We start from the raw sequence: 229,396 nt of genomic DNA, 5'->3' as shown, positions 1-229,396 counted from the left end.
TGATATTGAATTAGTCGGTTTTTCCAGTTAATCAATCCAAATTTTTTGAGTTGAGTTTAGTGTTTATACAGTAATATATTTAAAAACTAAATATATTTTAAATATCGAACGACAAACCAATTAAATCGAGATTGAAACCAATCAACCCGCTCCACCCCACTAAATTGAAACCGAAATAATCGATTAATTTTTTTTATTAAGCCAACTTAACCCGTCATAATATACAAATTTCGACTCAACTGAATTAGAGTTAAAGAATCGATATAACCGAATCAAATTTAAATTGATCAGTTCAGTCGGTTAATCAACTTAACTTACCATAATATAAATATATTAAAAATACATCGTGAATGTGAAAATGTATTTAGTTTTTCAGTGCTTAAATAAAATTTTAAAATTTTTTTAGATTTTTTTCTAACATAAATGTTTTTATCAAAATTGGTTTTAATTTTTAAATTTGGAAGTTTAATCAATTTTTTAAATGGTTAACATTTTTAAAATCAAAGCTATGTTAGATTTGAACTAAACATTCTTATTTTTATTCGAGAAATTATTTTATGAACTTTTTCATCACATCATTCATGGTTCCATTCAATTAAAAGAGGACACATCATTCTTTTTCCATATCATATGTACATTTGGACTAAACTAGTAGTTATCCAACTATAACTTTGTAAAATTTATGTTATTAGTCCTTGTACTTTGTAAAATTATGACTTTAGTCTCTATGCTTTAATTTCATCAATTTTAATTCTTGATTTTTCAAATGGGTTAGCCCGTGCTTTTTGAATTTTGAAATTAAGTAAACTACACTAATAGTTATCCAACTATTAGTGGTTTTTTTTTGTCGACAACTATAAAAAGTTACAATATTGTTATCGACTATTAGTAAGTTTCTTTTTATCACATAATTATAAAAATTTACAAAATGGTCATTCACCTATTCAATTTTATCTTTTTGGTGATAATGTTTAAAATTGACATAATAGCAATTTTAACTCTCAAGATTTATACATTGTGTCAATTTAGTCTTGATTTTGAAAATCTCACATTCAACATTTACTCATTGTGTAATTTAGTTATTTTATTTTATTTTATTTTATGTAGTTTTGTTGTTCTTTGTAACCCTTTCACCTAAAAGTTAAAAAACAAATTTATTAACTAAATATGTTTGAAAATATACAAAATAGAAACACCCAAAAGTCTAAGACAATAATTTTCATCTTTTCTCGTACTTTTAAAATTAATCTTCAATATCACAAAAAAATAACTATTATAAAAGGATAAAATTGCACAATGAGTAAACGTTGAGCGTTAAAATTTTTAAAAGCAAGACTAAATTGACTTAATTTATAAATGTTAAGAGCTAAAATTGTCATGTCAATTTTAAAAGATGTCACTGTTAGCTCGCTAGTGATTAAAAAAGAAATTTACTAATAGTTGGGTAATCATTATGCAACTTTTCATAATTGAGTGACTAAAAAGAAATTTAGTAATAATTGGATAACTATGAGTGTAATTTACTCTACTTTAATTTGATCAGGTTAGTCCCTAAAATTTTCAATTGATCAATTTTAATCTCGGTACTTTTTGAAATTTGAAATTTGGGTAAACTACTTTAGTAATCACCCAACTATGGTTTTTCTTTTCCCTTTTTTGTCACTCAACTATGAAAAGTTACAAAATGATTACTCAATTATTAAATTTTATCTTTTTTGTCACCCAGACATATTGTATTTTTGGGTGTTTCTATTTTTACGTTAGCTAACTGGTAATGATGTAATTGAGCTGAGTCCAAATACTGTCAAGCTCAACTTGAAATTCGGAGCTCGATACACGGCTCAAGCTTGATTGAACATCTATTTTTAAGCTTAAGCTCCGCTTAAGATATAATCGAGCTTCTTGAGCTCGAGCTTGATTACCAGTTTTCGTACTCATGCTTGAGCTCGAACTTGAGATCTGTTCAATAATTAAGCTTAAGGTTAATAATATATATTAAGGGAAATAATATATACATAATTTAATAATATAAAAAAATAAAAAGTTCAATAAGGCTCACGAGTCATTTGAGTAAAGTATTATTAAGCTGAAATTCTGTTTGATCAATAGCTTGAGCTGTTCGAAAATTACCAAATCGAGTTTGAATTTTTTTTGAGTCGAACTCAAGTAGCTTGCTAATACCAGTTTCTCGTTTACACCCCTACTAACTAGTGACCAAAAAGATAAAATTTAATTGTTGAACGATTATTTTGTAACTTTTTATAGTTGAGCGACCAAAAATAAATTACTAATAGTTAGTTGACAATTTTATAATTTTTCATAGTTGAGGTAACTAAAAAAGAAAAAAACCAAAATTGGGTCAACTCTACGTAGTTTATCCTTAAAATTTTAATACCACCAAACAGTAGCTTAATTGCTTAAATCGTCTGGTTAAATTTATTTCAGTTATTTAAACTGGTTAAGCCACACTCATTCTCACTCTAGCAAGCTTGAGTATTTGTCGATGAAAACCAGCTAGAGTTTTTTTTTTCTTTCTCTTTATAATGAACTCACACCACAAATGATGCCTTCATTTCTTCCGGTTTAACGCTTCGATACAGGCCGCGCTTCTCTTCTGTTCTCTTCTTGTGAGTTCATGATCATATCTTACTTTGATTTTGCATATATATATATATATATATATACAGGTTTCCTTTAATAACGCTGGTTTCTTTTTCTTTAGTTACACGAGGAAATTTTCGTTTTCATCTAGTTTTGTAAGTTCCATATACGCGTTGACTTTCTCGGTTTTTTACTATTTTTGTTCTGAGTTCGGAAAACTCTTCAGTGTTTTCTTGATAGGTTTCAGCTCAATAATTTCTTTTGATCTGAGTTTGATCTGAGTTCTGTGATAGTGAGTGCTACTGCATTACTAGTTCATGATTTTACCTTAATTCTGGTTTCTTTTAAATTACTTGAGCAAATTTTCATTTCATTTTTTTTTGTCAGTTTTAAATCTGTTGTTTGAATATTTCAAATATTTTTTTAGATTTCTTTTTCAGCATAAATGTTTTTATCTATTATTTTTAAAATTGGTTTTAATTTTTAAATTTGGGAGTTTAATCGATTTTTTAAAATGGTTAACATTTGTCAAAATCAAAGCTATATTAAATTTGAACTAAACATTATTTTTATCTATATTACCTATCTAAAACTTAAAACAAATGAGGCCATTCTTTTCTTCGAGATATTATTTTACAAACATTTTTAACCAAATCATTTATGGTCCCGTCCAATTAAAAAAGGACATATCATTTTCTTTTCCACATCATTTGTACATCTGGACTAACTAGTAGTTATCCAATTATGACTTTGTAAAAGCTCTGTTATTAGTCCTTGTACTTTGTAAACATTATGATTTAGTTTCTATGCTTTAATTTCATCAATTTTAGTTCTCGACTTTTCAAATGGGTTAGTCCTGTGTTTTTTGAATTTTGAAATTAGGTAAACTACACTAGTAGTTATCCAACTATTAGTAGTTCTTTTTTGTAGGACAACTATAAAAACTTACAACATTGTCACCCGACTATTAGTAAATTTCGTTTTTTGATCACCTAATTATGAAAATTTACAAAATGGTCATTCACCTATTCAATTTTATCTTTTTGGTTACAACGTTTAAAATTGACATAATAGCAATTTTAACTCTCAATATTTATACATCGTGTCAATTTAGTCTTGGTTTTGAAAAATCTCACATTCAACGTTTATTCATTGTGTAATTTAGTTTTTTTATGTAATTTTGTTGTTCTTTATAAACCTTTCACCTAAATTTTTTAAAAAATTTATCAACTAAATATGTTTGAAAATATACAAAATAAAACACCCAAAATTTAAAAATAATAATTTTTACCTTTTCTCGTACTTCTAAAATTAACTATAAATCGTACTCTACATATTATGTAATGCAAATACCATGAATTGCATTATGAATAATGAAATTCTAGAAATCGCACTCTCTATACCTAAAATTTTTTCATTTTGTTGAACAATTCACCTACACTATAAATTCTATGACAAAATATTGACCCATTGTGCAGGAAAGCAAATGTTACAATCCAAGATCAAACATGCTATCCATGCCCAATGGAAATGAAAAATTTTATAACCAACCATTCAAATTTTCTAACCTAAACCAGATAAAAGAAATAACACAAACATAAAACATATCAATTCATTAAAATTCATATAAAAGACCAAATACTAAAATATAACCATAAAAACCCCAAGTTCTTTAACTGATTTCAAAATACCAAATATCAACACATATGAGTTCAAATACCAAATACTAAAACGATTTACTGAGTTCAAAGGCTAAAGCTAAATATAGAAAAATAATTATACAAATTCACCGAGTTGAAATATCCAAACCATTCACTGAGTTTAAATACCAAATACCATATGAGCATCACACCCTTCCACTCGCAACCTTATGAACTCAACCATCCTCTCCATAAATCATTGAGTAAGCAAAACAGGCAAGACAAATATTATTCAACATGTCATCAGCAAATTTCACTTCAAAATCCTGTTCCTTACCCATATTGAGCGTCGCGGCCCACTTTTTCAACTGGTTACAGCCGGAATCCTTAGGTGTACGCCAGTCTTCCATCTCTTTGATTGCGGCACAAACCAGAACTTCAATATTTTTATGGCCAAACTTAGTAGCTTTTCCACGATCCAATTCGATTAGGGTCGCGATACGTTTGAGGTAGTCTGGTTTTTCCCCATAGCGAGTTTCGTCCAATGCTTCTTGTAAGCCATGGAAGTGTGCAACTTCCACACTGTTGTTGTCTTTGTTAAAAAGTCCGGATTGCCAGGAACTATAATAACACAACATCTCCCTAGCCAGAAAACTTCCGCGGTCTTGACCAACAGGAATAGTAACATCATTCATTTCAGTACATTGTCCTCCGACTTCATGATCATTAGTTGCAGCAATTTCTTTCATACATGGCACCGCATAATAAAGCTAAAACAACAAACATGAAAGACAAGTCAATTTTGAGAAATACAATAATATTAGTGCTATCTTTTCACTATTTTTGAAATTTAAGTTTTCAAATGCTATTTGGATGAATTGTTACTGTTCACTACCTATCATATATACACATATACCATATCTTGTTTTTTAGAGTTCATGAAAAAAAAAAACCGAGATATACAAATATAGAACAAATTAATCAAGAAAGATATGAAAATTTTTTTCTTTCTAAGTATATACCAAGTGTATAGCTTCAACCATATATAGTATCTTCAAAGCTTAGAAAATAACACTGTACATGTCGTTTTTAATGCAAATGACCATGGGAGAGAATACAAAACATTATTTTTTTTTTGGTCCGATCATATTGAAATTTATGTTATTCAAACTCTTCATTTTGCTTGAAAGATTAGTGTTCGATACATGTTTGAACATTGGTTCGAATAAGACTTTTGAGATTTCTTGTAATATATGAAAATTTTAGAAAAATAATTAAACAAATCAAAGTTAGATGTGATCCCAAATGCAACACTCGAACCTAAATAATGACTTTTATTAGGTCTACAAAAGAAATGTAATGTATGAGGAAAGACATTATATTGTGATGAGATTTATAAATGAGTAATGTATCGGCACAATTTTGAATATAATTACATGAGAAAAATTAAAAAAATTAACATACCTATATTGAACTGAGGAAATTGAACAATATTTGGAGAAATAAAACAAAGAAAATGATAAAGAATATAATAAAAGAGAAATAATTTTGTATATGGAAGAAATAAAATTCCTTCTAATAAACTTTTATTTCAATCACTCTACAAAATTCTTCATCACATACAACTCTTTATATAGGAGTTGTAAGTGACTATTCATCTATATCACTAAATGCTAGGAGTTGTGACTATTCATTTACATAACTTAAATACTATAAGAGTTATGACTATCCATGCATGTGTGTAACTTTTCATATTCAAGTCTCTTCACTTTTCATAATGTGTGTAACTTTTCATCTTCAAGTCTCTTCACTCTTCATATTCAAGTCTCTTCACTCTTCTAACTTTTCATAATTTATTTGTACAAGATTAATTTAATTATGTGCCAACAATGCCTCCCTTAAATTAAACTTGCTTCGAACTCCCAACCTTTCAACATTTTTCTTGAAGACTTGTCCACTAAGCGGCTTTGTGAAGATATCAACCATCGATCTTCTCCTTGCAATATTCAACTTGAATATCACCATTATTCACTAGTTCCTCAAGAAGTGATACCGAATGCGAATGTGTTTTGTCCTTCTATGAAGAATCGGATCTTTTGTGACCGAAATAGTAGAACTATTGTCACAAAACAAAATCGTTGACTTGCTCTGCTTCTGCTTAAGACTCTCCAAAATTCCACGTAACCAAATCAATTGACATCCTGCATAAGATGCAGCGATATATTCAGCTTCTATAGTCGAAAGTGCCACAACTGATTGTTTCTTTGAACTCCATGAAACTGCACCACTACCAAGGTGAAAAACATAACCAGAAGTGCTTCTGCTATCATTAATGCTTCCTGCTAAATCACTATCCGTATAACCAATGAGATTAACTAATGTATTAGCTTTATAGAAAATTCCATAATCAATGGTTCCCTTCACATATCTCAATATTCTCTTGGCAGCCTCCTAGTGATTGGAGTAAGGTTTCTCCATGAATCTACTCACCAAGCTAACAGCATACACGATGTCAGGCCTTGTCGAAGTCAGATACATCAACTTCCCAACCAAACTTCTGAATATGGTGGAATTGACAAGCTTTCCTTCACCCTCTTTAGATGACTTTAGACCTGTAATGCATGGAGTAGACACTGGATTCGCATTTTCCATCATGAACTTTTTTAGAACTTCTTTTGCGTAGCTCTCTTGTGAAATAAAAATTCATTTCTCGGATTGATGAACTTCAATGCCTAGAAAATGATGAAGTTCTCCCAAATCTGTCATCTTAAATTCTGCCATCATTGAGTGCCGAAATTCTTTCAACATATTCACATCATTTCCTGTGAAAATAAGATCATCAACGTAGAGACTTACAACCATGAATCTTCCTTGAGAATTTCCTTTGATGTAGAGAGTATGCTCATATGCAGATTTCTGGAATCCACACTTTTGAAAATAAGAATCGATGCGGCAGTACCAAGCTCGGGGTGATTGCTTCAACCCGTACAAAGCTTTCTTCAACTTGTAAACTTTTTTTTTCTTCTCCTTTTTTGACAAACCCTGGTGGTTGATCAACATAGACTTCTTCTTTGAGAACACCATTCAAAAACGCAGATTTTACGTCCATTTGGAACATTTTCCAATTGTTTTGGGCAGCAAGAGAAATAAGTAACCGAACTGTCTCAAGTCTTGAAACTGGAGCAAATACCTCTGTAAAATCTTCCCTTTCCTTTTACTTGTATCCTTTTGCAACCAGTCTTGCCTTGTACTTGTTGATAGAGCCATTCAGATTCATCTTTATCTTGTACACCCATTTGACTCCAATTGAATTCTTGTGCGGTGGTAAATCTGTGAGTTCCCATGTATCATTGTTTTCAATTGAGCAAATCTCTTCTTTCATGGCTTTCCTTCATATTTCTTCTTGATATGCACCATCAAAAGAAATTGGATCTTCTCCTGCAAAGAAAGCAAAGAATACAGCATCATTTTGCACAACTTCATCCGTTACATCATATAACTCTTGGATGCTTCTCGTTTTTCGAATCGGGCTGGATGAAGAAGAATTTGATGAAGAACTTGAGGAAGCAGGAGGATTTCCTACTTGAGCATCATCTTCAGCATTCTCAATTACTTCCTCTTCTTCTTCTTCAAGTTTAAAAGGAAAAATTGGCAAATTTTCCTTTTCAACTTCCATATATTCAAACATGGAATTTTCATCAAACTGAACATCTCGGCTTATCACAATCTTCTTTGTCACCGGATTGTACAACTTGTATGCCTTACTTCTTTCACTATAGCCAATGAAAATGCATTTCTCTGACTTGTCATCCAACTTGCTTCTCATTGCATCTGGAATATGAGAGTAAGCAACACTCCCAAATACTCTAAGATGACTAACACTAGGCTTTATACCATACCACGCCTCATGTGGTGTGCAATTCTCAAGCTTCTTGTCGGTGATCTGTTTATAAGATAAACCGCACAGAAACAACTTCACCTAAAATCTTCTTGATAACCTCTTCTTCTTAAGAAGACACCTAGCCATTTCTATAATTGTTCGTTTTGCTTTCACACACACCATTTTTTGAGGTGTGTGGCGATCGTCATTTCATGCCGGATGCCACTATCTCGGCAATATTTCTCAAATTCTTTTGAAAATATTCACCTCCACGATCCGTCCGTAATGTGTTAATTTTCAGCCCAGTAAAGTTCTCCACTTCTGCCTTGAAATCTTTGAATCTCTGAAAAGCCTCTGATTTTTCTTTGACACAATACACCCATAACTTTCTTGAGTAATCATCAATGAAAGAGATAAAGTAACGATTACCTCCCAAAGATGAAACTGTCATTGGACCACAAAGATCCGAGTGAATAAGTTGCAATGGTCTTCTTGCTTTCCACGAGGATTGAGAAGGAAAAGCAATTTTGTGTTGTATTCCAAGTTGACATGCTTCACAAACATTATCAAGCCGATCGATTTTTGGTAAACCTCTGACCATCATCTTCCTTGAAAGCATCTCCAAATTTCCATAGTTCAAATATCCATATCTATCATGCCATAACTTTGAAATTCCTTTATGAGCACCAATAAAGCAAGACATATTCTGATTTTGAAGGGTGAGAGAGAAAAGATTATTTGATGCCACTCCAACTCTAGCAACAACCTGATTTTTCTTTGACAAATAGCAAGCCATGTCACGGAAATGAATATCATACCCCTTCTTCAAGAGATGCCCAACGTTAAGCAGATTATTTTTAAGACCAGGAACAAAATAAACTTCAGACATTTTCTCTACCATTCCTTGCTTTGTTTTGAACTCCAACTCACCAACACCGCTAACTTTGTAAGCTTTGCCATCTCCTACTTTTACTTCTCCACAATCAGATTCAAATAACTTCAAAAATAAATTTTTGTTACCTATCATATGCTTGCTAGCACCACTGTCTTAAAAATAAATAACATCATCAATCTCTCCACCATGAGATACGAGCAACAAAGTTTCTTGCTTTTGCTCTTGATTATTTTGTACTATATTAGCTTCATTTTTTTCTTCTTTCTTGTACTAGCATTCACTTGCCAAATGACAAGGTTTACGACAATGATAACATTCAAAATAGCCACGACCTCTTCCTCTTTGATTTCCACGTCCACGTCCTCTTTGTGATCCTCTAAAATTTTGACTTTGGTTGGCTTCTTTCCATCCATTCTCCGTGCTTGCATCTTCACATCTTTCACGAGCATTTGAGCCTCTTCCTCTAAAATTTCTTCCTCTTCCACGACCACAATCTCTCCCTCTTTGATTTTTAAAATCTCCCTTCTTCTCATTTAGAGACAACTTTGACTGGAGTGCTTGATCTAGATCTACTTCCTTTTTCTTCTTGTTTAATCTTTCTTCATGGGCTTGCAACGAACCTGTGAGTTCATCAATAGTCATGGTACTCAAGTCCTTTGATTCTTCAATGGCTACCACAATGTAGTCAAATCTGGAATCTAAAGAATGAAGGATTTTCTCAACACCACGAATATCATCCATAGTTTCACCATTTCTTTTTAATTGGTTGACTATGGACAAAACCCGTGAAACAATGAATCGAAACCGATTCGACTGCTTTTTGCAATCTTTCAAACTCCCCTCGAAGAGTTTGCAACCGAACTCTTTTCACCTTTCATCTCCTTTGAATGAATTTTGTAAAAATTCCCATGCTTGTTTTGCCGTGGTGGCACAAGCTATTTTTTCCCAAGCCGCCATATGATTGAACTCCTTGATATATCCAAAATAAGGCTTGCTGATTTTTCTTCCTTGATTTTCTTAGACTCTCTTTTTGAACTTGTGTTAATCCTTCCTCCACTTCAGCCTCAACTTCATTATAACATTTTTCAACAATCTCCCAAACTTCTAGAGATCCAAGAAGAGCCTTCATTTGGATACTCCATTTGCCATAATTTTCTTTGGTTAATTGGGGAACGGAAGAAAGAGGAATAGAATTGTTCATTTCGATCGAACAAGGCTCTGATATCAATTTGTAGAAAATTGAACAATATTTGGAGAAATAAAACAAAGAAAATGATAAAGAATATAATGAAAAGAGAAATAATTTTTGTATATGAAGAAATAAAATTCCTTCTAATAAACTTTTTATTTCAATCACTCTACAAAAATTCTTCATCACATACAACTCTTTATATAGGAGTTGTAAGTGACTATTCATCTATATCACTAAATGCTAGGAGTTGTGACTAATCATTTATATATCTTAAATACTATAAGAGTTATGACTATCCATGCATGTGTGTAACTTTTCAAATTCAAGTCTCTTCACTCTTCATAATGTGTATAACTTTTCATCTTAAGTCTCTTCACTCTTCATATTCAAGTCTCTTCACTCTTCTAACTTTTCATAATTTATTTGTACAAGATTAATTTAATTATGTGCCAACATGAACATGAATCCGTATCTAACACTTAAACCCAAATCCAAATGAAATAGTTTATGGCTTTTTTATGTCCAAAAACAACTCTAGTGCACGAGGACGGACATAATAATAATGTGATGATTTGTAAATGGTAAATGTTCCAAGAAATAATGATGCTGTTACTGTACATACTATATTATTAACGAACATCCCATCAGGTTGTTTACTTTGTTCAACTCAAGAAAAACCAAGTTAAATTGGACATTTACTCAGTAATTAGATTTGTAAACATTAGCGCACCTGTAGTTGTTTATCTATATGATTTAGCTCCTTTTTTACTTCGAGCAATTTCTCCTTTGCGTCAACTTCCTTTAAAAGGCCTGCCTTGAACTCGGCCAGTATTTTCTTCATATTCTCCTTTATTTCTTGGAGATAAGGTAGCAGTGGCCATTTCTCTTCGATTTGCCTGACAGTTGCTGAAACTTCTGGATAGTTAGGTAGCTGATCCCAATGTTTTTCCTTCACCTTCATGTCACCAAATAAGTAGTACAAAACAAGTGTGATAAGGAACAGATAGAAAAAATCTTTCTCCTGGTTTTTTGCTCCAGTGAGAATGTAAGATTTATTATCTATATATAATAAAAATAACAAAAATGTAAATTGAATATGAATGGCTAGGTTGAATTAAGAGAATTTACTCTAGTCATCCTTCTATTGATTTGGTCATTTAAGGTTTTCCCACTTTTCTCTACAGATTTCACCATAATAAGCACTTCCAAACTCTCTTCTCCTACATTAGGTGATTCACGGTTTAGCTGGAGCTGGCTCGGTATGCCTTCTCCTATAGCTTCCCGATTTCTTTTCTTTCGTCCAGTCAACATTGATCTTGACGGATTTACCTGATTATTATCTGGTGATGCATTATTTGATGCTCCAGGTGTAGGTGACATAGCGATATTCAGATGCCTGCTGTTCATAATATTTCAACTCATATCAAATTTCTGAATCTAAAACAATCAAAGTTTTTGCTAATTCAGAACAAAAATAGAAACAAGCAAGCAAGTGAATCGAAGTTTTCTTTCAAAGAAAGGAAATGAAAATCATAAACTAACAAAACTTACAATAATAAATATGAAATTATAGGTTCAGCAAAAACCAAAGCAAATAAATGTACGGAAACTGAGGAAAAATGAATGAATTAAATTGGTATAGCAACTTACTGCGCCTTCGATGCTGCTGTGCTCATATGCTGTTGCTTGCTTCTCTTAAGCTCGTTTTTAAGTTTGTCAGTGATGTGATTTTGGCGAGAACGGTGAAGCTAATAAAATTACATTTTTACCCAATAAGTTTGCTTATACGTGAGGGGTTTAAAATTGTATTCTTAAGTTTGAATTCTTAAAAAAAAGATCCGGTTTCCGGTTTAAACCCTAAATTTTTTTTATTACATTAATAACTTTCCTTTGATTCGGGTTTCTTCGTTAGACTTTTGGTTTTGCGGACTTGCTTGTTACTTATATATTTATGAATTTTGCAAAATTAGTTAGCTTTTTATTGTTTTAAATTTACCTGTAGCGCCCAATCTGAGCGACGAAACCAAAAGATAGATATTCATAAATAAATGAACCATGTAAGGGTTGCTAGCTGATCATTAATTAGCAATGAAACATTTCTCATTCTTTGACTTTCCCTATATCTTTGATCATTTGTTTATATTTCTCTTACATTTTAGGGTTTCAATACGGAGACAAAAAAAAGGTACGTATGTGTGTGTGTATATATATATATATATTTAAATATATGAAAATCAGACAAAATTTGAAAATAATAATAACTTATTTGATAAGTAAATTTAAATAATTTAATAGTAAACTATCAAAATAGTTACTTTTATTTTCTCTCAGTTATATTTTAGTCACTTATATTTGAAATATTACATTTTAGTTACTTATGTTATGGTGTTGTAACATTTTAGTCACTGAGTGTTAATTGTAACGTGAGTTGACGTGGCACGTTAAATCATCATTTCAAACGAAAATTTTAGGTTAAATTATACAATTGGTCCTTATACTTTTTTTTTTGTTTTGAGCAATTTTTTACCTTTTATGTTAAAAGAGATTAAGGGAGAAAAATAAAGGGAGAAGCAGAAGAGAATGGAAAATAAATAATAAAAAATTAAAAGAACGTAAAAGAAAAAATAAATTGCTCAAAAAGAAAATTATTTTGATTATTTTGTAATTAGTGTTCAGAGAAAGACCAATTTGCTTACTTTTAAAGTTGTCAGGGACCAAAGGGATTTACACCGATCTATTATTTGAATGATTCGAATTATGAAATTCAACTCAATTCAGACTCGAAACTCAAGTTAGAAAAACATTTTAAAAAATTAAATTGCTCAAAACAAAAAAATATGAGGATCAATTGTATAAATTAATTTAAAATTTTTGTCCAGTCAACATTGGTCTTGACGGATTTACCTGATTATTATCTGGTGATGCATTATTTGATGCTCCAGGTGTAGGTAACATAGCGATATTCAAATATTTCAACTCATATCAAATTTCTGAATCTAAAACAATCAAAGTTTTTTCAAATTCAGAACAAAAATAGAAACAAACAAGCAAGTGAACGGCGACTGAAGTGTTCTTTCAAAGAAAGGAAAATGAAAATCATAAACTAACAAAACTTACAATAATAAATATGAAATTATAAATTCAATAAAAACCAAAGCAAATAAATGTACAGAAACTGAGGGAAAATGAATGAAATAAATTGAGATAGCGACTTTCTGCGCCTTCGACGCTGCTGAGCTCATATGATGTTGATTGTGATCTCTAAGCTTGTTGTTAATTAAGTTTTCAGTGATGTGATTTGGATACTTTTCTATACAAATATGTTTGAAAATATACAAAAATAGAAACACCCAAAAATTTAAAATAATAATTTTTACCTTTTCTCTTACTTTTAAAATTAACTATAAATCGTAATCTACATATTATGTAATGCAAATACCATGAATTGCATTATGAATAATGAAATCCTAGAAATCGCACTCTCTATACCTAAAATTTTGTCATTTTGTTGAACAATTCACCTACACCATAAATTCTATGACAAAATATTGACCCATTGTGCAGGAAAGCAAATGTTACAATCCAAGATCAAACATGCTATCCATGCCCAATGGAAATGAAAAATTTTATAATCAACCATTCAAATTTTCTAACCTAAACCAGATAAAAGAAATAACACAAACATAAAACATATCAATTCATTAAAATTCATATAAAAGACAACATTCCTGACACAATACAAACTCACTGAGTTCTTATAATAAAACCAATTATAAAAATATAACCATAAAAATCCCAAGTTCTTTAACTGAGTTCAAAATACCAAATATCAACACATATGAGTTCAAATACCAAATTCTAAAACGATTTACTGAGTTCAAAGATTACAACCAAATATAGAAAAATAACCATACAAATTCACGAGTTGAAATACCCAATCCATTCACTGAGTTTAAATACCAAATACCATATGAGCATCACACCCTTCCACTCGCAACCTTATGAACTCAACCATCCTCTCCATAAATCATTGAGTAAGCAAAACAGGCAAGACAAATATTATTCAACATGTCATCAAGAAATTTCACTTCAAAATCCTGTTCCTTACCCATATTGAGCGTCATGCCCACTTTTTCAATCGGTTACAAAGGAATCCTTAGGTGTACGCCATCTTCCATCTCTTTGATTGCGCACAAACCGAACTTCAATATTTTTATGGCCAAACTTAGTAGCTTTTCCACGATCCAATTCGATTAGGGTCGCAATACGCTTGAGGTAGTCCGTGTTTCCCATAGCGAGTTTCGTCCAATGCTTCTTGTAAGCCATGGAAGTGTGCAACTTCCACATTGTTGTTGTCTTTGTTAAAAGTCCGGATTGCCGTGAACTATAATAACACAACATCTCCCTAGCCGTAAAACTTCCGTGGTCTTGACCAATGAGAATAGTAACATCATTCATTTCAAGACATTGTCCTCGACTTCATGATCATTAGTTGCGCAATTTCTTTCATACATGGCACCGCATAATAAAGCTAAAACAACAAACATGAAAGACAAGTCAAATTTTGAGAAATACAATAATATTAGTGCTATCTTTTCACTATTTTTGAAATTTAAGTTTTCAAATGCTATTTGGTTGAATTGTTACTGCTCACTACCTATCATATATACACATATACCATATCTTGTTTTTAGAGTTCATGAAAAAAAAACCCGAGATATACAAATATAGAACAAATTAATCAAGAAAGATATGAATTTTTTCTTTCTAAGTATATACCAAGTGTATAGCTTCAACCATATATAGTATCTTCAAAGCTTAGAAAATAACACTGTACATGTCGTTTTTAATGCAAATGACCATGGGAGAGAATACAAAACATTATATTTTCTGGTCCGATCATATTGAAATTTATGTTATTCAAACTCTTCATTTTGCTTGAAAGATTAGTGGTCGATACATGTTTGAACATTGGTTCAGAATAAGACTTTTGAGATTTCTTGTAATATATGAAAATTTTAGAAAAATAATTAAACAAATCAAAGTTAGATGTGATCCCAAATGCAACACTCGAACCTAAATAATGACTTTTTATTAGGTCTACAAAAGAAATGTAATGTATGAGGAAAGACATTATATTGTGATGAGATTTATAAATGAGTAATGTATCGGCACAATTTTGAATATAATTACATGAGAAAAATTAAAAAAAATTAACATACCTATATTGAACTGTAGAAAATTGAACAATATTTGGAGAAATAAAACGAAGAAAATGATAAAGAATATAATGAAAAGAGAAATAATTTTGTATATGGAAGAAATAAAATTCCTTCTAATAAACTTTTTATTTCAATCACTCTACAAAAATTCTTCATCACATACAACTCTTTATATAGGAGTTGTAAGTGACTATTCATCTATATCACTAAATGCTAGGAGTTGTGACTATTCATTTACACAACTTAAATACTATAAGAGTTATGACTATCCATGCATGTGTGTAACTTTTCATATTCAAGTCTCTTCACTCTTCATAATGTGTGTAACTTTTCATCTTCAAGTCTCTTCACTCTTCATATTCAAGTCTCTTCACTCTTCTAACTTTTCATAATTTATTTGTACAAGATTAATTTAATTATGTGCCAACAATGCCTCCCTTAAATTAAACTTGCTTCGAACTCCCAACCTTTCAACATTTTTCTTGAAGACTTGTCCACTAAGCGGCTTTGTGAAGATATCAACCATCTGATCTTCTATCTTGCAATATTCAACTTGAATATCACCATTATTCACTAGTTCCCTCAAGAAGTGATACCGAATGCGAATGTGTTTTGTCCTTCTATGAAGAACTGGATCTTTTGTGACCGAAATAGTAGAACTATTGTCACAAAACAAAATCGTTGACTTGCTCTGCTTCTGCTTAAGACTCTCCAAAATTCCACGTAACCAAATCAATTGACATCCTGCATAAGATGCAGCGATATATTCAGCTTCTATAGTCGAAAGCGCCACAACTGATTGTTTCTTTGAACTCCATGAAACTGCACCACTACCAAGGTGATAAACATAACCAGAAGTGCTTCTTCTATCATCAATGCTTCCTGCTAAATCACTATCCGTATAACCAATGAGATTAACTAATGTATTAGCTTTATAGAAAATTCCATAATCAATGGTTCCCTTCACATATCTCAATATTCTCTTGGCAGCCTCCCAGTGATTGGAGTAAGGTTTCTCTATGAATTTACTCACCAAGCTAACAGCAGACACGATGTCAGGCCTTGTCGAAGTCAGATACATCAACTTCCCAACCAAACTTCTGAATATGGTGGAATTGATAAGCTTTCCTTCACCCTCTTTAGATAACTTCAGACCTATAATGCATGGAGTAGACACTGGATTCGCATTTTCCATCATGAACTTTTTAGAACTTCCTTTGCGTAGCTCTCTTGTGAGATAAAAATTCATTTCTCGGATTGATGAACTTCAATGCCTAGAAAATGATGAAGTTCTCCCAAATCTGTCATCTTAAATTCTGCCATCATTGAGTGTCGAAATTCTTTCAACATCTTCACATGATTTCCTGTGAAAATAAGATCATCAACGTAGAGACTTACAACCATGAATCTTCCTTGAGAATTTCCTTTGATGTAGAGAGTATGCTCATATGCAGATTTCTGGAATCCACACTTTTGAAAATAAGAATCGATGCTTGTTGTACCAAGCTCGGGTGATTGCTTCAACCCGCATAAAGCTTTCTTCAACTTGTAAACTTTTTTTTCTTCTCCTTTTTTGACAAACCCTGGTGGTTGATCAACATAGACTTCTTCTTTGAGAACACCATTCAAAAACGCAGATTTTACGTCCATTTGGAACATTTTCCAATTGTTTTGGGCAGGAAGAGAAATAAGTAACTGAACTGTCTCAAGTCTTGAAACTGGAGCAAATACATCTGTAAAATCTTCCCCTTCCTTTTGCTTGTATCCTTTTGCAACCAGTCTTGCCTTGTACTTGTTGATAGAGCCATTCAGATTCATCTTTGTCTTGTACACCCATTTGACTCAATTGAATTCTTGTCGTGCAGAAATCATGAGTTCCGTGTATCATTGTTTTCAATTGAGCAAATCTCTTCTTTCATGGCTTTCCTTCATATTTCTTCTTGATATGCACCATCAAAAGAAATTGGATCTTCTCTTACAAAGAAAGCAAAGAATACATCATTTTGCACAACTTCATCCGTTACATCATATAACTCTTGGATGAAGAAGAATTTGATGAAGAACTTGAGGAAGCAGGAGGATTTCCTACTTGAGCATCATCTTCAGCATTCTCAATTACTTCCTCTTCTTCTTCTTCAAGTTTAAAAGGAAAAATTGGCAAATTTTCCTTTTCAACTTCCATATCTTCAAACATGGAATTTTCATCAAACTGAACATCTCGGCTTATCACAATCTTCTTTGTCACCGGATTGTACAACTTGTATGCCTTACTTCTTTCACTATAGCCAATGAAAATGCATTTCTCTGACTTGTCATCCAACTTGCTTCTCATTGCATCTGGAATATGAGAGTAAGCAACACTCCCAAATACTCTAAGATGACTAACACTAGGCTTTATACCATACCACGCCTCATGTGGTGTGCAATTCTCCAAGCTTCTTGTCGGTGATCTGTTTATAAGATAAACTGCACAGGAAACAGCTTCAGCCTAAAATCTTCTTGATAACCTCTTCTTCTTAAGAAGACACCTAGCCATTTCTATAATTGTTCTGTTCTTGCTTTCACACACACCATTTTGCTGAGGTGTGTGGCGGACTGTCATTTCATGCCGGATGCCACTATCTCGGCAATATTTCTCAAATTCTTTTGAAAAATATTCACCTCCACGATCTGTCCGTAAGGTGTTAATTTTCAGCCCAGTAAAGTTCTCCACTTCTGCCTTGAAATCTTTGAATCTCTGAAAAGCCTCTGATTTTTCTTTGACACAATACACCCATAACTTTCTTGAGTAATCATCAATGAAAGAGATAAAGTAACGATTACCTCCCAAAGATGAAACTGTCATTGGACCACAAAGATCCGAGTGAATAAGTTGCAATGGTCTTCTTGCTTTCCACGAGGATTGAGAAGGAAAAGCAATTTTGTGTTGCTTTCCAAGTTGACATGCTTCACAAACATTATCAAGCCGATCGATTTTTGGTAAAACTCTGACCATCGTCTTCCTTGAAAGCATCTCCAAATTTCCATAGTTCAAATGTCCATATCTATCATGCCATAACTTTGAAATTCCTTTATGAGCACCAATAAAGCAAGACATATTCTGATTTTGAAGGGTGAGAGAGAAAAGATTATTTGATGCCACTCCAACTCTAGTAACAACCTAATTTTTCTTTGACAAATGGCAAGCCATGTCACGGAAATGAATATCATACCCCTTCTTCAAGAGATACCCAACACTAAGCAGATTATTTTTAAGACCAGGAACAAAATAAACTTCAGACATTTTCTCTACCATTCCTTGCTTTGTTTTGAACTCCAACTCACCAACACCGCTAACTTTGTAAGCTTTGCCATCTCCTACTTTTACTTCTCCACAATCAGATTCAAATAACTTCGAAAATAAATTTTTGTTACCTATCATATGCTTGCTAGCACCACTGTCTATGTACCAGACATCATCAATCTCTCCACCATGAGATACGAGTAGCAAAGTTTCTTGCTTTTGCTCTTGATTATTTTGTACTATATTAGCTTCATTTTTTTCTTCTTTCTTGTACCAGCATTCACTTGTCAAATGACCAGGTTTGCGACAATGATAACATTCAAAATAGCCACGACCTCTTTCTCTTTGATTTCCACGTCCATGTCCTCTTTGTGATCCTCTAACATTTTGACTTTGGTTGGCTTCTTTCCATCCATTTTCCGTGCTTGCATCTTCACCTCTTTCACGAGCATTTGAGCCTCTTCCTCTAAAATTTCTTCCTCTTCCATGACCACGATCTCTCCCTCTTTGATTTTTAAAATCTCCCTTCTTCTCATTTAGAGACAACTTTGACTGGAGTGCTTGATCTAGATCTACTTCCTTTTTCTTCTTGTTTAATCTTTCTTCATGGGCTTGCAACGAACCTGTGAGTTCATCAATAGTCATGGTACTCAAGTCCTTTGATTCTTCAATGGCTACCACAATGTAGTCAAATCTGGAATCTAAAGAACGGAGGATTTTCTCAACACCACGAATATCATCCATAGTTTCACCATTTCTTTTTAATTGGTTGACTATGGACAAAACCCATGAACAGTAATCAGAAACTGATTCTGACTCTGTTTTTTGCAATCTTTCAAACTCCCCTCGAAGAGTTTGCAACCGAACTCTTTTCACCTTTTCATCTCCTTTGAATGAATTTTGTAAAAATTCCCATGCTTGTTTTGCCGTGGTGGCACAAGCTATTTTTTCCCAAGTCGCCATATGATTGAACTCCTTGATATATCCAAAATAAGGCTTGCTGATTTTTCTTCCTTGATTTTCTTAGACTCTCTTTTTGAACTTGTGTTAATCCTTCCTCCACTTCAGCCTCAACTTCATTATAACCTTTTTCAACAATCTCCCAAACTTATAGAGATCCAAGAAGAGCCTTCATTTGGATACTCCATTTGCCATAATTTTCTTTGGTTAATTGGGGAACGGAAGAAAGAGGAATAGAATTATTCATTTCGATTGAACAAGGCTCTGATATCAATTTGTAGAAAATTGAACAATATTTGGAGAAATAAAACAAAGAAAATGATAAAGAATATAATGAAAAGAGAAATAATTTTGTATATGAAGAAATAAAATTCCTTCTAATAAACTTTTATTTCAATCACTCTACAAAATTCTTCATCACATACAACTCTTTATATAGGAGTTGTAAGTGACTATTCATCTATATCAGTAAATGCTAGGAGTTGTGACTAATCATTTATATAACTTAAATACTATAAGAGTTATGACTATCCATGCATGTGTGTAACTTTTCAAATTCAAGTCTCTTCACTCTTCATAATGTGTGTAACTTTTCATCTTCAAGTCTCTTCACTCTTCATATTCAAGTCTCTTTACTCTTCTAACTTTTCATAATTTATTTGTACAAGATTAATTTAATTATGTGCCAACATGAACATGAATCCGTATCTAACACTTAAACCCAAATCCAAATGAAATAGTTTATGGCTTTTTTATGTCCAAAAACAACTCTAGTGCACGAGGACGGACATAATAATAATGTGATGATTTGTAAATGGTAAATGTTTCAAGAAATAATGATGCTGTTACTGTGCATACTATATTATTAACGAACATCCCATCAGGTTGTTTGCTTTGTTCAACTCAAGAAAAACCAAGTTAAATTGGACATTTACTCAGTAATTAGATTTGTAAACATTAGCACACCTGTAGTTGTTTATCTATATGATTTAGCTCCTTTTTTACTTCGAGCAATTTCTCCTTTGCGTCAACTTCCTTTAAACGGCCTGCCTTGAGCTCGGCCAGTATTTTCTTCATATTCTCCTTTATTTCTTGGAGATAAGGTAGCAGTGGCCATTTCTCTTCGATTTGACTGACAGTTGCTGAAACTTCTGGATAGTTACGTAGCTGATCCCAATGTTTTTCCTTCACCTTCATGTCACCAAATACACACAAAACAAGTGTGATAAGGAACAGATAGAAAAAATCTTTCTCAATATGGATTTTGCTCCAGTGAGAATGTAAGATTTATTATCTATATATAATAAATAACAAAAATGTAAATGAATATGAATGGCTAGGTTGAATTAAGAGAATTTACTCTAGCCATCCTTCTATTGATTTGGTCATTTAAGGTTTTCCCACTTTGCTCTACAGATTTCACCATAATAAGCACTTCCAAACTCTCTTCTCCTACATTTGGTGATTCACGGGTTAGCTGGAGCTGGCTCGGTATGCCTTCTCCTATAGCTTCCCGATTTCTTTTCTTTCGTCCAGTCAACATTGATCTTGACGGATTTACCTGATTATTATCTGGTGATGCATTATTTGATGCTCCAGGTGTAGGTAACATAGCGATATTCAGATGCCTGCTGTTCATAATATTTCAACTCATATCAAATTTCTGAATCTAAAACAATCAAAGTTTTTGCTAATTCAGAACAAAAATAGAAACAAGCAAGCAAGTGAACGGCGATCGAAGTGTTCTTTCAAAGAAAGGAAATGAAAATCATAAACTAACAAAACGTACAATAATAAATATGAAATTATAGGTTCAGCAAAAACCAAAGCAAATAAATGTACGGAAACTGAGGAAAAATGAATGAATTAAATTGGTATAGCAACTTACTGCGCCTTCGATGCTGCTGTGCTCATATGCTGTTGTTTTCGGTCTCTAAGCTTGTTGTTAAGTCTTCAGTGATGTAATTTGGATTACTTATCTTCAGTGATGTAATTTGGATTACTTATCTAAATAAAATTACGTTTTTACCCTTACATATAAAAAGAAGTTTCTGTATACATGAAGGGTTTAAAATGTAAGTTTATACCACAAAGAGGAACTTGAGCAGTGAAGCGTAAAGTATTGGAAACATAAAGGTGAAATTACACTTTAATCTCTTTAAAATATACAAATTTAATTTAATTTTAAAAATTATAAATATATAAATTATGATAAAATTGTATTTGTATTATCGTGCAAATTACAATTTAATTTCAATTCTTAAAGGAAATTTTGGTTTCTGGTTTAACCCTAAAGCTTTTTATTACGTATTACGTATTAATAATTTCCCTTCAATGCAGGTTTCTTTAATTACTTGAGCAAAATTTTATTTCTTGTTTGAATTTTGGTGTGGCTGGCTTGCTTGTTAGTTAGTGTTTTTGATTGTTTTACATTTCCCTTTATCCGTTCAAGATGAACTACGTTGACATTCGAAGCAGAGTAGGTGCGAACCAACCGCGGTTGCTAGCTGACGTCATCGAGCTTGATATCTATCACAGGCCCTAATAGAGAGGTTAATATATGGGAGGTGAAAAATGTGAGGCATGGTGTATATCTTGATCATTGATATTAAGCAACAAAACATTTCTCATTCTTAAGCTTTCCCTATATCTTGATCGTTTGTTCATGTTTCTCTTACATTTTAGAAATTCAGTACGGAGACTCTAAAAAAAAGTACATATTTGTGTATATATAAAAATATATGATACTACTTTTCTTATCTTTGTGATGTATAAGCTTAGTGTACAATTTAATTATGATCCTAATAGGTATGAACATCAAACAAAATTTGAATAGAATAATAACTTATTTAATAAGTAATTTAAATAATTTAAGGGTAAACTATCAAAATAGTCACTTATGTTTGAAATGTTACATTTTAGTCACTTGCGTTATGGTGTGGTAACATTTTAGTCACTGAGCGTTAATTGTCGTTAACGGTGTAACGTAAGTTGACTTGGCACGTTAAATCATCATTTCAAACTAAAATTTTAGGTTAAATTATCAATTGGACCTTATACTTTTTTTTGTTTTGAGCAATTTTTTTTTTCTTTTACGTTAAAAGAGATGAAGAAGGGAGGAAAATAAAGGGAGAAGTAGAATAGAATGGAGAATAAATAATAAAAAAAGTTAAAAGAACATAAAAGAAAAAAATAAATTGCTCAAAAAGAAGATTATTTTGATTATTTTGTAATTTGTGTTGAGAGAGGCTAATTTGCTCACTTTCAAAGTTGTCAGGGACCAAAGGGAATTACACCAATCTATTATTTGAATGATTCGAATTATGAAATTCAACTCGACTCAAACTCGAAACTCAAGTTAAAAAACATTTAAAAAAATTAAATTGCTCAAAACTAAAAAATATGGGGATCAATTGTATAATTTAATTTAAAATTTTTGTTTGAACTAACAATTTAATGTGCCACGTCAACTTACCGTTACACCATTAGCGATAATTAATAGCCCAGTAACTAAAATACTACAACGTGATAACGTACAAAAGTGACTATTTTAATAGTTTATTTTTTTTCTTATTAAACATTGAAATATATTTGGGCTAATGTCTTATTATCTAATTAAAACCCAAATATGGCTCAGACCAAAGCACATAAACCGTCAGCCCATACAAGTGTGCCCATAAACCCTAGCTTCTTCCTCTTCTCTTTTCCTCAGCCGCACAGCTTAATTTTTTATTCTTTTCCTGTGCTTTTCTTTTGATCGGCCACCACCACTTCTTCTTCAAAAGCCAATAGCGGTGTCCTTATCGGCATCGTGTCGAAACTGGTGTGGCCGCCGTTCAGGCGAGTACGAGCATCATAGAATTATAGTCGAAGTCAAGGTTAGCAATAATCGTATCATTTTCATGTCTGTCTTTTAGTTTATTATAAACACATATCATGTCGAAAGGAATGAAAATAGTGGTATAAAATTTTGTACAGATAGCTGAAAAGTGAAAAAATGAACAAGAAGGAGATATTAAAGTTGGCCAAGGGATTCAGGGGAAGGGCAAAGAACTGTATACGGATAGCAAGAGAACGGGTTGAGAAGGCCTTGCAGTATTCCTATAGAGATCGCAGAAACAAGAAGCGTGACATGCGTTCTTTATGGATTCAACGCATCAATGCTGGCACTCGTCAACATGGGGTAATCTCTCTTTTCCTCCCCTTGGCCGTTTTGAATCTGAAATTTCTATTTGCTTACCGTATTCCTCCTCTAATTCAAACTTTCTTGATGTTGCTATTCCTTCATTTTTTGAATCATCTTTTGTAATGTCCTTCTGAATCTTGTTATGGTTTTGATTTTATTAGCTTTACTGAAAGATAACTGATATAGGTTGTGACTTGTAGATGCCATTTTTGCACACCAACTAGTTAGTTCTTATCAATGAATTAAAAACCGGATTAGAGTTCAAACAACAAGTTAAACGGGATTATGCAATTAAAATATAAGTTAAATGTTAATAAGAATATGTATTTGGCTTAATGATATGCTTTTTAATATATCATCTTGAGTTTAAAAGTTCAAATCTTGAAAGAGATTGGTTTTTTACCTGTCTTTTCCCGGTTCATTGCTTCCTCAATTCTTGGGGATGTACCAGACCAGACAGGCCACCAGTTCCGGGTTTAATTGATCAGTCTGGTTTTTTCTTCACATGGCATGTGTGATTTTTGCTTTTTCTTATAGATTCTAACATCTTGATCCATTGTTTGAAGTTCACAAAGCTAGGAATGGAATTGAGCATACTATATTGTATTTATATCATGTAACAGAATGCATAAATAAGTGTTTTTTTTTTTCTTTTGGTGCCTATGGTTTGGTGACAATAAAAACACCATGATTAATCATATAGGATCAAAATCTTATATAGTCAGTGTTCAAGTAGTTTACACAAGAAACCTGCATTTGATCGTTAAAGGAATTCTAGTAGGTTGAGTTAATATTTTATGATTGTCAATAAAGATATCTAAGCATTTCATTTAACATAATCTTTTGGAATCTCTATACTACCTTTTGGAGGTCTGTTATATCAAAAGAGGCCAGCAATTGAATTTTATTATTTAACCATTTTTCTTTCCTCTCATTGATCATTATAATATTTGAAAACAAGAAATAAGGTTCCCCTGACCAAGACATAGTAGACCTTTTTGTATATAATACAACTGCGGAAATAAGTTTGTATTGGTGAAATGAATTTGGAAGTAATCGCAACAACTCAGCTTAACTCTAGTTGTTTGGGGGTGTAGGGTTTGCGTAAAGATAATAGATAGATTAATGCTTATTATGATCATAGATTTGGTCTTCTTGTTTTTCTCATGTTTGCCATCTGGAAAAGACTGGAAAAGAAAAAGAGAAATGAGTAAGTAATAATGATTTCATGAATGGTTTTTTAATTATCACATCTCCTTTCACACATGCAAGTTATATTCTCTCCAAAAGTTTCGCTCGCTTAATATCAGCCATAATTACCTTTATTTTTTAATATTCTTCCATGGATGCACTTGCTTCATTTCATCCAATATGCTCTCATGAGATTTCTTGGATTATTAAACTTTTGTTTTCTTGGAGTCTAAATATACCCCTCATAAACTGCGTGTGGAAAGCTAAAACCATTTACCAATACTAGGCCAGCTTTATTGTTGGTTTATTTTCTGATTATCTATTGAATTTGAAGTTCCTTATTTTGCTTGCCTTGCATGAATAGTGTGCTATATTTTGGGGGTATGAGCTTGCTGCTGTAAGCATGATTGTTGGGCACCTTGGCCTGATGTGTCATTCAAATGATGCCTATGCATGTACTGCCTTGGTTGTTGACTATGGACATGTGCTGCTGAGTACAATGCCCTTTTATACCTGTTTCTTTGTTGTCACTCACGCTCAACCGTATATAAGTCAAATTTATAAGCCCATAACTTTATAGTATAGAAAACTTAACCACAAAATGCTACTCCTGCTCTTCACTTTTCCTAAATTACCTTTTTCTGACACGTAGTCAGACATTGTTCTTGGGGTATGATCCTTCAAATGTGGGGAATTTTTTAAAAAGATTGTGCATACCGGTATCGAATACATACTTCTACCTGACCTCGCCTCCAAGCCCAGTAACATAGACCAGAACTTTATTTCTCTATGGTACATAAATCTGTCATTGCTGGAGTGTCAAGTCTTAACATATTATTTGATCTATGAAGTTTTTTTTAATATCAGTATGTAGTTATTTTTTTGGGATACTTTCAACCATAATTATAATTGTATCCAATGTGTTATCTTTCTCTTAACAAATACCAAATTGAGTGCATGAATGCTATACTTTTTTCTCACGTTTTAGTACATGAGTTAGGAATAAACTAATTACAATTGGTAAATTTTAACTGCTCACATGCATTAATGCTTTGGTTTTTTTTTTTTTTGTGATTTGCTTTTGTTTACAGGTAAACTATGGTAACTTCATGCATGGACTGATGAAAGAGAACATACAATTGAACAGGAAAGTACTGTCTGAAATATCTATGCATGAACCATACAGTTTTAAGGCTCTCGTAGACATTTCCCGGAATGCCTTCCCTGGAAATAAAAATGTTGTGCTCCCTACAAGAAAAGCAGATATTTCAATCAATGTATAATTACTTGTGTTTGGTGTCTTTAGTAATGACTCTTTCTTTAACACTTAATGTCAACTGAACATTTTGGGAAATAAGAGAGGATTATTGCTTTTCCTGAGTTGTTTCTTCTGCTTCTCTGTTTTCTTGTTTAATCATTTCGAAACGGGTTTTTCATATATTCAAAGAAGGGTCATGTTTGAATGTGTCGGATACTAATGTTAGACAAAATCGAAGTTTATTGGGAAAATTTTGACAAGAAACCTACTTTTCAGCAGCATGATAAAAAGTATATGAATAAGTGCAGTTGAGGGAGATAAAAAGGACATCTGCATCCTGATTTTTATAGTTTAAATTCTTTGCCTCATTGATATTTTGAGTACACAGATGCCATTTCTTACATCCCTAGACATTGTGGATATGTTACATGATGCTATGCAATCAGACTATTATCTAATCTAACTGATATTTTTTGTGAGTGAGGTCTTCACCTAAACTTCTCTTTTAACCATTGGTGTGGATTCAATTGAGGTTTATGTTTACATATTAAATTATTTGAATTACATTATATAGTTCTAATTAATATTGTCAAAGATCTTTCGTTAAATTAGATGATGTGATTTTTTTTAATCAAAAAAAATTGTTCACGTGATCAATATTATAAGCATGGAAGGTCAAGCAAAAAAAATGTTAAGTTGGTGTCATAAGGTTTTCGACTGAGTGTTGGAAGATTTTTCAGCACTATTACAAAGAAGTGAAGGTAGATACATTATCCTTGCTTACATGGTTTTTACGTAGCTTTAAATTGGCCACATGAACAACTTTTATTTTGAAAACGATATATAATCCAATTTAACATAAGTTTTTTGACAGTTTTTCAGTTGTTAAATAATATATATATATATATATATATAGACTGAAATGAGGAACTCAATTTCAAAAGTCTACTCTCTGTATACGAAATCAAGGATGTATCTAGAGAAAGAAAGCTAACGTTTGCTAGCAAATACTTAAAAAGAACAATGAAAGTTCTTTAGTAAGCTTAAGAAAGGTAAAGATTTTAGCCACACCAATTTGATTTCAATTTTAATAATTCATACAGGTAAACTATATGATAAAGCATCGGATAAATACTTTTATTAGACTTAAAACCAAATGCATAAAGTAAGTAGTTTTCTTCTAATTTAAATTTAAAAAGTAAAAAAATTAACATTGTTGAGTATTTTCTATATGTCCTTCAAATGTGGTCTACCTATTTATACGATAGGATACTGTTCATCGATAGATAGACTCTATGCACGTAAGACATGTTCCCTATTCTAGCCTAAACATGCGTCTTCATGGTTCCGAGCTCATGCAAATGCAGCTTCGCAATATTGAACCTTGTAATTTAGAGACCAAGTCTGATTGGTCAACTTGCGTACTTACCTTGCGAGCTTAGTACTTGGATCAAGCCTACGAACTCATTAGGGTTTGACCCAGGCACAAACTTGAGAAGGGTGTGGGCCAATAATGATAATTATCCTAACAATTCTTAATCTAACAAATAAAGTTTTTGAATGGATGATATACATGAGCTATGATGAACTTCCATGTTGGCTACTATCTATTAGTGGATTTGATTGGGTTTGCTCTACTCATTCCTGATGTGCAAGTTTTGCAGTCTCAATCTCTGAAGTTTGCTACCGTAGATGTTGTGATATTAATTGCCATTTGCCATTCTATTTGGGGGACATCAGCAGTATTAAAGCAAAGAACTGGTTACTGTTAAATTTTCCCTCTAGCCTGCACAAAAGTTGGTTCCAAGTTCTTAGCTCTCTTCCTTTTCAAAAGGAATCATTGAATAATAACTAGACTCTCAGCTGTCTATTGGAAATTGATTAAAAAAAAAATACCAATCTAGTGAAAAATTTGAGACTTCCCATATCTAGTATCAGTGAGAGCAGAATGTATTCAGTATTACAGTGGATAAAGCTACCATAAAGTCAGGTCCCACATCGCACCGGAAAAGCAAGCAGCAGCTTCTCCTCGTATTTATAAAGCAACTTGTAGATTGATTGCATTTCACGGAGCCGTGTGATGAGCACAGAGCGAACTATTCTTTCGCCTTTTACTAAAGAATACCGTGTGCTCGTCACTATAAGCGGCATACGCCAATTTTTGGAAGGGTATTCCTAGTTGAATGCCCCCATTCCAGTACTAGTGCTAAAGGTTTCTTTATTCTAGGAACAAGCTTGTGCCCTTTAGATATGTTTTGGTACTAAATAAAATGTTGAGAAGCTTTTAAGTTAACAAGCGAATATCTGAAGTGTACTTCCCGAAGATGTCTTTTGTCATCTCTCCCTGTCCTCGTCTGTAATTCTTTATATCTACATTGTTAAAGCCAACTCAAGGAACAACCATTTTTTTATAATGCCACTGTCATGTTATTGATTGGGAAAGAAAGGTGTAGGAAGTGTTGGGTGAGTGAATAAACAATGTGCCAAAGTATTAATAAGAAAGGATACGAGATTCCCACTTTGGAGCTTCTCCCTGGATAGGGCGGACTCCCTGCTCTTCGCGCATCAAATTTACTTTTACCAGCAATGAATTCCATCATTCTTCATCATCACTACATCAAAGCAGTAAGTGTTGTTTCAGTTCACTTTCTGTACACTTCTTGCTTTGATTTTTGCTAAATTTAGAATTTCATATCCGTTTTCTTTAATTACTTGAGTTTTGTTAGTTGATAATTTTGTTTGAAAAGAACATTTCAAGAATTAGTAAATGGATCTTCATATATTTGTTTGTGAATTTTGTTAATTGGCTTAATCTTCTTTGTTCATTGTTAAGAACCCCCTCCACGCTTGTTCCTCTGTTTTTGTACGTAATGATGAGTTAATTTCCTTATTTTGTTCTTATACTATTCATAATTTCTCATGTGTTAATAGCATGCTTGGATACCTTCTAATGTTTTGTTATTGGGGCATCCTTAATTGTTGGACTGGTTGCATATTTTTGAAGGTTAGACATAGAGCTGCTAATCTTATACAGCCTCTCACTCATCTCTTTTAAGAAAATCAGTAGTTTGTTTCTCTCCTTATCTCCCTGCTTAGATCACATTTTTCATTGGTTCTCGACTAGCTTTTAAGAAAATCAATATTTTTGATGAGTTATTCATTATCTGTAGGCTAACATAGGATATTCCCTGGGACTACAATAAAATTGCTGATTGTATTGTTAGAATGGCATTTGATACGGAACATAGCTTAAAGGTGTTCACAGAAATTTCAAGAAAGGTGATAGCTATTTCTGTTGTTGTTCAGGGAAGAGATAGTCTTGCTCTTAGCTTATCTGCCAGCTTGTTTTTGCTTTAAAAAAAAAAATAATTGTCGTTCCATAAATAAAATTTTACCTAAAATAACAAAATAACAAAAATTTACCTAAAATAACAAAATAACAAAAATTTACCTAAAATAACAAAATTTTTAACTTAAATAGCATTAATTGTCGTTCCATAAACAAGTTATTACCAATTTTTAACATGTATATTGTATTCAAATATGAAATAATAATAAAATTATGTTCAATATGTGGTAAATAAGGTAATCAAATATGCCTTAATAAGGTAATCAAATATGCCTTCATAAGGTATTGTTATTTTTAATAAAAAATTTATAATTTTATAATGTTTTTATAATGTTTTATAATTTTTAATAATTTAAAATTTTAAAAGTGCTTAATTTTATAATTTTAATTTTGGTAGTAATGCCTTTTTGACTCTTTAGTCTTATTGGTTTAAAAAATTTAATTTACTTCCAAAAAGAGTAGGGGTCAAATTAAATAAATGTGTAAACATTAAGGACTAAATTTATTATTTTATCATATATAAACTTTTAATAAAGAGACTGTTTTGCTCACTCACTCATGTAATATGTAGGGACTAATTTAAGCAAAATCTATCAAATAATACGATTTTTATTACCTTCTTATTTAATTATTATAGTTCCACGTGTCAATAGAATATGTTACTAAATGTCAAATTATTAGAGTGTGAAAATGTTGCTTCTTACCATTTACAAAGAACCTTGTAGATTATATATACATATGATAGGATATCATAGTGGAAAAATGACTTTTTTGCTATGTCCAATAACAACTCTAGTGCAATATGATTTATAAATTAAAAATTATTTTATTTAATAAATAATAATTATATTATGTTAATTAAAACCAACATGCATTTGAACAAAGTTAGAGAGTTAAATTAGAGATTTAAATCATGAAAGTAAACTAAGTAATTAAATTGGTAAAAATATGTCTTTATTTGTGTAATATTGGTACGTACAATACAAGATAAATTAAGAACAATATTTTGCTGTGACATGCTAAAAGGCAATCAATCCAAATTCATTTCACGTAATATTGGTATATACGATACAAAATAAATTTAAAGTAATATTTTTTGAGAGAGAATTTTAAATGAAAAATTCCTTATAACCATTAAAATCATTAGTACACAAATCTTGCACATATCTAAAAATATCTATAAATATATTCAGACAATAATATTATCTTTAAAATCCGAATCTACGTTCCATTCCTTTAAAATGAACCAAATACTTTATTTTTTTTTTCAAAAGCAAACCTTTTTTGACTTCCTAATTCCCAAATAACATGGTCCTACATCAATGCTCCCAAAAAGCCTTTCTAATATATATTCACCAACAAATTTTCTAGTCCCAACTACTTTATAGCCAATGAAGATTGAACCAACCAAAATGATATCATTATGAAAATCATACAAATCATACACAAGAATAACAAAAGAACAGACATTACATAACAAAAAAACATCATAAAATACACAAAAACTGCTATGGGGCATCAATTAACAAAATATTTTATTAAGTTTTTGACATAAGGCTACCAATATTCAAACATTTGTATCTATTAAATCATTTAACACTTATATTACTATAGATTATTATCCGATACATTAATAACGACGGTTTTAATTTCACAAATAGATTTAAAATTTTCATTCATTCATTTAAATTTTAAATATTAATTAATCATATCGACTATTTTATAAAATTAAAAATCTCACCGCCAATGTATCAAACAAAATCTTAGATTCATTGTGGATAACTCTAAACCCTAAAACTATTCAATTAGATTAATATATCTCATAATTGGGATTTTTTTTTTTGGCTGCTTCTTTTTTCTATAAAAAAACAATCAAATATACATCCCTAAAATTCCTTCAATTTTCTAACAGATTAAAAGGTAAGGAAAAAAGAAACAGAAGCCAACCCCATCATCACTCCATGGAAGAAGACGGCTTAGGTGGTAGTGTAGAAGACGATGAATCTTGGTGGGGTGGAAAAATAATCTGAATAATCTCTTTATCTTCCACAATTTTCTTGGATTCATTCACGTCTGTTGAGAAAGAACCTTTACGTTTCTTAGGAGCAGGAGGACAAGACAAGAGTTCAGGGATCCGATGTTCTTCAGAAGTTGGAGTCCGACAAATTTCAGGGTCGAAAAGTGAATCATCAGCTGGTGGTGGTGTCTTTGCTTCGACATTAACAGTTAACTTTGAAAAGTTGTCAACTAGACATTGTTGCATGGCTTCTTATTGGGAATTTTTACACAGAATTGATGAGGGTGGCAATGGTAAAAAGGGTAGGAATTTAAGGAATGGAAATTTTAATTTTAGGGCATGAAAGAATAAATAAGACAAAAAAACCAAAATGGAAACAAGGAATAAGGGATAAAAGTGGGGTCGGGCCATTATTTTTAGAGTTTGACTTTTATTTTTTATTTTTTAAGTTAAAAATATGTTCCTTGTCTTTTCTATTTATTTAATTCATTTATTTTCTCAAATTTGTCACCTCATAATATTAATTTCTTTTATTATATCGTAATTAAGTTTTTTATTTCTAAAATGATTTAATATATAATTGTATTTCGATAATTTCGTCTCATTAAGTCATAAGGTTATATTTTATATTAACAAAGTATTTTTTAATTATTAATTATATAACATTAATAATATAAATCTAATATTAATGTGTGATGGGCCTTAGGAGACTAAACTTAGAGGCCCAATGTGGACTTTAAAGCCAAATTTTAGAATTAATTGATTTGACCCATACCCATATATATTAGATTAGTGACTTTCTTGTATTTTGATTTGTATTTCTGGTAAGGTGCCGACACTGCCAAAAGAAAAAGAAAGGAGTTTGATGTCATAGAGTAAAAAAATAAAAATTATCTTTACTCTCGGCTCCTTGCGTAAAAAATCTCTCGGTAAATATTTTTGCATAAATTATGTTATTTATTTATTTGACTTTTTTTCCTAATATGTTATTGTTTAATATTATTACAACTTTCAAGTTTTTCAATTAAATTATTGTCAACAAATTATTCGTCTTGTGCTAACTATTCCTATGTCTACTACAATAACCAAACAAGCATTTTCAACCATAAAAATTGTGGAGACAAAACTTCACAACAAAATGGAGGATAATTTTCTTTCAACTAACTTGATGGCATACATCGAAAAAGAGATAACTCGAAAATTTTCAACAAATTCTATTATTGATGAGTTCAATCTTATGAAAAAGCGGAGTGTGCAATTTAAGATGCCTAGTACCGAGAAATACGACTAAGGATAAGTTTTTTAATTTAATTTTTGGAATTATAATGATATTTATGAAACTTTTAGTATAATATTAGTTATTATTTTTGCATATCGAAAAGTATTTGAGAAGAATTTTCAATGATTCTATCATTGATGATTTAAATTGATTTATTTGATAAGAGAATAAAAAGTATCCGAGAAGAATTGGTACTTTTTACGAAAAAAATCATTCAAATTTAAAAATTACTCCTCTTTGAAGTAAAATCTTGAATCTGTCCCTACTTGTAAGAGTAAGAAGGGGTTGTAATAATCAGAGCTAGCAACATTCTTAAATCACAAGGCAATAAAATAGATAATCTTACTCAGAGTCTTCTTGTGTAATTAGCTTAGTTGTCAGCTTGTTTTCGCCTTTACAAAAAAAGTATCAAACTTTTACCTAAAATAACAATTTTTTTTAACTTAAATAGCCTTAATTGTCGTTCCATAAATAAGTTATTACCAATTCTTAACATGTATATTGTAGTCAAATATGAATTAATTTTTGGTAATTTTTAACTCTTTTTTATTATCAAAATAATAATAATAATAATAATAATAATATTATTATTATTATTATTATTATTATTATTTTGCGGTAAATAAGGTAATCAAATATGTCTTAATAAGGTATTGTTATTTTTTAATAAAATTTTATAATTTTATAATTTTTTTATAATTTTATTATGAGTTTTATGAGTTTTAATAATTTTAAAATTTTAAAGTACTTAATTTATTTTTAAAATTTAGTGCTTTTGTTGGCTCTTTAGTCTTATTAGTTTCAAAAAATTAATTTACTTCCAATAAAAGAGGAGGGTCAAATTGAATAAATATGTAAACGTTAAAAGACTAAATTTGTTATTATACCATATATAAACACCAAAGCATACATTTAATGGTACAATTTGAACACAGAGACTATTTTACTCACTCATATAACTCGACTCGAAATTTCTTGACTCGGTTCTAAAAAATTCAAATTGAGTTTGATTGTTAAAATAAAATTCGTCAACTCGACTAACTCAATTTTTTTTTACTCGATTCGACTCGATCGAATATTCACCCCTAACTACAAGCGTGGGAAGTTGGCATTTTTCTTAAGATTTAGCTGATAGCGGCTGAAACTTGTGGGTAGTTATGTAGCTAATCTCATTGTTTTTCCTTACACCTTCATGTCGCCAAATACACACACAAAGCAACTGTTAAAGGAACAGACAAAGAGAATCTTTCTCATGATTTTTTTCTGAATGACTAGGTTCAATTAAGATAATTTACTCTAGTCATCATTTTGTTGATTTGGCCAGTTATTTGGTTTAAGTGACGCGTGTGGGATCACCTTTAACCTTGATATGTTTAATTATTTTTCTAAGTTTTTCACATATTTTGAGAAACCTCATAGGTCATCTTCTAAACCAATGTTCGAACATATATCAACTACTAATTCTTCAATCAAAATGAATAGTTCAAGCGACATAGATTTCAGTATGATTAGATCGAAAAACCTAATGCTTTGGTATTCTCTCCCATGGTTGTTTGCATTGAAAACAATATAGTGTTACTTTCTATGCTTTGAAAATACTATGTATGGCTGAAGCTATAAACTTGGAAAGAAAAAAGTGCATATCTTTCCTGATTACTTTGTTCTGTATTTGTATATATATTACATCTTCATCATTTGTTTATGTTTTCCATATTTGTTATTTTAGCTTTATTTTGCAGTGTCATGTATCAAAGAAGTTGCTGCAACTGATGATCATGAATGTTTGGAAAACCAGAACACTATTACTTAGGGAAAGTTTCAACAGTATGGGAGTGAGTCGTTTGAAGCACAATATAGTGCGAACAGACTACCATTTTCGCTCAATGATAACTAGATGAGCTCGTTGAGTGGAAGCAAGAACAGAAATGAGGAATTGGTTATCATCAAATTTTCATAAGCTGGAGGACAAGGTACTGAAATTAATGATGTTGTTATTCCTATTGATCAACACCGTAGAAGTTTGCTTACTCGGGAGAAGTTACAACGTAATTTTAGTTCCTTGAAATCCCAACTTTTTAACAAGAATAACAACAAAGTGGATGTTGCAGATTACCTTGCCTTAAAAATAAGCACCAGAAGAAAATGTTTGTATTCTGGACAACCTCAAACATATAGCTGCACAAATCCAAAATGTTCGTGGAGAAGCTACTGAGTAATTTCCATGAAAATATTCAACTTCTTGTTTGTGCCTCAATCCAAGGGATGGAAGAGGTGACACCTAAGGATTTCGACTGGGGCATGTTGAAAAAAGTGGGCGGCTGATGCTCAACAAGGCTAAGAACATTGCTTTCTAGTGGGATTTGCTAATAATCTATTGTTGGGAACTTGATGAGCCCGACACATCTATTATAGAAGACCTAGGACCTACAAGTAGAGGTGCTCATGGGCCTAATAATCTATTGTTAGGATTTTTTTCCTGGGCCTGGCTAGGACTTAGTCAGAAACTGTTGGAGAGGGTTGACCAAAGAAAAAAAAGTTTGCGAAATCAAGTTATGAGTGGAAGAGTATGTTTTTGTTGCAGTTACCGTCGGAGATGAGCTTCAATTGAGTTGTCGTCCTGTACTTGGGCTTCTAAGGATACTTTTGTTTGAACTCACAATGGTTTGGTACTTGAACTCAGTCAAAGAATTTGGGGTTTCTATAGTTATTTATTTTTAGTTACAAAAGGAAGTTGAACTATAATGTTATCGATAACAATAGACTAGTTACTTAACACTTATTCATTGACATTACATTTTGCACTGCCGAAGGAAGTTGTGAGAAAATAAAAACTCGTTTGGCAACACCTTATCGCCTTGTGTATAGCATCAGCAACCATATTCGTTGTTCGTGGTACATGTTGAATCTTCACTTGCCAATCCCTCGTCATCCAGCTGTGAACCTCCAATGCCAATCTCAACGATCTCATTACTTCGGCTCCAAGTATTAGGTCTACTATTGTTTTACTATCACTCTCAATTAGCAGCCAACGCACCCCCTTCTCCCAAGCCATTTTCAACCCATCAACAATTGCTCGAAGTTCTGCCTATAGTTACTTTTATTTTAACTCGATGTGGTTATGGTATTTTTTCCTCTATATCTCTAAAGCCTACGGTTTTTGTATTTTAAATTCAGTATTTTGTTTGTCTTACCCTTTAGCTATACATTTATCCATCATAAATTATAACTACCATTAAAATTGTAATGAAATTAAACAAAAATATGTGTACCAAATCGATGGAAGAAATTAAATTTTAATTACAAAAGTAAGAAAAATGTTTAGGTACTAATGTGAAAATGGTTAATTCAAAGGCTAAATGGAAAAAATTTAAAATATATTTAGAATGCACAACAGAAATGGCTTTAGGACTGAAAATACATGTTTCGAAAAGTAATGGGACTAGAAATTAATAAATTATATAGAGGATTAAATCCTTAAAAATTCATTTATAATTTATTTACGGAGGAAATAAAATAGTAAAAATTCTGCTGTTAAGTCTCTATACTTTGTGAAAGTTGCTGCTTTAGTTTTTATATTTTAATTTAATTAAATTTAGTCTTTATACTTTTAAAATTAGTTAAATTTAGTCCCTGTACTTTTTAATTTTAAATTTTAGTTTTGAACCAAACAGTAGAAGTTAAATTTGTTTGGTTAAAATCAATTACTAGTCATGTACTACGCGCATAATTGTAGATTTAGTTTATGGTCTTCAATTGGATCATTCTAAGTCTCTATATTTGTTTCCAAATTGAAATTTTAGTTTTGATGTAAATAAGAGTCGTTAATCCATTAACTGGATTTTGACATTACACGTATGATAATATGTTTACCGCATCGAATTTTGGAAGTAATTGAACTCGATGAATTTTACTGTTATCATTTGGTGAGTACTGAAATTTTAAAATTTTAAAAGAATAAGTCATAAAGTAAAGTGACTAATAGCACAGTTGAACCTTGTTATATATAATATATTCATTCTTCAAGGACTTGGCTACAGCACTTGCCTTATTTCCGTTTCTGTATTAGCTCTCCACTAAAGCTTTCGTTCATCTTCCCTGACAGTGAGTATTGCTGAATTACTAATTGATTATGATATCTTAACTTGATTTTGCGGAGTTTTGTTTTTCATTTGGAGAAATCTCTTGCTTTATATCATTTCGTTTTTGTTAGTTTATATCTGTAATGTTTTTACCTGTTTTCAATTTGAATGTCACTAGATCTGTGAAAGATGAGTAGCGATGACAGTTTGGACAAACTTATAAAAGGAACGTTTGTTGATCCCTCGCCGGAAAATAGCCTGGAACTTAGAGAAGACCTTCGACAGCTTGGGATTCCGGCAACTGAAGCGCAAATTGGCGCGAACGTACCGCCGTTGCCGGGCGATGAGAACCAGGTCAACTCGTTGAGCTTGATGTCGAGTAGTAGAATGAAAAGAAACCTGGAATTTGTTTTCGATAATTTCTCGGGAGATAAAGGAGAAGAAAAAGGGCAGCGCCGAGGAGGCTTTTATATCGGTGAATCATCAAATCCGCAGCGACAACGAGGAGCGGGAAGTAAAGAAGAGGATTTATCTGAGCTGGAAATGGCGAAAGCTTTCAAGGATCGTATTAACAGTCAGATAAAGATGGTAATGTTTCTTAATTGAATTTAAAAAATTAGTATTAAATACTCATCACCGTTAGTATATGTTGAAGTTAGATAAATACTGCATCCACCGCCAAGAACCCTGCTTTTAGCCTTCTGTAGATGCCTTTTCTTTTCTATACTAGGAATCTGTTCTTACGATGGGAAACAACAGTTTGGATGAAGAAGAAGTAAAGATAAATTAAAATTTTGTATATTAAATCAAAAGAAAATGGATTTTTTTAAATTAAAAATCTCATTCATTTGTATTATGAAAAATTGGCATAGTTAACATATAAATGACCGATTTTTAATAATAAAAATAAATAATATTTCTAACAAAAGTACTAGTTTGTTCTTTAATCTACTTTAATCTAATATACATAAATTAATTTACTCAATTTTTAGTAAAAGGAATGAAGTGCAATCCAACTTTTAATACAGATAACTTTGTAATACTTTTACCAATATTTTAGAGAGCATCATTGTTAAATAAGTTTAATTTTTACTCCTTTTTTTAATACAAGTGCTTTGCTACCAATTTCTTTATTGAATAAACACTTTTTTTGCTGAAATGCTTTAAGTGATTATAACTTCTATGTAACCACCATTATACTCATTATCTATACAATTTGCTTTCCATTTTCCCATGTTCAAGGAACCCTTTTAATTTCACTACGCTGTTTAGCATGTTCATTCTTACTTTCTCATTTTAAGAGTCCTTTAGTAACTTTTTGCCTAAAGCTTATATGGGTTTGAATGTTTTGTTAGGGAACTTTTGGATCTTGTGGCAAATTTAGAACTCTCATTTTTCTCAGTCCATTACCTCCACCTGTTTTGAGCTTGCCCTAATCTTCCTCTCCACTATTTCTCAAGATACTTCATTTTGTTAGATTGTAACGTTTTCGCACTTTACTAACAAAACCCTTTACACCTTCCTTGAAGTGCCTTTTCTCAACTGACAATATAGCTAAGGACAGTTTCAGAAAAATACTTGCTACGGTCCGAAAACCCTTGCATTAACAATGGTGATAAAATCATGATCAGAATGGTTTTTATCTCCGTAGAAGACACTAACAATACCTAGTAGTCACCCTTTTTTTTTTTCAAAGAAAAAGCTGTAAGAATTGTTTATCTCCAAAAAAAGCAATATCTTGAAATGCGTATTCGTATTACATGATTCTTAATACTTGTTTATATTTGGTGAAATGTAGGACGACATGGCATATATGGAATCTGTGATCTGGATTTTCCATCAGATGATAGAGATGAAAGCCTCTGCTCTCTTGCCAAAAGTTCTCGGCTCCCACAAGCAAATCAAATCGCAATGCCCAGTTCGATCTGATCTTGATGACATTAAGCGAAAGGTCCTTGAAATCGAGCTCGAGTTCAAGGACACTGGTTTGACAGATGAGGCAAAGCGGAGATTGCTCAAATTAGAAGAGGAGTTTAAAAGATTAGATAAAAAATGGATGAAGGTATGGTATTGTTTACAAATTTAATTACCACATTTAGTTTCATGATGTAACATATTATTCTGACTTTTTAACTTGGTTTTTCAGGACTTGACAAAAGCTGGGAACCTTGATGCAATCTTCACTAATAATATGGTATGCACATAAACGTTTCTTATGATTGATATTAACCTAGATTATTATTCTTGAATAAAATGAACATTTCTCATTTATAAATCACATTATAATTATATTTTTCTTTCCTCTTAGACATGTTTTTTAGATAGTAAAAATGGTAAAAATATCATGGAGAGTCTTGTACTAGAAGTCAGATTACTTTTTTGTCCCCACTAAAAAAATAGACAATTAGTCCTTATATTATCAGAGCAAATGGCTCCATCTATTACAAATTTCATTAATTTCTACTGTTCAAATCTAGTCCTTAGACCTTAACATGAGGTATACGTAACACGTCACATGTAACTGTTTTGGTTATTCTGTTATCTACATCAGTTTTTAACTATAAAAATAGACGATAATTTCAACAGAAAAGCTTAGTTTGGTTTTTTTTTTTATTAAATGGGCAAAATACAATTTAATATAATATTTTTACTTAGAAAAAAGTCGTTTTCAACTATTTTTCATGGATTTGAGTGTGACTAGAGAATACTATTGCATGCCCCGCTACATATAATTTTCTTTTTTATGTATTTAGAGGAATCCTTGGTGATCATATGTGATACCTACATTTGAATATGTGTTTCTACATTAATCTTTTTAAAAATCAATTTACAATTGCAATATCTTTCCTCACGCACCCGACCACTTTAAGCTATTTTAGTAAGTTTTTTCTAAATTTTTTTCATGCATTTAGGTGAACCTTGGACGGTCATTCCATGCCCGTATCTGAATATATGTGGAACATGTACATTTCAAGCAAAATGATAATAATACATGTAGTTGAATCTTTCTAAGCGCATATCTTACTTTATTAATTTGTTCAACATCCATTTCTGTGGTATCTCTTGGTTTTTTTTTTTTTGGCAGTATATCCAATTAATTCTTAAATTTGCCCCTGTTTAAATCTCTTTTTGATCATTAAATTATATTTCTTTTAAATTTCAGGATTTCAGCGTGGAGACACTAAGGAAAGAGGTACGGTGTATCTAGGTCTATATATATAAGTTGGATTATCTATCCAAGTCCAAAAACTCATTTCAAAAATGGGAAGATTTGAGCAAAAATATTAGGTCGAAAAATGAGTTTGAGCAAAAAAAAAAAAATTAGGCCCATTTTAAAAATGGGTCGAACTCGGGCTTAAACATTTAAGGCCGAACCTTGTTTTTTAAGTTTGTGATATTTTATATTATATATTATAAAATTTATAATGTAAATATTAAAAAAAAAAGTTAAGGTAACTATTAAAGTGAGCTTGGATTAGCTATTTACAAATATGGACAACGTTACTTAAACTTTTAGGTTCATATTTTGAATTGAACCAGGTTTAAACAAGCATAATGCGTATTAATAACATGTTTAGATTCAATTTAGCCGATAAACCCCTCTATATAAACCTATTTGGAAACTCAATTTTCAAAACATGAATTTTGTTTTGTAAGCTTTACGACATAAATGAAATATTTATGGTTATTTTTCAAATAATAATGAGAACTAATTTATATTTATAGTAAATGAAATACAAATCTAAATCTTTAAAATTCATGCTTCCATAAAGTAACTTTACATTGAAATTTTAATTTATTGTCTATATTTGTTGTTGTTGTAGCTTTTCTCAGCAGGTCCATGGATTGATATGAAGAAATTGCTTTAAATAATGATCTTTATGCTGCTGATTAAGATCATGGAAGTTTGGCAGCTGGTGAAGGATATCACTCATCTTTTGTTATCTTTTAGAACACACTCAACTTTGAAGGATTGTTTGATATATTTTTAATCTTCTCTATGAAACTCTAAGGTTTTAACTTTGTGGAACTAAAATCTAATAAAAAGTGGTACTCCAAAACAAAAACAAAAAAATCTTAAGAATTTATGAGTAAGGGCAGGCATGAAAATTTTCTATTTAGATCTTTTATATAATTTTAAAATTTTAAATTAATAAAAGTAAAATTATTCTTTGTTACCTTTAAAAATGATAAAATTTTAATTTAATCATTTAAAAGTTATACTTTTATTATCGTAAAATTATAATTTAATTTCGACTCTTCCTAAAAAGATTTTCCGACTTCACCTCTTAATAAAAGTGTACAACTGAGCTTAGTTGAGTTACATGAAGTTCGAAATTTAGATTTGAAGTTTAGTTTCGACTTATCTATATTGAGCTGGATTCAAAATTAAAATTATATTATGCCATTCATTATAGTTAAAAAGAATCAAATGTAGACATCATTAAAACCTTCTTTAATTCTTTTACTTCCATTTAAAACATTTTTAAACAAATATTTTTTTTCTTATAGTCAATTTTAATTTAAAATTTATTTTTATGTGGATAATGTCATGCCTTGGACTTAGGTTTGACAGACGTCTCACATGTAAGAATGCTATCCATTCGATTTGCTTTTTATTTTTTATATTAATTTTGAGTTTTGGAATTTTATATACATTTTAACAAAATGAAATTGCTTTTATGATTTTTGAATATTATTTAACAAAATTTTAAAATATTTTCATAAATATTTCTAAAAATAATATTTTTTAAGAAGTATTAGATAATTTTACTATTTTAAATATAAAATATTTTTATATCATAAAAATTAAAATTAATTATTAAATAGAAAAATAAAATTCAGATTGATTTCGTGTAATCGTGTTTTTAAACATACATTATATAAATCACTCAAACACTTTAATTTGAGTTGGTTTTGATTTTGTGAATTTTCTTGCTTAGTCCTATACATATATAAGAAAAGAAAATCTCACAAATATGTAAAAGTACAACCAAGTAACATAAAACGTGATTAATATGTTTTAAAATCGAAAAATTAGACATTCATACCATTAAATTTGTCACGTCTCGAGTCGAGGTATAATAAACGCAAGAGATACGTAAAATAAAAGCTCATGCCTCTAACTTTCATTCATTTTATCATTTTGAATCTTGTTCTTTTTAGGTCATTTTAGCCTTAAGCTTTAAAATTAATTTATTTATTTGCTTTTATTGAAATGTTAAAATTTTAATGGTATGGATATGCTAATTCATGCTGCAGTTTATGTATATTTCACTATTAACATTGATAAAATTTTAAAATTTTTAGCAACTTTTTGAATTATCATAAATTATTAATTTCTAATATCACATATGATTTTATACGTTTAATATTTAATTAATATTTTAAATATAATTTTTTATTACAGTAATTAGTATTAAAATTTATTAATTTACTAATAGAAAATTTAAAGTATTTTTATTGTATTTAAAATTTTAGGGTCTGTTTGATTGACGGAATTGATTTTCCGGAAAATCATTTCCAACTTTTCCAGCGTTTGATTGGCGGAAAATATTTTCCATTTGGAAAATGAACTCTAAAACAAGGGAAAATGGGTTACATTTTAGGGAAAATGTCTTACCCTTTCAATTTCCGTAAAACATTTTCCGTGCTCTCCTCTCTATCGCCTCCTTCATTCCTTCCTTCATTTCCGGTGAAAACCGCTTACATTTATCGATTTTCCAAGAACTTGTTTTTTAATTATTCAATACTTATTTTTTAACACAATTACAAATGATTTATTTGATATTAGTTTTTTCAATTTATAACGATTAATATTGTAGCTTAATAATTGAGTATTATTATAAATAAATCATTGCAATATATGTAAAAATAATTTAAAATATAAAATTTATTAATATATGTAAAACAACTTTTCCGAAAAATATTTTCAAAAAATCATAAGCGTAGAAAAATATTTTACAGATTCAATCAAACACTAGAAAATATTTCCAGTAAATCATTTTACAGAAAAGTAAAACATTTTCCAGAAATCATTTTACGGAAAATATTTTACTGGCAATCAAACAGACCCTTAAAGTAACATTATTCCACACTTAACCGCACTCGTCCGCTCAGCTCACTTTCGCGCGGTCCTAACTAGTCTCCGCACTTTCAAATGTACATACCTTGCAGTTTCAGTCCTCCATAGTCTTTGGTCTATACAATTAAGGCTTTAATTTCAGTTTTATTTATTCAATTTAATTCCTATTATTATTCGTATTATTTATTTTAGTTATTTTTCTTAATTAATTATTTACTGTGATTTGAAAACTTTTATTTGCATTCTTGACATCACAATGTCTGACTGATACCACAATATCTCTATATTATTTTGAACCTTTTTTAATCTTTTAAAGTCCGTTTTAGTCTCGAATGCCTCTGAACATTCAAAAATTAATTTTTTAAATGATTTCAATACGATCTTAAAGTCCTAAAATTGAATCTATCTACTTCCTAAAATTTTATAAAACTTAATCTAATTTCTTACTGAATGGTCCCACATAGTTTTGAGCTTTTTCAAAGTCTCGAGACCTGATACGAGTTATGAACACCTTTAACTCACCTCAAACCATTTTTAAATGATTTAAAATTGTTTATAAAACCATCCAAAAATCCAAACTTGATTTAATGATTTAACAAAAATATTTTTAAATTACAACTCTTCAATGATTTTGAGGATTTTGACTCGTATATGTTCTGGTAGGTATTACATTTTGTGGTATCTCAAAGTTTAAAAATAAAGTAAGGACTAAATTTTAAATTTTAAAAAGTAAAGGGATGTTAATGGTAATTTTATTAACCAAAAGTCAAATGTGACGCTTCCCTGGTTTTCTTTCTCTCGATCCAACTTTTTAATCGCCTTGTGTATAGCATCAGCAACCATATTCGTTGTTTGTGGTACATGTTGAATCTTCACTTGCCAACCCTTCGTCATCCAGCTGTGAACCTCCAATGCCAATCTCAACAATCCCATTGCTTTGGCTCCTAGTGTTAAGTCCACTATTGTTTTACTATCACTCTCAATTAGCAGCCAACGCACCCCCTTCTCCCAAGCCGTTTCCAGCCCATCAACAATTGCTCTAAGTTCTACCTATAGTTACTTTTATTTTAACTCGATATGGTTATGGTATTTTTTCTTCTATATCTCTAAAGCCTACGGTTTTAATATTTTAAATTCAGTATTTTGTTTGTCTTACCCTTTAGCTATACATTTATCCATCATAAGTTATAACTACCATTAAAATTGTAATGAAATTAAACAAAAATATGTGTACCAAATCGATGGAAGAAATTAAATTTTTAAGTACAAAAGTAAGAAAAAATGTTTAGGTACTAATGTGAAAAAATGGTTAATTCAAAGGCTAAATGGTACATTTACGCCTACGAATTCTGGGGTGTAATTTGTAAACCCATGAATAGTTTTAGGGTTTAATTGGAATTGTATTTCCGGCCTTTAAATTCTTAAAGGTATTGTCCTCCCGTTCCTTGAACTAATATTTCCCGTTCCTTTCGGTTCAAGCAATGATCAAAATAGGTCAAATTTCATATTCAGTACCTGCACTATGTTTTTCTTTTTGATTTAGTCTCTCCTCTATAATTTGGTCATTTCCAGCCTTTTTACTTTTTAAAATGTGTAATTTCAATCAATATTGAGATTACTTTTTTTTTTAAAACATATGATGAGATGAGATGAGATGAGATGAGATGAAATGTATAATTTATTATTTTATATATCTAGATAACTTTTTTACATTTAGAAAACAAAAGAAAATTGTATAATATTTATCTAATTATACAAAAAATTTAAAATACATATAGAATGCACAACAGAAATGGCTTTAGGACTGAAAATACATGTTTCGAAAAGTAATGGGACTAGAAATTAATAAATTATATAGAGGATTAAATCCTTAAAAAATCATTAATAATTTATTTATGGAGGAAATAAAATTCATAATTTCACTTAATATAGATTCCAAGTAAAAATTCTGCTGTTTAATTTAGTTTCTATACTTTGTGAAAGTTGCTTCTTTAGTTTCTATATTTAATTTTAATTAAACTTGGTCTCTATACTTTTCAAATTAGTTAATTTTAGTCCCTGTAACTTTTAATTTTAAATTTTTAGTTTTGAACCAAACAGTAGAAGCTAAATTTGTTTGGTTAAAATCAATTACTAGTCATGTACTACGCGCATAATTGTAGATTTAGTTTATGGTCTTCAATTGGATCATTCTAGGTCTTTATATTTGTTTCCAAATTGAAATTCTAGTTTTGATGTAAATAATAGTCGCTAATCCATTAATTGGATTTTGACATTACACGTATGATAATATGTTTATCGCATCGAATTTTGAAAGTAATAGAACTCGATGAATTTTACTGTTATCATTTGGTGAGTATTGAAATTTTAAAATTTGAAAAGAATAAGGACCAAATTCATAACATCCATAAAGTGACTAATAGCACAGTTTAACCTTGTTATATATAATATCTTCATTCTTCAAGGACTTGGCTGCAGCACTTGCCTTATTTCCTTTTCTGTATTAGCTCTCCACTAAAGATTTCGTTCATCTTCCCTGACAGTGAGTATTGCTGAATTACTAATTGATTATGATATCTTAACTTGATTTTGCGGAGTTTTGTTTTTCATTTGGAGAAATCTCTTGCTTTATATCATTTCGTTTTTGTTAGTTTATATCTGTAATGTTTTTACCTGTTTTCAATTTGAATGTCAGTAGATCTGTGAAAGATGAGCAGCGATGACAGTTTGGACAAACTTATAAAAGGAACGTTTGTTGATCCCTCGCCGGAAAATAGCCTGGAACTTAGAGAAGACCTTCGACAGGTTGGGATTCCGGCAACTGAAGCGCAAATTGGCGCGAACGTACCGCCGTTGCCGAGCGATGATAACCAGGTCAACTCTTTGAGCTTGATGTCAAGTAGTAGAATGAAAAGAAACCTGGAATTTGTTTTCGATAATTTCTCGGGAGATAAAGGAGAAGAAAAAAAGCAGCGCCGAGGAGGCTTTTATATCGGTGAATCATCAAATCCGCAGCAACAACGAGGAGCGGGAAGTAAAGAAGAGGATTTATCTGAGCTGGAAATGGCGAAAGCTTTCAAGGATCGTATTAACAGTCAGATAAAGATGGTAATGTTTCTTAATTGAATTTAAAAAATTAGTATTAAATACTCATCACCGTTAGTATATGTTGAAGTTAGATAAATACTGCATCCACTGCCAAGAACCCTGCTTTGAACCCTGCTTTTAGCCTTCTGTAGATGCCTTTTCTTTTTTATACTAGGAATCTGTTCTTACAATGGGAAACAACAGTTTGGATGAAGAAGAATTATCCTTGCTTTTTATTTTATTTACTTAAAAAATTAGATAAATTAAAATTTTGTATATTAAATCAAGAGAAAATCTATTTTTTTGGTTAAAATCTCATTCATTTGTATTATGAAAAATTGGCATAGTTAACATATAAATGACCGATTTTAATAATAAAATAAATAAAATTTCTAACAAAAGTACTAGTTTATTCTTTAATCTACTTTAAACTAAAATACGTAAATTAATTTACTCAATTTTTAGTAAAAGGAATGAAGTGCAATCCAACTTTTAATACAGGTAACTTTGTAATACTTTTACCAATATTTTAGAGAGCATCATTGTTCAATAAGTTTAATTTTTACTTTTTTTTTTAATACAAGTGCTTTGCTACCCATTTCTTTATTGAATAAACACTTTTTTTTGCTGAAATGCTTTAAGTGATTATAACTTTTATGTAGCCACCATTATACTCATTATCTATACAATTATTGCTTTCCATTTTTCCATGTTCAAGCAACCCTTTTAATTTCACTACCCTATTTAGCATGTTCATTCTTACTTTCTCATTTTAATAGTCCTTTAGTAACTTTTTACCTAAAGCTTATAGGGGTTTGAATGTTTTGTTAGGGGACTTTTGGACCTTGTGGCAAATTTAGAACTCTCATTTTTCTCAGTCTATTACCTCCACCAGTTTAGAGCTTGCCCTAATCTTCCTCTCCACTATTTCTAAAGATATTTCATTTTGTTAGATTGTAACGTTTTCTCACTTTACTAACAAAACCCTTTACACCTTCCTTGAAGTGCCTTTTCTCAACTGACAATATAGCTAAGTACATTTTCAGAAAAAATACTGGGTACGGTCCGAAAACCCTTGCATTAACAATGGTGATAAAATCATGAGAATGGTTTTTATCTCCGTAGAAGACACTAACAATACCTAGTAGTCACCCTTTTTTTTTTTCAAAGAAAAAGCTGTAAGAATTGTTTATCTCCATAAAAAGCAATATCTTGAAATGTGTATTCGTATTACATGTTTCTTAATACTTGTTTATATTTGGTGAAATGTAGGACGACATGGCATATATGGAATCTGTGATCTGGATTTTCCATCAGATGATAGAGATGAAAGCCTCTGCTCTCTTGCCAAAAGTTCTCGGCTCCCTCAAGCAAATCAAATCGCAATGCCCAGTTCGATCTGATCTTGATGACATTAAGCGAAAGGTCCTTGAAATCGAGCTCGAGTTCAAGGACACTGGTTTGACAGATGAGGCAAAGTGGAGATTGCTCGAATTAGAAGAGGAGTTTAAGAGATTGGATAAAAAATGGATGAAGGTATGGTATTGTTTACAAATTTAATTACCACATTTAGTTTCATGATGTAACATATTATTCTGACTTTTTAACTTGGTTTTTCAGGACTTGACAAAAGCTGTTAACCTTGATGCAATCTTCACTAATAATATGGTATGCACATAAACGCTTCTTATGATTGATATTAACCTAGATTATTATTCTTGAATAAAATGAACATTTCTCATTTATAAATCACATTATAATTATATTTTTCTTTCCTCATTCATTAGACTTGTTTTTAGATAGTAAAAATGATAAAAATATCATGGAGGGTTTTGTATTAAAAATCAGATTACTTTTTGTCTCCTCTAAAACAAATGGACAGTTAGTCTTTATATGTAATATCGAGCAAATGGCTCCATCTATTACAAATTTTATTAATTTCTACTGTTAAAATCTAGTCATTATACCTTAGCATGAGGTATATGTAACACGTTACATATACATGTTTGGTTATTCTGTTATCCACATCAATTTTTAACTATAGAAATAGACTATAATTTTAATGAAAAAGCTTAGCTTGCTTTTTTTTTTTATTAAATGAGTAAAATATAATCTAACTTATAATACAAAAGTCTCTATAATATTTTTACTTAGAAAAAAGGGTCATTTTCAATTTTTTCTATGCATTTAGAGGAATCCTTGGTGATCATATGTGATACCTACTACATTTGAATATGTGTTTCTACATTAATCTTTTAAAATCAATTTACAATTGCAATATCTTTCCTCACGCACCCGACCACTTTAAGCTATATATTTTAGTAAGAATTTTTAAAATTTTTTTTCATGTATTTAGGTGAACCTTGGACGGTCATATTCCATGCCCATATCTGAATATATGTGTAACATGGACATTTCAAGCAAAATGATAATAATACATGTGGTTGAATCTTTCTAAGCATATGATATATTAGAAGCTATAAACTTGAGAATGAAAAAAAGTGCATATCTTACTTTATTAATTTGTTCACCGTCCATTTCTCTTGTATCTCGTCTTTTTTATTTTTATTTTTGCAGTATATCCAATTAATTCTTAAACTTGCCCCTGTTTGAATCTCTTCTTGATCATTAAGTTTTATTTCTTTTAAATTTCAGTATTTCAGCGTGGAGACACTAAGGAAAGAGGTACGGTGTATCTAGATCTATAAATAAGTTGCATTATCTATCCAAGTCCAAAGACTCATTTCAAAAATGGGAAGGTTTGGACAAAAATATTAGGTCGAAAAATGAGTTTGAGCAAAAAAAATTAGGCTCATTTTAAAAATGGGTCGAGCTCGGGCTTGAACATTTAAGGCCGAAGCTTGTTTTTTAAATTTGTAATATTTTATTATATTATAAAATTTATAATGTAAATATTAAAAAAAATTTAAGATAACTATTAAAATGAGCTTGGATTAGCTGTTTAGAAATAATGACAGCCTCACCTAAATTTTTAGGTTTATATTTCGCATTGGACCAATTTTAAACAAGCATAATACGTATTAATAACATGTTTAAATTCAATTCAGCCCATAAACACTTCTATATATACCTATTCGGAAACTCAATTTTCGAAACATGAATTTTGGTTTGTAACCTTTACTACATAAATGTAATATTTATGATTATTTTAAAAATAATAATGAGAACTAATTTATATTTATAGTAAATGAAATACAAATCTAAATCTTTAAAATTCACGTTTCCATAAAGTAACTTTACATTGAAATTTTAATTTATTGTCTATATTTGTTGTTGTTGTAGCTTCTTTCAGCATGTCCATGGATTGATATGAAGAAGTTACTGTAAATAATGATCTTTATGCTGTTGATTAAGATCATGGAAGTTTGGCAGCTTGTGAAGGATAACTTATCATTATTATCACTCATCTTTTGTTATCTTTTAGAACACAATCAACTTTGAAGGATTGTTTGATATATTTTTAATCTTCTCTATGACACTCTATGGTTTTAACTTTGTGGAATTAAAATCTAATAAAAAATCTGAAGAATTTATGAGTAAGGGCAGCCATGGAAATTTTCTATTTAAATCTTTTATTTACTTTTTAAAATTTTAAATTAAAAAATAAAATTAGACTTTAGTTATCTTTAAAATTAATAAAATTTAATTTAATTTTTAAAATAGTAAAAATTATAATTTAATTTCGACTTTTCCTAAAAAAATTCCTAAGTTAACTGTACAATTGAGCTTAATTGAGTTACATGAAGTTTAGTATCAACTTATCTATATTGAGCTGGATTCAAGATTGAAATTAAATTATGCCCATTCATTATAATTAAAAAGAATCAAATGTAGACATTAAAACCTTTTTAATTCTTTTACTTCTATTTAAAACATTTTTAAACAAATAAATTTTTGTCTTATAGTCAAATTTTAATTTAAAATTTATTTGTATGTGGATAATGTCATGCCTTGGAGTTTGGACTAAGGTTTGACATACGTGTCACATGTAAGAATGCTATCGATTGATTTGGTTTTTCTATTTGTTATATTAATTTTGAGTTTTAGAATTTTAAATCCATTTTAACAAAATGAGTTTTATTTTATAATTTTGAATATTATTTGACAAGTTTTAAAATATTTTATAAATATTTTTAAAAACAAATAACTTTTAAGAAGCATTAGATAATTTTACTATTTTAAATATAAAATATTTTTATATCATAAAATTAAAATTAATTATTAAATAGAAAAATAAAATTCGGATTAATTTCGTGTAATCGTGTTTTCTAAACATACATTATATAAATCGTGTTTTCTAAACATACATTATATAAATCGTGTTTTTATTTTGTGAATTTTCTTGCTTAGTCCTATACATATGTAAGAAAAAATTACAACCAAGCAACATAAAAGCATGATTAATATGTTTTAAAATCGAAAATTAGACTTTAATACCATTAAATTTGTCACGTCTCGAGTCGAGACATAATAAACGCAAGAGATAAATAAAATAAAAGTTCATGCAAAAGTTATCACTTAAATATTACAACAATTACAAATATCCAAAGATGTTGGCCTCTAACTTTTATTCATCTTTTATCATTTTGAATCTTATTCTTTTGAGGTTATTTTAGCCGTAATCTTTAAAATCTAATTAATTTATTTGCTCTTGGATAATAAAAATTAATTGAAATGTTAAAATTTTAATGGTATTGATGTGGTAACTCATGCTGCATTTTACGATATTTCACTATTAACATTGATAAAAATTTTAAAAATTTTATCAACTTTTTGAATTTTCATAAATTAATAATTTCTAATATCACATATGATTTTATACGTTTAATATTTAATTAATATTTTAAATATAATTTTTATTACAATAATTAGTATTAAAATTTATTAATTTACTAATAGAAAATTTAAAGTATTTTTATTGTATTTAAAATTTTAAAGTAACATTATTCCACACTTAACCGCACTCGTCCGCTCGGCTCACTTCCGCGCGGTCCTACCTAGTCTCCGCACTTTCAAATGTACATACCTTGCAGTTTCAGTCCTCCATAGTCTTTGGTCTATACAATTAAGGCTTTAATTTCAGTTTTATTTATTCAATTTAATTCCTAATATTATTATTATTTATTTTAGTTATTTTTCTTAATTAATTATTTACTGTGATTTAAAACTTTTATTTGCATTCTTGACATCACAATGTCTGACCGATACCACAATATCTCTATATTATTTTGAACTTTTTTTAACCTTTCAAAGTCCGTTTTAGTCTCGAATGCCTGAAATTAATTTTTTAAATGATTTCAATACGATATTAAAGTCCTAAAATTGAATCTATCTACTTCCTAAAATTTTATAAAACTTAATCTAATTTCTTACTGAATGGTCCTACACAGTTTTGAGCTTTTTCAAAGTCTCGAGACCCGATACGAGTTATGAACACCTTTAACTCACCTCAAACTGTTTTTAAATGATTTTAAATTATTTATAAAACCATCCAAAAATCCAAACTGGATTTAACGATTTAAGAAAAATATTTTTTAAATTACAACTCCTCAATGATTTTGAGGATTTTGACTCGTATATGTTCTGGTAGGTAGTACATTTTGTAGTATCTCAAAGTTTAAAAATGAAGTATAGACTAAATTTTAAATTTTAAAAAGTAAAGGGATGTTAATGGTAATTTTATTAACCACAAGTCAAATGTGACACTTCACTGGTGTTCTTTCTCTCGATCCAACTTTTTAATCGAGTTGCTTTCGACCTTAAGCCTCTATTTAAATGAGAACTTCCTCTCTAATGGATTTCATCATTTCTTCACCATTAACGCAGCAGCAGCTCCTTCTCTTCTCTTCTCCACACTACATCAAAGCAGTGAGTTGCTATTTCAATTCACTTAACTCATTTCCCCTCACTTTCTGTACATGTATTGCTTTGATTTTTGCTAAATTTATAATTTCATATCCGTTAAGTTTTGTTAGTTTATGATTTTGACTTGCTTGCTTGTTTCTATTTTCGTTCTGAATTAGGAAAATCTTTTGATTGTTTTAGATTCAGAAATTTGATTTGAGTTAAAATTTTCAGATCCGTGTAAGATGACGAATTGGTCTAGTCTCAGTGGCCATAGGGATATCATTATGATACCCACACCTGGAGCGCCAAATGGTGCTGATGGACAACCATCGGCCGATCATTATCAGGTGAATTCCTCGAGCTCGATGTTGACCGGAGGAAAGAAAAGAAAGCAGAAACCTGAAGGAAAAGGTCAAGGCATCAAGAAACAGTGCCTGGCCCGGGTAACCGGTGAAGAAGAGAGTGTGGGAGAGCTTACTGTACAGCATAGTGGGAAAATCTACACTGACCAAATCAACAGAAGGATATGTAAAGTAAATTCTCTTAACTGAACTTAGCCATTCACATCAACTGAAGCAAAAACCATGAGAAAGATTTTCTCTGTCTCTTACTTTGACACTTGCTTTGTGTGTATTTGGTGGCATAAAGGTGAAGGAAAAACTTTTGGATTGGCTAAGGAACTGTCCAGAAGTTATATCCATCATCAATCAAATTGAAGAGAAATGGCCACTGCTATCTGAACTCCAAAAAATTAAGGAGAAAAATAGTGAAATCCAAACCGAGTTCAAGGCAGGCCGTTTAAAAGAGGATGGGGCGATGCAGAAAATGGACGAACTAAAAGAGAGGCTCAATCGTGTAGATGGACAACTACAGGTGTGCTAATGTTTACCAATCGAATTACTGAGTTTGGTTTCATGATCTAATTGTCCAATTTAACTTTGGTTTTTCAGGAGTTCCACAAAGCAAACAACGTTGAGGTAAGCACAGTAACAATATAATTACTAAGTTCGATATCCTCTTGATCTAACGATTTAACTTGGTTTTTCAGGAGTTGAACAAAGTAAAGAAACTTGAGACAATGTTCCTTAAAAATGAGGTAAGCACATTTCTTATCATTGATATTAACTAATATAGTAGGGCATAGTACCAATAAAGTCCCATGTCCTTATCCACTAAACTTGTTTTTAGACATAGCAAAAAGTATTTTTCTTCAGCTATTTGTTTGGATTCGGGTTTATGCATTGGATACATATTTGTGTATTTGAAAATATACCTATATTCAAATATATGTTGGTATGTTCCTCATTTATAAATCCAATTACAATGTAATATGTTTCTTCATCTACTACACTTCATTTCTAAATTTAGTAAAATGTCATTTTCAGTTATATTAATTGGATTCGAGTATGAATATTTTTATATGGATTCACAATTTTATAGGTTCACGTTTAATCTTGACATATTTAAATTTTTTAAATCATATATTTTAGAAAATATCGAACGTTATATTTTAAACTAATATTCATAAATATGCCCTTATTTGCATCATATGTTGAATCATATTTCTTGATGAATTTGTTGTCTACCCATATCTTCCTTTTCAGGTCTCAATATCTAAAGTTATCTTAGACTTGCCCTTATTTGCATCTTTAATAATTTGTTTATATTTCTCCTAAATTTCAGGAATATGACGTGGAAACTCTTGAAAAGAGGTATGGCATATATATATATATATATATATATAAATGAAATTGGTAGGTGATGATCGGTAGATTTGAAAACTTGAATTTCGAAAATAGCATTAGACATAAATATTATTTATCAAATGATTTAATACATAATTTGATATTTAAGTTTAATATTTTTTCTAATATTTATGTGTTAAGTATGGAGTTTGTACACACTAATATAAATTTAATTATTTCTCAAATCCATAATTTGAAATTATCGGATGGTTGTTTAGTAAATAATCTAAAATTCATGTTTTTTTCAAAGTACATAATCCCACATTGAATCTCAGTTGATTTCTATATAATCATATACACAACAATTTCGTGACAATTAATGTAGTAAATGAAATTTGAAATTTTGACTTGTTTTCCATGTTTGTTGTTTTAGTTTTTTTCTGCAGTGCCAAGTACGCAAGGAGTTGCTGCAACTGGTGGTCATGAAAGTTTGTCAACTTTTGGTGGTATGGATATCCCAATTTGTGGCATCGAACAAAAGTCCCCATGGCATACCACTGGGGAACACTATTACCAGGGAATGCTTGAACAGGGTGGGAGTGAGGCGTCTGAAGCACAATACAACACAAACACACCACCATTGTCGCACAGTGATAATCAGATGAACTTAATGCTCAGTGGGAGCAACAAAAGAGATGGGGTTTCAGAAGCTGGAGTACAAGTTACTGAAATGAATGATGTTACTATTCCTGTTGATCAAGACCACGAAAGTTTGCTGGCTAGGGAGATGTTGAAGCGTAATTATAGTTCCTGGCTATCCGGACTTTTTAACAAGGACAACAACAGTGTGGAAGTTGCACACTTCCATGGTTTACAAGAAGCATTGGACGAAACTCGTTATGGGGAAACACCAGACTACCTCAAACGTATCGCAACCCTAATCGAAGTGGATCGTGGAAAAGTTACTAAGTTTGGCCATAAAAATATTGAAGTGCTGGTTTGTGCCGCATTCAAAGAGATGGAAGACTGGCGTACACCTAAGGATTCCGGCTGTAACCAGTTGAAAAAGTGGGCCGCGACGCTCAATATGGGTAAGGAACAAGACTTTGAAGTGAAATTTGCTGATGACACGTTGAATAATATTTGTCTTGCCTGTTATGCTTCCTTAATGATCTATGGAGGGGATGGTTCAATTCAGTTCATACCATTGGGGAACACTATTACTAGTGGAATGCTTCAAAAGGGTGGGCGTGAGGCGTCTGAAGCACAATACAATACAAACACACCACCATTGTCGCACAGTGATAATCAGATGAACTTAATGCTCAGTGGAAGCAACAAAAGAGACGGGGTTTCAGAAGCTGGAGTACAACAAGGTACTGAAATGAATGATGTTACTATTACTGTTGATCAAGACCACGGAAGTTTGCTGGCTAGGGAGATATTGAAGCGTAATTATAGTTCCTGGCTATCCGGCCTTTTTAACAAAGACAACAACAGTGTGGAAGTTGCACACTTCCATGGCTTACAAGAAGCATTGGACAAAACTCGCTATGGGGAAACACCAGACTACCTCAAAGGTATCGCGGCTCTAATCGAAGTGGATCGTGGAAAAGCTACTAAGTTTGGCCATAAAAATATTGAAGTTTTGGTTTGTGCCGCAATCAAAGAGATGGAAGACTGGCGTACACCTAAGGATTCCGGCTATAACCAGTTGAAAAAGTGGGCCGCGACGCTCAATATGGGTAAGGAACAAGATTTTGAAGTGAAACTTGCTGATGACATGTTGAATAATATTTGTCTTGCCTGTTATGCTTACTTAATGATTTATGGAGAGGATGGTTCAGTTCATAAGGTTGCGAGTGGAAGGGTGTGATGCTCATATGTTTTTCTATATTTCTATAATTAGTTTTATTATAAGAACTCAGTGAATGGTTTCGGTATTCGAATTCAGTGAGTTTGTATTGTGTCAGGAATGTTGTCTTTTATATAAATTTTAATGAATTGGTATGTTTTATGTTTGTGTTATTTCCTTTATCTGGTTTAGGCTAGAAAAATTGAATGGTTGATTATAAAATTTATCATTTCCAAGTATTGATAGCATGTTTGATCTTGGATTGTAACATTTGCGTTCTGGCTTTGATGCTCGTCACCCTACAATGGGTTAATATTTTGTCACATAATTTATGGTGCAGGTGAAGTGTTCAACAAAATAACAGAAATTTTAACTATAAAGAGTACGATTTCTAGAATTTCATTCATAATGCAATTCATGGTATTTGCATTACATAATATGGAGAGACATTTGGGGTAATTGATAGCTCTAAAATATAGCTAATTCTCCACATATGCACTAACAATTTCTTTCCTCAGCTAATTAGATTTTTCTGTCATTAACCCCATGGCTCAGTTCCAATTTCTCAGCTAATTTCCATCCTAGTTTCAACCAACTCCTAAACCTCTATTGCTAGGTGGGGTATCGGTGATCTTTACTCGAAAAATGAATACATTAGTCATTTTTATAAAAACAATTATTCATTTCTATTATTAAAAACTAACATAACAAATGGAATAATCATGCAATTACACGTGGCGTGCCAAGTGTACCTCATACTAACGTATAATGACTAATTTTTAACAATAAAAAATGAATGAAATTTTTTAACAGAATGACTAATTTAATCTTTGATTTAACGTATATTGATTAATTTACCCATGAGTAAATCTAACTCCTGGTACAAAGACCTTCGTCACGGGCATAGCCAGAGGGCTGGCAGACTCAGCTTCCCTTAAAATGGAAAATTTTTCATTTATATCCTTTAAATTTTTTAAAATTTTAAATTAGTAAAGATAAAATTTCACTTTAATCCTCTTAAAAATGATAAAAATTTGATAGGCTATTTTCATCATAAATCCATAACAATATCCTTGTCTCCAAATGATTTTTGTCAGTCTGAAAATTGAGATTTTTTATAATATAATCCTCCCAAGTAACATTTTCAGAAAAACTTCTGATTGTTTTAGATTCAGAAATTTGATTTGAGTTAAAATTTTCAGATCCGTGAAAGATGACGAATTGGTCTAGTCTCAGAGGCCATAGGGATATCGTTATGATACCCACACCTGGAGCGCCAAATGGTGCTGATGGACAACCATCGACCGATCATTATCAGGTGAATTCCTCAAGCTCGATGTTGATCGGAGGAAAGAAAAGAAATCAGAAAGCTAAAGGAAATTAAGGCATCAAGAAACAGTGCCTGCCCCTGGTAACCGGTGGAGAAGAGAGTGTGGGAGAACTTACTGTAGAGCATAGTGGGAAAAAGTTAACTGACCAAATCAACAGAAGGAGGATGTGTAACGTAAATTCTCTTAACTGAACTTAGCCATTCACATCAACCGAAGCAAAAACAATGAGAAAGATTTTCTCTGTCTCTTACTTTGACACTTGCTTTGTGTGTATTTGATGACATAAGGGTGAAGGAAAAACACTGGGATCTGCTAAGGAACTGTCCAGAAGTTAAATCCATCATCAATCAAATTGAAGAGAAATGGCCACTGCTATCTGATCTCAAAAAAATTAAGGAGAAAAGGAGTGAAATCCTAACCGAGTTCAAGGCAGGCCGTTTAAAAGAGGATGGGGCGATGCAGGAATTGCTCGAACTAAAGGAGAGGCTCAGTCATGTAGATGGACAACTACAGGTGTGCTAATGTTTACCAATCGAATTTCTGAGTTTGGTTTCATGATCTAATTGTCCAATTTAACTTTGGTTTTTCAGGAGTTGCACAAAGCAAACAACCTTGAGGTAAGCACAGTAACAATATAATTACTAAGTTCGATTTAACTTGGTTTTTCAGGAGTCGAACAAAGTAAAGAAACTTGAGGCAATGTTCCTTAAAAATGAGGTAAGCACATTTCTTATCATTGATATTAACTAATATAGTAGGGCATAGTACCAATAAACTTGTTTTTAGACATAGCAAAAAGTATTTTTCTTCAGCTATTTGTTTGGATTCGGGTTTAGAGTTTATGCATTGGATATGTATTTGTGTATTTGAAAATATACCTATATTCAAATATGTGTTGATACATTCTTCATTTATAAATTCAATCTAAATGTAATATGTTCCTTCATCTATTACATTTCTTTTCTAAATTTAGTAAAATGTCATTTTCAGTTATATTAATTGGATTCGAGTATGAATGTTTTAGATAGATTCACGATTTTATACGGGTTCACGTTTAATCTTGATATATTTAAATTTTTTAAATCATATATTTTAGAAAACCTCGAAAGATATATTTTAAACCAATATTCATAAATATGTGAAACACCAAGTCACATAGCTTGAAAAGACTATATATGTTGAATCATATTTCTTGATGAATTTGTTGTCTACCCTTATCTTCTTTTTTCAGGTCTCAATATCTTAAATTTTAAAAAGTAAAGGGATGTTAATGGTAATTTTATTAACCAAAAGTCAAATGTGACACTTCCCTGGTGTTCTTTCTCTTGATCCCTGGTGTTCTTTCTCTCGATCCCTGGTGTTCTTTCTCTCGATCCAACTTTTTAATCGAGTTGCTTTCGACTTTAAGCCTCTATTTAATTGAGAACTTCTTCTCCAATGGATTTCATCATTTCTTCACCATTAACGCAGCAGCAGCTCCTTCTCTTCTCTTCTCCACACTACATCAAAGCAGTGAGTTGCTATTTCAATTCACTTAACTCATTTCCCCTCACTTTCTGTACATGTATTGCTTTGATTTTTGCTAAATTTATAATTTCATATCCGTTAAGTTTTGTTAGTTTATGATTTTGACTTGCTTGCTTGTTTCTATTTTTGTTCTGAATTAGGAAAATCTTTTGATTGTTTTAGATTCAGAAATTTGATTTGAGTTAAAATTTTCAGATCCGTGTAAGATGACGAATTGGTCTAGTCTCAGTGGCCATAGGGATATCGTTATGATACCCACACCTGGAGCGCCAAATGGTGCTGATGGACAACCATCGGCCGATCATTATCAGGTGAATTCCTCGAGCTCGATGATGACCGGAGGAAAGAAAAGAAATCAGAAAGATAAAGGAAAAGGAAGAGGCATCAAGAAGCAGTGCCTGCCCCGGGTAACCGGTGGAGAAGAGAGTGTGGGAGAGCTTACTGTACAGCATAGTGGGAAAATCTACACTGACCAAATCAACAGAAGAATATGTAAAGTAATTTCTCTTAACTGAACTTACCCATTCACATCAACTGAAGCAAAAACCATGAGAAAGATTTTCTCTTGTCTCTTACTTTGACACTTGCTTTGTGTGTATTTGGTGGCATAAAGGTGAAGGAAAAACTTTTGGATTGGCTAAGGAACTGTCCAGAAGTTATATCCATCATCAATCAAATTGAAGAGAAATGGCCACTGCTATCTGATCTCCAAAAAATTAAGGAGAAAAATAGTGAAATCCAAACCGAGTTCAAGGCAGGCCGTTTAAAAGAGGATGAGGCGATGCAGAAAATGGACGAACTAAAAGAGAGGCTCAATCGTGTAGATGGACAACTACAGGTGTGCTAATGTTTACCAATCGAATTACTGAGTTTGGTTTCCTGATCTAATTGTCCAATTTAACTTTGGTTTTTCAGGAGTTGCACAAAGCAAACAACGTTGAGGTAAGCACAGTAACAATATAATTACTAAGTTCGATATCCTCTTGATCTAACGATTTAACTTGGTTTTTCTGATGTTGAACGAAGTAAAGAAACTTGAGGCAACGTTCCTTAATGAGGTATGCACATTTCTTATCATTGATATTAACTAATATAGTAGGGCATAGTACCAATAAAGTCCCACGTCCTTATCCACTAAACTTGTTTTTAGACATAACAAAAAGTATTTTTCTTCAGCTATTTGTTTGGATTCGGATTTATGCATTAGATACATATTTGTGTATTTGAAAATATACCTATATTCAAATATATGTTGGTACGTTCCTCGTTTATCAACCTAAGCACAATGTAATATGTTTCTTCATCTACTACACTTCTTTTCTAGATTTAGTAAAAGTTATTTTCAATTATATTAATTGGATTCGAGTATGAATGCTTTTATATGGATTCACGTTTAATCTTGATATATTTAAATTTTTCTAAATCATATATTTTAAAAATCTCAAAAGTTATATTTTAAACCAATATTTATAAATGTGTCAAACACCAACATCAAGTCACATAGCTTGAAAAGACTATATATGTTGAATCATATTTTCTTGATCAATTTGTTGTCTACCCATATCTTCCTTTTTAGGTCTCAATATCTAAAGTTATCCTTAGACTTGCCCTTATTTGCATCTTTAATAATTTGTTTATATTTCTCCTAAATTTCAGGAATGTGACTTGGAAACTCTTGAAAAGAGGTATGGCATATATATATATATATGAAATTGGTAGGTGATGATCGGTAGATTTGAAAACTTGAATTTCGAAAATAGCATTAGACATAAATATTATTTATAAGTTTAATATTTTTTAATATAGTACTCGTGTTATTTTTGTGATGCATTTGATATCATATTTGACAAAAAATTATATGTTTAGGTACTAAAGGTAATGTTGTTAAGTTTTTAGTGCTTAATTCGGATTTTAGAGATGATTTGATAAAATTTTATAATTAGCAATTAAATTTCATCAATTGACCATAAAATCCGAATTAAAGATTAAAAAGTTAACATCGTAATTTCAAGTACCAAAATATATAAATTTTGTCAAATACAAGTATCAATTTAGACTAAAAATAACACAAATTCTATATTGAAAAAAGTGTCAAATTCAAGTATCAAATTATGTACCTTTTCAAAATCCGTAATATGGATTGTTTTAAAACTTCATGTTTTATTTTTTTAAGTACAAAATCACACATTGAATCCCGCTTGATTTCTACATAATCATATACACAACGATATTATAAAATTTTATGTAGTAAAAGAAATCCAAACTACAAAATCCATATTCCCAAAAAGGTAACACTAGTATTATCATATTTTTTAAATTATGATAGTAAAAGTGTCATAGAGGTGTGAGTTGGATTACATTTTGCCTCCTTACTCAAAAAATGGGCAAATTAATCCTTATAGTTATATCAAAGAGGAAATTGGCAATTCTATTAAAAATTTTATCAATTTCTATTTTTAAAAACTAGCTTCTATATGCCCATATGAGGTACATGTGGCGCGTCACGTGTCACTGTATGGTTATTTCGTTAGCCATGTCAATTTTTAACAGTACAAATAAATGGAATTTTTAACCGAAATGTCTGGTTTGCTCTTTGATTTAACACATAATGATTAATTTGCTCATTTTTTGAATAGAGAGAGGAAAAATACAATTTCGCTCCTAGTATAGGGCTCTCCACGGTACTTTTACTAAATTATGACATGTTTTTTCGTGTTTCTTATTTCAGTATTATTCTGTATGTCCACATATGAAGGAAGTTGGTGTATCGTCTAAAATTAATGAGTTGAAAAACGAAATTAATACCAATAATGACAACAAAGTGAATGTTCGAGACTCCATTGGCTTACAACAAGCATTGAACAAGAATTTCGACACTGGCAACGACACATGGGTGAAGGCTGTTCAAGTCGAACCCCATGATAATAAAGGTGAAGATGTTGAAGGAGGTGATTCGGTTCCACCTCCCGCTGAAGCTCCACCACAATATCCAATTTTTTCTGCCGGAACTTCAGCTATACTCAACGCACTTGGCTCTTTGAGAGATGATATTAGTGGCATCCGTGATGAAGTTCGAGGCTTAGGTGCTAGGATGTCTGCATTGGAGGAACGTATTGCTCATCTTCCGTTTCAATTCTGTCCACCACAGCCTCCTCAAGATAGCTAGGACTCATTTTGCATTCATGGATTTCCATGTTTTATTTGGATGTTTTATATTGTTTTGCTTACTATTCTGAGATCCTTAAATGTTTATTTTCTTATTTCAAATGTTACTTCATTACTTTTTTGCTTATATTATTGGACTAACCATTTTCCTTCTCTTTAAGCTTTACTTTGATTTGTTTTGATATATCAAAAAGGGAGAAAAAAGTAAATTTGTTGATAATTAATTTCTACAATTTTATGACCAATTTTCAAAAACAAAATCGAGTCTTTAATTGAAATTGATTTTAAAAGGGAATACTTTATTCAAAAAACAAAATTTATCAAAATATTTTGTTATATTAAAAGGGAAGTTGTTAAGTTAAGTTTTAATTTGATAAAGATTTTAATATAACAAATATAATATTTTTGAAATAAAATTGATAAATTTTATTTGTAAATTTTATTTGTAAGAAATAAAATTTTAAATCTAATACTAGTGCTTCGAGTTCCGAGATGTGAGTCGGAAATGCCACTTCACAGCCACATAACTAATTTAAGGAGATGATGGAATAATCGAATTAACTGAAATTAATATATATTTTAATAAAACATGAGCAAGGTTTTTATTAATTCAAAGTAAGAATTTATACAACAAACTAACCAAAAATAACTCAGGCCCAAAGCAAAACAAATCTAACCCAGGCCTAAAATAAAAACCACAAATTAATAAAAGGAAACTAAAAAGAAACAGACTTAATAATAAACAACATTAATCACCAAGTCTAGAGGTGCTCATAGGCTGGGCCGGGCCCAAAAAATTTGGCCCATGTCCCTGGCTCGGCCCGAAATATGGGCCTAAAATTTTATCTAGACCCAGCCCGAGAAAAATTCCTAAATCTGAGTACGGCCCGGCCCATTTTTAATAAACACCAAAAATTTATTTTAAAAATAAAAAATAAAAAAAGTATTTTAAAAATATTTTAAAATTAAAAAAATTAAAAAATATATATTTATTATATTCGGGCCGAGCCGGGCCAAGCCTAGGCTAAAAAAGTTGTGCCTGAGGCCCGGCCCATTTTCTAAACGGGCCTCTTTTTTTTGCCCTAACTCATATTTCGGACTTATATTTTTATCCGAACCCTCTCATATTTCGAGCAAGACGGCCCCATGAGCACCTCTATCGCCCACTCCCTTGAGAATCGGATAGCCCGTAACACCCAACATCTACAACAACTTTTCCTAGACTGTTCCCATTTCCCCTTATCACAAAACTCTTCCTCTACCTTCTTCTTCAGATCTGTTAGATTCACCACGTTTATTTTTAGATTAAAATAAGTATAAAACTTAATAATTTTCAATTTTTCTTAACAGTTCAAAAAACATATTACATATTTTTATTAATATAAAAAATAATAGTTCAAAAAATACTTTGTCAATATAAAAAAAATATTATTTATATATATATTATTTATTTTGATTAATTCGATTAATTACTCGATTTCTAACTGAATTAATCGATAAACAAAATTCCAAAAAATTATTAACCAACCTCTGACCAAATTAAATTTGATCACCGATTGATTAATTTAATTTTAACCAAATTATAAACCCCTAAGAACCAGAGTGGGATCCGAAGATACTGGATCTACCATAATTTTCCAATGCTTTTCCCCCTACAATCTCTTAATCTTCTTACAATATTCACATGTTCGACAACTTTCCTACATCTTCTGTTCTAATTTGTCTTCCCAATTCTCGATTATCATAAATTAAAAAGCTTGTTATCCTCTTATTTTTGCTTCTTTGCATTCTAACGGTCAAGTTCATTTTATGGATGTAAAAATATAAACTATTTAATTAATATAATTCTTTATAATATCGTTTTATGTTTGATAATTATATTGGACTTCAATTAAATCAAAAGTCGAGTTAGATAAAAAAACTAAAAGGCAGAACTTTTTAAAAAAATTTCAATTGGTTCAACGTTATATTTCATCCGTAAATAAGATGATAATTTTTAGAATTATATGACTCAAATCTCGTCATTTGTTAAAAAAATAAAATAGAGAGACAAAATTAAAAATTCTGAGAGGACGAACAGTCGAGGGTTGAATTAGTATAGGACTACTATACTTTTTCTATTAAACATTGATTATAACAGACTTGTTTAACCCTTAAATAGATGTAGTCGAACTCCTCTTGTATTGTGTGTTTTTCAACATAATGAATTTCTCCTCCTTTACCCGTAGTTTTTTCGATAAGTATTTTTCACGTAAAATCTATATTTTCTCATTTTATTTTCTTATTACTTTGCGATCATTTCTACTACTATTGTCGACGTGGATTATAACAAAACTAAAGTAAAGAATTCACATTTCTTTTGTGGGATGTAATTGAAAACAAATAACATATTTTTAAAATTAAAAAGTAAAATAATGGAGTGTGCATAAGCCAAAGAAGATTTTTGTCTCACATCTAATATCCTAATGCTTGATTCTTGCTGACAGTAGACATCGAACTTTGCAAAACATCTGGGGGAGGGGGCGGTAACTCCTCAATCTTCATAAACAATCGAGGCACGTAATTGCATTTTAATAATAATGCTTCGTATCTCAGATTATTTATTATTAACACCTCGTCATTAGTATTAAACTATTATTATTGTTATTGTAGATTGAAATTTAGTTCATTTGGAATGTGAGTTCGAGTATGTTGAAACTATTATTTTTTTATTTGTGGCTCAAAAAAATATTATAAATAATATTAGACATTATATCAAAAAAATAAAAAATTTAATTATTAATTCATTCTTCGTAATAATAGGTAGAAAACACGTGCGGATGCCTTAAAAGGACAAAATAGGATGAGATTAGAGTAATTATATGACATGCAAAATGTGGACATACTTGGGCAATTAATGACATGATTTAAGGGTCACAAGCCCTTATTGCATCCTACTCATTGGTCTTTTCTCATCTCTTTCATCAAAGTAAAATAAATAAAAATAGTAAGAGCAAGAAAGGAATCAACAACAATATCAATGAATTTGTTGATTCATTTTAGGTGTTGTTAATATTTATCGGAAAATTTATAAGTACTTAAGATAATGATAATGAATAGTTGAAGAAGAGTCAAAACAGGCTTGGTATCATGACATGTAGGTACGGATCGTCGGGACAATGTGATGTAAACCCCAGGCAAATGCGGCATTGACATCATGACAAGAAAAGTCGGCACATCAGGATGTGTTCTCCTATTTAATAGTCACGGTTTAAACTTCAATTAGAACTGTTTCTCTCAATTAAACGCTGATTATTACAGGGATATTTTAGTATGATTAAAACTCTAATTTAAACTTATTCAAATGGATCATTGTATCTCTACCTTGACATGCCTATCAACAATGACTTTTCTTTTTAGGAGCGACAAGATATAGTTGCAAACAAGCTTTTTGTAAGAATTTCATGGTAACTAAGGAGATAGTTTTGTTCTTGAGTTAGGACTTTGTTTTATGGGTTTTGAGTTTGTACGTTTAGTATATATATATTTATTTTCTCTATATTGTATTTTTGTTTATTTATTTATTTAGTGAAAAATATATACCTTTTTTACCTGTGATTTTTTCCTCTTTGAGGATTTTTTACGAAAAATATTTGTGTCTATTCCTCTCCATTTTTGCTATCTCTTTGTTTATACAAATCGATTCCCAACCATCCAAGAAAGAAAACGAATCAGTTAAAACAAGAATTGGGACCAAAGTATACCACCAACATTGTCCCTTACTAACACCAAAAGAAAAAAGAAAGCAAGTTATGAAAAATATAATTTTTTTATGTGCATAAATAGACCAAAAAAAATTATCGGTCAAATAAATTAATTTTTAAAAAAAATTTTTTAGAGAATATGAGAAAATTCGTTTCATTGGGTACACTTTCTCTTTGAATCATATTTTCTCTCTAAAAGTGAGCTATTTTCTTAAATTTAAAAAAAAACCACTTTATTTGGCATGTGATCATGTTGGCATCGAAATCTACAGCAGTGAATGCCTGCCCACACCGTAATAAATTCAACCCCCAATTATTATAAAAGAATGCAAACAGCATACTGTCCATTGCTTGCTAATTGTCATCACAAGTCACGTGACCATGCATGACCTTGTTTATTAGGTGGATGATGGTGATGATCACATGCATCATACGATACATACATCTTAAGAACAGTAAAAGAGCAGAAAAACAGGGAGATTTTCCCTAAAGAATTAAAAGTGATAAAAAGGGCATTAAGAAAAGGTAAAGGCGAAGGAATCGTAGACCGTAGAAGAAAGTCAGTGGTTATATCGTAATTTAGTAGAGCCCTAGACCCAAATGTTGAAGGGAATCCTGTTGTAAACGCCAAAAATTGAAGAACCCTTCACTAATACGTTGCCCAATCGCGGCGCTTCGTTCATACCAAAATAGAGAAGCGGACATAAGAAGCTCTATCCCCTCTCTCACTTAAGGCGTGTGTTCAACACGCCATCAACTAGACCAATCCTAAGGCGGCATGCGAGCGTGGATACACAATAGCGAGTGAGAAGTGTTAGTTAAAAAACCCCGTGCAAAAAAAAAAAAAATTAGGGCAGCGAAACATGATCCGCATGAGATGGGAAGATTGGTAGTTGATTTGAGAGAGAAGGTAAACTAATAAATATTAATTTTTTCCTCAATTTTAGGAAAATAGGATAGAATGAGAAAAATCTGATTCGATTTGAAAAATTTGATAAAAATTTAAAATTTTAATTAAATAATTTGAGTTTTTCAAGGTAATTAAATTATTTAGATCAACTCGAATAAAAAATTAACATTTTTTATTTAATTCAAATATAAATTATACAATTTACAATATTCAAAAATTCGAATAAAAAAATAAAATTACGTTATTTTAATAAATATTTTTTTCTAAAGTTAAAATTCAAAACTATTAAATTAAATTTCCCAAAATCACTTCTAAAAAATAATAAAGAACTAGCCCTTAATCTGTTAGTCGGTCTTTTTACACTGTTTTTCACTCTGGTGGTGTGCTCTATATTACTGTTCGAAACAATGCGATAAGAGGCTATTCTTGCTGGTTTTTTCTTAGGGGTTTAGTGTTCGAGAGAGAAAAATCAGAGCCATAGATTTCTAATCCTTTTTTCTTCTTTTTCTTCTGCTAGATCTAGCAGTATCGAATTCGATTTTCTTTTGTTTTCGTTTTGGGTTCTCTTGAGAAGGCAAAACGGTAGAGAGGAGGCTTTGTTGAGCGTGTCTAAGACCACCCTATTCATGCATCAAATGATTGCCACTTACTTCATTCAGTGAGTCCTATATATAGTCCTTTTAACACTCTTTGCTCTCTGCATTGTTTAAGCAATGTTCTCTCCAGCTTCACTACTTTCTTTGAGTTCCCTCTACGTTCTTCTGGTTTTATTATCATGTTTCTTTGGAGGGGTTTCTTCTGTTCCCACTAAGGTTGGAAAAGGGTACCGTTTGATCTCAGCTGAGGAGACCTCTGATGGTGGCTTTTTGGGTCACCTTCAGGTCAAGCAAAAGAACAACATTTATGGTCCTGATATTCCTCTCTTGCAACTTTATGTCAAGTAAGTCATCAGTCTAGTTTTACTCTTAATCTTTGCCACTTTTGCATTTACATTCCTCTTAATCAAAATTTCTTCCTTTTTTTGTTTCTAAAGGCATGATACGGGAGATCGTTTGAGGGTACACATAACAGATGCTGAGAAGCAGAGATGGGAAGTTCCGTATAATCTTTTACCAAGGGAACAACCACCCGCATTGAAGCAAACGATTGGGAGATCAAGAAAGAACCTTTTAACAGTGTCGGAGCTTGCAGGGTCTGAGCTCATATTCAGCTTCACAGCCGACCCTTTTAGCTTTGCGGTGAAAAGGAAATCAAATGGGCAGACCCTTTTCAATTCCAGCTCTGGTGGGTCGGACTCATTCGGAGAAATGGTGTTTAAGGACCAGTACTTGGAGATATCCACACAGTTGCCTAAAGATGCTTCACTGTATGGACTTGGAGAGAACACTCAACCGCATGGCATTAAGCTGTATCCCAATGATCCTTACACGTTATACACAACCGATGTGTCGGCTATTAACCTCAACACTGATTTGTACGGATCCCACCCTGTTTACATGGACTTGAGGAATGTGGGTGGTGAGCCATTTGCACATGCTGTTCTCTTGTTGAACAGCAATGGCATGGATGTGTTTTACAAAGGGAATTCATTGACATATAAGATTATTGGTGGTGTTTTTGACTTTTACTTCTTTTCTGGCCCCACTCCCCTTGACGTTGTTGATCAGTACACCTCTTTTATCGGCAGGCCTGCTCCCATGCCTTATTGGTCTCTAGGTATGCTTTTCATTTTCTCACTTGCATTGCATTAGGTTTAATGTTTTCCTATTTTGTTTCAAGTATTTGTTTATGTTCTTCACTGTGGAAATTGTGCTGGGTTTAATAGAAAAAAAGCCTCAAGCCAAATCTAATGGAATTGACTCAAAAACAATCTTTTATGATACGATTAATATTCCCTTTTTTATACGGAAAAAGGTTAGATTTTGATGATAAATGTTGCATTAAATAAACCATATGCTGCATAATGTTGAATCATTATAGGGCAATATGTCGGTGTAAGACAACACCACAGATTTAAATGTGATGAGGATGGACGATTAGGAGATGTAGGGAAACCTGGGCCACTTGATTTATATCTTGTTGGCCAATGTAGACCCCTGATATGATCCATTAATCAATCAGCTTAAGATGAAGATATTTTGTTCCCATTTTAATATGGTTAGGTGGATTGGTCCCATATCACATTTTACTTTATTTTCTTTGTTTAAAGTCCCCATCAATATGTGTCTAATAATTATGCAGAACCAACTTTCTAGATCTAAGAGATCTTTTTTCTTTAATCAATGATGAAATGACTTTAGGCACTTTAGGTCTTTAATTGTTAGATAAATAATTTAGTAAAAGCCCCCATGAGGCACTGTGTTTTTTCCTCATATTTTACCAGTTTTCTCCTATATATATATATTTCATCTTGACTATGTGAGTTAGATAGAAACCAAATGGGCACTGTGACATCTTATCATAATGCTTTGGGCAATTAATTATTAGGCCCTGATTTGATGCTAACCTTAAGTGCACCCTCAAGTAGTGTGTCTGGTGTCCACACATGGTCAGTTTATGGTCCCTAGCCTATGGGGTATGTAAAGTGAACTTTTGTGTGCTACCTTCATGTTATAGCACCTTTTGTGTCGGTAGATGCATGATCAAAGTTAAAAACTAGTACTTTTCCCTCGACAAAGGTACCTTTTAACGTATAATAAACAGGTACGACTCACTTGTGAGGCTTGTGTTTTTTACAATGCTTGGGCAAACAGAGCATACATGTGATATATTATATATCCCCATGATCTTGACTGACGAGTTTGTATTATGGCAATAGCATGTGGAGTTGTCACTGCTTGTCATGGATTATAGGTAGAATAGTAATATATTTACTTGAGTTATAGAGGAATCCTCGCATTTATGTCTTGTCATTTCGATGCCATCATGAACTTTTGCTGTAGTGTTTCACCCCAATACTTGATATGGTCTTCTTTTCTCAGTCTTGTGAAAATGGAACCAAGTTAAAAGAAGTGAACAACATATATAATATTGGTTATTAGATTTTGTTTTTGTGTAACGTTAAGCTTCCTCTGACTGGTTTAGAGATACTCATAAGAGGAGGATGCTTGAAGATTATCTTAGTATCTTACCATGACGTTGAGATGAATAAAATATAATCATTTTTCTCTTTGTTTCTATAAATTTGATTTACAGGGTTTCACCAATGCCGATGGGGTTACCATAACCTCTCTGTAGTTGAAGATGTAGTTGAGAATTACAGGAAGGCTCAGATCCCACTTGATGTGATCTGGAATGATGATGATCATATGGATGGCCATAAGGACTTCACCCTCAACCCCGTAAACTACCCTCGTTCTAAGCTTCTTGCATTCTTGGACAAAATACATAACAGAGGCATGAAATACATTGTCATTATTGATCCTGGAATTGGTGTTAATTCCAGTTATGGTGTATACCAAAGAGGCATTGCCAATGATGTATTTATCAAGTATGACGGTGAGCCTTACTTGGCCCAAGTGTGGCCCGGGGCTGTTAATTTCCCGGACTTCCTCAACCCTAAAACTGTTGCATGGTGGGGTGATGAAATCAGACGTTTCCATGAACTGGTCCCTGTTGATGGTCTCTGGATCGACATGAATGAAGCTTCGAACTTCTGTTCTGGGAAGTGCACGATACCGAAAGGCAAGCAGTGCCCGAGTGGGACTGGCCCTGGTTGGATTTGTTGCTTGGACTGCAAGAACATAACAAAGACGAGATGGGACGATCCACCATACAAGATCAATGCTTCAGGCTTGCAGGTACCTATTGGGTTCAAAACTATTGCCACTAGTGCAGTTCACTACAACGGTGTTCTAGAGTACGATGCTCACAGTCTTTACGGCTTTTCACAAGCCATAGCAACTCACAAGGCACTCCAAGGGCTTGAGGGAAAACGGCCATTTATATTGTCACGATCTACATATGTTGGTTCGGGAAAATATGCTGCTCATTGGACAGGTGACAATAAGGGCACTTGGGAAGATTTGAAGTATTCTATAACTACAGTGTTGAACTTTGGTATTTTTGGGGTTCCAATGGTTGGTGCAGATATATGTGGGTTCTATCCTGCCCCAACTGAAGAGTTGTGTAACCGTTGGATTGAAGTCGGTGCTTTTTACCCTTTCTCTAGGGATCATGCAAATTACTATTCTCCAAGGCAGGAGCTTTATCAATGGAAGACTGTAACCAAATCTGCTCAAAATGCACTAGGTATGAGGTATAAACTTCTTCCTTACCTCTACACACTCAACTATTTGGCTCATAAAAGCGGAGCACCAATAGCCAGGCCACTTTTCTTCTCATTTCCTGCTTACAAGGAGTGCTATGGGTTGAGCACCCAATTCTTGCTCGGAAGCAGTCTTATGGTGTCTCCAGTGCTTGAGCAGGGGAAAACATCAGTCAAAGCACTCTTCCCACCCGGTTCTTGGTACAATCTCTTTGATATGACACAAACAATAGTGTCAAAGGGACAGTACTTCATGCTCGATGCGCCGTTGCATGTGGTCAATGTACATTTGTATCAAAACACCATACTACCAATGCAGCAAGGAGGAATGATCTCCAAGGAAGCTAGAATGACACCATTTACTCTTATAGTAACCTTCCCTGCCGGGGCTAGCGAAGCACAAGCCAAAGGCAACCTTTATCTCGACGATGATGAGCTTCCAGAAATGAAACTCGGAAACGGGTATTCAACATATGTTGACTTATACGCCACATTGAAGCAGGGATCGGTGAAGATCTGGTCAGAAGTTCAGGAGGGTAAGTTTGCTTTAGACAAAGGTTGGAAAATTGAGAAAATAACAGTGTTGGGATTGAGTGGAAGTGTAGACACGTCTGGACTTGAAATTAATGGAAGTCCAGTAGCCAATGGAGCTTCCAACATAGAATTGAGCTCAATGAAACAGATGCATTTGCAGGATGTTGAAGATGGGGTTGGCAAGAAGAAGTCTTTAATGGTGGAACTTTCAGGCTTGAATTTATATGTTGGAAAGAACTTTGACATGTCCATGAAAATGGGGGTACAAGGTTGATGATTATGGTGTTATGTACTATTTTTTTTTCCATTTTCATTGTTGATGGTTTACTGTTTGTCTTAATTGGGGGGGGGGGTTCGTCATGGTGAAGCGATGAACTTTAACTGCAACAGTCATCCTTCTCCATGCCAAAAGAACGGGGGTTCAAATCTTGATTGGTGCCTTGGTGGCAGTAATGGAAATTTGATGATATAATTTCAGTTGTTTTTTAATTCAGGACAGATCTTGGGTTTGGGCTCAAAGTCTATTGGGCTAAATGATCAATCCGATGAACACAAATAAATCCCGTTATTATGCGTAATGATCCAATATCTGTGAAAAAGTTGCTTGTTTGCTTTGCTGCTCGAATGGACTTTGAAAGGCACCAAAAAAGAAAAAGACATATTTTTCAAAAGCCCAATCAACCGATGAAGATCATCGGTTTTCAAACAGGAGGGTAAATTTGCTTTAGACAAAGGTTGGAAAATTGAGAAAATAACAGTGTTGGGATTGAGACATTGAGTGGAAGTGTAGACACGTCTGGACTTGAAATTAATGGAAGTCCAGTAGCCAATGGTGCTTCCAACATAGAATTGAGCTCAATGGAGCAGATGCATTTGCAGGATGTTGAAGATGGGGTTGACAAGAAGAAATCGTTAATGGTGGAACTTTCAGGCTTATGTTGGAAAGAACTTTGGCATGTCCATGAAAATGGGGGTACAAGGTTGATGATTATGGTGTTATGTACTGTTTTTTATTCCATTTTCATTGTTGAACAGTAACAGTGTTGGCATGTCCATTAATGGTTTTTACAAGCTACGCTACAGGAAAGCTTTGAAATCTATGCCCTTCGAATCACCGAAGACAAAAAAATCTAAAGCTCGTATATTGTACCTACATTTATGGTTGCTGAAAGGGGAATAGATCATTTCTTCATTTTCTTTTAGGTATTTACAGGGGACGCCTTTGTTTTGATAGTGATGATTAGCTTGTGTGATCAGTTAGGTGGTAGAGTGGTTGTTAGGACATTTTCTTTGTTGAGATAGTACGAAGATGGTATATTTTAGTGGTCCTCTCTTGGAGATAAACGCGTTTTTGCTAAAAAGTGGATGATTTGTTAGAAGATAAAGCGTATTAGTCGGATGATGTGAGGCGGAGGGCCATCTATGAATGCCTTTCAAGTAGTTTCACGCCATGTCACGTGTTCAAGCCAAGTAGGGTTATAACAATTATTTATTAAATGTTTATTAAAACTTTAATATATAATTGTATATAATTGTTAAAATAATTATAATTACTTTATTGATTAAATGTTTTTATTAAATCAAACGATAAATGATTGTGTTAAATTATGGTTATGATCTCTCTACTATGTTTAAATATAAGATTCAATATTTATATTTAATTTCACGTAATTTAGTTTTTTTACTTTTATAATCGTATTAAATAGCCCACGGTTTTGATTACTCTTGTTAAAATACTGATGCTAATTTTATTTTTAAAAATACTCATTTGAACTTATTTTTTCGTGTATTAGAAAAGTGTTTTAAGAGTAATTCACATCAATAGTTTAACAAGAATATTAAAGATACTAGTTGGGGTTAACTAATGTCATTGTAAAAATAAAGGGTCATGTTATATCAAATTAAAATATAAGGACTAAATCTCAATTTAACTTAAAATATATGTCACAAATTTTATACAAATTCTTTCATTTTATAAATGATTGATCCAAATTTATTTATCCCTATACATAATTTTTGCTCAAACTCAATAAATTTATACAAAAGGCTTATAAAAATTGGATGAACTGTAAAATTGGAAAAATTTTGGGTACTAAAGTGAACATTGAAGTCAAACTCGGTAAAGAACTGGAAAAAAATAGGGAGGTTAAGTACCAAACTGAATATTTAAATCAAAACATGTACCATATAGTATATTATCCCTTTCTAATTTAACTGGTTTTTACTTAGTTAAATCGCCCTTACTCATTGTAGCTGGTTGTATTTCTTTCTCCGAATCTGATCCAAGCCGATATTTAACCTTTAAGCAGACATCGAGACAAAACATTTTAAAGCTTAGGACTATTTAGAATCTGACTAATAGTTCGGGGACTGATGAAATTAACCATCTTATTAAAACCCTACCTCAATAAATAGCTTCATTTCCTTAGTTTACTCTTTGGCAGCTGCACCTTCTCCCCTCTCCTCTACCTGTGAGTACTACTGAAATTTGCAGAATTTCTTTTAATTGGTTCTATTTCGTAATCATTGAGCTTCCTTAGTTTATAATTTTTTATATCACTTATTTGAAAAAAAAAAAAACATTTCGGTGTTGTTGATTTGCTTGCTCTATGATTTTCATTTGACTATTTTTCCCGATTCATCATCTGATCTGAGTTAAATTTCCCAGATCTGTACAAAATGGTAAACAATGGCAGTTTTTTGAATAACACGGATTGGCCTCTTAGCAACAATTAGGGTTTTGATGTGGGAACTACGATTGGATCTTCAACAGCTTGGGGGCGCATCTGAAGGACAGAATGACGAACGAACTTCCATTGATAACCGATGAACTTAGTGTTGGGAGGAAGCAAGATCGTTTCCTGGTTTCTTTTTCTTTTTGCTTCCGTCGGTGAGATAGTTCGTCTCCTCTGTACTTTAGATGCCTCCTTCATGCTGTTTGTAGGTCTACTGATCTCCAAGAACAAGTTCATTGACTTCATTTTAGCAGAAGCTGAGTCGAAGTGGAGATTGTTTGAAAAGCACTAGAAGTTTAAACAATTTGATCTACAATGATTAGAGGTATTTGATGTTTAAATTTCAAACTTGATTACTTAAGTTTGATTTCTTTATATAAATAATCATTTAACTTTCTAATTGACGTAATTTTTCAGGAGTTGAAAAAAGAAGAAGCTAGAGAGCTATGCAACCTTCAATAATAATATTGTATGCACATTATACTATAAACCCTTCTTATTTATAAATCACACTAGTACTTTGGTTTGGTTGTGGTGAGTTTCGAATAAGGATTGATGCCCAACACATGCATGTTCAACTTTTTTAGTTCTTTTAGTTTTCTTAATGTATTTAGAAGAATCTTTGATGGTCATATTCGATACCCGTATCACAGTATGCGTCAAACAGACACTTTAAGCAAACTGTAGAATCCAAACAACCAAGAAGTTTAATGTCAGACCTAATAACCTAATGTTCAGGACTCTCCCTGCTTCTCCAATTCTGCATGGACTTTTGCATTGAAAACTGTATATATTGTTAGAGTCCTTCTAAGCACTATATATATACAAGCTTTTGCATGTTTATACGTTTGAAGCTACAAACTTGAAAATGCATGTCTTGATCTCTGTTTTTTTGCCGTATATATCCTACATCAATGCCTTGAGTCGTTCTTAGAGCCCTTAAGAAGAGGGGTATGATATACATGAATACAAATTTTTATATTTATGCATTGGAAAATCATGATCAGAGCCAACTTAATGGCAATGACAAAAAAAAGTGATCTGGAAAATCAACCTTGATTAATTTGTGGTGCATCTGTATCTCTGATGCATCTCTGTCTTCTGCACTATCAAGGGTTCTTAATTTCTCAAGTTATCAGTCTGGGGTTGCCTTTCTGCATGGTTCTTCATTTCGATCGTTTATTAATATTCTCGTACATTTCAAGGGTTGGCAACTAGACTCTGAAAAAATGAGGTATCGATGTAATTTCTCTATTACAATATATATATCGCTTCGAACTTACAACACTTGCCTATTTTTTGTTGTTTTAGCTCTCTGCAGCCTTTCCATGGTTTTGTTCAGAAGAATCTGCTACTAATGAGCCTATTACACCTGATCAAGATCAAGGAGATTTGCCCCTAACAATTGAAGAATGAAAATGCTAATTTTGATTATTTGCCCAAACAACTTTGTGGAAGGGACATCGCCAAAGTGGATGTTTCAGATTTCAAAGGCTTTAAATGCGTTGAAAAACACTCAACGGGGGGAATTCAGAATCAGAAAAGGTTGTGGTAAACCTATTGAGGGCAAATTCTTCCTTGCTTTTGAAAAATATCTTTGAAAAGTGTTGTGAAAAATTACTTTTGAAAAGTGTTGTGCAAAATTATTTTTGAGAAGTGTTTTTGAAAAGTTTAGTTTAAAGTTTGAGTGCTTAACATTGCTGTCAAAAAGTATTTTGAGAAATAAAAGTTCATTTTAGACATGTTATTATTAAGTAATAAATATATATTTAAATAATATTTAAATTAGTTAATATTATTATATTTTAGTAAGAATATAAAAATTATTATAACTTCTTGTTAATATTTTAACATATGAAATATTATTTTAATTAATGATTTTAACACATTTGTAATTAAGTATCAAAAAATTTATGTTATTAGAGGGTGAAAAGTAATTAAGCACTAAAAGTATTTTTGGAAGAGGAAAATTTAAAATTTTTAACTTATCTCTCTCAGAAGAATTTTTGAAAAGTATTTTTGAAAAGTTAAAAATTTCAGTTAAAAAGAAAAGTACTTTTGAAGTAAAAAGCTTTTTTTTAAAGCAATGAAGAATTGCCCTAATTTGTCACAAAACAGTATCTATGTTCTGGTCCATCCTAGCGTGCCAATCTGGACTGCATTCGATAGGCGTAAAAAGCTTGGCTTTGAAGTCGAATTGCTGATATTCTTTTAGAGAAAAACTGTTATGCCCTTTTTGCTTTTGCAGATTATATCAAATGAGACCAAGAAAAAAGGGATTCTGAAACCAGGTGTGGCTAAGCTCAAGGTTTTGATCAAAGGTGCAATACGCTTGAGCTTGATTGGCATTTCCCAAAAAAAACGAGCTTGTTTATTAGTAGGGTATAATCTAGGTCGAGTTAAAAGGGGTTAGAAGTTAAAGTTTGAGCTTGATTTAACACCCCCCCCCCTTTGAAACCGTGGTTAAAGCTTCTCCCCTTCCTCAACTTTACTAAAAACTCATACTTTATATAAAATTTAAGCTTCTTTCAACTTTTGTTCTAGAAAATGGACGCTTTGATTTTACGTCCACTCTGCCCTCGAGTTTACTTGCTAGCTAGCTTCAAGTCGTGTATATAAAGGTGAATGTATTTGAGACCTCTCTTTATTATAGGAATTTAATTAAACTAGTCCTTTTATTATTCAATGGTAAATTAGTCCCTTTATTATTCAATGGATCAAGTGGATTAATTTAGTCGGATAATTTAAAAATTAAATAATACCAAATTGAAATAATTTTAATGTAAATTATTTTAAAAAATATCATTTATAGTTTAACAAAGTTAATATTTTTAAAACTTTTGTAGTTTTGTAAATGAATTTTTAGTTGAAATTAAATTTCAATTGAAAAAACAATCAAGATATTTTATATACGTTAAGTCTATTATGATTTTGCATTTATTTGATTTTTTTAGTATAAGGATTAAATTGATTTATTTAATAATAAAATTAATTTAATTTAATCTCTATAATATAGGGATCTTTTATGTACTTTAACTTATATTTATTTGATTCACTCATTTAACAAAAGCTAACCGGAAAGACTAAAATAAAAAGATATTTTATTAAAAGATTGAATGATTAAATTGAAAAAATTAATAATTAAGTGATCAAAATAAAATTAAAAATAGAGATAATTATTTTTATAATTTATCTTAAATTCTTAGAACCTTTCCTGCTCGATAAATAATCTTCGATTTTATCCCGTTCCGAGCAATGATTGAGGTTATGTACAGATTAATCGGGAAAATCCATCAATTTGAGAATGAATAGGCAAAATGCGATAGTGGATTGAAATGAAAAGTGTTATCTCAAATTTGATATTTAGTTTATATATTTTTTAATTTAACATTTATTGAATCTAGTTTTAGTTATATAAGAAACACAAAGTCTACATTAAAAAGTTATACTTTTTTCCTTTAAATAGTTTGTTTCTTATATTTTATTTTATTCAGCGGTGGTGCTTACTTCTAGGCTGATTATCACCTGTCTCTTTCTCATTCCTATCAATCCTTTCTTTTTTTCTTTTTTTCATTCACTCTACATATTTTTTCTCTTTCAGTTTGTAAATCTATTTTATATGTATTTTTATTGTCTTCACAAGTTGTGATGGACAAATGGCGGTGATTGTCGTTCGCTAAAATTTCACCGATCACCAACAATTATTTTTTTATGAAAAGTGGGTGTTTCTTCATCAACTTCTTAATCTGTTTCTGTTTTGAGAGTATTTTAGAACAATAAATGATTTCACAAGTCAATTTGGGACCATGTTATCTTAAGTTTTATATATTTTTTTGTTTTTTTTCATTTATTAATAAGTCTTCAGTTTTAGAAGTTTATATATATTCTTATAGCACGGTTTTTAATATTCTTTATACATGTAATTTTAATTTTACAAATGATTTTAAAATGATTTAAATTAAATTAAATTGAATACTAAAATTTAATTAAAAATCAAACTTTAATTTCATAATTTAATCATACAAAAGTGATAAATTTACATTTAACTTTAATGCAACGACAAGTATCAATAAAACTAAAGTATTATGACAATTTTTAATTTTTATCTAAAGTAGGGAAATTTGTATATTAACCCTATACTTTTAAGATACGGGGGGTATGGTCGATGTTTGGTCCCTAACATCTTGACAGCTGGTTTTTTATTAGGGGTGACAAAAATCTCAAAACACAGATTCTGACTAGAGGTGCTCATGGGCCGGGCGGCCCGGCCCGGCCCGGCCCGACGGCCCCGACCAAAATATGGAAGGGTTTGGATAAAAATATAGGCCCAAAATATGGGCTTGGGCAAAAAACGAGGCCTGATTAAAAACGGACCGGGCCTCGGGCACAACTTTTTTGGCTCGGGCCTGGCCCGGCCCGAATATAATAAATATTTTTATTATTTTTTATTTTTTTAATTTTAAAATACTATTAAAATACTTTTTTAAAATTTTTTAAATTTTAAAATTTTTTTAAAATACTTTTTTAATTTTTTTAATTTTAAAATATTTTTAAAATACTTTTTTTAATTTTTGTTTTAATTTTTAAAATAAATTTTTGGTATTTATTTAAAAAACGGCCCGGGCCGGGCTTGGGTAAAATTCTAGGCCCATATTTTTTCTGGGCCTTGCCCGAACCCGGCCCGGCCCGGCCATGAGCACCTCTAATTCTGACCCTACTCGCTTTGTTAGAGTTGAATTTTTTTTATTGAAATTAGATTTAAGTTGAGTGAAATCTTTTAAAAAATCAGGTCCAAACTAGAATCGAGTTTACGTTAAAGTCTTTTCTATTCCACTAATACATGTTAATTTTTAGCTTTGCTGGGAAAAAAGATTTAACTTTTCAAAAAAAAAAGTTAAATTTTAAGTTTTAGTTTCCACATAATAAAAAATTAATTTTTATATATACAATACAGTAACTAATAGCAAGGTTGGAGGAGGGAAAATTTTATTCGGATCTCTTATTAAGCATAAGTTTAAATGGGCGATGCGTTTTGTGTAAAAATAACGGTGATAATAAAATTAGATACTGTAACTATACTGTAATGTGAAATAAAAAGTAAACTAAACGCACTGTACTGCACTCAATCACCAATCCAAACTCACATTAAATTTTAAAATCGGGGCAAATTTTCACTTTTAAACATCGAATTCAGAGTTGAAGTCGAGGTGGGCAAAAATCTGTTTCTTCCGGATCACGTCATTCCTAACTTTGATGGGTTTGGGGTGGGGTGATTAGAGAAAGAAAGAGAAAAAGGAAAGAAACAGAGAGAAAAATAAAAAGTGGGTTTTTGATTTACATTTTTATATATTAATAATTTAATCTATTTGTTTTTATGATATTCATATTATTTTTATTTCATTTTCACATTGTATCTCAATATATTTATCAAGGTGAAAAATATTTTATTATTTAATTTAATATATTTTGAAACACACAAATTAATTTAGAATTTACACTAGACTAATTATAAAAAGATAAAAAATTGTTTTATTTAAAAGATATGTACTTGATTTACTTGCAATTCTTTTTATCTATTTTCAATTAATATATTTTAAGTTGGTTAATTAAGAATGCTATTTTTAAATAATATATTTAGAATGATTGCTTTAGGTGTTAATTTATCCTTGATTTAAAATTTGTATCCATTTTAAATAAACAATAAAATAAAATTTTATGATTAAAAAATTTAAATAACTATGATTTATTATTATAAATGAATTTATAATCAAATTTGAAAACCCCGCATACTTAGCGGGAACTGGGAGACAATAGTTGTAAAAAAAGTCACGAAGGGCACGTGTCGAAAAAAGGCCTTGGACCTACCATATAGGTATATATAAAATAAACATACTCGGACTCGACTCTCGAGCTACTTCAAATTCCTCGAGTTGTCTTTAATGGCATTTCACATAATTCCTTTTAATTGATTTGGTTTCATTCATTTCTTTGCGCAGCCGGCTTTTTTCTTCTCTACCTGTGAGTAACTACTGAATTACTAACTATTTATGTCTTGCTTTGATTTTGCTGCTGAGTTTCCTTTTAATGGTAGATTTTTAGGAAATCTGGTTTCATATCCTTTGGTTTTGTTACTTTCTATCTCTTTCTTTCTATTTTTGTTCTGAATTCAGCAACATCGTTAGTGTTTTCGGCTCAATGATTTCCGCTGATCTGATTTTAATTTCCCCAGATCTGTGAAAGATGACCGACTATGACAGTTCTTATGACGAAACCTTTGCTGATTATTTCGTGAGCAACACCATCCTGGGACCTATTGTAGAAATTCATACGGAGGCATCTAAAGTACAAACTAACGCGGACGGACTGCTGTTGTCCAGCCTGGAATCTACAAGAAACCTTCGACAGCCTGGGAGGGCGACGCCTGAAGTACAAGGTGGGACGAACGGACTGCCGTTGTCCAGCCTTGATTATACAGGAAACCTTCGACAGCTTGGGAGGGCGACACCTCAAGTAAAAGATGGCGCCAATGGACTGCTGTTTTCGGTCGATGGTAATCAGGCTAACTTGGGCATGAAAAGAGATCTTGAATTAGTCCCCTGTCACTTGTCCGTAGCTGAAGGACGAGTCACAAAGAAGCAGTGCCGGAGAACCTTTTTTATCGATGAATCATCAACTCTCCAACAACCAGAACCGAAAAGGAAAGAGCTTATTTCGGGAAAAACTATCAAGGAAGGTGCGAAAGTTTTAGTGGATCGGATAGACCGAAGATTAAATAGAGTAAGTCTCTTAATTTAACGTAGTATTTCATATTCAATTCAAATTATTGTTGTGCTTTATACATATATGTTGAAGGTAAAAAATCCCACATTCACTGGATTGGACTCTGCTTTGTAAAGTAAGGGTTATTCTTACCCACTGGATACAATTGTGAGAAGGTCCTGAAGGTAACAATACCTTAAATGGTGCTATAAGTGGGAAGGAATCCAATGATCGCCCATCAATCAGTAAATGCTTAGGCTATCCTCTTCTTCTTTATTTTTTTCAAGGAAAAAGAATGTAGGTAGTACCTTGAATCGGGTAGTCCGAAAATACTTGCATTGTCAATGTTTCTAACACTTGTTTTGTGTGTATATTTGGTGACATGAAGACTTATGGGAAGGTATACAAGATGATGGCGATGAAAGCCTCTCAGCTCTGCCCACAAGTTTTCGGGTCCCTTGAGCAAATCGAAACACAATGGCCAGTGCTGTCTGATCTCCAGAAAGTTAAGCAAAATATAAAGGAAATCCTGGAGAATCACAAGGGACGCCTATTATCAGAAGCTGAGGCGAAGCAGAAACTGCTTCACGTAGAAAAGGAGCTCGAACAATTTGATCAACTAGAGGTATGCTAATGTTTACAAATACAATTACTAAGTTCCATTTTATGATCCAAATTTCCTATTTAACTTCGTTTTTCAAGACTTGAACAAAGCAAAGAACCTTGTTGATTGATATTAACTGATATCGTATCATTATTTCTTGCATAAGATGAACATTTCTCATTTTCAAATGACATTATTGTAGTTATAATGTCTGTCCTCTAGACATGGTTTTAGACATAGCAAAAAGCGATGTTCAGGTATTAAGCATATTCATGTCAAACACGGGAATTTTAAACTATTACTTTCAAGTTTTCTCTTATATTTGGATGAAGTTTGGATAGTCATATGCATACCTATGTGTCGGTCGGTGCATTACTCATTTATAAATCACATCACAGTCATTTTCAACTATTTAGTTGGACCCGAGTTTGGGTGTTAAGTGTCGGTTCAAGTCTAGCACATATGTGTTCAATTTTTTTAAAATTCTTCATGTATTTCTGGAAATTTTAGTTTATCATATTTCAAACTGATGTCCAAACATGAATCAAACATGAATGCTTCAAGCAAAATGAAGTGTTCAACTGACATAAATTTTCAGTATGATATTGATAAACCTACAATTTAGGATTCTCTCCCATGGCCATTTGCATTAAAAACAATACATAGTGTTGAAGCTTTCTAAGCTTTGGAAATACTATAAATGGTTGAAGCTATAAACTTGAAAGAAAAAAAATACATATCTTTCCAGACATGTCTCAATGTCTCAAGTCATTAAACTTGCCCTTGATTACATCTTGATCATTTGTTTATTTTTCTCTTAAATTTTAGGAGTTCAACGGGGAGACGATAGAAAAGGTATGTTATATATGCACATAAATATTTGAAAACTTAAATTTGAAATAATGTAACATAACTTAAGGTTGTGATCGAGTTGAGCCGAATTCGAATGTTGTTTAAATTCGATTGAACATTTGTTTTTAAGCTCGAGCTTGATTTGAGATATAATCGAGTTATTTAAGCTCAAGCTTGATTAAGCTCATTTACCGATCTTTGTACTCGAGCTTGAGCTTGGCTTGATAATTAAGCTTAAGATTAATAATATATAAATTAGGGGAAATAATGGAATTTAGAAAAAATATGAAAAACTCGATAAGGCTCACGAGTCGTTCGAGTAAAGTATTATTAAGCTTGAATTCAACTCGATCAATAGCTTGAGCTGCTTGAGCTCAACTTGATAATTATTAAATTGAATTGGAAATTTTTTCGAGTCAACTTGCTAGTATTAATATCTCATTCGCACCCCTATTAACATTACAATAAAATAAATGTAATCATTTCTCAAATCCATAATATAAATTTATGCGAAGCTTTTTAATAATGAATTTAAAATATCTTGTTTTTTTTATATTTATTTTCCAAATGCATAATCACACTTCAATCTCAATTTATTTCTACATAATCATACGCACAACATCACTATTTATAACTTCAAAATCCTTATTTCCAAAAGCTAGCATGGATTGCGTTTTGTTCTCTTTACTAAAAAATAGGTATTTAACCCCTATACATTAAATCAAAGGGTAAATTAATCTTTTTTGTTGAAATTTTTAACAAAATGACGAATTTGCTCTTTGATCTAACTTACATATACTAATTTGCTTCTTTTTTTTTTAATAAAAAAGATAAAAAGCAATCCCACTTTTAATACAAGAGCCTCTGTGATGTTTTTACCTCGTATCACTGAAATTGACTTTGTTTTCCGTGTTTGTTATTTCAGCTTTATTCTGCATGTTCACAGATGAAAGAAGTTGGTGGAAGTTTGCCAACTCGTGAAGAAATTCAATCTAAATTTAGTGAATTGGAAAAGGAAATTTATGCGAAAGACAACAACAAAGTGGATGTTGAAGACTTCCTTGGCTTACAACAAGCATTAGATAACATTACTGGCTGGGGAAGACTTCCAAATTACCTTGAACCTATTGCGATTCGAATCGAAGAAGCTCGTGGAAAAGCCACTGAAATTTCCCAAATCGGTAGTCAACTTCTGGTCTGCGCAGCAATTAAAGAGATGGAAAATTTGCTAGTCAAGGATTTGGACTTGGATAGGTTGAGAAAGTGGGGAGCCACCCTTAATAAGGCCAAAGAACATGGTTTTCAAGTGGGGTTTGCTGATAACCTGTTGGAGTTGAAGTTGCTTGCCTACTTTGCTACTCAATTATTGGGTTCTGGAATCATAATTGGCTGAGCTTTCATGGTTGTGCATCAAAAGGTGTTTTTGCAGTTGCAGCAAAATATTTGGTAAATCAACCTTCCATATAAGCTTCAATTTGGTCTTCATGGACTTTAGTTTCTATATTTACTTCTTCTCTATCTAAAACTTCATGGTTTTCAGTATCTTAACTTGTTTATCTGTATTGCACTCATATATTTTGTTGTGTGTTATGGTTTATCTGAATTGTATTTGTATATTTTGTTGTGTTATAATTGTATTTGAGATGCTTTATATTTATATTTTATGTTTATGGATTTTGAGACATTGATATATTTTATGTTGCTGTTACTTTTCAAGGTAAAACTACCATTGATGTGGAGTCGGATTTATATTTTATTTTTTATTTTAAAATGGATAAATTAATTTTATAAGTTAGATTAAAGATTAAAACTGATCCTTTTTAAAAAATTATTTTCATTTCTACTGTTAAAAAGCGATCACTAGAAATCAATATAAGGTACACATATTATTGTCTCGATTATTCTATCACCTACGTTAGTTTATAACGATACAAATTGATGAATTTTATAATAGAAAGGATTAATTTGTTTTTAATCTAACAAAAAAACTAATTTACTCTTTTTAAAGTAATGAAGATAAAATATTATTTAGCTCCTAATACAAGATCCTCCATAATATTTTATTTTATTTTAATCATGTTTTATTTTGTATCATCGATACCTAATAGTGTTTGGTTTAATTTTTATGGTTTTGATATCTGGAATGTTCTTAAATTAGTATTGTGTTTTGTCTATTTTGTTGAGTTATAATTGTATTTAAGATGTCATATTGATCTATTTCACGTTGATGTGTTGTCTTTACGTTTTCTCATTTGATATTGTATGTATCTAATATTGCTATCTTTTCATATTGAAACCTAAACTTTATACGATCTAACGAAAAATAACACAATTAGATTTCAACACGTGTTGCATATTTTCTATGATAAAATTTTTTTTCTAAAAGAAAATTAAAATAAATTTTATTTATTTATTTATTTTCTTTAATATGTTAAAACCCATTAACCAAGTTCATCTTCCCAAAACTCAATAAAATAATTGGTAAAAGAATCCTTGAAGGCCCTTGTATTAAGAGTTATATTGCATTTTATTTTTATTTTTACCTAAAATTAAGTGAATTAATCATTGTATGTTAGATAAAAAATCGATTTTATATTAAAATTCATTCATTTTATTATTAAAACTAACGAGACCGACAAAATAACTCAATAGTTACACGTCTTGTGTCATGTGTACCTCATTCTAATCCATGGGAATTAGTTTTTAACCGTATAAATAGATAAAATTTTTAACAAAACAATCAATTTATTCTTCAATTTAATATATAGTGACTAATTTACCTTTTTCTGTAAAAGGAAACAAAAATTAATCTTAGTCCTAATATCCTTCATAATACATTTAGAATCTGACTAATAGTTCGGGGACTAACTAATGAAATTAACCATCTTAACCCTAAATCAATAAATTGCTTCATTTCGTTAGCTTTACTCTTTGGCAGCTGCCTCTCCTCTCCTCTCCTCTCCTATACCAGTGAGTACTACTGAAATTTGCAGAATTTCTTTTAATTGGTTCTATTTCGTAATCTTTGAGTTTCCTTAATTTATAATTTTTTATATCACTTGTTTGGAAAAAAAAAAAAAAACATTTCGGTGTTGTTGATTTGCTTGCTCTATGATTTTCATTTGATTTTTTTTCCTGATTCATCATCTGATCTGAGTTAAATTTCCCAGATCTGTACACAATGGTAAACTTCGCAGTTTTTTGAATAACACGGATTGGCCTCTTAGCAACAATTGGGGTTTTGATTTGGGAACTACGATTGGATCTTCAACAGCTTGAGAGGGGCATCTGAAGTACAGAATGACGAACGAACTTCCATTGATACCCGATGAACTTAGTGTTGGAAGGAAGCAAGATCGTTTCCCGGTTTCCTTTTTTGCTTCTGTCGGTCGGATAGTTCGTCTCCTTTGTACTTTAGATGTCTCTTCCATGCTGTTTGAAGTTGTTTGTAGGTCTACTAATCTCCAAGAACAAGTTCAATGACTTCATTTTTTAGCAGAAGCTGAGTCGAAGTGGAGATTGTTCGAAAAGCACTAGAAGTTTGAACAATTTGATCTACCGTGGTCAGAGACAGTCGATGTTTAAATCTAAATCTTAATTACCTAGTTTGATTTCATTATATGTATCTTCATTTGACTTTCTATTTGACTTAAATTTTCAGGAGCTGAAAAAAAAAAAAGCAAGAGAGCTATACCTACCTTCACTAATAATGGGTATGCACATTATACTATAATACTATAAACCCATCTTATTTATAAATCACATTAGTACTTTGATTTGGTCGTCGTGAGTTTCGAAAAAGGATTCATGCCTCATAATGAATCTTTAGTTCAACTTTTTTAGTTCTTTTAGTTTTCTTAATGTATTTAGAAGAATCTTTGATGGTCATATTCGATACCCATATCACAATATGCATCAAACAGACACTTTAAGCAAACTTTGGAAACCGAACAACCTAGAGTTTTGGGACTATTTAGTAGTGCTTTAAAAATTGCACTTCTATCTCCAAAAGTTTTAGCTGAAAAGGAGAAAGTTAAGGAGAAGATAAAACTTTTAGCTTTTTCTCTCCTAAAAAAAATACTTTTGGTGCATAATTATTTTTTCACCCCTTTAATAATATAGTGCTTTTTATTTTCTTAGTGTTTTATTACAAATGTGTTAAAATTATTAATTAAAATATTTGTTTCATATTACATCAACATTTTTTAACATATCTTTTAAAAAAAACATATTTTGGTTTCGACAAAACATTAAAATCATTTTTTTCTTGATTCAAAGCTTTATAAAATAAAAGCGATATTCGAAGTTCGGGATTTTCAAGGAAATTGGGCCCTAACGTATTGGGTTCTGATTTTCTTTGTCAATCTTAAATAACCGAGAATATTTTTTATTCAAAATGCATAAGTATAAAAATCATTTTTGGGAACTTAATTTGTGGTGTCCTAATGTATTGGGTATAATATATTGCTTTTTCGAAATGAAGATTTTCTTTAAAAACTAAAAAGCGATATTCAAAGTTCAGGGATTTTGAGAAATTGTACCCTAACGTATTAGGTTTCGATTTTTTTATCTAGCTTGAACAATTGATTATCCTTTTCAAGTTTCATCATTTGAGTTTTTAAAAAATTCTTTTTAACCCTCGATATTAAGACATTAAATAATCAATTTGGTATCGATTTTTAGGTGTTACGAGGGTGCTAATCCTTCCTCGTGTGTAATTGACTCCCGAACCCGTTTTCTCAAATTTCGTAGACCAAAATAATTTTTAAGGTAAGCCGATTACACCTCAATAAAGAATCGGTGGCAACTCCATTTTTTTGTTTTTAAAGTCGACAACTAAATTTGTGTTTTCAAAAAAATGGTTTCGACACAAATAATATATTTAAAGTTGGTTAATTAAGAATGCTATTTTTAAATAATATATTTAGAATGATTCTTTAGGTGTTAATTTATCCTTAATTTAAAATTTGTATCCATTTTAAATAAATAATAAAATAAAATTTTATGATTAAAAAAAATTAAATAACTATGATTTATTATTATAAATGAATTTATAATAAAATTTGAAAACCCCGCATACTTAGCGGGAACTGGGAGACAATAGTTGTAATGTATAAAAAGTCACGAAGGACACGTGTCGAAAAAAGGCCTTGGACCTACCATATAGGGGTATACAAATAAACATACTCGGTCTCGACTCTCGAGCTACTTCAAATTCCTCGAGTTGTCTTTAATGGCATTTGACGTAGTTCCTTATAATTGATTTGGTTTCATTCATTTCTTTGCGCAGCCGGCTTTTTTCTTCCCTACCTGTGAGTAACTACTGAATTACTAACCATTTATGTCTTGCTTTGATTTTGCTGCTGAGTTTCCTTTTAATGGTAGATTTTTAGGAAATCTGGTTTCATATCCTTTGGTTTTGTTACTTTCTATCTCTTTCTTTCTATTTTTGTTCTGAATTCAGCAACATCGTTAGTGTTTTCGGCTCAATGATTTCCGCTGTTCTGATTTTAATTTCCCCAGATCTGTGAAAGATGACCGACTATGACAGTTCTTATGACGAAATCTTTGCTGATTACCCTCTGAGCAACACCATCCTGGGACCTACCGTAGAAATTCATACGGAGGCATCTAAAGTACAAACTAGCGCGGACGGACTGCTGTTGTCCAGCCTGGAATCTACAAGAAACCTTCGACAGCCTGGGAGGGCGACGCCTGAAGTACAAGGTGGGACGAACGGACTGCCGTTGTCCAGCCTTGAATCTACAGGAAACCTTCTACAGCTTGGGAGGGCGACACCTCAAGTAAAAGATGGCGCCAATGGACTGCTGTTTTCGGTCGATGGTAATCAGGCTAACTTGGGCATGAAAAGAGACCTTGAATTAGTCCCCTGTCGCTTGTCCGTAGCTGAAGGACGAGTCACAAAGAAGCAGTGCCGGAGAACCTTTTTTATCGATGAATCATCAACTCTCCAACAACCAGAACCGAAAAGGAAAGAGCTTATTTCGGGAAAAACTATCAAGGAAGGTGCGAAAGTTTTAGTGGATCGGATAGACCGAAGATTAAATAGAGTAAGTCTCTTAATTTAACGTAGTATTTCATATTCAATTCAAATTATTGTTGTGCTTTATACATATATGTTGAAGGTAAAAAATCCCACATTCACTGGATTGGACTCTGCTTTGTAAAGTAAGGGTTATTCTTACCCACTGGATACAATTGTGAGAAGGTCCTGAAGGTAACGATACCTTAAATGGTGCTATAAGTGGGAAGGAATCCAATGATCGCCCATCAATCAGTAAATGCTTAGGCTATCCTCTTCTTCTTTATTTTTTTCAAGGAAAAAGAATGTAGGTAGTATCTTGAATCGGGTAGTCCGAAAATCCTTGCATTGTCAATGTTTCTAACACTTGTTTTGTGTGTATATTTGGTGACATGAAGACTTATGGGAAGGTATACAAGATGATGGCGATGAAAGCCTCTCAGCTCTGCCCACAAGTTTTCGGGTCCCTTGAGCAAATCGAAACACAATGGCCAGTGCTGTCTGATCTCCAGAAAGTTAAGCAAAATATCAAGGAAATCCTGGAGAATCACAAGGGACGCTTATTATCAGAAGCTGAGGCGAAGCAGAAACTGCTTCAAGTAGAAAAGGAGCTCGAACGATTTGATCAACTAGAGGTATGCTAATGTTTACAAATACAATTACTAAGTTCGATTTTATGATCCAAATTTCCAATTTAACTTGGCTTTTCAAGACTTTAACAAAGCAAAGAACCTTGTTGATTGATATTAACTGATATCGTATCATTATTTCTTGCATAAGACGAACATTTCTCATTTACAAATGACATTATTGTAGTTATAATGTCTGTCCTCTAGAATGTTTTTAGACATAGCAAAAAGCGATGTTCAGCTATTAAGCATATTCATGTCAAACACGGGAATTTTAAACTATTACTTTCAAGTTTTCTCTTATATTTGGATGAAGTTTGGATAGTCATATGCATACCTTACTCATTTATAAATCACATCACAATATAATGTTTTCTACAAGCAGTAAACTTTTTTTTTTAGACCTAGCAAATAGTCATTTTCAACTATTTAGTTGGACCCGAGTTTGTGTGTTAAGTGTCGGTTCAAGTCTAGCACAAATGTGTTTAATTTTTTTAAAATTTTTCATATATTTCGAGAAATTTTAGTTTGTCATATTTTAAACTGATGTCCGAACATGAATCAAACATGAATGCTTCAAGCATAATGAAGAGTTCAAGTGACATAAATTTCCAGTATGATATTGATAAACCTACAATTTAGGATTCTCTCCCATGGCTATTTGCATTGAAAACAATACATAGTGTTGAAGCTTTCTAAGCTTTGAAAATACTATAAATGGTTGAAGCTATAAACTTGAAAGAAAAAAAAATACATATCTTTCCAGACATGTCTCATTGTCTCAAGTCATTAAACTTGCCCTTGATTACATCTTGATCATTTGTTTATTTTTCTCTTAAATTTCAGGAGTTCAACGGGGAGACGGTAGAAAAGGTATGTTATATACGCTCATAAATATTTGAAAACTTAAATTTGAAATAATGTAACATAACTTAGGGTTGTGATCGAGTTGAGCTGAATTCGAATGTTGTTTGAACTCGATTGAACATTTGTTTTTACGTTTAAGCTTGATTTGAGATATAATCGAGTTACTTGACCTCAAGCTTGATTAAGCTCGTTTACTAATCTTTGTACTCGAGCTTGAACTTGGCTCGATAATTAAGCTTAAAATTAATAATATATAAATTAGGAGAAATAATGGAATTTAGAAAAAATATGAAAAACTCGATAAGGCTCACGAGTCGTTCGAGTAAAGTATTATTAAGCTTGAATTCAACTCGATCAATAGCTTGAGCTGCTTGAGCTCAGCTTGATAATTATTAAATTGAATTGGAATTTTTTTCGAGTCAACTTGCTAGCATTAATATCTCATTCGCACCCCTATTAACATTACAATAAAATAAATGTAATCATTTCTCAAATCCATAATATAAATTTATGCGAAGCTTTTTAATAATGAATTTAAAATATCTTGTTTTTTTTTTATATTTATTTTCCAAATGCATAATCACACTTCAATCTCAATTTATTTCTACATAATCATATACACAACATCACTATTTCTAACTTCAAAATCCTTATTTCCAAAAGCTAGCATGGATTGCGTTTTGTTCTCTTTACTAAAAAATAGGTATTTAACCCCTATACATTAAATCAAAGGGTAAATTAATCTTTTTTGTTGAAATTTTTAACAAAATGACGAATTTGCTCTTTGATCTAACTTACATAGACTAATTTGCTTCTTTATTTTTTTAACAAAAAGGATAAAAAGCAATCCCACTTCTAATACAAGAGCCTCCGTGATGTTTTTACCTCGTATCACTGAAATTTACTTTGTTTTTCGTGTTTGTTATTTCAGCTTTATTCTGCATGTTCACAGATGAAAGAAGTTGGTGGAAGTTTGCCAACTCGTGAAGAAATTCAATCTAAATTTAGTGAATTGGAAAAGGAAATTTATGCGAAAGACAACAACAAAGTGGATGTTGAAGACTTCCTTGGCTTACAACAAGCATTAGATAACATTACTGGCTGGGGAAGACTTCCAAATTACCTTGAACCTATTGCGATTCGAATCGAAGAAGCTCGTGGAAAAGCCACTGAAATTTCCCAAATCGGTAGTCAACTTCTGGTCTGCGCAGCAATTAAAGAGATGGAAAATTTGCTAGTCAAGGATTTGGACTTGGATAGGTTGAGAAAGTGGGGAGCCACCCTTAATAAGGCCAAAGAACATGGTTTTCAAGTGGGGTTTGCTGATAACCTGTTGGAGTTGAAGTTGCTTGCCTACTTTGCTACTCAATTATTGGGTTCTGGAATCATAATTGGCTGAGCTTTCATGGTTGTGCATCAAAAGGTGTTTTTGCAGTTGCAGCAAAGTATTTGGTAAATCAACCTTCCATATAAGCTTCAATTTGGTTTTCATGGACTTTAGTTTCTATATTTACTTGTTCTCTATCTAAAACTTTATGGTTTTCGGTATCTTAACTTGTTTATCTGTATTGCATTCATATATTTTGTTGTGTGTTATGGTTTATCTGAATTGTATTCATATATTTTGTTGTGTTATAATTGTATTTGAGATGCTTTATATTTATATTTATATTTTATGTTTATGGATTTTGAGACATTGATATATTTTATGTTGCTCTTATTTTTATTTAAAACTACCATTGATGTGAGTCAGATTTATATTTTATCTTTTTATTTTAAAAATAGATAAATTAATTTTTATAAATTAGATTAAAGATTAAACTGATTTTTTTTTTAAATTTTCATTTCTACTGTTAAAAACTTATCACTAGATGTTAATATAAGGTACACGTGTCATTGTCTGATTATTCTATCATTTCGTTAGTTTATAATGATACAAATTGATGAATTTTATAATAGAAAGGATTAATTTGTTTTTGATCTAACAAAAAAAAAAAAGCGACTAATTTACTCTTTTACTCTTTTTAAAGTAATAACGATAAAATATTATTTGACTCCTAATACAGAGCTTCCGTGATATTTTTATTTTTCGTGTTTCATTTTGTATCATATGATACCTAGTAGTGTTTGGTTTAATTTTATGGTTTTTGATATGTGGAATGTTCTTAAATTTGTATTGTGTTTTGTCTATTTTGTTAAGTTATAATTGTATTTAAGATGTCATATTGATCTATTTCACATTGATGTGTTATCTTTCCGTTATCTCATTTGATATTATATGTATCTAATATTGTTATCTTTCCATATTGAAACCTAAAATTTACCCGATCTAACGAAAAATAACACAATTAGATTTCAACACGTGTTGCATATTTTCTATGATAATTTTTTTCTAAAAGACAATTAAAAATAAAATTGTTTTTATTTATTTATTTTCTTTAATATGTTAAAACCTATTAACCAAGTTCATCTTCCCAAAACCCAATCAAATAATTGGTAAAAGAATCTTGGAGGCCCTTGTATTAAGAGTTATATTGCATATTGTTTTTTACCTAAAATTAAGTAAATTAATCATTGTATGTTAGATAAAAAATCGATTTTTATATTAAAAATCATTCATTTTATTATTAAAACTAACGAGACTGACAAAATAACTCAATAGTTACACGTGGTGTGTCATGTGTATTTCATTCTAATCTATGAGAATTAGTCTTTAACCGTATAAATGGATGCAATTTTAATAAAATAATCAATTTATTCTTTAATTTAATGTATAGTGACTAATTTCCTTTTTCTATAAAAGGAAAGAAAAATTAATCTTACTCCTTGTATCCTTCATAATACATTTACCAAAATAATTAGATTTCACACACAAATTTTTATTTTCCCACCTCCTCCTTTTCTCTCCTTTTAAAACATATAAATTTTTATAATCAATTTTTTAAAAATATTTTATAAACATTTTTTAAAAATATTTTTAAACATTTTTTAAACATATAAACTCTTATAATCATTTTGGATTAAACCACTATTTGTGGTCGTAATTTTTTTGTCCAACTTAAAATTTGAACTTGGTAACTATTTTCACATTTAAATTTAATTTAGACAAAAATTCAAATCCCAAAATAAAAATAATTATCAAATCCCAATACCAAATTGCACATTAACCCTTTAAAAAATAAATATACTTTTTTTTTCATTTCAAGATATAATGGTTAACTAAAGGTATTTATATTTCGAATCTAACTTCATCAGAATAATGTATAAATTATACATAATTGTTCAGATATAAGTCATAATTTATTTTCCAACACTCTTCTTTATTTGTAAATTATTAAATTCATATATATGTATATATTATCATATTCAATATTTTTTTTTTTGTTTAAAACTCATTTTCAAGCTTAATAAATTGGATACACTCTTAAAGACCATTTTACCAATAAAGGCCCATTTTCTACTTTATTTACGGAAATGGGCTATTTTTTATTATTTATCGAATGGATCGGAAATACTAAAACGCGTCCACGTAGAAGCATTTTAAGGGGGAAATTCTAGAAAAACGCGTCCCTGAGGGAGCGTTTTGCCATGTCAGCAAAAACGCTCTTATGTGGACGCGCTTTGCTGACATGTCAAAATACTCCCTCAAGAATGCTTTTTAGCCAGTGTCTTTCTAGGGTTAGGGCTATTTGCATGTTTAGTGCCTAGAATTTATGGGATTAGGGTTTAAAGTTTAAGGTTTGTTCATGTCAGCAAAGTGTATCCACGTCAGCATAAAATGTGATGACATGGCAAACGCTCCCTTAGGGATACGTTTTTCTAGAATTTTCCCTTAAAATGCTCTTACGTGGACGCGTTTTAATATTTTCAGCCCATACCGGTAAATAATGAAAAAATTAGCCCATTTCCGTAAATAAAATAGGAAATGGGCTTTTATTGGTAAAATGGTCACTCTTAAATTTGGACAAATAACTTAACCTTAACTTCAACTATTATTGTAGTGATAAATATCAAAATTATACATAAATTTTTATGTAATGTATAATGTCGTACATGAATTTTGATTTTTTACTATTTAAATATTTTAAAGTTCATTAAATATTTTAAATAATATAAATAACATTTAAAATTTTTAAAATGATTAAAATATTGTGAAAATCATTAATTTTAAAAAAATTGTAAAAATTCTTTAAAACTTGCGAAAACTACAAGATATTTAATTTTTTAAAAATATTATTATAATTTTCTTAAAAATGGAAATTAGAATATGCAAAATAGTAAGAAATTATCAAATTATTATGCCAAGATAACCTATAAAATGAATTATGACATGGGAGATGATTTTCTTTTGAAGGTACCAGAACATTAAAGCAAACCTCATAAATAACCTGATAAATCACAAACTAGAATTATTATTTCTAAAATGACCATTTTATTTTAAGTGATATAACAATGATAGATTGTACTTGTTTACTGAATAAATAATAGATAAATGTTGGCTCAATGCAATCATATTTCGATATTGTATCGGTCTAAAATGATTCTTGAACTATTAATTAAAGAAAAGACAGATAATCACACAATTAATTAATAAAAACAAATTCTTTTATGAAAATATAAATTATTGACTGATTAATAAAAGAATACACTGTAAACTGAGAAGATATTTAGAATTAACAAGCAGAAAGAAAGAAAAAAATTAAATTTTATAATTTTATATTCCTTTCTGAATTTTATATATTTAATTATTTCATATATATATATTAAGAGTTTATATATATTTATAATTTTAATAAATTTTAGATTTAAAATGATATTTTACAAATTTTTATAAGTTTCTTTTACCATTTTATAGTAATATTGTTAATTTCAACTAATTTCTTTTCATTTATCATATATTTTATAGTTTACATGTTCCTTTTCTAGATTTTTATATTTTCTAAAAAAGTTATTTCTATTTTTATATTTTATAATGTTTATACATTTTTTGATAAAAAAATCTATAAGATTGAGCTCCTAAACCCTAAATTTGCTTTGTAACGTCCCTTCACCATCGCCATATCTTTTGGCTTCAAAATATATAGACGAACTAGAAATCTCTCGAGCTTTCTCTTGCCTTACTTCTTCTTAATTAAATCCTTACCAATGAATGGCTTCATTTCTTACGTTTTACTTTTCGGCAGCTGGCACTTCTCTTCTCTACCTGTACTGCGTGTGATTTTTCATTTACTCTGGTAAATTTCGTTTCATAATCGTTTAGAGTTTCGTTAGTTTATAATTTTTTTATATTCATTGTTTGAAATAACGTTTCGGTGTCGTTGATTTACTTGCTCTTTATGTTTTTGATTTGATTATTTTTTAGTCACCATCTGATCTGAGTTAAAATTCCCAGATCTGTACGAGATGTGGTGTCTGATTTACTTGTTCTTTATGTTTTCGATTCGATTGTTTTTTATTCATATCTGATCTAAGTTAAATTTCCCAGATCTGTTCAAGACGTGGTGTCGATGATTTACTTGTTCTTTATGTTTTCGATTCAATTGTTTTTGATTCATCATCTGATCTGAGTTTAATTTCCCAGATCTGTACAGGATGTGGTGTCGTTAATTTACTTGTTCTTTATGTTTTCGATTGGATTGTTTTTGATTCATCATCTGATCTGTGTTAAATTTCCCAGATCTGTACAAGATGATCAACAGAAACAATGGGGATTTTGTTACATATGCTATGATGGACCTCTAACAGCTTGAGAGCGTGACAATTTCACGCGAACGAATTTCTATTTTTACTCGATGATAACTGGGTGAACTCTATGTCGGATAAAGGCAAAATAATGTAACGGTGAAGATGTTTTCGATAAGTTCCTTTGCTTCTTTTCTGGCTTCGGCTAACATAGAGTTCACCTGGCTATCATCGGGTAACAATGGAGGTTGTTTAACTTCTTAAACAGTGGGTCAATTCGTGTGGTTCAAATGTCACTCTCTCATGCTGTTTAAGGTACTTTATAGGTTGATCTAATCTCAAAGACATTGATCAAGAATTTCAAGGGTGAGTTAAAGGACACTTCTTTAGCAGAAGCTGAGACAAAGCAGAGATTGCTCGAAAACACCCGAAGTTCGAACAATTCGATCAATAATAGAAGATAATGTTTACAAATCTAATCAGTGGTAATGATTTGCAAGTGTTTAGTTTATTTTGGCATTTTCTATATCTTTTTGATCATGTTCTTTCTTTCTTTTTTTTAATTGATATTTCTGACAGATATATTTTAGGGTTTTGTTTTGTTTTGTTTGCTTTTTAATGTTAATTAAAAAACCCATCTTCTTCGCAGCTTCCTACTTTCAAAAGTCTGAACCTTTAACCCTAGTTTACTAATGTAAGTTACTTTTTTTAGGAAAAAATAAAGGAGCAAAAAGTTCAACCATTTCTGCTTTGTTTCTCTTAGTTCTTTTCAACCTAGTTTGACTTTATTTTATGGCATTGGCTTCAACTTTTGTCTGCTTCTTTCTTTATTATTATGATTTTTTACATAATTATGTTAGTGTGCAAATCGCTTTCTTTGGGTTGTGATTTTTGAAGTGTGTTAAGGTCTGGGTTTTAGATGTGGAAGATGCTTTGTCTTAAAGGTTGGTGAGTGTGTGGACCTGGTTTTTAGTTTCCCATCTCCTTTACATCTTTAACATGACGCCTTTTTCTTCGTTTCCGTGGTTTGGTAAGCTCTAAAACAGCTTGCATTTTTGTCTCTTTTCCTTTCAACTTCTCACCTCTTCCCAATTTTCCACTCTTAATCTTTGTAATTTCTTCATTGCTTTTTTCGCTACTTACTTTCTCTAACTTTGGCGCTTCATTTTTTTCATGTCTAGATTCAAAGTGCTTTGCTTGTAAACGCTAAATGCATCTCCTTGGTTTGTTTTCTGGCTCAATTCCCTGATCTTTTGCATGCATCTTTGAATTTTAACTTGGAAAACCATCAAATATGTTCTAAGATCTATATGCTTTTCAGCTGGTTTATTTTCACCCAATTTAGAGCTCTTTTTTAGTTAAAATTTTTTGTTTGAAAGTTGATTTTGAAAGCAAAATCTGTATAGATTTCATTTTGGTCATTTGTTTTTCCTTGTTACTATTTATCTCTTTTTTTTTTTTTTCTTAATTATTGTGTGTGCATGTGGCAAGGGCAAGAAATGACAAATAGCACTGTAAGTCATAATCATGCAGCTCCAAAATGGGACCCTTAAAAACCATATGGATATGATGAAGATGAAGGATAGAGAAGCTGTTTGCGAGAAAAAAGCTGATTTAGCGCTTTGTTGATGCCGTGGAGATGAGCACTCAAGACAAAGGGAGAACAACTTTCGGTTAAAATCGAGATAACTATTTAACAGTTTGAACAATTTGTGTGATTTTTTTATTAGTAATTTTTTCAACCATTTTAAAATTATCCTATTGACCCAACCGGAAAAATTGATTTAATTTAAAATATTTTTATTATTTATAATTTTAAAATTCATAAATATATATAAATTATAAAATCTATTTTTTTCTTTCTCCTATTTATTCTAAAATATTTTTATCGCACTGAAATTATCTCATTAATCAGTTAATAATATATTAAAATTTTATTTTCTTAACTAATTGTGTGGTGGTTTAGTAATTAGTTTAGGCAAATACAATATTGAAATATGATTGCTTTGAATTAACGCTTATCTATTATTTATTCGTAAGTAAGTATAATCTATCATTGTTATGTCATTTAAAATGAAATGATCATTTTGGAAGGAAGAATTCAAGTTTGTGGTTGATCAGGTTTTTTAGGGATTTATTTTAATGTTTTTGTTAATCATCTCTCTCCGTCGTGCCTTTAAAAATTTCACCTCTCATGTCATAATCCTTTTTATAGATTATCTTGGCATAATATTTTGCTATTTCTTCCTATTTTGGCATCTTCTAATTTATGTTTTATTAAAATTTTAAAATTATCATAATTTTAAAATTTTCAATATTCTTATAATTTTATAATTTTAATCATTTAAAAATTAATGACGTCATTAAAAATTTACAATTTCAAGTACTGAATAACTTATATATAAATTTACGATTTTAATTACTGAAATTCATAAAATTTAAACCTAACAATGTTAGTCATCACGTGATACAAAATGAAATATATCAAAATAACACCAACATAAAATATATCAATGTCTCAAAATCCATATAATGTTAGATATTAATCTTTCAAAGTCTATATTAGTATAAAGCATCTCAAATATGATTATAACAAAACAAAATATATGAATACGATGCAGATAAACAAGTAAATTTAGAAACAGGTAAATTATAAAAATAATTATTTTTGTATTCAATAACATATATTAATCATTTAAATAATATATTATTAATTTTAAAGTGAGTGCTAATCTAATATTAATCTAACGTTAATCCTTTAATTTATAATTTATTCGTAAATAATGGAAAGTTACATAATTTCTTAAAATATTTTAATAATTAAAGCAAAATAAAAGAGTAGGAATCAAATTGACAAAATTATAAAAATTGAAGGATTAATTGTACTTAATTTTTTTAATAGAGTTAATAGAAATAGTTAATGGAGAAACTGAAAATGAACAAATGAAAAATAAAAAATTAAATTTGAGCAAATGAAAATAGAAAAATCAACTCCTAAGTATGGGAAATTGCATGTCTTTTGAGTCTAAATTTGTTCATTTCATAAACCAATTTTAGGACAACGACATCAATAAAGTGGAGTACAAAGATTTTCAAGGCTTAGAAGATGCATTAGCAAACACTACCTGGGAGGAAGTTCCAGACTACCTCAAACTTATTGGGATCCGAATAGAAGATGCTCATGGTAAAGCTACTGAGTTTTCCCATATTAAAATATAAATTCTGGTCTGCACTGTAATTAAAGGGATGAAAGGTATGTCACTTGAGGATTTGGATTGGGGTACATTGAAAAAGTGGGCAGCTGCGCTGAATTACGCTAATGAACATGGTTTTCAAGTAGGATTTGCTAATAATCTGTTTGAGAGGAATGTGGTTGCCTACTTTCAGAAAAATGAGCTCTATCAGCTTTCATAGTTTATATTTAATCCTCTATCTAACATTCTACTATGTTTTAATGTCTCATATTGCGTCAAGTATGTTTATGGTTTTCAATGTCTAAAATCATGAGTTGTTGTATTGAACATGTTTTTGTAACATCCGCGTTTTAACTTGGGGTTAGGTACAGTAATGGATCGGGTCAAGAATTAGTATAAAATTTTTAAAATATAATAAATAGGAATTTTGAGTATTAAATTAGGAAGTATATAGATTCACTAAGAAATTAGAAAAAAATACTCTTTAGATAGGAAATTTTAAGATAGATACATTAATTTAGTTGAAAGAATAAAGAAATTGTTGTGGCCAAAGTAGGAAAAATATTAAGTTAGGAGATATATAATAGTAGAGGAAAGGAATGAAGGATTAAAAAAAATTAATCAAAGTGATATATGAGTCATATTACGAAATATGAAAGATGAGAAAGGACAAAATGGTAATTAGTCAAGTGGATATTTATTCGATGATGGGTAAAAGTACAAAGATGGATAGCTTAAGGACTTAGTAGCAATTTGACTATTTTAATTAAAAGATGCGATATTTTAGCTGTAGGGATAAATTTTAAAATTATATATAAATTTTAATTTAATGTGTAATTATATATATAAATTTTAATTTAGTATAATTATGTAAGTGAAACTCTAACTGTGGTTCAAATGTATAATTTAAATTTAAATTTAAATTTAATCTTAAATAAATAAATAAATAAATTTATTTAAATAAATAAATAAATATAATTATTTATAAATACAATATATAAATAAATAATTTTTTTATCAATAATTATATTAATAATTTATAAGAATATACTCAAATCAAAATCTCATAAATAAATTTATCAAATTTATCGACAGAGTTTTGAAACTTGTCAAATTATCGACAGAGTTTTATTTTTTATTCTCTTCTTCGTCCTTTAGTGTCTCCCGCCGCTTCCCTTAACCTCTATTTATTCAATCCCCAAATTGAAATTAGGTCACTATTCTCCCCTCTTATCTCCACTGTAGACAAAACAAAGGAGTAGGTACTACTTAATTTACCAGCTAATTTTCGTCGCAGTCCATACATTTCTTGTTTTGATCTTGCAGAATTTCTTCTTTTATTACTTGAGGAAACTTCGTTTCGTAGGGTTTCGTTTTGATAGTTTATATATCCGTGGTTTGATCTTTTTTTGTTCCTCAGGTCTGTGCTAAATGAGTGAAAACCAGGACATCCCTTGCCCGATTGGGGTTGTTTCTGACGCTGAGAGTGATCCACCTGAAAATGAACCTGATGATACCCAGATGCATTTGTCGATGTCGACTGGAAGCAAGAAAAGAAGCCGGGAAATCGATGACTCAGTGGAGGCTAAAGGAAAAGCCCCCAAGAAATGGACATCGGGAAAAGAAGCTTTAAACTCCCTATTTATTCTAAATATTTTTTATCACACTGAAATTATCTCATTAATCAGTTAATAATATATTAAAATTTTATTTTCTTAACAAATTGTGTGGTGGTTTAGTAATTAGTTTATGCAAATACAGTATTGAAATATGAATGCTTTGAATTAACGTTTATCTATTATTTATTCGTAAGTAAGTATAATCTATCATTGTTATGTCATTTAAAATGAAATGATCATTTTGGAAGGAGGAATTCTAGTTTGTGGTTGATCAGGTTATTTAGGGGATTTATTTTAATGTTTTTGTTACTCATCTCTCTCCGCCGTGCCTTTAAAAGATTTCACCTCTCATGTCATAACCCTTTTTATGGATTATCTTGGCATAATATTTTGCAATTTCTTCCTATTTTGGCATCTTCTAATTTATGTTTTATTAAAATTTTAAAATTATCATAATTTTTAAAATTTTCAATATTCCTATAATTTTATAATTTTAATCATTTAAAAAATTAATAATTTTCACAAAATTTTAATAATTTTTACAACTTTTAAATATTATTTATACATGTATAGTTTTTAAGTTTTCTACAAACTTTATATTTTGTACAAGTTTTTTATAATAATATTATTAAATTCAATTAATTTTTAAATGATATTTTTGTTCCCAATAAAAATTAAAACAATTATAAGTTTAGGACCTAAATTGGATCCAAAAATAAGTCAGTCTTCAAAAAGCAGTTTAATTCAAATAATAAATGAAAATAAAATAGGCTTAAATACATATTAGGCACCAAACTTGGCATCTTCTTTTAATTTGATGTTTATGGTTTTTTTCCCAACTTGGTACCCGAACAACTTTTCGATCTATTATTTTAGTGCTTTTTTGCAACTGTTTTCATTTTCAATGACGCGATAATACCATTTTGTGGCACATGAAAAATATTATTTGAAAATTTGAAAACTTCAAATTTCTATAAAAATTCAAATATATAAATTTAACAAATATAATTTTAAAATTTATATAAATTTTAAAAAATCTCAAAATTTAAAATATATGTAAAAACTGAAAAGAAAATTACAAAAATAACATAATTTGAGAGTGTCAAGAGTTTTAAAATTAACGACGTCATTAAAAATTTACAATTTCAAGTACTAAATAACTTATATATAAATTTACGATTTTAATTACTGAAATTCATAAAATTCAAACCTAACAATGTTAGTCATCATGTTATACAAAATGAAACATGTAAAAATAACACCAACATAAAAATATATCAATGTCTCAAAATCCATATAATGTTTCAAAGTCTATATTAGTATAAAGCATCTCAAATATGATTATAACACAACAAAATATATGAATACGATGCGATAAACAAATAAATATAGAAACAGATAAATTATAAAAATAATCATTTTTGTTTTGAATAACATATATTAATCATTTAAATAATATCTTATTAATTTTAAAGTAAGTGCTAATCTAATATTAATCTAACATTAATCTTTAATTTATAATTTATTCGCAAATAATGGAAAGTTACATATTTTTTTAAAATATTTTAATAACTAAAGCAAAATAAAAAGAGTAGGAATTAAATTGACGAAAATTATAAAAATTGAGGGATTAATTGTACCTAATTTTTAACAGAGTTAATAGAAATAGTTAATGGAGAATTTGAAAATGAACAAATGAAAAATAAAATATTAATTTTGAGCAAATAAAAATAGAAAAATTAACTCCTAAGTATAGGAAATTGCATGTCTTTTGAGTCTAAATTTGTTCATTTCATAAACCAATTTTAGGACAACGACATCAACAAAGTGGAGTACAAAGATTTTCAAGGCTTAAAAGATGCATTAGCAAACAGTGTCTGGGAGAAGTTCCAGACTTCCTCAAACCTATTGGGATCCAAGTAGAAGATGCTTGTGAAAAAGCTACTGAGTTTTCTCATACTGGAATACAGATTCTGGTATGCGCTGTAATTAAAGAGATGGAAGATATGTCACTTGAGGATTTGGATTAGGGTACATTGAAAAAGTGAGCAGCTGCGGAGGATTTGCTAATGAACATGGTTTTCAAGTAGCATTTGCTAATAATATGTTGCAGAGGATTTGCGTCAAGTATGTTTATGGTTTTCAATGTCTAAAATCGTGAGTTATTGGATTGAACATGTTTTTGTAACATCTGCGTTTTAACTTGGGTTAGGTACAGTAATAGATCGGGTCAAGAATTAGTATAAAATTTTAAAATATAATAAATAGAAATTTTGAGTCTTAAATTAGGAAGTATATAGATTTAATAAGAAATTAGAAAAAAATACTCTTTAGATAGGAAATTTTAAAATAGATATATTAATTTAGTTGAAAGAATAAAGAAATTGTTGTGGCCAAAGTAGGAAAAATATTAAGTTAGGAGATATATAATAGTAGAGGAAAGGAATGAAGGATTAAAAGAAAATTAACCATTAACCAAAGTGATATATGAGTCATATCACAAAATATGAAAGATGAGGAAGGACAAAATGGTAATCATACAAAATATGAAAGATGAGGAAGGACAAAATGGTAATCATTCAAGTGGATATTTATTAGGTGTAATGATGATGGGTAAAAGTAAAAAGATGGATAGCTTAAGGACTTAGTAGCAATTTGACCATTTTAAGTATAAAAAGTGGAGAAATCAACCGACCAAACCTTTATTCCCTACATGTCTTTCCATCATAGTTTAACAATCGAAGCTTCAAACCTTTATTTATTTTTTTAAAAAAATTTACTTAGTAAAAATTAAAGAGTTAAAGACTCAATCAGCTAATTTCTCAAAATTTTAAACTTTCATTACTTTTTATGAAATAATTTATTTTATTTAACTTTCATAATAACTTTGTGTTAATTCTATATTTTTCGTAAAAACTTCTAAAATTTTATAATGAATATTAAGAATGGATTCAAAGTAACACAATTTTCAAATTTTCATTCATTACTTTTTATTTCTCACTATTATTCTTTTAGTCTCATGTTTTTGCTTTGTTCATTTGTAGTTTTCTACTGTTTTTGAATTCTCAAACTGATCATAATCTTATAATGGCTAAAAAATTAAAGAGATGGAAGATATGTCATTTGAGGATTTGGATTGGGGTACATTGAAAAAGTGGGCAGCAGCGCTGCATTACGCTAATGAACATGGTTTTCAAGTAGGATTTGCTAATAATCAGTTGCAGAGGAATGTGGTTGCCTACTTTCAAAAAAAGGAGCTCTATCAGCTCTCATAGTTTATATTTATTCCTGTATCTAACATTCTGCTATGTTTTAACGTCTCATTTTGCGTCAAGTATATTTATGGTTTTCAATTTCTAAAATCGTGAGTTGGTGTATTGGGTATGTTTTTGTAACATCCGCGCTTTAATTTGGGTTAGGTACAGTAATGGATCGGGTTAAAAATTAGTATAAAATTTTTAAAATATAATAAATAGGAATTTTGAATATTAAATTAGGAAGTATATAGATTCAATAAGAAAATAAGAAAAAAAAAATACTCCTTAGATAGAAAATTTTAAAATAGATACATTAATTTAGTTGAAAGAATAAATAAATTGTTGTAGCCAAAGTAGGAAAAATATTAAGTTGGGAGATATATATAATAGTAGAGGAAAGGAATAAAGGATTAAAAGAAATTTAACCAAAGCGATATATGAGTCATACTAGAAAATATGAAAGATGAGGAAGGACAAAATTTTAATTAGCCAAGTGAATATTTATTCGTTGAACAACGATGGGTAAAAGTACAAAGATGGATAGCTTAAGGACTTAGTGGCAATTTGACCTTTTTAATTAAAAGGTGAAATATTTTAGTGGTAGGAATAAATTTTAAAATTATACATTAATTTTAATTTAATGTATAATTATATATATTAATTTTAATTTGATGTAATTACGTAGTAAAATTTTAATTGTGATTGAAAAGTATAATTCAAACTTTAATTTCAATTTAATTTTAAATAAATAAATATATTAATTTATTTTTATATTAAATAAATATAATTCTTTATATATACAATATATAAATAAATAATTTTAAATAAATAATTATATTAATAATTTAAAAAAATCGAATCAAATTAAATCAAAATCTCATAAATAAAATTATCAAATTTATCAAATTTATCGACAGAGTTTTGAAACTTATCAAATTCATCGACAGAGTTTTTGTTCGTCCTTTAGTGTCTGCCGCCGCTTCCCTTAACTTCTATTTATTCAATCCCCAAATTGAAATTAGGTCATTATTCTCCTCTCTTTCTCTTATCTCCACTGGAGACAAAACCAAGGAGTAGGTACTACTTAATTTACCAGCTAATTTTCATCGCAGTCCATGCATTTCTTGTTTTGATCTTGCAGAATTTCTTCTTTTATTACTTGAGGAAACTTCGTTTAGTAGGGTTTCGTTTTGATAGTTTATATATCCGTGGTTTGATCTTTTTTTGTACCTCAGGTCTGTGCTAAATGAGTGAAAACCAGGACATCCCTTGCCCGATTGGGGTTGTTTCTGACGCTGAGAGTGATCCACCTGAAAATGAACCGGATGATACCCAGATGAATTTGTCGATGTCGACTGGAAGCAAGAAAAGAAGCCGGGAAATCGATGACTCAGTGGAGGCTAAAGGAAAAGCCCCCAAGAAATGGACATCGGGAAAAGAAGCTTCAAACTCCCAGCAACAGCCAAAACCGAAAAGTGAAAAGAACTGTGGGGAAGCCGTGCAAAACAGATTGAAAAATTATTTTGGATTGGATCTGTCTCTGGATTTAGTCATTTTGTGTTCTGGTTGTTTCAAGTTCAGACCGTCTTGAGTTTGAGTTCAAGTCAGTTTGAGTTTGCTTCAATTTGGTTGTCCCAAACGAAGAAACTGTGGTTTTTGTATGAAATTGTGTAGTTTGTTGTGTAATTTGTATCGTGTGCGTGTGTGTATGTTAATGTTATGTACTCGTCTTAATAAGAATTTGAAATATGTAATTGGGTTAGTGTGTTTGTTTTTGTTGGATTTAGAGGTGTTCGTGGTTTGGATTTGAGTTGGGTTTAAGTATAATATCAACATACTTAATTCTTGTTCAAATTCGGCTTGATTTAAAATTTAAGCTTAAAATTTTACTTAAGTCCGTTTATATTTACAACAGATTAATTAAAATTCATTTTAAGGGTGGGTTTGGACGAGCGATTAAGTACAGATGCGTTTAGTTTATTTTTTGTCTCACGCTTTAGTATTACTGCAGTATCTAATTTTGCCGCCACCGTTATTTTTACACTAATTGTAAGTAAACACATCGTTCATCTAAATTCATCTTAAGTCAATTTATATTATTTTAAAAATATTTATATCATATTATTTTATTATTTAATAATTCTATACATTTTTTATTTATTAAATTTTTTAATAGTGATCTTAACATCATTTTAATGTTTATACTAGTGTAATATTATATATTTACTATAGATTTATTTTTTAATATGTTTTAAATTACATAATATATAAAAATAACATAATGTAAAGTATCGTAAACTTAAAATGGGTTGGGTTGGATCAGGTCGGGCATAAAATGTTTAAACTCGAGCTTAACCCGTATTTTAAACGGGTTTAATTTTTTTTGTTCAAGTCCATTTTTCGGATCTATTATTTTTTCCAAACCCTCCCAATTTTCGCACAGGCCTTTGAACCTATACGAGTAACCCAAACCATTAACAAGTCAAATTCCACCTGTGATATATATGTGTTCAAAGGCAAATTTCGTTAGTTTGAATATACAAATTCAATTCATGATTACGATATTATTACTCAATTGGGCTTAAAGTAAGAAGATTAGTTAACACTTTTTTTATGCATGCGCATAAGACTCAATAGAATTAGTATCGCAAGGTCAAAGTCGACGCTAAGTTGAAATTAAACATTTATTTAGGGCTAGTTTAATATTACTTTTCAAAAGTGCTTTTAAAAAATGTCGTGAAAAGTTATTTTTGAAAAGTTTAGTTTAAGATTTAGTGTTTAGTATTATTGTCAAAAATACTTTTAAAAGATAAAATATTCATTTTAAATATGATATTATCAAGTAATAAATATGTGTTTAAATAATGTTCAAATTAGTTAATATTATTATATTTTAGTAAGAACATAAAATAATAATTTCTTATAACCTATTGTTAATATTTTAATATATGAAATATAAATCTTAAATATTTTTAAGCAATAAATATTAATTATTTATAAAATTTAATTAGAATCTATAAATTATATTTTAATAATTAAATATAACCATTAAATATTTGTAATTAGATATTAACACATTTGTAATTAAACAATAAGAACAAAAAAAAAGGGAAAGTATATGTTGTTGGAAGGGTGAAAATTTAATGAAGCATCAAAAGTACTTTTGGTAGGAGAAAAGCTAAAAATTTTTGATAAAAAAAATACTTGTTTAGCACAACCTTTCTTCTAAAAATATGTTTTTTTTACGCAATACTAAACAATGCCATACAAGACTTTGTTTCAAAGAATTTTCAAATAAAAAAACTATTGTGATTGGAGGACCATCACTAGAGGCCTGCCCTAAATATGGGAAGGTTCGGGTAAAAATATATGCTCGAAATATGAGTTTAGGCAAAAAAATGAGGCCCGTTTAGAAAACGGGTCGGGCGTCGGGCACCACTTTTTTGGCCTGGGCCCGGCCTGAATATAATAAATATATATTTTTATTTTTAAAATAATTTTTGGTGTTTATTAAAAAAATGGGCCGGGCCAGGCCGGGCTCGGGCTTAGGATTTTTTCCCAGGCCCAGGCCTAAGAGGCGGGCAAAAATTTTTTTGGGCCCGGCCCGACCCATGGACACCTTTAACCATCACCAAGTAGAGAATGTTGATGCTTTTTAAGTATATGGATTTAATCTAAATTTTTTACATAATGTAGGAGCCAAAATTAAAATTTAACTATTATTTTATAATGTAAAAAAAGTACTCTAAATTTATTTAAACCTATCAAATTGTTTTAAAAAATTATTTTTTGGGGAGTTGGTGGTTTGCGCCGATGCAGGAAGTTGGGCGTGGCAGAACAAAGCCGACGCAAAAGCTTAGGGGTGATTTAATCAAATAGAGTAAAATTTTTTTTTGTTAATAATTTCATGAATCATATTTTATCATATTTTATCAAATTAAGTGAAATAAAATTTAAATTAAGGTGAATTAAGTAAAATTATTTGAATTAAATTAAAAAATTAAACCTATTAAATTAAAATTTTACTATAATATAAAATTAAAACTATATATCTTTGAAATTTTTTTAAAGTAAAGTAAAAATTAACTCTTTGGTAGTTGCCCAGTCCTTTTTTTTTTTTAGTAAAATTCTCACCGACGACTTTCTTGGTTTCATCCGCTTTACTCTTTGGTCGTTGCCCATTCCCCCTTTTTTTTTTTTTTTTTTTAGTTTTGAAACTTATCAAATTTATCAATAGTTTTTATGTTTTTTTTCTTCTTTCGAGAAAATCATGTTCGTCCTTTAGTGTTCGCCCTTTAGTGTCACCCGACTTCTAGTTATTCAATCCCCAAATCGAAAGAAAATCATGTTCGTCCTTTAGTGTCCCCCGACTTCTATTTATTCAGTCCCCAAATTGAAATAAGGTCATTATTCTCCCCTTTTATCTCCACTGTAGACAAGTCCGAGGAGTAGGTACTACTTAATACCAGCTCATTTTCATCGCAGTCCATACGTTTCTTGTTTTGATCTTGCAGAATTTCTTCTTATATTACTTGAGGAAACTTCGTTTCGTAGGGTTTCGTTTTGATAGTTTATATATCCGTGGTTTGATCTTTTTTTGTTCCTTAGGTCTGTGCTAAATGAGTGAAAACCAGGACATCCCTTGCCCGATTGGGGTTGTTTCGGACGCTGAGAGTGATCCACCTGATAATGAACCGGATGATACCCAGATGCATTTGTCGATGTCGACTGGAAGCAAGAAAAGAAGCCGGGAAATCAATGATTCAGTGGAAGCTAAAGGAAAAGCCCCCAAGAAATGGACATCGGGAAAAGAGGCTTCAACCTCCCAGCAACAGCCAAAACCGAAAAGTGAAAAGAACTGTGGGGAAGCTGTGCAAAACAGATTGAAAATTTTCCACCATCAAATTGACAGACGAAGAAAGACGGTAAAGTGTCCTAATTGAACTAAGTATTTCATATTAGATTCACATTAAAAACTAAGAATTTCATATTAGATTCACTTTTTTATTATCTTTTATGCATACATTTTGAACGTAAGAAGATCCCATGTCATCTGGTAAGTATTGGACTATTTTCTAAACAGACAATACACAACAATACATCAGAACTGTACAGTTTGGAAATCCTTGCATCAGCAATATCTTTATATCTTGTTTTTTAACACTTATTTTTGTGTATATATTTGGTGGAATGAAGGACAAAATGAGAGATTTGGAATTTCTGACATGCGTAACACGGAAATCCTTTCCTGTACCACTAAAAATTCCTGCCTCCTTCAAGCAATTCAAAACGCGGTGGCCAATGCGTCCTGATCTCCAAAGCATTCTCCAAAAGATCCAGGACATCAAGGCCAAATTCAAAGATCATCTTTTAACAGAAGATAAGGTGAATGAGGAATTGGATACAGTAAAAGATAAGTTAAATGAATTAGATCAAAAACGACCAGAGGTACACTAATGATTACAAATTTAATTACTAAGTTTGCTTTCATGATCTAAATCTCCAATTTAACTTTCTAAATTGATTTTTCAGGAACAAACAAGGGACCCTGATGCAGTCTTCTTTAACACTAAGGTATGCACATTTCTTATCATTGATATTAACTAGCATAGTGTTATTATTTCTTAAATAAGATAAACTTTTCTCGTTTGTAAATCACTCATGCACAGACCTGTTTTTTCAAAGGTTTTTTAACGTGTTTAGAGGAATCTTGGATGGTTATATTAAATATATGTATCCGAATGTGTCGGTACATGGACACTTCAAGCAAAAATGAAGAGTCTGAACAACCTAGATTTTCAGTATTAGACCACCTAATGTTTAGGACTCTCCCTGCTTCTCGTGTCCTGCATGGACTTTTGCATTGAAAACTATACATATTGTTGAATCTAAGCATTGTATACATACTTTTGCATGTATATATATGTTTGAAGCTACAAACTTGAATATGCATATCTTGATGTCTTTATTTATTTATTTATTTTTTTTTGTAGTATATCATGTCTCGATGTATCAAATTCGTTCTTAGACTTACCCTTGTAAAGTTTTTGTCTCCTTCTCAATCTTTTATTTATATTTCTCTTAAATTTCATCAGGACACCAACATGGGGACTGGGACTCTAACAAAAGAGGTATGATATATGCATACATACATATATTGCATTGGGAATCAGCTGTTTTAAGAAGCATTTGGAAACTTGGATTTCAAAAGTAGTGCAAGTTAAATGATAGAATGTAAATAAAATGTATTGTTTATAGTTATTTCTCAGATACATATATTTATTGAATGGGTGTAAGTAATGAATTTGGAAGTCATGTTTTTTCAATTAAAAAAATTCAAATACATAGTCGCATTAGATCTCAATGTTATGGAAGAAAATGTTGCTGCAAACTCTGATGTTATTCTGTTATTTTCTTATGCCTATTAGCCGTTGTTGATAAGCACCGTTTTGGTTCTATGAACCATTAATGAAACTGAGCGTTTTGCTGAAGCCTTCTCATTAGTGAAACAGTGCGAACTGGAGAGGGATTACAGCTGTCGAGTAACAGCCACAGTAACCACCTCTCCTAACTGTTGCCGAGTTTCCCATTCCGGGAGAATGGCTGGGGAAAAACGGTTATGCAGTTTTTGAATCGAAGAATTCTATTGTTCCCTTCTCTCACTCGATCTTCTTCTTCTTCTTCCCCCCTCTTTCTCCGCTATTCTCTCTGGTTCTTGAGTGCATTCATAACACTCAACTGATTTATATATAATTATATACACATCATTTTCTGTAATTTATAAGACAGATGAAATCAAAATCAAAATTTTGAAACTTCAATATGGCTACTAAAAAATTATGACTTGTATTCTATGTTTGTTGTTTTAGTTTTGTTCAGCATATCCATGGCTTTTTTCTCTTGATCAAAACCCAGATCAAGGTCATGGAAGTTTGTCAACTCTTGAAGGAATACAGTCTCTATTGAAGAGTTTGGAAAACCAACTTTATGACGAAAACAACAATAAAGTGTCTGTCAAAGATTTCGAAGGATTAGAAGAGGCATTGAAGGAAACTAATGCCATGGATCTTCTTCCTGACTACCTCAGACCTATTGCGAACCAAATCGAAGAGGCTCGTGGGAAAGCTACTGGGATTGCCCACGGTTATGTTCAGGTTTTGGTCTGCGCTGCTATCAAGGAGATGCAAGATTTGGCACCCGTGGAGATGGATATGTTGAAAAAATGGGCAGCGGCGCTCAATTATGCTAGGCAACATGGTTTTCAAGTGACATTTGCTGATCATTTACTGAGGAAGAATTTTGATGCCTACATTCATAATAAATTTGGGTTGGGTTGGTTCGGGTTGTAAAATTTTCCAATTATTTTGGATTGGATCTGTCTCTGGATTTAGTCATTTTATGATCTGGTTGTTTCAAGTTTAGATCGTCTTGAGTTTTGAGTTCAGGTCAGTTTGAGTTTGCTTCAATTTGGTTGTCCCAAATGTAGAAACTTTGTGGTTTTTGGTACGAAATTGTGTAGTTTGTTGTGTAATTTGTATTGTGTACGTGTGTGCATGTTGATGTTATGTAATCGTCTTAATAAGACTTATGTTGGTGGTATTTTTCATGTTTCATTTTTGTACCAGTATTTGGAATTTGAATTATGTAATTGGGTTCGTGTTTGGTTCTAGAGGTGTTCATGGGTTTGGATTTGAGTTGATTTATATTTGCAAAAGACCAATTGAAATTCATTCTAAAGGTAGGTTTGGATGAGCGATTTGGTGTGGAGCTTATTTTTTGTCTCATGTTACAGTATTGCTACAATATGTAATCTTATCGCCACCGTTGTTTTTACACTAACCGCAGGTAAACGTACTGCTCATCCAAATCCACCCTAAGTTTGCTTATATTTAAAAAATATATATTTATATCATATTATTTTAATATTTAATAATTCTATATATTTTTATTTATTAATTTTTTTATATAGTGATCTTAACATCATTTTAATGTTTATACTAGTGTAGTATTATATATCTAGTGTAGGTTTGTTTTCTTAATATGTTTTAAATTACATAATATATAAAAATAACATAATATAAAGTATCATAAACTTAAAATGGGTTTGGTTGGGTTGGGTCGGGTCGGACATTTAATGTTCAAACTCGAGCTTAGCTCGTATTTTAAACGGGTTTAATTTTTTTGTTCAAGTCTATTTTTCGGATCTATTATTTTTTTCAAACTCTCTCAATTTTCGGACAGGCCTTCGAACCTATACGAGTAACTCAAACCATTAACAAGTCTATTTGCACTTGTGATGTATATGTGTTCAAAGGCAAATTTTGTTAGTTTGAATATGTAAATTTAATTCATGATTACGATGTTATTACTCAATTGGGCTTAAAGTAAGAGGATTAGTTAGACTTTTTTAATGCATGCGCGATAGACTCAAAAGAATTAGTATCTCAAGGTCAAAGTTGACGCTAAGTTGAAATTAAACATTTATTTAGGGCTAGTTTAATATTACTTTTCAAAAGTACATTTAAAAGTGTAGTGAAAAGTTATTTTGAATAATTTAGTTTAAGATTTAGTGTTTAGTATTATTGTAAAAAATACTTTTAAAAAATAAAATATTAATTTTAGATATGATATTATCAAGTAACAAATATGTGTTTAAATAATGTTCAAATTAGTTAATATTTTTCTCCTATTTATTCTAAATATTTTTATCACACTGAAATTATCTCATTAATCAGTTAAAATATATTAAAATTTTATTTTCATAACTAATTGTGTGGTGGTTTAGTAATTAGTTTAGGCAAATACAGTATTGAAATATGATTGCTTTGAATTAATGTTTATCTATTATTTATTCGTAAGTAAGTATAATCTATCATTGTTATGTCGTTTAAAATGAAATGATCATTATGTAAGGAGGAATTCTAGTTTGTGGTTGATCAGGTTATTTAGGGGATTTACTTTAATGTTTTTGTTACTCATCTCTCTCCGCCGTGCCTTTAAAAAATTTCACCTCTCATGTCATAATCCTTTTTATGGATTATCTTGGCATAATATTTTGCAATTTCTTCCTATTTTGGCATCTTCTAATTTATAATTTTAATCATTTAAAAATTAATGATTTTCACAGAATTTTAATAATTTTACAACTTTTAAATATTATTTATACATGTATAGTTTTAAGTTTTCTTCAAACTTTATATTTTTACAAGTTTTTTAAAATAATATTATTAAATTCAATTAATTTTTAAATAAATTTTATTTTTACAATGATATTTTTGTTCCCAATAAAAAATTAAAACAATTATAAGTTTAGGACTTAAATTGGATCCAAAAAATAAGTCAGTCTTCAAAAAGCAGTTTAATTCAAATAATAAATGAAAATAAAATAGGCTTAAATACATATTAGGCACCAAACTTGGCATCTTCTTTTAATTTGATGGTTATGGTTTTTCGTCCCAACTTGGTACCCGAACAACTTTTCGATCTATTATTTTAGTGCTTCTTTGTAAGTGCTTTCATTTTCAATGACGCGATAATACCATATTGTGGCACATGAAAAATATTATTTGAAAATTTGAAAACTTCAAATTTCTATAAAAATTCAAATATGTAAATTTAAAAATATAATTTTGAAATTTATATAAATTTTAAAAATCTCAAAATTTAAAATATATGTAAAACTGAAAAGAAAATTACAAAAATAACATAATTTGAGAGTGTCAAGAGTTTTAAAATTAATGACGTCATTAAAAATTTACAATTTCAAGTCTTGAATAACTTATTTAAAATTTACATATAAATTTACGATTTCAATACTGAAAATCATAAAATTCAAAGTTAACAATATTACTCATCATGTTATACAAAATGAAACATGTAAAAATAACACCAACATAAAAATATATCAATGTCTCAAAATCCATATAATGTTAAATATTAATTTTTCAAAGTCTATATTAGTATAAAGCATCTCAAATATGATTATAACACAACAAAATATATGAATACGATGCAGATAAACAAGTAAATTTAGAAACAGTAAATTATAAAAATAATTATTTTTGTATTCAATAACATATATTAATCATTTAAATAATATATTATTAATTTTAAAGTAAGTGCTAATCTAATATTAATCTAACATTAATCTTTAATTTATAATTTATTAGCAAATAATGGAAAGTTACATATTTTTTAAAATATTTTAATAACTAAAGTAAAATAAAAAGAGTAGGAATCAAATTGACAAAAATTATAAAAATTGAAGGATTAATTGTACCTAATTTTTAACAGAGTTAATAGAAATAGTTAATGGAGAAACTGAAAATGAACAAATGAAAAATAAAAAATTAATTTTGAGCAAATAAAAATAGAAAAATTAACTCCTAAGTATAGGAAATTGCATGTCTTTTGAGTCTAAATTTGTTCATTTCATAAACCAATTTTAGGACGATAACAACAACAAAGTGGAGTACAATGATTTTCTAGGCTTAGAGGATGCATTAGAAAAAACTACCTGGGAGAAAGTTCCAGATTACCTCAAACCTATTGGGATCTAAATAAAAGATGCTCGTGGAAAAGCTACTGGGTTTTCTCATACTGGAATACAAATTCTGGGCTGCGCCGTAATAAAAGAGATGGAAGATATGTCGCTTGAGGATTTGGGTTGGGGTACACTCAAAAAGTGGGCAGCTGTGCTGATTACGCTAATGAACGTGGTTTTCAAGTAGGATTTGCTAATAATCTGTTGCAGAGGAATGTGGTTGCCTACTTTCAGAAAAAGGAGCTCTCATAGTTTATATTTAATCATGTATCTAACATTCTGCTATGTTTTAATGTCTCATTTTGCGTCAAGTATGTTTCTGGTTTTCAATGTCTCATTTGGGTCATAACCTTATTTAATTTGTTTAATCAATTTAATCATATGTGTCATGTATCATACTTACATGGACAATCTAGTCCATGTAAGATCTGTACGAGTCTTTACAATTTAATAGGGCAGTTTTGAATTTTTGAAATATTAATAAGGATGAAATAGACATTTTCAATTAAGCAAATTTTGACAATATTTTATTTTAATTTGATTAAATTCTCGTTAATACTCTTTTTCAATTTCTCATAATTTTAAAATTTAACAATTTCATTACAAGTTTTAATTATATTTGCTCTTTTTTACATAAGTCCTAGAATTACCCATAGCTCCTCTTTAAACCATAAATAAAAAGATAATTTGTTTCATGCACTTGATCCTATATTCTCCTGCATTAATAATAATGTCGATGTCAATCGAGTTAAGACTCAATCGATCAATTTCTCAAAAGCTTTTTGTCTGAAATAATTTATTATTCATTTAATTTTCATAATAAATTTCTATTAATTCTATATTTTTCGTAAAACTTCTAAAATTTTATAATAAACATTAGGAATTGATGCAAAGTAACACAGTTTTCAAATTTTCATTTATCAGCTTTTTTTCTCACTATTATTCTTTTAGGCTCATGTTTTTGCTTTGTTCATTTGTAGTTTTCTACTGTTTTTGAATTCTCAAACTGATAATAATTTTATAATGACTAAAAATATTAGATTTTAGATACAAACATAATAGAGGATGAAATTTGAAAATTTACCATTATCTTCTCATGATTAAATCCTTAATATGAGCTTATGTTCCAAAGTTACAAATTGATGATTATTTTATAATGACTAAAAATTTAATCCTAAATGTAAGCATAGTAAGGGATTGAACTTGTAATTTTACTAGAACTTATTATGCGTTTAAACAAAAGAACATGCGTCATTCATAAGCCTTCCTTCCTTTTGTTTAAATAAATTTAGACCTACCAAATTGTTTTAAAAATTTATTTTTTTTGGGAGTGGGTGGGGATGCGGGAAGTTGGGCGTGGCAGAACAAAGGCAGCGCGAGAGCTTAGGGGTGATTTAATCAAATTTTTTTGTTAATCAAATTTATGAATTATATTTTATCATTCTAATTTGATTTAAAAATTAAGTTAAGTGAAATAAAATTTAAATCTGAGTCAAATTAAGTAAATTTATTTAAATTAAATTAATATCAAATTAAAATCTTACTATAATATAATTAATTCTATAAAGTATATAAAATTAAAACTATAAATATTTGAAGTGAAATAAGAAAAAAAACTTTAATCATTAATTAATTTATATAGATTTTAAAGTTATTATTTTTAAAAATTAAAATTTTAACTTCTTTTTATATATTATTTATTTTCTTAAAAATATATTTTTAAAAATAAAATTTTGAAATTTTATAAATATATGAAATTTAAAAATTATTTTGATTTTTTTATATTTTTGGTGAGAGAGATCGATTTGTTTATTTTTAAGATTGATAAAGGTCAAAGGAGTATTTATATCAATACATTATTCAAATTATTTAAATTATGAAATTGATTCAACTCTAACTCGAAACTTAAATTACTTTTATTACTTTTATTGATAGGGATAAATTTTAAAATTATACATAAATTTTGATTTAACGTGCAATTGTATACATGAGTTTTAATTTGGAGTAATTATGTACGTGAAACTCTAATTGTGGTTCAAACGTTAATTTTAATTTAATCATCTATATTTAAATAATATATATAAATTTATTTTATATTAGAGAAATATAATTATTTATGTATGTAATATATAAATAAATAATATTATATCAATAATTATGTTAATAATTTACAAAAATCAAATCAAATTAAAATTTTATAAATAAAATAATATAAAATTAAAATTTATGTATATAATTACACGTTAATCTATAGTATAGTTTTTAAATTTATCAAATTTATCAACGGAGTTTTTATTTTTTTTACTCTTCCCAGAAATTTATGCTCGCATTTGCTGACGCATACTAATTGTCTCGCTACAAATTAATAAGCAGAAAGTCAATCTCGGGCATGTCTGTCCCTTTCCAAGCTTTCCTTGCTTTTTTTTATTCAATCCCCAAATTTGAATTAGGTCAATATTTTCCCTTCAAGGCGTTGGCTGCCGGTGTTCTCCCCTCTTATCTTCACCGTAGACAAATCCAAGGAGTAGGTACTACTTAATTTACCAGCCCATTTTCATCACAGTCCATATATTTCTTGATTTGATCTTGCAGAATTTCTTCTTTTTATTACTTGAGGAAACTTCGTTTTGTAGGGTTTCGTTTTGATAGTTTATATATCCGTGGTTTGATCTTTTTTTGTTCCTCAGGTCTGTGCTAAATGAGTGAAAACCAGGACATCCCTTGCCCAATTGGGGTTGTTTCGGACGCTGAGAGTGATCCCCCTGAAAATGAACCGGATGATAGCCAGATGCATTTGTCAACTAGAAGCAAGAAAAGAAGCCGGGAAATCGAAGTCGAAGCTAAAGGAAAAGCCCCCAAGAAATGGACATCGGGAAAAGAAGCTTCAACTTCCCAGCAACAGTCAAAACCGAAAAGTGAAAAGAACTGTGGGAAAGCTGTGCAAAACAGATTGAAAAATATCAACCATCAAATTGACAGACGAAGAAAGGCGGTAAAGTATCCTAATTGAACTAAGTATTTCATATTAGATTCACAGTAAAAACTAAGAATTTCATATTAGATTCACTTTTTTATTATCTTTTATGCATACATTTTGAACATAAAAAGATCCCATGTCATCTGGTAAGTATTGGATTATTTTCTAAACAGACAATACACAACAATACATCAGAACTGTACAGTTTGGAAATCCTTGCATCAGCAATATCTTTATATCTTGTTTTTTAACACTTATTTTTGTGTATATATTTGGTGGCATGAAGTACAAAATGAGTGATTTGGAATTTCTGACATGGGTAAACCCGAAATCCTTTCCTGTACCATCAAAAATTCCTGCCTCCTTCAAGCAAATCAAAAAGGGGTGGCCAATGCGTCCTGATCTCCAAAGCATTCTCCAAAAGATCCAGGACATCAAGGCCAAATTCAAAGATCATTTTAAAGATCATCTTTTAACAGAAGTTACAGTGACTGAGGAATTGGATACAGTAGAAGCTAAGTTAAATGAATTAGGTCAAAAACGATCAGAGGTACGCCAATGATTACAAATTTAATTACTAAGTTTGCTCTTATGTTCTATATCTCCAAAGCTTGCTTTCATGATCTAAATCTCCAATTTAACTTTCTAAATTGATTTTTCAGGAACAAAAATTTAATTACTAAGTTTGCTGTCATGTTCAATATCTCCAAAGCTTGCTTTCATGATCTAAATCTCCAATTTAACTTTCTAAATTGATTTTTCAGTAACAAAAATTTAATTACTAAGTTTGCTGTCATGTTCAATATCTCAAAAGCTTGCTTTCATGATCTAAATCTCCAATTTAACTTTCTAAATTGATTTTTCAGGAACAAAAATTTAATTACTAAGTTTGCTCTCATGTTCTATATCTCCAAAGCTTGCTTTCATGATCTAAATCTCCAATTTGACTTTCTAAATTAATTTTTCAGGAACAAACAAGGGACCCTGATGCAGTCTTCTCTAACAATAAGGTATGCACATTTCTTATCATTGATATTAACTAGCATAGTGTTATTATTTCTTCAATAAGAAACTTTTCTCGCTTGTAAATCACTCATGCACAGACCTGTTTTTTCAAAGGTTTTTAACGTGTTTAGAGGAATCTTGGATGGTTACATTAAATATATGTGTCCGAATGTGTCAGTACATGGACACTTCGAGCAAAAATGAAGAGTCTGAACAACCTAGATTTTCAGTATCATACCGCCTAATGTTTAGGACTCTCCCTGCTTCTCGTGTCCTGCGTGGACTTTTGCATTGAAAACTATACATATTGTTGAATCTAAGCATTGTATACATACTTTTGCTTGTATATATATGTTTGAAGCTACAAACTTGAATATGCATATCTTGATCTCTTTTTTTTTCTTTTTTCTTTTTTTGTAATATATCATGTCTCAATGTATTAAATTCGTTCTTAGACTTACCCTTGTAAAGTTTACGTCTCTCCTTCTCAATCTTTTATTTATATTCCTCTTAAACTTCATCAGGACACCAACATGGGGACTGGGACTCTAATAAAAGAGGTATGATATATGCATACATACATTTATTGCATTGGGAATCAGCTGTTTTAAGAAGCATTTGGAAACTTGGATTTCAAAAGTAGTGCAAGTTAAACGATGGAATGTAAATAAAATGTATTGTTTATAGTTATTTGTCAGATACATATATTTATTGAATGGGTGTTAGTAATGAATTTGAAATTCATGTTTTTTCAATTTAAAAAATTCAAATACATAATCGCATTAGATCTCAATGTTATGGAGGAAAATGTTGCTGCAAACTCTGATGTTATTCTGTTATTTTCTTATGCCTATTAGCTGTTGTTGATAAGCACCGTTTTGGTTCTATGAACCATTAATGAAACGGAGCGTTTTGCTGAAGCCTTCTCATTAGTGAAACAGGCGAACTTGAGAGGGATTACAGCTGTCGAGTAACAGCCACAGTAACCACCTCTCCTAATTGTTGCCGAGTTTCCCATTCAGGGAGAATGGCTGGGGAAAAATGGTTATGGAGTTTTTGAATCGAAGATCACTCGATCTTCTTCTTCTTCGTCTTCCCCTCTCTTTCTCTGCTATTCTCTCTGGTTCTTGAGTGCGTTCATAACACTCAACTGATTTATATATAATTATATACACTTCATTTTCTGTAATTTATATGATAGATGAAATCAAAATCAAAATTTTGAAACTTCAAAATGGCTACTACAAAATTATGACTTGTATTCTATGTTTGTTGTTTTAGTTTTGTTCAGCATATCCATGGCTTTTTTCTCTTGATCAACATCCAGATCAAGATCATGGAAGTTTGTCAACTCTTGAAGGAATACAGTCTCTATTGAAGAGTTTTGAAAACCAACTTTATGACGAAAACAACAATAAAGTGTCTGTCGAAGATTTCGAAGGATTAGAAGAGGCATTAAAGAAACCTAAATCCTCGGGTCTTCTTCCTGACTACCTCAGACCTATTGCGAACCAAATCGAACAGGCTCGTGGGAAAGCTACTGGGATTGCCCACACTTATGTTCAAGTTTTTGTCTGCGCTGCTATCAAGGAGATGCAAGATTTTGCACCCGTGGAGATGGATATGTTGAAAATATGGGCAGCGGCGCTCAATTATGCTAGGCAACATGGTTTTCAAGTGACATTTGCTGATCATTTACTGAGGAAGAATTTTGATGCCTACATTCATAATAAATTTGGTTTGGGTTGGTTCGGGTTATGAAATTTTCCAATTATTTTGGATTGGATCTTTCTCTGGATTTAGTCATTTTATGCTCTGGTTGTTTCAAGTTTGCTTCAATTTGGTTGTCCCAAACGTAGAAACTTTGTGGTTTTCGGTATGAAATTGTGTAGTTTGTTGTGTAATTTGTATCGTGTACGTGTGTGTATGTTGGTGTTATGTAATCGTCTTAATAAGACTTATTTTATGTTGGTGGTATTTTTCATGTTCCATTTTTTACCGGTATTTGGAATTTGAAATATGTAATTGGGTTCATGTGTTTGTTTTGTTGAACCTAGAGGTGTTCATGTGTTTGGATTTGAGTTGGGTTTAAGAATAATATCAACATACTTTATTTTTGTTTAAATTCGGCTCGATCAAAATTTAGGCTTAAAATTTTACTTAAGTCCGTTTATATTTGCAAAAGACCAATTGAAACTTATTTTAAGTCTGCTTATATTATTTTTTTAAAAATATTTATATCATATTATTTTAATATTTAATAATTTTATACATTTTTTATTTATTAAATTTTTATATAGTGATCTTAACATCATTTTAATGTTTATACTAGAGTAGTATTATATATTTAGTATAGTTTTATTTTTTTAATATGTTTTAAATTGCATAATATATAAAAATAACATAATATAAAGTATCATAAACTTAAAATGGGTTGGGTTAGGTTCGGTCGGGCCGGGCATTACATGTTCAAACTCGAGCTTAGCCCGTATTTTAAACGAGTTTTATTTTTTTTGTTCAAGTCCATTTTTCGGATCTAAAATTTTTTCCAAACCCTCCCAAATTTCGGATGGGCTTTCAAACCTATACGAGTAACACAAACCATTAACAAGTCTATTTCCACCTGTGATGTATATGTGTTCAAAGGCAAATTTTGTTAGTTTGAACATGCAAATTCAATTCATGATTACGATATTATTATTCAATTGAGCTTAAAGTAAGAGGATTAGTTAGACTTTTTTTTATGCATGCACGATAGACTCAAAAGAATTAGTATCGCAAAGTCAAAATCAACGCTAAGTTGAAATTAAACATTTATTTAGGGCTAGTTTACTATTACTTTTCAAAATTGCTTTTAAAGTGCCGTCAAAAGTTATTTTTGAAAAGTTTAGTTTAAGATTTAATGTTTAGTATTGTTGTCAAAAGTACTTTAAAAATAAAATATTTATTTTTGATATGGTATTATTAAGTAACAAATATGTGTTTAAATTATTTAATATTATTGTATTTTAGTAAGAATATAAAATTAATAATTTATTATAACTTATTGTTAATACTTTAATATATGAAATATAAATTTTAAATATTTTTAAGCAATAAATATTAATTATTTATAAAATTTAATATAAACTTGTTTGGCACAACCTTTCTTCTAAAAGTAATTTTTTTAAGCAATACTAAATAAGGCTATACAAGACTTTGTTTCAAAGAATTTTCAAATAAAAAAATATTGTTATTGTGATACGAACTCGCCCGAGGACTCAACCAACTCCAAACGAGATCCAATTGAACTGCCAACTACTTAATTATATTTGAAAAAGTTCTAGATGTGTTTACTATAGGATTATTAGAAGATTAAATTTGTTATTAGATCAATAAACAAAACTTATATTAGCACTTCCATTACTATTCAAACGAACTACGATGAATGTTCAGTGATGAAAATATTTGATTTTGTATAGATTTTGTATAGTTTAATGACCAAAATGTAATTCTAAGCCTACATAAGAGACTAAACATGGAATTTAACCTCTACAAAATTTCACATAATCTAATATCCCTACTACCCTCTTTTTCTCGCCCCAAAAATTGCGTAGCAGAGCTCGATCTTCTCTTTTTCTCGAGCTTTCTTTAATGGCACTTGCCCATTCCTTTTTTTTTAATAAAATTCTCACCGACGACTTTCTTGGTTTCATCCGCTTTACACTTTGGTAGTTCCCCCTTCTCTCCTCTTCGCCGCTGTAGACACATCAAATCGGTAAGCACGGCTGAATTTTTTTTCAACTGTTATTCGAACCCCGGGTTCACGGCTGAATTTATCAATTCATTATGTCTTGTTTTGGTTTTGCTTTTATTTGGTAAATTTCCTTTCCTATCGGTAAAACTTCAAACAGTAAAACCTTGAAAATAAACACCAAAATCTCAAAATTAAGGGGCTCCAGATTTGGCCGAGGAATCTGCAATCACATCCTCTGAGCATACGTGAAAGAGACCACCCCCAATCTCCTTGTAAGCGTTTCGTTTTAGTAGTTTTATATATCTGTTGTTTGAAAGAACATTCGGATGCCTTGTTCTGAATTGGGAAAAATATGTTGTTGTTTTTGTTCAATTATTTTATCTGATTTTATTTAAATTCTCATATCCGTACAAGATAACTGGCAGAGGCAACAGTAGGGATCCTACTGAAATGGACCTTCAACAGCTTCAAAATGATACGCCATTAGAGAGATACAATGCTGAAAAGAACCGGTACAAGGAAAACTGTTATATTGGTGAATCATCAACTTCCCAGCAACAACCCGAACCAGAAATGAAAGAAGAGCATCACTTTCCAGAAGAGCGTAGTTATTCCAGATCTGTATCGGAACGGATCGAAACTCTCATGGACAGGATTTACAGACAGAAAATGACCGTAAGCGTCATAATTGAATTTAGTAATTCATATTCAATTCGCATTATTGCTATTTACTATACATACATGTTGAAGGTAAAAAGGTCCCTCATTGACTGACTTGCAAGGATTGGACCTTGCTTTATAAAGCACGGTTTATCCTTACCCTATGGTACCTTTTCTCTATGGACAATATCGTGAGAACGTTTGTCTCCAATCTAACACAGAATATTTTGTTTCTTAATACTTGTTTTGTGTGTATATTTGGTGAAACGAAGGACCAGGAGGCAGATATGAAATCTATATTATGGTTATATCATAGGGTGAAGACATTACCCCTAGTCAATGCCCAAAATATCAAGACTAACGATGGCAAGTTCAAGGATGGCCATTTGGCAGAACATGAAATGATGAACAAGTTCCTTGAAACATATGAGTTAAAGCAAAATTTGCTATACGAAAAATTAGACCTACAACTATCTGAGGTAATCTAATGTTTACGAATCTAATAACTAAGTTTGATTTCATGATCTAAATCTCCAATTTAATTTTCTAACTTGCTTTTTCAGGATTCGGGAAATGCGAGTTTACCAACCGAGCAAAATGAGGTAGGCTAATATTTACAAATCTAATTGCTAATGGTCAGTTTAGCATTGCTTCTTAGAAACACTTTTTGGGACAAAAAACACTTTTGAGAAAAAAACCATTGCTAAACAAGATGCTTTGAGTTTTTGAAAAGCATCACTAAACTAGCCCTAAGTTTGATTTCATCATCCAAATCTCCAATTTTAACTTTCAAACATGGTTTTTCCGGACTCAGAAAAAGCGAGTTTACCAACTGGGCTTCTTACGGTAGGTTTCAATATCCCAAGTAATTCTTAAACTTGCCCTTATTTTCATCTCTCCTTCACAATCATTTTTTTTTTTCTCTCGTACATTTCTGGATTAAATGTGAAGACTCTCAGAAAGGAGGTATAATACATATACATACTGCATTGAACATCAGCTGGCCTAACTAGCATTTGAGAACATGGATGGTATAAGGTATCTGATAGAACACACACATACACTACATTGAACATCACTGGGTCTAACTAGCGTTTGAGAGCATGGAGGGTATAGGCTATATGATAGAACACTTATAAATGTATCAAATCCATAAATTTGTTCAATGCATATTAGTAAATTCATATATTTTATATTGTTCAAATACATCACGTTAAATCTCAATCCTACTCGTCGTTCTCATAATTTATACAGTAAATCAGATCCAAATCCAAAATTTTAAAAATTCATGTTTCGAATATGACCTTTTTTGTGTGTGTTTATTGTCTTAGTTTTCTTTGGCGTGTGCTCCTGCTCAAGATCGTGGAAGTTGCAAGTCTTTTGAGTCTAAATTTGTTCATTTCATAAACCAACTTTACGACAATGACAACAACGAAGTGGAGTACAAAGATTTTCAAGGCTTAGAAGATGCATTAGCAAACACTGCATGGGGGGAAGTTCCAGACTACCTCAAATCTATTGGGATCCGAATAGAAGATGCTGGTGGGAAAGCTACTGAGTTTTCTCATACTGGAATACAAATTCTGGTCTGCGCTGTAATTAAAGAGATGGAAGATATGTCACTTGAGGATTTGGATTGGGGTACATTGAAAAAGTGGGTAGCTGCTTTGAATTACGCTAATGAACATGGTTTTCAAGTAGCATTTGCAAATAATCTGTTGCAGAGGAATGTGGTTGCCTACTTTCAGAAAAAGGAGCACTATCAACTCTCATAGTTTATATTTAATCCTGTATCTAACATTCTGCTATGTTTTAATGTCTCATTTTGCGTCAAGTATGTTTATGGTTTTCAATGTCTAAAATAGTGAGTTGTTGTATTATGGTTTTCAATGTCTAAAATAGTGAGTTATTGTATTGGGTATGTTTTTGAGTCATAACCGTATTTAATTTGTTTAATACATCAAAACCCCAAAAAATTAAAATAAATATTTTCAATAAATAAAATATATGTATTTAAATAACACTAAAATAAATACAATTTGAACTAGCAAATGTCTCTAAAGTCTAAAATAGTAGCAAAATTAATAATAAAACAAAAATTATGCGATATCAAAACAATAATAACAAAATTGATGTAATATAATAGTGAAATGACAGAAAAATAATGACAAAATAGTAAAAAAATAACAGTAAATTTTTTTACAAATTTGGGTTGGGTTGGATCGAGACCAGAAAAAGCTTACTTGAGACTCAAGCCGTGTAGAAAACATGTCTTATTTTTTTGTCCAAGTTTATTTTTTAGACTTATATTTTTGCTCACACACTCACTTTTCGGATAAGCCTTCAGATTGAATCGGGTAACCCAATCCATGATCAGGTCTAATGTAAAGTAACACAGTCTTCAATTTTATTATTTTTATTTCTAGCTATTGTTCTGTATATACTAGTATGATTCCTATGCTTTGCTTTGGGTTGATTATTTATTTGTATCAAATCATAGAATGAAATTTGAAGGTTATAATATGATTTAAGTTCTTGTACACTTCATACATTTAAATGTTAGTCTATTTATTTCATTTTTAGAATATAATCCTACTTTTCAAAATAAAAATCCAGTTCAATCGTTATTGCCATTAAAATTATTCATTTAAATTCAATGGTGTAACATTTTAAAATTGAAAATTTTCACTCAATAGTGATATAATAAAAATTACGTTAAAAATGCTTATGTGATTTTTTTCTTAAAACACGCATTTGAACACGTCATGATAGAATAATTATTTTGTTGGAATAGTGTTCTTTAAAAATGACTACAACATTGTAATTGAAATAATTAACAATGTTAATTATTTAAACTAATTATGACATTAAAAATTAGAAGGATAAAATTATGTAAAAAATTAAAGTATATGAATTTAATCCAAGTTTTAGCATAGTGTAGGGGCTAAAATTAAAATTTGACTATTGTCTTATAATGTAAAAAAAGCAAGGCAAACCCAAAAGATGTGTTCGTCTCTAAGATTTTAAAGTATTCAAGTTATATATAATAACATAACATTTTAATTATATTAACTATTTGAACTAAGTAATAATAATATGTAAATATAGGACCGAATTATGTTAACAATTAAAATATAAAGATTAAAATTTTAATTTAAATATAATAGAAGGATTAAAATTAAAATTAAACTATTTTGTAAATTGCAAAAGAGAAAAAAGAAGAGAGGCATGGGTGGGTGTCCATGTGTCAATAATAGAAGGACTTTCTTTTTAGATATAGGTACTGGTATAGTTTCTCAAGAGTTAATTATTTATTTTGATAAATTATGGAGCAAAAATTTGAAGGTTGAAATATACTGTAATTTTATGCACATTCTATAAATTTAGAATTTAGTCACATAATTTTTTTGGGTCTTTAGGTCTAATTTAGTCAGTGAAATATGAAAAGTTACAAAATGATCATCAACTATTTGATTTTGTCATTTTAATCATTTATCGTTAAATAGCTAACCAAAAGATGACATGACATGATAACTTTTAAAATTAACATAACAGTGAATTTAACCATCAAAATTTATACATTGTATCAATTTTAATATTAGGTTCTAAAATTTTAATTCTTAACATTTACACATGGTGTAATTTAATCATTTTGTTGTTTTACTTTTCTTTGTGATCATTTTGCCTAAAAACAAAGAAAAAAAGAAAAACATATTTATCACTTAAATTTGATTGAAAATATCTCCAAAATTCTAATATAATAAATTTCATCATTTATCATTCTTTAAAATTAATCCTCAATGATATAAAAGAAAGTAAAATTGCGAAAAAAACTAAATTATTATTATGGATAAATATTAAGTGTCGAAACAATTTTTTGAAAACAAAAATTTAGTTGTCGACTTTAAAAAAACAAAAATTGGAGTCACCACCGATCCTTTATTGAGGTGTGATCAGCTCACCTCAAAAACTATTTTGGTCTGCGAATTTTGAGAAAACATGTTCGGGAGTCAGTTATGCACGAGGAAGGATTAGCACCCTCATAATGCCCAAAATCGGTACCGAATTGATTATTTAATGTCTTAATGTCAAAAGTTTGAAAAGATTTTTAAAATATGATCCTTGTATTTAAAAAACTTGTATAAATCAAATTACATATTAAAATCCTCTTATTTATGGAATATTCGATTGTTTAAGTTAGATGAAGAAATCGAGACTCAATACGTTAGAGTACAATTTCTCAAAATTCTCAAACTTTGAATATTATCTTTTTATAGAAAAATTTCATCTCAAGAAAACAATATGTCATACCCAATACATTAGGACACAGATGTTGAATTCCCAAAATGATTTTAATTTATGCGTTTTGAAAAAATATTCTCGATTATTTAGGGTTAACAAAGAAAATTAGAACCCAATACGTTAAAACTTAATCTTCTCGAAAATCCCAAATATCAAATATTACATTGTCTTGAAAGCCTTTGAACAAAAATAGTTTTAATGCTTTAATGAAATCAAACACATTTTCTTTAAAAGTATAATAAAATGTTAATATACAACATGAAACAAATACTTTAATTTAAAATATATATGAGTAAATTTTGAAAATATGTACATGAATATATTAAAACATGTATATATAAGTATACATATATATATAAAACATGAAATACACAAAAAAAAACTTATAATAATTCTAAAAAGTACATATATACATATTATTGAAAATGCATGTATATGTGCATGGATTATGAAATATAAAAGATGTATATGTATTATAAATTGTCAATGCATATATATATACACATGAATACAAAAGTTATGAAAATAAAATATATATAAAATATGTACATGTATTAGTAAATTATGAAAATAGGTATATATATATATAAAATATGGAAAATATATTTATAATAATTTTGAATAGTGTACGAATATATATATTATAAAAAAATGTATAGATATGTATGGATTATAAAATATGGAAAATGTATAAATATTATAAAATGTATACGTACATATATATATTTGTGAAGGAAAAAAAGAATATTTAGATATATATAGATACGTATATAAATTGTAAAATATATATAAAAATGTAAATACATATGTATATATATAAATTATAAAAATAATATACGTATATTTTAAAATGTTTACATAAATAAATGGTTATAATAATAATAATAAATAATGATAATACTATTGAAGTTAACTAATTTAATAGCAAAAAGGACAAAGATGACTAATTTAAAACTTAAAACAGTAATTTGGGGCGAATCCGCAATTAAATAAAAAATAAAAACAGAAATAGGATCAAAATGAATGCACAGACAATAAAAAGGGACCAAAATAAAAATATTCCTGCCCTTCAAAACGCAGCATTTTGCGCAAGACTTAATTGAAATCAAAGAAAAATTTTGGGCAAAATTGAAAAATAAAAAAACTTGATTACAAAGTGATAGAAAATCGGAAGGGCTAAAAGTGAAATTACCCCCTACATTAGGAAATGCGCGGATCTTGGGACCGGGTCGGGTCGACGCGCGGATCCTCCCTCACAAAACGGCGCCGTTTTGCTTTAATATTAAAATAAAAAAAGGGTTCTGTTTCATTTCCTTTTTTCTTTTTTTTTTTAAATAAACAGAGGGGAAAAGGGGGAAAAATTATCTGACCTTAGCACCTCCACGCCGCCGCCGTCAGCCCACCGTGAAGCCACCACGACCGGCGCTCTGCACCAGTTAAAGCGCTTTTTCCTTTTTTTTTTTCTTTAAAAAAAGTATGAACAAATATCAGAGGGAAAAAAAAACTCGGAAAAAAAAAGAAAAAAAACAAATCAACCTCAAAATTGCTGTCTTTCTCTGTTTTTTAATAGTTTTTTACATAATCCCCACAATCCATTTCCAATCGGCCTTTTATACCGAAATAAATAATAATAATAATAATAATAATAATAATAATAATAATAATAATAAAAAATCCTATATCTTGCTTGTTTGCTGTGGTTCGTGGTTTGTTTGCAGGAACAACGTGCGTGGTGCGGGGCGACGTTCTGCGACGTTCGCGGAGTTGCTGTGCGTGGGGTGAGGGGCAGTTGCTGCGACACAGGCGGCTGCTAAAGGGTTTCAGAAACCCTAAGTTTCTGGGATGTTCTTCCAAATCGGGCTAGGGTTTGGGCCTAGTGTATTGGGCCAAGGGTATTTGGGTAATGTAATTTTTGGATTTTGGACTGTTTTATTGTTTTGTTTTTTTATATCTATTTGTTTGGGCCCGGGCCTAAAATTGTGTATTTACATTAAGGATTAAAATTATTATTATGTTAATTTTAAAATTAATTAATAATTTAATCACCAATGATAAAAAAGAAATAGTTAAATTACCATTTTATAATTTTATAATTTTATTGACTGAATAATTGGGTCACTAATCCTACAGTTTACCTATTTTTTAATCAGTTCAGCCGCACTAACTATCTTTTAGTTAAAACCCTACCGATAAATTGCATCATTTTCAGCTTTACTATTCAGCGGTGGCTGCCCCTTTTCTTCTCTACCCGTGAGAGCTACTGAAATTTGCAGACTTTCTTTTCTTCATTTCGTAGTCGTTTCGAGTTTCCTTAGTTTATAATTTTCTTTCAGTTGTTTGAAGAAAACATTTCGGTGTTGTTGATTTGCTTGCTCTTTTTGTTTTTTATTTGATTTTTTTAACGACTCATCATCTGATCTGAGTTAAAATTTTCAGATCTGTACAGTTTTTTTTGAATAGTCTCCAAGCAACGATGGACCTTCAACAGCTTGCGAGGGAGACATCTTAAGCACAATATGACTAAACGAACCTCCATTGTTGGCAGGAAGCAAGAAAAGAAGTCGGGAGAGAATTTTCGATCGGTTCCCTTTAGCTTCTCAAAACTTATCCGAAATCCTTTCCCGGCTTCTTTTCTTGCTTTCGTTTAATTGTTCGTTTGCGTTGTGCTTCAGATGTCGCACTTCCAGGCTGTTTGAAGTTGTTTGTAGGCTAACCTAATCTCCATGGAAGAAATCCAGTAGCCGAAGTTGAGGTGAAGTGGAGATTGTTCTAAATAACACTATAAGTTCGAACAATTCGATCAGCAACGATCAGATCTACGCCAATATTTACAAATCTAATTATCAAGTTTGATTTCATTATCTAAATCTTAATTTAACTTTTTAACTTGTGGACTTTGTTGCATCCTTCAGTAATAATATGGTATCCACATTTTTTGTCATTGAAATTAACCATTACATAGAATATTTCTTATGTATAGATCGCATTATAATTATGTTGTCCTTTTTCATACACAGATTTGATTTTAGACCTAATACAAAGACTTTGATTTGATTTGGTTGTGAGTTTTGAACAATGGTTCACTTTTCAAATTTTGTTAGATGAATCTTCGATCTTATACTTGTATCCGAATGTGTCATTTATAAATATAATGTCTTTCCTCATTCACTAGACTTGCAAAAAAGTCATTTTCAACTTTGATTCGGATGTTAATGTCGAATACATGTTTGCATCTAACATGGGTATATTTAACTTCTTGTAAGGTTTTTTATATGTTGAAAATGGACACTTCTAGCAAAATGTAGAATCCGAAACGGGCCAGAAATCTAATGTTTAGGACTTTCCCTGCTTCTCCAGTCTTGCATGGATTTTTGCATTGAAAACTATAAATATTGTTGAATCTTTGTAAGCACTGTATACTTACTTTTGCATGGTTATACCATTGGAGCTACAAACTTGAAAATGCATATATTGACCTCTGTTTCCTTTTTGCTGTATATATCATATGCTTCAATGTCTCAAGTCATTTTTAGATCTTCACATTGATCGTTTATTCATATTTCTTTTAAATTTCTTAAATTTCAGGTGGTAGCAACGAGAGATTAGGAAAAGAGGTATGGGTATTATTTCTCTGTTGCAATATATGACAATAACTTGGAACATTCTTCTCTGTTTTTTTTTTGTCAACCGAAGTGGATGTTTCAGATTTCAAGTGCTTAAAAAAGCACTGAAAAACTAATCGCTGTAAGATTCGAGCGGGCTCGTGGAAAAGCTACTGAGGTTTCTCATACCGGCATCTGAATTCTGGTCTGTGCAGCAATGCAAGAGATGGAAAATGTGTCTCGGAAAATTCGGGCCACGTTGAAGAATTGGGGAGTGCAATCAACAAGGTAATGATTGCTGATCTCTTTTGGCTTTAGCTTTGTGAATTCCTTTTATTAAAAAAAAAACAAAGAACGTAAAAAAATAAAATGAAATTAAAACCCAACAAAAAAGCGGTATTCCAAAAAAAGAAGGCATGAATTTAAGAGTCCGGGTTTATAATCGAGCTAAGCTAAGACTCCTTTTGAATGGACTGCGGTCACACCTACAATTGTTACACCTACAATAATTAATTTCATTTCTTATCTCACACCTACAATTTTTTTAACGGTACTTTAATTAAATCTATTAAAAAAATAGATACATGTTCCTCTCAGATTGTGAAATAACAATAATTTATTATTTTTGTAATTTTTTTTTAAGTTTGGACAAAAAATCTTGAGTATTAAACTAAGAGAAGATGGTAAATTTGGGGCGAAATGCTTATTTAAACCTACTTCCTTTAAATTTATTATTTGGGTAACCTATTTTGGGCTTTAAATTTATTTTTTTATATTAAGGCTTGAATTTTCTTTTTATCTAAGTTGGGTCATGAACTAATTAATTGATCTCACATTAAGGCCTGAACTTTTTTGTGCTCAAGTTAGACCTCGAATTAGTTGAATTTAGTAATGTCATTATAATAAATGTAAAATGAAACTTATAAAGTAAACTATTTAAATATTTTAAAATTTATTAAAATTATGCAAATATAAATAATATTTGTAAGTTGCCAAGTTGTTATGCTAAGATAACCTATAAAATGGATAATGACATGAGAGATGATTAACAAGAACATTAAAACAAATCTCATAAACAACTTGTTCAACCACAAAATAGAAATCTTGCTTCCAAAATGATCATTTTATTTTAAGTGACATGTCAATGATACATTGTATCTGTTTATGAATAAATAACAGATAAATGTCAGCCCAAAGCAATCATATTTCGATATTGTATTTGTCTAAATCGATTACTGAACGACTAGTCAAAGAAAATGGTAGATAATCACATAATTAATTAAAAATATTATTAATAAGATGTTTTTTAACCAAAAAATAACAATTTTTTAAAGAAAAATAAATTATTGATTAATTAATAAAACAATCTCAGTGTGATCCAAGAAGATATTTAGAACCGACAAGAGAAGAAAAAAAATAGATGTGGTGTCGTTGATTTACTTGTCAGTTCTATTGTTTTTGATTCATCATCTGATCTGAGTTAAATTTTCCAGATCTTTACAAGATGATCAACAGCAACAATGGGGATTTGTTACATATGCTATGATGGACCTCTAACAGCTTGAGAGCGTGACAATTCCACGTGAGTGAATCTCTATTGTTACTCGATGATAACTGGGTGAACTCTATGTCGGATAAAGGCAAAAATAATGTGACCGTGAAGATGTTTCAGATAAGTTCCTTTGCTTCTTTTCTGGCTTCGGCTAACATAAAGTTCACCTGGTTATCATCGGGTAACAATGGTGGTTGTTTAACTTTAAACAATAAACAATCGGATGATTCGCGTGGTTCAAATGTCACTCTCTCATGCTGTTTAAGGTACTTTATAGGTTGATCTAATCTCAAAGACATTAATCCAGAATTTCAAGGGTGAGTTCAAGGACACTTCTTTAGCAGAAGCTGAGACAAAGCAGAGATTGCTCGAAAATACCCGAAAGTTCGGACAATTCTATCAACAATAATAGAAGATAATGTTTACAAATCTAATTATTAGATTTGATTTTATGACCTAAATCCCAATTTAACTTTCTAACCTAGTTTATGCAAGTACTTTATGCAAACCAGGGTTATCATTTCTTTTGCACGTACCTGTTTTTGGACTTATGAAAGAAGTTGTTAAGCCATTTTCAGCTATAGTACTTTTATTTGGTTGTTAGTTTTGAATACAAGTTCATGCCATATGCATGTATGTTAATTTTTTTTTTTTAGTTTTCTTAACGTATTTAGTTTTGAATACAAAATTTTAGGCCTTTATTTTGAATTGAGCTTAGTCAAGCATAAAGTGTGTTATCCTCTAGATATACCTATATATATTGCATTGAACATCAACTGCCTTAAGTAGCTTTTGGGAACTTGGATCTCAAAACATGAATTTGGGCTGTCAAGCTTTATGACAAAACATGTAAATGTAGCATTTATGATTATTTCACGAATAATAATCCGATTCTATTGGCACCGTGGCCATTGAGGCATCTCGTGACGGCTTTAAGCTTTTTGTAAGCGAATTCTTTCGGCATTTTGATTATCACCTAAGTAAAAGACTGTCCTAGTTTCTTGAATTTATCTTGAATTAAGCAGTTGTGTGGACAGTGAATTAGAGGGGTTGAATTGATTTTGAGTCGGATTAATTTGAGGATTAAAAATTTTGATTTATTTTTATTCTAATTTGAGGTTCCATTTAAGCTTCATATTGCTCCATGGCAAAATAAGAGGCAAGAGACAAAAGAACCGTGCAAAGTACCGCGCTGTGATTACCTGTTCTAGGAGAAGTAAATCAAGAATCGGTACACAGATGCAGATTCCAAACAACAAACGAAGCTAGGGAAGCTAAATTCACATGCCTTGTTGAATGATACGAACGCCACTGTTTCTACCAAGAAGCAGAACACGAGATCCTTTGCTAAGTAAAAAACGAGGACTAGCTGCAGTATAAACTGAGGCAAAAAGGAAATGAGCTTTTCCAGAACCGAAAGATGGCGTTCTTAGTTGAGGTAGATATGGTAGAAATAGATGGAAAAAATCATGTCTTGGATCAATGCGAGTAAGATGGTACCCCAACTCCCAACTTTCTCAATCGAAATGAAGCAGGCAGTCCGATATATTCTTCCGAAAAGTGAAATTACAGAATAGGTTAAATTAGAGACGGTAAAAGTACTACAAAACTCCCTATACTATTCCTTAAACTGCATTTCAACTCCTCTACTGGAAAATGGGTAAATTACGATTGAAATTTATCTAGAATGTTCTTGAATTTGGTATTATGTTTATTTTTTGTTGAGTTATAATCGTATTTTAGATGTTTAATATTTGTATAAAAATTTGATATGGATTTTGAGACAGTGATATGTCTTATGTTTGGTGTTATTTTTCATGTTTCATTTTGTATCACGTGATGTTTAATATTGTTGGGTTTTAACTTTATATTCATTTTGTATATTTTATGGGTTATAATTGTATTTAAAATGCTTTTATATTCCTAAAAGCGTGATAGGTTTGATAATAGAGATAATATAATTTTGTTCTTTTGAAACTTGTCAATTAGGTTAATTTTGGTCATTGAATTTAGCAATTAGATTTATTTTGGTCTATGAGTTTGGATTATGTCAAGATTTAATAATGCGATCAATGTTACTTGAGCAAGATTAGATTGAACGACAAGATCAGATTGAACGGATTGAGAATTGATCGATATAACGAGTTGAATAAAATGGATAGATCGAATTTAGTCAAGCATAAAATGTGTTAACCTCTAGATATACCTATATATATTGCATTGAACATCACATCTGCCTTAAGTAGCATTTGGGAACTTGGATTTCAGAACATGGATTTGGGTTTGCAAGCTTTATGACAAAACAAGTAAATGTAACATTTATGATTATTTCACAAACAATAATCAGATTCTATTGGCACTGTCGCCCATGATTCTATTGGCATCAAGCTCTTTGTAAATGTATTCTTTCGGTATTTTGATTATCTCCGATGTAAATGATTGTCTTATTCCTTTTCATGCTTCAACTTTTTAGAGTAAACCCATATTAAAGCACCAGCAAATTAGGGCTAAAAAAAAGTGCCCTTCAAGGGCAAATCTAAAAGTTCCTTTTAGGATAGTCAAAAATTAATTTTGAATTTTTTTAAAAGTCAAAACATAAGTGACTTTGAAGGGATTGATTTTAATAAAAATTAATTATAATTAAGTTCTTATAATTAATTAAAATTTATTGACTTCCTCTATTAATGTTTAAAATTAACGTTAAAATTAGTTCACAAATTAATCGACGACGACATTTGATGACTCATAATTAATCTTGTACTTTTTTAATAAAAACATTAAAAATTATAAAAATGAAAAATTAATTAAAATCAGCTTACTTAAAATTTTTATTAACAGCAAAGGTTTAATTAAAATTTCTTTTTAAGGGCTTTTGTCCTTTAGAACCTAATTTTTTGTATTTAATACTTGCATCAATTTTATTATTATTATTATTATCACATAGTTAAATTTAAATGAAGTCAAATTAAAATTTTAAATAAGAATAAAACTCTGTCGATGTTATTTTAATTTTTAAAATTTAATCTAAAATTTTTATTTAAAAAAGATGAAACTAATAATAGGCGATATGGTACATAGGAGGGTTTAGGAAATAGGACAACCCCACCCTCCCACCCAAATAGTAAGGGACATTGTTGTCATATTGGAACATAGGACAACATAAAAGAGAAATACATCCACGGATTCGTCCTAGTCATTTCTCCTTTCACCTTGGCCCCAGTTGGGCAAATTTGAAGCTGCTTATTGGGAGTTTTAACACTACTACATTATTTTAAGGGTCCAATCCCAAGACAGACAAAATCCCTATGATGGAGAGCCAATTATCCTCATTAATGCTCTTTTATTATGGTCTTGTCAAAATGCTTTGTCAGAAGTAATCATTCTCTTTGAATATAAAGGAGTTTCGTCTCGCTTCCAAATTACAAGCAGAAAAATGAGTCTCGAGCTTGTTTCACCCTCTTCCTTTTTATTTAATCCCTAAAAGCTTGTCTTACTTTGAACTATTTATGGGTTGGGTTCGACTCAAAATCTGGTATGAAAAGTAGAAAATTTCAGGTAAAAATATAAATTTAAAAAAGATTTGGACAAAAAAATAATGTCAGTTTAGAAAATAAGTCGTGTAATACCCCTAACCCGTATCCTTCTCTAGAATAGGGTTATAGAGCATTACCAGAATTTACAAATTAATTTTCAGACATTTTATTTCATCAAGCATTCATATTTATAACCAATCAAAATCAAAACATTTATGAGTTATCATTAACCAATTTAACTTATACAAGTCATTATAATCAGAATCAAATCATCCAAAATTACTAATAGAACCAATGGATAATGTGATATATCTCCAACAAGCTTCCAACCTAATCGAGCTTCGATAATCATTTCAAAACATATAATAATTATACCTATTACCAATAATAATTCAATTCCAATAATAAAACACACATATATATAATATTCATTATCAAATAGCATTCACTTCTATTAAAATTAAACAAAATATAGTTCATACGAACTAGCAGGGCTAAATTGCGAAATAGAAAATTGAGGACATTTTGGAAAATTTATATTTTCTCAATTTCCACCCAATCTTGATCTAAATTAATATTTCATTCAATTTACTAATTTAAATAATAAAACAATTCATTTCATGCAATTTGGTCACTTTTTGATATTTTTACAAATTTACCCTTAAAGTTTCACATTTGTTCAATTTAGTCTCTGAACTTAAAATAGGTAAATTGGCCATTTTCAATGAAAACTAATACTAGTTGAATAATCATATATTTTCCTCCTCCTTCTCTCCATTCCACATCCTTAATGTATATAACATGCTTATATGTAACATTATCTATAATTTCACCATTTATTTATATATTCATTCAAAGCTATTCACTTGAGTAATAATCACTAAATTATTCATATCTTGAGCTACGGAACTCCAAATTAAGATCCGCTAATTTTTCCCAAAACTAGACTCACATTTCTTCTTACCATAAAATTTTCAGAATTTTTAGTTTATCCAATAAGTAGAGTTTATTCTTTAAAGTCATCCCTGTTCTGCTGTCTGACAGTTTCGACCATTCTTCACTAAAAATTAATTATCTCCTCGTACAGGATTTGGATGATGTTTCCATTTGTTTCTATTAGAAATGGACTCATTAAGAATTTTAATCATGTAAATTTTAACCCCTAATTATTTTTATGAAATTTTTTATAATTTTCCAAAGTCAGAACAGGGGAACCCAAATTCATTCTGACATTGTCTCACAAAATTCATTATATATCATGATTTACAATTCCATTACTTACACCATTTCTTCTATGAGAAACTAGACTCAATAATATTTAATTCCATATTTTTCTCATCCTCTAATTCGATTTCCTTGATTTATGGCGATTTTTCAAAGTTAACCTACTGCTGCTGTCCAAAACTGTTTTAGTGCAAAATGTTGATTACTAAATTTATAACACCCTTATTCCCTTTCTCTATAGCATTCCCCATCACTTTCTCTTATTTTTCTTCACTAACATATCAATAACATAGAAACTTATATAATAAAATCCTACATTAACATCAATTTCATACTTTTTCAATAATATTAAACTCAAAAATATATTGAAATCTTGACGTTCTTGCCTTGCTCTATTGATTTCAATCTTTATCTTGATTTTCTCTCTCCTCCAGCCTCTATTTCTTGAATCTAACCTGATATTCTAGCTCCCTATAGTTTCCTTATCAATTTTCTCTCTTGGTGGTTATGGAAATTTCTTTGAATTCTAAGTGAAAATGGTGGATTTTTGGTAAAGGACCAAATTGTAAAGAAAATAAAACTTTCTTTCTTCTTCTTCTCACGTTGGTGCATGGGGAGGATGATGAATTCTCTTCATCTTTCCTCCCTTTTATATTAATCATTTAATAATAAAATAATACTAAAAATCTTAATAAAATATTAATTAAATAACATTTATCTAATTAATTAATTAAAAATATCACCAACATCATCATTACCTTCTAGAATTTTCTCTCTCTAATTGACCATTTTGCCCTTTATAATCTTTTAAAATTCCATCATTGAGTCATCATTTAGTTTGGTAAAATTGCAATTTAGTCCCTCAAAATTCTTCACCTTTTTCAAATTGGTCCTAATCCATCCATTTTACTTAGTTTCTATATCATTCCACTCTTAAAATATTTACACCATTGGTCCTTTAACTTTTTCATATTTACACTTTAACCCCTCAAATTTTGAGTATTTACTCTTGGACAACAAAACTTTTCTGACTTTTGCGATTTAATCCTTTTTTGAACTAATATGTCATAAGATACTTCCCAATGTTGACATAGCTCCAAAAATTTCCCCTTTTTCTTTTTCACTTTATTTCCTTATTTATTATATCAAAAATAATATCTTACTGTAAAAATTTTTGGGGTATTACAGGTCGAACCTCAGATAACCCGAATATGCAAAAAAAAGTTATTTTATCACTGTTTTGTTGCTATTTTCTTCTTTTTTTTACTATTTTACTACCATTTAACTATTATATTGTTATTATATAACTCTGTTTTATTGTTAATTTTATTATTATTTTAGAGGTATTTGTTTGTTAAGTTACATTTATCTTACTTTTATTTAAGTATATATATTAATCTATTTTCAATTTGTTGGAAAATATTTATTTTAATATTTTAAGTATTTTTGTTGTATTATATTTTTAAAAAAAATGTATATAAAAAAGCAATATAAAAAAGAATAATACGGTCGAGCCAAACTCGAGTTTTATCATTTTTATCTAGGCCTATTTTTCAGGCTAAGTCGAGTTTGGGCCTAAAATTTTGATTGAGCTTTTCTTGAACTTGGTCCGATTTGACTCATGAGCACCTCTAATTAGACCCTGACCCTTGTCATTCATTTGATTTAATCCCAAAATAAAATTAATTTCATTAAAATTATTTTATATAGTCTTCAGTTTTTTTATTTTTATATTTTTTTAAAAATATAAAATTTAGAATTTTTTATAAATATTTTAAAATTTAAAAGTTATTTTAATTTTATTATTATTTATTGACAGGAATCAATTTTCTTCATTTCTAAAATCGACAAAAATAAAAAAAAGTACTTAACACTCGATTCCTAAATTCAATTTACCTGTTTGGTTCCACTACAAAAATTGAAATAACTCAATTTGATTAAGTTTGCCGACGCCTAATTATGGCCACGGGGAGGATCGCTCTTTTTGTCAAACTATTCATCCTCTTTGAAGAACAAGGAGTATCTCCTCTCGCTCCAAATTAAAAGCAGAAAGTGAATCTCGAGCTTGCCTGACCCTTGTCCTTCTTTGCTATTTAATCCCCAAAGGAGTTCATTATTTTCCCAACGCTTTGGCAGCCGGTCTTCTCCCCTCTTCTCTTCAGTGTAGACAAATCTAAGGAGTAAGTACTATTTAATTTACCATCTCATTTTCATCGCAGTCCATACATTTCCTGCTTTGATCTTGCAGAATTTCTTCTTTAATTACGTGGAAATTTCGTTTCATAGGGTCTGGTCTTGATAGTTCATTTATTCTTTGATAGAACAATTTGGTCTCGTTTGTTCTGAATTGGAAAAAAAAATAAAGTTTTTTTTTCAATGATCTAATCTGATCTGAGTTAAATTTTCCCAGATCTGTGCTAAATGATCTAACCCGATGATACCCCAGGTGAACGAGTCGATGTCGACTGGAACCAAGAAAAGAAAACGGGAAGCCGATAATTCAGTGGAACAAAAAGGAAAAGCCCCCAATAAACAGACATCGGGAAATGAAGCTTCAACTTCCCGACAACAACCAAAACAGAAAGAGACGAAAGATGATGGAAACAGAGTGAAAAATACCCACTCTAAATTTGCTAGACGGAAAAAGGCGGTAAAGTGTCCTAATCGAACTAAGAGTTTCATATTAGATTAACATTATTGTTATTTATTATGCATACATTTTGAAGATAAAAAAGATCTTTTGATTTTTAATGATTTCTTAAGATTGGGACTCGAACAACTATGAGATTGCTGGATATATTGTAAGTTCTTTGATCTAACGGTTATTTGAAGATGCAAGGTAGATTCAAAAGATTAATTTATTTGTGTTATTTATAATATTAATGATATTATTAGTATTTTCGTAATATTATTATTAATAATATTCTTTACTTTTAGTTTTTTTTATTAGAATTGAAAATGTTTAATTGGAATAGAAAAGTATAATAAAAGTTTATAAAGATAAAAAATATTACATTCTGACAATTATATAATATGGTCACGTCATCTTGTAAGGATTTGACTGTTTTCTAAACAGACAATACCCCTCCAAAGAGAACAATACATCATATTTGTACAGTTTGAAAATCTGACACTTTTTCTAACACTTGTTTTGTGTATATATTTGGTGTAATGAAGGACAAAATGACAGATATGGAAGTTCTGTTTTGGAAGAACCAGGTGGCCTTTCCTGTCTCGTTACAAACTCCTGCCTCCTTCGATCAAATCAGAAACGATTAGCCAATGCGTCCTGATCTTCAAGAAATTCTCAAAAAGATGGAGGACATCAGGGCCAAATCCGATAATGATGTGACATTGGATGAACTAAATCGGGAGTTAGATTCATTAGGGAAACAACGAAAGGTACACTAATGATTACAAATCTAATTACTAAGTTTGCCTTCATGATCTAAATCTCCAATTTAACTTCCTAAATTGATACATGTTGAACTTGGCCATACCACTGCTCAAGTTCTAGTTTGTGCTGCAATAAAAGAAATGGAAGGTTTTTCAGTTGAGAAATTGGACATGGAGACGTTGAAAAAATGGGGCGCGACACTCAACAACGCCAAGGAACTTGGTTTTCAGGTGGGATTTGCTGATGATTTGTTAAGGAAGAATTTGTATGCCTACTTTGCTTACAAAACAATCTTAGACGAGGCTAAAGGAGATTTGAGAAATTAAAGGTGGCTTAGCTCGCATGGTTGCGAATCAAAGGGTGTTTTCCATTTGCAGCAAAATTCACTGAACTTATTTGGTTTGATAGACTTTGGGTTTCTATATTTACTTTTATCTATTTGAACTATATGGTTTTGGGTGTCTTGCATGGACTTGGTGTTTTGCAATATAATTTATACTATATAGTTTTTGAGACATTGATATATTTCATCACCATGTGCTAATCTATGAAATAATTGTGTTTTATTTTACCTAGTTTATTAGACTAAATAGGTAGGTTTTGAAGAGAGTGTGTGAAAGCGCGTTTAGCTAAATGAATTTTCTACTGACATGTCAAGAAAAACACGTCTAACTTTAGAAATTCTAAAAAGAACACGTCCAGCTAGATATACTTTCCTTGACATTGGAAAGCTCCTACCCCTATTTATAGAGTTTAGTGGCCATTGGATTGTTGATACATGTCAACATCCTTACCATTTCTATTACAAATATCTAATAACTAGAATGTTCATGTATAATATCTAGTCTTCTAGATATTATCCCATATATATATTTTTTAATTTTTATATTCTAGAATATTCCAAAGAAACTATCTCATAAAAGTTAAGTTTTGACTTTTATCTAGAAGTTGCATTGGCTTTCAACATCTATTGATGAATTTTCTTGCCTATTTTACTCATTCAGAAACTGTTCGAAAGGGCTGGCTAAAGAAAAAAAAATTGTGAAATCAGGTTATGAGTGGAAGAGTGTGTTGTTGTTGCAATTACTGTCGGAGATGAGCTTCAATTTAGTTGTCGTCCTGTATCTGGGTTTCTAAGGATACTTTTGTTTGAACTCACAATGGTTTTGGTACTTGAACTCAGTCAACAATACTTAACACTTATCCCTCAACATTACATATTGCACTGAAGGTGGTTGTGAGAAAATAGAAACTTGTTTGGCAACACCTTACCACCTTGTGTATAGCATCAATAGCCATATTCGTTGTTCGTGGTACATGTCGAATCTCCACTTGCCAATACCTCGTCATCTAGTTGCGAATATGGCTATTGATTTGAAATTAAATAGTAATTTAATTGTTCTAATTCCGATAAAAAATCAAAGTTATATTCAATTTTGACTTCAACTTGAATTGATATGACACATTTTTTCTTTATGTATTTCTATTAAAATAAAAAAAATAATTTTTAACTTTAATTATTTTTAATGATGCTATGAATTGTTTTTTAGGTAAAATTATATTAGAGCAAATATTAATATAAATTTTATTTTCATATATCTTAAGTTAATATTATATACTAGAAATTCTACCACGTATATATTATTCTTAAGTTAATATTATTCTTCTTCAACAGATTATCAAGAAATCTCACTTGAAAACCAAATTTCAATGATTTGCTCGTTATTTATTTTTGTTCGTTTATTCGATAGTTTGTATGTCATTGTTTCTATCATTTATATTAATTTTGTTTATTTACTATTTGTATTATTGTTGTATTTGTTATTGCGATATTTATACTTACATTCAATGTAGCATCACATCATTTTTTACTCGATTTTAAATTTTTAAAATTGAGATAACACTCGTATTTAGGATTTTCAAGGAAATTGAGCCCTAACGTATTGGGTTTCGATTTTCTTCGTTAAATCCAACGATCGAGAGTTGCTCATTAATCAAAAAATAATAAAATGAAAGCTTGTTGTTGGGAATTTAATATGTTGTATCCTAACGTGTTGGATGTGATGTATTGTTTTCTCGAGACAAAGATTTTTTAAAAAATAATGACAAAGGAAAATTCCAAGTTTAGGATTTTGAGGAATTGTGCCCTAACGTATTGGGCCGCGATTTCTTAAATCTTAAACGAGTGAATATTCTTTTAAATTTTATCACACGAGTATTTTGGCCTAATTCATTTTAGAGGAAATTAGAATGTCGTGCCCTAACGTATTGGGTGTGACATTTTCTTTCTCTGAAATGATAAGGGTTTCAATAAGTAACGTTTTAAGTTTTGCTAAGGATTATATTTTTTAAATTTTCAACATTAAGACGCTAATTAATTAACTATGTACCAATTTTGGGCGTTACTAGGGTGCTAACCCTTCCTCATACGTAACCGACTCCCGGATCCATTTTTTTCTAAAACTCGTAGACCAAAGCCATTTTTTTAGGTGATCCAATCACACCTCAATAAAAAATTGGTGGCGACTCCCAATTTTCATTTTTAAAAAAGTCGACAACCAAAATTTTTGTTTTTCAAAAAAATGGTTTCGACAGGCGTAATATATATACATACACTACATTGAACATCACTCGGTCTAACTAGCATTTGAGAGCAGAGATGGTATAGGCTATATGATAGAACATATAAATGTATTAAACCATGAATTTGTTCAATGCATATTAGTAAATTCATATCTTTTATGTTTTTCAAATACATCACATTAAATCTCAATCCTATACAATCAGATCCAAATCCAAAATTTGAAAAATTCACGTTTCTAATATGACTCTTTTTTGTGTGTTTATTGTCTTAGTTTTCTTTGGCGTATACTCTTCCTGAAGATCATAAAAGTAGTATGTCGTTTAGGTCTACAATTACTAATTTGATGAAACAACTTCATGACAAAGACAACAACAAAGTGGAGTACGAAGACTTTCCAGGCTTAAAGGATGCATTACAAAGGACTGCCAGGGGGAAATTCCAGACTACCTCAAACCTATTGGGATCCGAATAGAAAATGCTCGTAGAAAAGCTACTGAGTTTTCCCATACTAGAATACAAATTCTGGTCTCCGCTGCAATTAAAGCTATGGAAGATATGCCACTTGAGGATTTGGACTAGGGTACATTGAAAAAGTGGGCAGCAGCGCTCAATTACGCTAATGAACACTGTTTTCAAGTAGGAAATGATCTGTTGCGGAAGAAGATGGGTTGACTACTTTCTGAGCTGCCATGGTTGTAAATCAAAGGGTTATAGTTAATCCGGTATCTAATATTCTGCTATGTTTTAATGTCTTATTCTATATCAAGTACTTGTTATGTTTGAACTTTACGGTGAATTATTGTATTAGGTATGTTTTTGGGTCATAATAGTATTTAATTTGTTTAATCAATTTAATCATATGTGTCTCATATATCATGCTTACATGGAAAATCTAATCTATATAATATCTATATAAAACTTTGGGTAAATTATAAAAATAGTCACTTTTGTTTGCTTCAGATTATATTTTAGTCACTTATGTTATCATTTTGTTACGAAGTGATCATTTTACTGTTAAACTCTGTTACGTCCCTAACTGCAGTTCTATGTGGCAGTCCAAATGAGTTTTTGGTTAAATAAATAATAGAATAATTTAAAAGAAAATTGAGGTGGAATTGGGTCTATCTCCCCCAACGATCAGATCTACGCCAATATTTACAAATCTAATTATGAAGTTTGATTTCATTATCTAAATCTTAATTTAACTTTTTAACTTGTGGAATTTGTTGCATCCTTCACATTTTTTTGTCATTGAAATTAACCATTCACTACACCAAAATAGGCTTTTCAAGCGTTTTTTCAGGCTATAGCGCGTTTTTAGCCATAAATACTTTTACCGACGCTTCGATAAGCGCCGCAAAAAATGCCGCTACTGCCTGCGTCGCTAACTTTAGCGTCGCTTTTTGTAATAAACACCGCAAAAGATAAAGACCTTCTTTGGTGTTTCTTTTATCGCGCCACTATAGAATACCGTCTTTAGCAGCGCTTACACAAAACGCCACTATAGGTGGGAGTCTTTCGCAGCGCTTATGCAAAAAACGCCACTACAGATCGGGTTTCTTTACCGGCGTTTGTACAGAAAATGCCACAATAGATATCTGCTCTACCGGCGCTTATACAAAAAACGGCACTATAGCTCGGGTCTATAGCGGCACTTATACAAAAAACGCCACTATAGCTCGGTTCTATAGCGGCGCTTATACAAAAAACGCCACGATAGCTCGGTTCTATAGCGGCGCTTATACAAAAAACGCCACTATAGATATGTTTCTTTACTGGCGCTTATAAAGAAACGCCACTACAGATATGGCTCTGTATCGGCGCTTATGCAAAAAACGCCACTATAGATTGGAGTTTTTTGCGGCGCTTATACATAAAACGCCACTAGAGATTGGTGGCTTTAGCGGCGCTTATGCATAAAACGCCACTAGAGGCGGGTTCTTTAGTGGCGCTTATCCAATAAACGCCGCTAATTTTGGCAGATTTGAAAAGTTTTTTTTTATATTTTCAGCCCTCCTGTAAAAAAAATCAGAAGAAACCAAATCTAATCCAGCCAAAAGTAATACATGTATATAATATTTAAAATAAATGTCAATAAATAAAATAAAATTCGTATTATTCTTACAAAAATTGTAAAAGTTAAAATGATAAAACTAAAGTTAAAATTAAAGTATATTTACACGATAGTCTAAGACGACGGTGGTTGCGACTGGTTAAACATCTTCATCATATTCTGAAGCTGCTGCTGGAGTTCATCGAACTTTTTAAGCTATTCTGCTTCCCTCATTTTAGCCTCTGATTCCCTCGCTGTAGCCTCTGCTTCTCTCGCTGCTGCTGGAGTTCTTCATACTTTCGTTGAACCTCAGCTTCTCTCGCTGCTGCCTCTGCTTCTCTCGTTGCCGCATCTGCTTTAAGTTGTAGCTGGAGTTCTTCATATCTTTTTTGAACCTCAGCTTCTCTCGATGTTGCCTCCGCTTTTAGTTGTGTAATTTTTTCACTTGTTGTCGCTTGCATCTGAACTAGCTGGGCTCTTAACCTCTGAACTTCAGCTTGAGCTTCACTCCCCGAATGCATGTATCGTTGCGAACTGGATCCAAAATATTGGGATGGGCTAACGAAAGATCCTTGAAATCGAACCCGTCCGTACCTTTCAGGACCCAAAACTTCAGTGATAATCCGATTATCAATGTCGTCAATATGAACAGAACTATCACTTGAAGCAATCGCCAGATTCTCATCTTTTTGTCCTTCGCTTTTCCTAAAAATAAATGACATAGTTAAGAACGCAATATATTAAAAAACAAATGCAACATAACTTAACAATATTTGCATTACAATAAATGAAATAAACCATTAGAACAGTAAAATAATTAAAACAAGTCAAATTGTATTAGCGAACGTACCATAATTTCGCAGCTTCGTGAGTCATAGGGTTTCCATCTTTCTTCCTGTGTAATGTCAAAAGTTGAAGGCGTCCAACTTTTGACCGACAACACTTCCTACAATACAGTAGTAAAAATATTATTTGATATAAAGTAATAAATATCTGCCAGTACCATATAAATCCTACTTACCTCGGCCTGAGCTACACACGCAAAACTTCTCGACCCAGCTGTGTGCGTGAATTTTTGTTTCTCCTTACTACTTGTTCCAACTCGTTTACGATCCTACGTTATGAAATTATTAGTACGTTCATTATTAAATACTATAAACCAAAATAATTACAAGATTTTTGTAGTAACACATACCTCTCCTTTCTTCGATGTCCAAAATTTAACGACCTCTTCCCACTGGTACCTAAGCATTCCCGGCGGGACATTTTGTAATCTCTCGTCGAGTGTTGTTTTTGTCTTAAAATAGTCTTTCTTTAATGTGCTCTTATGGTCTCTCCACCTTTTTCCTAATGCCTTCTTTAGATAAGCATCGGAGACCTCTAGAGCAAATCTCGCCTACAAAAAATACGTTTTGTTTTTAGCTTAAGAAAGGAAATGTAAACGAAACTTAAACCCAAGTATTATAAATGACATACACGTTTTGTTACCTTAATGCTATCGAGAGCTTGGTTCTTGTTACTCTTGGGCACTTTATGCCATGACTCGAAGTTAATTGGCAATATATTTGGATTCCGTGATAGAATGCCAATGTATCCTGCTAAAAGGCGAGCTTCTGATCCAACAGGCTGACCAAAGCTATTACTGGATACTTGGACACGCTCGATTGGATCTAGATCGTATAAATCCCTCAGTAGAGTACGTCAGCGAACTCTCCGCGTCCTGACAGTTTCAGCTAGAAAATAAAAGTATTGTAATATAAGAAATGTAAAAAATAAAATAAATAATAAGTCAACACACATGTAAGTTATAAGTTAAATTACTTTGAGCTTCTATAGGTTCGTCAGGTGTGACCGGAACATTTGAAGATCCAACAGTAGTTTGTTGTTCAGTGCTGTTTGTTTCGTTCGAGTTTGGAGTACCTTGAACAATGCGGTGCGCTCGCACGGGTCTTCTAGGCATTTTATCTGCAATACAAATAGATACAAAACAATAAATTAGTTGAAAACTTAATATACAATTACAACAATAATAATATGTTTAAAATAGTTGAAATATATAGAAAGACCAATATTATGATATGATATTACATAAAATTAAATAATCGTAAAAGCTTACTATATTATAATCCATAAATATCTTCATCCGTATCCTGGCGGACCCATTGACTGTGTACTAGTACTAGGAATGTTTTAGTTTAAGTTTTGTTCTGGAAATGGCAAAGTTTCTGTTCTGTCGTCAATGCCATCTCTACTTCCACTGCCTATGTCAAACAAGTCCCTAGGTATGTTACGAAGTACAACGTACCAACCCTCATCAATTGGATCTTTTGAGTAAAATACTTGTTTGACTTGAGAAGAAAATACGTACGGCTCATCAATCAATTGTTGTCCTGTATGAATCAAGCGATTGAAGTTCACCATTGTGAAACCAAATTGATCTTGCTTAATTCCACGACCAGTATTAACATCGGCCCAATCACCTCAAAATAAGACAACTTTCCATTTTCCGTAGTAATCCAACTCAATTATATCAGTAAGAAGTCCGAAATATTCTACATTTCCCTCGACAGGATTGTTGTCCCTAGCACTAGCATAACTAGTAATTGAGGAATTAACAACTATTCCACAATTTTGCGTTCTCCTCAATCTCTCGCGATGTTTCGTATGAAATCTGAATCCGTTAATGACAAACGCACTATATCTTTTAACCACCCGATCTGGACCTTGAGAAAGCTATTTAACTTCGTCGGTCACGTTCTTCCCACTCCAAACCTATTGTATGGACAGTCAACTGAGTAATTGGCGATGTTATGAGAGAAGATTACAATTATATGTCGATGAAAGCTACAATTGCATACCGTTTGGGTTAACCATTCATGGAAAGATTCTGTGAACAACTTATTGATGTCTCGAAGTTGTGTTCTTCGGGAGCGCGCACGAGATCTCAGTATTTGTTTGTACTCACTATGTAAAAAATATGTTCAGCTTGTTAGAAGATAGCAATTTTTAATTGATGAATAGAAAATATCAAATTTGTAGAACTTACTTGCGTAAAGGTTCCATTGATTCGTGGTGAAATAGAACATATCGATGTGCTTGTACCCACGAAAAACCATCTAATTCTGCAATTTCCACTTTGCCGATTGCTTCTCCAAAACTTTGGAACAAATAAGTATCGGCCAAGTTATGATCCGTGAGACCAGCATTTCTATTTGGTCTTCTCAACCTTGTCTCGACATCATCCAAATATCGTGAACAGAAGGTCATACATTCGTCTGCTAAGTAGGCTTCAGCAATCGATCCTTTCGGATAACGCTTGTTGCGGCAGTAAGACTTTAATTTGGATAGGAACCTAAACACGAAATAATGTTATGAAAAGTTGTAGTAACTAGTAATAGGGTTTACGAAAGGAGAGTTGCTATGGGATACACCTTTCTATGGGATACATCCATCGGTACAAAATGGGTCCGCCGAGAATTGCTTCTCCCGGGAGGTGGATTATCAAGTGAACCATAATAGTGAAGAAGGAAGGTGGAAAGATTTTCTCCATGTTGCATAAAGTCAATGCGGCTCTATCCTGTACCTTCTGAAGTTCTTGAACATCCAGCACTTTGCCACAAATGGCTTTCATTATATTGGATAGTTCAATTATACAAGACGTCACCTTCTTCGACATACAACATCGTAGAGCAACTTGCAGTAAATCTTGCATCAAGATGTGATAGTCATGTGATTTTAGCGAATACAGTCTTCGATCTTTAACACTAACACATCGAGATATATTTGATGTATACGTATCTGGAACCTTTATATCCTTCAACACCGTACAGAACACTTCTTTCTCTGTCCTCGACATCGAAAAAATTGAAGGCGGCAACCGATATTTCCCATTAGGAAGTGGATTTGGATGAAGATCAGGTCGAATTCCCATTTGGACTAAATCAAGTCGACTCTGAAGATTGTCTTTCGATTTTCCATCTACATTCAAAATTGTACCGACAATGTTCTCGCAGACATTTTTCTCAATGTGCATAACATCAAGATTGTGTCGTAAAAGCTGATGCTCCCAATAAGGCAACTCAAAAAAAATACTTCTCTTTTTCCACAAGTCTGCCTCATTGGGATCATCCTCTTCATCGGAGTCATCATCATCTTCATCATTTGATCTTCTATTTATTTGCGTGTTCTCCGGGTGGTTCATCTTTCCATAACTAAAATTTATATCTTTCAACATGAACAAGATATCACATCCACTTGTCTGCGAAGGAGCTTCTCTGAACTCTTCGGTACCGTCAAATACTGAACTCTGAAATCTAAATCTATGATTTTCCGGTAACCATCGACGATGCCCCATGTAAGAGAACTTTTTCCCATTGTATAACCATTGCGAACATGTTTGTGCAGCACAACAAGGACACGCGTAACGACCCTTGGTACTCCAACCGGATAAATTGGCATAAGCGGGAAAGTCATTAATGATCCACATCAAAGCTGCACGTAAATTAAAGTTCTCCTTTCTCACCACATCGTATGTCTCAACACCAGCCCATAATTATTTTAACTCATCTATAAGTGGCTGTAAATAAATGTCGATATCATTCCCGGGCCATTTCTTACCAGGGATAATCATAGATAAAATAAGTTAAGAATGCTTCATGCAAATCCACGGAGGCAAATTGTAAGGAACAAGCACAACTGGCCAAGTACTGTATGCGGTACTCATAATCTTGAAAGGATTAAATCCATCAGACGCTAGCCCAAGCCTCACATTCCTAGGATCGCTTGCAAAGCTTGGAAATTTATTGTCAAATGATTTCCAAGCTAAAGAATCTGCCGGATGCCTTATCTTCCCGTCATCGGTTCGTCCGTCATGGTGCCACGTCATAGACTCTGCTGTCTTCGACGACATGAAAAGCCTTTGAAGCCTTGGTATCAGCGGAAAATATCGTAAAATCTTGACCGGCTTCTGTCTTGGTTGCGCAACATTTTCATCGTCGTTCCCATCTTCTGTGTTTCTATTTATCCAACGTGATTGGCCGCATGTATGACAGCACTGTTGACTTCTCCGATCGCCCCAATACAACATGCAGTCATTCGGGCAACTATGAATTTTGGTGTACCCAAGACCTAAATCTTTTATCATTTTCTTCATATCTTTGCATGATTGAGGGATTTTTGCAAACGGAAACATTTCTCTCAAAAACTCTAACAGCATTGTCAAAGAGTTCCCGGTCCACCCTCCCAAACATTTTAACTGAAAAAGACGAATATAGAAAGACAATTTTGAGAATTTTGATCCCTCATACAGTTCTTCGTTCATGTCATTAAGTAGCGCGTAGAACTTTGCCGCTTCTCCATTCGGCTCTTCATGATGTACACTTCTTCCGGGTTCGGTAAAAGTATTTCCACCGAGATTACTATCATAAGATGGCACAAAGTCGGGTGGGAACGACTGTAAACCATGACTATGAATATTAAATGCTTCCCGCAACATCCCTTCCATGTCATCCCCTCTAAAAGACTGATGGTAAGCAGTACTATCATAGGATACATCCATCCTTGAAGAGGAAGTACTACGCGGGCATTCTCCATGAAAAAGCCATTGTTTATAACCCCGAATAAACCCATCAATAATTAGATGCTCGTATACAACTTCACGAGAATGCCAGTTTATGTTGACACACTTATTACACGGACAAAGAATCATGTTCTCTTGGCTTGCATGTTGAAATGCAAAATTTAGAAAAGTCTGTACTCCATTTCGATAACCGTCGCTTACCCTTGACAAATTCATCCAAGACCGGTCCATTTCTTATTTCTTGAAGTCTGATTTTCACCAGAAATTACAAGGGTAAGTTGTTCAGTGGTAAGTTATGTATTATGTAACTTATGTAGGTTATCATATTAATGTATGTTATGTAAGTTGTAAGTTATGTATTATGTAACTTCTATAAGTTTAAAAAATTAATGTATGTTATGTAAGTTGTAAGTTATTATGTATTATGTATGTTATGTAAGTTGTAAGTTATTATGTATTATGTAAGTTATGTATGCTATGTATTATGTAAGTTTATATAAAATCATAAATATAAGTTATGTATTATGTAAGGTAACATATAAGTTTATGTAAGTTATGAATGTAAGTTATGTATGTTATGTAAGTTGTAAGTTATTATGTAAGTTATGTATGTTATGTAAGTTGTAAGTTATTATGTATTATGTATGTTATGTATGCTATGTATTATGTAAGTTTATATAAAATCATAAATATAAGTTATGTATTATGTAAGGTAACATATAAGTTTATGTAAGTTATGAATGTATGTTATGTAAGTTGTAAGTTATTATGTATTATGTATGTTATGTAAGTTGTAAGTTATTAAACTGTGTATAAACGCTTTTTGTCAAAGATGTTTTAAAATATATATATCAAAGAACAAATTATGTCGAAAAAAAACATTGAATTCACATTACAAGATATAATTAATTTGTTTATTTTTCGTCAAACAAATTTTTTATTGAAGAAATAATACTTTGAATTGCCATTACAAAATAAATATATTTCAAAAAGTATATGTTTTTAATATAAAATATATATATCAAAGATGTTTTAAAATATAACCTATTTTTTAATATAAAATATATATATCAAAGATGTTTTAAAATATAACCTTGAATACATTTCATTTAAAATATATTTCAAAAAGTATATTTTATTTTAATAGAAAATATAAATAAATATACAATTCTATTTGTACGTAGAAGATTATTAATCATTAACATAAAACCAAGTTGCAAATATAAGATCGATAATTAATCATTAATTTGAAGTAAAATTTATAATTGCAACACAAAATATCGGAAATCGATGATTTACAAACGGTAAAACGATTAAACGATTCGCCCATAATTTATACCATTACTCAAATATATATAGTTGTTTAAGAGTTGTATTCGAAATTTAATAGTTTAAAACAATTGCCTTTGCCGAATAGCAATTCTTAACATTATGTATAAAATAATGTAATAAGCTGCATAAAGAAATAAATTTAGCTAAATTGGTAATTGAAACTCCTTCAAAAATGAGAAATGATAATTAAACTATACAACTAAAATATAACAGAAATTTTTTTTAACAATTTGACTTTTTTTTATAAGAAAACAAAATAGAGAAACATAGGAATAAATACCTTAAATTTCCTCAATTGCGAAGCAAATCCTGGAAAAAAAAGACAGAAATACATTAGTACCAAAAAAACAGAAGGAATTAAAGCCAAAAACTTAAAAAAACAGGAGTTTATACTCACAAACTTAAAAAAAAAGGTACATGACAGTGAATTAGATTTCTATTAGAGGTTTAAAATTGAACATACATATGAATATATGTTGAAACCTAACCTAACCAAATCATGCGGGAGAAATCACATTTTCTTCTAAATTAAACATAAAAAAAATTATGTCAATTGGGTAAGGATATTATACAAACAACATTACGCAAACAATTAGATGATACTCATTCTATTCCCAACGCTATAAAGCAAATAATTTTTGTCAAAATTGCTACCCATTTGATTATCAACAGTTTCATTAAGGACGTTTTGAAAATAAAGTTGATTTAAAGGCAAATAATGCAAATACCAGTACTAATAACAGCCTGTTTTCTAAATAGCAAACCTATTATAAGCATTTGGAACCTTTGCAAGCATATTACAATCGTAAAATCATAACCTATATTTAATTATTTATTAAATTCAGGCATATCATACATTTCACATATATATATATATATCACCTAACCAATGTGAAATAGCTTAACATTATATGTTTTAATACATATGACAAACATGCCAGTACCTTATAAGTTATGCCGAATTTCATATATTAAACATCACCAATATATATATATATATATATATTTATATATATATATATATATAGTATACCATATACTTATAATCCATGTATGATTAAGCGACAATAAAATAAATTTAAATCATAACTTTAGCAAAACCGAACTTATAAACTACAAACTGAATTCACATTACGCAAATAATGCATAGTAGCCATTGCTTAACCGTTATATTAAATTTGCACTCAATTAAACTTTCCAATTAACGGTTTTTGTCACTAACTACATTGATAGTTAAAATAAATCAATGTACGAATTAGATGATATGTGGTGGTTTCTGTTTAATCTAATATTTACCAGGATAAAAGTACTGGAATGAAACATGTGTCAAAGCAAAATACAAGACCAAGTAAATGTTAGCTAGCAGGTCTACTATTTAATTCAGAAGCGTCCCCTTCTAAGTCGAGCCTATGCCATGATGCAGCAGTTAATCACACAACACAACCAAAATAAATAAGTTTCTTAGCAATATGATGGTAAAAATATATTAGCACAGAACACACGTCAATGCTTTTCAACTTAATATTGTATTAGCACAGAAGGAATCAGAAAGAAATTATACCTAAATCCCTCACCTGCTAAACGATGCAGAAAACAGAAAAGGAAGCAACGAAATGGAATTGAATGAAACCCTAAACACAGACCCTATAAAATCAGAATAATACCAATGAAACCATTCAGAAAATGCATAAACATTCGAAGCATTACATTACCTTCAAAACGATGAATAAAAATTGAAGAGGAAGACCGGAAACCCTATAATTAAACAGAGTATATTTTTTTTAATGTCAGTTTCTCAGCACAATAACAGGGAAGGAAAAATAGAATTAACAAATTGGGGAAAACCCAATGTATACGGAGGCAGAATGGGGAAAGCGAACCTTGAACAATTATTACCCCGACCACCAATTCCGACGATGCTCCTCGACGTTCTCCGTCAACTATCTGTGTCTACGGAATGTACAAACTCGGTTTTTATCAGTTTTGCAACAAATTGAAACAGCAAAACAACTAAATTTGAAAGAGATACAGAATTGATTTTCAGAAATGGGAGAAAGCAAAAACCGTTTATGAGTTAGGGATTTCAGAACTTAGGGATTTTAGAATAGGGAAAATGAAATTGGCGCTGGGAGAGGGGGTATACCCCGAAATCTGATCTCTCACTAAACGACGCCGTTTCAATTAAATATATTTGTGGGGTTTTTAATAAAAACGCCACTAAACGCCACAAATCTTGTTCTATAGCGGCGTTTTCTGTATAAGCGCCGCTATGTTTTCAATTTATTTGTCTTTATTTATAAGTTTAATGATTTCTAATAGATTTTTTTTTTGATAATTGTTATGACATTATTTTAAATTGATATAGTAATATGCATTTATAAAATTATTTCAATTTTATGCAGTACTATATATATATAATATATAACATATATATATATATATATATATGCATAGATATATATCGTGGCATATATTATATATATATATAACCCTGTCACTTATAATCATATATACTAGTGACATATATAATAAGAAGTAAAAAGCAGAAAGAATTTTAATTTTTTTTTTGGTTTTGTACCCTAAAACCCGAAGCTATTAATCCCTATAAACCGTAAACATTAAAATTAAAGGCTAAACCCTAGCTAACTCGTAAAATTCATGCAAATCCGAAGGCAAAAAACAAGCATTGTAACATTCAAATTATCAAAACGTGTGAACCATAAACCATAAACATCAAGCCGTAAAACAGTAAATTTGATCATTAATACATCTTATAAGCCGTAAATATCGCATTAAAACTAACATGTAAACTCAAACCCTAAACCCCATTCCTCAAACCCTAAACCTAAATCCAAAACCCTAAACATAAAATTATAATCCTAAATTAATAAACATTATGTATCAAACCCTAAAACCCCAAACCGTATGCAACAAAACTAAAATATTAATCCCAAAACCCTAAAATACATAACTTCCATTTGCGGCGTTTTTGTAAAAACGCCGCTAATACCAATAAACAAAGTAAAACGAAGTCGCTTTGGATACAATTGTTCTATAGCGGCGTTTTAGTATAAACGCCGCTAATTTTTCAATTTATTTTATTTGTCTTTATTTATAAGTCTAATGATTTTAGTAGATTTTTATTTTGATAATTGTTATGACATTATTTTAAATTGATACATCAATATGAATTTATAAAATTATTTCAATTTTATGCAATATATGTATAATATATAACATATATATATATGCATATCGTGGCATATTATATATATATAACCTCTCTCTTATATACTAGTGACATAATAAGAAGTAAAAGTTCATCTAATTTTAATTGTTTTTTTTTTTGCTTTTGTACCCTAAAACATCAAGTCAGTAAAACAATAAATTTGATCATTAATATATCTTATAAGTCGTAAACCTCGCATTAAAACTAACATGTAAACTCAAACCCTAAACCCTATTCCTCAAGCCGTAAACCTAAACCCAAAACCCTAAACATAAAATTGTAATCCTAAATTAATAAACATTATGTATCGAACCCTAAAACCCCAAACCGTATACAACAAAACTTAAATATTAATCCCAAAACCCTAAAATACATAACTTTCATTTGCGGCGTTTTTACAAAACGCGCTAATGCCAAGAAAAAAGATAAAAACGAAGTCGTTTCGTTTACACATTTTGCGGCGTTTTCTCAATAAACGCCACAAATCTTGTTCTCCAAATGTTTTTCGTATAAGCGCCGCTAATTTTTAATTTATTTTATTTATGTCTTTATTTATAAGTTTAATGATTTTAGTAGATTTTTTTGATAATTGTTATGACATTATTTTAAATTGATACAAGAATATGAATTTATAAAATTATTTCAATTTTATGCAGTATGTATAATTTAAATATAACCAACATTATAATTTATTATAACTTATTGAAATTATTCAAATTAATATAATGTATAACAACTTTAATTTAGATCCCAATATATGCTCTACTTTTAAGCTAACAAACAAATGTACATACGTAACTAACACAATATTAATATATATATGTTTCATAATATATAACTTATAATATAATAATATAATTCAAACATTAATTGAGAATATATAAAAGAATGAACTACTATTCCTAATTAGCGGCGTTCTTACACAAACGCCGCTATAGACCCAAGATTTACCGGCACTTCTCCAGGAACGCCGCTATAGACCGGAAATTTAGCGGCGATTCTCCATAAACGTCGATTTAGAGCAGAGCATCAGCGGCGGTTTATGAAAAACGCCGCTAAAGATAAGACCATTAGCGGCGCAGACGCAAAAACGCGGCTAAAATATCGGTACTTTACCGACGCTTAACGCAAAACGCCACTGTAGAACGGATTATTAGCGGCGTTTGGGAAAATACCGCCACTAGTGTTCCAAAATATACGAAACGGCGCGCTTTACGTATTCTCAGATTTGCGACGCATTTTGTAAAACGCCGCTGAAGAATGGAGTATTAGCGGCGCTTGGGCAAAACCGCCACTAATGTTCCCAAATATATGAAAACGGCGTCGTTCTGTATTACTCCATTGCGGCTCTTTGTATAAAACGCCGCTGTAGAACGGAGTTTTAGCGGCGCTTGGAAATAACCGCCACTAATGTTCCCAAATATATGAAAACAGCGTCGTTCTGTGTGACTCTATTGCGGCGCTTTTTGTAAAACGCTGTTAATGCTTGCTTTTAGCAGCGTTTTTTTATGTAGCGCCGCTAATGCTTGATATTTTGCGGCGTTTTTCGTAAAATGCCGCTAATGCTCGATTACTAGTGGCGTTTTTTGTCCAAACGCCGCTAAAAGTGCCGCTATATCCCTATTTTGGTGTAGTGATTACATAGAATATTTCTTATGTACAGATCGCATTATAATTATGTTGTCCTTTTTCATACACAGATTTGATTTGATTTGATTTGATTTTAGACCTAATACAAAGACTTTGATTTGATTTGGTTGTGAGTTTTGAACAATGGTTCACTTTTCAAATTTTGTTAGATGAATCTTCGATCTTATACTTGAATCCGAATGTGTCGTTTATAAATATAATGTCTTTCCTCATTCACAGACCTGTTTTTAGACTTAACAAAGAAGTTGTGAAGGTGAAGCCATTTTCAGCTATAGTACTTTTATTTGGTTGTTAGTTTTGAATACAAGTTCATGCCCTATGCTTGTATGGTAAATTTTTTTATTTTTTTTTATAGTTTTCTTAACGTGTTTAGTTTTGAATACAAAATTTTAGGCCAATAATTTGGAACGAGTGTGTTAACCTCTAGATATACCTATATATATATGCATTGAACATCAACTGCCTTAAGTAGCTTTTGGGAACTTGGATTTCAAAACATGGATTTGGTTGTCAAGCTTTATGACAAAACATTAAATGTAGCATTTATGATTATTTCACAGACAATAATCAGATTCAACTGGCATTGTCGTCTATGATTCTATTGGCATCTAGGCATCTCGTTACGGCTTTAAGCTCTTTGTAAATGAATTCTTTCGACATTTTGATTATCTCCGATGTAAAAGATTGTCCTAATTCCTCTTCATGCTTGAACTTTTTAGGGTAAACCCATAGTAAAGCACAAGCAAATTAGGGCTAAAAAAAAAAAATGCCGGCCAAGGGCAAATCTAAAAATTCTTTTTAGAGGGTCCAAAACATAAGTATCTTTGAAGGGATTGATTTTTTTTTTCTTTTTGGGAGTTAAATGCAAAATTTCACCATGCATTATTTTATCATTTCATTATTTATGATGGGATTGAAATAGAAAGTTTTCATTTTGGATCCTGCTTGCTCCTTAATACGCCCCTGGCTTCGGCAGTTACCACCCTGCAACAGCTCCTTGACCTTTTCCTTAGAGCTGGTTATGGCATGATGAAGGAGGCAGCGGAAGCGGCAATAGTGATTTGACAGAATTGGCGGTTGGAGGTGTGGAGATGATGTTGACTCTGATCTTGGCCTTGAGCTAAAACTACTCCATTTTATGCTATGAGCTTAGGTGCTTCCTTGTATTGAGCTTGAAAATCCACCACTGCCACGAAACCCAATGCTTGGCCCTTATCATCAAGGAGTCCCAATGAGCCCTCGGAGGCGCTGACAAAATCACAGTCCGGTGAAGTTACGAAGGCTAAATCGCCACCGATAGAAGATAGGTTGAGGTTACTGATAGAGAATGAGAACAAAGTGGAGAAACTACAAGGTTTGCGAGTTCCGAGTTGTTGGAATCTCACCGGTTTTGAATATAAAGCTCTGCCGGCTTTAAAATCCAGTACTTGAAGGTCGTGAGTGAGCCTCATTCTCCTGTTGCTTAAGTGAGCATCGCCGAGCTGTTTCAAACCGCCACAAGATGCTTCAATGCCAATAGAATCATCGGCCACGGTGCATTTGAGACTACTACGTTAGAAACTGACACCGGAGGCTTACAAATGCTAATGTCTCAAATTTTTCAAGGCCTCATTTAAATTGAATTAAAAGTTCTGTTTTAAACTGTTTCATTAAAATAAGTACATTAAAGTTGTGGTTGATGAGTAAACTATTTGTTTACAAATGAATGTTAGCTTTCATTATGGAAATTTAAACTAATTCAAATTTGGTTAAAATAACTATAAAAAGTAATCATATCATGATTTGTTTTAGAAATTGAAGAAAGAAAAGTACATTTAGGGTTGCTTAAAAGTGAATTTTATAAATCACATTATTTTTTCAAATTTTTTCAATCACATTATTTTATTTATTATAATTTTAGTATTACTCTTTATATTGAAGATTAATTTTTGACATTCATAATTATTTTTTCGATAATGTTTTGAATTCTAAGAGTGTAATATATCTTATAATTGTAGTCAATATTCGTAGGTGATCTTTCTGTGTTTAATAGTTATCTTTCAATTTTTTTCTATCCACAATACTAAAAACTAAAACTTTAAATATTGAACTTTCTATCACTCGATACTATTTCAAATGGTATGACGAGCAATGTTGAGGGTTAAAAAGTTATTTTACCTTTGACATTGTTGACATCGGAAGAATCAAATTTTAAAATAAAAAATATAAAAAACTTGATGTCTCAAAATTAAAATATAAGGATTAAATTTTGACTTTCGAAAGAGTATAAAATCTTTTGACATATTTAAACCGAAAATAACATCAGCATGAAACATATCAATGTCTCCAAATCTATGTAATAGAAATTATTAACCTATCAAAGTTTCATGCAAATACACAACCTATCAAAATATGATTATAACACAACAAAATATCCAAACACAATACAACTATATTACTTGAATTTAGGTGCGAGTTTTGGATATGGATATATATCTGTCATGGGTGTGATTAGCTTTTCTAAGTTTTTCTATTTAAAAGAATATTCAGACAGTCGTATACAAAAACATGGGTACTTCATGAAAAATGAAGACTGCAAGCAGCAAAGCAGCAAAGCAACACAGACACATGAATTCAAATATCATAAAATTTTGACTTAAGTCACAATTTAACCCTTAACCCATAAATTATACCTTTTTTTCAGTCGCATCTAATAGGTTTTGAGTAGCAAAGTAGGCAAGCAACTTGGTCTTCAACAGGTTATCAGCAAATCCCACTTGAAAACCAAGTTGCTTAGCCATATTGAGAGTTGCCCCCCACTTTTTCAATGTATCCCACTCTAAATCTTCGATCGGAAAATCTTCCATCTCTTTGATTGCAGCGCAAACCAGAACTTGAATACCGACATGAGAAACTTCGGTAGCTTTTCCACGAGCCTCTTCGATTCGGATCGCAATAAGTTCGAGGTAGTCCGGAGGTTTTCCCCAGGCTATAGTGTTATCCAATGCTTGTTGTAAGCCATGGAAGTCTTCAACAGAAACTTTGTTGTTGTCTTTGCCGTAAAGTTGGTTTTTCATATCATTAAATGAAGCAGGTAATTCTTCAGGAGTCGGCAGACTTCCCCGATCATCAGTAGCAGCAACTTCTTTCATCAATGGATATGTAGAATAATGCTAAAATAACATGGAAATACATTAGTGCTACCTTTTGAAAATAAGAATTTCGAAGTGTCAGATTTTATTTACTGCATAAATTGCCATTATATGATTATGTAAAAGTTTCAGAATAAATCAATTCGTGTTCGACATGAGTTTGGACATCGGTTTGGAATATGACCCTCCAAGTTTCTTAAAATATATGAAAAATATAAAAAAATATTGAACATATTCATGCTAGATATGAACCCACACCCGAAGCTCATACCTAGATCCAACTAATATAGTTGAAAATGGCGTTTTGCTAGTTCTATAGAAAAGTCTAGTGCATGAGGAAGAAAATTTTTAAAAGAAAGTTCAATATATTCATCCGTAGACACATTTATGAGTTGGACTATCCACCCAATCCAAAAACTTACTTGAAATTTAGAAAGATTTAGATAAAAATATTATGTCACAAAATGAGCTTGATTAAAAGAATTAAACTCATTTAAAATATGAGACGGACTTCGACTTGAATATTCAAGACTCAAGTCCAGTCCAGCCTAGCTTAACTCATTTTTCATGCTTATAATATAATATATTATATAATTTATAACACATAAAACTAAATTTATAGTAACATATAATACTATAATCTAAATATTAACAAACAATATAAATGTACTTTTAAATTTTAATAAATGAAAAAATTATGTAAAATAATATAAATATATCTTTAAAAAATTAAAAAAATAATTTTTAAATCAAAAGAAAGTGTGTTTATATCATATTTAAAACCGAATCCAGGAAGAAAAACAGCTCTAGTGCATATAGAGTCAAAGATTATAATTATAATGATATGATTTGTTAAAAGAAAATGTTCTATCTTTTGCAAGATATAATAATACTATAACAGTCAATATTGATGTCAAGAGAGCTGTGTACCTTATATCAAGGACAAATGCCACAAACATCTTTGACTTGTTCAAAGTCCTGTAAAACCAAGTCAAATTAGAAATTGAGATCATGAAATTGCAAACTTTGTAATTACATCTGCAAATCATTAGTGTACCTCTAGGTGTTGATCTAATTGCTCGATTTCCTTTCCTACTTCGAGCAATTTCTGCTTAGCCTCGGCTTCTGTTAATCGGTTTCCTTTGTAATCTTTCTGTATTTTCGTGATATTTTCCTTAAATTTTTTGAGATTAGAACGGAATGATTGCGCTTCGAATCGGTCGAAGGAGACGAAAACTTGCGGTAAGAGATGAGAGGCTCTCATGGCCATCATCTTGTATACCAATTCCGCATCTGCTATCTTGACCTTTATGTCACCAAATAAACACAAATAACAAGTGTTAAAACAAACATATATGCATAAGAAACAACAATAAGCTCTTTCGGTCGATTTGATCGATTCGATCAATTAGAGTTTACTTTGTTTACTCTTCGGTCGATTCGATCCATTAAAATTTTAGCAGCTTTCCTTACAGTTTTCACCACAATAAGCTCTTTCAAATTATCTTCTCTCGTTTTCGGTTGTTGCCCGGAGGTTGATGATTCGCCGGTTCTCCAGTGCCGGGTCCCTTTTCTATCAGCTTCCAATAAGTTATCGGAAACTAATTCTCGGTTTCGCTTCTTGCTTCTGCTCGACATCGAGCTCGTCGAGTTCACGTGATTATCATCGGACGGCGATGGTGGTCCGGTCGGACAATATTGTGCTATAGGCTCGACACCAGAATCGCAATTTTCGCCGGGAAACCAATCTAGAAAAATGTCGGTGAAAAAACTGTCTTCGTTGCTCATGTTGAACGGATCTGTGAAATTTGAATCAGATCAGATCAAAATCATTCCTAAATTAGAACAAAAAATAGAAAGAAACAAAGAAACCTCCAAATTCAGCAAAATCAAAGAAAAAACAGAGTATAGAAATGAAGTAAAAATAAATTTAACTCAGATCAGATCAAATAATTAAAATACTAACTGTTTTTCTTTTTCCAATTTAGACCAAAATAGAAAGAAATAAGCAAGTCAACCAGCAATGAAATGTTCTTTGAAACAACGAAAATTTCCTCAATTAATTATAGAAATCGCCATTAAAAAGAGGAAATTCAGCAAAATCAAAGGAAAAAAAGTATAGAAATTAAGTAAAATAAATTAGAAATTTCTGTAACAACTTACTATTTCGATGAAGTGAAGAGAAGAGAGGAGAAAAAAGGGCTACCGAAGTGTTAAAAAAGAAAAGAAAGAGAAGAATGTCATTGGTGGATAATTTAATTAAAAAAGAAAATATGGCTAAGCGCCATTAGAGAAAGCGCGCGATTAGTCGTTCGCGTATGTAGATGAAGTTTTCGGAATTCATCCAACCCATTAAATTTTCTATTTTTTATTCCATTGATTTTTTCCGATTTGATTTAATAAAATAAAATTTTATTAAGAATAAAAAATTTTGCTTGAACCGATTTGATTGCAATTCAACCGATTCAATTGCTTGATTCAACTCATTCGATCAATTTATGGGTCAATCATTTGACCTCTTTTTCTAAATCAATATTTCGATCTAATTGATCCGATTGATGAATCTAATCTAGTTCTAAAAACAATGATTGCAAAACTCAAATATTTAACTATGTTACTTGAATACAAATATAGATATGAAATATAAAAATTTATGTCTAGCATATACTTGTTCATTTTTCTAATTTTTTAATGCATTTAGAAGAATTTGGAAGGCCATATTTGATACCTAAATTTGCATATGTATTGCTACATTATAATCATAATTTCTTTTTCACTATAGTTGTTTTCTTAGACTTAGAAATAAGATATTGGATATGGGTTCATGTATGTTTATCTTTTTTTTCTTTTCTTTTGTCGATTAAATTTTAGCTCGATTAGTATAGATATTGTTGTCAATGTAAGAGAATGTGATTTTGAGTGTGTTGAAGTGCGTTATCCTCCTATTTATGGGTTAGGAGTGGCTATGAATAGTTTAAAAAAATAGATATGATCAGAACTTATAATGAGATTGTTAAAAAAAAAATCTTTTATTTTTCTTTTATCTGAATGTCTCATGTCATTATTGAACTTACCTTCTTGCATCTTTCCAGTTGAATTTTAGAATAACATCATAAATACTTTAAATTTATATTTCCTTTAAATTTCAGGATAACATCAAGGAGACATTAAAGAAACATGTATGATTTTTACATACATACACATATATATATATATATATATATATATATATATATAAAATGCATTAGACATCAGCTGACCCAAGTATTTGAGAACCACCAACCAAAAACATTTGGTGACATTATTTAGGTTTCAAAAAATTTTATTGTTGCTAATTGAGTTTTAGTTCGATTGGTATCGATATTATTGTTGATGTAAATCTTGTTCTTAAAAACAAACTTGTTTCAACCTCCAAATCCCGAAACCAAATAAAAACTTTTTATTTTTGAAAATTGTATGTAAATATTTTGAAATTTAAACCCTCAAAAGTTACCTTACGAAACAAAAATCTCTTCTACTATTAGGATCACTGGACATTTGTTGTATTTGTGCAAGAGGTGTCCATGTATAAGGTTGGGCCGCCTAATCCAAAAAAAAAAAAAATTCAAAACTAAACTTGTTTTCGAGCAAGCTTGGGCCGTCTAAAAAAACCCATTTTACTATTTAAAACTTAATAAAATAATAAAAATATATTTTAGATGATAATTTATATATTTTATTAATAAACATAACCATCTTGCAATATCCATCATCTATGATTATTTATTAGATCCATGAATTTGTTGAATACGCATTGATAATGTATTTACCTTTTAAGTACATCGCATTAAATCTCAATTAATACATGAAAAAGAATTGTATGGACCAAGATTATTATTCATTTCTCGTAGTTTAATGTTACTTAAGTAATTTCGTCTTGAATTTCAAAATTTTCATTTGGATTTGATTTTTTTATGATGAAAATGCTAATGTAGCATTAAACTATTAAGAAAAAGGACATAGATGACATGTCGTCTTTGTTTAATACAATCAGATTTTCCTAAAAAATCAAATCTAACTGAAAATACTAAAATCAAGAAAAAATTGATTTATCATTCTCTTAGAAAAATATATGGATAATGTGGAATCAAAATTTCATACCATCCTTTCTCGTATAATCATATACATGCCATTCTCATACATTAGCTTTCTTCAGGGCCTATTACTGTTGATCAAGATTTTGATCTTGATAATTGTTTAGATTTTGGAAGCCTCCCAAATATTTATTTTGATACATGTTTCCGACCTCCTGATAATCTCCGGTGTGCTTTTACTGATTGTGAAACCCAACTTTATGAAAAAGGGAACAACCACGTGGGGGTAGAACATTTCCCAGGCTTAGCAGAAGAGTTGCAGAAAATTGATTGGGGGAAAACTCCGAGCTCCTTTGGATCTATTGCGACTTGAATTGAAAAGGGTCGTGGAAAAGTTACTGAACTTGGCCATAACACTGCTCAAGTTCTGGTTTGTGTTGCAGTAAAAGAGATGGAAGATTTTTCAGTTGAGAAATTGGACATGGAGACGTTGAAAAAGTGGGGGGCGACACTCAAACACCAGGGAACCTGGTTTTCAGGTGGGATTTGCTGATGATTTGTTAAGGAAGAATTTGTATGCCTACTTTGCTTACAGAACAATCTTGGACGAGGCTAAAGAAAAGGAGGTTTGAGAAATCAAAGGTGGCTTAGCTCGCATGGCTGAGAATCAAAGGGTGTTTCCCATTTGCAGCAAAACTCATTGAACTTATTTGGTTTGATGGACTTTGGTTTTTATATTTACTTCCCTCTATTTGAACTACATGGTTTTGGGTGTCTTGCATGGACTTGGTGTTTTGCAATATAATTTATACTATATGGTTTTTGAGACATTGATATATTTCATCACCGTGTGCTAATCTATGAAATTGTGTTAGTTATTTTTACCTAGTTTATTAGACTAAATAGGTAGGTTTTGAAGAGGGTGTGTGGAAATGCGTTCAGTTGGACGAATTTTTTATTGACATGTTAAGAAAAGTACGTCCAACTTTAGAGATTCCAAAAAGAACACGTCTAGCTAGATACACTTTCCTTGACATGTTAGCAAAAAGCGCGTCTAACTCTCTTCAAAAATCAATCTATTTTCCTAAATCTTGAAAAAGAACGACTTATTTGACTAATTAATAAAATTAGCATATATTACCTATTTAGCCTGTTGATTATGTTAAAATGTTTTATGTTTGTGCACATTTTCATAGGTTAATAATTTATCATATAGATTCCAAGACATTGATATAATTCATGTAGTTCTTATTATTATTTAATATTAGTTAATATACCAAACAAAATTTATTATTTAAATTCAACCCTTAATTTTTTGCAAAATGGAATTACTGAAAAACTTAGTAAAATTAATATGATGCTATAGCCGGTCCAATCCTAAATAAACAAGTATTGCCTCTAGATGGAAGAATATTTTCTTTGAAAAGCAGTTTTGTTCTATTTGCTAGCGCTTGAAGAATGTCCAAAGGATTGGCATATTCAAGCTCAATACGTTGTTTTATTCTTGCATATGTTTCTCTTTCTAACCATACAATTACTAGTACACCTATTATGATTCTGAATACCAGAGTCAAAATAGGGACCAACATCCATATGATTCCATAGATCTCTTTTAAAGATTTCAATGTGTAAAAGGAATTAATATCTTCTATTTCTGTCAGATAAATTATCATTTCAACTATTCATTTCTCCCATAATGATATCTATGCTACCTAGTATCGTCATAATATCAGTCAATTTCATTCTTTTAACTAATTGAGGGAGAATTTGCAAGTTGATAAAACTGGGCGGATGAATTTTCCATCTCCAAGAAAAACTGCTTTGATCCCCTATCAAAAAGAATTCTTAATTCTCCCTTTAGGGCTTCCATTCTTATTTTTTCAATACTTAATTTTCCAATTTATTAAACATAGCATTAGTTTCAAATACCATAAACATCACACATGTAGAAAAGTAAATATAGAAAACTCAAAGGACAAACACATTACACATTAAAGGCATGCAAGACAAACACATTACACATTAAAGGCAATCTTATGGTAGACTTAACAGCAAGCTAGAACAGCAACACAAACATTTGTTTTTGGGAAGCTAATTTTTTGCGGTCGATTTGGGCAGATTTTGAATAACCAAATAGGCAAGCAAATTCTTCTTCAACAGATTATCAGCAAATCCCACTTGAAAACCATATTTCTTAGCGTAATTAAGCGTAGCGCCCCACTTTTTCAACGTATCCCAGTCCAAATCCTCAACCGGAAAATCTTCCATCTCTTTGATCGCAGCGCAGACTGGAACTTGAGCGGGGATATGAAAAACATCAGTAGCTTTTCCTCGAGCTTTTTCAATTCGGATCGCAATAGTTTGTAGGTAGTCTGGAGTTTTCCCCCAAGCAGTTTTCTTTAAGGCCTGTTCCAAGCCTAGGAAATCTTTGTATTCCACTTTGTTGTTGTCCTCGTCGTGAAGTTGGTTTTCCAAATCACGCAATTTAGATAGTACTTCTTCACCAGTTAGCATAATTGGACGATAATCGGTTGCAGTAACTTTTTCCGACCATCGAGGTGCAAAATAAAACTAAAACAAACAAACATGGAAAACAAGTCATAAATTCAGAGCAATGAAATAAATACAACATGAATTGTGAGAATGTTGTCTACATCATTAGGGGTGTAAATTAGATATTATTGCTCACAAACTACTCGAGTTTGAGTAAAAAAATTTCGAATTTGATTCGGTAATTTTCGAGCCGAGTTTAAACTTGAGCAGCTTGAGCTATCAATATCGAGTTGAATTCGAGATTAGTAATACTTGACTCGAACAACTCGTGAGTCATATTGAGTTTTTTTATATTTTTATATTACAAAATTATGTTATTGCCCTTATTATATTATTAACCTTAAGTTTAATTATTGAGCCAGTATCATGCTCAAATAACTCAATTATATCTCAAGTCGAGTATTAAATTTCAAATTTCGAATTGAGCTTGAGCTTGAGCTTAAAGCTTAACACTATTCAGACTCGCTTGGCTTAGTTACGCCCCTATACATGACTACATAGAACTCAATTGAGAATTGATGTGTTGATATGTATTTGAAATTTCATGTTTGTTTTATCCAAGTCCTCAAAAACCAGGTTGGAGAATTAAATTAGAGATTTAGATCATGTAATTAAACTTAGTAAATAGATTCTAATCATTGACGTACCTCTGATCGTTGTCGATCAAGTTCTTCAATCTTCTCTCCGACTAGAAGCAGTCGCCACTTCGCCTCGTCTTCTGCTAATACAGCATCCTTGTACTTGCGGTCAATTTCTTGGATCTCTTGCTTAATCGCTAGGGGATCAGATTGCAGCCATTGCACTTTGATCGTTTTCTTCCTCCTCATCTCCATGCTTTCCAACTTCCTTTCCCGATATATTAGCTCGCCAATCTTTTCACACAAAACAGGTATTAAGAGAGAATCTACAGCATTGTCAATGCAAGGATTTTTGGACCAACTGTTAAGAGGTATTACCATTTCCAAGGATTTTTGGACTAGACAGGGACCATTTCGGAAATAAAAACCTGATTTTGAGGCTAAGTTTATTAAATTAACTGAACACAAACAAATTTTAAGAATAAAACAAACATGAATAGAAACTAGTTCATTCAAGTTCGATTCATCACCGCCCTACTTGCATCCTAATCCTTTTACTGGGATTATTTTAGGTTTATAATAATTAAAAAAAATTACCAATTGAATATGAATTAGTAAGTTCGATTAAGAGACTTACCTTATTTGTCTTTCTTTTGGTTCGATCTATTTCTTGAGCAGATCCCCCCTTGATAAAAAATTTTAAAGCGCATTCTTTTCTTTTTGATTTTCGTTGTGGCTGGGAAGTTAATGATTCTTCCGGGTACGGGAGCTGCCACTGTTTCTTTGTTCTTTTTCTTTCTTGTCTCAATAAGTCATCGGAAACAAATTTCCGATTGCTTTTCTTGCTTTCATTCGACATAAAGCTCAACCAGTTCCGTTTACGACAAAGACGCCCGAATTCTGCTGTGTCATAATGCATCTTCTCGAACGGAGCTGAGAAATTTAACTCAGATTTCCCAATTCAGAACAACAGAAAAATTATAAAGAGGGATATGATAACGAATTAGTAGATTTAGGAGTACTTACAGGTTTCAACTCTCTATAGCGGTGAGAAGAAGACACAGTAAAGTCCGCCGCCGCCGAAGAGTAAAGCAGGAGAAACAGAGGAATTCGTTGGTCAGAGAAAGTACATCTTTATTTCGAGATTTTGAATAGAATTTAATTATCTTAATTTGACAACATTTTGAGATTGAAAGTAAACTGATTTGAGACGTACCTTTTTCACCATATCTCTCCAAAGCGAACAAGCTGCTTGCGAAAGTGGGCTAATTGAATCAACGGGCATGTTTTCTAAATCTTTCTGCACTTTAAGCCGTCCTTGGAAAGAATAGTCCTTCACGGATTGCTCTTCATCTTTATGCACAAAAAAGTGCCCTTGTTGCCTCGTTCCAGCCATGAAAATGATTTCGAAGTGCCATTGATGCCTCGTTCCAGCCATGAAAAGGATTTTTAACTCACTTTCAAGAGAAGTTAACCTCTTATTAACGGCCTGAATTTGAGCGCACATTTTGGCCAAAAAAAGACTGAATAGGCAACCGATTAATAACTCCTCGAGCAAGAAAGCCATAGATAACTCCTCGAGCAAGAAACTGGCATCGCAAAGTGCATCTTTCAGCTTTTTAAGCCAAGCTGTGAAATTGCTGGTCCCAGATCGCTCTCCGGCGTCAAGAAGCTTAGCTTTGATTGCAGAGACGATGCTTCTAAGGTCGTCGACGTAATCTCTGAGATTCAACCACGGTTCAGTTTCAGGGAAAGTAAGGGAGCTGGATTTGCCTATGATCGAATCGGCCAAGTTGAAGACAGATGCTTCCGCCATTGATGGTTCAAACTAAAATCAAGGAAAGTGAAATAGTGAGTCGAAGGAGATGAAAATTCAGGTTTGTAGAGACCACCAAACAATATAATATGATAAAAATAATGTTGATTGATGAGAAATGGTCCCACCATGGACTTTTATATTTTCCCGCGCGCATATTACAATGGCTTCTCGCGATGGGTGCAAGCATACGACATAACTTCCTCGCGATGGGCGCGAGCATATTCAACTTTAATGATATTAATTATTTTATCCATTACTGTCGAAATGAACTAAAATAATCGTCCTAAAAAATATGGTAATGACTTTACCAAAAAAAAAAATCATTTTAAAAAATTAAATTATTATCTCCACTAAATACCGACCTTTTTAACCTACTGCGCACGCGTTTTCGTTGAAGCATATGGCGCCATGTTTGCCTCCTAACTTTCCAATAGTATTCTCGCTTCAATTTTACATACAGGAAGCTATCTCGAGCTTTCTGTGATGGAAGTTGACTTTATTTTTAATTCCATTTCATTGAAGATCTGTTTCGTTTCTTCCGTTTTACTCTTCCACACCTCCCTTTTTTCTTTGCTGCAGTAGAAGTAAGTACAGATCACATCTTGCTTTGATTTTGCAGAATTTCTTTACTTTGATTCATCATCGTTTCATATGGTTTTGTTTTGCTGATTTAAAAGAAGATTTTGATGCTGTTGACCTGCAACTTGTTTGTGTTTTTTCTGTTCTTTTCATTTCAATGATTTGATTTAATCTAAATTTCTCAGATCTGTGTCAAGATGAGCATCGCTAACATACCATTCCCCGAAGATAAGTATAGAGAGATTTCAGACTTGCCACAGCATGAGACGGTGACACCCGCAACCAATCCGAACTTTCAAGAGAGAACTATCTCAGGTGAAAACTCGCTGAGTGCAGGCATGAAAAGATGCTTACCGGGAGGTGAAGAACAAGTCACAAAGAAACAGCACGTGTCCCAACATCAACCAGAGTCCAAAAGTAAAAAATTAAGCTTGGAAGACCTTATAAAAGGCAAAACTGTGCAGGAAATAGTGAAAATATTGATTGATCGGATTAACAGGTTGATTAAGAAAGTAAGGTCTGCTAATTGAATTTAATTCACGTTATTGTTATTTATTATATATATATATATATATTGAAGGTTAAAAAAAAAATTGCCACTAGCAATGACTAGGACAAAGTGGACTTTGCATTATTTTAGATAAAATTGATCATGAGTTGGGTAAAAATACAGGCTTGAAAATAGATTTAGATAAAAAATAAAGCTCATTTTTTAAATAGGTCGAGCCTCGGGTAAGATTTTTTTGGCCCGGGCTCAGTTCAGCCTGAATTTGACTTGAATTTTTTTCTTTGTTGCTATTTTGCTGTGTTTTTGCTATTAGATTGCTACTATTTTGTTGTTATTATTGGAATATTGTATAACTATTATTTTATTGTTAATTTTACTATTATTTGAGGCATTTACTTATTAAATTACAACTATCTTAGTGCTATTTAAGTGCAAAAACTTTTTTTTAATATATTTTCAATTTGTTAGGAAACATTATTGTTTAAAAAGCTGGTTGTTTATCCAATTTTTTTGTTTGAAATTATTGTTTGGATTGAAAAATACTTTTCAACTTCAATAGTAAACAAAATCTAATTAAGATTTGTAAACTGTTTTTACTTTCAAAGTTCACAATATATTGTAGGAGATGATCCAAAAATCCTTATAATGACAATGTAAATATATTTGTTTCTTTTAACACCTATTTTGTGTGTGTATTTTGGGGAAGGAAGGACATGGAGACTGACATGGAATCAGTGCTTGGCCAGCAATGGCCAGTGCGACAGGATCTCCTAGGCGTTAAGGAAAAGTTTCGAGCAATAGCTAATGCCAATTTAGATATAGAAGAGGCAAAGGAAAGATTGCTAGTAGCAGGACGCGAGTTTGAAACGTTAGAAAATCAACGTAAAAAAGTAAGTTTAATTTTTACAAATTTAATTACTCAATTTAAGAGTGAGTCTGGATGAAAGGTGCGTTTACCCATGATTAATGTAAAAATAATGGTGACGGTGAAATTAGATACTGTAGCGAAACTGTAGCATGAGACAAAAAGTAAATTAAACACACCGCACCGTCCATCCAAATTCAACTTTAGTCTCCAATCTAACTTTAACTTTTTAATTTGGTTTTTCAGCCCTCAACAACAGCTGAGAACTCTGATCCTCACATGGTATGCATAATCTTTTGTTTAATTTAATGATGATGTGTAATTTTATGATTTATTGATGATGTATGAAATTTATATATCGACGGTAAATTAAGTATTATTCCTTATAATACTTCTCTTTTCTTATACACTAGATTTATTTTTAGATGTTGCAAGTCAAATTTTTAATTATGTTACTTGAATACGAATATAGATATCAAATATAAAAATTTATGTCTAGCATATACTTGTTCATTTTTCTAATTTTTTAATGCATTTAGAAGAACTTGGAAGGCCATATTTGATACCTAAATTTGCATATGTATTGCTACATTATAATCATAATTTCCTTTTCACTATAGTTGTTTTCTTAGACTTAGAAATAAGACATTGGATATGGGTTCATGTATTATCTTTTTAAGTTTTTTTTTGTTGATTGAATTTAAGCTCGATTAGTATAGATATTGTTGTCAATATAAGAGAATGTGAGTTCGAGTATGTTAAAGTGCATTATCCCCTATTTATGGGTTAGGAGTGACTATGAGTAGTTCTAGATATTATTTAACAAAAAAAATATGATCGAACTTATAATGATATTGTTAAAAAAACTTTTATTTTTCTTTTATCTTAATGTCTCATGTCATTCTTAAACTTGCCTTCTTGCATCTTTCCAGTTAAATTTCAGAATAACATCATAAATACTTTAAATTTATATTTCTTTTAAATTTCAGGATAACATCAAGGAGACATTAAAGAAACAGGTATGATTTACATACATACATACATACATACATACATACATATATATGTAATACATTAGGCATCAGCTGACCCATGTAGTATTTGAGAACCACCAACCAAAAATATTAGGTAACATTATTTAGGTTTCAAAAATTTTTATTGTTGCTAATTGAGTTTTAGTTCGATTGGTATCGATATTATTATTAATGTAAATCTTGTTCTTAAAAATAAACTTGTTTCAACCTCCAAATCCCGAAACCAAATAGAAACTTTTTATTTTTGAAAATATTATGTAAATATTTTGAAATTTAAACCCTCAAAAGTTACCTTACGAAACAAAATCTTTTCTACTATTAGGATCACTGGACATTTGTTGTATTTGTGCTAGAGGTGTCCATGTATCAGGTCGGGCCTCCTAATCCCAAAAAAATTTCAAACCTAAACTTGTTTTCGAGTTTTCGAGCACGCTTGGGCTGTCTAAAAAAACCCATTTTACTATTTAAAAATTAATAAAATAGTATAAATATATTTTAGATGATAATTTATATATTTTATTAATGAACATAATCATCTTGCAATATCCATCATCTATGATTATTTATTAGATCCATGAATTTGTTGAATACGCATTGATAATGTATTTACCTTTTAAGTACATCGCATTAAATCTCAATTAATACATGAAAAAGAATTGTATGAAGCAGGATTATTATTCATTTCTCGTAGTTTAATGTTACTTAAGTAATTTCGCTTGAATTTCAAAATTTTCATTTGGATTTGATTTTTTAGGATGAAAATGCTATTGTAGCATTAAACTATTGAAAAAAGGCTATAGATGACATGTCGTCTTTGTTTCATACAATCAAATTTTTCTTAAAAAAATCAAATCTAACTGAAAATACTAAAAATCAGGAAAAAAAAAATGATTTATCATTCTCTTAGAAAAATATATGGTTAACGCAGAATCACAATTTCATACTATCCTTTCTCGTATAATCCTATACATGCCATTCTCATACTTTATGGTTTTCTATGTATCTTGTTTCAGCTTTCTTCAGGGCCTATTACTGTTGATCAAGATTTTGATCTTGATAATCTTTTAGATTTTGAAAGCCTCCCAAATATTGATTTTGATACAAGTTTCCGACCTCCTGATAATCTCCGGTTTGCTTTTATTGATTGTGAAACCCAACTTTATGAAAAAGGAAACAACCACGTGGGGGTAGAACATTTCCCGGGCTTAGCAGAAGAGTTGCAGAAAACTGATTGGGGAAAAACTCCGAGCTCCTTTGAATCTATTGCGACTCGAATCGAAAAGGATCGTGGAAAAGTTACTGAACTTGGCCATAACACTGCTCAAGTTCTGGTTTGTGCTGCAGTAAAAGAGATGGAAGCTTTTTCAGTTGAGAAATTGGACATGGAGATGTTGAAAAAGTGGGGGGCGACACTCAACAATGCCAAAGAACTTGGTTTTCAGGTGGGATTTGCTGATGATTTGTTAAGGAAGAATTTGTATGTCTACTTTGCTTACAGAACAATCTTGGACGAGGCTAAAGAAAAGGAGGTTTGATAAATCAAAGGTGGCTTAGCTCGCATGGCTGAGAATCAAAGGGTGTTTCCCATTTGCAGCAAAATTCACTGAACTTATTTGGTTTGATGGACTTTGGGTTTCTATATTTACTTCCCTCTATTTGAACTATATGGTTTTGGGTGTCTTGCATGGACTTGGTGTTTTGCAATATAATTTATACTATATGGTTTTTGAGACATTGATATATTTCATCACCATGTGCTAATCTATGAAATTGTGTTAGTTATTTTAGCTAGCTTATTAGACTAAATAGGAAGGTTTTGAAGAGAGTGTATGGAAACGCGTTCAGCTGAACGAATTTTTTATTGACATGTTAAGAAAAGTACATCCAACTTTAGAGATTCCAAAAAGAACACGTCTAGCTAGATACACTTTCCTTGACATGTCAGCAAAAAGCGCGTCTAACTCTCTTCAAAAATCAATCTATTTTCCTAAATCTTGAAAAAGAACGACCTATATGACTAATTAATAAAATTAGCATATATTACCTATTTAGCCTGTTTATTATGTTAAAACAATGTTTTATGTTTGTGCACATTTTCATAGGTTAATAATTTATCATATAGATTCCAAGACATTGATATAATTCATGTAATTATTATTATTATTTTCATGTCTCATTTTTATTGTGTTATAATAATGTATTTATAGGTATTTTATCTTTATATAATTTTTAAAAGAGATGAAAGATTTTGCAGTTGAGAAATTGGGAGACGTTGAAAATGTGGGGGCCGCACTCAACAAGGTTAAGTTGGAGAAATCGTTGTGTTTTGCATTTGCAGCAAAATACACGAAACTATATTTGCATGAACTTGGTATTTTCCAACAATTTCTTTGTTATTTTACCTAGTTTATTAAGTGTTTGTAGAAGTGGTCAAACTTCGGTTAAAATCTATCGAATTGATCTTATTCGGTTAATCGGTTGATTAATCGATCTAATTCGATCAGAGGTTGATTAACGACTTTTTTGAAGTTTCGATTACAGTTAATTAAATTCAAAATCGTATAATTAACCGAATTAACTGAACTTAATAAATAATGTTATATATTATATGCATTAGGCTATTTGGTTAATTTGATTAATTTGGTTAATCCGGTCAAATGAACATTATTAGTTTATTTTTTTGATATATTTTATATTTGTTTTAAAAAACAAAAATATATAAATTTCGATTAATTTGGTTAACCGACTGAATAAACCGAAAAATTTTGAGTCGGTTATTTTAAAAAAAAAAGTTCTATTAATGGTTACAGGATTAAAAAGTTCAATTAATTTAGTTAATGCTAGTTCAGTTCGATTAACTGTTTAAACACTCCTAAGTGTCAAGCTTGAGTGTGAGTGTCAATATGGGCATGTATCCGACTTGGTATACTTAGTTCTTTTTAAAAAATTTCATATATTTAAACGATCCTTTATGACTAAGGCATGAGTTCTTCATGAAAAATAAAAAAAATCTGAGCAACATTGTGACACAACAAGTGAATTCAAATGCCATAAAATTTTGACTTAATTCATGATTTAACCCTTAAATTATACTCATTTTTTAATCACATCCATCAATTGTTGAGTAGCAAAGTAGGCAAGCAACTTGGTCTTCAACATATTATCAACAAATCCCACTTGAAAGTCAATTTCTTTAGCCATAACAAGAGTTGCCACCCACTTTTTCAATGTATACCACTCTAGATCCTCATCCAGAAAATCTTCCATTTCTTGGATTGTAGCGCAGACCAGAACTTGAATACCTATATGAGAGACCTCAGTAGCTTTTCCATGAGCTTTTTCGATTTGGATCGCAATAGGTTTGAGGTAGTTCAAAAACAGGAAAAGTTCGAAATTTCAGTGAGTATTTGAGTTTTCCGATCACCGGAATTTAAACATAAAAGACAACGAGGAAAAAGAAAAGGTTTTGGAAATTGTTTTTAAGAAAAATGACAAAAAAAAAAAGTGGCTTTTATGTTACTTAAAAGAGGGGATCCATCCGTTGACCCGTTTGCGTCCTCCTGGATCTACATGTTTTTGTTGGAAGGCTTAATATCTAATTTGGTCCTCCATTGTTTGTCAGACGTGTGATTTGGTCCTTAATTCAGTTTTAATTAATATAATTTGATTATGATTTAATTTTAATTTAGTCTGTTTTACTGATTCGAATATTTTGTGTGTGTATATTTGGTGAAAAGAGGAAAGCCTCTGATTTTGTTCTCATTCTCAACTGTCACGACCAAATTGAATCGCATGAATGACCCGTGCGATCTGATGTCCGAGACATTATGAAAAAGTATACCAAGAAATCAACAGTGAGCACGAGAATGAAAAATTAACAGAAGATGAGGTGAAGCTGATATTTCTCGAATTAGTAGAGAAGCTTAAGAAACTAGAACAAAGATCAAAGAGGTACATCAATGTTTGAAACTCAAAGACAATGCTAAGTTTGATTTCAAGATCTTAAATTTTTGGTTTTTTCAGGACTTGGATAAAGTAAGGGAACTTGATCCAACCTTTGTTAAAAATATGGTATATGCACACTTCTTTTTCATATTAACCTATATAGTCCCTCTGGCTAGATGGGAAAATTTTCTTTTATGCCCTCTCATAAATTAAAACATTAAATTTAAGTCTTTTAGCCTTTTAATTAAATGGAAATTTACCTTTTAGCCCTATGAAAAGTTAATAATTTAATCTAAGTTTTTTTTAACACAATTTTTTTAGCATTGTTCCTTCCAGAATTTTATAATTTTATCTTTGCCCTAACAAAATTTCTGGCTTCGGATAATTTATTTATGACTCAAAATATTTGGCTTCATATAATTTATTTATGGCTCAATTAAATAAATTTCAGGAATTCATCACAAGACTCTAGTAAAGAAGGTATGATACATACATACAATATTGGTAGATAGAGGTGTTCATAGGCTAAGTTGAGCCTAAGTATGATATTAACACATTTTATTTTTCTTTAAGCTAGGCTCAACCTGAAATATGGGTTTAAAATTTTGCCCAAACTAATCAATATTTTAAACCGACCTAATTTTTTTTATCCAAACCTGCTTAAATTCTAGGTAGGTAACCTGACCCATGAAGTTAATGAACGGTAATGATTTCTCCAAATAGCAATTGATAACTTGAATTCCGAAAATAGTATAACTCATAAATGTAATTATTTTCCAAATCTAAGAAATTATTGGATGGTTGTTTAGTAATGGATTTGAGATTTTCATGTGTTTTTTTTTTAGGATGAAGAATTAGTATTACAACTAAACTTATTGATTTGAAGAATCAAGTTTATGACAAAAACAACAACAACAAAGTGGAGTTCAAAGATTTCCAAGCCTTAGAACAAGCATTAAACAACACTGCTCGGGGGAAAATTTCAGACTACCTCGAACCTATTGCAATATGTATAAAAAATGTTCGAAGAAAAAAAAGCTACTGAGATTCGAAATCGAAACTCGAATTTTGGTTTGCACTGCAACCGAAGAGATCCTTAATCAAAGGTTGTTTTGCAGTTGCTGCAAAATCTTCAGTAAAATCATTAGAGAATGGGTTTTAATTTGTTTTGTCATCGACTTTGGGGATCGATTTTCTATACGAAGTTTATGGTTTTCAATACAATTGTATTCGAGATTAAGATTGAATTGCTCAAGTTCGTTTGATTAGGTTATTTTATCCAATGATTTAAATAAAAAAATTTGAATAATTAACTATTATTTTGTAACTTTTTAAAATTAAGTTGTCAAAACGTAAATTTACTAATAGACATAAAAGATAAGCATCGATAATAGTTGTTTGATGCTGAGTTTGTTGAGATGGAAAGTGTCTAAGCAGGTGCAGAGCTAACACCGACCCCCTAAAATAGAAAATTTAACTTTTACTCTCTTTATAATTTATAAAATTTTAGATTAATATATGATAAAATTATATTTTGGCTCCTCTAACAAAGATAAAAATTTGATTTAATCATTTAAAATTTATAAAGATATAAATTATTAAAATAATAAAATTATATTTTTACTATAGTAACAATATATAATTTGCTTCTTCTCAAACAAAATTTTGGTGTGCCTAAGAGTGATGTATTCGAAAATGGCACGAAGTCTGTAACAGTAACCAAAGCTCCGGTTATCAGATGGGAAGAAAAAAGTGAGAAAGAAACAAAAAATGATTGTTTGGAGTCCTTCACCTTTGGGTTATGTCAAGATCTAACACCTCATCATTATTAAATTTTCTTCTTTAAAAGCAATTCGAAAATAACATGTTAATTTTTTCTCGAAAATTAAAAAGTATTAATGATTACTATGAAAATAATAAAGGGTTGGATATTTTACCATATTTTGATTTGATTTTTAGAGATTTATGATGAAACTGATGTATTCTTTTTCGTTTGTTTTAACCATTTTTTTTCAACTCTTTTTTTTGTCAAGCACTTTTTAAAAAAAAAATTTATCAGTGTTACTGATGTGTCAGGCGACACCATAAAAAATTAACTTTTGTTCGTATTTTATTTCTATTGTATAAATAAAAGAATACAAATACTTTTTGAAAATTTATATTGGTGCTGCCAATGTGTCAAGCAACACCATTTAAAAAAATGATTTTTTTAAATCGTAGTTCCGCCAACCAGTCAAGCGATACCTACTGTTACAGTAGAAAATATCCCATTTTTGTAAATAATCTAGATTTAATATCATTTTCATAATTAATTATTATTTTGTTAAAAAACCCTTTAAATTTTATTAAAATTATACAAATATAACTAATATTTATAAATAATATTATTTTTTAAAATCATTAATAATTGTAACGATTATTTAAAAAATGTAAAAATTATAAAAATATAAAAAATATTGAAAATTATATAAATTGTTACAATGTTATTAAAAACATAAATTAGAAGATGCCGAAAATAGGAAGAAATTGCAAAATTATTATGCCAAGATAACCTATAGAATGGCTTATGACACGAAAGATGATTTTTTGTGTTCTTGAGCCCATCAACTGCCCATTTGTATTCTTGCCTGCCAAGCTCGAACATGATACTTTTGTGTGGATTTTGAAGGCTGCATCAAAGTTTATTTTGATAAACGCTGGATCTTGTGGGCGCCATCTCTCCATCATAATCTCTTAGCAGGTAAATTTCTCTCTCTATATCATCAATTTCCTTGAGGTATTCTCTTATGAAAACAACTGATTCATGTGAAGATTTTTTAATCCCTTCATGCATCTCTTTATTCCTTGTTGCCCAAATGATCTAAGGAGCACAGAACACTGTTCTACATTTGCGTGCTGAAATGGTAGACACGATATCCATTAACCAGTGTCTAAATCCACTCTGTAATACATCCTGATTCCAATTTTTTTTTTCTAACTGCTGCCATATTTCTTTTACAGTGATAAAATCTTGGAAAGCATGCTCTGTCGTTTCAGTTCCATCTGAGCATCAAGGACAGACTGTTGAACTTCGAAGCCTTCTGTAATGGAGATTACAATACGTTGGAATGTAGTTATTAAATAGCCTCCATATTGTAATCTTATTTTTTTATGGCAAATCTGTCTGCCACAACTTCTTGTAGAAAATGGTGTGATCATTATTGCAGTGTCTAGGCTCAGATGTATCCTCTCCCTGTAATAATCTTTTGTAACCACTCCTAACGATGTACTCACCAGTTGGCTCACCCCACCAGACCAACCTGTCTTCCTGAGTGTGTTTGGAGAGTGGAATACAAAGGATGCGCTCAGCTTCTTTCGAGGAAAAATTTTTGGTAATATGATCTCTCTTCCAGCATCTTTGTTCTTGATCGATTAATTCCGAGACAACATTCAAATCACTCATCCTAACACTATTGTGAACTTTGAAGTCCACGGATCTCGGTAGTCACACATCCTCCCAAATTGAGATATTAGTCCCTGCCCACACTTGCCAGCACATCCCCTCCTGCAGCACTCTCTGGGTGGCCCCTTACTCTTCTAGGTATATGATGGATTACTCCCTGAATTCGACCTCATAAAGATAGTCTCTAGGTAATATTTTGCCTTTTAGCATTCACGATAGTAGAGAATTTGGGTATTTTGCCAAATGCCACCCTCAACATTAAACTTAAGTTCTGCATCCCAAGCCCCCATCCTAAATTTAACTCAGATCAGATCAAATTATTGAAATACTAACTGTTTTTTTTTTCCCAATTTAGAACAAAAATAGAAAGAAATAAGCAAGTCAACCAGCATTGAAATGTTCTTTGAAACAACAAAAGTTTCCTCAATTAATTAAAGAAATTGCCATTAAAAAGAGGAAATTCAGCAAAATCAAAGAAAAAAAAAAAGAATAGAGATTAAGTAAAATGAATTAGAGAATTGCGTAACACTTACTACTTCGATGGAGTGAAGAGAGAGAGGAGAAAAAGAGCAAGCAAGGGATAAATCTCAAAATTATATATGAATTTTGATTTAATGTGTAATTATATACATGAATTTTAATATGGTGCAATTATACAGTAAAACTCTAATTGTGGTTCTCTGTTTACTTCAAACTTTAATTTTAATTTAATCATGTATATTTAAAAAATAAAAAATAATTTATTTTTATATTGGATAAATGTAGTTGTTTATGTATGCATTCTATAAACATAAAATGATGTTATATCAATAAGAATCGATCAAATCAAAATTTCATATATAAAATTGCACAAAATTAAAGTTCATGTATAAAATTGTTCGTTAAATCATAGAGAAAAAAGAGGAAGAATGTAGATGAAGTTTTCATAATTGATCCAACTGATAATATTATCTATTTTAAATTCAATCATTTTTTTCGGTTCGATTGAATAAAATAAAATTATATTAAGAATAAAAAATTAGTTTATTTAGTTTGATTACAGTTCAATTGATTCATTGTCCGGTTCAACTAATCTGATCAATTTACAAGTCAATCGTCTAACCCCTTATTTTGAATCAATATCTTGATCGATTCTCGATTCAATTGATTCCACTGACGAGTTTAGTTCAATTCTGAAAACAATGATGTACATTTGACGTGCAAAGATGAAGGCAGCTTTGCGAATATAGATGTAATAGTGGTGGAGCGGATGGGTTTTCACCCCTTGACCTCGACTTGATATTATATACCCAACATAATTCGATTTTGACTTGATTTGAAATTAAATATTAATTTAATTGTTCTAATTCCGATAAAAAATCAAAGTTATATTCAATTTTGACTTCAACTTGAATTGATATGACACATTTTTTCTTTATGTATTTCTATTAAAATAAAAAAATAATTTTTAACTTTAATTATTTTTAATGATGCTATGAATTGTTTTTAGTTAAAATTATATTAGAGCAAATATTAATATAAATTTTATTTTCATATATTTTAAGTTAATATTATATACTAGAAATTCTACCACGTATATATGTGTTTAAAATAACTTACGATAAATAAAAATGTATGGTTTGAAATTAATAATAATAATATATATATTATGTATATGGAACTAAAATAAAAATGTGGGTCAAAACTTTTGTGTAATAATATTAAAATATAAAAAATAAAACATTGATTGGAGTGGTAAAGTTGAGGTTTTCTGTTTGATAATAGTATAGGTTCAAACCTTTAAACTTGTAATTTTTATTAATTTTATATAAGGGTAATTTAGTAATTTCTCAAACCGAGTTGGTGTAGACGTGACACCAATTCAATTAAGAATTTAAATAACAAGATAGAAGTAAAAGAAGCATCATTGTAAAATGTAAAAAAAAACTTGTAAAACTATTTTTTCAAATTTATTAAAATATAAATAATATTTAAAATTCATAAAATTGTTAAAAATTGTAAATATCATTAAAATTGTTAAATAATGATTAGAAATTGCAAAATTATTCAAAATTGATAAGAATTTTAAATTTTAAAAATTATAGTAATTTTACAATTTTATTAAAATAAAATTTTAAAAAATCCCAAAATAGAGCCACGTATAAATCAAATTCAAACCTACTAATCTTTGACATCGACAACTTGTGACTTTAATTTTAATATTGAATATTTTAATTCAAACTCAAAATTGAGCTTAGACCTCATAATCAAACATAAATTAAATTAATTTCTTACGAAATTGATGAATTTAATCTTATCCTCTATTTAGTATTTAATTTTAATTAATATACCAAACAAAATTTATAACTTAAATTTAATCTTAAATTCTTAATTTTTTATTTAACAAACATAAAATTAATCTCAAAATAAACTTCATATAGAAATCCAAAGTCTAAGGACAAACACATTAAAGCCAATACTATTGTAGACATTGCAGCAAGCCGCCGCCGCCGCCAACAACACAACCATTTGCTTCTGCGAAGCTATTTTTTTTCAGTCGATTTGGGAAGATTTTGAACAGCAAAATAGGCTAGCAAATTCTTCTTCAACAGATTATCAGCAAATCTCACTTGAAAACCAAATTTCTCAGTGTAATTAAGTGTGGCGCCCCTTTTTTTCAAGGTATCCCAATCCAAATCGCCAACCGAGAAATCTTTCATCTCTTTGATTGCAGCGTTGAATGGCGATATGAAAAACATCAGTAGTTTTTCCACGATCTTTTTCGATTTGGATTGCAATAGATTCGAGGTACTCTGGAATTTCCCCTCAAGCAGTGTTTTTCAATGCCTGTTCCAAGCCTGGGAAATCTTTGCATTCCACTTTGTCGTTGCCTTTGTCATAAAGTTGGTTCTCCAAATCACGGAATTTAGATTGTACTCCTTCACGAGTTAGATCATCGGTTGCAGGTTGCAGTAACTTTTACCTTCCATTGGAGGTGGAAAAAAAAAAGTAATACTCGATTAGGTTAGTAATACTTAACTCAAACGGCTCGTGAGCCATATCGAGTTTTTTTTTTATATTTTCATATAATTAAATTACATTATTTCTTTTAATATATTATTAACTTTAAGCTTAATTATTAAACTGATCTCGGACTCGAGTATCAAGTTCCAAATTTAGAAATCGAGCTTGAACCTGATAGTATTTGAATTTAACTTGGCTAGATTACACTACATAAAACTCAATTGAGATTTGATGTCTGGTTATGTATCGGAAAGACATAAAAGAAGCATGAAATCTCAAATTCATTACTCAACAAAGAGAAGGGGAGGCTATTAGTGATGATAGTGGTGTGTTTCATTAAGTCTTATCACCTTTGCAAAACAAAGTTGCCTTGCTTTTTCTAAGAGATATTACCACTAGACAGGGACCATTTTGGAAATAAAAACCAGATTTTGAGGCTCAGACAAACAAATTTTCCAAATAAATAAATGAATATTAATAGAAGTCGGTTCCTTCAAACTTGCAGATTTATTAAAAATAAATTGAATATGAATTAGTAAGTTCGATTAAGAGACTTACATTATTTATCCTCTTTTGGTTGGATCAATGTAAATTTCCACTATTTCTGGCACGGATGACTTGATAAACTCTTCTTCATTTTTTGTTAATGATTCTAGTCGGTACCGGAGCTCCCTCGGTTTCCTTATTCCTTTTCTTTCTTGTCTCAATAGGTCATCGGAAAAAAAGTTCAGATTTCTTGTCTGGCTTCCATTCGACATAGACTGATGCTCGAATTCTGCCACGCCATAACCCATCTTCTTGTTCGGATCTGAGAAATTTAACTCAGATTTCCCAATCAGAACAACAGAAAAATTATGAAGGATATGATAGCGAATTAGTAGATTTAGGAGTACTTACAGGTTTCATGTATCTATATCGGTAAAGAGAAGACAGAGAAACGGCCGGCGTCGACGATGAGTAAAGCAGGAAAAACAAAGGAATTCGTTGGTTAGAGAAAGCTTGCAAGTCGGGTCTATGTGATTAACAAAAAGAAGAAAAAAAAGTTCATCTACGTGATTCATTGCTTCCACTCTTCATTTCATGCATGGTTTAAAACAAATCAATATTTTTTTCATATCAACTTTATCTTTATTTCGAGATTTTGAATAGAATTTAGTGATCTTAATTTGCCAAAGACTTAACTTTTCCGTCGTCTTCATCCTAGTTGGACAACCTGCTTCCAAAGTTGTGATCTTTGCAGCCATTAAAGGGAATTTAACGAGGAGGTGATTGAAAAAGTTTAACATGTCGAGCACCCTTTCAGAGGAAGTTAACCTGTTCTTAGTGACCTGAATTTGAGAGCTCATTGTGGGAAGGTAAACATAATTGTTTGCCCTTGACCAGGGAAAGAGAAGCCTTCTAAAAACATCGAAAGATAACTCATGGAGCAAGTCATCGGCATCGTAAGGTGCATCTTTCAGCTTTCCAAGCCAAGCTGTGAAATTGCTGGTCGCAGATCGCTCTTCGGCGTCAGGCAGAGACGATGATTCTGAGGTCGTCGGGGTCATCTTTGACAAGGCGCAGCCTTTCAGAGAGAATAAGGGAGCTCAATTTGTCGCCCAAGGTGAACCCAGCTTCTTTCTCGCGCGCGCATTCGACATAACTTTCTCGCGATGGGCGCAAGCATATTCAACTTCAACATAACTTTCTCGCGATGAGCGCGAGCGAGCATACTCTAACAATATTAATTTTTTTATCCATTACTGTCGAAATGAACTAAAAAAACTCGTCCTAACAGAATTGTAATGACTTACTTATCTTTTAGCTTTACCAAAAACAAAAAACAAATCATTTTAAAAAATGAAGTACTCCAACAACTTCTCCTTTCTGTCTACTTCAAAAGCTAAACAAACCATTATGATCTCCACTAAATACCGACGTTGAGATTTTTTTCAAAATACAATCAAAACTCTATTACCTAGGCAGACTTGCGCACGGCTTTCGTTGAAGAATAGAGTCAAGTTTGACAGCAAACTTTCCGGTAGTCTTATCGCGTCAATTTTACATAGAGAAAGTTAAAATCTCGAGCTTTTGGTGATGGAAGTTGGACTTATTTATAATCCCATCTTATTGAAAAATTGCTTTGTTTCTTCAGTTTTTCTCTTGCACACCCCACCCTGCTCTTTCTTTTTTTCACTGCGGTTTTACTCGTGCCAAAATGAGCATAGCTAACATTTCATCCCCTCAAGATAGCTATGGAAGATCTGGAAACTTGTTACCACCTGAGAGACCGACACCAGCAATCAATCAAAACTTTCAAGAGTGAGATATTTCATTTGGCGACTACACGAACCAGAATGGAGACATGAACTTTCAACAGAGAGAGATCGAGAACTACTTGATGCCGAGTGCAGGCATAGGTGAGAACTCCTTGATGCAGATGCCCTGCACATCCCATGCCTGCACTCGGCATCAAGGAGTTCTTAGCTATGCCTGCACTTGGCATCAAGTAGTTCTCGATCTCTCTCTGTTGAAAGTTCATGTCTCCATTCTGGCTCATGTCGAGATCCTTGATGCCGAGTGCAGGCATAGGTGAGAACTCCTTGATGCCGATGCCAAGTGCAGGCATAGGTGAAAACTCCTTGATGCTGAGTGCATGTATGAACTCTCAAGAGAAAGAGTTCTCAGGTGATTTGGTTTTTCAGCCCTCAACAAGCTTTTGGAACCCTGATCCTCATATGGTATGTTATGCATAATTTTTTTATTTAATTTAATGATAATGTATCCTGTTATTATTTACTGATGATACATAAAATTTATATATCAACAGTACATCAAAAATTATTGCTTCTAAAAATTACTTGCTTATCGTGCATCTTTCCGGTTAAATTTTTTTCTTGCTGCTATTATATTGTTGTTTTGTTATGCAAAATTTGTCCTCCAATCTAAAAAAAATTGTTGAAGAAGTGCCAAATTAATTGAATTCTCCACCTACAATTGAGACCTTGTTACAACATATATTTTTCTTGTATGTCTTCAAACTCACAAGCAACATTTGCAACAACAAATTCTCAGGAAATGACTCATGATTTCACTATGTTGAGGGTTCAAGCTTTTCGTTTGAATGATTTGTTTTAATCTAAATTTCTTATATCCGTGTCAAGATGGGATGTCATACCTTGAAAATCTCTATAAAGATATTGGAGACTGTTATGAGAGTGTGACACCAGCAACCAATCAGAACTGTCATATCTCATGCTAAGACCTGTTTTTGGACTTAAGAAAGGAGTTGTTAAGCCATTTTCAGCTATAGTACTTTTATTTGGTTGTTAGTTTTGAATACAAGTTCATGCCCTATGCATGAATGTTTTTTTTTTTTTGTAGTTTTCTTAAAGTATTTAGTTTTGAATACAAAATTTTAGTCCCATATTTTGGGTCAATCAAGCATAAAGTAGGCCCATATTTTGGGTCAAGCTTAGTCAACCATAAAATGTGTTAACCTTTAAATATACCTATATATATTGCATTGAACATCAACTCCCTTAAGTAGCTTTTGGGGACTTGGATTTCAAAACATGGATTTGGGTTGTCAAGCTTTATGACAAAACACGTAAATGTAACATCTATGATTGTTTCACTAATAATAATCAGATTAAATCTCGACTAATTTATATACCTAACCCTACACACATCATTTGCATAGTTTATTATTCTAAATGAAATACAAATCCGAATCTTCAAAATTCATGTTTTCATAAGTAACTTTACTTTGAAATCGTGACTTGTCTATATTTGTTGTTGTAGCTTTTTTCAGCATGTTCATGGATTGATATGAAAGAAATTACTGCAACTAATGATCTTGTGACTGTTAATCAAGATCATGTAAGTTTGCCAACTCGTGAAGTGTTAATGGCTAATTTTATTAGTTTGAGAAACCAACTTTATGATACAACAAAGTGGATTAATATACAGATTTCAAAGGCTTAAACCAGGCCTTGAAGAACACTACATGGGGGTGGGGGGACCAGCTTACTTGAAACAAATACAGTATTAGAATCCAAAAGGCTATCGGTAAAGCTATTGAGGATCCGCAGATTCTGAGTTCTGGCCCGTAATGCAATCAAATAGATGGAAGATTTGTTGATCTGCGTTGGAAAAATGGGAGCTTGGTTTTCAATTGGAATTTGCTGATAAACTGTTGCTGAAGAATTTGCTTGCCTATTTTGCTTACTCAACAACGGTTGTAAGATACTTGAAAATGTTCAGTTTGGAATTTGTTCAATTTGATAATCCGTTAATGGTTTTTACAAGCTACGCTACAAGAAAGGTATGAAATCTATGCCCTTCGAATCACCCAAAAAAAAATCTAAAGCTCCTATATTGTACCTACATTTATGGTTGCTCAAAGGGTCTTGTTGTATTTATAGCGGAGGTCTTGCGTCCGGTAGTGTCACGCCACTAATAGTATGGGTGGTGGATTGGTTGTGTGGTCAATTAGGTGGCAAATTGGTTGTTGTCGATCGCAATAATGTTTTAACATTTTCTTTGCGAATTTAGTATGAGGTTGTTATGTTTCAATGATTCTCTCTTGGAGATTAGTGTGTTCCTGCTAAAGGCGAGTGTTTCATTGGAAGATAAAGCGTATTAGCTATACGATGTGAGGCAGAGGGAAATCCACTAAAACCTCTCAGATACCTTCACATCGTGTCATGTGTCCAAGCTAGATAAGAGTATAACAATTATTTATTAAATGTTTATTAAAATTTTAATATATATATTTATTAAAATAATTATAATGACTTTATTGATTAAAAATATAATTAAAACATTGTTTTATTAAAGTAAATGATAAATGATATAGATTGTTTGATATTAAATTATGATTATGATCTTTCTACTATGTTTAAATATAAGATTTAATATTTATATTTAATTTCACATAATTTGGTTTATTTACTTTTATAATATTATTAATTAGTCTAAATATTGCGGTCCTTTACTTGCTCTTGTTAAAATACTAAGGCAATTTTATCCTAAAAACACTCATTCAAATTTATCACCTAAATAGATTTTGTGTGTGTGTGTGTTTTAGAAATTAATTGACATCAATATTTTAACAAGAATAGTAAATATAATATTTGGGCTAATTAATGTCATTGTAAAATAGAAAATCATGTTATATGAAATTAAAATATAAGGACTAAATCTCAAATTTAACTTAAAATATGTGCAATAAATTTATCTAAACTCTTCTGTATCGAACTAGTTTATATTGAACTATGGTAGTTACTTATTTTCTAATTGGGTTAATATACCATTTGATAGTTGTATTTAGTTTCAATATTTAATTCGATATTTAATTTCGGTTTCAATATTTTATTTGGTATCCCGATCAAACAACGTTATGTGCTCTCAATGAATGTTTGACAAGTGTGTTCTAATTAAAAAAAATATAGATATTCAATTGGAAAAAAACTCAAAAACCAAAGTAAACCTTGAAGTTAAATTACGGTCCTTAATTGGGACAAAAAAAAAACTCAAGTACGAAACCGAGAAACCTCAAGTACTAAAGTGAACATTGAAGTCAAACTCAGTAAAAAAAAAAATGGGACAAAACAAAAGGCTTAAGTACCAAATTGAATATTAAAACTAAAATAGACGCCATTTAGTATATTATCCCTTTCTAATTTAACTGGTTTTTACTTGGTTCAATCGCCCCTTACTCCTTGTAGCTGGTTTTGTTTCTTTACCCGAATCTGATCCAAGCTGATATTTAACCTTTACGCAGACATGGAGACCAATGGAAGGACGGACTTAATTGATATGATACTAATACTTCAAAGACAATTAAAACATTTTAAAGTTTAGGACTATTTAGAATCTGACTAATAGTTCGGGGACTAACTAATGAAATTAACCATCTTATTAAAACCCTACCTCCATAAATAGCTTCATTTCATTAGTTCGCTCTTTGGCAGCTGCACCTTCTCTCCTCTCCTCTACCTGTGAGTACTTTTAATTGGTTCTATTTCGTAATCGTTGAGTTTCCTTAGTTTATAATTTTTTATATCCCTTAAAAAAATACATTTAGGTGGTGTTGATTTGCTTGCTCGTTATGATTTTCATTTGTTTTTTTTTTCCCGATTCGTCATCTGATCTCAGTTAAATTTCCCAGATCTGTTCAAAATGCTAAACGATGACAGTTTTTTGAATAACACGGATTGGCCTTTTAGCAACAATTGGGGTTTTGATGTGGGAACTACACGATTGGATCTTCAACAGCTTGAGGGAAACATCTAAAGTAAACGACGAACGAACTTCCATTGATAACCGATGAACTTAGTGTTTGAAGGAAGCAAGATCATTTCCCGGTTTCATTTTTCTTCCGTCGGTCAGGTAGTTCGCCTGGTTTTTACTTTAGATGTCTCCTTCATGCTGTCTGTAGGTCTACTAATCTCCTAGAACAAGTTCAGTGACTTCATTTTAGCAGCAGTTGAGTCGAAATGGATATTGTTCGAAAAACACTAGAAGTTTGAACAATTTTATCTACAATTATCAGAGGTATTCGATGTTTAAATCTAAAGCTTGATTACTAAGTTTGATTTCATTATTTAAGTCTTCATTTAACTTTCTATTTGACGTAATTATTCAGGAGCTGAAAGAAAAAAGCAAGAGAGCTATGCAATCTTGAATAATAGTATGGTATGCACATTATACTCTAAGCCCTTCTTATTTATAAATCACATTAGTACTTTGATTTGGTTGTGGTGAGTTTCAAATGAGAATTCATGCCCAACACATGCATGTTCAACTTTTTTAGTTCTTTTAGTTTTCTTAATGTATTTAGAAGAATCTTTGATGGTCATATCCGATACCTATAGTCAAATGTGTTGGTAAATTACTCATTTCTAAATAACTTCATAATTATAATGTCAAATACGGGTTTGCATCTAACATGTATTTGAAGGAATCTTGATGGGTCATATTTGATATCCATATCACAATATGCGTCAAACAGGCACTTCAAGCAAACCTCTACCTGAACAACCTAGAGTTTTAATATCAGACCAGATAACCTAATGTGTAGGACTCTCCCTGCTTCTCCAATTCTGCATTTACTTTTGCATTGAAAACTCTGTATTTTTGCGGTCTATATCCGGCCTCAATGCCTCGAGTTGTTCTTAGGACCCTTAAGAAGAGAGGTATGATATAGGTGCATATGTACATAGTTGTATATTTATTGGATTGGAAAATCATGATCAAAACCAAGTTAATGAAAACGACAAAACAAAGTGATTTGGAAAATCAATTTACTTGATCAATTTTGGGTGCATATGTATCTCTGTTGCATCTCCATTTTCTGCTGTATCAAGGGTTCATAATTTCTCAAGTGATCAGTCTGGGGTTGCCTTACTGGACGGCTTTTCATTTCAATCCTTTATTCATATTCTCTTACATTTCAAGGGTTGGGAACTAGACTTTGAAAAATTGAGGTATCGATATAATTTCTTTATTACAATATATTACACTTCGAACTTACGGCACTTGCCTATTTTTTGTTGTTTCAGCTGTCTGCAGCCTTTACATGGTTTGTTCAGAAGAACTTGCTACTAATGAGCCTATTACCTCTGATCAAGATTGAGAAGATTTGCCTCTTACAATGCAAAGTGAAAAGGCTATTTTTGATTATTAACTTTGTGGAAGGGACAATGAAACTCCGGAGTACATGCAACTTATCGCCGTCAGAATCGAGAATGTAATACTCCTGAATTATTATGAAAGTAGTAAAAAATTGAAAGTGTATAATTGATTTTTCGATAATGTGAGAAAATGATATAAACAAGATAAAAGAAAGGTCAAAATTTGAGATACAAGTATAGTTATTCAGAATTTGAAGGGTCAAAATATAAATATGAAAAATATTGGTTTATGTGTAAATATTTAAAATTTTGAGGGGTTAAAGTATAAATATGGGAAAGTTGAAGGGTTAATAGTGCATATATCTTTAAGGGTTGAAAATGGATGAATAAGGATTAAATTGAATAAATGGAGAATTATGAGTGATTAAATTACATATTTATCAAAACAAGTGATGGCTCAAGTGTACATGCAATAAAGCAATAGATATTGAAGTTGTTTGTCGACTACATAGTTTCAAAGTCTACATGGCCTTTATATGGTGGGGAATGTTAGAAAACCGAAAGCGGTTGTAACTGTTGTATTTGGAATGCATTAATGCAGTGGTGAGGTTTGTGAAATCTAGAACAATGTGATTTTTTTTTATTAGAGAACACAATATGATTTGCTTTTAACCAGAATATAGAGTTGATAGAATTTCGTAAAAGAATTAGGCGAAATATTTTAGATCTATGACAATGAAAGTTTCATCTATTAAGTATTGATTTTGTGTTTTAGTCGATTCCGTGAGATATCAAAGGTGCTTGGGGCTTGAAGGCAATGGTGTAGACACACCTCGAAAGTGGATCACCGTTTCTTGAGGTATATGTGGAATTTTCAAGACCAGATGAAAGACTTGTGACTTTAACATCTCTTCCTGTTTGAGAGGCAAGAACAGTTGAAAATGTCGATAGTATAACTATTTTGTTAGAAAATTTCCATTATGATATCTCGAAATCATCAATATGAGGACTTTTATCCGTCTTAGCCTTAGATTTCAATGTATTCCTTAAGGATTACTACCCGAATTTCCCAATTATCGTATGGTGCCTATTTAAACTATATGAATGTGATAAAAACATTAGTTATATATATACACTACTAAATACAAAATATGAAATCAACTACGTTATTTGTATATAGTTCAAAATTAAATAAATACATACATCTGCTTCCGATCATTGGTCTAATAGAAGTCGTATATCTTGAGGCTCGATAGGTAATCCCACGCAACTCAGGGTATGGTTCCACCTATTTAAATAACTTATTAGCATAATAATTTGATTTTAAATCAATTTAATAATGGTAATATATACTAAATTTTACCTTATTACGAGTGAGAATGTATATAGGTAGTTCACTTAAGGACGTAAAAATGGAAAGTGGTACTGATGCCATGATTGCAGTAATAAAAGGCAACCATCAATTTTGATTTTTTCTGGTTGTGTCGCCTGACACATATCTCGATACAAAGTCGCCAACACGATGGACCACCAACTAAGTTCATCTGCTACTCTAAAATCGAAGAGTTTCAGTAGCCACCTTAGATGGAGGAGATTTCATAACTTATTCAGCATTAGGATACCCCCGATGATTTGAAGGATGTATGCCCGAACGTATTGTTCTCTGTGGACTTCAGTCGAATCCTCAAACAGCTCCGCGAAATTATTTCTTAACTAGGCCATTTCGATCCGACCTCCGTAAATTGTTTACGGAACCACACCCAAAAGATCATAATATGGGGTTCCCCAGTCAACAGGCCGAACAGACCCAATGACTACCAACCTTACACAGGTAATACCAATTGTAACTATACGCCTTCTAAAGTGATAGTACACTCACCGCATGGAAAATGAAATGTGTGTGTCTTGAGTTTCCACCTTTTTACCAATGCACTTATGAGTTTTGACTTCAACTTACACCCCCGGCCTACAAGAGCCATGTGCAAAAAACCAACTTCCCCCAGATATGTTTCGATTAACGGTGATGGAGGATTGGGTAAATTATGAATGTGGTATTACAAAATTCGATCATCCACTTATTTATATAAAAGTTATAAAAAAAATTAAGTTCAATTATAACTATGAAATAAAAAAATTTTAAAAATTTAAAAATTTATTCTTACCATTTGCAATTGGTTACGGAGATGTGCTTGTTATCAAGACGGATTAGAGACCCGACCATTGCTAAATATATAATTGAACACAAATTTTTTTAAAAAAAAATACTATTTCTTAAAATTACTAATAAAAAATAATAAAAAGAATAATTTGGATAAAAATATAGAATTGAGAAAAATAATTTAAGAGACTATTTGAAAGATTTTTGAGAGATTTAGGAGAGAATTGTGTGTGAAAAATGCGTCTGTAGGGAGATTTATATATATATATATATTTACCGTTGGGGTCCAACGCCTAGTTCAAATAGTCGTTGGAGTTGACCGTTAGAGCACGGGCAAAAATACTTCTACGTTGAAGTGCTTTACTAAATCGTGCTGACGTAGACGCGTTTTACATATTATTAGGGAAAAAAGAGTTGGGCTAAACACATTTTCTCACGTTTCCCTTAAAAACGACATCAACTTAACCCATTTCAGGGGAGCCGACCCCTTCTAGAAAATTTTATACAAAACAATCCATTTCCATAATTTTTTTTTTGTAAATGGGCCTTTTGTCGTTATTTTGGGTCGGTAAAATAGCCTAGTAACTTAAATCAAGGAAAAAAAGATATGGAGGGTACGCGTGGAAAGGCTGGTCAGTGGACCTACCAATATACAAATTTACATACTCCGTCTCGAGTTCCTTCAAATTTCTCGAGCTGTCTTCAATACCACTTGACTTAATTCCCTATAAATCATTTCATTTCATAAATGATTTGATTTCATTCATTTCTTTGCGCAGCCAGCTTTTTCCTTCTCTATCTCTGACTTTGATTTTGCTGTGAGTGTCCTTTTAATGGTAGAGTTTTAGGAAATCTGGTTTCATATCCTTTGGTTTTGTTACTTTATATCTGTTGTTTGAGTGGAGTTCGTTTGTTTCTTTCTATCTGAATCCAGCAAAATCGTTAGTGTTTTCTGTTCAATGATTTCCGCTGATCTGATTTTAATTTCCCCAGATCTGTGAAAGATGACCAACCATGACAGTGATTTCAACTATGGCGAACTTTTTGCTGATTACTCTCCGAGCAACACCAACCTGGGATCTACGGTAGACCCTCAGACGGAGACATCTAAAGTAGAAACTAGCGCGGACGGACTGCTGTTGTCCAGCCTGGAACCTACAGGAAACCTTCGACAGCCTGGGAGGGCGACGCCTGTAGTACCGTATGGCGTGGACGGACTGCCGTTGTCCAGCCTCGAATCTACAGGAAACCTTCTACAGTTTGGTAGGGCGACACCTCAAGTACAAGATGGCGGCAGCGGACTGTTGTTTTCGGTCGATTGTAATCAGGCTAACTTGGGCATGAAAAGAGAACATGAATTAGTCTCTTGTAACTTTTCAGCAGCTAAAGGACGAGTCACAAAGAAGCAGCGCCGGGGAACCCTTTCTATCGGTGAATCACCAACTCTTCAAGAACAACCAGAGCCGAAACCGAGAAGGAAAGAACTTATTGAGGAAAAACCTATACAGGGAGGTGCGAAAATTTTAGTGGATCGACTTGACAGAAAAATAAGTAAAGTAAGTCTCATATTCAACTCAAATTATTGTTGTGCATTATACATTTATGATGAAGATAATAAATCCCACACCGCCTGGATTGGTCGCCCATCAACTAGTCAATGATTCAGGCTATTAGTCCGAAAATCCTTGCATTGTCAATGTCTATATGTTTCTAACACTTGTTTTGTGCGTATATTTGGTGGCATGAAGACTTCTTTGAATATGTATAAGATGATTGCGGAGAGAGCCTGTGATCTCTTACCAAAAATTTTCGGCTCCCTTGAGCAAATCGAAGCAAAATGGCCACTGCTATCTGATCTCAAGAAAGTTAAGCAAAATATCAAGGAAATCCAGCGGAATCACAAGGGACAGCGTTTACCAGAAGCTGAGGCAAAGCAGAAATTGCTCCAAGTAGGAAATGAGCTCCTACAATCTAATCAACAACTAAAGGTACACCAATGTTTACAAATATAATTACCGAGTTCAATATCCTCTTGATCTAACGATTTAACTTGGCTTTTCAGGAGTTGAACAAAGGAAAGAACCCTGTGGCAATGTTCCTTAATAACGAGGTCTGCACATTTCTTATCATTGATATTAACTAATATAGTATTATAATTATAATTATAATTATAATTATAATTATAATGCATGTCCTTATGCACTACACTTGTTTTTAGACGTAGCAAGAAGTCTCTTTTTCAGCTATTTGTTTGGATTCAGGTTTACGCATTGGATACGTATTTGTGTATTTGAAGATATACCTATATTCAAATATGTGTCGGTACATTCCTCATTTATAAATCTCATCACAATGTAAAGTGTTTCCTCATCCATTACACTTCTTTTCTAGATCTAGTAAGAAGTCATTTTCAATTATGAGTGTTTTTGTATGGATTCACGTCTAACCTTGACATATTTAAATTTTTTAAATTCATATATTTAGAAAAACCTCAAAAGTTATATTCTAAACCAATGTTCATTCATGTGTCAAACGAGTATAAAGTGACACAGCTTTGAAAATACTATATATGTTAAACCTATAAACTTGGAAAGAAAAAGAAATGCATATCTTTCTTGATTAATTTGTTGTCTACCCATAGCTTCTTTTTTCAGGTCTCAATATCTGAAGTTATTTTTAGACTTGCCCTTATTAGCATCTTTAATCATTTGTTTATATTTCTCCTAAATTTCAGGACTTCGACCTGGAGACTCTTCAAAAAGAGGTATGGTGTATATATATATATATATATATATATATATAAATTTGGTAGATGATGAGTGGTAGATTTGAAAACTTGAATTACGAAAGTAGCATTAGATATAAATGTTCTTTCTCGAATGTTTTAATAGTACTTGAATTTAGTGTATGCATCTAATATCATGTTTTATAACAGAAATGACTATTTTGCTTTTTAATCGAATATATAGGGATTAATTTGATTTTTTTTTAGTAAAGAGAGGCAAAATACAATCTCACTCCTAGCATAGGGGTTTCCGTGGTCCTTTTACCAAATTATGACATGTTTTTGGTGTTTGTTATTTCAGTTTTATTCTGAATATCCATGGATGGAAGAAGTTGCTGATGATCATGGAAGTTTGCCAACTCATGAAGAATTACAGTCTAAATATAATGAGTTGGCAAACGAAATTTATGCCAAAGACAATAGCAAAGGGGATGTTCAAGACGAATTAAAGTCTAAAATTAATGAGTTGGAAAAGGAAATTTATGCCGAAGACAACAACAAAGTGGATTTTCAAGACTTCCCTGCCTTACGACACGTTACTGGTCTGGCACCTCCAGATTACCTTAAATCTATTGCAATTCGAATCGAACAGGCTCGTGGAAAAGCCACTGAATGTATCAAAATTGGTAGTCAACTTCTGGTCTGCGCTGCAATTAAAGAGATGGAAGATTTGCTAGTCAAGGATTTGGACAAGTATAGTTTGAAAAAATGGGGAGCCGCACTCAAGAGCGCTAAGGAACAAGATTTTCAAGTGGAGTTTGCTGATGAGCTGTTGCATGATCGGCTTGTTTTATTTGCTGTTCAACAATGGTTGGGTGCAACTAAAAAAAGGGGTTCCAAAATCATTAGTGGCTGAGCTCTCATAGTTGTGAATCAAAGGGTGTTTTTGCAGTTGCAGCAAAATATTTGGAAAATCACCCTGCTTCAATTTGTTTTTCATGGACTTTAGGTTTCTATATTTACTTACCTTGTTTGTCTGGACCTTATTCATGTGGTGTTGTGTTATAATCATATTTGAGATGAGCTTTGAAAGATTAATATTTTATATTATATGGATGGATTTTGAGATATTGATATATTTTATGTTGATGTTGTAACATATGGTATCTAATATTGTTATGTTTGAATTTTATCTAGATTGTTCTTGAATTTATATTATGTTGGTCTATTTTGTTCAGTTATAATTGCATTTAAAATATTTTATTTTATATAAATTTTGATACCTTTAATAATTTATATTACATTGTGATATTCTATCTTAAAACAATGATATATTTCATGTTGGTGTATTATCTTTCTATTATATCGTTTGGTATCATGTGATATCTAATATTGCCATGTTTGATTTTTTTTATTGTGTTTGTATTTTTTGTCATATTGATAGGTTTGATAGTATAATTTTTGTCTTTGAAACTTGTCAATTAGGTCCATTTTTGTTATTTTATTTAGTAATTAAATTCATTTTGGTCCCTAAATTTGGATAATGTCAAGATTTGATGATGTGATTAGTATTACTAGATTAAGACCAAATCGAATAGATTGAGAACTGATTAATATAACGATCCGAACAAAGTGGTTGAATCGATTGACTATGAAACTTTTATATCTTTTCAAATTTAGGGATCAAAATGGACCTAGTCATTAAGTTCAAGTCACAAAAATAATTACAGATACCAAAATAAATTTAATTACCAAGTTTATAAATAAAAATATATCTTATTCATGTTGTAGAGATATGAAACCATTGATATATCTCCTATTTTATCTTGTTTTGCATCATGTGGTATTTAAACCTTTTCAGTATTTAAAACCCTAAATTTTTAACTAGGAGAAGATGCCAAATTTGGGGCCAAATGCGTATTTAAACCTATTTCCTTTTTATTTATTATTTGGATTGTTAAATCACATTTTGGAGCCTCAATTTTTTTTTATTCAATTTAGGTCCTAAATTTTTTTATGTCAAAGTTATGCACTTAGCTAAGCAATTGTTCGCGCATTAGAGTAGGAATTTTTTGAAAACAAAAGCACCATTGTAAGAATATGAATTATTTAAAATTACTTGAATTTAATAATAATATTATCAAAATGTAAAAAACATAAAGTTTGTAAAAAAACTATTTAAATATTATAAATTTTATAAAAATAATTAATTATGAAAGTGATATTGGGTCTAGATTATTTACGAAAATAGGGTGATTTTTACAGTAGCTTGAGTGTCGTCTAATGATTAGTGGAACCATTCAAATTTTTTAAAATAATAATTTTTAAATGATGTTGCACGACATATTAGTGATCTTGATATAAATTTTTTAAAAATATTTGTATTTCCTCTTAAATGCAGTACAAAAATACATGGTAGATTTTTTATGTGTGGTGCCGCCTAACATATTAACTATATTAGTGTAATTTAAAAAATGGCAAAAAGGAAAAAGAAAACTAAAAAGTGAAAAAAAATGTTGACCTAAAGATTTATCTTTTCTCTTCTATGTCTAATTTTTTTCTTGGCCTCATGTTTATTAAATTTTCTTTTTCAAAGCAGTTTGGAAATAACATATCAAATTTTCTCGGAAAAGAAATTGTATTCATGATTACTATGAAATAATAAACGGTTGGATATTTTGATTTGATTTGATTTTTACGAAATCGATGAATTCAATTTTATACATTATTTATAAGTATTTAATTTTAATTAATATATCAAACAAATTTATAACTTAAATTCAATCTTTGGTGCAAAATAAACTTCATATAGAAATCCAAAGTCTGAGGACAAACACATTAAAGCCGATACCATTGTAGACATAGCAGCAAGCCAACAACACAACCAATTGCCTTTGCATAGCTATTTTTTTGCAGTCGATTTGGGAAGATTTTGAGCAGCAAAATAGGCTAGCAAATTCTTCTTCAACAGATTATCAGCAAATCTCACTTGAAAACCAAATTTCTCAGCGTAATTAAGTGTGGCGCCCCACTTTTTCAAGGTATCCCAATCCAAATCCCCAACCGAGAAATCTTTCATCTCTTTGATCGCAGCGCAGACCAGAATTTGAATGGCGACATGAAAAACATCAGTAGTCTTTCCACGATCTTTTTCGATTTGGATTGCAATAGATTCGAGGTACTCTGGAATTTCCCCCCAAGCAGTGTTCTTCAATGCCTGTTCCAAGCCTGGGAAATCTTTGCATTCCACTTTGTCGTTGCCTTTGTCATAAAGTTGGTTCTCCAAATCACGGAATTCAGATTGTACTCCTTCACGTGTTGGATCATTGGCTGCAGTAACTTTTACCTTCCATTGGAGGTGGGAAAAAAAAAGTAATACTCGATTAGGTTAGTAATACTTAACTCAAACAGCTCATGAGCCATATCGAGTCTTTTTATATTTTCATATAATTAAATTACACTATTTCCCTTAATATATTATTAACTTTAAGCTTCATTATTAAACCGATCTCAGACTCGAGTATCAAGTTCTAAATTCAGAAATCGAGCTTGAACCTGATAGTATTTGAATTCAGCTTGGCTCGGTTACACTACATAAAACTCAATTGAGATTTAATGTGTGGTTATGTATCGGAAAGATATAAAAGAAGCATCGAATCTCAAATTCATTACTCAACAAAGAGAAGGGGAGGCTATTAGTGATGATAGTGGTGTGTTTCATTAAGTCTTATCACCTTTGCATGACTAAGTTGCCTTGCTTTTTCTAGGAGATAATACCACTAGACAGGGACCATTTTGGAAATAAAAACCAGATTTTGAGGCTCAGACAAACAAATTTTCCAAATAAACAAATGAATATTAATAGATGTCGGTTCCTTCAAACTTGCAGATTTATTAAAATAAAGTGAATATGAATTAGTAAGTTCGATTAAGAGACCTACATTATCTATCCCTCTTTTGGTTGGATCATCGTAAGTTTCCGCTATTTCTGGCACGGATGACTTGATAAACTCTTCTGCATTTTTTGTTAATGATTCTAGTCGGTACCGGAGCTCCCTGCTCGGTTTCCTTATTCCTTTTCTTTCTTGTCTCAATAAGTCATCGGAAACAAAGTTCAGATTTCTTTTCTTGCTTCCATTCGACATAGACTGATGCTCGAGTTCTGCCACGCCATAACCCATCTTCTTGTTCGGATCTGAGAAATTTAACTCAGATTTCCCAATTAGAACAACAGAAAAATTATAAAGGATATGATAGCGAATTAGTAGATTTAGGAGTACTTACAGGTTTCATGTATCTATATCGGTGAAGAGAAGACAGAGAAAAGGCCGCCGTCGACGAAGAGTAAAGCAGGAAAAACAAAGGAATTCGTTGGTTAGAGAAAACTTGCAAGTTGGGTCTATGTGATTAACAAAAAGAAGGAAAAAAAGTGGTTCATTGCTTCCACTCTTCATTTCATGCATGGTTTAAAACAAATCAATTTTATTTCGAGACTTTGAATAGAATTTAATGATCTTAATTTGCCAAAGACTTACCTTTTCCGTCGTCTTCATTCTAGTCGGACAACCTGCTACCAAAGTTGTGCTCTTTGCAGCCATTAAATGGATTTTAACTAGGAAGTGATCGAAAAAGTTTAACATGTCAAACATCCGTTCAGGGGAAGTTGACCTGTTCTTAATGACCTGAATTTGAGAGCTCATTTTGGGAAGATAAACATAATTGTTTGCCCTTGACCATGGAAAGAGAAGCCTTCTCAAAACATCGAAAGATAACTCATCGAGCAAGTCATCGGCATCGTAAAGTGCATCTTTCAGCTTTTCAAGCCAAGCTGTGAAATTGCTGGTCGCAGATCGCTCTTCGGCGTCAGGAAGCATAACTATGATTGCAGAGACGGTGATTCTGAGGTCGTCGAGGTCATCTTTGACAAGCTGCAACATTTCAGAGAGAATAAGGGAGCTCCATTTGTCGCCCAAGGTAAGCCCAGCTTTTTCCGCCATCGATGGTTCAAACTAAAATCTGGGCAAAAATTGCTTGATTATTGCAAGAGAAAGAGAATGCAGTAGTGAGTCGAAGGAGATGAAAATCGAGGTTTATAGAGACTGCCAAACAATACAATATGAAAAAAACAATGTTGATGGACGAGAAATGTTGCTACTCATATTTTCAGGCGCGCGCATTCGACATAACTTTCTCGCGACGGGCGCGAGCATATTCAACTTCAACATAACTTTCTCGCAACGAGCGCGAGCGAGCACACCCTAACAATATTAATTTTTTTATCCAATACTGTCGAAATGAACTAAAAAACTCGTCCTAACAGAATTGTAATGACTTATTTATCTTTTAGCTTTACCAAAAACAAAAAACAAAACATTTTAAAAAATAAAGTGGTCCAACAACTTCTCCTTTTTGTCTACTTCAAAAGCTAAATAAACCATTATCTCCACTAAATACCGACATTGAGATTTTTTCAAAATACAGTCAAAACTCTATTACCTAAACAGACTTGCGCACGGGCTTTCGTTGAAGCATATAGTGCCAAGTTTGACAGCTAACTTTCCGGTAGTCTTATCGCGTCAATTTTACATAGAGAAAGTTAAAATCTCGAGCTTTTGGTGATAGAAGTTGGACTTATTTACAATCCCATCTTATTGAAAAATTGCTTTGTTTCTTCAGTTTTTCTCTTGCACACCCGACCCTGCTCTCTCCTTTTTTCACTGCGGTTTTACTCTTGCCAACATGAGCATAGCTAACGTTTCATCCCCTGAAGATAACTATGGAAGATCTGGAAACTTGTTACCACCTGAGAGACCGTCACCAGCAATCTATCAAAACTTTGAAGAGGGAGGTATTTCATTTGGGAACTACATGAACCAGAATGGAGACATGACCTTTGAACAGAGAGTGATCGAGAACTACTTGATGCCGAGTGCAGGCATAGGTGAGAACTCCTTGATGCCGTGTGTAGGTATAGGTGTGAACTCCTTGATGCCGATGCCGAGTGCAGGCATAGGTGAGAACTCCTTGATGCCGATACCGAGTGCAGGCATAGGTGATTTGGTTTTTCAGCCCTCAGCAACCTTTGAGAACCCTGATCCTCGTATGGTATGTTATTATTTACTGATAATACATGAAATTTATATATCAACGGTACATAAAAAATTACTGCTTATAAAAATTACTTGCTCTTCGTGCATCTTTCCAGTTAAATTTTTTCTTGCTGCTGTTTATTGCTATCGTATTGCTGTTTTGTTATACGAAATTTGTCCTTCAATCTAAAAAAATTGCTGAAGAAGTGCCAAATCCTACAATTGACACGTTGTTACAACATATACTTTTCTTGTATGTCCCCAAAACTCACAAGCAACATTTGCAGCAACAAATTCTCGGGAAATGGCTCATGATTTCACTATGTTGAGGGTTTAAGCTTTTCGTTTCAATGATTTGTTTTAATCTAAATTTCTCATATCCATGTCAAGATGGGGATGTCATACCTTGAAAATCCCTTTAAAGAGATTGGAGCCTCGTCACAGTATGAGAGAGTGACACCAGCAACCAATCGGGACTTTCAAAATGGAGAGAACGAAGAACTGGATCATAATCAGATAAACAAGTCGATATCGCGTATAGGCATGAAAAGACGCTTTGATAAGCTTGACAAATCGAAAGCTAAAAAAAAAGGCATAGAGTACCAGTGCAACTCCCAACAATCACCAATGCGGAAAAATAAAAAATATACAAAGGAAGAGCTTGCCGAAAAGAAAACTGGGCAGGAAATAAGGACGGTATACAGACATCGGATTGACAGACAGATAGCACAAGTAAATTCTCCTAATTGAATTTAATAATTATTGTTCTTTTTTATATGTATATATATTGAAGGTAAAAATGCCACTACCAACGACTAGCACGGATTCGACTCTGTATTATTGGTTAAACTTACTTTAAGTTAGTTTATTATTGAAAAGTGTCTATGAAAGATTTTTTTAAGAATTTTGATAGTGTTTATTACTCGTGTTAAAAATTATTTTTAAACATATGTTGTAAAGTAGAAGATTTAATGAGAGAATAAAAAATAATTTAATTTAAAGAACTTTTTAAAGGTCAAAAGTTACAAATTTTAACTTTTGGCTTAGGTTAAAATCCACTTTAAAATTAAAGGTTGATTTGAAAACTATTTATTTACCCAATTTTTTTTGAAATCATGGTTTGGGCTGAGAAGTGTTTTTGAACTTCAATAGTAAACAAAGTAACTAAAGTTTGAGAATGGTTTTTACTATCGTAGTAGATGATCCAAAAATATCCTTTGTATAGACAAGATGATGTAAATATGTTTGTTTCTATTAACACCCATTTTGTGTGTATATTTTGGGAAAGGAAGGATAAGGAGACAGATATGAAATCAGTGCTCGTCAAGCGATGGCCAATGCAACCGGATGTGCAGGGCATTCAGCAAGAGTTCCAAGAAGTAGCTAATGCCAATTTAGAACCAGAAGAGGATAAGGAAAGATCGCTAGAAGTAGCATCCAAGTTTGATATATTACAACAACAACGTAAAAAGGTATGTTACACTTTTACAAATTTAATTACTCAATCTAAGTCTCCCATCTAACTTATTAATTTGGTTTTTCAGCACTCAACAACAGCTGGGAACCGTGATCGATTGGTATGCATAATTTTTTTTTTAATTTAATGAGATGTGTCATGTTATTATTTATTGATAATGCATGAAATTTATGTATTAAAGGCAGAAATTATTTTATGGACTCTTCCCACCACATCAATCATGGTCCCTTTTCCAATTATTTAATCACATTTTAACAATTTTTTCATATCATTGACACATAATTTTGGTAAGTTTTTAACCTCGAACCTAAACTTAGAACTCTGAACCTTAAACTCAGTGTTTAGGGTTCGGGTTCAAGGTTCATGTTTGAGATTTGAGGTTCAGGGCTCATGATGCGGGGTTTAGAGTAAAAAATTACCAAAATTATGTGTCAATGACATAGAAACGATTGCTAAAGTATCATTAAATAATTGGAAATGGACCATGGATGATGCGGTGGGAAGAAGAAATTATTTTATGGATCCTTCCCACCACATCATCTATGGTCATTTTTCAATTATTTAATGATATTTTAGTAATTTTTAAATGTCATTAACACATAATTTTGGTAATTTTTTAACCTCAAACCCCAAACTCAAATCCAAACCCCGAACTCGAACCCCTAACCTTAAACTCAAGGTTTGGGGTTTATGTTTAGGGTTTGAGAGTTAGTGTTCGTGGTTCAGGATTTGTGTTTGATATTTGAGGTTTGGGGTTTATGTTTAAGGTTTGGGGTTTGAGGTACAATATTTAGTGTTCGAGATTTGAGGTACGAGGTTTAAGGTCCGAGATTTAAGGTATGATGTTTAGGGTTCGAGATTCACGATTTAAGTTTGAGTTTGGGGTTTATGGTTTAGAATTTAAGGTTTAAGATTTGATGGTCAACATTTTTAGGGTTAAAAAATTACTAAAAATATATTTTAATGACATGAAAAAAATTATTGATATGTCATTAAATAATTAGAAATGAACCTTGAATGATGTAGTGAGAAGGGTCAATAAAATAATTTCTCCTATGATAGGTGCATCAAATATTACTTTTTATAGTAATTCTCTGTTTCGTGCACTAGATTTATTTGTAGACTTAGAGATAAGACATTGCATCTTTATCTTCTTTTAAGTTTTCTTTCCTTTTCTTTATCTTAATGTCTCATGTCATTTTGAACTTGCCTTTCTTACATCTTTCTAATTAAATTTCAGGATTACATCGTGAATCATTTAGGTTTATATTTCCAGGATTCCTTCTTGGAGAAATTAAAGGAACAGGTATGATACATGTATATATATATATATATATATATATATATATATATATATTTAATGCATTGGACATTAGCTGACCCAAGTAGTATTTGAGCATAAGCATCTTGCAATATCCATCATCTATGATTATTTATTAGACACATGAATTTGTTGAATGCGTGTTCGTAATGACATCACATTAAATCCCAACTAATCATAGGCATACTATTCTCATAATTTATGGTTTTCTATGTTTATTGTTTCAGTGTTCTGGAAGGTCCCCATCTCTACTCTCTGCTTTTAGTGATCTGGTACACCAAGTTTATGACAAAGGCAACAACAAAGTGGGGAAAGAAAGTTTCCCAGGCTTACAAGAAGAGTTGAAGAAAATCAGTTGGGAGGAAGTTCCAAGCTTCCTTGAATCTATTGTGAGTCGAATCGAAAAGGATCGTGGAATAGTTACTGATTTTACCCATAAACCTACTCAACTTCTGGTTTGTGCTGCAATAAAAGAGATGGAAGATTTTTCAGTTAAGAAATTTGACTTGGATACGTTGAAAAAGTGGGGGGCTACACTTAATATGGCCAAGGAACTTGGTTTTCAAGTGAGATTTGCGGATGATTTGTTAAGTAAGAATTGTTTTGCCTACTTTGCTTACACACAACTTTTTGGATGAGACTAAAAAAAGGAGGTTGGAGAAATCAAAGGTGGATCAGCTCTTATTATTGAGAATAAAAGGTGTTTTGCATTTGCAGCAAAGCTCCCAAAACTTATTTGGTATGATGGACTTTGGGTTTCTATATTTACTTTTCTCTATTTGAACTATATGGTTTTGGGTGTCTTTTATGGACTTGGTGTTTTGCAATCATTTATACTCTATGATTTTTGAGACATTGATATATTTCATCACCATGTGCTCATCTATGTATGAAATTGTGTTGGTTATTTTACCTAGTTTATTGTGTTAAAATCGTATATTTATACACATTTTAATAGGTTAATAATTTATCTTATAGATTCTAAGACCAAGCCCGGTCTTAAGGTTCGTCTGGAGATGCGGCCGCCCAGGGCCCAAGGCTAAAGGGGGTCCAAAATATTGTTTTCCAATTATTAAGAGGCCCAAGACTGAAAGAGGTCCAAAATAATGTTATTAATTTAGATGTATTAAGGCAATCTATGCATATACAGTGAGATCGGATTCAATCGCAAATATACCAATCATGTAAGAATTAAAAAAGATTATTAAAGGATTAAATTAAAATTATATAAAATAAAAGTTTTAAAGTATTTCATATATCTGAAGTTATTAAAAAGTAAGGGTAAATTTAACACTCACCCAACTATTAATAAATTTATTTTGGTCACTCAACTATGAAATGTGACAAAATGATCTCTCAACTATTAGTAAATTTATTTTTTGGTCACTTAACTATGAAAAGTTATAAAATGGTCACCCAACTATTCAATTTCTTAGTTTTTGGTCACCAGTTGGCTAATGAATAAATGAAAATACCAAAAATCCAAGATAGCTTTTAACAATAGAAATAAATGAATTTTTTAACATAAAAAACCAGTTTACTCCTTAATCTAATGTACATAGACTAATTTACCCATTTTTTTAGTAGGGCGGAAATGCAATCTAACAAATTTGGGTACAAGCTATCAATCCCCACACACGAGCAAGAAAAGGAAAATTTTGGTATACCAAAATAGCCAATGATTTCCGCCAGAAATATTGGTACCGCATTAGAAATTTTGGTATTAAGTTAAAAATTTTGGATATTTGTAAAAAAAAAAAAATTTGATATACCAAAATATTCAACAATATCTGTTGATGTGGAGCCATAATTATCCTTTTAGAAGAGTTCTTAAAATATCTCTTTTAAAAAAATAGATTATTTAGACGTACGATCTAATCTAAAAAAAAAATCAGTAATGACTTTTTTGAATTTAAATCCCCACTACCCATCATTTTGCAAAGATCAAAATTTTCATATCATCGGATTCATCAAAGTATTTTTTTTAAATAATTTCATTATAGGTTTTAATTATATCTGTTTTTTCACGATCTTAATTTTTTTGGTGAATTACAAGAGAAAGACAAATCTCTAACAATAACACAACTAACGTAATTCGAACCCAAAATTCCTAAAATAATAAAAACCTTAACCATTAGACAAATACACAATTATTCACCATCTTTAGTCAACAGTAACGGAAAAAGCTAAAAGAACAAATATAGAAAACAATAAATTGTGAGAATGACGTCCGTTGACCCGTTTGTGTCCCCTGGATCCGCATGTTTTTGTTGGAAGGCTTAATATCCATTTTGGTTCTCCATTGTTCGTCAGACGTGTGATTTGGTCCTTAATTCTATAATTTGATTCTGATTGAATTTTAATTTAGTCTATCTTACTTATTCGAATATTTTGTGTACACTTGGTGAAAAGAGGAAAGCCTCTGATTTTATTCTCAACTGTCTCGACCAAATTGAATCGCATGAGTGTAGGGGTGTTCATTCGGTTAACCGACCGGTTAACCGACCCGAAATTACTATAACCGAATTAACCGACCTTCCAAAAATTTTAACCGTTAAGCGAACCGATTTTTTAAAAAATTTAACGAACGAAATTTTTCGGTTAATAAGGTCGATTAACGAATTAACGAAAATTATGTATTTTTATTTTGGTTAAAATTACCCGAATTACCGAATTAACGAATTACCGAATTAACGAATTAACGAATTAACGAATTACGAAAAATACCGAATTACCGAATTTTTTATTTTTATTTTTAAAATTTAAAAATTTATAAATTATTAAAGTAAATTGGGTTTTAGACTTTAGTAAATTGGGTTGTCTTTTAGTTTTAGTTTTATTGGATTGGGTAATTGGGTAAACTTTAGTTTTAGTTTTATTGGGTTGGGTAATTGAGTTTGGGTTGGGTTGGATAATTTTATTTATTAATTTTTTCGGTTAACCGAAAATTTTCGGTTAACCGACCGGTTTCGAACCGAATTAACCGTTAACCGAAAAATCATAAAAAAATTAACCGACCTCCGACCGAAAAAATTCGGTTAACCGACCGATTAACCGAATTCGGTCGGTTAACCGAATTCGGTCGGTTAACCGAATTTTTTCGGTTTTACCCGAATTATGCACACCCCTACATGAGTGGCCCATACAGTACAGTCTGTTGCCAAAGACATTATAAAAAAGTACCGAGAAAACAAGAGTGAGTACGAGGATGACAAATTAAAAGAAGATAAGGCGAAGCCGAGATTACTCGAATTAATAGAGAAGCTTACGAAACTAGAACAACAACGATCAAAAGAGGAACATCAATGTTTGAAACTCAAAGAAAATGCTAAGTTTGATTTCAAGATCTTAAATTTTTGGTTTTTTCAGGGCTTGGATAAAGTAAGGGAACTTGATCCAACCCTTGTTAAAAATATAGTACATGCACACTTTTTATTGATATTAACCAATATAGTCCCCTTGGCTAGATGGGAAAACTTTCTTGTAGGCCCTCTCATAAATTAAAACATTAAATTTAAGTCTTTTTAGCCTTTTAATTAAATGGAATAGTTGTCTTTTTGGCCCTATGAAAAGTTAATAATTTAATCTAAGCTTTTTTAACACAATTTTTTTAGCATTGGTCCTTCTAAAATTTTATAATTTTATCTCACTCTCCTCCCCCTTAACAAAATTTCTAGCTTCGTCCCTACTTGTTTACATCTTGATCACATACATACATACATACATACATACATACATACATACATACATTTATTCTTACCCAAGATTGGCCCGAGCTGAAATATGAACTTAAATTTTTGTCCAAGTCTACCAATATTTTAAACAAGCTTAATTTTTATTACCCAAACCCTCCTGAATTCTGAGTAGTTAACCCGACCCATGAAGTTAATGACCAGTAACAATTTCTCCAAATAGCAATTGACAACTTGAATTCCGAAAATAGTATAACTTCTAAATGTAATTATTTTCCAAATCTAAGAATTTATTGAATGGTTGTTTAGTAATGGATTTGAGATTTCATGTTTTTTTTTTAAAGGATGAAGAATTAGTATTACAACTAAACTTATTGATTTGAAGAATCAAGTTTATGACAAAAACAACAACAACAAAGTGGAGTTCAAAGATTTCCAAGGCTTAGAACAAGCATTAAACAACACTGCTCGGGGGGAAATTCGGACTACCTCGAACCTATTGCAATATGTATCGAAAATGTTAGAAGAAAAAAAAAACTACTAAGATATTCGAAATCGAAACTCAAATTCAGTTGCAAAATTAAATTACCGAAACGTAAATTTACTAATAGACATAAAAGATAAGCATAGATAACAGCTGTTTGATATTGAGTTTCTGAGATGGAGAGTGTCTAGGCAGGTGCAGAGCCAGCACCAACCCCCTAAAATGGAAATTTTAACTTTTAGCCCCTTTATAATTTATAAGAATTTATAATAATATATGATAAAATTATATTTTGGTCTAATTAAAGTTTGATTTAATCATTTAAAAATTATAAATATATAAACTATTAATATAGTAATATTATATTTTTGTTATCGTAAAAATATACAATTTAATTATACTTCCTCTCAAAAAAAAATTAACGTGTCTAAGAGTGATGTATTCGAAAATGGCATGAAGTTAGTAACAGTAACTAGGGTTCAAGTAATCAGATGGGAAGCAAAAGGTGAGAAAAAAACTAAAAATGATTGTTTGGAGTCCTTCACCTTTGGGTTATGTCAATATCTAACACATTGGTTCGGTCTATATAGCAGTTGCTTCATCGAGACTGAGAGATACGCATTATGCACACTTACAAAGAGGGAAATCGCATTGCGGATGCAATGGCGATGTTGGCAAGATACAAGAGCCTGGAATCTCACCATTTCAATGTATCCCAGATGAGATTTTACAAGTTTTGCATTATGATGTTTCTGGTTCAACATAGAGGTGGTAATCAAGGTAGTTTGATTCGGGTTATTTTGCGTTAATTTTTTTAATAATATTAACAGTTGAATCTAAATATATTTTAAATAGAATATATTTTTTTGATGATTTAAAATTTATATTTATCAAACAATTTAATAATATTTCATAATTAATTTTAAGTAGAATATTAAACATATTTTATAATTTATATACAATACTTATTTTTTCAACACTTATTTTGTCAATTTATCGAACAACACTTACCTTCCTAAAAATAAAAATATAATATCTAAATTTTAAATTTACGAAAAATACAAATATTTGTGATCACATTTAAGAAGAAATTCATTAACAAAAAGCATAAAAACAGCCGTTAGCGGGGAAGTTGGAAACCACTATGGCGAGGAAAGTTCATCAATTGTACTTTAGTCAGCATGATTCCGGATTTCACGTGTCGGGATGCGAACGTGCAGCCATAAGATTCCATTTTGAAGAGAGGATACCGGAAAGAGAATAATACGATCAATTGGATTGCAAATAAAGGCGGGTCTAGAAACAAAAAAAAAAGTAAGGGTAAATTACATTAATGTCACTCAACTATTAGTAAATTTAATTTTGGTCACATAACTATAAAAATTATAAAATAATTACCCAACTATTTAATTTTTTTTGTCATTGGTTAGCTAACGTGAAAATAAAAATACCCAAAAATCTAAGATAGTTGGGTGACTAAAAATAGACAAATTAGTCATTGTACACTAGATTAAAAAGAAAATTGATTCTTTCATTAAAAATTTCATTTATTTCTACTGCTAAAAATGAGTTCATGTATGTCAACATGAGGTACACATGGCACGTCATGAGTCATTGTTTGGTTATTTTGTCAACCATGCCAATTTTTAACAGTAGAAATGGATAAAATTTCTAACAAAAATGATCAGTTTAAAAATTCAGGTTTAGTTGTGGCCGTCGTTGAAATTATTCTATTAAATTCGTGATATGAAATTTTAAAATTTTAAAAAATCACTTAATAATGTCATGTAACAATAAAAATAACTTTAAAAATACTTATTTGGATTTTTTTAAAAACATCCATTCAAGTTGTCATGATCAAATATTCTTTTCTGTCGTAATATTATTTTTAGGAAAAATTGATGACAACATTTTAACTGAAATAATTAACAGTAAGGTAAAAGTATCACAGAGGCCTTTGTAATAGGAATCAGATTGCATTTTGCCCCATCTACTAAAAAATGACAAATTAGACCACATAAGTTAAATTAAAGAGTAAATTGGTCTTTCTATTAAAAATGTCATTTATTTCTACTATTAAAAACTAGTCTTTGCATATCAGCAAGAGGTTCATGTGGTATGCCACAAGTTACTATTTGATTATTCTGTCAGTTATGTCAATTTTTAACAGTAATAATGAATAAATTTTTTAATAGAAATGACTAGTTTACTTATGGCAAACTTGGGACTAAATTTTAGGGTGGCAAAGTAAAACTTAAAAAAAATAGTTGTTAGTGAAGATTTCGAAAACCACAGTGCCAAATAAAGTTTATTAGCTTTTTTTCATGCATGAATTTTTCCTCGATTTAATTATTGATAATTTTTTAATTAATTATGAAAAATTATAAAATGATCACTTAGTTATTTGATGTTATTCCTTTTTTTGTCACTAGTCGTTAAATAGTTAACAGAAGGTTGATGTGACAACTTTTAAAATTAACATAATAGCAACTTTAATCTTAAATATTTATACATTATTTCAATTTAGTCTTGATTCTAGAAAATCTAACCCTCAATATTTACACATTATATAATTTTGTGTTTTTATAGTTTTGTTTTCTTTGTGACCTCTTTCACCTAAAAGTTAAAAAAATTTATCAACTAAATTTAATTGAAAATATACAAAAATGAAAACACTAAAAATTCAGTATAATAAATTTCATATTTTCTCATTCTTTTAAATTTAACCCTCAATGTCACAAAGAAAAGTAAAATTGTAAAAATACCAAATTACACAATATATAAATGTTTAAGGTTAATTTTTTTTTAGAATAAAGACACAATGTATAAATGTCGAGAGTTAAAGTTTCTATTATACTAATTTTAGTAGCTGCCAAGTTAACTTTCCGTTAGTAAATTAACGGCCGGTGATCAAAAAAGAAAAAATCGAATAGTTAAATGACCATTTTGTATCTTTTACATAATTAGATGACTAAAAAACTTATCAACAATTGGGTGACTACTAATGAAATTTACCCTTTAATAACGATATCGGACCTAATAATACAATAAAAATGATTCCCCAGAGAGGGGATCAAAGAGAGTGGGGGCCGTTTTCCTCCCTGTTTCCAGCTTTTTTTGTCACTTTTTTGAAGAAAAAACAAAAGCAGACATAGTATCCAATGACCCACTTGGCCTTCTTATATAATTCGTCCCCTCCAATGAGTAATCTTCGGCGAGCAGGCGACACACACTCTCTTCTTCTCTAACAGTAAGTACTACTAAGTTTACGTGTTCATTATCATCTCTTGCTTTGATTTTCTTGGATTTCTTGAGAAGATTTTGTTTCATATAATTTTGCTTCAATGATTTGCTGCTTCTTAATTTATATCTGAATTTTCGATTTTTTTTTATTCAACGATTTCTTCTGATCCAAGTTAAAATTTTCCCAGATCTGTGCAAGGATGAGCAACGATAACAGTTTTTGAATGACGAAGTTTGGAGTCTCCTCGATAATCTCGATGATTCGATATCCGAGGTCGCGAACAGACCACCATTGTCGTCAGAAGAGTTGAACCCGTCGATGTCGAGTGGAAGCAAAAAAAGAAACCGGGAAATCCCGGTAACTCACAAGAAGCTAATGGAAAAGTCAGGAAGAAACAACGCCCGTGTCCGGGAACCTTTTATACCGGTGAATCATCAACTGCCCGGCAACAAGAACGTTTGAAAGGGAAAACCGTGGCGGGAATGGCGAAGGTTTACAAGGATCGAATTAGCAGGCGGATAAAGAACGTAAGTTTCTTAAATAAATTAACGTTATTATTATGGGCAAATTCCACAAAAGGTCACTAAACTATTAGTTAATATATCTTTTGGTCACTTAACTCCAAAAACTTACAAAATGGTCAATGAACTATTTGAAAGTTATCATTTAAGTCACTGGAGTGTTAAAATCAACACTTGTACCAACCAGAATCTCTCATTTCCTTTCTCTTTTACAGTTTAGTTTTTTTTATGAAATGACTTTGAAAATTACAAATCTGTTAACCAAAATCTAAATAGTTTTCTTTTTCTTCTCTATTTTTCTACTCGTTTATGAGTACTGATTTGTCATACTAGTCGTCAAATCGTCGCTTAGAACTCGCTAGCTGACCTTTAAAAACACTTAACATCCTAATAACTTAAATACAACTTTTGAATAGTTTAGTAAGTTTACCCTATTGTTATTCACTTTATATATATTACGGGTAAATTAGAAAAAAAAACTGTTTTTGAAAGTTAATTAGGGATTTAAGCAGTTTTTATTTTGTAGGGAAATAAACTAAATTTGGAGAAAAACGTGTTTAAATTTGGAGAGAAACAACAACGTGTTTAAAAAGTCCTTTTAATGTGTTTTTTTAACAACTTAACACATTAGTTTTTTTTAGGTTAGATAGATAGATTTTAGTATTTTGTGTTTGAGTCTCGGGTTTGATTCTTTTTACTCACATCTTTATTTTTTATTTAATGTTGTTTTAATTTTTTTAAATTTTAATTAATAATTAATTTTTTTAAATTAATAAATTTGGGAAAAACAGCCTAAATCCCTAATTAACTTTTAAAAAGGGCCTTTCCTTTTTTCTAATTTAACCTATATAAAGCATCTTATAAGGTATTTTTTTTCCTAGGAGAAAAGGTGAGGATGATCTTCACCTCGGAAGAGAATAATACTTTATAATAGATGCATTTTGAAAATCTTTGTATCAACAATACGTATGCATTGTCTCTTATCACTTTCTTTCTGTATATTTGGTAAAATGAAGGACAAGATAGCAGACATGGAAGTTATTATAAGGATAGTTTGTAACATGGCGGCCATTAATGCGTCTCATCTCTTAGCACGAGTTTTCGGCTCCCTCGAGCAAATCAAAACGCAATGGCCAATTCGACCTGACCTCCAACACATAAAGCAAAACATTCAAGAAATCGAGAAGGACGACAGTTCAACAGACGAGGCAAAACGAAGAATATTCGTTGAAGTAGAATATGAGTTGGAGAGAATAGATCAAGAACGGCTAAAGGTACGCTAAATTTTACGAATTTTGATTACTTAGTTCCTATATTCCAAGTCTCCAATATAACTTTGTAGTTTGATTTTCAGGATTCAACAAAAGCAGGGAACCTTGATGCAGTCTTCACGGTATGTATATTCAACAAAAGCTATCTTCAGCTATGTTATTCGAATTTAAGTGGGATGATCAATTTTAGTACTTTTATCTAAATATATAAATCAATAATATCTTTCCTCATTACTAGACTTCTTTTCAGACCTAACAAAAGTCATTTTCAACTATTTTACTTTATTTCAGATGTGTTGGATGTGGGTTTGTATCTAATATGAGTATGTTTTTTCTTGTTGAATCTTTCTATGTAATATATATGTATTTGAAACTATAAACATGAAAAAGAATAATGCATATCTTATTTCATCAAGTTATTTGTTTCGATTATTTATTTTCATTTCTCTTAAATTTCAGGATTTTAACATGGGGACTCTACAAAAGAGGTACGATATACATGCATATATACATATGTGCATGCATAGATTACATATGATTCATGTTTTAAATATAATGCATATTATATGATAGAATACATAAAAATGTAAAATTAAAATTCATGTTGTTTTATATTTTTCAAATACATATCACATCATTCTTATAAATTATAACCTGTTTTTTTTTTTTTTAAATTGTTCTAGCTTTCTTCAGCATGTCTGTGGCTGATGTCGAAGAAACTACAGCAACTAATCATCTTATTAGTGTTGATGAAGATCAAGATCAGCATCATGGAAGTTTGCTAACTCCTCAAGTGTTATACTCTAATTTTAGCTATCTGAAAAACCAACCTTATGACAAAAGGCAACTGTTATGCCACCTTCATATCACCTACGACCGCGGCTCGCCACACCATTGAGCACAATTTCATCATGAGCTGCCTCCACTAAAAGTGGTTGAGATTCTTCAACTGTGCAAGTCACCTACATTGTCATTTCATCAATCTACAAGATTACATCAGCGTCGCTACAAAGAAATAGGATGTGACCCTACCGCCAACAAGATACTTACACGTAACATCACCTATGTCTCATATATAAACTTTCTCACCTAGAAGGAGGGATGATCCTCACTCCCTCTCTCTCTTCTCTCTCTTATTATCCTTCATCACATTATCACAACAGCTCTTCGCCTTTCAAGGGTGAAGCACCAGTCACCTCTGTCAACTCTTCCCCTTGTTGATTCCTGATATCAACAACAAATTGTATAATTCAAGTTTTCCTGCTTCTCTAATCCTGCATAGACTTTTGCATTTAAAACAGTAAGTATTGTTGAATCTTCTTAAGCACTAAGATATATATATATGTGTGTTTAGCTACAATGCATATCTTACTTGACTAAGTTGTGGAGAGTCTAAGAAAGGAGATATGATATGCATATACATAAATACATTTATATTTATACATTATTGCATTGCACATTAGCTAGCTATTTAACATTTGAGAATTTGGACTTCAAAATATGATTTGGGTATTAAAAATAGAACATGTTATGTGATAGAATACATACAAATGTACCATTTATGATTTTTTTATACCCATGAATTTATTAAATGCATGGTAGTAATGAATTTGAAATTCACTTTTTATGTAATCTTATTAAATATCAACTAATTTATATATAATCATACCCACATCATTCTCATAAATATGACTGGTTTTCTTTCTTCTTCTTCTTTTTTGTCTTGTTGCAGCTTTCTTCAACATGGCCATGGCTTATTAGTGCTGCTCAAGATCAAGATCATGGAAGTTTATTTACTCGTGAGGAGTTGCAGTACTCTACTTTTAGTGAATTAGAAAACCAACTTTGTGACAAGGACAACAAGAAAGTGGCTGTTACCGACTTCCATGGCTTAGAACAAGCATTGAACAACATTGGCTGGTATAAAACACCGGACTACCTCAAACCGATTGTGACCCGAATCGAAAATGTTCGTGGAAAAGCTACCGATTTTTGCCATTACAGTATTCAAGTTCTGGTTTGTGCCGCAATCAAAGAGATGGAAGAGGTATCAATTAAGGAATTAAACTGGGACACATTGAAAAAATGGGCCGCGACACTCAACCAGGCTAAGGAACTTGGTTTTGAAGCGGGATTTGCTTACAATCTGTTGCAGAAGAATCTGTGTTCCTACTTTTGTCACTCGAGTAATTTTGGACGAAACTGAAAAAGAAAAAAAAGGGTTTTGGGAATCAAAGGTGGCTGCTGAGCTCTCATGTTTTGCAGTTGCAGTTGCAGCAAAATCTTTGGTAAGTCACCATTAGAATTGAGCTTTCTTGCATTTAAGCGTTTTATCTTTACTTTTCTCTTAGACTATATGGTTTTTTGGTATGAAATCGTGTGTTTGTATTGTGTTTTGCATCGTGTTATAATTGCATTTAGAATTTTTGATAAGATGAGGATCTTTAGAAAAATGAAGATTCCAGTAATGGTTCACGACTTAAGAAAAATAACACTCCATCAGTATATCATAAGTTAATTCAAGTTGATAATTATTAGAATTATATAAATTCTAAGACATTGATATATATATATATATATATATTGCTATTTCATGATCTAAATCTTCAATTTAACTTTTAAGCTTGGTTTTCAGGACTACAACAAAGCAAGGAACTTTGAAGCAATCTTCACTGCTAATAATATATATGGTATGCATATTTCTTATCATTCATATTAACCAACATAACAAAGTCTATCTTTTAATCATTTAACTTTAAAATGTTACTATTTGAAAGTTTTCATTTAAATCACTAAATTATTAAAATCGTCACTATATCGCTTTCTCTGTTTACACTCTGACACCAATCAAAAATTTTTCTTCCCATTTTCTTCTAAAACGTATACTTATTAATAGTTCAATGACCGTAAGTGTATTTTATCATAAATCAAATTATAATTATTTCATCTTTCCCCATGCAATTGGCTTAGTTTTTTATTTACCTAGTAATCATTTTCAATTATATTATTTGAATTTGAACATTAGATACACATTCATGCTCAATACAGTCTGAATGATCATATCCAATACTTTCATTTGAATATGTGTTGATATATTATTCATTTATAAATCACTTTATAATTACAATTTCTTTCCTCAATCACAATACTTCACCTAGCAAAAAGTCATTCACAATTTATATAATTTTAGATCTAAGCATCGGATACGAATCCATAGCACAGGCATGGTTCTAGATGTTATTTCTGCCCTTTGTTTTACTAGCTAGAGACAAGTTTCTTTGTCCAACTCGATTATATTATGAGCATCCAAACTTTATATGCTATTCAATGATCAAGTATACAATAATGTATTCTCATATTGAAGTAAACAACTTGTATTGTTCTCAAGGGCAAAAATTAGAAAACAAATTTAGGGGACGGAATTAAATTATAATTTTACAATAGTAAAATTGTAATTTTATTATTTTAATAGTTTATATATTTATAATTTTAAAAGATTAAATCAAATCTTTATATTTTGAGGGAAACCAAAATATAATTTTACCTTTACTAATTTTAAATTTTAGAGGATGCTAGCCTCTGTCAGCCTTAATTGTTCTTAACAAAATTTCCACCCTTACATGACTTAAAAGGCAGATTAAATCCCACTAAATTTTTAGAAAAATGTTTGTTTTCATACGTTGCAAGAACCTAAGGTACAATAATATTAATGAACTGATCATGAAATATAATGTGGTGATTGTTCATCTATTATTTCACTATGTTATCGAGGTTCAATCTCCGCTCATGTGAATGGAATATATTTTATGTCTAGCTGTTTACCTCTCCAAAAAAATACTCCGAACGAGTGAATTAGTTACTACTACTTATAATAGATATCTTGGTTTTGAACAAAAAATAATAACAATGGACCTGAGACGGTTAGGTCAGTTCAAGTGTAGCTATTCGCTTTTATTCATATTGTATCAAGAAAACTCTATTTTAAGAAACGTGTATATATCTTATACTATATTTAAGTTTTAATTGAGATGATGCCATTGATCAATTAGGCATCAATTTAATTGGGAAATACAAAATCTATATAAATCAATGTAAATCCATTCATGGTAGGACTTCAATATAGGCTACCATGATCTTGAAATATTAATTTTACCATTTCAATTAAAAATTTATTTTTTTATATTTTTATAAATATGCATTTACATAATATTTTTCTAGATATTATAAGCATGTCAGAATTTGATGTGCATACACACATGTATGTTTGTAATATGTATTAAACATAAACTACTTTCCTTTAGGATCAATAAATTAGAATATTTTTAGTTTAAAAGAATTTTTGGAAGTAATTTTAAAAGTTTAACTTTTTTTACATATATTTTAGATTGTTTTAAAAATAATTTTTAAAAAGTATAAATTTTAGAATTTTTATAAATATTTTGAATTTTAAAATTATTTTCAATTTTGAAAATTATTTTGAAATTTGAATTTTATTAAAGAAGAGACCAATTTGCTCATTTTGAAATTGACAGGGACCAAAAGAGTATTTACACTAATCTTTATTTCTATTGTTAAAAATTAGTTCACATACGTCAACATGAGGTACACATGAAATGTCACATGTCACTATTTGGTTGTTTTGTTAGTCATATCATCTTTTAACAATAGAAATGAGTGAATTTTTTAATAGAAAAAAATTTATTTTATGGACTAATTTACCTATTTTTTAAGTAGGGGCAAAATGTAATCTAACAAATTTTGATATAGGCTATCAATCCACACACGAGCAGGAATAGGAAACTTTTGGTATACCATTAGCCAATGATTTCCACTAGAAATATTGGTACCACATTAGATATTTTGGTATAGTGTTACAAATTTTGGATGAATTAGAAGAGAAAGATAAAGTTTTAATAACAACGCGATTAGCACGTAAAAATACTTAGAACAGTGAACGCCCTATCTATAAAGTAAGGAAACCAAATCCTCTATATCTTGATTCAACAGTAATAAGCTTTTGACATTCTGGAAAAAGCTAAAGGAACAAATATAGAAAACAAAAAATTGTGAGAATGACGTCCGTTGACCCGTTTGTGTCCCCCCGGATCTGCATGTTTTTGTTGGAAGGCGTAATATGCATTTTGGTCCTCCATTGTCTGTCAGACGTGTGATTTGGTCCTTAATTCAGTTTTAATTAATATAATTTGATTCTGATTTAATTTTAATTTAGTCTATTTCACTTTTCTGATATTTTGTGTGTGTGTACATTTGTTGAAAAGAGGAAAGCCTCTAATTTTGTTCTCAACTGTCTCAACCAAATCAAATCGCATGAAATGACTCGTGCGATCTAATGCTCGAGACATTATGAAAAAGTACCAAGAAATCAAGAGTGAATACGAGGACGACAAATTAACAGAAGATGAGGTGAAGCGGAGATTACTAGAATTAACAGAGAAGCTTAAGAAACTAGAACAACAATGATCAAAAGAGGTGCATCAATGTTTGAAACTCAAAGAAAATGCTAAGTTTGATTTCAAGATCTTAAACTTGTGGTTTTTTGAGGACTTGGATAAAGTAAGGGATTGTCTAAGCTATGGTATATGCGCATGCACACTTCTTATTGATATTAACCTATATAGCCCCTTTGGCTAGATGGGAAAATTTTCTTTTAGGCCCTCATAAATTAAAACATTAAATCCAAGTCTTTTTACCCTTTTAATTAAATGGAATAATTGCCTTTTTGGCCCTATGAAAAGTTAATAATTTAATCTAAGCTTATTTTGGATTTGGTTTTTTTTAATAGTGTTAACAGGTAAATCTAAATTTTCAATGATTTGATTTTTTTTACACTTGTTTGATAATCCAAAATAAAAACAATCTAATAGAATCTTTTATACAAAAAACAAAAAAGTGTGAAAAATTATAAATAAGTAAGAGCTATTTATCACTTAATAGAGAATATTTCCAATTAATTCAATTTTATTTTATTTATTATAATATTATATTATGCTATAAAACTTTAGGTTTAAAATTTGACTTTTATTTAGAATAAGGTGAAATATTTAAAATTGAGGATAAAATTTAGAACATAACTTTTTATAATTTAATATTTATATTTATCAAACAGATTTTACAACTTAAACTTTCAATACCTATTTTTTCAACACTTATTTTTTAATATTTAATTTTTAAATTTATCGAATAATACCTAAATTCCTAAAATTAGAAGTAGAATGACTAGATTTTAAGTTTACAAAAATACATCTACTTATGAAAATACTCAAAAATCTAAGATAGTTGGGTAACTAAAAAATAGACAAATTAATCATTTTATGTTAAACCAAAGAATAAATTAGTTCTTCATTAAGAGTTCCATTCATTTCTACTCTTAAAATTTAATTCATGTACATCAATATGAAGTACACATGACATATCACGTGTCACTATTTGATTATTCTATCAGCCATGTCAACTTTTAACAATAGAAATGGATGAAATTTTTAATGAAATGATCAATTTACTCATTAATCTAATGCACAGAGACTAATTTACCTATTTTTTAGTAGAGTAGGAAAATACAGTCTAACACTTAATATGAGGACCTCCATAGTAATTTTACCAATAAAGACATTTGTCCTTGTGCACTAGCAAAAGACAATTTCTACTATTTTATTAGATTACTTGAGCAGGGTATGTTCAACTACTTTTCAAATTTTCTCTTATGTTCTGAGGAAGCTGGTCATATCATAAATGTATATCTAAATATGTGTCGGCACATGTGTCCAAAACTTCCTAAATCAGGTTAGGTTGATTATAAAGTAAAAATTTGAAGGTTAAAATAAGTTTTAAGTAGTTACACATTTTGCATATTTAGAATTTAGTCTTCTTAATTTTACTTTCAAAAGTAAAGTTCTCTACTTTTCGAGTTTAAAATTTTAATTATTGTAATCGTTGAAATTATAAATTTCTCGACAAATATAACATAAATTAAAATATAGAGCAAAGAGGTCAAATCCACAGAGACCTAATTTTGACTTTTCTTGTGACCAGATTCGCAGTCGCGGTCATAGTCATGCCCAAATTTGATGGGTAGTAGTGCTGAAAAAAAAAGAAATAAAAATGGGAGGTTTAAATTGATTAAGATAATAAAATAAGGAAATATGAAATGTAATAAAATAAAACAAAAACAATTTTAAAAATGCAAAAATAAATTTAAGAAAATAAAATAAATTGGTAAATGAAATATTTTTAAGCTTAGCCTTAGCCACGCCAATTTGTTCGATGGATTTTGAATACAACAACACGGACTCAACTTTCCAACTGTACGCCAAAAGATTCCAACCCAACGCGAGCGCGCTTTTTGAGTTTAAATTAAATCAATTTTAAGGGACGAATTTGTACTATCCCATATACTGGAGAGATAGCGAATATCGAATTGAAAGGTTCTTTTAGTAGGTTTGCATTTCATGATTGTTTTGTTAGAGCAATTTTAGGGCTAAAGCCAAAAAGGGTTTAGCTAATAATGGAAAGAATCATGCTTGAAAATAAATGGTTTAAATGGAATTCTGGAAAGTATAAAGGCAAAAAAAAACTGCAAAATTGAATGGCAAAGAGGCAGGAGATGAAAAAAATAGAGAATTTATTAAATGCTAAAGGCAAAATGTATTCGATTGGTTGTAACTACTAGGTATTTATATACATTTTTAGTGCTAAAATTTAGCACGATTTTTTCTAAATATTATCACTAAATATTATCACTAAATAATTCGAAATTTAAAAATCGAATTTAAACTAGTTACAGAGTTGTAACAATATAAAAAATCCTTCAATCTTTATCCAGCCACTTTTAAAAAAAAAATCTTCAACCCTTCAATATTTATTCAATCATCTTTGAATCTTCAATCTTTCAATCAAGCCCTCCTCTTTGCTTTTTGTTCCAATTTAGCCCTTTTTTTGTAAGAGTTTGAATTCAGCACACTAACTTCATTCCTGATAAGAAAAATCCAAATTTAATAGCATTTTATTTGATAATTAGCCAAAAATAAATATATTAAAAATATGAATTTATCTTCCTATCAATTTTTTTTTATCAAGCATTAAATAATTAATGGAAAATTAATGTAATAACTTTTAAAATTAACATAATAGTAACTTTAACCTTTTAATATTTTTATATTATATCAATTTAGTCTTGATTCTAAAAATCTAATTCTCAATATTCATACATCGTGTATTTGATCTTTTTACATATTTGTTTTTCGTTGTGACCCTTTCACCTAAAAAGTTTTAAAAAAAATTCATCAACTAAATTTGATTGAAAATATATTAAAATGAAAACACCCAAAAATTAAATATAATAATTTCCGTATTTTCTCATTGTATTAAATTTAACCCTCCATGTCACAAAAAAATGCAAAAGAAAAACTAAATTACATAATGTATAAATATTGAGAGTTAAAATTTCTATTATACCGATTTTAGAAGCTGTCAAGTTAACCTCCCGTTAGTAATTTAAAGACCAGTAACTAAACAAGAAATAATTGAATAATTAAATAATTATTTTGTATCTTTCCATAATTAGGTGATTAAGAAAAACTTATCAATAATTAAGTGACCTTTGATAACGATACCTTACCTAAAAATACAATGAAAGTGACTATACACGGAGGGGAGGACTACCGACATAAAAAATAATGCATTGTATCGAGAGCTGTTTCCAGCTTTTTTGGGTCACTCCATTAGAAGAAAAAGCAACAGCCCAATGACCCACTTGCATTCTTCTATAATTAGACCCCCTCCAATGAATACTCTTCAGCAAGCAGGCGACCTTTTCTCTCCTCTTAACGGTAGGTACTACTAGGTTTACTTATTCATTATCTCTCTTGCTTTGATTTTCCTGAATTTCTTGAGAATATTCTGTTTCATATAATTTTGCTTCAATGATTTGCTTCTTCTTAATTTATATCTGAATGTTCGATTGTATTGTTTTTTATTCAACGATTTCTTCTGATCCAAGTTAAAATTTTCACATTTCGTGCAAGATGAGCAACGGTGACATCATTGGAATGATGAAGATTGGAATCTAATTTTGCCTTTTTTCTTGTGACCAGATTCATTGTCGCGGTCATAGTCATGCTCAAATTTGATGGGTAATAGTGCTGAAAAAAAAAAATGAAAATGGAAGGCTTAAATTGATTAAGATAATAAAATAAGGAAATAAGTGTAATAAAATAAAACAAAATAAATGCAAAAATAAATTTAAGAAAATAAAATAAATTGGTAAATAAAATATTTTTAAGCTTAGCCTTAGCCTCGGTGTACTCAATATTGAATCTATCTTTAAGACAAAATTTCACTTCAAGCGATAAAATTTGGTTATAGCAATCGAGGATCCTTCAAACCACCAACTCTTCCTTTCATAGTCGATCCCAATATCACCGCAAATTGACCCTTGTCAAATTTCCAACTACATGACACGTAACCTATAATATATATGGTATGCATATTTCTTATCATTCATATTAACCAACATAACAAAGTCTATCTTTTAATCATTTAACTTTAAAATGTTATAAAATGATCATTGTACTATTTGAAAATTTTCATTTAAGTCACTAGATTGTTAAAATGGTCACTATATCGCTTTCTCTGTTTACACACGACACCAATCAAAAGTTTAATCTCCTTCCCATTTTCTTCTAAAATGTATACTTATTAATAGTTCAATGACCGTAGGTGTATTTTATCATAAATCAAATTATAATTATTTCATCTTTCCGCATGCAATTTGCTTAGTTTTTTTCTTACACCTAGTAATCATTTTCAGCTATATTATTTGAATTTGAGTTTGAACATCAGATACACATTCATGCTCGATACACTCTGACACATTGAATGATCATATCCAATTCTTTTATTTGAATATGTGTTGATATATTATTCATTTATAAATCACTTTATAATTACAATTTCTTTTCTCAATCACAATACTTGACCTAGCAAAAAGTCATTCACAATTATGTTATATGATTTTAGATCTAAGCATCGGATACGAATTCGTAGCACAGGCATGGTTCTGGATGTTATTTCTGGCCTTCGTTTTACTACAGACAAGTTTCTTTACTCGATTATATTATGAGCATCCAAACTTTATATGGTATTCAATGATCAAGTATACAATAGTGTCTTCTCATATTGAAGTAAACAACTTGTATTGTTCTCAAGGGTAAAATTAGAAAAACAAATTTAGGGGACAAATTATAGTTTTACTATCGTAAAAATATACAATTTAATTATGATTCCTCTCAAAAAAAATTTGAACGTGTCTAAGAGTGATGTATTCGAAAATGGCATGAAGTTAGTAACAGTAACCAGGGCTCCGCTAATTAGATGGGAAGCAAAAGGTGAGAAAAAACTAGAAATGATTGTTTGGAGTCCTTCACCTTTGGGCTATGTCAAGATCTATCCCAACCCAAAGCGCTTTTTGAGTTTAAATTGAATCAACTTTGAGAGACGAATTTGTACTATCCCATATACCGGAGAGATAGCGAATATCGAATTGAAAGATTCTTTTAGTAGGCTCGTATCTCATGATTGTTTTGTTAGAGCAATTTTAGGGCTAAAGCTAAAAAGGGTTTAGCTAATAATGGAAAGAATCTTGCTTGAAAATAAATGGTTTAAATGGAATTTTGGAAAGTATAAAGGCAAAAAGAAACTGCAAAATTGAATGGCAAAGAGGCAGGAGAGGAAAAAAATAGAGAATTTATTAAATGCTAAAGGCAAAGTGTATTCGACTGGTTGTAACTACTAGGTATTTATATACATTTTTAGTGCTAAAATTTAGCAAGATTTTTTCTAAATATTATCACTAAATAATTCAAATTTAAAATCAATTTAAACTAGTTCTGAGTTGTAACAATATAAAAAATCCTTCAATCTTTATCCAGCCACTTTTAAAAAAAAATCTTCAACCCTTCAATATTTATTCAATCATCTTTGAATCTTCAATCTTTCAATCAAGCCCTCCTCTTTGCTTTTTGTTCCAATTTAGCCCCCTTTTTTTTGTAAGAGTTTGAATTCAAAGACACTAACTTCATTCACGATAAGAAAAATCCAAATTTAATAGCATTTTATTTGATAATTATCCAAAAATAAATATATTAAAAATACGAAATTATCTTGCTATCAATTTTTTTATCAAGCATTAAATAATTAATGGAAAATTAATGTAATAACTTTTAAAATTAACATAATAGTAACTTTAACCTTTTAATATTTTTATATTATATCAATTTAGTCTTGATTTACATATTCATACATCGTGTAATTTGATCTTTTTACATATTTGTTTTTCGTTGTGACCCTTTCGCCTAAAAAGTTTTTAAAAAATAAATTCATCAACTAAATTTGATTGAAAATATATTAAAATCAAATATAATAATTTCCATATTTTCTCATTGTATTAAATTTAACCCTCCATGTCACAAAAAAATGCAAAAGAAAAACTAAATTACATAATGTATAAATATTGAGAGTTAAAGTTTCTATTATACCGATTTTAGAAGCTGTCAAGTTAACCTCCCGTTAGTAGTTTAAAGACCGGTAACTAAACAAGAAATAATTGAATAGTTAAATAATTATTTTGTATCTTTACATAATTAGGTAACTAAAAAAACTTATCAATAATTAAGTGAATAGTAGTGAAATTGTAATAATACAATGAAAGTGATTACACAGAGGGGAGGACTACCGACATAAAAATAATGCATTGTATCAAGGAGAGCTGTTTCCAGCTTTTTTGGGTCACTTCATAGTATCCAATGACCCACTTGCATTCTTCTATAATTAGACCCCCTCCACTTTGTAATCTTCAGCAAGCAGCCGACACTTTCTCTCTTCTTCTCTAACAGTAAGTACTACTACTAAGTTTACGTGTTCATTATCATCTCTTGCTTTGATTTTCTTGGATTTCTTGAGAAGATTTTGTTTCATATAATTTTACTTCAATGATTTGCTTCTTCTTAATTTATATCTGAATTTTCGATTTTATTGTTTTTTTATTCAACGATTTCTTCTGATCCAAGTTAAAATTTTCCCAGATCTGTGCAAGGATGAGCGACGATTACAGTTTTTTGAATGACGAAGATTTGAGTATCTTCAAAAATGTCTATGATCCGATATCCGAGGTCGCGAAAGTACGACCATTGTTGTCAGAAGAGATCAACCCGTCGATGTCGAGTGGAAGCAAAAAAAGAAACCGGGATTTAGATCCCGGTAACTCACAAGAAGCTAATGGAAAAGTCGGGAAGAAACAACGCCGGTGTCCGCGAACCTTTTATGCCGGTGAATCATCAACTTCCCGGCTACAAGAATGTTTGAAAGGGAAAACCGTGGCGGGAATGGCGAAGGTTTACAAGGATCGAATTAGCAGGCGTATAAAGAACGTAAGTTTCTTAAATAAATTCACGTTATTATTATGGGCAAATTCAGCAAAAGTTCACTAAACTATTAGTAAATAAATTTTTTGGTCACTTAACTCCAAAAGGTTACAAAATAGTCAATGAACTATTTAAAAGTTATCATTTAAGTCATTGGAATGTTAAAATCAACAATTGTACCAACCAGAATCTCTCATTTCCTTTATCTTTTACAATTTAGTTTGTTTTTCTCAAATGACTTTGAAAATTACAAATCTGTAAACAAAAATTCAAATAGTTTTCTTCTTTGTTTTTCTACTCGCTTATGAGTACTGATTTGTTATCCCAATCGTCAAATCGTCGCTTGGAGCTCGCTAGCTGACCTTAAAAAAAAAAACTTAAAATCCTAGTAACTTAAATACAACTTTTGAATAGTTTAGTGACTTAAATAAAAACATTCAAATGATTTAGTGACTATTTTGTAATTATTAGTAAGTTTACCCTATTGTTATTCACTTTATATATATTACGGGTAAATTAGAAAAAAAAACTGTTTTTGAAAGTTAATTAGGGATTTAAGCAGTTTTTATTTTCTAGGGAAATAAACTAAATTTGGAGAAAAACGTGTTTAAATTTGGAGAGAAACAACATGTTTAAAAGGCTTTTTAATGTGTTTTTTTTAACAACTTATAACACATTAGATTTTTTTTTGGGGGTTAGATAGATAGATTTTAGTATTTTGTGTTTGAGTCTCCGGTTTGATTCTTTTTACACACATCTTTATTTTTCATTTAATGTTGTTTTAATTTTTTAAAATTTTAATTAATAATTAATTTTTTAAAATAATAAATTTGGGAAAAATAGCCTAAATCCCTAATTAACTTTTAAAAGGGCCCTTCCTTTTTCTAATTTAACCTATATAAAACATCTAATAAGGTTTTTTTTTCCTAGGAGAAAAGGTGAGGATGATCTTCACCTCGGAAGAGAATAATACTTTATAATAGATGCATTTTGAAAATCTTTGTATCAACAATACGTATGCATTGTTTCGTATCTCTTGCTTTCTGTATATTTGGTAAAATGAAGGACAAGGAAGCAGACAAGGACGTTATTATAAGGATAGTTCGTAACATGATGGCCATTAATGCCTCTCATCTCTTACCACGAGTTTTCGGCTCCCTCGAGCAAATCACAACGCAATGGCCAATTCGACCTGACCTCCAACGTATGAAGCAAAAGATTCAAGAAATCGAGAAGGACGACAGTTCAACAGACGAGGCAAAACGAAGAATATTCGTTGAAGTAGAATATGAGTTGGAGAGAATAGATCAAGAACGGCTAAAGGTACGCTAAATTTTACGAATTTTTGATTACTTAGTTCCTATATTCCAAGTCTCCAATATAACTTTGTAGTTTGATTTTCAGGATTCAACAAAAGCAGGGAACCTTGATGCAGTCTTCACGGTATGTATATTCAACAAAAGCTATCTTCAGCTATGTTATTCGAATTTAAGTGGGATGATCAATTTTAGTACTTTTATCTAAATATATAAATCAATAATATCTTTCCTCATTACTAGACTTCTTTTCAGACCTAACAAAAAGTCATTTTCAACTATTTTACTTTATTTCAGATGTGTTGGATGTGGGTTTGTATCTAATATGAGTATGTTTTTTTCTTGTTGAATCTTTCTATGTAATATATATGTATTTGAAACTATAAACATGAAAAAGAATAATGCATATCTTATTTCATCAAGTTATTTGTTTCGATTATTTATTTTCATTTCTCTTAAATTTCAGGATTTTAACATGGGGACTCTACAAAAGAGGTACGATATACATGCATATATACATATGTGCATGCATAGATTACATATGATTCATGTTTTAAATATAATGCATATTATATGATAGAATACATAAAAATGTAAAATTAAAATTCATGTTGTTTTATATTTTTCAAATACATATCACATCATTCTTATAAATTATAACCTGTTTTTTTTTTTTAAATTGTTCTAGCTTTCTTCAGCATGTCTGTGGCTGATGTCGAAGAAACTACAGCAACTAATCATCTTATTAGTGTTGATGAAGATCAAGATCAGCATCATGGAAGTTTGCTAACTCCTCAAGTGTTATACTCTAATTTTAGCTATCTGAAAAACCAACCTTATGACAAAAGGCAACTGTTATGCCACCTTCATATCACCTACGACCGCGGCTCGCCACACCATTGAGCACAATTTCATCATGAGCTGCCTCCACTAAAAGTGGTTGAGATTCTTCAACTGTGCAAGTCACCTACATTGTCATTTCATCAATCTACAAGATTACATCAGCGTCGCTACAAAGAAATAGGATGTGACCCTACCGCCAACAAGATACTTACACGTAACATCACCTATGTCTCATATATAAACTTTCTCACCTAGAAGGAGGGATGATCCTCACTCCCTCTCTCTCTTCTCTCTCTTATTATCCTTCATCACATTATCACAACAGCTCTTCGCCTTTCAAGGGTGAAGCACCAGTCACCTCTGTCAACTCTTCCCCTTGTTGATTCCTGATATCAACAACAAATTGTATAATTCAAGTTTTCCTGCTTCTCTAATCCTGCATAGACTTTTGCATTTAAAACAGTAAGTATTGTTGAATCTTCTTAAGCACTAAGATATATATATATGTGTGTTTAGCTACAATGCATATCTTACTTGACTAAGTTGTGGAGAGTCTAAGAAAGGAGATATGATATGCATATACATAAATACATTTATATTTATACATTATTGCATTGCACATTAGCTAGCTATTTAACATTTGAGAATTTGGACTTCAAAATATGATTTGGGTATTAAAATAGAACATGTTATGTGATAGAATACATACAAATGTACCATTTATGATTTTTTTATACCCATGAATTTATTAAATGCATGGTAGTAATGAATTTGAAATTCACTTTTTATGTAATCTTATTAAATATCAACTAATTTATATATAATCATACCCACATCATTCTCATAAATATGACTGGTTTTCTTTCTTCTTCTTCTTTTTTGTCTTGTTGCAGCTTTCTTCAACATGGCCATGGCTTATTAGTGCTGCTCAAGATCAAGATCATGGAAGTTTATTTACTCGTGAGGAGTTGCAGTACTCTACTTTTAGTGAATTAGAAAACCAACTTTGTGACAAGGACAACAAGAAAGTGGCTGTTACCGACTTCCATGGCTTAGAACAAGCATTGAACAACATTGGCTGGTATAAAACACCGGACTACCTCAAACCGATTGTGACCCGAATCGAAAATGTTCGTGGAAAAGCTACCGATTTTTGCCATTACAGTATTCAAGTTCTGGTTTGTGCCGCAATCAAAGAGATGGAAGAGGTATCAATTAAGGAATTAAACTGGGACACATTGAAAAAATGGGCCGCGACACTCAACCAGGCTAAGGAACTTGGTTTTGAAGCGGGATTTGCTTACAATCTGTTGCAGAAGAATCTGTGTTCCTACTTTTGTCACTCGAGTAATTTTGGACGAAACTGAAAAAGAAAAAAAAGGGTTTTGGGAATCAAAGGTGGCTGCTGAGCTCTCATGTTTTGCAGTTGCAGTTGCAGCAAAATCTTTGGTAAGTCACCATTAGAATTGAGCTTTCTTGCATTTAAGCGTTTTATCTTTACTTTTCTCTTAGACTATATGGTTTTTTGGTATGAAATCGTGTGTTTGTATTGTGTTTTGCATCGTGTTATAATTGCATTTAGAATTTTGATAAGATGAGGATCTTTAGAAAATGAAGATTCCAGTAATGGTTCACGACTTAAGAAAATAACACTCCATCAGTATATCATAAGTTAATTCAAGTTGATAATTATTAGAATTATATAAATTCTAAGACATTGATATATATATATATATATATTGCTATTTCATGATCTAAATCTTCAATTTAACTTTTAAGCTTGGTTTTCAGGACTACAACAAAGCAAGGAACTTTGAAGCAATCTTCACTGCTAATAATATATATGGTATGCATATTTCTTATCATTCATATTAACCAACATAACAAAGTCTATCTTTTAATCATTTAACTTTAAAATGTTACTATTTGAAAGTTTTCATTTAAATCACTAAATTATTAAAATCGTCACTATATCGCTTTCTCTTTTTACACTTTGACACCAATCAAAATTTTTCTTCCCATTTTCTTCTAAAACGATACTTATTAATAGTTCAATGACCGTAAGTGTATTTTATCATAAATCAAATTATAATTATTTCATCTTTCCCCATGCAATTGGCTTAGTTTTTTATTTACCTAGTAATCATTTTCAATTATATTATTTGAATTTGAACATTAGATACACATTCATGCTCAATACAGTCTGAATGATCATATCCAATACTTTCATTTGAATATGTGTTGATATATTATTCATTTATAAATCACTTTATAATTACAATTTCTTTCCTCAATCACAATACTTCACCTAGCAAAAAGTCATTCACAATTTATATAATTTTAGATCTAAGCATCGGATACGAATCCATAGCACAGGCATGG

General features: G+C 31.0%; 19 protein-coding genes, 7 long non-coding RNA genes and 1 other non-coding gene across 47 annotated transcripts; 23 read left to right on the top strand and 4 right to left on the bottom strand.

The window, feature by feature from the left end:
* The first annotated feature begins 23,343 nt into the window (after positions 1–23,343).
* On the top strand, positions 23,344–26,430 carry LOC105761743 (uncharacterized). Its single transcript, XM_012579639.2, has 3 exons — positions 23,344–23,551; positions 23,652–23,856; positions 26,142–26,430. Exons 2-3 carry the CDS (start codon positions 23,671–23,673, stop codon positions 26,331–26,333), a joined length of 378 nt encoding a protein of 125 aa, XP_012435093.1. The 5' UTR covers positions 23,344–23,551; positions 23,652–23,670; the 3' UTR covers positions 26,334–26,430.
* Positions 26,431–28,379: 1,949 nt separating this feature from the next.
* On the top strand, positions 28,380–28,496 carry LOC128035113 (U5 spliceosomal RNA). Its single transcript, XR_008191517.1, has one exon. It is a non-coding gene; the product is annotated as a U5 spliceosomal RNA (small nuclear RNA).
* Positions 28,497–36,941: 8,445 nt separating this feature from the next.
* LOC105761761 (uncharacterized) lies at positions 36,942–41,127 on the top strand. The gene is made up of 6 exons (XM_012579686.2): positions 36,942–37,054; positions 37,211–37,620; positions 38,831–39,094; positions 39,179–39,226; positions 40,196–40,225; positions 40,857–41,127. Exons 2-6 carry the CDS (start codon positions 37,222–37,224, stop codon positions 40,899–40,901), a joined length of 786 nt encoding a protein of 261 aa, XP_012435140.1. The 5' UTR covers positions 36,942–37,054; positions 37,211–37,221; the 3' UTR covers positions 40,902–41,127.
* Positions 41,128–45,529: 4,402 nt separating this feature from the next.
* On the top strand, positions 45,530–49,765 carry LOC105761760 (uncharacterized). 2 transcript variants are annotated; one of them, XM_012579684.2, is made up of 6 exons: positions 45,530–45,659; positions 45,816–46,225; positions 47,477–47,740; positions 47,825–47,872; positions 48,860–48,889; positions 49,508–49,765. In XM_012579684.2, exons 2-6 carry the CDS (start codon positions 45,827–45,829, stop codon positions 49,550–49,552), a joined length of 786 nt encoding a protein of 261 aa, XP_012435138.1. In that variant the 5' UTR covers positions 45,530–45,659; positions 45,816–45,826; the 3' UTR covers positions 49,553–49,765. The 2 variants fall into 2 exon arrangements, with proteins under 2 accessions (XP_012435138.1, XP_012435139.1); XM_012579685.2 differs by having other exon boundaries at positions 45,571–45,659; positions 45,813–46,225.
* A 2,200-nt stretch (positions 49,766–51,965) lies between these two features.
* Positions 51,966–53,983, top strand: LOC105761748 (uncharacterized). Its single transcript, XM_012579649.2, has 6 exons — positions 51,966–52,093; positions 52,304–52,605; positions 52,721–52,945; positions 53,023–53,049; positions 53,121–53,168; positions 53,756–53,983. Exons 2-6 carry the CDS (start codon positions 52,315–52,317, stop codon positions 53,819–53,821), a joined length of 657 nt encoding a protein of 218 aa, XP_012435103.2. The 5' UTR covers positions 51,966–52,093; positions 52,304–52,314; the 3' UTR covers positions 53,822–53,983.
* A 2,842-nt stretch (positions 53,984–56,825) lies between these two features.
* LOC128034949 (uncharacterized) lies at positions 56,826–57,660 on the top strand. Its single transcript, XM_052624503.1, has 3 exons — positions 56,826–56,950; positions 57,231–57,456; positions 57,534–57,660. Exons 1-3 carry the CDS (start codon positions 56,826–56,828, stop codon positions 57,579–57,581), a joined length of 399 nt encoding a protein of 132 aa, XP_052480463.1. The 3' UTR covers positions 57,582–57,660.
* Positions 57,661–58,143: 483 nt separating this feature from the next.
* LOC105761756 (uncharacterized) lies at positions 58,144–61,789 on the top strand. Its single transcript, XM_052623773.1, has 6 exons — positions 58,144–58,455; positions 58,666–58,967; positions 59,084–59,308; positions 59,386–59,412; positions 59,502–59,528; positions 60,127–61,789. The coding sequence occupies exons 2-6, from the start codon at positions 58,677–58,679 to the stop codon at positions 60,178–60,180; spliced, it is 624 nt and encodes a 207-aa protein (XP_052479733.1). The 5' UTR covers positions 58,144–58,455; positions 58,666–58,676; the 3' UTR covers positions 60,181–61,789.
* Positions 61,790–66,658: 4,869 nt separating this feature from the next.
* LOC105761744 (alpha-xylosidase 1) lies at positions 66,659–71,667 on the top strand. The gene is made up of 3 exons (XM_012579640.2): positions 66,659–67,228; positions 67,322–68,004; positions 69,484–71,667. Exons 1-3 carry the CDS (start codon positions 67,002–67,004, stop codon positions 71,361–71,363), a joined length of 2,790 nt encoding a protein of 929 aa, XP_012435094.1. The 5' UTR covers positions 66,659–67,001; the 3' UTR covers positions 71,364–71,667.
* Positions 71,668–73,372: 1,705 nt separating this feature from the next.
* Positions 73,373–76,510, top strand: LOC105761774 (uncharacterized). 3 transcript variants are annotated; one of them, XR_008191311.1, is made up of 4 exons: positions 73,373–73,560; positions 73,758–74,149; positions 74,242–74,293; positions 74,939–76,510. It is a non-coding gene; the product is annotated as an uncharacterized LOC105761774 (long non-coding RNA). The 3 variants fall into 3 exon arrangements; XR_008191310.1 differs by having other exon boundaries at positions 74,242–75,058; positions 75,136–76,510; XR_001123797.2 differs by having other exon boundaries at positions 74,242–76,510.
* A 3,229-nt stretch (positions 76,511–79,739) lies between these two features.
* On the top strand, positions 79,740–83,723 carry LOC105785005 (uncharacterized). 2 transcript variants are annotated; one of them, XM_052624292.1, is made up of 5 exons: positions 79,740–79,842; positions 80,054–80,601; positions 80,972–81,208; positions 82,016–82,042; positions 82,965–83,723. In XM_052624292.1, exons 2-5 carry the CDS (start codon positions 80,065–80,067, stop codon positions 83,430–83,432), a joined length of 1,269 nt encoding a protein of 422 aa, XP_052480252.1. In that variant the 5' UTR covers positions 79,740–79,842; positions 80,054–80,064; the 3' UTR covers positions 83,433–83,723. The 2 variants fall into 2 exon arrangements, with proteins under 2 accessions (XP_052480252.1, XP_052480253.1); XM_052624293.1 differs by lacking the exon at positions 82,016–82,042.
* A 1,219-nt stretch (positions 83,724–84,942) lies between these two features.
* LOC105761751 (uncharacterized) lies at positions 84,943–91,264 on the top strand. Of its 2 annotated transcripts, XM_052624291.1 has the most exons (7): positions 84,943–85,009; positions 85,210–85,602; positions 85,701–85,752; positions 87,563–88,110; positions 88,481–88,717; positions 89,558–89,584; positions 90,510–91,264. In XM_052624291.1, exons 4-7 carry the CDS (start codon positions 87,574–87,576, stop codon positions 90,975–90,977), a joined length of 1,269 nt encoding a protein of 422 aa, XP_052480251.1. In that variant the 5' UTR covers positions 84,943–85,009; positions 85,210–85,602; positions 85,701–85,752; positions 87,563–87,573; the 3' UTR covers positions 90,978–91,264. The 2 variants fall into 2 exon arrangements, with proteins under 2 accessions (XP_052480251.1, XP_052480250.1); XM_052624290.1 differs by lacking the exons at positions 84,943–85,009; positions 85,210–85,602; positions 85,701–85,752 and adding an exon at positions 87,073–87,351.
* A 3,322-nt stretch (positions 91,265–94,586) lies between these two features.
* On the top strand, positions 94,587–97,013 carry LOC128034552 (uncharacterized). Its single transcript, XR_008190616.1, has 2 exons — positions 94,587–94,812; positions 95,256–97,013. It is a non-coding gene; the product is annotated as an uncharacterized LOC128034552 (long non-coding RNA).
* A 2,562-nt stretch (positions 97,014–99,575) lies between these two features.
* On the top strand, positions 99,576–100,253 carry LOC128034980 (uncharacterized). Its single transcript, XR_008191370.1, has 2 exons — positions 99,576–99,716; positions 99,875–100,253. It is a non-coding gene; the product is annotated as an uncharacterized LOC128034980 (long non-coding RNA).
* A 4,021-nt stretch (positions 100,254–104,274) lies between these two features.
* LOC105761753 (uncharacterized) lies at positions 104,275–119,907 on the top strand. 3 transcript variants are annotated; one of them, XM_052624622.1, is made up of 6 exons: positions 104,275–104,407; positions 116,561–116,865; positions 117,137–117,400; positions 117,819–117,860; positions 118,380–118,415; positions 119,137–119,907. In XM_052624622.1, the coding sequence occupies exons 2-6, from the start codon at positions 116,572–116,574 to the stop codon at positions 119,614–119,616; spliced, it is 1,116 nt and encodes a 371-aa protein (XP_052480582.1). In that variant the 5' UTR covers positions 104,275–104,407; positions 116,561–116,571; the 3' UTR covers positions 119,617–119,907. The 3 variants fall into 3 exon arrangements, with proteins under 3 accessions (XP_052480582.1, XP_012435115.1, XP_012435116.1); XM_012579661.2 differs by lacking the exon at positions 104,275–104,407 and adding an exon at positions 116,237–116,401; XM_012579662.2 differs by lacking the exon at positions 104,275–104,407 and adding an exon at positions 116,242–116,397.
* Positions 107,569–110,999, top strand: LOC128031862 (uncharacterized). Of its 4 annotated transcripts, none has more exons than XM_052624621.1 (6): positions 107,569–107,782; positions 107,939–108,255; positions 108,527–108,715; positions 108,863–108,904; positions 109,426–109,461; positions 110,200–110,999. In XM_052624621.1, exons 2-6 carry the CDS (start codon positions 107,950–107,952, stop codon positions 110,677–110,679), a joined length of 1,053 nt encoding a protein of 350 aa, XP_052480581.1. In that variant the 5' UTR covers positions 107,569–107,782; positions 107,939–107,949; the 3' UTR covers positions 110,680–110,999. The 4 variants fall into 4 exon arrangements, with proteins under 4 accessions (XP_052480581.1, XP_052480579.1, XP_012435119.1 ...); XM_052624619.1 differs by having other exon boundaries at positions 107,570–107,778; positions 108,527–108,778; XM_012579665.2 differs by having other exon boundaries at positions 107,571–107,782; positions 108,527–108,778.
* A 1,500-nt stretch (positions 119,908–121,407) lies between the features above and the next one.
* Positions 121,408–124,172, top strand: LOC105761758 (uncharacterized). 3 transcript variants are annotated; one of them, XM_052624264.1, is made up of 6 exons: positions 121,408–121,612; positions 121,797–121,863; positions 122,006–122,266; positions 122,524–122,730; positions 122,815–122,853; positions 123,583–124,172. In XM_052624264.1, the coding sequence occupies exons 3-6, from the start codon at positions 122,042–122,044 to the stop codon at positions 124,024–124,026; spliced, it is 915 nt and encodes a 304-aa protein (XP_052480224.1). In that variant the 5' UTR covers positions 121,408–121,612; positions 121,797–121,863; positions 122,006–122,041; the 3' UTR covers positions 124,027–124,172. The 3 variants fall into 3 exon arrangements, with proteins under 3 accessions (XP_052480224.1, XP_052480223.1, XP_012435136.1); XM_052624263.1 differs by having other exon boundaries at positions 121,788–121,863; XM_012579682.2 differs by having other exon boundaries at positions 121,749–121,863.
* A 3,432-nt stretch (positions 124,173–127,604) lies between these two features.
* Positions 127,605–128,064, bottom strand: LOC128034908 (uncharacterized). The gene is made up of 2 exons (XR_008191163.1): positions 127,924–128,064; positions 127,605–127,827 (listed from the first exon to the last, which is right to left on the bottom strand). It is a non-coding gene; the product is annotated as an uncharacterized LOC128034908 (long non-coding RNA).
* On the top strand, positions 127,868–132,288 carry LOC105761766 (uncharacterized). Of its 4 annotated transcripts, none has more exons than XR_001123788.2 (3): positions 127,868–127,988; positions 128,272–130,443; positions 131,649–132,288. It is a non-coding gene; the product is annotated as an uncharacterized LOC105761766 (long non-coding RNA). The 4 variants fall into 4 exon arrangements; XR_008191162.1 differs by having other exon boundaries at positions 127,945–128,453; positions 130,139–130,443; XR_008191161.1 differs by lacking the exon at positions 127,868–127,988 and having other exon boundaries at positions 128,396–128,803; positions 130,139–130,443.
* A 6,059-nt stretch (positions 132,289–138,347) lies between these two features.
* Positions 138,348–140,378, top strand: LOC105761767 (uncharacterized). 2 transcript variants are annotated; one of them, XR_001123789.2, is made up of 3 exons: positions 138,348–138,644; positions 138,875–139,114; positions 139,642–140,378. It is a non-coding gene; the product is annotated as an uncharacterized LOC105761767 (long non-coding RNA). The 2 variants fall into 2 exon arrangements; XR_008191159.1 differs by having other exon boundaries at positions 138,357–138,644; positions 138,911–139,114.
* An 18,379-nt stretch (positions 140,379–158,757) lies between these two features.
* LOC105761754 (uncharacterized) lies at positions 158,758–161,733 on the bottom strand. Of its 2 annotated transcripts, none has more exons than XM_052623133.1 (5): positions 161,582–161,733; positions 160,838–161,217; positions 160,476–160,724; positions 160,349–160,396; positions 158,758–159,439 (listed from the first exon to the last, which is right to left on the bottom strand). In XM_052623133.1, the coding sequence occupies exons 2-4, from the start codon at positions 161,204–161,206 to the stop codon at positions 160,355–160,357; spliced, it is 660 nt and encodes a 219-aa protein (XP_052479093.1). In that variant the 5' UTR covers positions 161,207–161,217; positions 161,582–161,733; the 3' UTR covers positions 158,758–159,439; positions 160,349–160,354. The 2 variants fall into 2 exon arrangements, with proteins under 2 accessions (XP_052479093.1, XP_052479094.1); XM_052623134.1 differs by having other exon boundaries at positions 160,892–161,217.
* Positions 161,734–165,449: 3,716 nt separating this feature from the next.
* LOC105761749 (uncharacterized) lies at positions 165,450–168,503 on the bottom strand. The gene is made up of 5 exons (XM_052623255.1): positions 167,839–168,503; positions 167,649–167,661; positions 167,260–167,555; positions 166,692–166,916; positions 165,450–166,062 (listed from the first exon to the last, which is right to left on the bottom strand). The coding sequence occupies exons 1-5, from the start codon at positions 168,436–168,438 to the stop codon at positions 165,583–165,585; spliced, it is 1,614 nt and encodes a 537-aa protein (XP_052479215.1). The 5' UTR covers positions 168,439–168,503; the 3' UTR covers positions 165,450–165,582.
* Positions 168,504–168,819: 316 nt separating this feature from the next.
* LOC105761755 (uncharacterized) lies at positions 168,820–173,161 on the top strand. The gene is made up of 6 exons (XM_012579670.2): positions 168,820–169,025; positions 169,206–169,532; positions 170,239–170,418; positions 170,640–170,675; positions 171,383–171,412; positions 172,441–173,161. Exons 2-6 carry the CDS (start codon positions 169,218–169,220, stop codon positions 172,960–172,962), a joined length of 1,083 nt encoding a protein of 360 aa, XP_012435124.1. The 5' UTR covers positions 168,820–169,025; positions 169,206–169,217; the 3' UTR covers positions 172,963–173,161.
* Positions 173,162–187,769: 14,608 nt separating this feature from the next.
* Positions 187,770–190,615, top strand: LOC105761770 (uncharacterized). 2 transcript variants are annotated; one of them, XR_008190695.1, is made up of 5 exons: positions 187,770–187,801; positions 187,972–188,357; positions 188,449–188,498; positions 189,365–189,552; positions 190,212–190,615. It is a non-coding gene; the product is annotated as an uncharacterized LOC105761770 (long non-coding RNA). The 2 variants fall into 2 exon arrangements; XR_001123793.2 differs by lacking the exon at positions 190,212–190,615 and having other exon boundaries at positions 189,365–189,670.
* Positions 190,616–192,249: 1,634 nt separating this feature from the next.
* LOC105761750 (uncharacterized) lies at positions 192,250–195,417 on the top strand. 3 transcript variants are annotated; one of them, XM_012579653.2, is made up of 6 exons: positions 192,250–192,412; positions 192,588–193,150; positions 193,343–193,582; positions 193,657–193,704; positions 194,329–194,358; positions 194,681–195,417. In XM_012579653.2, the coding sequence occupies exons 2-6, from the start codon at positions 192,599–192,601 to the stop codon at positions 195,233–195,235; spliced, it is 1,425 nt and encodes a 474-aa protein (XP_012435107.1). In that variant the 5' UTR covers positions 192,250–192,412; positions 192,588–192,598; the 3' UTR covers positions 195,236–195,417. The 3 variants fall into 3 exon arrangements, with proteins under 3 accessions (XP_012435107.1, XP_012435106.1, XP_012435108.1); XM_012579652.2 differs by having other exon boundaries at positions 192,283–192,430; XM_012579654.2 differs by having other exon boundaries at positions 192,292–193,150.
* Positions 195,418–197,105: 1,688 nt separating this feature from the next.
* LOC105761764 (uncharacterized) lies at positions 197,106–199,583 on the bottom strand. The gene is made up of 4 exons (XM_052623257.1): positions 198,855–199,583; positions 198,604–198,616; positions 198,261–198,514; positions 197,106–197,665 (listed from the first exon to the last, which is right to left on the bottom strand). The coding sequence occupies exons 1-4, from the start codon at positions 199,314–199,316 to the stop codon at positions 197,222–197,224; spliced, it is 1,173 nt and encodes a 390-aa protein (XP_052479217.1). The 5' UTR covers positions 199,317–199,583; the 3' UTR covers positions 197,106–197,221.
* A 201-nt stretch (positions 199,584–199,784) lies between these two features.
* Positions 199,785–204,149, top strand: LOC105784969 (uncharacterized). Its single transcript, XM_052623256.1, has 6 exons — positions 199,785–200,424; positions 200,799–201,140; positions 201,701–201,880; positions 201,953–201,985; positions 203,126–203,191; positions 203,434–204,149. Exons 1-6 carry the CDS (start codon positions 200,059–200,061, stop codon positions 203,842–203,844), a joined length of 1,398 nt encoding a protein of 465 aa, XP_052479216.1. The 5' UTR covers positions 199,785–200,058; the 3' UTR covers positions 203,845–204,149.
* Positions 204,150–210,603: 6,454 nt separating this feature from the next.
* LOC105761759 (uncharacterized) lies at positions 210,604–226,763 on the top strand. Its single transcript, XM_052623258.1, has 5 exons — positions 210,604–210,632; positions 224,517–224,861; positions 225,921–226,178; positions 226,260–226,298; positions 226,638–226,763. Exons 2-5 carry the CDS (start codon positions 224,529–224,531, stop codon positions 226,746–226,748), a joined length of 741 nt encoding a protein of 246 aa, XP_052479218.1. The 5' UTR covers positions 210,604–210,632; positions 224,517–224,528; the 3' UTR covers positions 226,749–226,763.
* The last annotated feature ends 2,633 nt before the right edge of the window (positions 226,764–229,396 follow it).

Source organism: Gossypium raimondii, chromosome 11 (genome assembly GCF_025698545.1).
Source record: "Gossypium raimondii isolate GPD5lz chromosome 11, ASM2569854v1, whole genome shotgun sequence".
Classification (NCBI taxonomy): Eukaryota; Viridiplantae; Streptophyta; class Magnoliopsida; order Malvales; family Malvaceae; genus Gossypium; species Gossypium raimondii.
Note: the sequence above shows the minus strand (reverse complement) of the source record. Positions and strands in the feature narration are given on the sequence as shown.

Excerpts from the sequence above, each read along its gene's own strand:
- LOC105761758 (XM_052624264.1), top strand. The coding sequence starts at position 122,042 with ATGGACCTTCAACAGCTTCAAAATGATACGCCATTAGAGAGATACAAT. Across the intron at positions 122,267-122,523 it reads TTTACAGACAGAAAATGACC|GACCAGGAGGCAGATATGAA; the intron begins GTAAGCGTCATA and ends GGTGAAACGAAG. Across the intron at positions 122,854-123,582 it reads TACCAACCGAGCAAAATGAG|TTTTCTTTGGCGTGTGCTCC; the intron begins GTAGGCTAATAT and ends TTATTGTCTTAG.
- LOC128031862 (XM_052624619.1), top strand. The coding sequence starts at position 107,950 with ATGAGTGAAAACCAGGACATCCCTTGCCCGATTGGGGTTGTTTCGGAC. Across the intron at positions 108,256-108,526 it reads TTGACAGACGAAGAAAGACG|GACAAAATGAGAGATTTGGA; the intron begins GTAAAGTGTCCT and ends GGTGGAATGAAG. Across the intron at positions 109,462-110,199 it reads CTGGGACTCTAACAAAAGAG|TTTTGTTCAGCATATCCATG; the intron begins GTATGATATATG and ends TTGTTGTTTTAG.
- LOC128034949 (XM_052624503.1), top strand. The coding sequence starts at position 56,826 with ATGACGAATTGGTCTAGTCTCAGAGGCCATAGGGATATCGTTATGATA. Across the intron at positions 56,951-57,230 it reads GTGAATTCCTCAAGCTCGAT|GGTGAAGGAAAAACACTGGG; the intron begins GTTGATCGGAGG and ends TGATGACATAAG. Across the intron at positions 57,457-57,533 it reads ATGTAGATGGACAACTACAG|GAGTTGCACAAAGCAAACAA; the intron begins GTGTGCTAATGT and ends TTGGTTTTTCAG.
- LOC105761759 (XM_052623258.1), top strand. The coding sequence starts at position 224,529 with ATGAGCGACGATTACAGTTTTTTGAATGACGAAGATTTGAGTATCTTC. Across the intron at positions 226,179-226,259 it reads TAGATCAAGAACGGCTAAAG|GATTCAACAAAAGCAGGGAA; the intron begins GTACGCTAAATT and ends TTTGATTTTCAG. Across the intron at positions 226,299-226,637 it reads ACCTTGATGCAGTCTTCACG|GATTTTAACATGGGGACTCT; the intron begins GTATGTATATTC and ends CTTAAATTTCAG.
- LOC105761764 (XM_052623257.1), bottom strand. The coding sequence starts at position 199,316 with ATGGCGGAAAAAGCTGGGCTTACCTTGGGCGACAAATGGAGCTCCCTT. Across the intron at positions 197,666-198,260 it reads CCAAAAGAGGGATAGATAAT|GTAAAAGTTACTGCAGCCAA; the intron begins GTAGGTCTCTTA and ends CTCCAATGGAAG.
- LOC105761760 (XM_012579684.2), top strand. The coding sequence starts at position 45,827 with ATGAGCAGCGATGACAGTTTGGACAAACTTATAAAAGGAACGTTTGTT. Across the intron at positions 46,226-47,476 it reads TTAACAGTCAGATAAAGATG|GACGACATGGCATATATGGA; the intron begins GTAATGTTTCTT and ends GGTGAAATGTAG. Across the intron at positions 47,873-48,859 it reads CAATCTTCACTAATAATATG|TATTTCAGCGTGGAGACACT; the intron begins GTATGCACATAA and ends TTTAAATTTCAG.
- LOC105761744 (XM_012579640.2), top strand. The coding sequence starts at position 67,002 with ATGTTCTCTCCAGCTTCACTACTTTCTTTGAGTTCCCTCTACGTTCTT. Across the intron at positions 67,229-67,321 it reads CTCTTGCAACTTTATGTCAA|GCATGATACGGGAGATCGTT; the intron begins GTAAGTCATCAG and ends TTGTTTCTAAAG. Across the intron at positions 68,005-69,483 it reads CATGCCTTATTGGTCTCTAG|GGTTTCACCAATGCCGATGG; the intron begins GTATGCTTTTCA and ends TTTGATTTACAG.
- LOC105761749 (XM_052623255.1), bottom strand. The coding sequence starts at position 168,438 with ATGGCGGAAGCATCTGTCTTCAACTTGGCCGATTCGATCATAGGCAAA. Across the intron at positions 166,917-167,259 it reads CCAAAAGAAAGACAAATAAG|ATTGGCGAGCTAATATATCG; the intron begins GTAAGTCTCTTA and ends TTGTGTGAAAAG. Across the intron at positions 166,063-166,691 it reads TTGATCGACAACGATCAGAG|TTTTATTTTGCACCTCGATG; the intron begins GTACGTCAATGA and ends TGTTTGTTTTAG.
- LOC105761753 (XM_052624622.1), top strand. The coding sequence starts at position 116,572 with ATGAGTGAAAACCAGGACATCCCTTGCCCAATTGGGGTTGTTTCGGAC. Across the intron at positions 116,866-117,136 it reads TTGACAGACGAAGAAAGGCG|TACAAAATGAGTGATTTGGA; the intron begins GTAAAGTATCCT and ends GGTGGCATGAAG. Across the intron at positions 117,861-118,379 it reads CAGTCTTCTCTAACAATAAG|GACACCAACATGGGGACTGG; the intron begins GTATGCACATTT and ends AAACTTCATCAG.
- LOC105785005 (XM_052624292.1), top strand. The coding sequence starts at position 80,065 with ATGACCGACTATGACAGTTCTTATGACGAAACCTTTGCTGATTATTTC. Across the intron at positions 80,602-80,971 it reads TAGACCGAAGATTAAATAGA|ACTTATGGGAAGGTATACAA; the intron begins GTAAGTCTCTTA and ends GGTGACATGAAG. Across the intron at positions 81,209-82,015 it reads AACAATTTGATCAACTAGAG|GAGTTCAACGGGGAGACGAT; the intron begins GTATGCTAATGT and ends CTTAAATTTTAG.
- LOC105761743 (XM_012579639.2), top strand. The coding sequence starts at position 23,671 with ATGAACAAGAAGGAGATATTAAAGTTGGCCAAGGGATTCAGGGGAAGG. Across the intron at positions 23,857-26,141 it reads CTGGCACTCGTCAACATGGG|GTAAACTATGGTAACTTCAT; the intron begins GTAATCTCTCTT and ends TTTTGTTTACAG.
- LOC105761761 (XM_012579686.2), top strand. The coding sequence starts at position 37,222 with ATGAGTAGCGATGACAGTTTGGACAAACTTATAAAAGGAACGTTTGTT. Across the intron at positions 37,621-38,830 it reads TTAACAGTCAGATAAAGATG|GACGACATGGCATATATGGA; the intron begins GTAATGTTTCTT and ends GGTGAAATGTAG. Across the intron at positions 39,095-39,178 it reads TAGATAAAAAATGGATGAAG|GACTTGACAAAAGCTGGGAA; the intron begins GTATGGTATTGT and ends TTGGTTTTTCAG.
- LOC105761756 (XM_052623773.1), top strand. The coding sequence starts at position 58,677 with ATGACGAATTGGTCTAGTCTCAGTGGCCATAGGGATATCGTTATGATA. Across the intron at positions 58,968-59,083 it reads TCAACAGAAGAATATGTAAA|GTGAAGGAAAAACTTTTGGA; the intron begins GTAATTTCTCTT and ends GGTGGCATAAAG. Across the intron at positions 59,529-60,126 it reads AGGCAACGTTCCTTAATGAG|GAATGTGACTTGGAAACTCT; the intron begins GTATGCACATTT and ends CCTAAATTTCAG.
- LOC105761750 (XM_012579653.2), top strand. The coding sequence starts at position 192,599 with ATGACCAACCATGACAGTGATTTCAACTATGGCGAACTTTTTGCTGAT. Across the intron at positions 193,705-194,328 it reads CAATGTTCCTTAATAACGAG|GACTTCGACCTGGAGACTCT; the intron begins GTCTGCACATTT and ends CCTAAATTTCAG. Across the intron at positions 194,359-194,680 it reads TGGAGACTCTTCAAAAAGAG|TTTTATTCTGAATATCCATG; the intron begins GTATGGTGTATA and ends TTGTTATTTCAG.
- LOC105761748 (XM_012579649.2), top strand. The coding sequence starts at position 52,315 with ATGACGAATTGGTCTAGTCTCAGTGGCCATAGGGATATCATTATGATA. Across the intron at positions 52,606-52,720 it reads TCAACAGAAGGATATGTAAA|GTGAAGGAAAAACTTTTGGA; the intron begins GTAAATTCTCTT and ends GGTGGCATAAAG. Across the intron at positions 52,946-53,022 it reads GTGTAGATGGACAACTACAG|GAGTTCCACAAAGCAAACAA; the intron begins GTGTGCTAATGT and ends TTGGTTTTTCAG.
- LOC105784969 (XM_052623256.1), top strand. The coding sequence starts at position 200,059 with ATGAGCATAGCTAACGTTTCATCCCCTGAAGATAACTATGGAAGATCT. Across the intron at positions 201,986-203,125 it reads CTGGGAACCGTGATCGATTG|GATTACATCGTGAATCATTT; the intron begins GTATGCATAATT and ends ATTAAATTTCAG. Across the intron at positions 203,192-203,433 it reads TGGAGAAATTAAAGGAACAG|TGTTCTGGAAGGTCCCCATC; the intron begins GTATGATACATG and ends TTATTGTTTCAG.
- LOC105761751 (XM_052624291.1), top strand. The coding sequence starts at position 87,574 with ATGACCGACTATGACAGTTCTTATGACGAAATCTTTGCTGATTACCCT. Across the intron at positions 88,111-88,480 it reads TAGACCGAAGATTAAATAGA|ACTTATGGGAAGGTATACAA; the intron begins GTAAGTCTCTTA and ends GGTGACATGAAG. Across the intron at positions 88,718-89,557 it reads AACGATTTGATCAACTAGAG|GAGTTCAACGGGGAGACGGT; the intron begins GTATGCTAATGT and ends CTTAAATTTCAG.
- LOC105761754 (XM_052623133.1), bottom strand. The coding sequence starts at position 161,206 with ATGAGCAACGAAGACAGTTTTTTCACCGACATTTTTCTAGATTGGTTT. Across the intron at positions 160,725-160,837 it reads TCGACCGAAGAGTAAACAAA|GTCAAGATAGCAGATGCGGA; the intron begins GTAAACTCTAAT and ends GGTGACATAAAG. Across the intron at positions 160,397-160,475 it reads AATTAGATCAACACCTAGAG|GACTTTGAACAAGTCAAAGA; the intron begins GTACACTAATGA and ends TTGGTTTTACAG.
- LOC105761755 (XM_012579670.2), top strand. The coding sequence starts at position 169,218 with ATGAGCATCGCTAACATACCATTCCCCGAAGATAAGTATAGAGAGATT. Across the intron at positions 170,419-170,639 it reads TAGAAAATCAACGTAAAAAA|CCCTCAACAACAGCTGAGAA; the intron begins GTAAGTTTAATT and ends TTGGTTTTTCAG. Across the intron at positions 170,676-171,382 it reads AGAACTCTGATCCTCACATG|GATAACATCAAGGAGACATT; the intron begins GTATGCATAATC and ends TTTAAATTTCAG.